General features: G+C 44.2%; 1 protein-coding gene across 1 annotated transcript; it reads right to left on the reverse strand.

The window, feature by feature from the left end:
- Positions 1-22,300: 22,300 nt before the first annotated feature.
- On the reverse strand, positions 22,301-177,434 carry SLC35D3 (solute carrier family 35 member D3). The gene is made up of 2 exons (XM_069234648.1): positions 176,185-177,434; positions 22,301-25,845 (listed from the first exon to the last, which is right to left on the reverse strand). Exons 1-2 carry the CDS (start codon positions 176,618-176,620, stop codon positions 25,010-25,012), a joined length of 1,272 nt encoding a protein of 423 aa, XP_069090749.1. The 5' UTR covers positions 176,621-177,434; the 3' UTR covers positions 22,301-25,009.
- Positions 177,435-288,358: the final 110,924 nt, after the last annotated feature.

Genomic DNA, 288,358 nt, shown 5'->3' on the forward strand with positions numbered 1-288,358 from the left:
AATGAAAAAATAAAAAGCTAAAATGGCGTTGGAATGTCTGAACTAAATGGCAGCCCTTCCTATGCCAATGTCAGCTGGCTTTCAAGCCGCAGCTGTTTCAGGTGGCAGAGGTTTTCTCAGTGGCAGAGCTGACAGTGGCTTTGTCATCAGGCAACCTCAGAACTGCTAAGTGAAGCATATAATTTGTTGATGTTGCTGATGTGGTAACATTTTTAGCTTCCAGATTGAAGTGACATGAAGAATGCCTCCTTGAAAGCACCCAAGAATGTCATAGGATGGCAACGGAGGAGAATTAAGATGAAAACAGTCTGAAAATGAATTGCCCTACTGGCACTAGGGAGAAGATAGTAGACCCAAATAAAAGCCCTGTACACGCTATACGTAGTTGAATGGGGACAAAACCAATGTCTTGAACAGTTGGGACAACAAAGTCTGCTGGCGTAAGAAGCTATGCCCAGAAGACAGGAGACCCTTGTTACTCCAGTCTCCAATGACGAGGTCATGGGTTACATGGTCAGTAAGATCTATCCCTGAAACCTCAGATGCAAAAACCGATGTGCTCCTATTTTTTTCATCCGTACCTTTTGCACAAAATTATGTCATTTATTTCACCTCTGTTGAATGCTATGTTCACCACTATGTCTGGATTACGGTAATGCAGCTTATCTTGGTCTCCCTGAGTCTGTAGTCAAGACGTTACAGCGGATACAGAACCTGGCCATTGGCTGGCATGAAGCCTATATAAACTTGACCATATCTGGGCAGGCTGGTGATGCAGCACTGGATGGTGATGAAGCAGTGCATTCCCTTCACAATCTTAGTCCACTGTGTGCCCTACGTGAAATGACCAGATTTCCTGAGCAGCCCGCTGGTGCCCTTTGCCCCAGTGAGGTTACTCACATCTTACATGATGTGCCTCTTGAGAGTCGTTTATTTCAGACATGCCCATTGTAGTGGGAGAGGGTTCCTTGTGTTGGGTCCCTTACTCAGGAGTGGCCTGTGGGGATGCATCCTACCGATGTTCATCTTAGGTTTAGCAGAACAGTAAAATCATATCTCTTCTGCTAGCTGTGTACACAAAAGGGTGCATTTTCTTCAACACTTAAGAAAAAGAGAAACAAATGTCTTATCGTTGGAAAGAAGAGAGAAGACAGATCCCTGGCTTCGCAGGAAACAAGAACGCAAGAAGGGCAGGATAATAGATGTAGAAAGATGGTGAGCATCACACGCACACAAAAAATGGCTAATCTGGGAAAGTCACAAAAGATGTTTCAGATATTTTCTCTGGCATATGAATTTGAGCCACTCATAATTTTATTTGGGAGCATTCAAATAGATTATGGTTGTTATGTATCCACTCCTGGACACTTGTTGCCGTTCCTGGTGGAGAGAGTAATTTAGAACCCATCCTTTATACGTCATTATTGTGCAGTTTCGCATTTATTTCTAACATTATATTTATTGTGTGCCTTAGATAATATTAACGTGTGTGAACACTTAAAAACATAATTGAAATGTAACCATTGAAAAACTGAAGCCTTATAAACATGCGCGTATTCATTTAAAATGCTTAGGTGTATTCATTATTCAAGTTTTATATCTACGTTTCATAAGTAAATATGTATTCTTTTATTAATGTTCCGCATTTATTTTGAGAGTTATAAGTGTGCATGTATAACAATGTAATCGAAATGCACATTAAATGTTTAGTTGAAGTTAGCCTGACTAAAGGCCTTAATGTTGAAATGTATTTTGTTTGGTTAGCGTGTTCTTTCCTTTGCAGGTGCATTTCAGGGCGTCATTAGTTAGAGAAGAGGAATATTGTTATACGTATTCATTTTCCTGATAGTAAGGCCTGAGAAGAGAAATCTTGGCAAGAGATGTGAAGACCTAATGAGCAGCTGAGGTCTCCTATTCATTGCGTATCAGGAACGGAAGATGATTAAGGTTGCCTTAATTGTCTGAGTTCTGCAGGATGGGAAACTTAGGTGATGTTGCAAATGAACACCATGGACAAAGAGACAATTGGTTGCTGGTGAGGAGGGTAGAGATACGATTATTATTGAAAGTTCTGTTTGATGTAATTATTGCTTTCTCTGTTAGAAGTTAGTGCAGATTCTCTCAGACTTCGAGGGATACATACTTCCCTACTATCTTTAAATTTACAAGTGTGAAGCTGTACGCTAACACATCTCCTTTGTTGGAAGACTTCTACTGGAGTCTTCCCCATTCTGACACCTTCTTGCATTTCCAAATTTCCCTAAGACTTCATTCAAATTATTCTCAGTCCTTATTTAGAAATCTGATTAGATGATTTTAGAATCATTCCATGCTTAGAAAAGAGGAGTTTTGTATGGAGCACATTTCTAATTCTGAGTTTCTGCACTGGAATAGCTGTTACTGCTTTTGTATCTTAATCTATTAAGACTAAACCAATTGCAATATTTCAGCTCGCCAGCTGTGATCCTTTATTTATTTAATATTTTCACCACAACATATATTGAAATGATCATTGATTAGAAATAAAATTACTTAACTCCAATCACTGATTCCTGGTCCTTGTGTGGCAAAATAGACGTCTCAGTCAACTTAAAAAGATCCATCAGATGAGAAATTGTGAACCATGCTCTTGCGCACTCAAACTGGTATTTAGCAAGTTTGGCTCCGCTCTAGATTTTGTGTTAAAAAAAGCTAAGATGTGGGTAATGCTGTGGCAACTCACGATCCCAGCATCCCTGCACGGAATGTCACCTCAGTTACAGTGGCGGCTGGCTTGTATTCACAGTTGGAGGTTGGGGGGTTACAATTATATAAAAAAGAAAAAACGGCACTTCCCTTACTGCATTCTCCTGTCCTCTTGTCTCTCCTTCTCTCCTGGAAGCTCCAATGCAGGACCCAGGAAACTGCACTAACCATTCCCGGCGCTGCTTTCATGCTGGTAACCAGGGTGAATGAAGCATCAGGATTGGAGGGAACGGCCTCTCTGAGGGCTCACAAGACCACTGGAGGTCTGTGCTTTCTCTAACCCAGCTGTCTTAAGAAAGCTGGGTTAGAGAAATTTAAAGTGCACACGTCAGGCTGGCCATCACTAGAGGGTCACCCGAAGGGACATGTGCACTTTAAACATAGTGCGCAGCTCCCTGCTGCCACTAAGCGGCAGTCGCCCCATCCCGTCCTGACACACGGTTCAGGACGGGGTGCTGAAAAATATAATGGTAATAAATAATTTTTATTACTACTTTATTTTTCAGTTCTAGGGGCATTTTTTCAGCCAGGCGATGCTCCTTCACTCTTGTGGAGGGGCCGCCCCTGCTCAGTTAAACACATGAAAGAAAAGAGAAGACAGCAATAAAGAGTTGCAGGATTAACAATTTGCAGGACAAGCTTTTAAAAAAGAAGAAGAGCAACTGCTGTAAAGTCACTAGTGAGATCTCTACAAGAGTCACCCAACATCTTACTTATACAGGGGCATGGAGAGATCCAGCAACGTAAAGCAGAAGCACAGGCTAGAGGGCTTCTAAGCGCTACTTTTATAGCTATCTATGCCAATCAAATGAGTGCAGCTAGCAAGTCTAACACTTTCCAGAGGGGTGTAAGGAGGGAGGTTTACCCTAAAATATTTTTCTGTGCCAACGTGTAGGTGTACTTTACACATGCTTTCTCATTTCTAATATAAGGACTAACATGCAAACATCACTTTTACCATAAGGTATCCGGCTTCTATTGTCAAAGGTACTTGCCCATTTAGCCTATAGGAATGCCAAGCTGTGATAGTACATGATTGGAATTACGTTATTCCGACATCATTGCAAAGATGACTTATTTTTGAATAAATTCAGCCTCACGGAGGTGTCGTGAACACACTTCTAAAATCGAAATAATTTAGAGCAAACTCTCTCTGCAAATAAAGTGAGTCCATTCTGCATGTCTCGCAGTTTAAGTTGAACTTCACTCTTTATTAAGGAATAATTATTTTTCTTTGCATAAATCTGCGCTGGTCAATATTCCTTCACCTCCCTTTCCTCCTGTCATTAATCCCCTATGGATTTGGGGCCAGATTTAAGGAAAGTGGTGCTGCACCCAGTGCAGCGCCCCTTTCCTTTACCCCTTAGCGCCCCCCTACCGCCACCATGTGTGTGCCATATCTAAGATATGGTGCACCCTGACAACAGCATCAAAAAAGAAATGTTGACGCTATTTGTGTACTGTTCAGGGTTAATGCCAAAATGTTGGTGCTAACCCTGAACAGTACATAGCAGCCCACTGTAAACAATGGTGTCCCCCTTTTTAACACCTGCTTTGAGCAGGCATTAAAAGTGCCGATAAAAATGGCGCAAATAAATCTCTTAGATTTCATTGTGCCATTTTTTCGGTCCCCCTAAAGGGAGAACGCCTCCTTTGCATATATTGTGCATGGCGCATTCATAATGAAGTGCAAAGGGTTATAAAGTGGTGCAATGCATGTACTACGCCACTTTGTAAATATGGCGTGGGAAAAAGGCAATTTTAGCACCGCCTAAGCGGCAAACAAATTACGCTAAGGAAGCGCTTAAGTGGCACTAGGCCCGCTTAAAAAAGGGCCTTGGTTTTCATTTCTTTGGGTATATGCTACAGACACAAAAGCTCACCAGTGTGTGATATACCCTGAAGCTAACACACTTTCGTGTTCTAAATCCTTTTGCTACAGATCATATCCAACGTGAACTCCATTCTCAGGTTAAATTGTTTCATATCCCAAAGGACAAATGGATATTTTAAACTGTTTTTTAAGATTTTACAATGAGTGACACGGTATCCGTACTGTGAATGCCTTGTCAATTGTGCATACCCTTACATGACAGACCTCAGGAATGTGTTCATAGTGTACGTAATCCGCAACCAGCGTCTGTGATTATTCTCAATCACTCATTTAAAACTACATGATCAATAACTTTTTCAATCAGTAAACTTGTCCACTTCATTCCACTCGCTACTAGCTTTATACTTTGTCTATTATCCACCCACTCCATATCCCCAGCCATTATCCTACGGCTGCACTGCAAGGCTTTTACATAGTGTCTCAGGTGTGAGGGCCCAAGGGCACCAACTACTCTGCCTTTTAGTGCTTTCAATGAGTTCACGTCCCTACCCCGTTTTCCTCTTCCACAAAGTCCGACACTGCTTCCACCCACAGATCTACTCCTGGCTTCTTACGGACTCCCTTCTGTTCATCCCTCAGCAAGGCAGAGCCTCTGATACAGCATAACTCTGTACCACCCTCTTCCATCTGCAGTGTGGTGGACCTTCCACTGATCTTCAATGTGCTACAATGTCGCTGCGAGCCATGACAAGAGCCAGGTCCAGGAATCTGTTACCCGCTTTCTTTTCCAGTCTACGTGAGTACAGTCCAGCAGGCACACCTCCATACTTAAAAACTCCTATATTAAGGATGGGCTCCATGTCCTCTTCTACCCTGGCCCTGAACCGCTTTTCAGCTGGGCAACTCCATATCATACACACAAAGTCAGCAACCAGTAAAAAGCAACACGGCCATCGCTTAGTATCCATCTTTCACTCTATGAGCAGTAAGGTATCTTGCATGAATATAGTTAAACTGTGTGTATTTAAATCTATTGTTCATGAAAATCTTGTGTACACACTCCAGGGTCAGTTCCCTTTCCTTCTCAGTAAATTTCTTGAAGATTCCAGTGAATGATAGTCACATTATCCCTAGCCAACATTATTTAGGGTGCGTGGGCTCTTCTGCCACCTCACATCACAACCGATGTTCACCATTCATTCCCCTTTCATTTCAGTCCTGCTTACTGTCATTGTGTCAGCATCAAGGAATTACCCCTTCCAACAGAGCCACTTAACCAGGATTCTGATGTCCTTTATATTGAGGGTCCACATCCATCCTCATTGCCAAATTGAAGTAAGGGTACAGCATCACTAGAATGGGTTAAAGGTGAAGGAGCAAAAGGCCTATCTCGTGATAAGTATTTTTATGGTAAGCCTTGGAGTTGCTGAGTTCTCTGGGGTGCGTTCCAGGCTCCCTGTACTGTCCCATATTAAGTATGATTTTTAGCTGTACAGACTCTCAGGGGCAAAACAGGGAGATTACTCTGGGATTCCGTCTAAGGAGCAGTGCTGAATTTGTGCTTGTTGTTCCCTGTGCGCAGCACCGGCACTTATTTTTGAGGGCCGGGGCTTATTTCTCTGCCTCAAGCATTTGCCGCAAGCAAAACACACATATGGGAAAGACGGAGAAAAGGAAAAACGAAAAAGCGTCACAAAGGGAGAAATTAGAAAGCTGCAAGAGTGAGCTGAAGGGGCAGGGAGTGGCTTTATATGTGCTCTCACATTTACCTGCAGCAGCCGCGTGCTTAAGAGGAGAGCTTTGAACACCGGCACCTTTTTATTTACAAATTAAGCACTGGTAAGGATGAGTGATCCTTTCTGATAGAATGCTGTGGAATTATTTCAATTTTATTCTTGGAAGGCCCCCTTGCCATTTTGGGTGTTTAATTGGGAGGATTTCCTTCTCAGCAGCATCACACTTATTTCCAAATGGAAGCTTGGCGCTTGCTTGAGACTGCAATGTCGGATGACATATTACTCACACTTGCAGATCTACCTACTTCACTCTCGGCACTCATGTCTACTATTTCTCACTTCTCAAACATTTCTGGATACAAAGTCAATTGGAATAAGAGTGAAGCTCTCCCATTGTCCCGGGGCACAACAAAAGCAGCCATCCTAGGCTACAATTTTCAATGGAAAGCGGATCGCCTGAAGTATCTAGGTATTTATATCAACACTGGTTTAGAACGTATGATTCAAGATAACTTAGATCCACTCATTGCTAAAACGAAGTCAGAATATGAAAAATGGTCCCATCTTAACCTGTCCTTTTGGGGTAGAGTCCAGGCAGTGAAAATGATTATAGTGCCTCGTTTCACATATGTTTTAGGTATGTTACCTTTGACAGTTAAAATATCAATACTGCGAGACATTGACAAAGGTATTAAAACCTTTATTTGGGGATCTCTGAGACCTAGACTCAAAATCACAAAACTGATTGCTCACAGGCGATCTGGTGGCCTTAGTTTACCATGCATTGAACATTACTATACAGCCCTCCATTTATCTCAATTGGTTTATCTTTGGCCAATACAGGATGACCCCCCACTATGGGTTCTCATTGAAAAGCAATCTTTAAAGGTATCTTCAGGTTTGCAAATGTTTTATACTCATAAATCACCTGCTTTACAAAGTTCTAACCCTATTATTCAGTCTATGCTTAAGATTTGGATACACTCCCACAAACTCCTTAAGAGTAATCCAAGGCTACATAATAAGGCTCCCATATGGCATAACGCTGATATTAGAATAGGGAAACAGACAATTTCCTGGGATACATGGGCGAGAGCAGGTATTCTAATGCTGGATCATTTATTCACTTTAGAAGGCAAGCTTAAAACCTTTATGATGCTTCAGATAGAATTTCAACTTCCTAGCTCTCAAAAGGGGAAATACTTACAATTGAAACAAGCTCCACTTAGTAGACTAGGACCATTTCCGTGGATACCTGAGGATTCCCCAGTCGTACAATACTTAAAAACTTGGGGGAAATTGAAAGGAGCGGTCTCTGGATTTTATAATCTCATTGTGCATAAACTACATTCATCACCATTACTAGCACAACTCCACGTCAAATGCAAGGATTACTTAATGTAGCGTATTCCAATGAGGACTGGATGGATGTTGTTATGAACATGGATAAATGAATCAGAGAGGCAAGAATGAAATTTACTCTTTTCAAAATTCTTCATAATTGGTACTGGTCACCACAAAAACTCAAGGCAGCAGGTTTACTACACCATTCTACCTGTTGGAGGTGTCCTCATGAGGACTGTGATATCCTACACATTTTATTTCAATGTCCAGTTTTGACGGAATACTGGTCTTCTATAATTTCCTCTATACACAGAGCGATACATGTGCCCATTCCTTTAACAGAAAAATTAGTTATATTACATGATGTTACTGATCTCCCAAATCTAACAAACCATACAAGACGATTGATTGCTATTGCACTCACTGTAGCAAAAATTTGTATATTACGACATTGGAGAACACCACAACGTCCTACACATGATGAATGGCTTATTGCAATGTATAACATGGCATCATATGAAAAGCTGATTTACAGATTGCAAGATAATGTGGGGATTTTCATCAAAATTTGGAAACCCTTTATAGCTAATACATATTCTATTAATATTCGCACGTAAACTTTTTCTCATTCTCTGTCTCCTATCTTTATTAAGACTTTTTTATTATTGTTTTGAGTCATGCTGTTATTAAGACAATTGACATCTCGCCCATTAACACTGTTATTTTAAGTAGGACTTACTGTTCACCAATTCAACACTGTTGAATTGGCAGGAATATCTCCATTTGAAATGTTATATATGTGGATTTGCATGATATTACTATCACGACTGTCTTCTAACAACCTATAATATATGGTTTAATACATATTGCATAATTCTTTCTTTCCAGTTTTTCTGTTATAGGTCTACTTCTAAGAGTTAATGCACAGTTGGATGCCTTATAAATAATCTCATATATTGCATTTACTGATATACGTAATGTTTTTGTTTTTGTTTTTTGTGTTTAGAAATCTGAGAAGTTAATATTTCATAATATTTTTCATATAAGGCCATAGTTTGATGTATTGTTTCTCTATTTAGCACAGTCTGTATATTGACATGTACTTCTCAATAAACATTTTCAAAAAAAAAAAAAAAAAGAGACTGCAATGTATTGCATGTTAGCCAGGCCTCGGGTAAACGTTTTGGAACCCAATTAATTTATTGCAGTTGCGCATCCCTCATTTAAATTGCTAAACTGTTTGTGTATTCTTTTAACTGTGCTTTACCTAACCGCCCTGAATTTTATTTTTGGTGGCTAAAGCATCGACCTGAAAATAGAGCCTTATAAAGGCTGCAAATGCGTTAGTGGTTATTTGGCACCTCCTGAGTTTACAATACTGGTGGGAGTGGTCATCTTAACTCAGGTGGTGTGGAATTAAGAATGATTCTGAGTTGAGCTCTTAGAATTTCCTGAGAAATTAGGACTAACTGGGAGAATCAGTAATTATGTGTCCAACCCCCTTAAATCCTCAATTTGTTCTGATATTTCCTCCAGAGATTTCTGTTGGTTTCAGCAACCGAAATCTCAGTTAGTAAGAATAGGTATTATGGCGTTCCTGCAAATCGCATTATTCTGATGGGGCCGGTAACCACATTTACAGGCCCCACTGGAATTTAAAGGACCACATAATGAGGCCCTGAGTGGTTGGACCTATAGGTTGAAGAGGCTGAGCAGGCTGTGGACCTTTGAGGAATTTAACAAGGAAACTGGCAGCCTTTTGTGAGTTGAAGGAAGAGATTTGTAGTATCTGAGAGGGCTAGAAGAGAAAGGACCTGAGCCAGGGTAAGAGGGTAAGGCTGGCCTTGTATCTCTGCCACTGCAAGAAAGCGAACCAAGATGGAGTGGTCAACCTATTCAATGCTGAATCATATATGCGTTCTGTCTATTCATTTCATTTCTGGTCATGCGTAGGTCAATAAGAGTGGCCACTAGTGCTGATTTGTTCCCAAGGGATGAGAGAGAACTCAGAATGGGACCAGCCTATGAATACCTGACATTTAAGAAGGTTGTTCAGACATTTGCCAAGCCTTTTCTTCATAATAGTTGGTATAACTGAAGTCTAATTAGTATGTAGTTAGTTGTGACTGCAAGATATCAACAGAGTTACTTCAACAAGGGATCACACTCCTCTCTGTCTCAGGACACGCTGATCTACATTATACAGCATCTCTGATACATTCCAGTGCAGCCTATACACAGTGGTGTAATGAAACAAAAGTGCCCCCACCTGCAATGTACCTGTAGGTGGGCCCCGGACCCAGTAAGTGCCTGTCGCGCGTGAACAGTGTACTGCGCTGAGGGAGCACCCTGGAACTGGCAACAATGCATTGAGGTCTACTTGTCACAAAAAGAAGCGCATTAGCATTTCCCAATACAGAATTGGCCTTGAACAAAAACCTAGTTGGACAAATTGGTTTTTGAAGTATCCTGGCCTTTGCTAGGCAATACAGTCACAGGACCTCATGGAACTGCAGAAAAGAGCTGCTAGAGTGAACTAGTACTCTGGGTGACAACGGTTTCTCATGCCAGTGCTCATAAAAGGACTACCATACAGGATGTTGCATCATCATGAATGTCCACTTAGAGAGTCTCTTTACTAATTAGGTGAATGGCTGGCAGGCATACATTTGAACCAGTCTTGAGGCAAGCAATTTTTCACCCTCAAAAAAATAATTCTTGAAGTTCACAACCTGGTGATCTGAGCGAATTGCAGCAAATCCTAAAATTATATAGGTGAAGTGGACTCTGCAGTTGGGTGTATGCTCAGGCCTTCTAAGAAGCTTATCAAATCAGAGAACCCCTAACTAGGCCACCTTAAGAAAAGCAGGTGAGAACTCTGAACGTTTTGTGGTTTGCTTAAGTGTAAATGTGGTAACTGCTGCTATCTTTCTTGCCAATGTTAACTGTGGTGCCACGCTCTGCCACGTCTAACATGTAACGTCCACTCTCATGTCTGGCATCATAAGCGAGAAATGCTCAGCTTTGAAAATGTACATTTTTGTATTATTTGGAATGCTAAAGGTGCACTCTCCCATGTTCCATATTTGCACCTGCAAAATCACTCTTTGTTTCAGTTTTGGCCATGTCGTTGTTGGATGAGTGTGAATATTCTCTCCAATCTCCCACCAGGGGAAGAGACATAAAAACAGCCATTAGTCTCACCTGTCCCCGTTTTCCCTTCTACCCTGCCACCTCCATGGGATGATCTGTGGCACTAGGCCAGCACACCCATCAGCTTTTTCCTGGTTGTGAAGGAGGAAAAGAGAATAGAGAATGGGAGCAAAGAAGTCAAAGCAAGAGCAAGCTCAGCAAAGGGACTCCCACCTATGCAATGTGCCACCAGTATCGCAAAAGCACATACAGATATATCAAACAGTGGATTGGACTCACTGACAATGACAGGAAGAAATCCTTTCAGAAGGAAGGTAACTTTGATCTATAGTGCTTGAATAACCCTAGAAAAAGCCTAAAAGAACCCAAGAGTAAGGTATATGCTGATCAATAGGCAGTCTTCCTAAATTGGCACGAGGAAGCTAACATAGGCAAATATGAGTACCAGAAGGAAAATGTTGAAATGTCCCTGACAGGCAGGGAGAAGGCTCCATAAGCACCAGATGCATTTGTCTTTTGCTTTGCTTTCAACAATAATGAGAGTATACCAGCTGTACTTACCAATGCACTTCCATTACTGAGCTGGCCATAAGACAGGAGCGATCTAAAAAATGGCAGAGTCATTCTCCATGTGGGTGAAGCCCAGGGCCTCCACCGAGCTGCAGATTTTCCATCACATTCCAAATGCCCCACACTAATATTTCCAAATAGCTAATGATGTTTCTCAGGGGAAATCATAGAGTGTACGTGAATCAAATGACTATTGAGCAGTGATTGGAATAAATCCCCTATTTTGATTCTTTGGGGGGATATGTGTATCTGAAACTAGAAGTTGGCATTCCCAAGTTAAGTAGAAACGTGTGCTTATGATCAGCTTCATCTGATAGTCATTTACTGGCTGTCCAATAAAGTAGTAATAAATATGTATGATGCAACAGAGGTACCAGCCTTAAACTGTGGCATATCTGTGGGTACCACTACTCTGCCAACAATTGTATGTGACTGCGACTAGTCCTTCTTAAATCAATGGAAGCTGGGCCTTGACTAGTGGAATCATAAACAAGCATATGACTGAATAAAGGGCCTGGTATATCAAAAGGTTTTCACCACTTTATGTCTATGGGAAAATATGTTAGTACATATGGACCTATGTCTGGTATTAAACTGCACAAAAATATGGATGAATCCTACAGATTCTTTGCACTGACAAACACCGAGAGACCTAACTGGTAGAGCAGAATTAGAATACCTACCTTAGTTTATGTCTGTAAGTTGCCTGGCGTTGTCTTCTGATACTGGAACGTATTGCATCACCCCAAAAAATGTTTAAGACGGATGGCATTAAAGCCAAGGCCAAACATTGGCATTTGGTTGCTCCAAATAATCATTTGCAAAATGGGAGACTGTTCAGTATGAGGAATAGCTCATTTGAAGATAAATGTATTAATGTTAATCTTATTTGCATTGCATACATTGCCCCCTCAGTACTAAGAATTTACTCTAGGGCCCTCCTTACCAGTCATTAATCCATACTGTATGCGATAACTCTCGCAGCTGATAAAAACCAACACAAAGATGTTCGGAAATGAATTGACCTCCCCATAGTCTTTCAGCAGTCTTTTCTCTACTGCTCATGGACTGGGGGAGGGACACACACACTGTTCATTATGAATATGACAATAGAGCTCCTCCAATTTACCTAACACGTTTGTCCCCTTCAACTATTCGGTTGATCAAGATTGACAAGATGACGATCAGGCAAGCATAATCCTTCCTCTTTGTGACGGTCCATGAGCATACGCTCTGAGGTGGTTCATTGGGTGCACTTTGAGTGGCATACCTAGCAGTTGTCACCGGGCAGTGAACAATAGTTCTCTGGGACTCCAGGCACTATGTCCTCACCCTGGTGCGGTGCTGGTGCTCCTAGGGCTCGCTGCGTGGACTGCTCCCTCGACGGCTTCTTGTTGTGTGGCAGAGATCAACTATGAAGCAGGGATCTTAACCTGGAATGCTGCAGGTATTACATCTAAGTTAAACAACCTGGACTGGAGGCGGCTCATCTTGTGTCTTCAAGAAACATGGACTGTGGGCACTTTTCACATAAATGAGCTTTCTTCATATTACACTGACACTATCACCTCTAGACATGGTAGAGCAATGGGGGTTTAGCAACATCAGTGTCAACGACCGTACCGGGCAGTGCGAGAAAGGTGTTTTAAACTCTCAATTGTACCAATTCGTTAAACTTGGTTGCCGAACGCGGGGTCACAAATCTGTTTTTATTAATTTTTATAAAAATCTATTCCAGTCTAGCAGTAGGGTGCTTGCAGATCTGGAAAAGGATTTGAACGAGTTTCTAAATCTGGTAGACCAAAACCTATTACTAGTATGGTTAGGGGATTTGAATGTGCATAGATGCGTGTATGCTACCAGAGATGTCTGTGCGCTTGAGGATGTTGACAGGACTATCATGCCCCTTCAGGCCGTACCCCCTACATTTTTAGGAAACGGTTATACTATCATAATAGATTTCAGATTGATATAAAGAAACTGTGAACTATTCATAAACAATTTCTTAGTACTTGTGAAATGCATGAGCCATCATAAACCCTTATCCTTGACGTTTAAGGAAGGTGGAATTTCTGAATGCCCCACTCAGGCGCTAGAGATTGTTTGCCAGAGTGGTTACAGTTAAATGGGGGAACGTGATCCTGATAAATTACTAAGGTGTGTATATATAAATATATATATATACATATATATATGTGTATATATATATATATATATATATATATATATATATTTATATATATATATATATATATATATATATATATACACATATATATAATATATGTGTATAATAATAAAAGTCTTGTGGACTGCTGCTTAAATAATGAGGCCCGTCCTGTGGATATAAGTCATGCCTGCGCGGAATTTACTAAGTCTATATCTGTAGCATTATTAGTGAGACCCTCTTAGCGCCAGAAGAGACCCTTAGGGTGGTTTGATAGTGTCTGCTCGATGGCTCATAAGTCTCTCAAAAACGATCTTAAACTCAAACCGGGAAACTATGTAGCTGTGAAAACTTCACAACAGCTTTATAAATCGGCTATACTAAGGCGAAATCCTCCATATGTTCCCTCACCCCCTTTAGAGGCTGTTATTAATTTACATGCACCCACGGTGCTATTGGCCCATTTTTTAAGGAGCGTAAATTGTGGTGAGACTTTCACTATGGTTGTACCTCTGGTAAAGAAGAAATCGTGTGCCCACATTCTCAATGGCAGAAGTTATTGAGATCACGAATACCTTTTCATATTTAAGTGTATCATTCGATAATTGAAATAACTGGAGCCACTTAAGGAACTTTAGAAAATATATTTAGAGAAAACTATTGCTGCAGAGAAGGGTTTTGCCACGAAATTGGACCGAAAACAGTTAAGAGAGCTGCTGGATGGCTATGCAGTAAAATGTATTTCAGTAGCAGGTTATGAAGCACGGGTCTGGGGATATGCAAACACGACTGACTTACAGATGGTGGAAGATCAATATTTAAAAAATCTTTTAGCAGTACTATTAAGTTGCTCGTCTTTTTGTCCCGCAGGAGTTGGGAACTCCATATTTACAAGATGCAACAGTCATAGCTCCCTTAGTGCTGTGGCACTCCATACGGGCAAAACCGGATGCTGCGTTAAATAGGGACACAGTGAAGGTATATTTAAGGCTAGACTTGGCTGGGGATATTACCTGGGTAGAGCATACCAGAAAGTGGGAGCCACCAATACCCTGAAGACCCTGGGACCCTTCAGGACATCAACAGGATGAGTTTAAAGCTTTACTAAAAACACATGGGGGCTGATTTAAGAAAAGTGGTTTAGCACCCAGTGCAGCGCCCCCTACCTCCAACATGTGTGTGTTGTATTTTGGTGCTAACCCTGAACAGCGTATAGAGGCCCATTGTATCCAATGGAGTGCCCCCTGCAGGCGTTAAACCATAAAAAATGGCACAAAGAAATCGCTTAGATTTCTTTGCACCGTTTTTTCGCCCCCCCCAACCCCCACCCCCTCAACGGGGAACTCCCGCTTCCATTCATTATGCCTTGGGCAGGCACAGTGTGGCGCAAGGCGTTACAAAGTGGGACAATGCATGCATTGCACTACTTTGTAACGCCTTGCGCTGCGATGTTGGCCTTGGGCCACGTTAGCGTAAACAAAATGACGCTAATGTGGCACAAGGAGGCGCTAGGTCCTCTTAAATCTTGGCCTTAGAGCCAACAGTACGAAGCAACTGGGCAAATCAAAAGTATCTTGTCATGCTGCTTTATTAATTTGCAGCGGCATACAACCGTGTATTTAAGTGGACTACGAATCAACAGCATAGGTTCGTTTTAATTAGATTTGGTTTAAACACCATTCACTTTTAGCATCTTTCCCACTAAATCATAATTGGTCGGTGCCCTTCCTTCATGCCCCTGCGACAGTAGGTCGAAGAAATGCACTGCACGGCTATAGTTTTTCTGTGGGCTCTATGTGAAAGAAAGAAAAAATATGCCTCTGGTAAAATGTTTAAACTTCCCGGAATGTATACCAGCTTTTAAGTATCTCCAACAACTTTCTACTTATTTTATATGTGTTTCCACTGCAAAATAGTTGGGGGGAGTGAGAAAGATTAGTCTTTTATGCTGCTTTATTGTGCTTTTGGGGTTAATGATTCTGTGCAATTTAATTTCCTGAAATGTTATATTTCGGAATCTTGCAGATGCCTCGAGAGTTTTAACATTTTTACGGGATGCGTGATATTATGATTGTCGACTGCTAAATTGGTCTATTTTGATCTGTTTTAATGTATGTTTCAAATATATATGGTATGATTATTTGTTTTATATATCTTGTATTTTATTTTGCCTCGGGTTTTGTCGACTGAGTTGACTTTGACTTTGACAAGGGGTGTGGCGTTTCCACCCTCTGGTGCGTCACAAGGGTCTGACCGAGAGAGAGGAAAAGACCCAGCAAGGTAGGTCTGCACTGAGTGGACTGAGTCCAAATTGCACAGTTTCAGAGCTAGATATTCCCTGCAAAATGAGCCATTTTTTTCTGCAAGAGCCAGGGACAGACTCAACTACAGGGCAATCTGGCAGTGACAGATTGGCCAGTCGGACGGTTCAGAGAGGGAGCCTATTTTGTAGTGTTGAGAGCAGGTTTAGTGGCTGTGTGTGGGCTGGTGTTGTAAATATCTTAAAATCATAAAAGGCAGCAAGCAGCACCGAGCTGCTATCTCAGTGCAAGGTGGTTTGATGCACCATTCACAGGCTGTGGTTAGACGCGAAGGGATGTGTCAATGTTTTTATCTTTTGAATAAGGAAATACCATATTGAATTTCATTGCCTCATTTGTCAAAATTACCAAACATATAGACCACAACAAGCACAAATACATGCAGACCCCCAGCTCCCAGAGGACACCCCAACAGTACATCTTAAAAAGTCGAAAGCTACTCCATTTACAAATGTTGGCCACTTTTTTTTTAAACCCAGTAAATAGGCGTGGGACACTTTTTTAAACTCCCCAGTATATAAATGTGGGAAACTTTTCTTTGTGCCAGGGCCTTTTTTCTGCCTCAGTCCTCCCCTGACAGGAGCAAGTGTGTGTCTTGCCCAATAATATTTAAAGGGCCAGGTAGAGGTGCTTAGGAGGTGGGGCTGCTGGATCTTTTTACATTTTACAGTAGCAGGATCGAATTCCTTTACTTCCAGTTTAATGTACAAAACATGCTGACAGCCCCTCTTCCCAGCTCTACTTCGATACGTTGTCTCACTAATTTTGAAATGCAAATGTCTCCTTCGGATGCTGCTATCTAAAAAGGTAAGAAAGGTCAGGCAGCCACCGGAGCTGCTCTGGAGGAAGCCTGGGATTGAGAGGATACTTTACTTCTCATTACCAGTAATATGGAAGCACTGGCAATGAGGCTAGAGGACGTTGAGCTTGAAGGTTTGCTAATTTAGGTGACCAGCGGGAGCAGCACTTGCTTTGTAGACCTGTGTACTGGGCACTAGAGCCTGACTCTAATTTCAAACCATCAGATAGGAAAGAAAAGCTGAGAGTACAGTAATTGTTTAAATATTTCCATTCAAACAGTGAAACTTTGGCCTTGTCTGAATAATGTTGGATGTGTGAAAATGACAATGTGTGGAGAACCAAGCTATCTGTACTTTATCGTTAACACAAATATTGATGTGTGGTGCATGTTTTCGCTTTGTTTACCGGTAATCCTGACGGACTAGTCACCTATAGCATATTTAAGCAGGTTTTCCATCGCCCTTCCACCATGCAAGGGGGCACAAGGGTGACTTAAAACCTAGGTCAGATTGATGAAGCCACGCAGGCCACCTTTTGTGGCCTTGCATGGCTTGGTAAATCCAGAGTAACACAACGTAGCGTATAGCGCTGTGTTGCATTACTCTGCCCCAGGGAGGTTTTCCATTGGTGGAGCGTGGGTGTTCCAACGCATCCACCCATGGATTTTGGAACATTCCCACATCGATGAGAAGTAGGGATGTGAGAGGGAAAGCGGCAAAATACTACACCTCTCCAGGGAAGGAGTAACGAGGAGAGATATCTTTATTTCTCCTCATCTTTTCCTCTTTCTATGTGCGCTTTATTCTGCAGCACACTTAGAATTAGGAAAACGCCTCCAAGGATTGTTTTGTGCAGGAAGGAGTCACTTCCTGCACAAAACAAACCTGTCTGCAACACAGGCATCCTTGGACCATGGTGCAAGAGTGTCTGCCTTGATGCTAAGCAGCACATTGTGAACCAGCGCTTGGCAAAGACAGGAATGTGCCATGTCATGTTAAATATGGCACTTTCCTGCCCCTTCCCTATCACACAGACAGAGTCTGCAAACTACAAGCAAGTTGAGGGGCGTTTTCAGGAGTCCCAGGGCAATCAGAGGTTACTGGGATCAAAATGGAACAAGCATTTCACCACTAGTGTCCCTTTGGTGTACCCTGTGGTGAACCCTGCTACTGAGTCCAAACCTGAGCAGCAAATACGTCATTTTAATGGAGGATAGTGATAGGACAGTTATTGTAGCACAAGGTCAATTACAGTTTTGCCCATTGGCATAGCTTCTACAGAACATTTTTCCTGGTGGCCTAAGGTGTAGGGGAGGGTCCCAAAAGAAAAGAACAATAAAGAGCTGTCCTACTGGCAGGGTCTACAGAGTTTTTCTAGCAGTCCAAGGTCGAATGAGAGTTTGTTTTTCGTGGCGGCTTAAAGTTCAGAGAGAGTTTTTCCTCGTGGCTTTTGAGTCTAGAATGAGCTTTGTCCGTGATCCAAGAAGGATTTTTTTCCAGGCAACAAATGGCATTTTGATTGTTGTTTTATTTTTTTGAATTTTGCAGCAGATTATTACTGACATTCTCATAGATTAACATTGCATTCTCCAGTGCAATTATGTTCATGTCGTTATGTGGTACGCATATGTTGGTTGGTGGTGTTTCGGTATTGTGACTGTGGAACTCAAAACGTTCATTTTGCAGCTTGGGGGGGAAAAGAAAATTAAAAACTTAGCTGGATGCCATGGTAGTACATTATCTTTTAATGCAGATAACTAAAAAAAGGTAAACTCAAGCCCAAAAGCCAACGTTCAAATGAGGTACCCCTCAAAAGCGTATGTTTATAAGCACAGCATTTTAGAACCAATAAAGAAGAACAAAGGCAAACTTGTGTAGAGAAGTGCATTCTTTTTATTTATACATTATTTTGCTCCACATCTCATTTTAATGCACTTAAAATATTTTCACAGTTTCTTTTGCAGAAAATTTGTCACAATAAATACTTCTCTTTTTGTTGCAGTATCAAAGTTTTAAGGACAGAAACGTTTGAACACTTGCGGTATCCACATGTATATTGTAGAATTTTAAGACAGAAGTGTGCAAATGTACAAAATAAAACCAGCAGCTATTTTGCAGTAAACACTAAAGGAACGTCACATCTGTAAAATGAGCAGTACTGACCGAATATTAAGATAAATAGTGGCATTCATCACTCTATTCATTTTGCCACATAATTTGTGCTCCCTGTCATGTATTTATAAGGGATGATATTTGACTCGGCAAAAAATGTTTAACGTTGTCCAACTATATTACACTGAGCCTCTGCTCACGCACCCCTCCAACAAAACACGCACTTACAAACATGCAATCATACCCCTTTCATAATTTCAAGCAGTAGAACTTTATAATGTCACTTGAATGTGGCAGTCAAGAGACTCTCAACTTGTTCAGAGTTAAGGGAGCAATACAGGAGAGGTAAGGGTATATTTACATACCCTGACAGGGGCTTAAAGGGAAAGATAAGCCCATTGATCCCTGTGGGGTTCTGTAGAAAAAACACGGTGTGAGTGCATGTTAGAAAAGAAAGGCCCAGATTTAAGAGGGCCTAGCACCTCCATGCGCCACATTAGTGTCATTTGTTTTTACACTAATGTGGCCCTACGTGGCCAAAATCACTGTGCCAGATTCACAAAATGGCGCAATGCATGCATTGCGCCACTTGGTAACCCCGTGAGCCACAATATGCTGGCTGCAGGCATAATGTATGCAAGGGTGCGTTCCCCCGTAAGTGAGGTGAAAAAGATTTCTTTGCGCCATTTTTTGCTGCACTTTTAACGTCTGCACAGAGCAGGCTTTAAAAGGAGGTGCACCATAATTTAGAATGGACCTCAACGTGCTTTGCAGGATTAGTGTCAACATTTTTTATGCTAATCCTGCAAAGCACCAAACTAGCGTCAAATACAGCACATTCATGGTGGTGTTAGGTGGACGCTAAGGGGCGCAAGGAAAGTGGCAATGTAGTGGATGCAGCGCCACTTTTCTTAAATCAGATCCAAAGTCTTTACCCGCTGGTCCTGAGCCATCCTGGCTTGTATCCCTAAGTACAGTGAATTCATACTGGGGTTACCAGAGGAATTCATTTCACCGGGACACCAGTTTTCCAGCCCTGCGTCTTCGTTTACCAAATCGGTGTGTTCTGGGAGTTGCAGTCTTGGTAATGGAGGTCAAATAAGGTTAGCCAGTGCTACAAAGTGCTGGTCCTGGCTCGTCCTGTTATCCTCTCTTGCACTGTCCTTGTTACCTCTGGTCTCAGGAGCCTTGGAAGCAGCAGCAGGAACAGAAAGTAAACAGGGTTCAATTAAACCTGTTTACTAACCTGTTTACTTGGAACGCTGTTTACTTTCTTATTTTCCACTTCTTGCTCTTCTCTTAGACCATCAACAGCAAAAAGGAGGCTGTGAAGAGGCAATGACTGGGACAAAAGGTCAAACTTGTGATGTCTATGGGAGGACGAGAGGGGTCAAGGCAAGTGTGAAATCACTTCTGTTACCCCTTTCGTTTTCTGAATCAGTGTTCATGGTCTTGGACTGATTCAATTGATCCTGTAGGACTAAAACATATGGTAGCAATGACTTGTTCAAGTGAAGGCTAACAGTGGAAAATTGGTGTCCAGATGGTATGGAAACATCTGGAGCCTTTTTACTGATTGTGCACACAGTCAGTGTCGGCACCATTGTGCCACCCCAGGCAGAGACAGTGTACCTGACCATGAAAGAAAACGTGCCTTCCGAAGGGCAAACATGAATTCCGACTGTTTACAGATGCAGTGGTGGCGAGCACATTAGTAAAAGATTGAATCATGGTTTGAAACTCCGGCTCCATTTCTCAGTCAGCTGTTCAAGCTTCACTTTCAGGAAGGGTTTGGACCAGCTTGCAGGTGGGTGCTGTGTGACTGCTGCTACCTGTGGGTGATGTATGAGCTTCATGCACCATACATCTAAGGGCCATTCTCAGTGGCACAATTAATAAGTGTAACCTCATATATGGCACAGAGTGTGCATTGGAAAATCTTGAGCTTCCACCTGTGTCTGTAGTATGACACAATGACACAAAGGAAAAGGTGCTACATCATTTGAGTGTCCCATATAGAAATGAGAGAATGATCATTCGGGATGTCACCTGCACAATTTGTGCAGAAACACAATCCATATTACACAAGAGGCCATTATTTGTGTTGGGCCATCTCATATACAAATGAGGGAATGATCATTTGGGATCTCACTTGTACAATTTTTGTGCAGATGCAATCCATATTACATGAGGGGGCCATCATTTTTGTGGGGCCGTCCAAATTATAAATCAGGGAATGACCCTATGGGATCCCACCTGTGTGCAGATGCAATCCATATTATAGGAGGAGCAGCACAGGTGTTGGTGCCCCTTCCTTGATACCAAAGTGCCTTGGGCACACAAACCTGTTGAGCCACTAGGGGTCCTTGTGAAATATTGCCCCCAGCCACCAGGCTCATCACTAGGTCCACTCTTCTGAACTCTTTCGAAAAGACTGCCAGGGTGACTGGCATTTTGAAAGAAAGTAGAAATATCCATGTTTTGCACCTACACATGAAGGTTTAGCCTGTCATGTTTTCTGACACGCCTAAAGGCAACTCTTTCTTTGTTTTTCAGATGAGTACAATGCCCACACGTTTCAGTGTGATACAGTGAAAACAGGCGATAAATATGGAAATAAATATGGTGTTTAGAAGGAGATCTGTTTTCACTGTGTTGCAATGTAAACAATGTAAACAATGTAAAGCACACACTTTCTTAAATGAGTTCGACTTCATCTACAAACCACAGACTTTCAAAATCTAAGAAAGAAAAATGAGTCTTATCACAGACAGACTTAACAAATGCTTGCATCGTTCAGTGCAGTTGGAGTGCATAAGTGCTGCACACATGCACTTTACAAGTGGTTTGGCCAATATCACTTACAGAAAAAAGAAAGTCAAGTGGTATCTGTAAACAAACCATATTAGTAAACACAACCTTCACGAAGAGTTCAAAGAACACATTTCAATAGTTCTTTTTGTTAGAAACCGGACTACTCTTCTGTTGAAATGCGGCCTCTCTTGTTATATTTCCGACTTGGAAACATACACTCTGTAGTATGCATCAAGACCAAGGGGGTCATTCTGACCCCGGCCGGCGGCGGAAGCCGCCGGCCTGGCTGGGACCGCCAGAATACCGCTGCGCGGTCAAAAGACCGCCGCTGGTATTCTGGGTTTCCCGCTGGGCTGGCGGGCGACCGCCAGAAGGCCGCCCGCCAGCCCAGCGGGAAACACCCTTCCATGAGGATGCCGGCTCCGAATGGAGCCGGCGGAGTGGAAGGGGTGCGACGGGTGCAGTTGCACCCATTGTGATTTTCAGTGTCTGCATGGCAGACACTGAAAATCTTTGTGGGGCCCTGTTACGGGGGCCCCTGCAGTGCCCATGCCATTGGCATGGGCACTGCAGGGGCCCCCAGGGGCCCCACGACACCCCATACCGCCATTCTGTTCACAGGATGGCGGTATGGGGGTCGGAATCCCCATGGCGGCGCAGCAAGCTGCGCCGCCATGGAGGATTCCCCAGGGCAGCGGGAAACCGGCGGTACACCGCCAGTTTTCAGTTTCTGACCGCAGCTGTACCGCCACGGTCAGAATGCCCATGGGAGCACCGCCAGCCTGTTGGCGGTGCTTCCGCGGTCGTTGGCCCTGGGGAATTTTACCGCCAGTGTCAGAATGACCCCCCAAGTGTTAAAGCCTTCTGGGCTTTCACCCCCTACTGGAGGGTTACTGCTTTAACTCTGATTACCCCCCTCCCCACCACCACCACACACACACAAACACACACAGTTTTTAAAACATTGGGTGGCTGTCCGCCATCTTTTATGGCAGTGCTACCTCTGTACCATGATGGAACCTGAGAAGAACCAATCTCTGCCAGGGGGTGTCCACCATCAAATGAACTCTAACTAGGGCGAGTATACCATTGCAGGTGTGGAGAGAAAATCTGTCCTTGTTGGTAGGTTTATGGTCACCTGCTCCTTCTACCTCAACCCAGTCGTTTCTCTGAAATGATTTGCTCACGAGCAGCACTAATTACAGACAGCAAAATATATATTAACCGCCTCATATGCGAGTGACAGGAATTGTCAATTTGCAGACAATCTGTGTCCAAGTGTAAACTATAATGAATGTTTTTTTAATGGCAGGGTATGACATGATCTAAAGAGAGAAATGTGAGAGGCTGATGATCCACAAAGGACTAAGGAACCCCCTCAGCTGCACAAAGCGTTACAAGAGTGTATGCCTGAGTCAATAATACATTTTTTACCAACCTGCGTATTTTACCTTGCCATTCAGGTGCAAAAGGCGCATTACATGGGTTACGTGTGCATATGTTTGGTATGGATGCACAAAATGAACATACATCCATTTTTCCAAACCTATGATTACCTAATGTATCTTATGTGTACAGTAAGCAATTAATTGATTTGGGAAAATTATAAAATCTTGTTTTGATTTTCTACAACTTTAATAGCTTCCTTTCATGCCACTGCCAGCCTCTCCCACATGCATTCCCTTAATAATGGATTGATTTATTGACTGGTGACTTCACTACACTTTCTTCGAAAATTACACCAATTTAACTGGGTGTTTGAATAAGTGCTACATGTACGTTCTCAAAACTTTGTTTCTGCCACCTAAGTTCCTTCTTTGTGAGTGCCAACCAAATGAGCACTGCACGTCCTTAGCCACACCTCTGACATCCCTGTGAATTTGTTCTTTTTTTTCACACCCATTTAGAATTTGTGCGTGGGTCATTTGCACAGGTGTGAGATGACCAATACACGCCTAAATATATTTTGATGATGTCTCTATATGTCCCAAGCTTTGACACTATTTAACAAAGTCTGTATTTGTGAGTTTAAGTGTATTCACTTAATATAAGATTATTTTAGGTCCTACAATGAGGCCCTACAATGATTGTGTTTATAAGTTTGCTTTTTTGCTTATGCAGAGTGCTTCTGCTGCTCTGCTTAGTTGGAAGGGATGGATTTTCTAATTTCATTCCGTGTTATTAACAGCATCAAAAGGTATAACGTTCTTGAAGAATGACCTTGCTAAAGATCCAGTTTCCGCACGAATGTGGCTCTGAATGTAACATGTTCTTATTCTTCAAATGCTAGCCTTTGAGCTCAGTGGTGCTACTGTGCCAACACAGGTTCCGTGTGGACGGGACACCACCGGCGTCATAGAGATGCTTTGAAAAAGAGGACATATAAGCACTTCTCTATTACGGGGGGTGGGCATCACGATCACTGATAATCCAGAACCTAAGGGGCTTGCTGCCCACAGGGACAAAATACTGAACGCCGTCAGTAAAGCATCAGGTATGGCCCGGCAACAAGCCAGCACAAAAACACAGTGCTGCAAGCAAATAAGAGCTTGTTAAACTAACTGATTTAGGGATATGTGATGAACAATATTTGGAGATTGCATTCTATTCATTCTAATAATATTCAAGATCTCTAAATTGTCTAAGTGGAAGTGGTAGATACTTGTTCGTTTTCATTTTCTTTGCAGGATCCAAGCCTAGGGAAGTCTACTGGTTGTGACCCATAAAAGGGGGGAAGGGGTCACAACATTAGAACATTTCTAAAACAGGGTGATCATAACAGCAGAACACTCCCATGAGGGTAGATGTGCTTTTACATTATTTTGTCTACCATGCAAATTGTGTGCATGAATATCTAAGGACTTTTTAATGATGTAATTCCGTTTTATGCCAGGAAAACGTTTTGTGAATCTGTCTCTAGATTGTTTTTAATACCCTGTGGAACAAGCAAATCAGTAATGAAATATAACAATAATTATATATGATTCTCTTTACCTCTATTTCACACAGTAAAAGGGTTGGACATGAGCAAACACAGCACAACTTCACATAACTCATGTAATCCCCAGTTCTGTTTTAAATAATAATACATATTTATGCTGTTTCTCCCTACCTTAAGAAAAATATATTTTTGCATACAGATAAATTCTTCATACATTTGGCTTGCATATCAATTTTACAAAGCTTGTAAAAGGGAACCTGTCTGGTCTGCCTGCTGTCTTGCCATTTCAATGCTGAAGGAGAAGGGAGGACAATAATTTAATGGACTGGGTAGGCATTGTTTTCCTCTTCACACAAATAAATTAAAGGCGTGCAATCGTTTTTTGACCCCCTAATCAATCATTTTCTCTCCCAACCAGGTTCATCCATATGTTAAACATATGTCTTTGTGGAGAGATTATTGACAGTCTCTTTCAAGGACTTGGCAGTTCCTCATTTTCTATCAAACACTCTTTCTTCATGAATTTCAGTCCTCTAACTGAGCGCCATACTCCCAGGTAAGCATCTCTAAAAGAGCTCTTGTTGGGTCCATCAGTGGTGGATTCCAGTGGGCCAGTGGCTGGAGGAGCCACACTTGATATGCTGTTCGTTTGCTCCATTCTTTCAACATGAACATTTCCATCTGCCGTCAAAACCCATTCTGATGCACCATCTTCTGCTTTCTCCTTGGGCACCTCCTCCAGGGAAAATGGTGGCTGCTGGCCTCTGCCATGTTCTTCATCTTCTTCCCTTTTGGCCTCTTTTTCTAGATCTTCATAGTTGATTTGCCTTCTGGTATCAATGTACTTTGCTATACAGTAGATTATGGAGCCAATAGTATTGACCACTACTCCAGCTATGAAAAGTGAGGTTGGCTCCACATCATTGAAGGCCAACATGCCAACCGTGATGGTAGCAATGCTTTTCACCACCCCAACAAAGCTGGTGGTCACGGCTGAATTAATGTAGGTGCAGTGTAAAGTTGTGAAGTTCATCGCACAGCCAATCAGGATGCAAGCTATGAAAGTACAGATCATTCCTGGATCTTTCCATCCTGGAAAAGACCAGGCATTAATAGAATCCATGCTGGCAAATGAGCAAATAATAAGAATAGGGGTGGCTGTGACTGCAATGGCGTACTGAGCTGTGAGTGGCCCATATTCACTGTCAGTGCTGGTCTTTTGAATGAGGACCAAGTAAGCTGCGTGAACCAGCACTGCTAGCACCCCTGTCACATATCCCACAGGCTCTCCTGTCAGGTCACCAGCGCCTATGAAGAAAGAGAGAGAAAGAGTGTTATCACAGACAGTGGAAAGAAAAGCAATGCATACTATGCCTTTCTCTAACATAACTCCATTACAAACAGAGATTTCAGGGGTCTTTAAATTTCAAATTTGAGATGGCATTTGTTTTTTGACTGTAGATTGTTTTTTCATGTGCTTTTTACATATTGTTGTTTGTAGTTGAAGGCTTTCCATTATGCAGTACTCTTTCAAGCTTGTATATGAATACCTTAAAGGTTTTTCAATGTATGTAGTCAAAAGTTCCTGGTTATGTAAACCCCTGCTGCCCTGCTCCATATACATTCTCTGAACTAAAAGAGGCAATGTGCTCAATTAAAGCCGGGATAGAGAGATTGCATGAATGGTCTAAGGAGTATATTTGATGAACCTTGTGCCACCTTGATTCCACCATCACTCCTAACAAAGTGTACAAGTCCCCAAGCCGTCCAAAATAAAAGTGTCTGCAGAAAACAGTGGGCACCTCACGTCGCCTGTGTTTGCATTATTGATTGTGATCCCTGTTGCTGAACATTTTAGGATATCTCTTATATTATTATGGTTATGATTTCCGAGCCATGGATATCATGAAATGCCCATCCTAGAATAAACTAGATATCACAATGAAAAAAGGTTTTTGCAAAGAAGGATTATAAATGAAGAGCCCAGATCACCACTGGAACCTTGAATCTACACTTGAGGAACCATTATTTCTCAGAGATGCAGTTACGATTTCCCTTTACTTACAAAACTCAACAGTAGTACGAAGATTGTAATTTCCTCCTGTAACAATTGTACTAAGTGCAGTGCTCAATTTGTGCTGGTGGTTGCCAGTGGTAGCCATCGGCAATCACTTTTGGGGACCAGCGCTTATTTTTCCTACATGAGACATTTATTGAGAGCAAGAGAGGGAAAAGCACAGGTGCGGCTCTTCCATGAGAGTGGAGGAGCGTTGCCCTGCTGAAAAAATGTCCCAGAACAGCTGAAAAATTAAATGGTAATAAAGTTTGTTTATTACCATTTTATTTTTCAGCAACCTGTCCTGAACCGAGTGTCAGGATGGGGCAATTGCTGCTGAGTGGCAGAAGGGAGCTCTGCACTTTTGTTTAAAGTGCGCATGTCCCTTTGACTGGCCGTCTTGCGACGGCCAGCGAGACATGCACATTTTAAACTTCTCTGACCCAGCTGTCTCACGACAGCTGGGTTAGAGAAAGCACATTCCTCCAGTGCTCTTAAGAGCGCGAAGAGAGGCTACTCCCTCCAATCGTGATGCTTCTCTTATGCTGTTTAACAACATAAGAGCAGTGCCAGGATAGGGTAATACTGTTTCCAGGGTCTGGAGCTTCAAGGAGAAAAGACACCAGAGCGAGGAGGATGTCGTGGCAGCTCAGGAAGGTAAGTGCCATTTTTTAATTATTATATTAATGCCACCCATATTTTGCCCGCCCCACTACTCTAAATAAATAGCAGCCACCACTGGAAAAGCACATACAACAGAAAGACAAAGGAAGAGAAAGAAGAAAAACCTGTGACACAGAGAGAAAGTAGGAACCTGCAACGGTAAGCTAAAGGGGCGTGGAATCTCAGGTAGTGGATTAGAGAAACATGACGTGAATTCAAGACTACACAGCCTTGGTATTGGGCCCACCGCCATTCAATTGCACCAGCTGTAAGCTTGCGATCAGAGGTTTGGGCATCAGTACTCATTATTTTACCAATTAGACACTGACTTGGTGTACAGTTAAGCACTGTGGAAATACAGCCATGTACAAAAAAAATTATTTTCTTTTTTCCCTCCTTGGGGAGAATAATTTTCCAGTGCAGAAATCCCCTCCTCTAAACTCCGACTTGGAAGTGGAGTTATGCTCCTTGAAGTACTTTTTTGGACTAAAATTCCAAACCTATCCAGGGTGGGAAAGACTTGAAGAGGAGTTTGTGAACAAACAAGGTTGTGAGCGATTGCAAACCTATGAAGCAGACAAGTCCATGTTCCTACCACTTTTTCTCCCCTTATGTGGGATGCACTACTACGTAATTCAATACATTTATGGCAGGGAATTACACAGTAGTAAAGCCATTTTGGCCCCACAGGTTATCTTTTGTGGATAGCTATCAAAAGTAAGTGAAAGCATTTACAGCTGTAAAAAAAGGTTTACTACTGCAAATAGCTTTTTGAATCACCCACAATGTTTGGTAGCAAACAGGGGTGGCTCCTCTGCAGTGGCAGAGGGGGGTCGCCCCTCTGGCTGAGCCAGCTGATGAAAAATAAAACAATAGCTTGCTACCATTTTATTTTTCATAATTTTTCAACTGCTTGCTCAGCCAGCAGAGTGTACAGGGAGGGGCGGGGCTGGGCCACAGGAGGTGGGAGGGGGGAGGAGGGGAGCGTGCACTTAGTGCGCATGTGTGTTTGGCCGGCTGTCTGAGGCCGGTCAAAAACACGTGCACACTTAGGTTTCTCCAACCTGGCTGTATACACAGCTGGGCGGGAGAAACAGCACAGACCCCAGGCTTGTGGCTGAGTGGCAGTGTCTGCCGGTCAGACCAATCTTGATGTTGCTTACACAGTATGTTTAACATGTAAGCAGGACCAGGATTGCTTGGGAGCCTGTGCTGGTGTCCTAGTGAATGCTAGGACACCACAAGAGGAGTGAGGCGGCAAGAGACGGCGGCGAGGTAAGTGTTTTAAAAAAAAATATGTTGTTTCCCTTGTCATCCCCCACCCACCCCTTCACTTGACATATGCGGCAGCCACCGGTGGTAACAAACTTGCATTTTTATTTAAAAAATGATCTATTTTTAAATGTGGCTTTTGACGTAAAATAATATGTTCCCTATTTTGGTTGTGGTATCAAACGCAAATTTTAAAAGTTTATTTTTTAAAATACTGTCTTTTTCCCTCCAGCATAAGCTAGAGTTGGCATTATTTGCATGCTAAATGAAGGTCCGTTTTGTTTTATCTATAGCAAAATATGAGGACCACTTTTCTGCAAGAAGTGATGTTTTGTGTTTAAAGAGTATCCTGTCATCCAACATTTATTTTTGATCTACTTGATGTAAGGATTATTTATTGACTATTCAGTTGTGTTTTGTTGTTTCTCATCTCATTCCGCATGGTTCGCACTCTGCATTTTGAAATTGGTTTCAGTTTGTTTTCAGTTTGTATAAACCCTACATACAAAGAAGCAGTTCCAGCCTGATATGTATTACAGTTATCTGCAGGGCAACCCTAAGTTTTTTCCTTTTGGAAATGGATAATTGAATAAAAGGATGTTATAATCTAAATTAATCTGCCAAAATATTCATATTTAGGTCACGTTGTAGAGACATACTGCATAACATAGAGTTACAGACACAAATGCCCCTCTGCACAGCACCTCCTTCCACTCAAAAGATCAAAACACATTATAACATTAAAGCAAAATATGACATCACCTGGCACGATTTTCAAGGGGGTAACATCAGGCCACAGGTTGTAGGAAACAGCCCCCCCTTGGGGCAACTACATATGGAACCCCCAACCACAGTTATAGATTAACCCTAAACATACTTATTCCATCACATAAACAAAAAAACACATTTAACACCAGTTTTAACCATCTTGTTCTCAGTCATTCGCACCTAGAGTCTGGTATAGATCCCACCTCACTAATGCTTAGATGGCTCACACTGAAAGACCAAGGTATAATCTCATCAGCGAGTAATAGAAGAGAAAGATGAGTTGTGGACGGGTAATGCATTGTAATATAGTGTTCTTTACAAAAGTGAGTCTTCAACTCTTTCCTAAATTGAAACAGGTCTTGGTGGTCCTAATGGAAACACAGATGTTCTTCCAGATCCTGTGTGCATTGATAAAAAGGGCTGAAACTTTTTTTTTTTTTTTTTTCTTTGAGGCACTTCACTCTGGGTATGCCGCGAACCACCAGAGATGGTGAGCTTGTCTGCAATGTACAGGTTGTGATGGCTTTGTAGATTAACATTATGCTGATATTTCATGTTATTAGATGACACATTTATTAAATCTACACAACTTTAAAATAATTTACCTAATGGAGTTTTTTACAATACACCTAATTCAAGATGTGGGAAAATTCTCATTATGATCAAGATGCTAATCTCAAACAATGGTGACACTTCAGAGAAGGTACTAAGATGGCACGCAGGCAAGGAGGAAGAGATAGTTTTGCTCAACTGAACTAATAATTCCCCCATGTGATAAACTTGGGGAGCTGGGAAAGAAGAAGAATCTTACACTCCTGTTTGAAAATAAAATGTTTTTACTCGATATATGTTGTTAACATTAAAGGCTGTAATGTGAACAAACCCAAACAGGCACACCAGCGCCCCCAAACAGAGGTTTTGGAACTGCAAGGAAGAAAGAAAACACAATGCCACAGAGTTTGAATTCTTAATACTCACAGCAGTGTTTAGATCCAAAGTTATGAAGGGGAAGATGGATGCAGCAGTACAGTATTGCTGTCCACACGCATCACTAGATAAGTGATCTTCACACTTTTTAAGCTGATCGCCCTTCAAGCTGGGAACCTCCCCCCAAGTGACATACCCTCCTCAAATATTTTAATGGGAATGCTAAATACTGCCAACAAAACAGTTATTTGGTCTTAAGAAGGTCACATTTAATCCCGCTCCTCATAAGATAAAAAAAAACAGAGTAAGGGATGCTCCAGGATGTACAGGAGCCAACAAAGAAAATAAACAAAAAAAATAATGAAACACCCCAAAAAACTTTTTAAACCTTTGGAGGGCCAGGGTATTGGCAGCCATTTTAGTGAGCAAATAGAAAAAGACAGTCCACTGCGTGGTGGGAGGACGCAGAAGAAAGTCACAATTTCATATCTGGGTCACAAGCAGCCCTCATTCACAGTGTCCATGTTGCCAGGTTTGCTACTCATCAGCAAAGGAACTGAATGACTGGAGGAAAGTGGAGCTCTGAAAACAAGTATTGGCAAAGCCAGTAGGTCTCGAATTTAAATAGCTGAGCTGTTGTCTTTGCCAGTTCTGGTGCATGACTGTCAATCTTGGAACCGGTGTCCTGTTAAAGGAAATCATTCCAAAATGGCCGTTTGGCATGTGTGATGCATCTGTGTGCACATGTCAAGGTACATCAGCCTTTTTTAATTTACTATTGTAACAAGGCACATAGCCATGTTAGAGTGGAAAAGTTAATTATTAAGAAAACAAAAGTGAGAAAAAAAGAATGTGAGCAGACTGACATAACTTAGCAGCTGCTGAGCCATTGTTAAAAAACAAAAAGTGTTCATGGGGGGGCGGGGTAGAGAGCTGGAAAGGGGAAAACGCAGTGCACAGTAAGGAAGAGAGGTGAAATACTAACAAATGGAGAGAGAGCCAAGGAACACATGCACGCTCATGGAATGTTTAAAAAAAGGAAAAAGGTTCCCCCTCAAGTATTCAGTGGAAGGATAGAACTAAATAATTCATAAGACTCTGCGGCCAAAATGCACCTGGATGGGATAAACACAAGAATAGAGAGGAAAGCATCAAATCAAGAGCAGACTAATGGAATAGGTAACAAAGCCATCCACTGAAGAGCAAAGAGCTGACCCAAAATACTTTATGTATTGGAAACAGTAAGTAGCTAAAGCAGACTCAAAAATGGTACTCAGAGGAATGTTGGAGGGAGGAATGCAAACAAAAAACACCCATAGGTGGGCATTTCACTGAAGGGTACTGACAGGGAGTCTACTTGTAACAGTGAGTTTCCCTTTGTGAAATACACAGCAAAATAGTTAAGGGGTGTTTGTCTGGGGCTAAATTCTAAGACAGCAAAATAACCATATCATTTAGTGATGTATGCCCCTTCTTCCCCCTCAAAACATAGACAGAATACTTATACCATCGTAGGCCTACAGTAGATGCCTCTTCAGCACAACAGAGTATGAAGACAGGTGTGTGGCCGAGTACGCCTATGAAGCCTTCTGGCCAGTTCCTGGCAATATGTTCTAGAAACTATTGGTATTATTCCTGGTCCTTCTACCGTGAAAAGTTTATACAAAGCAGAGGGAAGGGTCAAGGGTCTACTTGGAATGCTAGGGTTGCAGATGCTACTCTGTAACTCCCCTGCTATCCTTCAACCACCCTGTAGGGCATCAAGACCCTTGGAATTGTGTTTTTACATGCAACATCTTTCCAACAGCTTGCAGTTCAGACAACGAAGAGAAGATTGGACTGTTTAATGTACTGATTAATGGTGGTGCTGTATTTACATATCAACAGCTTACATTCTTCCTCAAATCTTTCTCACTCCTGGTGTTTTGAGTTATAATTATGTTTAGATGACCTATATCTATTATAACCATTTCACATATGTTTGGTGTTAGCCACTGTTGCCATTCCAAAATGGTTGTGGGGTACTTCTTCGTACGGGAGTTGTTGATCTTTGTAATTTCAAGGAAATATAGGTGATTTTAGAGTTGGATTTGAGGAAATTTGGAGTACATGTGTACATTTCAGGAAGCCTTTGGGTGCGAAAACAACATAAGGCTAACAAAGACATCTATCAGACTCTCTTGAGTTCATGGCGTCTAGCAGCAGACTACCTTTACTCCTTTTGATGGAGCTATGTTAAATTATTGCTAGCTGTTGCTGCATAAACAGGCAACTGGACAAATATAAAATATGGAATACTGAGTGAATTGGGTAGGTAGTCCTGTGACACTCTTAGCCTGTATATTTGTGGCCCAAGAAGGCTTACTGACTCTGCAATCCATGTGTGACTGAGCATAGGTGTGAATGCCAGGCTGGACTTCGGCTGAGTTCTGACTTCCACAATGGGACATTATCGGTCCCACGGATGAGTACACACTTAAAACATTTGAGATACAGGGAACCAAATGTTCTGGCATAATATTATAAGTCAATAATTGTAGAGGTGGCAAATGATGAGATCAGTCTATTACTGTCAATATGAAACACTTACATAGCCCTAGGACCAACAGAACTTCAGTCATAGATTATTTAATGGTGGTAGCAGCATTTTCAGTGTGCAGGTGCCAAAGTGCTTAATAAAGAGTGCACAGTACAGCGGTGTTAAATGCATGGTTTGCAATATAAATGCAAACAAGTGAATCTCAATAGAAGAAGTGATCTAAATTAAAAAAACTCATGGGAGAACATCTCTTTGACATAAGCTAATATCACAATGAACACAAACATATGTGTGAGATTATAAATGTTAACAGTTTGATACTTTCAATTCATTTAGTAGGGACGGGTAGTCCCTTAAGAAGTAATAACCTCTAACCTCTGCAGCTTAACAAGTGTCAGGGAAGAGAGATGCTGATTAGGCACTCTCCTTTGAATCAGCTAAGGAAAGCTGCACAGTGGAGAAGCCACTGTGTACCCCTCACCTCTGAAGGCTAAAGATTTAGCTGCAGGTGGGATCTCATAGGAGCATTTACTAAGCAGCTGCTCATACGGCATATGCATATTTTTGCATTAGAAAGTACACCCCTATCAGTATCACCTTCACTTCTATCCACCATTGAGTGCAGCAGACTACAGGAAGAGCTAGTGCTTTACTTGTTACATCGAGATCTTGGTAATTAAACCAGCTGCAATGCATGAGGTCATTTGTGGCGTCTCTGCTCTGTAGCCTATTGGTGGACGTGTTAGAAGTAAAAGACCAAAATGAAACATCTTCCCTAAGAAAGTTACAAGATACAAGGCCCTATTCTTAATGTTGATTATCAGTTAGAACTTAACTGTTCTAATAGAGAAAGGGCCATCTCCGAGTTGCCTACGGTTTGTTCCTTTTCGTAAGGCAAGGAGGAATGCAGTGCAACCCTGAGCGATGTTAGTGAGTACGACTATCACAACTCGAGCATTTTATCCACTGCATTTTTGTTTATTTCATTGTGTAGCTCTATGTGACCCACGTAGAATGGAAGGTGGAGGCTCAAGCCTCACCTTACCATTGAGGCCCAATTAGTCTCTATGGTGTATAGATATGTGTTTCTTAAATGTATGTTAATTAGGCCATATTTCTGTCTAGAATGCCATCTTGTCCAAAATGGAAATCATCTCTATAGCTGATTCTTTGCTTTCCCCTTCTGCACACATCTTCACCACACAAGTTCTGCAGGTCAAAGTCAAGCTGAAATGTATTGGGGTATTTGTACTGATATTGTTGTTCTGCTTCAGTTGAACCTTCCCCAGTTCAGCTGTAATTTTAGGAAGACTTCCACTTGTTCACTGAGACCTATTCCTCCACATAACACGCTATTGTTAATGCATCTTGTTTTGCTTGAGCAACTCCAGATGACATTAGTATAGATGGTGCTGATTAATTATTCAGGCTGTGGGTTACTGCTTAGGTAAAAAATGCAATCTGATATTTATTGTACATATGCCATGAATTGCTGAAGAAATGACTTGTTTACTCACACCACAATGAATATGCATGCATTTTGATTTCTTATATAAGAATAATGTATAAACCCCCTTGAAGTTAGGGGTGAGCCAGAGTTACTTGCATGCTGCTAGTGCTAGTGTCCGTTTTTCTATTGATATTGCTGTCTACTTGGGACTTAGAATAATTTCAGATTTTTACATACTCTGTATACCTCTGCATTGATTGCCTTAGTGGCATTGACTCTTTATTGCTTTATTTCAGATTTTTCAAATAAAACCCTTTACCGTGTCATTGATCTAGAACTCAATTATTGAGTGATCCCAAATCCAAAATTATTTAATAAATTGTATTTTCTGATTTTTGATGCTTTGGGGAAATGCCTTAATTCGGGGGCACTTTGCCTCATAAAAACGAGATTTAACACACTCCAATCCAGTGAAATGTGGGAGCACTGATTGAGTTAAATTTTGGGGTGTTTAAAAATTTGGCTTACAGAGTTTTTCATCGACGACAGTCAGCAAAAGAAAAACAGTGCAGTGATTATGAATAATTCAAGTATTAAATTGATCACATTTTTATAACACAGATAGCAGATTAGTTTCTGGTTCAACAATGTAAAGTACCCCCTTCATTATGTAAAGAATGCTCATTCCGTAAAGAAAGACAATTTTAGCTATGAAGCAGCAGCAGGCTGAGGCTATTTCTAGCACTCTACTCTCTAATGGGTATTGAACCACTTTACTTTATAAGGCCAGAACAATATAACAATATTAGACATGACAGTCACTGCAAGTCCTTTCAATGTATAGAGTGATATTACACATAATTTGACCCTCCCTTATCGTATCACAGTTAGTAACTGCAAAACTCATGTGACTCTAAAGATATCTCATGATGTTACATAGCCAAAGTGGATACAAAGTCCAAAATCAATGCATACAGAATAAGATAATTACAAAATATCACTAATGCAGAAAACTGATTTGTTGTTCACCAAGCATCTATCAGTTAATACACTGTCATAATATACCACATATACGATCATCATACTGTTTGCCCAAATACAGCAAATATGTGCCCTGATACTGTCATTATGGGCCTCATTACGAGTATGGCGATCAACAGACCGCCAGACTCGTAGCAGCTGTCATGTCCGCTGCCGGTCTAGCGGTCTGGCCACCAAATTAAGAGTTTGCCAGTTGGAGCGCCAAACAAACGCCGTCTCCGCCAGGAACAATGTTCCCGACAGGCTAACAGTGGTGCAGGTCGTAATCAGCCAGGGCATTGCTGAAGTCAGCGCTGCCCTGCTGATTAGAACCTGGTTCTCCACCAGCCTTTTCATGGTGGTTTCACTGCCATGAAAAGGCTGGCGGAGAACAGGTGAAAGGGGTACAGGGGAGCCCCCTGCACTGCTCATGCCCATGGTATAGGCAGTGCTGGGGTTTCCCTGCCCATCACCCTCGTAATGCGCACTGTCCGCTGTGCAGACAGTGCGCATTACAAGGGTGTTGGTGCCCCCTGTGGGCGGCAGCATTGTTGCCGGCTAGATTACAAGCTGACGACAATGCTGCCGTCACTTTCCAGCTGGGCTGACGGATAGAAACCTTGGTTTCCACCCGTTAGGCTAGCAGGAAGGTCACAACAGGGCCATCAGGGAGGTCACCAGTAAGGCAGCAACCTCCCCGTCGGAAGTTCAGCAGAGGGGGCTTCCCGTCCACCAAACTCGTAATGAGGCCCTTAATGTCCAAGAACTCACAACGCATGCCCAGAAACAGTCATCAAGTGCCCACAAGTACTTTTTTTTAGCTTTAGTGTATTTTATTTATATATTTATGTAGCATCACCGCAAACTGAATATTTTCTAGGTGCTTGAGAACCTAATAAAAAAGCATATAGCAGGCAAGAAGAGATGGTCTGCAAATACCAATAATGACATACTCATATCAACAGAGGCCGAAACAGAGATCATACTTTATTAAGGTTTGTTGACCAAACATCGCATAGGAGGGATTGGGCATGTGGGCATGGGATTTCAAGAGGTGATGAAGTCTTAATAAATGAATGTCTGCTTTTGCTTTGACAAATTTGGGACTACTCTGCCTTCTCATTCACAAAGTCCAGGTTAACTACGGGGCAAATGTTGTTTACAGAACTTGGGGCTAGATGTAGCAATGTCAGAATTAGCGATTCTGAAATTGCGTGTCAGTGCGACTCGCAATTTCCGAATCGCAAATCCTGATGCAGAACGGTGTCTCAGACACCGTCTGCGAATCGCTATGAGGTCGCAAAGACCCACCTCATTAATATTAAGAAGGTGGGTCGCATTTTGAGACCCCATAGCGATTCCCTGCACTCACAGGGATGGTGACCTGCTGAAGACAGCAGACCTCCATGTCTGTGACTGCTTTTTAAATAAAGCAGTTGTTTTTTGTTTATTTTGCAGCTCGTTTTCCTTAAAGGAAAACGAGTTGCAAAATAAAAAAAATTACGAAACCATTTGGACCACTGCCTGCTCTGAAAAAAACATTTTGGCAACATTCACAAAGGGGAAGGGGTCAAATGGGGACACCTTCCCTTTTGCGAATGGGTTACCACCAGTGTGACACTGGTGGTAACTGCGAATTGCTTTGCGACCGCATTCGCGGTCACAAAGCAATTTAGCATTGCGATGCGAGTCGCAAATAGGAAGGGGACACCCTTCCTATTTGCGAGTCTCATTCACAAGTTGTGAGTCAGTACCGACTCGCAAATTGTGAATGAGCATCGCAATGAGAATTTTGCATGGCGCAAACTGCGATTTCGCAGTTTGCACCATGCAAAATGCTTCCTACATCTGGCCCTTGGATCCTAATAAAACTTTTTCAAAATATGGTCAGCACAGAATTCTTTACCGTTTCTGGAGCCACTTTTGAGTGTAAAAATAAAGAGACTGTTAGACTTCTCATCCTTGGCGTGGTCTTCCTTAACTTTTTGCCTCTGTTCCCCAGGTTGTTGATGTGTGCTGGCCTCTGATTTTACTGTTTTTGTTACTCTGGGCACTTTACCACTGCTAACCAGTGCTAAAGTGCAAGTGCTCCTTTACAAAATGTGTATGTAATTGGTTTATCCATGATTGGCATATTTGGTTTACTAGTAAGTCCCTAGTAAAGTGTACTAGAGGTGCCAGGGCCTGTAAATCAAATGCTACTAGTGGGCCTGCAGCACTGGTTGTGCCACCCACATAAGTAGCTCTGCAATCATGACTCAGACCTGCTGCTGCAGTATCTGTGTGTGCAGTTTTAACTGTAAATTCGACTTGGCAAGTGTACCCACTTGCCAGGCCCAAACCTTCCATTTTCTTACATGTCAGATATCCCTAATGTAGGCCCTAGGTAGCCCCAAGAGCAGGGTGCAGTGTATGGTTAAGGTAGGACATTTAGTAATGTGTTCTATATGTCCTGACAGTGAAATATTGCTAAATTAGTTTTTCACTGTTGCAAGGCCTGTCCTTCTCATAGGTTAACATGGGGGCTACCTTTAAATCTGATTAAAGTGTAGATTCCCTTTGGGAGTGGATGGACATGTGGAGTTTGGGGTCTCTGAGCTCACAATTTAAAAATACATCTTTTAGTAAAGTTGATTTTAAGATTGTGTGTTTGAAAATGCACTTTTAGAAAGTGTGCATTTTCTTGCTTATACCATTTCTGTGACTCTGCCTGTTTGTGGATTCCCTGTCTGGGTCAGTTTGGCAGTTGGGCTGGTTGCACCTCACACTAGACAGTGACACAAAGGGAGCTGGGGTGTAGCCTGCATATCCTCTGAGACATCTGTGCTAGGAGGGAGGGGAGGAGTGGTCACTCACACTTGAAAGGGCTGTGCATGCCCTCACACTATGCAGTCTCCAACCCCCTGGTGAGCATCTGGGGCCTGGCCTGGGCAAGGCAGGATTTCACATTCAAAAGAGACTTTACTTTGAAGTAGGCCTACTTCAAAGGAGAAAATGGGTATAAGAAGGGCATCCAAAACCACAGACTTTAGAAACCTTTCTGGAAACAAGAGGAACCTCTGCCTGGAGAAGAGCTGAAGAGCTGAGGAAGAAGAGCTGTAATGCCTGTGACTATGCTTTATGGAGCTATCCTGCAGTTGCTGCTTCTGCCAGAGTAAGAGGGCAAAGACTGGACTTTGTGTGCCTTCCATCTTGAGAAGAAATCTCCAAGGGCTTGATTTAGAGCTTGCCTCCTGTTGTTTGAAGTCTCAGGGACAGCAAAGACTTCTCTCTGCCAGCACCTGGAGTCCCTGGAGATACTCCTAGAGGCTCCTACTCTGCCCTGTGGTGCCCATCCAGTTCCTAGGACCCTGAAAGGAGAAGCTGGCAGCCTAAAGACAAGGAAATCCATGCACAGAGCGCCGTGCGGGAAAAAGATTGACGCGACTCCGATCTGGCTGAAGAAACGACGCGCCACCGGCTCTGCAGCTGAGAAACGACATTTGCAGGAAATACGACCGAAGAATCGACGCACAGAGCAGGAGAAACGACAACCAGCATTGCTGATGGAGGCTGGGAGATCACAACCCGCGCTGCGGGGTTTTCGGATCATCATGCAGCTGGATTTCTGACTCAAGTTCCGCTGTGCGTGGTAAAACAACACAAGGCCTACCCCGGACCGAGAGTGCTGACCGGATCGACGCATCGCTCTCCTGTGGAGAGAAGAAACTACGCGCCCCAACCCAGCAAAAGGAGAAACGATGCACGGTCCCGCTCGTGAGTGGAATCAACGCATCGCAAGCTCTTTTTGGCGCGCACTTGTCTGGGTGGGGTTATTTTTGACGCACCCAAGGTACTTTTTCACGCTGGCAGCGTTAGTGTGTGTTTAAAACTACTTAAAGACTCTTTTTGCATTTTTATTGATAACTTGACTTCTGTATTGTGGATTTTTGTCGTTTTGGTCTTGTTTTGTTTAGATAAATATTTCCCATTGTTCTAAACTGGTGTTGTGTCATTTTATAGTGTTTTCATTAAGTTACTGTGTGAGTTGGTAAAAATACTTTACACCTAGCACTCTGAAGTTAAGCCTACTGCTCTGCCAAGCTACCAAGGGGGTAAGCAGGGGTTAGCTAAGGGTGATTCTCTTTTTCCCTGACTAGAGTGAGGGTCCTTGCTTGAACAGGGGGTAACCTGACTGTCAACCAAAGACCCTATTACCCTATTTCTAACAGAGACCATAAGTGATAAAAGATGGTTTAGGTAAATTGTGTGTCCATTAGAACAAATCGGGCAGTCCCCTCCAGTAAGTGATAGCTCTAACAGCAGCCCAACTGAGAATGTTTCCACCCAGACGTCCCCATGTGGGATGGATTTTCCTACTCATATCTTTACCACCTTGCCCCCAAATCAAATGTGTACTTGCTCTGGGGGCACTTTGCCTTTTTTATTCTTGTTCTTTCACAGCTGTCATGTTAGTTGGAATTTAAGTGTCAATGATTTTTCGCACAACACAATGAAAAAGGGTACACATAGAATAACAGGTGCAATTATCAAGCATGTGTATTCCAGAGAACAATGAACACAGAACTGAAACAAGTGTCAAGGATGACTCAAGGCTAACAATAATAAGGCTAACAAAATGTTTCTAAGCTGCTAAAATGTGCTTTTTTAGTGTAGCTCCTACATCCCTTTTAAGTTGGAGGATGTTGCCAATTGATTTTTGATTGTGTTTTCAAATGTCAGCCAACATGTTCTTGTAAGCCTGGAAAGGAGGACTTCTGGACCTGTCCCTGCCAGTAGTACAAAATAGAGGAGGGTAATTTATTTCACAGGCAAGCATAGAGTTCTAAAAGTCTACAAGAAGTATGCTCCTGTCATGTTTAAGCAGGTGATATAATGGCTCAATGCATTTATGTATTAATGTATGTGTTGATCTTAATATAAAACCATCTTGGCTTTGTAAGTGATCCTAACTAGGTGCAACTTCTGAACACTTGGAGAAAGTGATCCACTTGGAGAAAAGGTGCCATTTAACTCAGTGCAAATATTTCTACTTATTGGAATATTAAGACAATTTTGCACATTTGGGAAATCGTGGGTTTGAATTAAATCTTGAATCATTTGATGTTAGGGTTTACAGCAGAGTCCAGCCCTGTTCAGGAGCTGTGTAGATGCCAATGCCTTGGTGGTCAGCGTTTTCAACAGAGATTCTAAATCAAACTCACCAGAGCAAACGCATATCAGCATGTTATTGTTTTCAGTACTCTCTGCTGTTAAGATAACATTTGAATTACAGATCTTTAGGATAACAGCAATACTCTAGCAGTGGACCTAGTTAGAGCATCTCAATTTGGCTCAGTAGTGTAGGTGTTGTGGTTGGATGAAGGAGAAGAGGCATTGCGGTGAGGGATTGGTTCAGGTTGAATGTTGTACTTTGATAATCAATAAAAAACTTTAAAGTAAATATCTTCATAGTGTGCTACACCAATTGGCTCCTCGACAAGATCAAAAAAGACAGGAGGTCGGAAACACAAAGATTATGTATTAAAAAAAGCTAAGCAAGTCCCTGATAGGAACTGTCCGAGAACAGGCGTCCTACGTGAATTGTGTAGGCATGGTTCAACAAACACATGCCAAGTACACTAAACGTATGTTCTCATCAACGTAGGCTTACCTCAAAATTACAATAAAATCCATATAACCATGAATCATATTGCTAAAGTATTCAAATACGCATGGTCACTAATCACTCAAAATATAATATGTTACCCATCAGAGGATCCATACACACATAATATAAAGTAGCCAATGGAAGCATAAGAGACAAGTGGTGATATGAGATTGAAGAATATTAGAAACACACCTTCATTTATCAGTACTCTTATTGATCTCCTAAAGATCCCCACACATTAATCAAGGGTGCTTTTTCCCTTATTAAAATGACCAAACAATGGATAAACCCATGCTCCTTCATTTTATGTTAACATACCTGAACTTGATTTGTTGTTGTATGTAATTACCATTGTTCAATGTAAAGTGCTAATGCCCCTCAGTGCATTCAGTGATGTATAGAAATTGTAATAAATAAACAAAATGGAAACTCATGTGCACACTAGGGTGTACACCTTGAATATCGATCCCAAACTATCGATGGGGCACAATATTGAATACAAAATATTGAAAATAAATATCAACTTGCAGGTAAGTCTAGATTTTCTAAACCTAACTCCAAAAAATATGTACCTACACAGTACTATTATCTTCAAGGTACATAGATGTGGAGTTAATAATAGTAGGGCTATATTTCCCGATATGCACTTACCTTTCAATATGATATTCTTGTGCCACAATATTCTGGGGGTTGATATTCAGTAGAACAATTGAACACTAGACAGCACTTTATGTTCTTCTATGCAAGGCAGAATTTAATTCTCTAGAGTTCCACTAAATAATTTACAAGCAGTATCAATCAGAGAAAATCAACAATATTTTGAAGGAATTTTGTTGTAGAACCTTTTTTATTGACTTGAGACGATTATCATAGTTGTCCAGCTCCGTGGAAATATGCTGGAAACCAATAATGTAGTAAAACATTTAGCCACAAAGTAGATCATCTTTATATTTTGTAATTTGTAGATTTATAAAGCACGTTAAGCCAAAAGGTGTCCAAGCGCTAAGACAGGTAAAGGGCTGCCCAGATAAAAAAAAAGACCAGAACACACCATTGCAGTTGAGAAAAGAGCCAGGTTTTTGGTTACTTACAAAAAGCTGCATAAAAATTCAAAGTCACGATATGACTAGGCAGCTTATTTCATAGTTTGGCTGCTGCCACCAAAAAAGCACGGCCCTCTCTTCTACCTTCCAAAAACTGGGAATGTTCACCTTCCTCATAGATGAAGACCTCATCTATCTTTCAGGGATGTTCCAATTAAAAGCAGTCCTTAGGGGCGTAGGTCCCTGATGATTGAGCACCATATAGATCATGCAAAGAGCTTTGAAAGTCACACGCTTCCTGACAGGTAGACAATAAAGTGAGCACAAGCCCTCCCTAACTTAAAGTTGTTTGGAGACATCCAGTACCAACCGGGCTGCCACATTTTGGATGACCTGCAATTTATTGAGCGAGGACTTGGTAGTATTTAAATATAGAGCATAGCAATAGTCCAACCATGATGTAATAAGCACTATAAACACAGCTATTCTAAGTTCAGCAGAAATGAAGGGAAAGATCTTCTTCAGTATCTTGATAATGAAGAAGCAGGAACTCCTGGTCCTGGTGACCTGAGGATGAAAAGTAAGGGTGTTATCAAAAATTACCCCTAGGTTTTTTGTGCAGCCACTAGGATGGGTAAGGGGCCGCACGTCTCAAGCCACTAACGCTTAAACCACACTAAGTTTATATAAGTATGTTTGAGAGAAACAAATCAACATGAATGTAAGCGTACCCCAGGGCTTAATTTCTCTTTTTATGACTTTATTGCTAAATATACCTCCAACGGTGGGTCATAAAATGTACACCAAAGGACACTATTACAGATTTTATACTTTAGCCCTCATATTTAGCATTATTTCAACTGTGTTAGCTTTTTCATGTCCTTTCCATGCCGACATTGCTTAAATACCGTAAAAAGAGAACATTTGATCTTTTTTCCCCTCAATTAACTGCATCATTGTTCTGGAAAGTGGGAGTCAAATTTGACCAGCTTTCAGCAGCAAAAGAATTCTGAATATTTCTTTAATTGCACTGACACTGTATTCATCAGATATTCATTATGTTTAAATATGTACACATTTTTAGGCCTCAATCCTTAATAGGAAAATTCGAGTTCAGTAATCATTTGCTAACTGGTATCAAACCTAATATGTCACATGTATTGGTTATAAAAGACTATCAAAAACTGAGCTAAAGTAACACAAAAATCGTGAAAATGCAAGAGCTAAAATTGAGCCATACAAGGAGAATAACATGCAGGAATTAGACTTAACTCCCTTGCTCACTGTGCAACTGAAACCAAGCTACGCCAAGGACCTGGCTAGGCAGTTCGGGCTGGACGGTTCCTATTGGAGCAGGGTCAAGGTGGATTTGCATATAGCTGGTTCTAATCTGAGAGGGCATGGGGCAAAATAACAATGGGTTAGAAGGCTACCCCAAGTGATTGTGAGTTATTAGAATTATTGAAAACAATCTGACATCATCTTTTGTGTGTTTGATGTAATGTCCTTAGTGGCCAAAGGTATGCCTAGACTTGAGTCTCTTGCTCACTGTGCCACTGGAACCAGGCTACACTCAACTGAAGAGCCCCAACGAGGACAAAACCGATCTTGGGTTGTTCATGTTCTGATTCAGAGAAGGCCTGGCTTGGCAGTTCGGGCTGGACTTTTCCTATTGAAGCAGGGTCAAGACTGATTTACATATAGTTGGTTCTAATCTGAGGTGGCATGGTGGGCAAAAGAGCAATGAGTTTAAATCCTACCCCAAACAATTGCAAGTGATTAGGCTTATTGCAAACATTCTCCCATCACCTTTTGTTCATTTTAAGGGCTCATTTAGACAGTGGTTTGAGAACAAATGGGCCAGACAAGAAAAATGCTGGAAGAGGATATGATCGAGTGTGCAATGACCTTTCCTGCTATAGTTAAGGAAATAAATGAAAAAGACAATACAAATAAAAAACAGAAGCGGAATATTGATTCTGATGAGGAGGATATTTTTTTGAATGAGATTTTGAATTCTACATCTCCTCCATATATTGCAAGACAAACAGGGGCAGGTCAGACTAGCTCAGGAACTGTTATGGGTGCTGGAGGAGATTGAGTAAAGATGTGCAGAGTTCTATTACTACTGTAGTAGTACAAAGTGCACCAACAGAAACAGTAATGACTGTTGTGCCTAGCACAAGTGGAGATGCACAATTGGGAGTAGAGACTCAAGCTGCAGCACCTGTAAGAACAGTGATAATTGAAGAGGTTCCTAAAAGAAATTATTACTGGATTTTTAAAACTTGGATTTGGTGAAATGCTGGACTTGAATAGGTTGATGTACAATGCTGATGCAATTAGATATTTGATTAAGGAAACAACTAGATGTGCAAATTAAGCACATGATAAATTTGAAGAATTAGCTGATAAACTGGAGGTTGAAATCAGCAAAATGAAAAAAGTGAAGTGAAATTACAAAATTGATTTGATGCATGAAGAAATTAAAGAGCTGGGTTTGATTACAATGAGAGCCCATACTAAAGATTTAATCGAGTAAACAAGGGATTAGAGTGATTTGAAGATATACCTAGAAAAATGGAAGAAAGGTACAACAAATAGAAAAAATGAAAGGGATTAAAGGAAGGACATGAGATGTTGCAAGTGATTTGTAAAGTGGGACAGGAGCAACTTTAGAATTCCCCTTGAGAGAATGTCATGGAGGTAATCTTGCTCATGTGCCATGGACTTGCACTGATTTGTATGCTTTTACTATTGAGTCACAAAAATTGTGAGAGGATCCAGCAAAGTGGTGTGATGAGGTACACACATTTCAGTGTTGGGACAGATTTGAATGAACTGAGATTGTGGGTCCTGGTGATTTGTGTTGGAGGGCAAGGCTGTAGTTGAATGGCTGATAAAACAACTTGCTAGAATTGGTTTTATTATGCACCAGCTGCAGAGGTAGCAGACACATCTCCGTGTTTGAATGAGTATTTGAAAAAATGAGTTCCTGAAAAGGATGTAAATTGGCAAATGATTTTGAGAACTTCACAAGAGCCGAAGGAGTCAGGGCATTCTTTTTATAAAAGGCTTATTCATATCTATACGAAACAAAGTGAGGTTGAAAATCCCAAGAAAGATAGGGGTCAGTGGATTCATAGTTGATTTTGTGTCAGGTTTAAAAACTGAAATTAGTGATCACATTCAACAGAGGGAATTGTTTTGTGAGATAAAGAACATGTATGAGACCTTGATGCTAGTGAAAAATAGTAGTGATTATTTTGAGACAAAGCAGAAGAGGCTTTAAACAAAAGCTGATGATTGCCCAGACAAAACAGTTTGGGAAAGGATTCCAAAATCAAATGGTTTCAGATATGTATTTTGTTCAGCCTCATATTAATGAAGTGATTCAGATGCAGATGCAAGGTGGTGATAGGGGTGATAGTATGAATATGAATGTTGAAATTATCAAAAAGAATACAGCTTGTCACTTATGTGAGAAGATCGGGCGCAGGAAGAGGGGCTGTCGTTAGAATCCTAGAAGGATTCAGGGAAAAGTAGAGCAACTTTCACACTTGCAGAGAATTAATGTGATGGTCTTGAATATGCACAATTCTGAATAGAGTGCAGAGTTAGAAATCATTTCAAATATCAATGCCTTTAGCCTCACTGATGCAGTAAAACATAGGGAACAAGATTGCCTACAGGGCAGTCTATCAACAGAATCAATTGATTCTGAATGATGAGTTGGCGGGGGCAGTTCACAATGACAATGCCTGATGGGGGGGGGAGGATTGTTTACTTTGAGCAGTCCTAGAGGTAGACCAAAGTGACCAATACATTGATGCAAGTCAATGGCCATACAGTTTTATTTTTTATCTATACAGAGGCTACCTGTTCTACAGTTTTCTCTGAGAGTCCCAAACCTACCCCTATCTGGAAGAGAAGTCCTTGTTGTAGTGATCAGTGGCAAACACATTTACACAAGATATTGTCTGTCATAACCTTTACCCTGGCGATTGGCACATCCAGAAAGGGTACTTGGAGAAGTGCTCGAAGGGACCGTATCAGGTAATATTGACAACAAACACTGCTGTAAAATGTGCTGGTGTACTACAGTATATCCACGCTGTGTACAAGAATATAATGAGAGTAGCTGAAACAGTTGATGAGTCAGCTGGCCTGAGTCAAACACACAGAGCCAAATGTAAAGTCAAGCTCAAAGTCAAGCTCCTGTTTGAAGCATGAATCAAGGGTTGTGAAAAGATAGAAACCTTTAAAAAATTTAACTGGTGAAGACAACATGCAAAAGTGAAATGGAGTGGTGAAGTACCAGGTCAGTGAAAGCTCCAATGAAGAAACACAAAATTCCTAACATCTACTTTCAAGACAGAGATAAGACTAAAGAGCCGTAACAGAGCAAAAGGCAAAGGAATGAATGTCAGCTAGAAAAAATAGTCTGTGATCCAAGCAGAGAAAGTTGTAGTTGCAGATCAAAATTACAGACATTGAAAGAAAAGAAGAGGTTCAAGGTGAACAGAGCAGACAAATATATAGCTGATCAAATTTCAAATTCAAGCTCAAGTTTAAGTTTGGGCTCCAGTTAAAGTTTATTGGAGAATAAAGAAACAGAGACAAAGAATGTTGCTGAATGAGGAAAAGTTGAGGAAGGTATCCCAAAGAAGAGAACTTGCAATAAAGCAGACTGTGAACCAGATGAGAAGTCTGAGAGATAAAAAGATTCTGAAACTAGTGGAAGTGAACCACAAGTGACCAAGAGGTCACCAAGTAAAAGAGTTCCAAATAGAGTCTCAGAAGAAGAAGATGAAATTGTGCTGAAGAACTATATGTTTGTGAACCCATAAGAGTACAAGTTTGAGAGTAAAACAGAATAACCATCTTGAATTGAATAAAGGTAATTTTTGACATAACACTTTTAAAACAGTTGTTGAACAAAGAAAATTGAAGATCAAACTTGTGAAAAAAACAGATTAGCTTCAATTTGTGTTTTTGAATATTGTTTTAATTAAAGAAGAAAAAAGAAGAAAAATATTACTGCTTTAAAGAAAAAGTTTGTTAGTGTTCAGATTTTTATTATAATACATTTTGTCTTAATAGAAGATGGAGTACAACAAATGCTGTATGATTGTAGGGTAAGTGTTAATAAAAAATATTAGTAGGTTTCGTGGGACTTACTCCTGTGGGATGTGCCTCAGATTGTATTAATGATGCTTTTGTTGCAATTACTACTAAAATAAATGAGTTAAACATGAAGTACCAGTGCATTGGGAACATTTAATTAGGGCATTTAAGGATAATGTGTATACTGATTAGAGAATGTGTAGGTATAATGAAGGATAGTGGGTGCCATGTTTGTGTCTACCCTCCTATGTTACCTGGGGAGGGTTCCACTTATGTACAGCTTCCTATTTCTTATTCACTCTCATGTAATGTATATAATGCACCTTTAACCATGATGAGTTTCTTTCTTCTCTTTTGACTGATTCTAATGTGTCTTCAGGGGATTTGCCTACTAGACAGGACAAAAGATAAATTAAATATAATACATTTTTGAGAGTGATTGCACAAAATAAGTATAATATGAATACTAGTTAAGGTTATTAGTGTTTATTGAGTAGTGAGAAGAATAACTTAATTAGAGAATACAAAGAGAGAAGAGTGAAGGTTGAGAGGAACTGGAAGGAACAAAGAATTGCATTAGAATAAATGAAAGAGGAAGAGGGTTTAAGATTGGTTTACATCCTAGATCAAGAATGGAATACGAGAGGAGAGGTGAGTTGTGTATGCTAAGGCGTAGTTCTTCAAAGGGAAGTAAGGTAGAATTTGTAGGTGTGTGTGATAGAACGTATAAAATCGGTGGAACCTATTTGTTAGGTGGAGAACCTATTTTGAGGGGAATTTATTATGTTTGTGGAAAACTGCTTATTTCAATTTGCTGAGAAATTGGATGTGTTCATGTTATTTAGGCTTAATGTTTCCTAGAGTTTATCATATGGATGAATCAGATAATGAACACAGTATGGGGAGAGCGAGATCTAGTTTTGGGCAAGTAGTTCTAGATTTATTAGGTGCTATAATTCATTGTAGCAATTAATAATGTGAAAATTAGACATTTGTCTACGTTTGTAAATAGGTTTGCAGGATATACAGCAGGGTCATTTAAGCAAGTAAATGTAGAAATGGTAGATGTTAGGGCTATGGTAATGCAAAATCACCTTGCATTAGATATTATCCTGGCAAAAGAAGGCAGAGTCTGTTAGATGATAAAAGCTAAGGCTAGTCGTACATATACCAGATAATAGTAGAGTTATTGATTCTTTTATGACTAATCTAACACATTTTTTTGCCAGTGGTTAAGACTTGTGAGGAACCTGTCTTCTAGAAAACTATAGGTTCATGGTTTAGTGAGGTGGAGAAGAGTTTTGGGAAGGTTGGAGTATGGTTAGGTAATTTACGTGGAAATTCTTTCCAGGCTACATTAATCCGTATATTAATCATAATGATTTGTTCAACTGTACTGTTTCTTTTGCTAATATTTTCTGAGTGTATGATCAGTAGATATAAAAACAAAGGTAAAAGTGAAAATAGGTTGAAGAAAAGGAAACAATTGATCGGTAATGGAATTAGAGAGTTTTAAGGATCGCGTCTAGAACCTGATGAAAATGGCAGAGGAACGTTTTTGAAGCACCTAAAGATTATGATAATGTCTACTAACTGATGACTGATTATGTTTTATTCCCATATTTTAGTGAGTATTAAAAAATCAGAGGGGGAGATTATGGTAGCCTTTCCCTAAATGTGTAATTTTGGGTGAGAATTTTTTTTTTAATACTAGTGGTTTTTATGATGATTTTAGTCGTAACTGGTGAATTCATAATATTGCACTTGAAACAACTTTTATTAGGTGTTAAGAAGTGTATTTATTAATGTAGTTGAGTTGTGCCACATTTTTGCAGAGATACCATTTTATTGAATTAGATGCTGTTTTGGTGTTCTGTTTGTTTTCCTCCTGCTCATTACCCCTCACACTCAATGTCCCCCTCAGTGTCTTCACTCCCCACAGGCTTTTCAGAGTACAGGACTTTGGGGGTTACTACAACTTTGGAGGAGGTGTTAATCCGTCCCAAAAGTGACGGTAAAGTGACGGATATACCACCAGCCGTATTACGAGTTCCATAGGATATAATGGACTCGTAATACGGCTGGTGGTATATCCGTCACTTTACCGTCACTTTTGGGACAGATTAACACCTCCTCCAAAGTTGTAATAACCCCCTTTGTGTCGTAACTAGCTATTTTCCTTAGACAGCATGTATTGTGAATGAAAGTTTCTTCATGTACTGGTTGTAAAATTTTCAGAGACAGTTCTACAAGACGTTTTGATGTGGGCCTGTTAGAACATACTGGTGTATGGGTCTTTCTTTGGAAAAAGCTTCATAATTGTGTTGTACATCTTCCAACTGTGCTGTTGACGAAGAAGCTTCTGGAGCTTTCATTTTCCTTAGAAATGGGTTAGAGTTGTATGTTTGTTTGTGACAATCTAAATTTTGATTTGTTAAATATGTGTTATCACTAGTCATGTCATGCTAAATGTACAGTGGTTCCTTAACTTGTATTCATAACTTCTGTAAATAAACCCCTTGATTCTGTGGATGAGCCAGCTGACTCTTCTATTCCTCCAGTGACTCTGTCTGTTTCACTTATTTTATTTATAGAAACATAGAATATTTCTGATTTCTGACTATGTAGTCTGTATCTGAGACTTTTAAAGCAGATATACTTTTCTCTGTAATGCTTATTTTGAGATTTCTGTAATAAAACTCTTCAACGTTCCCCTGATCTACAGTTCAGTTATAGAGGGGTCCTAGAAATTTAGTTGGGCCTTATGTTGAGGATGGTAGTGACTCACAACACAAGATCAAGGGCGCTGGAGCAGAAGCTCAGAGGTAAAATTTGGGATGATTTAAAATACTGCGATGCATTAAAATATTGAGGTTCCATCCCCACACATGCAATTGTTTCTCCACTCACGACTCCTAAACAAATTACAGCACATGGATATGCTACATATTGGCCTGTGCTCAACAATGACCTATTTCAAAACAAGAACAAAATATTTCATTAAAGCAAGTCACGCCATTTGCAATTAATTTATTCTTAGTCACGCAAATCTCTAAATGGTGTCAAAAAGACAATGAAGTCATTAAAAACCTAATCCTATGCTTATGGTGTGTTGACGACCTACTTCTAGTTTGGGGTGGCTCTCTGCAAGACTTTGCAAGTCTTTTACTGAAATGTAGTTCACCCCTAGAATACCTACGGAATTAGTTAACTTAAACTTCTCTCATTGGATATTAAAATGTACATTAATATACTTCTGTGTCTCTAGCTAATGTGCAACATCACTCACATGAGAAACCTCTAATCTGTTGAAACTGCACCAATAGTTATACATACAAGAAAAAAACCTGAAACTGCCAAATTTGTAAATATCTACAGATGAAGTCGCCTTCATCACTGCAATAATCTGTCCATGACGAAATGCTCTGTAATATTGACAGAACAAAAAATGTAAGATTGTTTTCTAACACACCAAATATGCAAAAGAAACTCTACTGAGTCCTTAGAAATTACACAGGGCCAATTCACAAAATTAATTTTGTAGTTCATCTTAGAAGCACTGTCAACAAAAAATCTTTTTACAAACTTATGTGCGGAGGTTCCTCCTCTCCTTTCCAATTTTTCTGTGGAGATCTCTGCCCCAACTATTTAGTATCTGCACATCTAAATATACATTTTAGTAGAAAAGTGTGGGAGGGATAGAGGGGAGTGGCTTGAATATAGTGCATAAATGCTACTAAAGGCGAGGGGTGAACATATGAGTAAGGTACAATGTAGGGAGAAGTAAAGAGGAGTTTAAGGGGGATGTGCAGCAACCAACAAAAGAGTAAGCCCATTGGTATGCACAAGCTGCACTTCTATAGTTAATATAGCCAAAAGGAACACAAAACAATTGTTAATGTACTCCAGCTTAGAGATGGAGTAAGTTGTGACCCGATCACAGCAAACACAAGATCATACACAATAATGCAGGTAGGAAATCAATATAACAGCCCATAGGCATTAACATTAAATTAAAAATATAGAAACTAGTTAAAAAGATACATATAATTTAATGTCAAGTAATTTTGCTAAACATAAAACATATCTTTATTATTATTTGACATATTTTGATATATTTTCAAATTTGCAAATAAATATTATTTTTTTCATTAATTTCATGAAAATATAATTGAAGTATTCTGAAATAATTCTACACGTGACTTTTAAAATATAAAAACCAATATTTCTTTTACTTTAGGTCGGATAGTTACATTTTGAATTATTTAAACTTAAGAAAAATAATATTAATTTAATATAAATTCGAAAGAATAAATGTGAAATTTAAATTATTAATGCCATAACATTTTTATAATGTTTTGCAATTTAAATACATATATAAAATTACTTAACATTAATATTTCACATACAAATATGTTTTGTATTATTCTATTGTTTTTTAAGTTTAAAACACTTCTAAACCTTTACTTATACTTCAACATATGAAGAGCTTTGTCAAGGTAATGGAGACCTTCAAACACATATGAAAAATTACTAGTAGTAACTTTAAACTATTAACCTATTTTTTAACTAATTATTCATTTAAATACATAAATTAATATTTTAATGAGATTTTAAAACATCCTACCTAAAATAAAGTGTTTGTATTTACTTATTATGTATTGAACACTCTAGAAACGTATGGGCAGAATTAATTTTAATTACTGTAAAAAAAAAAAGCTACATTTATGCTTCAATTAAAACAAGGGTATTGAACTGTTTTATCATTAAATAATATTTAGTTTAAAAAATATATGTATTGTTTAACATCCAATTTAATTTATATATTTTTTAACAAGACAAAATTACTTATTTTATTTTAACATTATTTCCCTTCGTGGTTCTATATCAAATCCCTGTTCTTATTACATTTTATGGGAGGGTGTTGCGGCATCACTGGTTGGCTGTGTGGGGTGCTGGATGTACTACTGCACCTTTTTGACTGCAGTGTCTTGTAATTTTACACTTTTGGTAACTTTACATTTGTACCCAGTGAATAGCTAAAAGTAATAAAGTTACTGTAAAGAGTAGGAGTAAACGTATTTGTGAAGATTGATCACATGTAAGTTTACCTTTGTGAATAGGTGCCACAGTGTTTATGTGTTCTAAGCAAAAGAGAGAACATTACATCAGGATATCAGTCTTGTTCATGTAGCAATTGACTCTTGCAATAGTCTTCTTGTTTTTAGCCGCAATCTGACAAGAAGCCGTAAGTAACTAGACAAGATGCAAGGTTTGTCCAGAACGCCAAATGTGAGTTTATCTATGCATTAATTCTGTTTTACATTCTACATGAGCCCCCTAGCTGACATCGTACGCAAGCACAGCATCATCATCACCTCCTACGCCGACGACACTCAGCTGATACTCTCCCTCACCAAGGACCCCACCAGCGCCAAGACCAACCTGCAAGATGGAATGAAAGACGTCGCAGATTGGATGAAACTCAGCCGTCTGAAACTGAACTCAGACAAAACGGAAGTCCTCATCCTCGGAAACACCCCGACCGCCTGGGACGACTCCTGGTGGCCCACGGCCCTTGGCACCGCACCAACACCCTCAGACGACGCACGCAACCTCGGTTTCATCCTGGACCCACTTCTCACCATGACCAAATAAGTCAACGCCGGATCATCCTCCTGCTTCCTCACCCTCCGCATGCTCCGAAAGATCTTCTATTGGATCCCCGCCGACACCAGAAAGACCGTGACCCACGCCCTCATCACGAGCCGCCTGGACTACGGCAACACCTTATACGCAGGAACCACCACTAAACTTCAGAAAAGTCTGCAACGAATTCAAAACGCCTCCGCCCGCCTCATCCTCAACATACCCCGCAACAGCCACATCTCCACCCACCTGAGACACCTGCACTGGCTTCCCGTCAACAAAAGGATCACCTTCCGTCTCCTCACCCACGCACACAAAGCCCTCCACAACAAGGGACCCGAATACCTCAACCGCCACCTCAGCTTCTACACACCCACCCGTCAACTTCGCTCCACCAACCTCACTCTCACCGCCGTTCCTCGCATCCGCCACACCACGGCAGGTGGGAGGTCCTTCTCCTACCTGGCGGCCAAGACATGGAATTCCCTCCCCACCAACCTCAGGACCACCCAGGACCACTCCGCATTCCGGAGGCAACTCAAGACCTGGCTCTTCGAGCAGCAGTAACCCCCATCCCCATAGCGCCTTGAGACCCGCACGGGTGAGTAGCGCGCTTTACTGTATAAATATTTATGATTTGATTTGATTTGTTTTAATGAAAATTAAAATAAAGTGAATAAAAATAAGTAAAATACTAATCTGTACAGATTTCTTATCAACACATACAAGAAGGGGTAAAGAATTATTATTAAATTTCAGAGTATCGGTATGTATTTTCCGTACAAAATGGATCTCTTTCAGTACTTTTATTTCATCAATAATGCTAGTCTAAAACATGCTGAGTTTTCCTAATTAAGTGCTTTTATCACTTCCAAAAGTTCTAAGGAAAGATCACAAATGGCCAAAAAATCAAACAGCAGTGGTTAGGAAAGGGCCTCGCAAGTGGTCCTTAAACTTAGGAACACTTAACACAACAAGCCTTTTTTTCAACACGTTACATTCCATGATGATACACCCAAGATACATGATCTGTTAGATGTTACTGATGACAGTTCTAAATCAAGTCTGCTAAGATGATTTACCCGTTTTTTTATCAAAATAGGGATAATCTTGGCATTCCATCATGAACCTGAAATGTGTCCAGTTAAGCACATTATGTAAATAGCTTTCTTAATATGTGTGTACAATCGAAGTGTCCTGTTTGAAATGACAACTAGGACTTTATCAGGACCTGATCATTTTCCAGATTTCTAAGGGTTCCAGGCAGTTGTCTCGTCAAAAGGAATAATATGATTAAGCGACTACAACACCCAGAGAATATGTGACTTTAAAGATCCAGTGCTATGTTTGTGGCATCACGTTGCTTTTCCAATCATTCAAATCACCCAGCTGTTCCAAAGCATTGTGTAATTTATCCCCAGAACGCTGTTAGACCCTTTACTTTTCCTCCAATAACAGAAATATTGTGCTTTATCCTCTCTACTCTCAGAAACACATTAATATTTCTGATTTTTGTTTGTCCGTAGCTACAGTCAAACATAACATTTGCTCAACGTTGAAGGGAAAAGCTTTTTTCCCTGATTTGTCCTGCTCCATAATTATGTTACAAAATATTTTAGAAATTAGCAAATATTTTTCATTAATTTTGAGAAGTATTTTTCAAGACTACGAATATGTGAACTGAAAGCCCAGAGAAAGATTTTGTGGTTAAGTGGAAAAGGTCAGTGGTATCCCACTTGATCAATCTCATGTGATCTAAATAAGAAAATTGTTATGAGGCAATTCGAAGTGGTGACTTAATACTGAGGTTGAAAAATAAGATGTAAAACATCAAAGTCAGTATCTCTCTGTGTAATTAACTGAAAATCAAACCAGAACATCAAGTGTGGAATATTAAAATTATATATCAAATATACTCTGTTGTTTGCAAGCTCTCTATGCTGGTTTTGCTGGAAAATCTGCATAAAATGACTGAATCACAGATAATACATTTTCTAGTGATTATCTGCTGGAGTTGATTTGGTGCTTTTAGGCATCTTGTAGGGAGGGTGAGGGAATACAAGTGCAAGAGTCCCCAAGATTCAATATCAAAAATGTTTGTCCTCTGAGGAATCCAAAGAACTCAGGACCATAAGACCCCAAAAACACTTTGGGGTCCTTACGACTGTGGCAATCTATAGACCACCACACTAAAACCCTGGTGGTTGGACTGCCAGGGAACTGCCAGCTCCCCCAGGATCTTGGATCCCAGCGGTCTGGAGGTGGCAGAGATCCTAATCCACCAGGGCTGCCCTGCATAAAGCGCTGCCTTGGGGATTACAACCTTGTTCTTCACCAGCTTTTTCATGGCAGTAACATAGGCAGTGCAGGGGCCCCCCTGCCCAGCATCATCACCACGTTCACAGGATATAGCAATGCCACCGGCTCAATTTCGAGCCAGTGACAATGCTGTAGCCTGTTTCCTGCTAGGTTTCCGCCTGCCAGCCTAGCAGGAAACTCTTAATGGAGCCGGCACGAAGGTAGCCTGTGTGGAGGCAACCTCCCCGTTGGAGGTTCAGCAGACGGTGAAAACCCTCCAACGAACTCATAATGACCCTCTTTATCTCCTGCAATGGTGTTTTATTTGAAAGAATGAGAGCATGGGATCTTGGTTCATGGGCTTCCATAAAGGTTTTGGGGCTTCTGAAAATGGAGAACTATCTCTGTTTGTGAAGTGAAGGAATAGACCTGAGGTCTAATACAACAGGCTGGTTCACGGCTCAGTGTAGGTCAAGTATTTGCATTGTAAAGGATGAATAATACCAGAACAGCACCAAGGTACCAAATGTGAGGATTTTCAGGTGGGATTCATGCTTCAAATCCTGTTAGCCACTGCAAATGTAGAGAAAGAAGCCTGTAAAAGTCAGCAGACCTCCATCTCTGCATTCACTTCTCAATGTGCACTCTGTGCATCCCTGTTCTTTAACTGCAGACAGCTCACAATTTCAAAATGAATGGCAGGGTGTGAAATGAACACCAAAGTAGCTTGTTGCAGTCCTTTGGTCCTTGTTCTACTTCCCCATAATGCCCGAAACTATCAGCTACTCATTGGAAGCTGTCCCATGTGAACAGCTTCAACTCTACCAATGTTTACTGACTGGCCTTATTAGTAGCCGTTCAAGCAGGAGTGTTCATATAGCAATAACTGCATATCTTGAGGCTGAGCCCATTTGCTGTCCCCTTTTCCTTGTGTACTGAAACTCACAATAACAATTACAACATGCAATGGGGTTTTGCACATTGGTTTTTACTTTATGTCCTTGTAAAGCCTGTCCCAACTGTACAGAAAAATAAAAATGACACAAGAAAAAGTGCCATTCTTGTGATCAGTTTTGGTGGTAATACCTACTGTGCTGAAGGATACAAGCGAGATGTTCTTTGCATTGGCTGACTCACCCGACCAGAAGGGAGTGGGAGAGGTAGAGTGTGGGGAGGTTTCTCTTTTTCCCTTCTCTTTTGTTTGCTGTTTGTTTTAATTTGGCTGATGACAACACCTGTTGTGTTGCTGGATAGCTTGTTAAAATTAATAAACAATATTGAACAATAAAAACCCAAAAAGAAGGATTAAATATAGATATGTTTAATATTTCTGAATTTTTGTTTACTGAGGTATATCTTTGATCCTCAACCTAAGGTTTATCAAATATCCATTTGGCTGTGAAAAGCTAAATGAGATTCTCAGAATCACCCACATTATTATTACCCCTAATGCAATTGTTGCTTGTCTTATTTGATTTTTACTAGCCTGCATTAATAGGTAAAATAAGTATAAGTATAATGAGTTGTTGAAATCAGTTAGAAGAGCTCACCAAGGGTCCTGTCTTAAGCAGTGTGTAACCTGGCACAACATCCAATTCATGAACAAGGCACTTACTCTGACACAGAAAGTAAGCAAAAAGGTGAGCTAACAAGATTAAAATAATCAGTGCCAAACAATTAATTTTCAGGGCATATCAAAGCAAAAGGCTCAGATCCCAGAGTAAATAACCTTTAATGGGCCAGAACAAGTAATGCACAAGAAATTCATTGCCTACATTCAAAATGCAGAAATAGAAAATATTCCCTGTAATACGATGTATTTAACTATCCAATCCAATCATGAACGTGCAAAATGGGGCCACCCTGGAGCAGAAAATACTTTACAACAGAAGAAATGGAAAGAAAATTATACAAACACATAACAAACGATAGCATGTATTATGACTATATGGGTAGTGATCCCACCACCGCAAAAACACTAAGGGCCTCATTACGAGACAGACCACTAGCACACTGGTGGTGGTGCAAGTCGTGGTCACCCACGGCAGGCCGAGTTTGGCACTGCCTTGCTGATCATGACTTTCCTTCCATCAGCCTTTTAATGGGCAGAAGAAATGGGGCAGAAATTATACCAACACATAACAAACGATAGCATGTATTCCAATTATAAGAGTAGCGATCCCACCACTGCAAAAACACTAAGGGCCTCATTATGAGTCAGACCGTGAGCACACTGCCGCCACCATCGGGGTAGGGAATCCCAATGGTTTGGTGGTGGTGCAAGTTGTGGACACCCACGGAAGTGCCAAGTTTGGCATCGCCGTGCTTATCATGACTATGGTTCCACCAGCCTTTTAATGGCTGCCATGAAAAGGCTGTCAAAAGGCAGAGTTTGAGCCACAAGGGGGCCCCTGCACTGCCCAAGACCATGTTGTGGGCAGTGCAGGGGCCCCCTGTCAGCACACTTGGAATGCGTACTGTCTGCCAAGGCAGACAGTGCGCACTGCGAGTGTTCTGTGTGTGGCAGCATTGGCTTCGGCTCTGTCTGAAAGCCAAAACCAATGAGTCGCACTGTTTCCGCTGGCCAGCTTGGCGGTGGCCTCCCCACCGTCGTGTTGGCAGTCTGGCGGTCGGACCATCGAGATAGTGATGAGGCCCTAAGAGTGCAGTATGATGATTAAGTAGCAGAAAAAATGGGTTAGTGTGTCTATAATAACAACCACTAAAAAAACAGTAAATTACTAAAGGGCAAATTAAAGGAAACAGAAAAATAAATTGCATAAAAAAAATTTGATCACAAATATGTCTTCTCTAATATCGAATCTTGCAATGTAGCAATATAGCAACAGCTCATCCACCTTAGAAGTGGCTGTTTCTTGACCAAATGCTGGTGGAAATTACACACAGCAATTACCTTACCATTTGTTTTTTCTTCACAAATATACTTTACATCTGTTCTGTAAATCTAAATATAACTATCAGTTTTTCAAAACTGTTTTAAGAGCAAGTAACTTTAATGACCAGGTAGATTAAACTTTTTTGTAAAGCATCAGATTATAAACTCCATTTGCTGTTTTTTATGATTCATCTTGGAATATTTTGCTTACTATTGCTTCAAATACTCCACAGTAATACAATTATAACATGTTTAGATTTCCTTTGCATGCACATTAAGCTCTCCATCTCTTCAATTGATTGCAATGGTGTTTCACTGCATCTTGTGTAATACATCTCCCCCTAAAGGTTCAAAGTCTTGGGCCTGACCGAGCTTCCAAACCAGTAAGCTATGGGTGCTCAGGGAGTCTGTCAGAGTGCTTGCTGTCTCCAAACAAGCTGTGTCAAGGTATGGCTGCGGCTCTCATATAATGCATTAAGGATGAAAGGCGCAGTGTATAAAGGGACAGGTTGCAAACAGCAGTCAGAATTTGCACACCAACTTTCTGCAACCAGTATCTAATTTTGAAATAGTATGGGGATGATTTAAGAGCCCCTAGTGCCTCTTTGCACCACATTAGCGTCATTTTAATTGACACTAATGTGGCCCAACGAGGCCAAAATTGCCACACCAGATTTACAAAGTGGTGCAATGTATGTATTGTACCGCTTTGTAATCCTTTGCGCTATATTATGTCTGTGCATTCCCCCATTAGGGGGGGCCAAAAAAATGGCACAAAGAAATCTAAGAGATTTCTTTGCATCATTTATTTCGGCACTTTTAATGCCTGCTTAGAGCAGGCATTAAAAGGAGGCACAGCATTGTTTTCAGTGGACCTCAATTGGCTTTGCAGGATTACGTTCAACATTTTTGACACTAGTCCTTCAAAGCTCTGTACTAGTGTCAACAATTTTGATGCTAGTTTTCCTAACTACTGCCATGGTGCACTGTATATCAGATACAGTGCACACATGGTGGCTTAGGGGGGCAGTGAGGGGCGCAAAGAAAGTGACACTACACTGGATGCAGTGCCACTTTCCTTAAATCAGGCCCTGTGTATGTACTAATAGGCCGTGTCACAAACTCTTCATTTACAGTGAAGCGCAGAGAGATCTTCATAAGGAATATAACGAGGCAGGACACTATTTTGAGTGAGGCAGCTACGTGCAACCCCTTCTGATTGGCTATAAAGGGATGGTGGCCTCCAAGGAACAGTACATTACAGTGTTTCCATTCCCAAAGGGGAAAATCATTTTTAAGCAGTTTGTGTTCTTTAGTGGAATTGATGTTGCATTAAAAAATGAATAAGAGATTACTCTTTGCAAAGACATTGGGATGAAGGGAGAACCACTGCCCTGTTCAACCCGAGCCCATAAATACTATTCCCTAAAGTGAAGCTGTCTAATGGGGATATCTTCTCATTTTTATGTGCGAGCGCAAAGTGCTCCGTCCCATTCTGTAATCTCTCTTTGGGCTTCCAACCACACCCATGTCATGTCAGTCACTTACACTGGTTCGTGGCCTTGCCTTTTAAAATCCGCTTGTTTTCATTTGTGAAAGGCATGCATACATCATGCCTTTTCCGGTGTTTAGCCCACCTACACAGCACTGGTAAACTACTAAGACATACGAGGCTCGATGTTTTTAGCATGGTCTTCAGACTACTTTATCTGTTTATTTTCCACACAGCATGATTGCGCTGCATTTTACATAGTGCGATCGCGCTACGTTTTTTTCTGTACAGCGCTAAATATTAAGTTACTAGCTCCTTAGAAAAATGGGTACCTTATCAATGATTTGCGACTGTAATCATATCTTAGAATGAGTTGGTAAACCCATTTTACAATTCAGAAAGTCTTTATCGAATCACAAAATTTGTTTAGTACATGCTAAAAACCTTTTTGTGCTTTTGCAAATCCTATGATTTGTTGAACCACAGGGAGTGGAAATGCTAAATTATTTAGTAAATCAGGCCCAAGGTTTGGAAAGCTATGGCTGTAAGAGAGGATTTTGCAAGAAAACATGTAATGTATACATTCAGTGGTTATGCAACAAATGTATATGTTCACAGTCGATATAGAGAGCAACATGAGTTGTCAATGGATGTTGCCACACGATTGTGAAATGAATAGTCAGAAGAAAGCAACCCAAATGAGTGAATAACCATATGGTCATTATTTGTGGGTAAGTACAAACATTTGCATTGTTTTTCTCAAACTTACTTGCACTTCCGAGACAACACCTGAATAATTCAGGTTTAACTGGTGCAGTAAGTTGCCGAAGGTGCACCAATATGGGTCATTTTCACAGGTGATATTAAAGAAGGAAAGGTGTTTCATTGACTTTATTAGGTAAAAAAGAAAATACATCAATTTGAATATATTTTTTAAATGTAGGTTTGCCTGCAAGCTTTGTAAATAAAGGAATCAGTTATAAATCTCAATGTACAGGAACCTCAGAGCCTTAAAAATTATCAGGGTTGCACGGGCCTATAGAGAAATGAAGCAGTGCCGGGTCTTACAGATCAGTGTGTGAGCTGGTCTTCTGGCTGTTTGTAGGCATCCTTTAAGGTCTGATGGGCTAGATTATAATGTTGATGTCCCTGATAATAAAATAAACACTTTACACAGCAAGCTTAAATCCATGCGGTCCTCCATACCCTATATACAGCATATCTTTATAAGTTCAAAACTGCCACGATTTGCAAACAGATTTCTAATTCAGTAATAGAGGTCATTTTTATTTTTGTTCCCTGTTCTTAATTTCTGCCCCAGTCCTACCCTGCCACTTACTGAGATTTACTCTAATTAGGGCTGCATTACAAGTTTGTCGGTCGGACCACCAGACTGCTATGGTGGAAGACTTTCGAACAGCACCAGGCCGATGGTCCCAAGAACGCTGCAATAAAAGTTCCCCATGGGGCTGGCACAGACTGGCGTGACTGGCGGGGGGTAATTTTATTGAGCTACTGCCGACCATGCATCCCTACATGTCGGCCCAATGGGCGGACTGTGCCCATGCACCACGTTGTGCACAGGACACATTGCGCCCCTGAACCCCAAATTTTTGGGAGTGCCCACATTGGCCCCCACATCACCCTCCGTAGGGCCGTACCTCCTCTGCCCCTTCACCCCGTTTTGGGCCACTTACCTGCCTGGCTGCCAAACTTTCTATAGAAGTGGGATCACCATTGAAATCCTGGCAGTCCTGCAGGTGGTAATGGCCATGGCGGTCCCAATGCCAGGATCTCCAACACTGGCTGCTGCGGTCAGGACTGCTGCAGTCCCTGCTGCACTGACTATGACAGTGCCGGCCGGCCGCTGGTGGTCTTCTATTGGTCCAACCACTAAACTCATAATCCAGAGGCCTGACTGACAAAGTTGCAGCAGCCGGACTGCCACAGCTATCATGGCGGTCCACGGACCGCCAAACTCGTAATGAGGCCCATAGGACATCATTACAACATTGACCTTCGGACCACCAATCATACCCCAGTGGTATGATGCCACAGTCATACTGATGGCATCCCCCAACCACTCTATTACAATGTTCCTGCTGGGTTCACTGGCGGGAATATTGTAATAGAGCGTTTCCACCGGTCAGTCTGGTGGGATCAGTGCTACAGTATAGGACACAGCTCCCTTAAGGGAGCTGAGTCCCATACCAGAGCACAGATGGTGCTGACCAGCACCTTTGGAATGCGCACTGTCTGTAAAGCAGACAGTGCGCATTCTGACGGTGCTGGTCAGGGGGCCATGGGCATGAGCAGCGCAGTGTCCCCCGTGGCCTCTGGCACTGGCATTCCACCAACCTTTTATGATGGGGTCCTCGCCATAAAAAGGCTGGCAGAAAGTGAGAGTATAATAAGCCATGTGGCGCTGAGTTCAGCGCCTCCCTGGCTGGTTACAACTCCAACCGACATCACCCCGTCGGGAACAATGTTTCTTGGGGGAACAGCGGTCTGACCGCCAGGGTTCTAATCTGGTGATCGGACTGCCAGGATTGTGACGGTCCGAAGGCCACCGTGAGCCTGGCGGTCCTAGGACTGCCAGACTCATAATTGGGTCCTTATTCACTATCAGGCGAGACCATTGCTGATATATATAGCCCCCAGCTTTCAATTACTTCAGGTATGACACTTGAGCACTATTCAGTAACAACTACAAAGCTGTTCCTCAAATTCATTTTTATTACATCAGCTTCATCTTTTATTTGACATGCGAAGAAAATGAAAAGCAATTTGATGTAAAAAAAGCAAAGCTTCTCTGAGTTCAAGTCTCCCATCAACCAGATAAAAAGTGTAATTGCCCCCCATTAAAATTTGCTAATTTGAGTTAATTATAAGAGACAGGCATTTTTGATCACATGTGCACATTAGGAATTCTTGAACAGTATATGTAAAGCAAGTGCCAACTAACGATGCCTCATCATTTTACCTCCCCACAAAAGTTTTAAAATAGAAGAAATGGTGAGGAAATTATACCAACATATAACAATAGCAAGTATTCAGACTGATATGGTACCGATTCCACCACTGCAAAAACACTAAGGGTACAAGTTTAATTCCCACAGGGTCATAATAGTGCCGTTTAGGTGTGGATGTGCCTTGCTGAAGAGATAGAAGGCCAGAAATGAAAACCTATGGACTTCGCATTTTAGCTTACACATTTCAATTAGAGTAAACAAGTGTCAGGTTTGCATCTTCTCCTCCAGGCAAGAGCTACACATCTAGGTGTAATCACTCATAGAAGAAACTCAGCTCAGATACATGGCAATCAAGAAAGAGCTGCAGACGAGCAATCGTCCATCTTAGCTTTGGAGAGATGTGGACCCAGATTTACTAAGAAATCACGCAACGCAAAGCAGTAAGTAAAGTTGCTGCTCTACTTTGGTTCGATGGGAGAGAGCAGAATTGCACTATGGGCCTTATCACCATAGGACCACCAATGCCGCGGTGAGGACGCTACCACCATGACGGTGGCGCCACCCCTCTGCCCCCTCCCCACCCTCCTGTATTACAATGTTCTGGCCGGGCTGTCCAACAGGAACATTGTATTATGACTTTCCCACTGGGCTGACCATTGGGAACAGTGCTACGATATTGGCTTTGGCTCCCTTTAGGGAGCCAGGGCTAATACCTTAGCACACAGCACCCTCAGAATGTGCAATGTCTGCCAAAAAGTGTGCTGTTCGCAATGTGATCTGTATTGAACATGTGCCACAATCAGGAGGATAATTGCTCATTTCCTTAACAAGCAACCAACTGCCTTTCCACCTGCTCCAACTGTAACAGCCAAAACATGTGCTCTTCACAATGTGATCTGTGATGAATATGTGCCACAATCAGGAAGATAATTGCTCATTTCCTTAACAATCAATTGCGAAAAGGCACATGTTCATATTTGATTGCTTATGGAGGCTTGTGAGTCTGAGGCCTTGCTTTGCTTCAGTCCTATTGCTCTGCTCACGTGTTTCCAGTCAAGTCAAGTCAAGTTCTTTTGTCCTCCAGCCTGCCTCCAGTCGAGTTCCAGTGCAAGTCAACTCCTTGTTCTCCAGCCGGCCCCCAGTCAAGTTCCAGTGTTCCTTGTTTTCCGACCAGCTTCCAGTCGAGTTCCAGTACTTTTCGTCCTCCAGACAGCCTCCAGTTGAGTTACGGTGATCCTCGTCCTCCGGTCAGCTTCCAGTTGAGTCCCGGCTCTCCTCTTCCAACTTCTGCCGACAATCCAATTTTTCCTGTAATAGAGAGAAAATAAGAGAAGTGAAAAAATCCAGTTTGGGTTCTTCTGAAATTTTCAAGCAAGTAACTTTATTTCAAGGTAAAGAAAAATGTATCGATTAAATGAAACAAAACAGAGCTGTGTCTTTTAAATAATTTATGACAATAAGAACTAGCATGAGTTTCCGTTTGGGTGGGAATCCAAGATACCACTAGACAGACATTAAGGAAAGGCGTATTTCCTGTAACAAGCGCTCCTCTGAGAATTAGGAGATTGGAAATAGAGCAAATGTATCAAAACTATTATTGGGAAGAGATTACGCCAGAACACAAAGAAGCTCTTCAGTCAAGTTGATTATTTTTGAGTTTGGACATTGCTTCAGAGACTCTGAAAGTATTGAAAAAAGAGGAAGAGACTTGTTCAACCTTTTAGAAATGTATGTACAAAGTCAACAACAATTGACTGTACGCAATATGCAATAGTTTATGCAAGTTCAGTGTATTAATGAAGTAAGACTTTTGCAGCCCAGAATCCCAAAAACCAAAAACATAGTATTTTGAGAAATCAGAAGTCCTGACACCCAACACGACACACAGTTCAGGGTCCAGCAGGCCGCTTCTGAAGGCCACGAAGCAGAAGCTATTATTTTACCTTTTTCTCTTCCCAAAAGCCCCTCCTCTTTGAGCACTTGTGAGAGGGCAACGAACGCTTCATCATGGTCAAGTTAGTCCTCACTGGGATTGGGAAATTGTCATCGCCCCATTGTTAACCTGGAATTCAGGTGAGTGGCTCGCACAGAACAGTAAGCCAAGCCACAACATTCCCTTGGGGCGAAGTCATCATGGATCACGAGTCTGTAACTGATTCAGATAATTTACCTCCTACTGAGCAGTTGGCAGCTCGAGTGCAAAATGTACAGGCGCAAGTCCTGAAATTACAAACAGAAAATCAAGAGCTCAGAGAGACCCTAACACTTTCCACATCCTTCACACAATGGAGGGATCCCTCAGTCCAAAGCCCTTCAATAATCCCCCAAAGTGTGACAGATATCCTGTCTGCCGTTTTACAAGTTCCATAGGATATAATGGAACTTGTGATACGGTGGGCGGGATATCCGTCACGTTTGGGACTAGGTAATCCCCTCCGCCAAACTCGCATGAGGCCTAAAGTCTGTCAGTGTTCACAGACTCGGTTGCTACAGGTAACTTTCTTGATCTGGCCCTAGCATCCAAGCTGGAAGTGTCACCAGTTACCAAGGCAGTACCTGAACCAGTTAGGGCAGTTATTGCTCAGTCTTGCCCTCTGGCCTTATTCGGTTTCTCACTAATCCGTTAACCATAGTATGTGACAATCGTCATACAGAAGATGCAAACTTTCACTTAATTGATACCCCACCTTTGGCATTATTTTTGGTGTTCCCTGGTTTGAACCCCATAATCCTAAAGGTGATTGGGTTTCTCGAACAGTCACCTTGGACTACCCCTGCTGCATGACCACGTGCTATCAAGAAGCCCACTGTCCTGTGACACCCCTACATGGTGCTGCAACCACTGACCCTTCTCCCACTATTCCACCAGAAGAATATTGAGACTTCCAAGATGTCTTTGACCCAGTCAAAGCAACTCAGTTGCCACCCCATAGGGTTTATGATTGTCAGATAGATCTAGTTCTTGGAGCAGTCCTTCCTTGCAGTAGAATATATGCATTAACATAACCTGAGAATCCATATATGCACAAGCATTTGGATGAGTTGTTGGATTTGGGGTTGCATCACCTTTCTTCTTCGTGGAAAAAATGGAGATGTGTGGGTCTGTATTGATTACAGAATGGTTAATAAGGCAACCATAAAAAATCATTACCCCTTGTCGCTGATATCGGTCCTTTTGGACCAAGTCCCGGGGTCCACCATTTACACCAAGCTAGACCTGCGCAGTGCATATCACCTAATACATGTCAAGGAAGAAGACGAATGGAAGACCGCCTTTCAGACAAATTTTGGTTTGTTTGAATACACAGTGGTGCCCTTTGGCCTTTACAACGCCACAGCAGCATTCCAATACTTTATCAATGATGTATTTACATGAGTGCCTAGATGTCTGCGCTGTCATCTATATAGATTAAATCTTGATATTCTCTAAAACTAAGCATAAGCACACTCAGCATGTTAGGGCCATTCTGCAATGTCTATGTGAACACTCCCTGTATGCCAAATTAGAAAAATATACTTTTAACACTCAGTAGAGTTCATTGGATATCACTTATCACCCAGCGGCATTACCATTAACTCCAAAAAGGTAGACACTATTCTTTTATGGCCAACCTCTTTATCTGTTAAGAATGCCCAAAGGATTCTTTGTTTTGCCAATTTTTATAGGTGCATCTTCCCACAATTCTCACAAATAGTGGTCCCTATAACCACTTTATTAAAGAAGGGACAGCCATTTTCTGGTCTCAAGCAGTGAAACAGGCCTTCACAACTCTCAAAAGAAGTTTTACCTCTGCGCCCATTTTACGCCACCCAAATCCTGAGAAGCCATTTTATGTTGAAGCTGATGCTTCTCAATTCGCTGAGGGAGTTGTGTTATCGCGAAGAGATCCACAAACAGGGATCTCCATCCTGTAACGTTTTATTCTAAAAAAACTCCTTCCTGGTGAACAAAATTATACCATTGCTGAATGAGAACTATCAGCTAATAAAAAAACATTTACTGAGTGGCAACTGGAAGCAAAGCACACTGTCACCATCTACACGACCATAAGAATTTGCAATTCTTTAATTCAGTTAAGAATTTGACCCCTAGACAAAGGTGCTGGCTTCACTTCTCAGATTTTGATTTTATTATCACATACAGACCACGGACCAAACAACTTCAGTCAGATATCTTGTCACATTTAGGGCACCCAGAGGATGCTAGTTCCTGTAACCCTCCTAATATAATACCTGCAGGCAAAGTGCTAGCTCAAACCACAATAGATACCTTCACAGATAATGTTAAGATGGCATCTCAAGAACCCCCCCATACAGTGGCTCAGATAACCATATAATATGATCCAACAGGACTATTACTTACGTGCAGGGAAATTGTACATTCCAACACAGGAATTGCAACATCAAGTACTAGTCTGGAGTCATGAGTCCGCTCTGGCTGGACACCAAGGTATACCAAAGACCTTAGAAAATTGTTCACAGAAAGTTTGGTGAAAAACCATGTGCCAAGATGTTTATGGCCATGTAAATTCATGCCCAAACTGTGCTCTCAATAAATCCTCACACCTTGCTCCCGTTGGTCTTCTACAACGCTTGCCAATTCCCCCTAAACCATTGCACACAGTCAGCATGGATTTTATTACAGAGTTACCAGAATCTAACAAACATACTACTATGTTAGTTGTAATAGACCTCTGGTAAAAAAAGGCAGATTTCATGCCACTCAAGAAATTACCAACAGCTGCTGAGCTTAGTCTGTTCCTACACAATATAGTCAAACTCCATGGCTTGCCCATGAAAATGATCTCTGATGTCAACTCACATCAAGATTCTGGAAGGCCTATTGTTCTTCACCTAGCCCTATCCACTACTTACCACCCTCAAACGGATGGTCAAACAGGGAAAGATAACCAGACATTAGAAAAAACACTCAGATGCCTCCTGTCCTCACTAACAGGGACTTGGGGCCAAGCCCTACCATTGGCAGAATTCACATATAATAACTCGATCCACTCAGGGTTAGGGTGCTCACCGTTTAATTTTCTCACTGGCACCCATCCCCGTGATCCCGTGATAACCCTTCCAGACATAACTCCTTCAGTCCCCTCCGTCACTGAATGATTAAAGATTTTACGGGACATCCAATTGAAAGCGAAAAACAAGCTAGCTAAACACAAGACCTAAATGAAATTAAAAGCTTAGAAACACAGAAGCTCTGAACCCACGTACCAAATTGGAGTTTTAGTATTGCTCTCTACTCATAACATCACCCTAGCAGGTCCCAGAAAACTACAACTACGTTATCTAGGACCATTCAAGATCACACAAGTCTTAGGGTCAGTTACGATAAAGCTGCAACTACCTCCTGAATATACAATACACTCAGTATTTCATGTATCTCTGTTAAAACCCAACCATCCAAACACCAGACCTGACTCACCCCCCCCCCCCCCCCCCCCCCATCCAGTCATTGTCAATGGGCATCAGGAATACAAGGTATGTTGTATTTTAGAAGCTAAGCAAATCCATGGTAAATTGCATTAGCTGATAGACTAGAAAGGAGATGATCCTTTTGTGTGTACCCCTGACAATTAGGGATGAGACGTGTCAGACAGTAGATGGGAGATTGTTTGTGTTGACATGCCTTGTGCATCAAACTGGTCTACCTTGCCTTCTGAACCTGGGATCTGGTACAAACCTTGGGGGGAATCCTCAGGCCACTTTTTCTGCAGAGACCACAAATGGCTGTGTACAGTGATCTTTCATGTACCCTTTGTTGTTGTAGTGGGTGTAATTTCTGACCCACAGATCACTTCCCCTGAAAGTCACAGACAAAAGGCAAGTGGGTTCTGGATCACTGTACTCTGCCATGTGTCTGGGCATTTGTGTATGTAGACATCTGCCACCCAGTTGCACGTTTTCTTGAATGTATGATGTTTGCTGGTGCCTCACTACAATCTGTGATGTGTTTATGCTTAGCATATATGTCACATGGCTTACATGGTAAATAGTTTGCAGATGTAGCAAACTACTTTCCCTTGAGAAGTGGGAATGTTGATTGAGTAGAGTTATGTCCCATGGCTGCAGCCAACATTCATTGTGCCTACATGTCAGCATGTGTCCTTTTCTCTTTGGGAAACATCCTTATTCTGCAATTTTATGCATGTTCTACCCATGTTGATGGGATGATGTCTGTATTCTTTCACATATATGTGCATGGAAAACTGTTAGTGGAATTGCACATTTACAATGCTTATCCATTTCATGTCGTGTCACAGACATGAGTTTGTCACCATTGTTTATTGTCTGACAGATACCTTCAGGCGTCGTAGTATGCCATTCGTCATGTACTGCAAAAGCAATGAGGAGCATGAAATTTAGACTCAGATTGTGGAACCACTCTGTGCTCATCTATGCCCTTGATGTGGCATCTTGGGTAAATGTGCGGTGCACATTTTTAATGATTGAGGATTGTTCCCTGGCCGTTGTCATGCATCACTGAGTGACTTGAAGTGATGTAGACATCACATGTATTTGGGTTCAGGCATTCATCCACAGACAGCTACCAAGGCTGGCATGTCTTAGATGTGGATAGTGGTGTTGCTTCTAATTGGACATCAGGTTGGGGTAGATCTATTTTTGCTTGCAAGTTCTGTGTCTCTCCGACCTGCAAGGTACAGATGTGTAGCACAGACACACTGAGATGATGTCATTGTAATTCGTGTCTGACATCAGTGAGGACTATCCTGGGGCTGACTGATTAATTGTTGTGTGTATTCTGGAGACATCGCTCCTTTGAGCTGTACATTGTTGAAATGTGCCCATTGTGACATGGGTATTTCCAAGTCAACTACCCCAGGACGTTTCACATTTGTATCTGCAATAGCTGTTTTTTATTGGCATCATCTCACATTGTTGGTACCTCATGTATGTGCAAAATAGATGAGTGCATAACCCTGTGTGTGAAATATGGAAAGTTACATTACAAAGTGTTTGCATGGTTGGCTACAAGTGAACTGAGATCTGCTGCATGTGGCACAGCTATGAAGATGAAGAGGTCAACTAGTTTTGTATGGTCATTGTGGTTGCAAAACTTCAGCCATGCACTTGCAGTTTTCTGGGATCCTGATTTGCCTGTGGGTAACTTTGGTAAATCCAGATGGCATGCATGCTTATGGGGTGGCACAAAAAAGTGTCACTTTGAGGAAATAATTTTATGGAGTTTACTTGACATGATGGTATTGTTTGACAATCAGATTTGTGAATGAGGTATAATCATGAGTATGTTATGACCCTATTTCTCATTCTTTTTGCAGCATTAGCACAGGCACGCGCAGAAGACGGGGCACAGCTGAGTGGGGAAGCATCTGGCCACAGGACCTCGGGTCAAGATACAACCGACACAGAGGGACTCAGTGGCCTGGAGAGCTGGGGGAGTGCCAGAGAGGAGACAAGTTCAACATCCTCATCATCGAATTCCTCCTCCAGTGGCCAGTCCCTAGTGGTGGAGGACCCATCGGGGAGCCCTCCAGCACCATCCATGTCTGCAACCCCTCCATTCAATTACCGCCCTCCCTGTTGCTCCCCACCCAGTTGGATGTACCTGCTCACCCAAGAGTTTGGGCATCTCCTTTGTCGCAGGCACCTCCATCCCAGCCCTTGTTACCCCTGCTGCCTTCAGTGAGGAGGCTATTGACCTCCTGAGAACAATCTTGGTGGTTCTGACTGCCATTGTGAAAGCCATCCAGGGATTGGCAAGTCAACTACAACAGACTAATGCATTCCTGGAAGGCATTCTTGGTGCAATGTTTGGCCTCCAGAGATATTTTCAGGCTCTGGCCTCCACACTGATGGCAACCAGCCACCCGCGCCTTCTGTCCCCCCTCCATCTGCCGCTTCCCAATCCAAATCCCCCCTTTCCCACAAACAGATCCTCATGCATCCACCTCAACAGACACACATAGTGCACACAAACACATACAACACAAGAGACACCAGCACGCACACAAACAACATCCACCCAAAGTCACAGCAACACTCACAACTGTCCCCTGACGCCCCCACTGCCCCCAACATCATACACACATCAAGCTCACCTACAGACACCACCACAACATCCACCACACCCATCCTACCCACAGATACCACCCCATCTGACCCTCAGACATCCCCCACAATCGCTAAACCAGCAGACACCACAACTACCGACACACCTACATCCACCACATCCACCATACTTGTAGTCACCACCCCAAGAGACACCCACCCACCACGACATCTCCCAGCACCTCCACCCCTTATACCCCAGCCACATAAACACCCTCCTCACCCACCCAACAGACACCCATCACACACAAGCATAAGCACGTACCCAAGACATCCACATCTACACATCGGACAACCACCCAAATCCCGTACCTTTTCTAATTACCATCCTCGTGTTTCCAAAAAACTCTTACTGTGTGACCTTGACCTTACACATGCTTCCCCCCTGAACCACACCCAGATGGACCCCACCAAGCTCCCAGTCCATCACATCCTCCTCCAAGGCCTCCCCTCCCTGCAAGTAGGCATTCCTCCCACCTGAAGAAGCCTACCCCTCCCAAAAAGAAGCCCACCCTCCAGGAAGAAGACTACCCCCTCCCCACCAAAACTCCCCCTCCCAAATCTGATCTCGTCTGGCTAATCCCTGAGGTGCCTGCATGCCCCCTTGATACCTCTTCCTGTGGAAGTTGCATGGCAGTCAGGAGTCAAAGTGGGGCACAACAGTTTGCCAGTATTGGCATTTGTCATGGACTGGCCAATGGCCTTTTGACAGTATCAATATTTCTCCTTAATAAACCAAACAGTTGTTTTGTTTTAGCTACACCTTTGGCCTGCAATTCCTTTTCTAACTTTATGTTGGCCCTGAGTGAGTTTGGTTGTGTGCCTGCAGTTGTGTGTGTTAGAGCCTGATTGCTGATCCATGTGCTGTTGTTGGTAGTATGTGATTTTGTGCAGTGTTATTGTCCCCCAGGAGAAAGGTATCTGTTGAGTGTATAGGTATTTGTGTGTGTGTGTGAATGCAATGGTGGTGTAATAGCATTGTGCATTGTTTGGTATTGTAAGTATTTCTTATTTTGATGTCCAATGTTAACAGGTATGGTGTGCAACGTGTCCCCTGATCTGGCTTATGTATTCATGAGAAGTGTGTCATCTTGAGTTTTGTTTGTACAGACATGATGTGTGTTGAATTGTGCTAAATGTGTTTGCATTTGCCTGTGCATGTGTCCATTTAGGTGTGTGTCCCTTGCAGCCAGTTCCAGTGGGAGTGCTTTTTTGACTTTCCCTTTCCCATTGTTTAGATATGCCCTACAATTGTTTTTGGTATAGTTTGTTCCTGAGACCCAGGTCGGGCCATTTCCTGTGTAGATGTTGTTTGAGGGTCCTGTTAAAAGTGTTATATGTCCCAGAGCAGTCTCCTTCCCTGTGTGCCCCAGATGGCCCCATCCTAATTTTGTAGGGATAGTTGTTATGTTGTTCTTGGTGTATTTGTACCTCAGTGTTTTGTGCATGCCATTGTGCTTCCATTGTGTTGTGATTTGTGTGTCCATCGCGGGGCTGTTTACTGGTGGTGTTTGTGTTGCATGTCACATTGATGGGTATTTGTGTTGTATGTGTGGGCAGTCCCTGGCCATTGTGGAATGTGGTTGTGTGAGCTATAATTGTACATGTGCTGTAGGTGTGTTGTTGTTGCTGTGTGTGACAATGTTGTGTAGCCTTCAGCGTCCCTGAGCTATGCAGTCATGCATATTTGTGTAGTCTGCAGTACAGTCGGAGTGTGCTGGCCAAAGTGTTTTATTGTGTGTGTGTGCATGTGTCCATGTTGATGTATGTCAGTGAGTGTGTATTGTATGAGACGTGTGACTGCTGCCCTTGTCGTACCCCCCCATGATGTATTTGCTGGCACTACAAGCTATTTTTAAAGGTTGATGATACAGATAGGTGTGTGTACTTACAGTTGATGGCATCCACATCAACGTTGATTTTGTGGTCTTTCGTCGAGCAGCAGCATGATGTTTGTGAATGTCTCCATGGCAGCCCTGAATGTGTGAAGCTGCCTGCAGGTGAGTGTCTCCCTTTATATTGACCGTATCCACCAGCTTGTACATGATGGTTGGACTACCACGGTCACATTGGCAGTGTGCAACCTCGCAATGGGTCTGGCGGTAACACTGTCTCCGCCGGCCTGTTTATGCTTCCTCGTGACCATGGCAGTCTGGGCTGCCTGTTGGTGTCAGCAGACTGCTGGTGGTCATCTCTTTGTACGACCACCAAACTCATAATACGGAGGTCCGCTCCCCCAGACCAATGGCGGTCAGACCGCCAAACTCATAATGGGGCCCATAATGTTTTTTCACTCCTCCGTGAAAATGCTTCTTATATCTAGCAAGGTGCACTTCTAAACAGATCTTTCCTGCTTTCAAATCAAAGTCATTCACCCATTTTTGAGTCACAAGTGCAGGGCCCATCTGGTTACACAGTAAGCTTGGGAAAAAATGCCACATCAAGTTTTAGCACAATACTGGCACTCGCTTGAAAATGTTATGCAGTGCATAAATTGTTAAAGAGAGTGTGGGTACCAGAAACTCTGTTGAGAAGCCCGTAGCGATGCAATCAAATGTTAGCGTGCCAAATACCAAAGTTGCATAGTCTTAAATCCACCTCATGCCACTTTAATCCATTACCAGGCACTCCCTACCCCTTATCTCACTCTTGCTGTGCCTGCTTTCTCCCTTTGTGGTTTTTTATCTGTCTTTGTCTTCCTCCCTCTTTCCAATTTGTGTTTTTTCCTTTCGGAAGAAAGCCAAAAATAAATGCCAGTGGACCACCAGCTCAAGGTAAGCACTGGTTAAGCCATATCAGTAAGCGCTGGGATAAAAACGTGGGCATAGTTGAAGGGAAAGTGGCAGACTACAAACTATGCAAAGGCCAAAAATCAAAAAATGTGCAAAGGTTTGTTTGTGTAATAAAAACTTTGCATACCACTAGTCTCTAAGTAACAGTATTTAGTTCAGTTTTGTGCAAACTCGTTGGCACACCCCTAAGTGCTTTATGGCAGTGATACCATACAGCAATTTAGGCTGGTATTCTAAAACCTCCTCAGGCCAAACGTTGATAAAGAATTTCATAAACCAGGCATATATTTCTCTAATATACCAATAATTAGTAATCCTGAAAGGGCAAGGCATTTGATTGCATGAAGTGTCACCTACCCAAAATTAGTGCCATTTTTAATAAATCTCGAGTTACCACCAATTTCTGATTGACCCTTATTTATCGAACTATGATGACATTTCGGTCATGAGTATAAAAACACCTATCTATGCTGCACAAGATTTGCTGTGTATAATGATCAAATAACTCGCCACATGCTCATCCGCCAGGACTGGTTATTAAGTACGACTTTTCTTAAGAAACAAAACTGAACCAATTCTTTTCACTTGGCAAATATCCTCTGAACAACCTCAAGTATGCCAGGGCATTTACTGTTCACGGCTACGGGTTCCTTGAGAATGTGGACTAACTATACAGATTGGAATTAAATAAGGAACCTTACTTACCTTCTCACCTTGACAAAATTGCCCATGCCTGAAGACTCTGGGATCTAATTTTATGCTTGCCATGTTTTCTAAATTGCCCAAGGTGGTTTACCAGCTGATGCCTGTTGCAGGTTTTCGTGCGTTATGCGAATGTCACAGCTTTCCCACCTGATGGGGGCTAATGAAGCAAACATTCTTGTTATTTTCATTCTCTGTGTAGCAATGAGTTTGTCATTGAAGCCTAAAATAATTGTTAGTCTTTTTTATTGTTTTCATATCCGTTGCGAAAGGAAATACAACTATCTGTTGCATATAATTGGCCATGTTAGCGGAACTGTTTATGTCAGTGATGTTCACATCGATAGCTAATGGCCAACATCAATGCATTTTTATGGTAGTAATAAAGGTCGTTCAAAACTGGGGAAAAAAATCTCTCAACATTTCGTGAAATTTTGTTGAATATTTTAGGAAATATGCTTTCATAGCTACCTCAGGTTCACCTGAATATCACAAGATTTTTTTTAACAACATCACACATCGTGCATGAAAGGTCTTGTAAGATGCTGAGATGCAACTCTTTTCAACAGAAAATATGCATTTTTGTTCAAATTAGTCTCCGCTAGTACCCTGCACGTTTTTTTTTATGTGGGTGTGCACTACCTGAAAAAAGTTAGATTATTGTGCCTAATGCAAATTTATGGGAATTTGTGAATTTTGTTGGTGTACTTAAATTTGCACCTAGGAATGTTAGCAATTTGTCACTCACCAAATGTGCGCCAGGGAGTTGTGTTCTTATTCCATGACTGGTTGTGAGTTACTCCTGAATATCCAACCTGGATTTATAAAGCTTTTTCAATAACTCATGCTATGTCTCACTCCAGAGTTAGGTGTGACTTACTCAAGAATTTTTGCATACTGAATAGTTTTTGCATATTCGTGGTTTGTGACCTCTGCATGCTGTTTAGGTGTACAGGGGTCACAGCAAGCAAACAATTCAGCCTCCAAAAAGTGTTGTGCATACAAAATAGCTTTAAAACATGGATAATAAAAAAATACAAAAACAATGCATTATTCTAAGTTGGCGCATTTCCATAGCACTTTATTACCCTGCTGAGGCTGCAAGTGCTCCACTTTGCATTAACATTTCATATTTCTGTGGACTAGGTAGGAAGCCATTTTTTCTTACTAACCCTTTTGGAGTACTGCTATTTAATTTGTTGTGAGGAAAGGCAAGGTTCTCAAATTTGGAATGGAAACTAAACAACAGCTGAAAAGTGTGAATAAACGTTTAATACCTGCTTTAAAAAAAGCAGGGCGTCCATCTTCCAAAGATGTGATGTATTATATCATGAACTTTCTTCTTTTTTTTTTTTTTTAGAAAACACTGACCGTTGGATAAAACTAAAAAATCAAAGATCGCCTTTGGGTTGTGTTCATGCCTACAGCCATGCAATTATTTAAAAATATATATATTATGATGCAAAGTGCTCTTCTATACGTTCTTACTTCAAAAGCATGAAACAATTGAAAGTGCCTGAAATGCTGTTGAGTACATTTTTCCTCATACAACTTCCAGACGTTTGGCTAACAGGCTACAAATGACTTTCTCAACCATATCTAGGCGATCATTCCAGAACACTACCATACTAGGACACAATCATAGTATATCTGCTACATGTACAGTATGTCCACATTCCCTCCACCTCGTGTTGGGTGGTTCTCATTAATGGAATATATTCTCACTGGTGCCAAGTGTCACCTAAATACTATGTTATAAACCATTTCCCTATCTTGGGTGTGGTTGGCAAGGTTAATAATACGGTCCAAAATGTCCACCCATTGGTCATCATTTAAGTTTATGCCTAGTTCCTTCTCCCAAGCTATTAGGAATGTATTTTTGCCTTCTCTGGCCATCACAAGAACCTTATAGATCCTGGAAATTGGAATGTGGTGATGTGCCCAAGACTATGATACATTTTTCCAAAGCTGTTAGTGCTCTAGTCACTTTTTGCCGCACTGTGGGTTGACGCTCTGAATGATGGACCTGGGTATACATGAACCCTTCTTTTTCTGACAGAACAACTTCCTGTTTGAGCTCTTCAAATCCTTTCAACACCCTCTCTTCAAATCTGTTATCTAATCTGAAGTATCCTCTCTCTCTCTATAAATATGCCTCAAAGACGTCTGTAATCCTGTTGCGAAGTCAGGGTTACCTCACAGTGGTGAGAAGGGAGATGGGTATAGTGACCTCCCTAGTCTCTCTGCCAACCTATTCCATACCCTCAACAGCTTCCTGGACACTAAGGATCTGTAGAAGCGTGGGTAACACTGTTTTTTAGAAATCGAAAGCACTTCCTAATGGGGCCTGCCTAGTAGAATGTGGTCTATTATACACCTTTCTTTCTCAGTTTCTGCTTTCATCCATTCCATTAAGAATCTAGGGAGTGTTGCCTAATAGTACCAGGCAATTTCTAGGATTTCCATACATCCTTTGCTAGGATGTAGTGTGCCCTGATTCTATTTTATGTGGTGTTTACCCTTTCCTCACTGACATTCATCACATACTCTTTGGAGTTGCACTAGCTCCCTCGTCCCACTCAAGCCACAGCAGCAGAGCCTGGAAGTTATATAATATTCTGGGGAGCACAATCATTTTGACACCTGAAATTCAGCCTATCCTGATATCAAATGTATGAAAAAGTTCCAATGTGTAGTTTTGATTTTATTGAGTAGAGACTTGAAATTTCTCCTCATGGTCTCCATGTTAGTTGCTGTGTACACAACAACCAAGTTATGCAAATGGATGTGGATCATGTAAATAGTGTTATGTGTAGAAGGCATTCAGCTACTTCATTGTCCAGTGATAGCAGACCCCCATTTGATTTGGTGCAACTGATGCTGAACCCATTACTCACTTGAAATGTTCCATTTCCTGTAGTATGTTCTCAACGGAGAGAACAGGATTCAAGAGTGTCAATAATATTGTATCTGCAAAAAGAAGGACCTGAAAGATGTAAGTTCCCTGTTTAATGCCATCAATATTTCAGTTGTGCATGACTGTTTGGGCTACAGGTTTGCGATACAGTGCAAAAAGAATCAGGAATAACATGCACCTCTGTCCCATTGCCCTGTATATATGTATGGTTTACGTTAGAAGTCCATTCATTTGAATCACTTACTCTGGGGATCTATATCCTGACAACATCCATTTCAACATTCCTCCATAAAACCAATTTGGAACAATTTTGCCCTCATAAATGCAAAACTCACTGTGTCAAAGGCTTTTTTCATTTTAAAGGAGAACAGCACCAGATGTTTATGTTGCTCCAATATATCCACCATATGCAACAAGGGTTTCCCATATATCTGTGTTTGATTGTTAATGTGAATTACACTACCCAGAAAGTGTAAGGTATATGGTTAATGTTGTAAATAGCCTATGCTTTTTACACTTAACGGTGTTGTTTCTGTGATGGCATTAATGATGTCTCATATGCTTCTGAGCTATTTTTTACTTACTTTCATAGCTATTATGCTATACAAGTTTACAGAGCAATGTGTACAAAAGAAGCTTGGGTGAAGTCATCAGTGATGTCATTAATGATGACATTTGAGATATTATCAGTGATGTCATAAATGATGTCATAGAACGCGTTAGGAGTGATGTAATATGTGAGGTCATAAGCAGTACATGGCGAAGATGCAAGTTATAATTAGCTCTGGTTGCATTAACTGGTGAATTTCTGTTTTTTTAGTTCAAAATGTTAATGTTATCACTGACAAATTCACCTAACTATAACATTACTTTAACCTTTGTTTTTTCCAGTGAATTTGTAAGGTTTAAAAAAAAAAAAAACTTTTAATCTCACCTAACTATAGCATTATTTTAACCTTTGTTTTTTTGCAGTGAATGCCTATGTTTTTTTAATGGAATGTAATATTTTATTACCATACATTAAGTAAACCTCTCCACCACACATGGCCTTTGGCCAGGCACGTTGGGGGGCTTAGCCATAGAGCCTTATGTTTTTTAAACAGGAGTTGAGCCCTGTGGTCCCCCTCCCTCAACCTAAATAAACCCATTAGGCCCTGGGAACCCCATCCCCTAGGGCCGGTTTTCATTAATTAAAGCAGAGGGGGACCATGTGCCCCCCCTCCTCAAGCTTTATTAGGCCTTTGGGACCCCACCCACCAGGGCCACAACTAAAAAGGGGAGAGGGCTGCATGGCCCCCCCTCCACGAGCTTAGTTTGGCCCTGGGGACCCCAACCCCATAAAAATGAAGGGGAGGGGAATATTTGCCCCCTCACCAAGCCGTTATTGACCCCATTCCCCAGTGCACATATTATCAAAGGTGGGTGCTCTGGTGCCCACCAAGGGCAGCCACCATACAGTTGTTGAGGGGTGCGGAAGGACCCCAAGGAACCTGCCGCCCCAGCCGGCTCCCCGCATGCAGCAAGAGTTGGCATTGCTCTTGCCCACAGGGAGTCATGTCTTAATTCTCGACAGACAAAGATAGAGGCATATAAATATATCAGAAAATTAAAACTACAAAAGTATTTTAAAATCAAGAAGGACAAGGGAGTGTCTAAATTTCCTCCATCGAGCCACAAGAGTACAAGATGTGACAATTTACAAATAAGTGAGCTGCATGTATTAGGTACCTTAATATATGTAGAGGAAAATCCAGAATTTATTTGAGATAACCGTAATGAGAAATAGGTAATTGAAACACTGATTTTGGAAGTTAGCCATAAATTAGGAAGCTCTTTCAGATCACAGCTGAAGGTTATCCCCCAGAAGCATCCACAACTTATAGATGCATTCTCTAAATGTAATATTGGGGATGTGAAACATCTAAGCTCTCAAAGCAGACAGAGATCCAAAAGATGGGGGCAGAAAAATAATTGGTGTAAATCAACAATAAACAATCTAGCTGCTTAAAGGAACTGTATTATAAAATCGTCAGACAAGGGAGGTAACTTTGGGCTGTGGCCTAAAGATATGCATCTACATGAAGCTTATAGCCAACTGTTGAATGTTGAGTGTTATGAAATAAATCACAAAAGGTGAGTACACACAGGTGATTGGCAGGTATCATAAGAAACTTCAGGCATGGTGGGAGAAAGAACATCTAAGCTATGATGAATACCATTTTTTTTAAGATGAATCACCTGACAGTTCCAGTCTTTTACTTAACTCCTAACGTACATAAAAGTACAATGAATCCCCCAGGGAGACCCATCACATATGATATTGGGAGCCTCCTAGAAAACACTTCGAAGTGCAATTTCTTAAGACCTCATTTAGGGAATTTGCCTTCTTGTTTACAAGATACACAAGACTTTTTCAGAATCAGGTTTGACATCAGCTGGAAGGATGGCCTTCTGTTGATGACATTAGATGTAGCCTCCCTTAATACCAGTAGGAAACAAGCTGATGGCTTACGAGCAGCTAAAAACTACCTGAGATCAAGACCTTTGAAGTTGTTTAGTCATCCTGAAATGCTACTTGAAAATATGTACATCTGCTTAAAAGAGAATATTTTTATATTCAATAAGAGTGGTTCAGACAGAGAAGGGGAACAGCTATGAACACTTGTTGTGCCCTCAGCTATGCTAATTTGCCAATAGGCAAATTATTTAGGATTAGTAATAGTACACATAGGCCTGTATTTATACTTTTTAGTGCCGCATTTAATCATTTTTTGACGCAAAAGCGGCGCAAACGTACAAAATGCAATTGGATTTTGTAAGTTTGTGCCACTTTTGCGTCAAAAAGTGGGGTAGATGTGGTGCTAAAAAAGTATAAATAGGGGCCATAATGTTTCGCAAGTCTTTACTTTTTATAGTGCGGGTCAGGTTGGACTATAGAATAATAAGCATTATAGGTTCAAAGTCCAACACTTTCGTTATCGTTGCTCCAGTTAGAGTGGCAATAGTAAATACGCCCGATTCCGAGTCCACCAATTTCACTACTGTTGCTCAGATTAGAGCGACAATAGTAAACCTGGCTCCTCCAGAGTCCAACTCACTTACGTACTCACTGTTGATCAGGTTGGAGTTGGAAAAATAAATTTGACTTTCACAGAATCCAACACTCTTCCTTCTGCTGTTCAGGCTGGAGTGAAAATACTAAATCTGATACTTTTAAAGTCCAACAATTTCTCTACTGCTGCTTATGTTGGAGTGGGAATAGCTTATTTGACCCTTCCGAAGTCCAACACTTTTTTATTGCTTTTCCGGTTGGTGTGGAAAAAGTATGTTCGATTTTTGATATGTGTTTTTAACATTTTAATTTGACAGCAGTTATGATGGTTCTTTTAGAGACATGTTTTAATATTTATTACATTAAAGATAACATTCGAAATATTTTCCTTTTTGTATCCAAGTTGTTTTCATTTGTATTATAGTGTTGAATTATGAATTTTATTTGATTTATGTGTTGAGTGTCGAATTTTTTATTTATTGTAGTATTTGTGAATATTTTTTATGTGTGTACTTCTTTATTGATTTGTACCTGCTTTAACATTTTTAGAAACATTTGGTATTTAATTCTAAATTAGGTATTTATTTTCATTTACCATTTTTAGTTTACAGTTTTTTAAACAGTGTTTTGTTATTTGATAAATATTACTTTTAGTAATGCATGCTTTATTTTAGTGTTAAATATGTAGTAATTATATTGTAACATTTTTTTAATTTCATTAAAGGTATATATGTATTTATATATATATATATATTATGTATATATATACATATATATACATATATATATATGCAAAAAACAAAGGCGAACTCTGGGAAGTTCCCAAATTTAGGTGGAGAGCAGCTCTAGTAAGGAGCACCCTGCAACACCAGCGACACTCTAGATTTGCTCACCTCAAATGTCTGCTTATCTAGCAAAGTATTTAAGCAGAGGATAAGCACAGTGCTATCCATGCCGAACTAGATAATGACAAAGTCTTTTGCCATTTGTACAGCAAAATCTTTAAGCATAGGATTGACACAGTGTCATCCTCGCCGAGCTGTAAAATGACAAAAGCCATTTACCACTCCAGGCACAGTATTACAGCTTTGGACTGGTCAAATACCGTCCAAGCCAACCTGGAATGAGTAAAGCAACCCCTGACACGTGTTTCGCTCTCATTAGAACTCTTCAGAGGGGTTTAGCTTTGTCCTGACACAAGGAAGCACCCAGTATAAGTCAAAACAAGGCCCTTTCAGGGTTAGAGTGACGCATAAATTGTGCAAAAAACAAAGGAGAACTCTGGGAAATTCCCAAATTTAGGTGGAGAGCAGCTCTAGTAAGGAGCACCCTGCAACACCAGTGACACTCTAGATTTGCTCACCTCAAATGTCTGCTTATCTAGCAAAGTTGTTAAGCAGAGGATAAGCACAGTGCTATCCACCCTGAGCTAGATAATGACAAAGTCTTTTTCCATTTGTACAGCAAAATCTGTAAGCATAGGATTGACACAGTGTCATCCTCGCCGAGCTGTAAAATGACAAAAGCCATTTACCACTCCAGGCACAGTATTACAGCTTTGGACTGGTCAAATACCGTCCAAGCCAACCTGGAATGAGTAAAGCAACCCCTGACATGTCTTTCGCTCTCATTAGAGCTCTTCAGAGGGGTTTAGCTTTGTCCTGACACAAGGAAGCACCCAGTATAAGTCAAAAGAAGGCCCTTTCAGGGTTAGAGTGACGCATAAATTGTGCAAAAAACAAAGGAGAACTCTGGGAAATTCCCAAATTTAGGTGGAGAGCAGCTCTAGTAAGGAGCACCCTGCAACACCAGTGACACTCTAGATTTGCTCACCTCAAATGTCTGCTTATCTAGCAAAGTTTTTAAGCATAGGATTAGCACAGTGCTATCCATATATATATACGTTTGTGTGTATTTTATATACGTACATATCTATATGTATATATATATATATATATAAATATATATATGTGTGTGTGTGTGTTTGTGTATATGTGCTTTCATGACATTTTCATTATTGCTTGTTTAATTTTTCAAATTCCTTTTGGTAAATTGGTGGTCTATGTTTATTTTAGAGTTACATATTTTTAATATTATTTTTCAGTTGAAATGTATCTTTACATTTGATTTAATATATGTTGTATGTAATATTTTTTAAAGACAATTTATATAAGTTTTGAAGTATGTATACATTTATGTATATATTGTCATTATTTTTGTCCACTATTTTTTTAAGGCAATATTTATTGTACTTTACATAGTATGTGAAGTCAATGTTTTTGACTTTGATATTTCAGTAGCAATATTTTTGATTTCAGTATTATGTCATAGAAGTTTTCTGCAAAGTCTTTGAAAAAGCTAGATGTAAATCCATCTGGGCCCAGGTTTTCCCTAACTTAAGACACCCAATTTGCCCTTCTTCTATACCAAGAGCGTTGGCAGCTCAGCTGATGCAAAGAGGTATTCCCTCATTTCTCTCATACAACTTTTTATCGACATCTCAAAATGCTCTTCTTATCCCTTCCTCTCCCTCTTCTTATCCCTTATCAACATAGCTACCTCTAGGCCCTTGGATTTCAGACATATAGGCCCTCATTATGACATTGGCGGGCAGCCAATGTTATTCTGCCATCAGGCCACACGGGTGCCTTAACCCCCCAGCCCTAATTTGAGTTCCCCGCTGGGCCGGTGGGCAAAACAGTGTTTCCACCTGCCGGCCTGCGGTGAACAGGGCCTTAACATTGCAGCGGCTCCTAATGGAGCCAGCGGCAATGTGGCGGTGCAGCAGGTGTAGCAGCACCCATCGCGCATTTCACTGCCTATAATTCAGGCAGTGGAATGCACAATGGGGCTGTGCATGGGGGCCCCTGCACTGCCCATGCCAAGTGCATGGGCAGTGCAGGGGCCCTCAGGGCCCCTTGAATTCCCTATTCCACCACCCTTTCCATGGTGGTGTAAACCACCATGGACAGGCTGACGGATGGGTATTCATAATCCCCAGGGCAGCGCTGCTCTGGAGGATTACAACCGCCAGGACCGCCAGGCTGCTGCGGTGTCGGCGGTTGGACCGTGGTGGTTCTGCCACGGTCATAATGTGGCAGTCGGACCGCCACGACCGCGGCGGTCCAACCGCCACCGCGACCCTGGCAGTATGGTGATTGCCAGGGTCATAATGCCCCTCATAATCCTATGTCAGTGCAGTCTTAACCTTGTTAGATAATAAGGTACTTACCTTATTTTCTACTGTGTAAAATCTAAGGTTCAGTCTGTACAGTGCATTATCTGCTGTGTATAAACCCATCATTCTAATTTGACATGTTAAGCATTATAATCTTCCACCATATTTGCCCGAATTGTGCTGCTTTGTGTTTCCTCTCTAGTGTCATGAGATTTGTTCTAATTGTGCTTGTCTCTCTCATTTCAATATTGATGCTTCTGCAATAAAGGGCCGCCTGACAACTGTTTTTAATGCTTCCCATAGGATTGCTTTCACTACTTCATCGTTCCTCTTGTAGTCTATTGTGGCTCTTGTGACTCGAAGGTCTTTAAGTAAATGTTCACAAAGCTGTCACACTGTAGTTCTACTAATTGCATCCTCTCCCACGAAATGTGGCTGATAGTGGCCCATGGACTGATACTGTTGTTTCTCCCTGCTCTACACATTCCACACCCATCAGGCATCTGTCAGTGATGATATAGGCAATGCCTCCATCTGACTTGTGAGTAATAGGAGTATTCCTTCTCCAAGGAATGCATATGTCTCCATTCGTCTATCAGCCCTAGGTTCTCCAGCATCCTATACTCTTTGGTGGTCAAGGCACCTGTGCCTCCAAAAGTCTGCATCTGTTTGTCCCTGTCTGTCTCTATTCCTAAATTTCAATCACCCCTTAGCACCAAAGGATCACTGGAATGCTCTACTATTGTCTGCAATACACCACATACAAAATCTCCCAGACCTGTATTAGGAGCATACATTGAGACTATTGTTAGCTGCGGCCGACAGAGCAAACCACTCTGCAGAATACATCTACCTTTGGGTTCATTTTGATTTTTGTGTACCTGGTATGGAGTCTTTTTGGTTATCAAGATGCCCACCCTCCTGTTTTAGTACGTTCTGGGGCTAAATATAGCATGGAGAAGTATCTAGAGTGGGACCTTCCGTGATTTTTGGCCACCAAATGTGTTTCCTCTATGAACTCAATGTTCATCCCACCTAGTTGCATATCCTGATAAATTCCTAACCTCTTTCCTGGTTTATTTAAACCTCTAACATTACATGAACTGACGTCTGAAGTGTCCGTGCTACATCTCAGACCGTGAACTATGACATTCGATCCTTCCTGTCATTCACCTGCAGCCCACTCTTTTCTCGCCTAGCTTTGAGATGATTGGTCATTTGTGTCCCCCACCTCCCTCATGTATGATTCAATTTTCCCAACCATTACTTTCCCTGTTTCCCTTAACACACAACGTCACACTCAAATAAAAAAACACAACTAGAATATATCCTCCCCAAATGGCCTTCCATAAATGTTCCTCAAAACTAACTGCCCCATCTCAGTTAGAGCGTATGGTGTCCAAGACAAGCGGCCAGAGGGCTTCTTATTGCACATCCCTCCTCCAGAACATTTCAGACCTCAGTTTTGACATGTATGTTCAATTCTTAGATTTCCTCTAACTTCCAATGAGCTATTTACATTGTTATCAATGCGCATGTACGTTTTGTAATGTTGAATTACTCCTTAATGAACTACTCTGGAAAAAGATGCACTTTGATGCTATAAAAAACAACTATGAAATGGTGGGGCCACACAACTTTACCTGAGCAGTGCTGTCATTAATAATGAAATCACACATGAACTATCAATCATCTGTGACACACTGTACTGCACAATTGCCTGGTGAACTACACATAGTACAGTCAACAATGCACTGCACACAGTTAAATACATGCACACACTGAAAATTATTTATAACTAGTTTTTTCATGTGCGTGCTCAAGTGCATCACATATTCATAAACATAACTTGTTTGTGGTTATCTTACGCTATTCACATGCATTTATTGACTGTACAATTGGGCATCTGGTTTTGTTTCACAAAGAGATGCACACAGATGTGTGCAAGTCAAGTATGGCTCCCCCTGAGTGTAGATTAAGGGAATCTGTACACTTTTCAATGTCCACTTGTAGCGATAGAAATTTGAGAAAGTGTGTGATTCAAGCATTCACATCGATTGAAGATGACGTCAGTAGGCCTCAGCCCAACTCCATTTGTGTACAGAGAGCCAATAGATAACTACGTATTCGCTGGGACGCACTCGGGCCCTGATTTATAATTTTTGGTGCAAAACTGCACCAACTCAGTTTTGCACCAAAAAGTTTAGCACCATTTCTGTGCACCAGCTGGGCACCATATGTATGGAATTGTGCAAGCTGGTGCAAAGGGTAGGCTAGTGGCAAAAAAATGACTTTAGTCGTGTTAGGCTGGCAGTATGGAAGAAGGGGAAGTAGCACCAAAAAATGAAGTTAGGCAGGTTAGAGTAAAAAATATGAATCTAACCTGCCAAGAATCATTTTCTGACGCAAAACCATCCATACCACATGACTCCTGTCTTAGAAAAGACAGGAGTCATGCCCACCACCCCAATGGCCAGCATAGGGGACCAGGGTCCCCTGGGCGTGGCCAATGCATCCAGCGCCATGTAGGGGGGGGGGGGCATTTCAGTGGTAGGGGTGTCCCTGGGACCTGGAGAGGGCACCTGTGGGCTTATGTCATGATGTCCATCATGGAAATAGGCCCACAGGTCCCCTAACGCCGGCCCTGACCCAGGCGTTAAAAAATGGGTCAAAGCAAGCTTTGCACCACTTTTTGACCCCTCCTCCCTCCCATGCACCATTTTCGCACAGGAATATAAATATGGCGTTACGGCCATAGAGTCATTTTTTACACAAGAACGCCTACCTTGCATCTCATTATGGCAAGGTAGGTTTCCGCTTCCAAAAAATGACTTTAAATCCATACACTTGGTGCTAGACGGGTCTAGCACCAAAGTATAATATGGAGTTAGTTTTGCACTGCATTAGAGTAAAAAAAAATGATGCTAATTCGGTGCAAACAGAGTATAAATATAAGCCTCAGTACGTTCTTATGTAGGCAGGGTATCAGCTGTCTTGGACTCATCACTCAACCCTTTAACAGCACAAAGGATTTGCATTTTGCAAAGGCCTGGTGGCAAAACGGTGATGTACACAGAAGAGGCTTGTAGCCTGCCTATTGTGATCCTCGGCCAACATATGTTCCAGGACCTGGTTTATTACACTTGTGATCACTCATTTGCATATAATATTGGCGTAAGGGTGAAGTGCTACTCAGAGTACACAACGTAATGCATTCATAGCAATTAGTGAATGCACACATGAACTCCTATTCTGTCTTCAAAGCACCAGTCTTTAAATCATGTGTTTGCCTAATTCAACAGACTGGAATTACCTGCCTATCCTGCCCCTGTATCACAACTTAAATCAAACGGTACACCCAGGTCCCTATACTAGGCTTTGTGTTCCCTGAGTGACACAAGTAGGGAGCACCAATGGAAAACATTCTGAAATATCAAGCTCCCACCAATGACCATGTAGACATCCTGCAGGGCAGTAAGCCCTAGCATAGTCATTATTGGGAAAAGAACTCAGTTACTATATATTACTTCCTTGTTTTTATAATTCTGTTTATTGACATTTGGTTATTTAAACAAAGTTCACAACTTGCCGTCATCTGTTTGTAGCTATAGCTTATCGAGCACCCTCAGTCATAAGTGCATAAGGCATTAATTACCATTCCATTATGGTGCTTTATCCCTTTTACCCCTCTGAGTACTTCAGCCATGGGTCCCATACTTTGAGATGCTTTTCAGGTTATCCCCTGGGATTATATACACATTTCTCTGCTCTGGCACAATTGTCCACGCTTCCTTTATTGAGGGGCATTCCCCCATTTCTGATGTTGTGCAAAGTCCCTTTTGGTAACAAAAAAGGCCATGGTAACAGGATATTTGTTAATGTGCGGAGGGTGCTATCAATTAGTGTTGGGGTGGTGTAGACTGAGGCGATGGTCCAGCATATCTCTCCCATGTGTCCTTCTATTGCAGTGAATCTGTGAGGTCATCATGGTAAGTTTTTGTTACATGTAGCATGGGGTGCTTATGCAGTAGGATAGCAGTCCCTCTGGATCTATTAGTGTAGTTGGTGTGGTTCACACTAGTGTGTCTGCCTTGAGAGAGGACGGAACAGTGGTTTCCTAGTAAATCCATTTCTTGGAATAGTACCACCAGCGGTTCTTGTCGCTTAGGGTAATGGAATACAGCACCTCTCTTGACCTTATTATGTAGGCCATTGAGGTTCTGAAAAAGAATTTGGAAATTGGTGTGCATTCTGGCCATGCCGGATCTGTGGTGAGTGGTGGTGTTTAGGGCATGCGCACTCGCTTGTGTGCTTGCCTTGAATTTGTAAGAGTTACAGCTTTTTAAAAAATGTAAGGTGTTTTTCAGCTTTCTTTAAAAGCAATGTTGAATTTGAGCCAGTGTTTGCCCAAGCACAGCACCAGCACGTAATACTCTACTCTAGCACTTACGACACTCCATCAGAAGTTGGAGCCCTTTGACTCTTTTTGAGGTGAGCTAACAGTGCGCTTAATAATTCAAAATATATAACAAAAAGTTAAATAAAGGATATCCAGTCCATTGTTAAAGGTTTGTGTGGATCTGGACTAATCCAAATTCTCACACTTGTAGGAGTAGGGTCGTTAGTAACTGTGTTGGTTCTGGCACTAGCAGTGCTGGCAGGGAGAATGGGTGGTGTAAGCTGCAGTGGCTCCTAAGAAGGGCCCCAGCAGTTACTTGTTTTACAAACTTAGCAATGGTCTTTATGAATATGGAGACCTTGTTACTCTGGTTTGAATATACATTTATAAAATCTTGTTAAAGTAAAAAAATGAGATATTTAAATGGCATCAGTCCTATACAAATGTTGAACGATTACACCATTTAAGAAAGATCCTACCAAAAGTTCACTATCCATAGCAAACAGACTTTTGGGAGGATGAAATAGGCTACAACAGTAAGATTTTAATGAAACGTGATTTAGCAAAATGATGTAAGTAGAATTTGAAAACAACTAGCGATTCCATGATCAAGAAAAGTTCCTTGAACGGCTTTCCAAAGTCAAATTTTGGTAATCTTACTTGACACTGGAGACATGTTTTGTTTACTGCAACATATCCCAATTGAATAAGAAAATACTGACAGTAGCAACTGATGAAATGAACAGGGACGGCTCCTTCACAATGGCAAGGAAGAATCGCCCCCCCCATTAGCTGTAAAATAAAAACAATGCTTAATTATTGTTTTATTTTACAGCTGCTGGACCAGCCAGCAGCATGTGCAGAGAGGGTTAGGACGGGGCCATGGGAGGGGGAGTGGGGAGGAGGAGAGAGTGCACCTAAGTGAGCATGTGCATTTGGCTAGCCATCTTAGGCCAACCAAACACACATGCGCACATAGGTTTAGCACGAAAGCAGCGCCAGAATTGCTGAAGAGCCTGTGCTGGTGTCCCAGTGAATGCTGGGACACCAGAAAAGAAGAGTAGCGCAAGGTGGTCTGCGGCAGCCGTGAAGATAAGTTTTTTGTTTTTTTAATATTATTTTCTTTAATTCCAGCCCCCCTGTCTTCATCCCCCCACCTGCCCATTGAGATTTGCAGCAGCCGCCGCTGGAAATGAACATGTAAGAACTGGGCCTGGACAGCCTCATCCTCGCATCTGAATGGCAAGTCTCGCTTGTAACTTTATTATTCAAGTAGATTCTCAATTCTAGTATCTAGAAACCAAAATCAACCACTGGAACATTGTTCAAACCAATCCTGTACTGTAGGAGGTTGGGAGTACAATGTGACCGTCGGAGCAGATTGCTAGCCAGCCTATTCTAAATGAGACCCTTTGGTCTGCAGCCTACTGGAGAAATGCCAGCGTGGCAGAATAGGCAGTCCAGCCCTGAAGGAGCTTGACACTGATATGGTTCTTCCACTGCATATCCCAGGAAAATATCTGCGTACATGACATACACAAAATTGACTACTTGGGCCTTGGAGAAGGGCCTTCGTGTGCGAATCAAACTGGCTTCCATGAAGGCTACTCTATGATTGATCAGAGTGCAGCCATTGCCCAGATAGCACATGGATGGATTAAATAGGGGGGTGTAGGTATTTTCTGATATTTCCCTGATTTTAGGGCAGTGTGTTCCCCCGTGAGGTAGCCAATGTTAGTGTTTGGGAATTGCTACCTACCAAAGATGCAATCCTGTTTGAATGTGTCTAGAATGGTCATCGGAGGACACTGCAGAATGTAGGTGTATTTGCCACATTAAATTACATTATAGTAAATTACTTTACAACAAAATAGTGTTTGTAGGAACAATATTAATGAAGAAGTCTTTTAAAAGCTTCTTTTATAAGTTCGATTTCATGCCTTTATGCTTAGTGTTTGCATAGCACCTGATATGGTGATTACAAATAAGATCTCAAGCAGACGACGTCAAGAATGGAAATGCACGCTTCGAACATTTTAACTCAATTTATGGAAATAGATCCAGTGTCTCTGGTAACATTTAAAACCAGTAGGAAGTATACATCTGCCTGAGGCTGCACCAAAAGGGTAAGCCAAAAAAATCAAGCCTGGTTTCCTTTAGGAAGGTTTGAGGAATTTGAACTTTGAACTTTTTCTGAAAAATATAGGGCAAGTTGATCTATTTTTCAGCATAGTTTCACATAAACTGACTATAACACTACTGCTTCTCTAGAAGCAAAACAGAAATTGAATTAAAAAGTACATTCATTTTATGCCAGCCAAGCCTTACCATCTCCCATCACAGTGGTATAACGATTCAACCACCCCAAGAAAAATGTTTGCAAAACTGTTAATGTTCCACATAAATTTCCCTAAAATTGTCCAAAAACATTTATGTATGGTAAACAGTTAAAATTGGTAATGCATTGTCACATGGCCCATCATTTTTCAAAACGCATAAAGCACCTTTCTTCACTTCAGTATTCCATTATTCTCTTACTAAGAACGTCTGGTATGGCACAATTGGTGAGAGAAAGCGTTGTAGGGGGCACTGTAGGAGGCTGGACTGGCTTGTAGTGAGTACCAAGGGGTACTTACACCTTGCACCAGGCCCAGGTATCCCTTATTAGTGTAGAGGGTGTCTAGCAGCTTAGGCTGATAGATAATGGTAGCTTAGCAGAGCAGCTTAGGCTGAACTAGGAGACGAGTGAAGCTCCTACAGTACCACTAGTGTCATATGCACAATATCATAAGAAAACACAATACACAGATATACAAAAAATAAAGGTACTTTATTTTTATGACAATATGCCAAAAGTATCTCAGTGAGTACCCTCAGTATGTCCCAAGTCGTGAAGAGTCGCGCAGAAGTGTTTTCCTGAAGAAATACCGCAAACAAGCCTTGCTAGCTGCAAGTCATGCGGTTAGGATTTTTGGATGCTGCTGTGGCCCAGGAGGGACCAGGATCTCGCCAATTGCTTCAGGGGACGGAGGGGGTGCCCAGCAAGACAAGGAGCCCTCTCAGAAACAGGCAGCACCCGCAGAAGTGCCGGAACAGGCACTACAAAGAGGAGTGAAATGGTGCTCACCTGAAGTTGCACAAAGGAGTCCCACACCGCCGGAGGACAACTCAGGAGGTCGTGCAATGCAGGTTAGAGTGCCGTGGACCCAGGCTTGGCTGTGCACAAAGGATTCTCTCGGAAAGTGCACAGGAGCCAGCCGGAGTAGCTGCAAAAGACACGGTTCACAGCAATGCAGTCTGGCGTGGAGAGGCAAGGACTTACCTCCACCAAACTTGGACTGAAGAGTCACTGGACTGTGGGAGTCACTTGGACAGAGTTGCTGGATTCAAGGGACCTCGCTCGTCGTGCTGAGAGGAGACCCAGGGGACCGGTGATGCAGTTCTTTGGTGCCTGCGGTTGCAGGAGGACGATTCCGTCGACCCACTGGAGATTTCTTCGGAGCTTCTAGTGCAGAGAGGAGGCAGACTACCCCCACAGCATGCACCACCAGGAAAACAGTCGAGAAGGCGGCAGGATCAGCGTTACAGAGTTGCAGTAGTCGTCTTCGCTACTTTGTTGCAGTTTTGCAGGCTTCCAGCGTGGTCAGCAGTCGATTCCTTGGCAGAAGGTGAAGAGAGAGATGCAGAGGAACTCTGATGAGCTCTTGCATTCGTTATCTAAGGAATTCCCCAAAGCAGAGACCCTAAATAGCCAGAAAGGAGGGTTTGGCTACTTAGGAGAGAGGATAGGCTAGCAACACCTGAAGGAGCCTATCAGAAGGAGTCTCTGACGTCACCTGCTGGCCCTGGCCACTCAGAGCAGTCCAGTGTGCCAGCAGCACCTCTGTTTCCAAGATAGCAGAGGTCTGGAGCACACTGGAGGAGCTCTGGGCACCTCCCAGGGGAGGTGCAGGTCAGGGGAGTGGTCACTCCCCTTTCCTTTGTCCAGTTTCACTCCAGAGCAGGGCTGAGGGGTCCCTGAACCGGTGTAGACTGGCTTATGCAGAAATGGGCACCATCTGTGCCCATGAAAGCATTTCCAGAGGCTGGGGGAGGCTACTCCTCCCCAGCCCTGACACCTTTTTCCAAAGGGAGAGGGTGTAACACCCTCTCTCTGGGGAAGTCCTTTGTTCTGCCATCCTGGGCCAAGCCTGGCTGGACCCCAGGAGGGCAGAAACCTGTCTGAGGGGTTGGCAGCAGCAGCAGCTGCAGTGAAACCCCGGGAAAGGCAGTTTGGCAGTACCAGGGTCTGTGCTAGAGACCCGTGGGATCAGGGATTGTGCCAACAATGCCAGGATGGCATAGAGGGGGCAATTCCATGATCTTAGACATGTTACATGGCCATATTCGGAGTTACCATTGTGAAGCTACACATAGGTAGTGTCCTATATGTAGTGCACGCGTGTAATGGTGTCCCCGCACTCACAAAGTACGGGGAATTGGCCCTGAACAATGTGGGGGCACCTTGGCTAGTGCCAGGGTGCCCACACACTAAGTAACTTAGCACCCAACCTTTACTAGGTAAAGGTTAGACATATAGGTGACTTATAAGTTCCTTAAGTGCAGTGTAAAATGGCTGTGAAATAACGTGGACGTTATTTCACTCAGGCTGCAGTGGCAGGCCTGTGTAAGAATTGTCAGAGCTCCCTATGGGTGGCAAAAGAAATGCTGAAGCCCATAGGGATCTCCTGGAACCCCAATACCCTGGGTACCTCAGTACCATATACTAGGGAATTATAAGGGTATTCCAGTATGCCAATGTAAATTGGTTAAATTGGTCACTAGCCTGTTAGTGACAATTTGAAAGAAATGAGAGAGCATAACCACTGAGGTTCTGAATAGCAGAGCCTCAGTGAGACAGTTAGTCATAACACAGGTAACACATTCAGGGCACACTTATGAGCACTGGGGCCCTGGCTGGCAGGGTCCCAGTGACACATACAACTAAAACAACATATATACAGTGAAAAATGGGGGTAACATGCCAGGCAAGATGGTACTTTCCTACAGGCATGATGTACAAATCAAAAAACACATAAACGTCATAATTATTGGCCCCCAACAGAGATAGACAAATTCTACATGCTCAAACAGCAATGCTGCTATTCAGTTGCATAGGGCTTACAAGCTCAGAGAGTTGATAGGTTACCATGGTCTTACAAACCAAGGATCCAGAAAGCTGTAGAGATACCACTGGAAAATACAGTAGGTCTGACTTATAGTTGAAAGTGCTGCTTCGTTCATTGATGAGTTTAAGGACTCAATAACTCGTGCATACACTTTCTCACGTAGTTGTGGATGCGTGCATTCATTCAGACATCCTTTGACTCACTCTTGCATTTATTTATGGGTCGCCAGAGGTCACAGCTGCGACCTCTAGGCTGCAGCTTGCAACCGAGTCTTTACCAACCATGCCTTTCCCACACATACCTTTACAACTAATTTTGTTTTAAAAGCATGTTTGGTAAATGGGGAATGCGTGGTAAATCCTCCCCCGCCTTGCCCCCTACACCTGACACCATACTCCACCCGCCCAAGCCCTTAAAACAGTCCCCTCCGGCCCCTGCCCTGAGCCCTACCCTGCCCTACCCAGCCCTGTCCTAAAACCTACCCCACCCGCCCTAACAACTACCCCGATCCCCCACACCGCCCTAAACCCTAAAACCTACTGTGTCCTAAAAACTACCCCACTGTGTCCTAAAAACTACCCTGATCCCCAAACCCCACCCTAAACCCTAAAACCTACCCTTCCCTGTTCTAAAAACTACTCCACCCTCTCGCCCCACCCTAAACGCTACCCTGCCCTGTCCTAAAATTACCTCATCCTAATAACTACCTTGACCCCTACCGAAAACCATAAAACCTACCTTGTCCTAAAAACTACAGCTACCTGTTTTAAAAACTACCCAGACCCCTTAACCTGAAAACTAAAACCTACCCCGCCCTGTCTCAAAAACTATCCGACCCCCACCCTATATCATAAAAGCTATCCTGCCATGTCCTAAAACCTACCCCACCCTATGGTAAAAACTATCCGTCCCACTGCCCTAAACACTAAAACCTAGCCTGTCCTAAATACTATCCAATCCTCTCCTAAATTCTACCCCAACTCTCTCTCACCCTAAACCCTATCCTGCTCTGTCCTAAACCCTACCCTGCTCTCTCCTAAACACTGCCCGACCACCTGCCCCGCACTAAACCCTAAAACCTGCCCTGTCGTAAAAACTACCCCACCCTGCTCTAAAAACTATCCCTACCCCAGCCCTAAAGTCTAAAACCTACCCTGCCCTGTCCTAAAAACTACCCGACCCCACCCTAAACCCTAAAATCTTCCCTGCCTTGTCCTAAAAACTACTCGACCCCCTCGTCTTAAACCCTAAAACCGATCCTGTCCTAAAAACGACCCCACCCTGTCCTAAAAACTACCCCGACCTCTGCCCCACCCTAAACCCTAAAACATACTGTGTCCTAAAAACTACCTTGACACCCGGCCCCACCCTAAACCCTAAAACCTACTCTTTCCTGTCCTAAGAACTACACCAACCCCCATGCTAAACCCTAAAAGCTACCCTGCCCTGTCCTAAAATCTACCCAACCCTGTCCTAAAAACTACCCCGACCCCATCCCACCCTAAAAGCTACCTTGTCCTAAAAACTACGCCGACCCATTACCCGAGCCCTAAAACCTATCCCACCTTATCCTAAAATCTACCCTGACCCCCGACTCTGTCCTAAAAAATACCCTAACCTCCCCCACGAACCCAGCTCTATTTACCTCTCTCCCCTCTGGTCGCTGCTCCTTCCTGTTCCGCCCAGACTGCTCTCACTGCCACTACCACGCATTTGCATGGTAAAGGCATGCGTGTTAAACACATGCATAGTAAAGGCATATGTGTGGTAATGGCAGCATGCTCAATGCATAGCGTTGCATTGACCGATCTGTGAGTGATGTTTACCGGATAATAAGGAAAGTGAGTCTAACCTGAACTGATGTCTATTCTGATGGCTTTAAAACATTGCATTCCTAGCACATCATCACATCAGCCTAGTCAATATGTAGTTTATTACTAAGGTGCACTTCTATTTTAGTACACATCCTTTATCCTTTATTATTGTTTTTATTTTAATTTCAGTGATGTAACCTTTTTAATGGCACTAGGGTCAGTGATCGTGTGGCATTAGTGAAATCACTAGGGTCATGATCAAATAATGTTACTTCCTGTGATGTCGTCAGATCAAAGGGCACGCAATGGCGAAACAACGCCCGTGAATTCTACACAATGAAAAGGCACGTTCATTTCTAAGTGAGACCAATTCTTTTCCGGTGCTTGATTTTTTTGCTCCACAGGAGGTAGGATGTTTTCCATGCGCTCTCTCCAGGGTGCACTGGTTTTGCTCTCAATTTGTTTTCTAGAGGTGCGTTATCCATTTTCGAGGTCTATTTGTATATTTTCAATAAACCACTTCCTGTGCTCTTCAAGAATTCTGCTGAACTCTGGTTTAAGAGGACTGACAGAGATTTCATAAATCACTCAACTTTGCCTCCTACCAAAACTGTGCGCTGCACCTAGGATGTAGTCAGCAGTTATAGACGTAGAGCCCTTGTGTATTTCTTGGGTCAGATTCTCAATTTTTTCATGCACTGTTCGAAGGACGTCTGACCCCAGATTTCCAAACTTTTTTTAACAATTTTGCAAAAAGCTCCGCCGAGCTGGATGGAACAGTAGGTGGAGCTGAAGAGCTTCTATTCCTTTTTTCTTAGGGAGTGGTTTCATGGCCTTTAGCCAAAGAAAACAATCAGTCTTAAGGAATTGTCAGTACTTACTAGCCATGGACAGTTTGCTCTGTATGTGTGTGTTGACAAAAAGGGGAGAGTGACATCCAGGCAGTAGCTGTGATCAAAGGTAGCAGTTTATACACAGATGTCCTGGGTGGATGTGAGAGTACCCCCACTCGACAGGCTAGAAAGCGCTGCACAGGAGCTACGACAATGTAAGAGGGACAGAAAGACAAATTGGCACCAGGCTGGAACACTGTGTCATTAAAACTGAGAGTCCCTATACCGACAGCAAAACAGGATCATAAAACTCAAGACTGTAGACTTTGGCAGCAGGACACAGCCGCACTGTCATCAAAGCACAGGGCGGCTGATGTTGGTAGTACGCCTGCCAACAAAAGTGAGCTCCGACATTGGCAACAAGAAAGAACCTAAAAGTCATCATCACTGAGGCTTAAACATATTGGAATAAGGCTCGAACCATAATGCTAATAAAGGAAAGCCCAGCACACTACCTGTAGACAAACACCCCAATGTACCTAATCTGATATTTTCAGTGCTTAATGTAATGTAAGGTTAGAGGGACATTATAGTTAGGTCTTGAATTTACTGCCACAAAACCAGAGAAATTCAGCAGTTACAGTTAGAGCTATTTCAAGTACCTATAACTTGCACCCCTGTCATGCACAGTTTTTACGTCAAAAATGTTACTCAAATATTACATTGATATTATCAATTATGTTATCAAAGATGTCATGAGTGATGTAATTTATGGAGGAATTAGCAGTGCTTGGTTAAGGTGTGAGTTATAGTTACCTTGGGAATTAATTATAATTACTTGAGACAACTCTAACTATAGCAGGTGAATTTCTATGGTTTTGTGTTTAAAATGTGAGCCTAACTATAACGTTTCTGTAACCTTTGGTTTTTAAGTGAATTTATATGATTTTTTAAATTCTATTTCCTAACTATAACATCTCTGTAACTTTTGTTTTTTTCAGTAAATTTCTATGTTTTTTTTAACGTGAATTAATTTTCATTACTATATTTCAATCTAACCACTACCGCGCACGGCCATGCACTGCTGTGATTGACCGCTGAACCTGCAACCAGGCCCTACACCCAAACCCTATACCAACCCAACCCCACGCTGCCCAGGGCCTTTGGCCATGCACTGCAGGGGTTGGCTGCAGGGCCTGGCCTGTGGCCAGGACCTGCGGCCGACCCCTATAACCACACAAGCCTGCACTGCACAAGGCCTTTGGTTGTGTGCAGCGGGTGTTAGTTGCAAGGCCTGGTCAGTGGCCAGTCCCTGCAGCAACCCCTACACCAACCAAATCCCACATGGTTCCCTTCTCCAGGCCGATCTGGGCCCTGGGGACTCCATCCCCCAGCACCAGTCCTAAATTTTTATATTTTTGGGGGGGAGGGAACCACGGAGGTGGTGGTCCCCACGGCTGCAGGGGCCGCATAGCACCCCACACATAATTACTGAAATGCCCCGGGGAAGTGGCTGTCCCCGGGGCTGCAGTGTGGCCACGCAGCCCCCCAGATTCTTCTATTCCAAAGCCCTGGTGAGGTGCCGGTCCCCAGGACTACTAGGCGCCCCCCATATTTAATAACATTTTAACCCTGGGAAGGTGGTTAAAATAGCAATGCCCCTGCGACTTGGCCCACCTGGAGACTTCAGAACTAACAAGTGTGGCAGCATGCTTTTGTTTTTGTTTTTAATTTTTGCCAGATCCGTGGATCTGCTGCAAATTGTGGTAACATTTTTAAAAAAAAACGCTTTTCTTTGCTCTTGGGGGTCCCTGTGGGACCACAGCACCAGAGCTACGGGGCCAGAGTGACTATGCCCTGGCCTTTTTTTTCTTTTTTTTTTTTTCTTTTTTTCCTGGGACTCGACTGAAGCCGAGTTTTAAGATGGCTGCCAACACGTCCTGGTTTGAAGTGTTGACAGCCAATGCCAATCAGAACTCTGCAGCTCTGTGCACAGGCTCTTATTCTTTGTGAAGTCATCGTGAAGAGTTTGCAACCTCAGATATTTAAATTTATTTAACCTTTAATATCTCAAAAACTACTGAACTGATTTACACCAAATAACCAAAAGCATAATCTGTGTACCAAAAGCCAGCTTTCTGAGAAATGTGGTGTAATTCCGACCAGTGGTTCGGACTGTAGTCATGTTCAAAGGTCCTATGGGAATTAACCTGGGAAACACAACTTTTTAACCCTCTTTTTTCTCAGCCCCTGCTTGACGTAGCACCCTGAAACTTTCCATGCACAAAAAGAATCACCAGCACAATGTTTTTTGAAAATTTCAAGAAGATTTGTATAACGGTACCAAAGATATAGGCAAGTCAAATAACACTTTTCCTATGGAAACGTAGCCCTAACTGTAATACATCTCTTCACTTTGGTGGAATCTCTTCCACCACCAACAGTCGCACCGTAGCTTCACATTACCATGTCGTTGTAATGTTTCCCTCTCTCTCTCACCAAACGCATGTAAATGAGGCACACGATCATTGCATGTGTTTATTTCAGGAAAGTGCTTCCCCAGACAACCTATCAACACATTTCGTCAAAAGCCTTCCACTGGACCAAGATATTTATATATATATATTCACTTAATTAAAAAAAAGGTTACAGGGATGTTATAGTTAGTTTCTGAATTTTACTCAGCCAAAACCTTTGAAATTCAAGCGTTATAGTTAGAATTATTTCAAGTAACTATAACTCGTGCCCTAGGTAACTATCATGCACAGTTTTTTCTTTATTAATTTGGCTGCTAATGCTTCACTTTTCTTTTTAATTACGTTATAAAAGTTGTCGTGATTGCTGTAATATCTGGGGTAATTAACAGGTCATAGTAAGGGTGTGAGTTATAGTTACCTTAGGGCGCAAATGATATTTACTTGAAATAACTCTAACTATAACTGCTGAATTTCTAAGGTTCTATACGATTAAATTCAGAACCTAACTATAATGTCCCTGTAACCTTTGTTTTTGTAAGTGAATTTCTATAGTTTTTTAATGTAAAATTATTTTAATTACTATACATTAATCCAACCAACACAGCACACAGTCTTTTTTCATGCATGGCGGCCCTTGGTCATAGGACCTGGCCTGCAGTCAGGCCCTACGGCCAACCTCCTATTACCATCCAACCCTGCACTACACACGGCCGAAGGGTCTGTCTCCCTGGGTGTGAGAATTGGTGTGAAACTGTGTCTCTGGGTGTGAGAGTGTCTGTCTGGATATGAGAGTGGGTGCGTGATAGTCTGAATGGTTCTGTGAGTGGATGTGTGATGGTCTGAGTGGGTCTGTCAGTGGGTGTGTCAGTGCCTGAGTGGGTCTGTGAGTGAGTGGGTGTGTAAAGATCTGAGTGGATTTGTGAGTGGGTGCATGAGTGTCTGGGTGGGTCTGTGAGTGGGTGCGTGAGGCTGTGAGTGGGTCTGTGAGTGGATGTGTGACACCTGAATTGGTCTGTCAGTGGCAGCGTCAGTGTGTCAGTGGGTGGGTCAGTGTCTGAGTGAGTCAGTGAGTGGGTGAACCAGAGCCTGAGTGGATCTGTGAGTGGGTGTGTCAGTGTTTGAGTGAGTCTGTGAGCGGGTGCCTTAGGGTCTGAGTGGGTGTGTGAGTGGGAGAAAGAGACTGCAAGAGAGAAATTGAGAGGGAGAGAGAAAGAGAGGGAGAGAGATAGAGGGTTTTTAGGCTTGGTTGAATGATATACTTAAAATGAGATATTTCTGGACAAATTTAAAAGAAAAATGTATTTGTCAATTAAAAAGAAAGACATAACCTTTCAGTACTTACCTTGAGAATTTAAACTTCAAAAGAATCTTGGGCAGGGAAATGACCATTGACCCACCCAGACTGGCACCCTCAATCTTCAGTGTGAGGGTTTCAGGCCTTAACCACTAGGCTAGAAGTGACTGATTACAGTACATTGTCCAGAACTACTTATGATATTCAACCCACAGATTTTGATGGAAAAAATATGGAAAAAATATTTCAATGTTCCATAACTAGAAATTTTTAACAGTCAAAACACTCGAAAATAAACAGACATGCTGCATGAGATATAGGGATTTGAACCCTGAACCTAATGAGTGACAGTGCAAGAGTTTTACCAGTAGGCCAGAAGTGACTCTGTGTAGCTGTGTATTAAAACATAACTATAACATTCGAATCGAACATCTTGCTAGTGTGAAGTATTCACGTCTTTGTATGAAGAGACCATTGGAATAACAATCTCTCTCTCTCTTTCTCTTCCATCCCTTTATGGGCTTGGATGAATTATATATGTAGAATGAGATATTTTAGGACAAATTAAAAATAAACGTGTATTTGTCATTTAGAATTAATGAGATCACCTTTCAGTATGAACCTTAAACGTTTTAAGTTTAAAAGAAATTAAGGAAGGAAAATTACCAGAGACACACCTGGAGCAGGAACCTAAACTTTCAGTTTAAGTGTCTGTGACCTTAACCTTTAGGCCACAAGTGACTCATTACTGTGATGCTTCCAGGCATACCTTTGTCAGTTAACCCACGCATGTGATTGGAAAGAAACGTGAATGTTCCATCACTAGGAAGGTTTAACAGTCAAACCACTAGTTAATAAACAAACACACTGCCATGCAGTACTAGGATTTAAACCTTCAGCCTACTGAGTGATAGCACAAGACCTTGCCCATTAGGTCAGAAGAGACTGTTTTGCTCTGTATCCAAACATAACTATAACATTCGTACCAAACATCTTGCTAGTATGACTCTTTGAAGTCATTGTATGGACAGACCATTGCAATAACAATCTCTATGTCTCTCTTCCATCCCATTATGGGATGTAAAAGAAGAGAGAGAGAGTAATCAGACCGCGGGGAGCCTGAAGGTTCACCCAGGGGCTTCATTAAAACAAGAGCAGGAGCCCATACTTTTTTATTTTCACTGGATCGCCTTGACTCATAGCAATATTTGTTATAAAAATGTATTTTTGCTCTTTGGGTGTGGGCCCTCATAGACTCCAGCACCAGAGCTAAGGGGTCACGGTGTCCCTACCCTAGCTTCTTTTTTTTATTTTTTTTATTTGTTTTGTGCGACTCAGCTGAAGCGGAGTCCCAACATAGCTGCCAACGCTTCCTTGCTGAAGTGTTGGCAGCCAATCAGAGCACTGCATTTCCCTGTGCAAGCTTGTTATTATTTGCAAATCCTTCGCACCTCTAGATATTTATATTTATTTTTCTTTCAATATCTCAGAAACTACTGAACAGATTTACACCAAATAACAAAAAGCACTCTTTCTGGACCAAGAGCTATCTTTCTGTCAAATTTGGCGTAATCCCATCCAGCCGTTTGGGCTATAGTTATGTCTAAAATCCCAATGGGAATTATAATGAGAAATGCACTTTTTTTTACTCCTCTTTTTTTCAGTCCCTGTTTGATGGATCACCCAGAAATTTCCCATGTACATCAAGATTCATGGGAGCACTTTTTTAGAAAATTTGGTGAAGATTCGTCAAACAACACCAAATATATAAGCAAGTCAAAAAATGCTTTTTCTATGGAAATATGGTCCTAACTATAACTACTACTGGCGACTGCCAGTAGGTAACATATATGTATATAGGACACATATGTATATATATATATATATAGATATATATATATATATATACACATACACATACATAACTGGATAGTTATAGTTAGTTTTGAGATAAGAAATGCCTTTTTATGTTGCTAATAACTTTGGTGCAGTTTGAGGAATCTCCATGAAATTTTTAAAAACAGGCCTAATTTTTGACTAGTTTGCACATGCGAAGTTTCGTGGAGATCCATCAGGGAGGGGCCTGAAAAAGTGGGGTCTCCCAAAGAGATTTCCCTATTCATTTTTCCATAGGACATTTAGACACAGCTACAGCCCAAACTGCTGAACGAATTGACACCAAATTTAGCAGAAAGCTAGATCTTAATCTGGAAAGAGTGCTTTTTGTGATTTGGTGTGAACCCATTCAGCAGTTTTTGAGCAATGAATGCTCACAAACGTTGTGTATGTCACACTGAGGAGGATCCACAGGGCCAACAGATATCCTGGAGAGATATGATTGGCTGCCACTACATCAACAACGATGTGGTAGTAGCCATCTTAGAACTCTGGACTCACTCCCAAGTCCTACAAAATGCAAAAAAAGAGACGTAGGGGGCAGCGTAGGGATAACCTGAGCCCTAGGCCTGGTGTGAGGTGTTTTGTTTAATTTTGCAGTGCATTTTTGGAGGATCCATGAATCTTCAGTAAAATACAAGAAAAAAAGCATGGGCTCCTGCACTGTAAAGCAAAAAAAAATATCAGCGGAGTGGCCAGGACTCATAGGCGCAATGAAAATGTCATTTAGGGCGAGGAGGGTGCATGGCCCTCCTCCTCAAGCCTCTAAGAAGCCCCAGAGACCCCATGCCCACGGACCAATATTTTAAAGAAGGGTAGAAGACTACATCCTCATGACAGTTTGCAGGAAAAAAATGAGACAGGACCTCAAACCGACCTGGGAACATCATCCCGGGCCAAATTAAAGTTAAAAGGGGGTGGTGGACATACAGCCTCCATCTCTGAGTCTCATAAAGCCCAGAGGACCCCGTCTGATGGGGTCACATAACATACTGTATCCCGGGGAGCCCACTTCCAGTATACAGTAGTTTTCTTGCCCACACCAGGGGGCAGGGAAACATATGTTTGCTCCCACCTGTCGGAAGCATTTTTAAATCTCCCGCTGGGTGGGAGCAAACATGTCTTTCCTGCCCCAGGAGAGCAGGTGGGGAGACATTTCTGCTCCCGCCCAGATGCCTCATTCAAAACTTTTTAAGGCATGTGCAAATGGGCAACTGTCCAGGTCTCCACCTTCCAAGGGGCTCGCTGAGAAAGTGAGCATTCACTCTCAATCATTTCTATGTATTTTTGTATCTTAACCTTCAACATATAATTTACTATTGTTAGTCACATGGGTCTTTAATTAGCCAAAATGCAAATGTGTTCCAAACAAAGATAATTCTTGCCCAGGGCCCCCAAAATCCTTTAAATGAGACTGGCTCATCCTAAGATGTGAGAGGACAGTTTGTCAGCATGGTTAATATGGCACACTCATTTCAGAGTGAAGCTATGCAATTACTGTTTCACTCTTTAATTAAATCTGTTGTTCAAAGGTTTGCCTTCCTTAAGTGTTTGTGTTTCAGGTAGCAGAGTTTTCCTGTTCCATGTAAAAAATTAGCAAAAGCGTGCATTAGGACTAAAACCCCCATCAATACAGGGTTTAAAAAAACAGACCCGCTTGAAGCTCTTTGAATTGGGCTATAGGTGCATCAAGTCATTGTTGAATCTCTGTACCACTTTCTTTAAGTATCCAATACTCCTACCACTAATCCACTTACTGGATCCATTGGACAAGATGTCTTGTCTTAGGGCGACTAGATAATTCCAAAGTAATTGTTGCTGCTCTTCCAGTGAAAATAATATGATTCCAAAGATTTCAAAATTAGACTACTAGGAACTGCCTTAAAAGATGTAAATGTCAAATCAGCCCTGAAAGAACTTCACTGGCTGTCAGCAGATTCCAGGATCAAATTGAAGACACTTTCTATTATCCATACGTCCTAGTAGAACCAAGGCATACTTATGAATATTCCCTCTCTGTTCCCCCATTAAATACAGATCATCTTTCTTGCATTTGATCCCTCAGCATCCCATTAAACAGTAGAAACACAGCAGCCATTCCACATTACTGAACATCCTTAATCTTAGAAACACTTTAGATGGCCATCTTGGAATGGAGTTAAACTACCTCTCATTAAGGAAACTGCTTGAAACTCAACTATTCATAAGATTATCTTAACTAAATGCTTGGATAGGGGATCTCTCATGCCAGAGTCTCAAACACTGTTTAGTTTATTCCCTATTTTGTTCTTTCATTTCAGGCCTCACCAAAGGCACTGGGGAGTCATTTTGTTAGCTTAAAGGGGGTTTAAACTCTGTCTATTATTTACCGTTGTATGGCTTCATTGTCACTCTCATTTCTTTATCATTGGTCAGCACCTCCTCTTTGTGCATTTGTCCCTTCCCTTGAGCATGGATCAAGTGCTGTTTCCTTTCGGAGCCCATCGTTCTTCCACTGCTTGCGTGCTTTGAGATGTACTTTTTTTACATTTTAGTTGCAATACTCCATAAGAGTACATGTGTTTGAAGGCCGTCTCTCTGCCACATCCATCCCACATTTTTGCTTGAATGCGCCCTGCCCCTCCCACGCTCGCCTGCATTTGACTGTGGCTTACCCTTGTCCCTCCCAATACTTGTTTCTTATCCCCATCCCTCCCACCCCCCGCTGCATTCCGTTGTTGCTTGACCCCACACTTCACACCCACAAACCCATTCTTTTGTTGTTTGACCCTTTCTTCCTACCCCCTCCTGTAGTCTGTGGTTGCTTGCCCCTCCCCCTTTCCGTTACACAGTCCCTTTGCGTTGCTAGCCCCATCCCTCCAATCCTCCTCCTGCGTTCTGTTTTGACTGACCCATACCCTTGCCCCACCCTCCTTTGTTGCTTGTCCCATACCCACAAATTCCCTGATTTGCTTGCCCCATCACTCCGACTCCCTCCCTCTGTTGTTGCTTGTCCCATCTCACTGACCCTCATTGTTGCTTACACCTTTCCCCCACCCCTCTCAGAAACAAACGCAATATTGCACTTTTTTCCCCATTTTCTGTCCCCCCACTCTCCCTGTTTTTGCTTGCCCAGTACCCCTGCCCCCTACCTACTGTGCTTGATTCCCCCGTTCCCAACCCCGTCCCTCAACTGTAGCTTGCCTCTTACCCCTCTCCCCTCAAGACAGAAAAAAAAGCTCCATGACGCAGCTGTGTCATAGCGCTTTTCCCTAACTTTTAGCCATCAGGCAGAGCTACTGTACAACATGGCTAAAACAAATTGCAAAGCCAAACACTCTTGCATGGATTAGACTTATTGGCTTTGCCAGTGCTTGTTTATTTTTCTGTTTACCTTAGTTTCCTGACATTGTCATAAAATGACAACCAGGGCTCTACAAAATACCTAAGTATGGATTCAAGTGTTTTAATTGTCGCACTACTTTCAGCTTTCCATAAGCTCCAGAACTCCGCATTATCCTTCCCAATAAACACATGGATATTTGAGCTTCAAAATTAATTTAAATCTTATCTCCGCAATACACTTGAGTGTCTTTCAGTCAGTATTTTAGACTGACGCCGGTTGCATCAATTAAGCACTGTATCAGCACTAAGACAAAACATGTTTTGATGTTGTTCGCTTTATCTCGACAGGAAGCAGCTTTACCTTACCAAAGCCCCCAAGATGTGCTACATAAAGATTTCACAACCATGGAGCTAGACTGCAGCCTTGGTTTAGCCAATTTGCGGTATTAATTCATCCTCAAAACTCTTTTGCCTGTCTCATCCTAATCCCCACCCAAGTGTTTGAAAACAGAGAGATAATTAGAGCGAGGAAGCCTAACGGAATTCCCTATTGATCAGCTGCATTCATAACCAGGAGCGAATAACATTATCAAACGTATTACAAAAATCCAGAAACGCAGAGGACAGTTGAGTCTCGCCTTTTAGGTCTTGCTAGAGACAGATTTGTCTGCCAGAGCACGCGGTAACAAAAATAGTGAAAACCAGCAGGCAGAGATGGACTTTGAGGCACACTCCTAGCTGTTAAGCCTCTTTATAGCAGCGTAAAATTTCATTGGTCGATATTTGTCAAACTATGTGATAGCATAAGATGGGCTCTTTCTTGTCAGCCTTCTGTTTTGGGAACTTTTGGTTCAGTGTCCTGAAGCTACTACTTTGATGTAGTGTTGTTCGCATTCTGGGTAATTTTTGACCACATCTGCGATGTTTTCAGTCAACTTTTGGGTAACATTTCCATGTTTCTGTTATGCTTATTTGTGATGACTATATATATTAAGTGAGAATCTGACACATTATCATAAACTTAATTATGAAAATGTGCATCCTATACTAAAACAAAACAAAACAAAACATTTCTAAAAGAACAATTTAAAACATTAACTAAAGGAACTGCCCCAACAGTGACAGTAATTACAGCAGCAAAATTGCTCATTTGCCCCAGTCTGCGGCCACCCAAATGGAGGCAGGGCTGCAAGAGCATGAAGGGTAGAAGTACTGCTTGGGGCTGAATTGTGCAATTCCTTCAGGTACCTGACTGGAGTGGGATGCCTCAGGAGCCTGAAAAAAAAAGGTAAGACTATTATTTAATGCTTGATTCCTCATCACTCAGTTTATTAAGACGACACCATTGTTCTTTTATTTTTATACATTAAGGCCTGTTCATTTTCTGTGCATCTTTCAGATTTTTAAAAATTTTCCTTCAGTGACTTTTCAAAATTTGACTGTAGCTTTTTCAAGGAATCAGTGTCTCTGAGCAGAGCACACTGGCACCAACTTAACTTTCTTAATAATGGGTTTAAAAAAGGTTCCACGTGTCCACATTTGTATTAATCTAGTTTTCTTTTCCCCTTACTCTTTTTTGCCCTGTTCTATGGTGCCACTTCTCTCTTGCGTTGTGGCATTCCTAACCCCTCCCCTTCTCCATCAGTAAATATAACTCCTTTTTTTTTAGGTTTGGGCCTCACTGTATAACTCTACGAAATAAGTCGTGGTCACGAGTAAGCTAGCGAAGTTTTCTTCCTACGGCTATTCTTCTCAATTCACATCTTGATTACAGCTACACAAATATTTCCCTGTCCCCGAACATTGTCCCTAGATGTTCCTATTAGAAATTCTACATTCTGAGGGACGAGGTCATGCAAGCAGCGGGCCAGACATTTTCTCTCTGCGATCTGCAATGTGATGCTGTCTAAATTCAGTTTCCACCACCCCAGAAGGGGTTCTCCGGCTAAGGTCTGAGACAGCACTTTTCTGACACATAAGCTGAGACTGTTGCCAAAGATGTAAACGAGACTTGTAAGACCTCTGTGGTGGAGGAGAAATGAGTGGCACAGTGATTCTCATCCCTTCATACTGCTGAGACTCAAGGTGGCAGCCATGTCTGCCCGAGGCAGATGGGAGGAGTTCAGGCTGCCATTGAAAGAGGCCGATGCCGAAAACAAAGAGATAGAGCTTAATTGTACTGAGTGTGTCAGTTTCATCAATTTCACCACTGAAAGGACACATGATATCCCTTACTCTCTTTCTACGTGAGAGGCCTCACAGAAGAAGCAGTCCTTTAGTCACTGTAATATTGCAAGATTAAGGGGCATATTTATACTCCGTTTGCGCCAGAATTGCGTCGTTTTTTTTGACGCAATTCCGACGCAAAACTAACTTCATATTTATACTTTGGCGTTAGACGCGACTAGCGCCAAAGTCCATGGAGTTTGCGTAATTTTTTAGCGTAGACACCTACTTTGCATTAATGAGATGCAAGGTAGGCGTTCACGTCTAAAAAATCGACTCCGAGGCATGTGCGTCGTATTTATACTCCCGGGCAAAATTCACGCCCAGGAGTGGGCGGGTCAAAAAAAATGACGTACAGCCGCTTTTGCGCCGTTTTTTAGCGCCTGCAAAAGGCAGGCGTTAAGGGACCTGTGGGCTCTGAAGGAGCCCAGAGGTGCCCTCCCATGCCCCCAGGGACACCCCCGTCACCCTTGCCCACCCCAGGAGGACACCCAAGGCTGGAGGGACCCATCCCAGGGACATTAAGGTAAGTTCAGGTAAGTGTTTTTTTTTTTTTTTTTTGTGGCATAGGGGGGCCTGATTTGTGCCCCCCTACATGCCACTATGCCCAATGACCATGCCCAGGGGACAGAAGTCCCCTGGGCATGGCCATTGGGCAAGGGGGCATGACTCCTGTCTTTGCTAAGACAGGAGTCATTTCTATGGGGGTTGGGAGTCGAAAAAAATGGCGCAAATCGGGTTGAGGCGAAAAAATCGCCTCAACCTGACTTGCCCCATTTCTTGACGCCCAAGCCCCATATCCCCCTACGCCGGCGCTGCCTGGTGTACGTCGTTTTTTTCCACGCACACCAGGCAGCGCCGGCGGCTAACGCCGGCTAACGTAATTGATTATGGCGCTTCAGAATGGTGTTAGCCGGCGCTAATTTTTTTTACGCAAAACTGCGTTAGCGCAGTTTTGCGTCAGAAAGTATAAATATGTCCCTAAGTGCCACCATATTGACTTTTAAAATGCTGAACACAGAAAAATTGATTTGAAGTGCCTCCCAGAGTTACAAGACCTTGCCTGGAGAAGGTGAAAGACCTCCGTCTCTCATTGATCATTACTGCTGCTCCAGTCTCCACTTGGGTAGCGTGAGACACAAATCAGAGAAAGCCAATGGTAGCATTGTAGCTGATGTGTCAAGAGGTAATAGGGCCTTGATGATATTGCTAAAAAGCCTTCACAAATAAAATAGATGGCATTGATGCCAAAGTTTCAGCAGTCAAGAAATGACTAGAGCAAAGTTAATTGATTCAAGTTGATATAGTTTTACCAGTGAGGTTAGCACATGTGTCTTAGCAATCACCTGTAAATTATGATTGCATGTTCATCTCCCTAAGCCACAATCCTCTAACTTCTGTCTCAAATAGCGACATTTTGTCACTATGCTGTGTTCTTCTAGGCAACATTGTGGTAGAAGATAAGATCACATTTGCCTACGATTGTGTTGCTCTACCGAGTGAAGGACGACAACAATAGGGTGTTTGGTTCTAAACAATTTTGTGGTAATATCTGTAACTAAGCTTTTTGCCTTTCTTTATTAAGTTGTGAAAACAATTATATTGGAGAAGACTTTGGACTACGCACTCTTTTTGGAAACCTCCAATGCACCCTACGTCCTTCTGAACTTTTCATGGCTACCCTTGGGCATCTGGACCAAATATTGTTGGGACACATCTTGAATCTGTCTGTATGCTTTTTGTTGTCCAGGACAGTCACAGCGGTAGTTGCCTGGGACAGCGTGTTGGGGCAGTCCTACTTCAAAATGAGAGCCAAAAACAATTAAATTTGAGCACTGTGTCACCCTATCAAGTTAGCACCACATCGGCACGCCTGTAGTTGGATCATTGGTAGGGCAGTTTGCAGTGCCGGTCCAGAGGCAGTCAACATTCCCCAAACTGCACTACCCTGTACCCCCGAAGATCTAATGTACAAAACCAGCAGGGCATAGAGGACCCAAATCAGGAACAGTGACCATACAGAAGAATTAACTGACTTCAACGCAAGCCCTTTAACATTCATCTTACAAGTTGGGAACATTAAGGAAATTCACAGAACAATGACTACAGTGAATTAATCTTTTTTTTTTAATTTGCAAGAGATCTCTGTAGATATTCAAGCTCTGTAAAAGACACAATAATTTCAAAATGACCACTGTTCAATGTTTCATCAGGTAAGACTTCGTACTTCTAGCAAAGGTTAATCTAACACAAGTTCTTTCATTAATTTAATTGGGTAATTAAGTTCATTCTTCTTACATGAACATGTGATATGTGATTTTAGCTAAGAAAAGAAATCCCAAAGAACATAGAGGATTTTTCAATATGACTGTGGTTTGCTACTTTACACCAGGATTCCTGTGGCATTTTGCTTGCTATTATTTAAGCAAAGTGCTTCTTTGTATCGTGAAGGCTAGCATGCTGTGCCAGCAAATGGTCACTTTACACTTACTGAACAGCTCCGATTTACAGGCTGCCTTAACAGTCTCTCGCTCTGTATATATATATATATATATTCACTTAAAAAAATAAATGTTACAGGGATGTTATACTTAGACTCACATTTTAAACGTACAAAACCATAGAAATTCACCTGTTATAGTTAGAGTTATCTCAAGTAACTACAACTCGTGCCCTAAGGTAACTATAACTCGTGCCCCCGTCATGCACAGTTATATGGTCAATAATTTTACTGCAGATGTTACAGTGACATTATCAATGATGTTATCAGAGATGTCATAAGTGTTGTAATTTGTACAGTAATTAGCAGTGCATGGCTAGGGCGCGAGTTATAGTTACCTTAGGGCATGAGTTATAGTAGCTTGAGATAACTATAACTATGGTTTGGTACATTTAAAATGTGAGCTTAACTATAACGTACCTTTAACCTTTGTTTTTTTAAGTGAATGCCTATATTTTTTATAATTCTATTTCCTAACTGTAACGTCCCTATAACCTTTGGTTTTTCTTTGAATTTCTGTGTTTTTTTTCCATTGTCATTTTCATTACTATGCATTAATCCGACCACCAATGCGCACTGCCTTCGGCCATGCATGGCGGCGGTTGGCAGCAGGTCCTGGCCTGTGGCCAGGCCCTGCACCTAACCCCTATAACAACCCAACCCCAATCTGCACATGGCCTTTGGCCATGCACAGCGGGATTTAGCCACAGCCTGCCTCTCTGGGTGTGAGAATAGTTATGACAGGGTGCATCTTGGTGTGAGAGTGGCAGTGTGAGTGCCTGTCTGGGTGTGAGAGTGGGTGAGTCACAGTCTTAGTGGTTCTGTGAGTGGGTGCATTGATGTCCGTGTAAGTCTGTGAATGGGTGGATGAGGGTTTCAGTGGGTCTGTGAGTGGGTGTGGGAGAGCCTGAGTGAGTGTGAGTGGATGTGTGAGGGTCTGAGTGTGGCTGTGAGTGGGTGCACAAGGGTCTGAGTGGGTCTGTGAATGTTTGCCTGAGTGTCTGAGTGGGCCTGTAAGTGGGTGCGTAAGGGTCTGACTGAGTGTGTGAGTGGGAGAAAGAGATTGCAAGAAAGAGAGAAAGATGAAGAGAGTTAGAAAGTTTTTTACGCTTTGATGGATGATATATTCAGAATGAGATATTTCTGGACAAATTGAAAAGAAAATGTATTTGTCAATAAAAAGAGTGAGATCACCTTTAAGTATGAACCTAAAACTTTTGAAGTTGAAAAGAAATTAGAGAAGGAAAATGACCACATGCACACCTGGCATGGAAGCCCTCAACTTTCAGTGTGAGGGTCTGTGACTGTAACCTTTAGGCCGTAGGTGACTCCTTACTGTAGTGCTTCCAGACATACCTATGATAGTCAAACCCACGCATGTGATTGGAAAGAAATGTGAATGATCCACCACTAGGAAGGTTTAACAGCCAAAACACGAGAAAATAAACAAACACACTGCCAAGTGATACTAGGATTTGAACCTTCAATTCTACTTTCTGCAAGTGGGAGCTGATTGACAGCTCTCACTTTCAGAAAACAGACTTTGTTTTCTTTTGCTTAGTAGGAGCTACGAGCTCCCACCAAGCAAAAGCAAACAGCTATGTCCTCGGGGTGGGCACCCTGAGACATAGCAAGAGCCGGCCCTAGGATGGCAGTCCCCAGGGCCACCATTGACTCCTCGAGGGGGGGCACGTAGCCCCTTCTACTGCAAATGTAGCCCTGTGGAGGTTGATGTCCCCGGGGCTGCGGTGGTCCAAATCGGGCATCCTATTTTTCTTCACGTTTGTCCTCTGGAGGTTGTGGTCCCAGGGGCTGCTGCTTGGCGCACAGTCCCCTGCATCCAAATACAAACAAGGCCTGGGGAGGTGGTGCTCCCCAGGCCTGTTGGGGGCTGCATGGCCCCCCCACATTCAAATAGAAGGAAGCCCAAGGGAGGTGTCGGTCCCCGGAGGCTGCAGGGGGCCAAGCAGCCTCCCCGCATTATATTTCAGTAAAGACCCAGGGAGCTGGTGGTCCCCTGGGCAGTAGTAAGCCCAGGAGGGGGGCCCCATGCTCCCCGCCTTCTTTTTTTCTATGCCCACGGGACCTGGTTCACCCGGTGGCTTTAAAAATACAAGTGGGGAGAATGCACTTGTTTTTTTTCCCACAAATTTGCACTAATGCCCCAAATTGACAGCAATTTTTTTTAAAGTGCTTTTTTGCTCTGGCATGGTCCCTCTGGGGTTAAGGTGTCTCTTCCCTAGCCCCTTTTCCTTTTTTGCATTTTTTGTTGCTACCTGGCCGAAGCCAAGTCCCAAGACTGTTTCCCACACTTCCTGGTTGAAGTGTTGGCAGCTAATCACAGTTGTGCATTTGCCTGCACAAGCTCGTCATTATTTGCGAAGTAGTCGCGACCAGAGATATACCAATGTATTCTCTCTTTAAATTTCTCAAATACTAATGAATGGATTTACACCAAATATGCGAAAACACAATCTGCGTACTGAAAGCTAGGTTTCGGCCAAATTTGTAATTCTGTCTAGTTGGTCCGGCTGTAATCGTGTTCAAAGGTCTTATTGGAATTAACATTGGGCCCCCGCTTGACGGATCACCCTGAAACTTTCTGTGTGCAGCAAGAATCACCAGGGCACTTTTTGGGGGAAATTTCATGAAGCTTCATCAAATGGTGCCAAAGATATAGACAAGTCAAAAACATGGTCCTAACTATGACTACCTAGTGGCGACTGCCACTAGGTAATATAGATATAATATATATATAATAATATTATATATATATATATATATATATATATATATATATATATATATATGTGTATCTCACACACACACACACAACACAACCCCATGAGCACGCCTGCCTATTCTCTTTTTCTCTCCACCCTATTAACACACAAACACTTCTCCCCAGTGCTCTTAGTGTCCCAGGCCTGCCGGGGCCCTGGCATAGTTAAAAAATGGTCATTGAACTAGGGCCTCAACAGGCCCTCTATTTCTGTCATTCACTGGGTTAAGACAAAAAAAAACAACCCTCATGATTACTACATGCTAGTGCTGGTGAAGTCTCTTCTGTGACACCTGGACTATGTGACTTTATTGCTTTTGGACCCGGGTAGAGGTACTATACAGACTGTGAAATTTAACATCCTACTGATATTGATTATGCTTATTCCGGTGAGACCCCATTTATGAATTTTTCAAACACAGAATGCTATTTCACCTTTATTAAATACATAGGCGATGCCACGAGTAAAAGCATCTAAAGTCACACCCTTTTTGAGGCCTGTCACCTTTTTCTTCCCACGTAAAGCACTGCTCCTCCTCCAACCCACCCCAGTTCAGGTCACTTGAAGGGTTGCAATCTCTCTCAGGAAATAATACCAGCCATTTGTCAACATTTTGCTCCTCTAGAAGGCTAGTAGGTGAAAATGAAAGTCTGTAAATTTCTCAGTATACTTCTGTACCATACCAATGATTCCTCTGCTTGCTATAATAATCAATTCGAATCTATTTACACAGGCTCAAATTCTTTTTAAGTTTTTTGTTCAGTTTCAAGTGTATATTTCAAAGTAAAAAAATATTGAATTTCACTGCTTTTCTCAACTTTAGATTTGGCCTTTAAAAGGGCTGTATTCGTCTAACCAGACTTAGGTTTTCCCCAAAATCACACATATAATCTACTTTTGTTTTTTGGTCAGCAAGCTTCACCTATTTGTCTGTTGAATTTTCATTCACATTTTGCTTCTTCCCACCACCGCATACAGCATGGGGCAATGGGACAGACCACTTTACCCATTGATTCCTTTCACTTATAGAGACTGCACAAAGGTTGCACACATTATTCACTTCAGTGTGAATAAATAGTTTTTCCAAAGTGCGTATTTAAGTTATATTTATATGTATTGTTTAAAACCATGAATTTACTTTGCCTGCACTGCCGGTGGGCAGTTTCATGGTAATTTGCTACCTGATTCCTTCTTAAAGTTGTTCTCATGCAGTGTTTGCCAATCTGACATTGTAGCTACCTGCAATTTGAGTGCTTGGTTGGGTGATGATTTCCTTTTGTTGTCTTCACTAGAAATAATAACAAAATGTATGGCACAACTGAAAGAGTTTTAAAACAACTTGTAAAATATCCACCTCAGTTAATGTTTTTTAAATATAAAATTGCTGTTGCAATCTAATGATTTACTTTTATATATATATATATGTTTTTTATTTTTATGACTTATGGTTGCAATAATTTTGAAAAAAACATAGGGGTTATTACAACTTTGGAGGAGGTGTTAATCCGTCCCAAATGTGACGGATATACCACCAGCCGTATTACGAGTTCCATCAGATATAATGGACTCGTAATACGGCTGGTGGTATTTCCGTCACTTTACCGTCACTGTTGGGACGGATTAACGCCTCCTCCAAAGTTGTAATAACCCCCATAATCATTTCACCAGCATGACAAGGCCAAAAACTATAAGCTTTACCAATGCTTGTTTTTACTGGCATGGTCATAAACATACAACCCAGGTCATAACAAAAGATCCGGAAAGTAACCCCAGAATCAAAGCTCCTATCTGGACTAGGTTTCTACCCTGCAGCTCTCTTGGAGCAAGACTCTATTTTATTCCCCGCCCAATTCATAGTAACTCTTCAAGGAACACCCCTCATTTCACCGCTAAAAATAACAACTCCAAAAATATTGGTCTCATTGTGGATTTTCTGCAGTTCAATATTCAATGTTTTAAGAGTGAACATACAAGTCTGCAGATCCCAGTTATATAAATCAGAATCTGACTGCATGTGGCCCATAAATTACGATGGGAACAGGATGTGGTCTCACCTAGATGACAGGTTTTTGGGTTTTTTACACATAGATTTCATCAGCTGAAAGCTGTCTAGTCTCATGTGAAAGACCGGGGAAATAGGTACGGGAACAGTTATTTTAAAAAGAAACTTGCAATTACAGTTATTTTACCAACCTCAGATTATTTGTACCCTTTGTAACCATAATTCTGGAGCAAGGAAATTAAGGATATTTTTCTGGGCGACTTGCAATCCTGCCCTACGTGTAACTTGTGTGCGAAAAAAGCCCCATGAATAAAGTTAGTAATTGAACGCTGCTCCTTATTCCAGCTGCCATAGTGTAAAGGCACATAACCCATCTGATTACAAACGTAGCACTTTTTGACAAGATAATGAGCAGGTAGGCTGAGACATCCATAGGTACAACAACCTTACATTTTCAAGAAAACAAACATAAGAGAGGGAGAGGTTGGCTGCCTGCCTGCCAGGTTATCATCATCAGGTTGTAATCACAATTATCTGTTTTGAGTAACTGTAATCTACCAAGGAATGTGGTTGCTGCAGTTATCAGCCGTGAGTGTCTGAAAGGTTTCAGCACTCCGTCCATCATCCTTTTGTGTTTCTACAGTTGCCCTAAGTGGGAAGGTGTTGCAAATTCATCTTTTTGCCCTGTTCACCCCCATTTCTAGTTGCTGACTAGTGCTGATGGTAATTGACACTGACTGTGCCCTGGGCTTAGCCAGACCCAGGCCGGTGCTATTTTAAAACACACACATGTAGTAAAGTACTCTAGGTGCTAGGGTACCCTTCCAATTGGCCTGACAGACCCTGTAAGTCACTAGTAAATGATATGGCAAGGGGTTACAATCTGCCTTTAAGCCTTTAGTGCATAATAGGGCATGGAGATTAGATGCCCACCAGAATTTCTGCACTGCTGTGTGCTTTCTGGCCTTCTAAATGCAGGTTAAATGCACACTATTTGCATGACAGCCCCTATAAGTCCCTAGTAAATGATATGGCAAGGGGGTGCCAACTACCTATAAGACCCAAGTACATAATAGTGATTGGAAGTAGAGGCCCAGCAGAATTGCTGTCCTTTGCATGTGGGCATTGCTGGAGGTTTTCTGTCATTAGGTCAAGCACACAAGAGGTCTGGCCTGTTGTAATCTATCTGTGGGCTTTTAGCCATGACCACCCATCACTATCACTCCTTCATGGGCTTGCCCTTCAAAAATCCTTTGTTATCACTGGTAAATGCTTTACGTTTGTCCCTCCTTAGGGCTGTTTTGTTACCGCCTTGGCCATCGACCCTGTTACATGGATAATTGCACGTTGGCTGATACGTTTGACTGTGAGCAAGTTTCTTTTTCCTTTTGTCTCTCTCCTTCGCACTCAGGCTAATGTCAGCCTTGGCGCTTTGAATCTGCTTACCTACATCAACTGTTTTACTTTTCAATTTCAATGGTGTCCCAATTTGCTTTTGGTGCTATGGGCACTTGAAATGTGATGATATACCTTATTTTCACATTTTAGGTACCCCCAGGGTCTCCCCTACATGTCCCAATGGTGGGGGATCATGTATCTATAAGTAGGGGCCTTATAAAATATGTTTTATAAACCCTGGTGGCAGAAAAACAATCATTTAATTGTCTCCCCTTGTAGATACTAAGCCCCATAGGCAACCATTGTGGTATTGTATTTTATTGTAAATATAGTAAGGAAATGCATAGAAATGTCATTCAAGGACTTAAAAGAATTGTTTTGATAAATCCAGAGATTTGACAGACATTGGTGAATGCATCATATTTTGTACAGAAAATAAGTTATAAGGCTTTTCTTTCTGTAAGCCAAAATCCAGCCTTCTGAAAGTCCCCTCTGATTGGTCAGTGCTAACAGGATTAGCAGAGCTGCTAGGTGATAAATGGTGTCCAGGGTAGAGGATATCTGTTGGAGGGCAGTTCTGCGGCTAAATAGGAATGCTAGAGTAGAGGGAGGGGTGCTAAAACATCAGGCCTCAAAGAAGAGTAGGACGGGTAGACAATGCTAGCTCACCTAACTCCCACCTTCTGGACCCCTCAGCCAGATATCAGGATTAAGGAAGGAATTTGTAGATGTAAACAGGAGGAGAGTTATGGAAATGAACCCCCACTGGGGGTTGATTTAGTCAGCTCTGACTGCTCTGTTGAAATTTAAGCCATCATGGACTTTGAAAGAATGGTGCTTTCTGGGACAGGAATATGCCACACTTTAGAGGAAGTGGTCATGCATTTAGGTGTCACCCTGCATCTGTTGGTCAGAGGTGCCCCCGTTCCTGATGCCCAGTAGCTGGGAATACATATGTGAGACGTGTATAGCCCCTCAGATCTGCTGCCTGAAACCACAAGAGGCAGAAGGCTGCCCTGCTGGAATCTGTATCTGCACCCTTGGCCTGCACTTCTGAGTGAACTGCTTCTGCTGCACAATCTGGTACTACAGCCCTGGGGATGGTGCCTTGTGGTCCAACCTTCCAAGAACCATCCAGGAGATCCCAGACCCTTGGATGTGTGTTTTGGACCCTTTGTAACTGCAAGGAGGACTTCAGGAAACACCTCCTGAAGTTCGGAGAAGTTTGGAGAATTTTGGTAAAGTTGGCGCTTTGTGTTTCTAAGCACTAGGATGTGTTTTTCTTTAAAAATTCGTACCTCCGGTTTCCTACATAGGATTTTTGTTGTTTTGGTATCTATTTACTCATAAAAATATAGAACCTATTTTTATAAATTGGTGTGGGATTTGTATTGTGTGTTGTGTCTTACTTATTTACTGTATTGGTGTTTTTGGATGCTTTATACTCTTGTCTCATAAGTTAGGCCTGTCTGCTTGGTTACAGCTACCAAGCATTGACCAAGGGGCTAATTTACTGAGACCTTTATTGAACCAATATTTGGTTAGAAGGTTCATACTTACCACTACCAATAACCCACTTTCCAACATTTTGGTGTTCAGCGGTGATAATGAGGACTTGTGTTCAAGTTACACCATACAGTGCTTAAGTTGAGATCAACAAAAGTCTGCTAGATTGCCTTAGAACAAAACTTTTGATTTTACAATTTTTGAAATTTGGACTAAGCTCATTTTTTATCAATTGTTTTGATTTTTCTGAATTTGTTCTAAGTCTGATTGATAGTTGTTGTGACCCAAAACTAGAGATACCATAGAGCTGGACCTGGCTAAACTGACTACACTCAATGTGGCTGAGCTTAGGGTTTTGTGCAAGGCCAGGAGGCTACCTGCTACTACCAAGATTAGTAAGGCAGTGTTGGTTAGTTCCCTGAAGGCCTGTGCCAGGTTAGTCCAAGAGAGGGAAAGGGAGAGGGAGGTGCCCCCTCCAACCTCATCACAGAGGACGATGAGGAGAATAGAGCTTCCATTACTTCCAGTACTAAGTCTGTCATTTCCTATAGTGGGAGGAGGGCAGGATCCTCTACTCAGGAACCACCTCTGTCCCTTGCAGAGAGACAGCTTGAGCCCCAATTAGATTTGATAGCTTTGGGGCAGAATAAACTGGAGTTAGCTTAGGAGCAGTGGGAGGAGAAAGCAGCAAAGAGAAATGGTGGCAGTGACAATGAAGATGATGCTGAGGTGCTATGAGGTGGGGAATTAAATTCCAAGCTTCCTAAGGGAATAGTACGCAGGTGCATAGAGGGGGATGACATTGACAAATGAATGGCTGACTGCATTTGAAAGGGCCCTTGAGATGTTGGGGTTCCGCCCAAGCACTGGGGTTCACTTTGGTGGGAACTGATTCCAGTAGCTGGGCGAGATAGGCTCTTGACCTTGCAGGGGGAGGAGGCTAAATCCTACACCCACATGAGGAGATGTTTAGTTGCGAAATATAGTATGACCCCAGAGCAGTACAGGGTGAAGTTCAGAGACACCTAGAAAGTGAGTACACAATCGTGGGTGGATTTATTGGACACCTCGGAGAGGGCACTAGAAGGCTGGATTCTTGGAAACCAAGTGAGCACATACAAAGGATTGTATAGTTTGTTTTTGAAGGAACACATTTTGTCTCATTGGGTGCAGGAGAGGTTACACCAGTATCTAGTAGACTCTAAGCTGTCTAGTCCTAGGGAGCTAGTCAAGGCAACTGATGACTGGGCCAGAACCAGGGTTTCCAATCAGCACCAGGGGGTAACTAGAAGAAAAGAGGACAGGTCCCTTCCCAGGGGAAAGAAGGTCAAAAACAGAAGGAGTCCTCCACAGACCCACAAAAACCTCAGAAAGGAGGTGCCTGAGCCAATCCAACTTCAAGGGGAGGGGGTATCAGGGAAAGAATGGTAGGTTTTTTTGATCCCTCATAGGTGGGAAAGTGCTTTGACTGTGGCCAGCCAGGGCACGAGAGGAAATGTTGTTTGCAGAAATAATCCCTCCACTGTTGGGCCGTCCCCAGGGACTGCTAGTGAAGTGTGGGGGTGAAGAGTAAAACAGAGAGGGCAAGTGGCAGAGGCAACCTTAGTATCTCTTGGTGGGGTGAATTTTGCAACCCTAGATGCCCTACCTCGATGCATGCACAAGTACAGGCAAAGGTTTGACATCAAGGGGACTGAGGTTGAGGCTCTGCGAGACACAGAAGCCAGTGTGACTATGGTGAGAGATACATTGGTGTCTCAGGAGCAGATCCTATCTGGTGAGCTTCAGCAGGCGACCTATGCAGACAGCAGGATAAAATTGCATCCAATAGCTAAGGTGAATTTGGAATAGGGAGGTTTAACAGGACCAAAGAAAGTAGCTGTGTCACCTGCCCTCTCAGTACCGTGTTTACTGGGAAATTACCTTGAAGCATCTGAGTGGTCATAACTGGAAAGAGGGCTCCACGTGAGAATACTGGAGCTCCCTGAGTGGGTATGTGCTGTGACCAGGTCACAGACTGGTCAGAAGGGAAATGCTGTACACTTGGACACTGGAACAAGGGGCCAAGGAAGGGTGCTGTGTCTGGTGAGCCAGCTCAAGGAACTCCAGGGGTACAGGAGGAATTAGACCCTGATGGGGAGGATTTGACCTCTGCAGATGGGACTGCATCCCTCTCATATCTGTCAGACTTGGCAGAACTGACAAGAGCCGGTGGACCCTCCAGAGAGGAGTTTTGCCAGGAGCAGAGCGTCCCACCCTTGAGGGCTTGAGGAAGATTGCCTTAAAGTAATAGAAAGGGGATGATGGTGGATTTCAAAGGATCTACTGGGAAGATGGGCTGTTCTCTACTGAGACCAGAAACCTCAGGGAGGGGGCCTCCAGGAGGATGGTTGTGACACAGAAGTACAGAGAGCTCATCCTGACTTTGAGTCATGATATCCCCTTGGCAGGACATTTGGGCAGAGCAAGTCTTGGAACCGGTTGGTGAACCATTTCTATTTGTCTCATATGTCTCAGAAGGTAAAAGAGTTTTGTAGCTTCTGTGTCACCTCTCAGGCAGGTGGAAAGGCAGAGCGCACACCCAATGCTTCCTTGATACCATTGCCAGTGCTTGGTATCTCTTTTGAGAGGGTGGGAGTGGATATTGTTGGTCCCCTATAACCACCTACTGTCTCAGGGAATAGGTATATCTTGGTGGTAGTGGATCATGCCACAAGATATCCTGAGGCAATACCTCTCAGAACAATCACTCCCCTGTGGTGGGTAGGGCCCTGCTTTGTGTGTTCCCCAGGGTAGGTTTCCCCCAAAAAGTTGTTTCAGATAGGAACACAAACGTCCTATCCAGCTATCTGAAGGCGATGTGGGATGAATGTGGTGTTACCCAGAAGTTCACCGCCACATCTCAACCCCAGACAAATGGTCTGGTGGAGAGGTTTAATAAGACCCTGAAAGGCATGATCAATGGGTTGTCTGACAAACTCAGGAAAATATGGGATGTTCTCCTCCCCTGCCTGCTGTATGCCTACAGTGAGGTCCCACAAAAGGGGGTTGGTTTCAGTCCCTTTGAGTTATTGTTTGGGCATCCTGTGAGGGGGCTATTGTGACTGCTGAGAGGGTCTTTAGAAAAGCCTCTCAAGGAAGCAAAGGACAATGTGTTTGTCTATGTGTTAGGCCTGTGCTCATGCATGGCAGAGTACATGTACAAGGCAAGCAGGAAACTAGAGGCTAGCCAGGGGCTCATGGAGCACAGGTATGAGCAGAAGGCCGCAATGCCTGAGTCTACTCCAGGACACTTGGTATGGGTGTTGGATCCTGTAGCTCCTAAGGCCCTCCATGACAAGTGGACTAGGCTCTACCCAATCATTGAAAAGAAGGGTGAGGTTACCTATCTGGTAGACCTTAACACTATCAGGAACCCTCATAGGGTCCTGTATGTCAATGGATTGAAACCCTACCATGACGGGACAGACATGAATATGTTATTGGTAACGGATGAGGGAGAAGAGGTATGAACTGAGCTAGTGCCTGACCTCCTCTCCAATGAAGTGCAAGATGGGTCAGTGGAGGGAGTGTTACTCTCTCCCAAATTGACAAACCAACAGCACAGAGACTGCAAGCAGGTGCTAGAGCAGATTGCTTGTCTGTTCTATTTGACCCCAGGTATCACTGATTGTTGTACACCACATTGACACTGGTGGCAGCCCACCTGTCAAAAATAAACTGTATAGGTTGTCTGACCATGTCAGAGACCCCATTAAGGCTGAGGTAGCTAAGATGCTGCAATTGGGGGTAATTGAGCCCTCTGACAGACCACGGGCCAGTGCAGTGGTGCTGGTGCCCAAGCCTAATCTCCAGGGGGAAAAGGAATTAAGGTTCTGTGTGGATTACAGAGGACTAAGTGCAGTCACAAAGACATGCTCACCCTATACCTAGAGTTCATGAGCTCATTGATAGGTTAGGGACTGCTAGGTATATGAGTTAATTTGATTTGACCTCAGAATACTGGCAGATTGCCCTCACTGAAGGAACAAAGGAGAGGTCAGCATTCCTCACACCAGAGGGCCATTACCAGTTCAAAGTAATGCCCTCTGGCTTAAAGAATGCCCCCTGCTATCTTTCAAAGGTTGGTGACCATGGTCCTGTCTGGTTGGAGCAGTTCTGTGCAGCATATCTTAATGATATAGCTGAGTATAGTTCCACCTGGGAAGATCACTTAAACTACCTGAGGGAAGTGCTTCAGGCCATGCAGCAAGCAAGTCTGACAATTAAGGCCAGCAAGTGCCAGATAGGGCAAAGTTCTTCACCTGGTAGGTGAAGGCCATGTACAACCTCTCCAGGCCAAGATCCAAACCATTTTGGATTGTACAGCTCCTACTACCCAGACACAGGTCAGGGCCTTTCTTGGTCTGACTGGGTACTATAGAAAATGTGTTCAGAACTATGGGACCATTGTGGCTCCCCTGACAGAACTTACGTCTAAGAAGAGGCCAAAGAAAGTGATTTGAACTCCAGAGTTCAGAAGGCTTTTGACACTCTGAAGGCTGCCATGTGCTCAACACCAGTGTTGCTGGCCCCTGATTACACAAAGTAGTTTGTGGTCCAGACTGATGCTTCAGAACAAGAACTTGGGGCAATGTTGGCACAGGTAAATGATGAAAGCCTTGATCAGCCAGTTACCTTCATTAGCAGGAGACTTCTCCCCAGAGAACAACATGGAGTGTCACTGAGACTTTGCTGTGGTCTGGTCATTGAAAAAGCTGAGACCATACCTGTTTGGTACTCACTTTCATGTTCAGACTGACCACAGACCTCTCAGATGGCTCATGGAGACGAGGGAGAGAATCCCAAGCTTTTGAGTTGGTATATTTCCCTACAGGGGATGCACATGACAGTGGAACACAGACCTGAGTTTCACATGCCAATGGAGATGGACTTTCCAGGTTTTTCCACTTACCTGATGAGGACCTGGGTGCAAGTTAGTGACCAATCACCTTTCATTTGGGAGGGGGCCATGTGGCAAAGTCACCTTTTTTTGCACTGTTCACCCCCATTTTTAGTTGCTGACTGGTGCTTATGGTAACTGACTCTGACTGTGCCCTGGGCTCTGTTAGCCAGACCCGGGCCAGTGCTATGTTAAAACACACACATGTAGTACAGTACACTAGGTATTAGGGTACCCTTCCAATTGGCCTGACAGACCCTGTAAGTCCCTAGTATGTGATAGGGCATGGGGTTACAATCTGCCTATAAGCCCCTAGTTTTTGGAGATTAGATGCCCAGTAGAAGTTCTCCACTTGCATGTGTGCACTGCTGTGTGCTTTCTGTCTTTCTAAATGCAGGCCTGCCTTGCAGCCTGTCTTTAAAAATTAAATACATACTATTTGCATGACAGCCCCTATAAGTCTCTAGTAAATAAAGGGGTGCCAACTACCTATACAGCCCTAGTACATAATAGGGCATGGAAGCAGAGGCCCAGCAAAATTGCACTGGTGGGAATTTTCTGTCATTTTAAATGCAGCCTGACTCTGCAAACTGTATTTAAATGGACATTTCACAAATCGACTTTGGTGCTAAGGGCACCTTAAATGTGATGATCTGCCTTATTTTCACCTATTACATACCCCAGGGTCTCGCCTAGGGTTCCTGGGGTGGGGGGTTATCTAACTATAAGCAGGGGCCTTATAAAAGATGTTTATAAACCCTAGTGAGAAAAAAAACGATAATTTTGTTTTTTCCCCCAGTGTAGATACTGGGCTCCATAGGTTATCATTGCAGTATTGTATTTTATTGTCAATATAGTAAGGAAAAGTGTAGAAAAGTAATTCAATCGCTTAAAAGATTTGTTTTGCTCAATCCAGTAATGTGACATTGGTGAATTTATCATAACTTGTACAGAAAAGAAATTATAACGCTTTTCTTACTGTAAGCCCAAATCCAGCCTTCTAAAGGCCCCCTCTCATTGGTCAGTGCTAACAGGATTAGCAGAGCTGCTTTGATTAGGTGGCACGTTATGTCCAGGGCAGAGGCTATCTGGTGAAGGGCAGCTCTGCAGCTACACAAAAATGCCAGAGCAGGGGGAGGGGTAATGAAACATCAAGCCTCAAAGGGGAGCAGGATGGGCAGACAATGCCAGATCACCCAACCCCCACCCTCTGGACAACTCCGCCACATGCCTGGCTTAAGGAAAGAATTTGCAGATGTTAGGAAGAGTAGAGCTATGGAAGTGAACCACATTGGGGGTTGGTTGAGTTAGCTCTAGTGCTCTGCTGAAATTTCAGCCATCATGGATTTTGAAAGAATGGTGCTTTCTGGGACAGAAATATGCCACACTTTGGAGGAAGTGGTTATGCATCCAGGTGTCACCCTGCATTCTGTTGGTCAGGGGTGCCCCCTTCCTAATGCCCAGGAGCTGGGAATATATATGTGAGAGGTGCATAGCCTCTCAGACCTGCTGCCTGAATCTACAAGAGGAAGAAGTACTGCCCTGCTGGAATCTGGATCTGCACCCTTGGCCGGTACTTCTGAGTGAACTGCTTCTGCTGCACAATCTGGTACTACAGCCCTGGGGACGGTGCCTTGCTTTAAGAAGGACTCAGGCATGGACTCCTTGCAGCTACAGGCTAACAATACTTCACCTACATCACCGCCAGCAAGAGTCCCCGGCCTGGAGAGCATCCAGTGGACTTTTAAGGATTTGGCCAGGTGTATTGTAGGAGTTGTGGGCCAAGTCTTCAAGAACCATCCAGGAAATTCCAGACCCTTGGATTTGTGTTTTGGACCCTTTGTACCTACAAGGAGGACTTCAGGAAACAACTCCTGAAGTTTGGAGAATTTTGGTAAAGTTGTCGCTTTATGTTTCTAAGCACTAGGAAGTGTTTATTCTTTAAAAAATCATATCTTCGGTTCCAAGGACCATCCAGGAGATTCCAGACTCTTGGGTTTGTGTTTTGGACCCTTTGTACCTGCAAGGAGAACTTCAGGAAACACCTCCTGAAGTTTGGAGAAAGTTGGTAAAGTTGGCGCTTTGTGTTTCTAAGCACTAGAAAGTGTTTATTCTTTAGAAAATTCATATTTCCTGCTCCCTACATTGGATTTTTGTCATTTTGGTGTCTATTTACTCATGTGTTGTGTCTCACATATTTACTTATTGGTGTTTTTGAATGCTTTACACTCTTGTCTCCTAAGTTAGGCCTGCCTGCTCCATTACAGCTACCAAGGGTTGAGCAAGGGGTTAATTTACTGAGACCTTTACTGAACCTATATTTGGTTAGTGACATTATTGCCAGTGGTAGGTTTGTACTTACCACTACCAATAACCCACTTTCAACAGAAGGATATGCCCAGACATTGGTCCAGTGCTCACTGTGCCACTGGATTCAAGCCAGCCTGGCTCATGAAGGGTGGTACCCTGAAACCGGTCCCAGGATGCTTGTTTCCGGTCCAGGGAGGACCTGGCCTGGCAGTTCAGTCTGGACTGTTCCTATGGGGAACAGGGTCAAGACCAATTTGCATATATGTAGGTCCAAACTGGGTGGCATGGTGAGCAAAGGGATGATGGATTAAACCTGAATCTGTGACTGTGGGTGAGTGTTTAAAAAGTTTCAGCACTTCGCCCATCATCCTTTTGTGTTGCTGCAGTTATCAGCTCCAGTTTTGGTCATTTAATTAATTGACCTGAGCTGTGGCATTTGCAATGTTCCAAGTGTTGCAGTAATTGCAATGTGCACAGGTTTAAGTTGGTTATGGTGTGCCCCATGTTTGTCCTATTTAACTTGTATCCTCTTTCTAATTGGTTTCTTAGCAGAACATCACAGCTCAACTATGGATTCCTCTTGTAAACCCACACACTACCCCAACTGTCCACAAAGGCAGGCTTTACAAAATCACTTCTCCCCAGTAATGTACCCTAAGAAAACATGTTAAGAGGGAGGTTGAGAAGTTGCAAACTTACAGACCCTTAGGAAGTGCATCTAAATAACAAAAGAGGAATCCTTTCTATGTGTCCCCACATCTAAACTATTTTCCAACCACTTGTGTTGTCTAGACCAGTGCTTCCCAAACTTGTTAGAACCACAACCCAATTTATAGAATTAAAAACGTTTGCAACCCACCTAGCTTTAGTGAATATGAGGTGGGGGATTTTTCAATGAAATTAAAGCATCATGTGGTAACATACTGTCATTTACAGACAGCATGTTTTCCATTGAAATGGCCACTAAACCTGCATAAGCAAAGTTTTACTAATAAAACTATACTGCGCACAAATTATAATGTGTGGAAATCGGGTTTCAATGAATATGTATCATTAGTGTATCACGAAGTAAAGTGTCTTGGTTGTTCCAATCCCATTAAAAACTCTGGCCCTCATTAGAACCCTGGCAGACGGCGGTAAAAGGGCGGTAAGACCGCAAACAGGACGGCAGTCATTACTGCCCCATTATGACATTGGCGGTTTGGCACATGCCAAACCGCCAATGTCGCGCACCGTCAGCCACGGCAATAACGACCTCCAGGCTGGAGACAACAGTATCCAGCCCGGTGGCCATCACTAGACCGCCAGCGGTATCAGGACCCCGCATACCGCCATGGATTTCGTGGGGTTTTGTACTGCCACGAAATCCATGGTGGTATGCACCATCAGTGACAGGGAATTCATTCCCTGGTCTCCCCCGTCCCCCTCCCCTCCCCTGAGTCCTCCCCCAACACCCACAACCCTCCTACATCCCCCCAAAGGTGGAAGAACCCCCTCACCACCCCCATTGATACCCCCACACATACCCCCCCACACCTCCCTACACGCACGCTCACACCACTGACACACATACACACGTACATACATGCACACATGCACACCTACATACACGTTACATTTCCCTTACACACATTACACCCCGCATGCATACACGCACTCACGCAACCACTCTACACATGCACACACACACCCCCATGCACGCACACACCACACAACAACCCCCTCACCCTCCTACCCTAACGGACGATCACCTTACCTGTTCCGGTGATCTTCCGGGAGGGAACGGGATCTATGGGGGCTGCCAGCACCCTGTCACCAGAACACCGCCACGCCGAATACTGGGTTGTATTACGGTGGGCGGTGTTCTGATGACATGGCGGTGACCGTGAAGCAGCCTCCACTTCACTGCCGCCCGCCAGTATGGCTGCTGGCGGCTCTCCGTTCAAAAAAGGGCGGAGGGTTGCCAGCAGTCATAATATGGTTGGCAGAAAACCACCACCACTGGCGTTCTTTGGCCCGGCGAAACCTCGGCGGTCTTGTGAAAAGACCGCCGAGGTTAAAATGAGGGCCTTTGTTTCCAGCACACTTCAGAACTACAAAAAATAGGCTTCATTTTTCCTTTCCTAACTGCTGAATGTGTACATTTCGTTTACAAGTATTCACAGTTTGCTGTGTGTAACAAATAAATTACACCCTAAAGAATTTCCTTTCACAGTCCCTGTGCTCCAGCAATATTGTCACATAATTCACTTCACTTTTCTTTCTCTGACTTTGAATAGAGAGGAGCTGGTAAACCTCAGTCCCCATGTTAAAAAATAACCAGCAATTTGTCACAAAACATAACATGACATTTGACCTCTGTCTTTGAAGCAATTGTGGGAAGATAAATATAGAACTTAAAGGCATCTTTATTTATTGCTTGGACCAACCAAAAGTCTGCTCCTGACCCACAGTTTGGGAAACACTGCTGTAAATTAATCCCCCTACACCCTGGTTCATGAATTGCATCATCAGCAGCGATGTCCAGGAAGAGATCATGTTGGCCGTACACCCAGCTCCCAGGACCGCATCAGGCAGGCGAATGCAATCATGATGATAATGGGAAAAAGACAGCTTTAATTAGACGCGTCTCTGTTAACAATAATAATGCCTTAGTCAATTCTTGCACAGTAAATGAAGAGCCTTATTAAAACAATTTAACACCATCATTCAACCTCCAACACCTCCTGAATATAAACCACTCAAGCCAATAATTCTTTAAATTGCTCTGAGCCCCTCTTACCAGCGGCATCACCATGATTAGATAACAGACACCACCACGTACACCGTCCGGAGTAACAATTATGATTTACCGGAGGGTCCACGGGACCGATTTAAGGAAAGAAAGGTGTTGTGCTGACATAAGGGGATATATGTGTTGTGAAATAAATCCTTAGGGGTCAGGTCAGAGAGGCGAAACAATGATTTGACAATCAGGTACCATGAGACATGTTATATCCGTGTTTGATTACTCTCAAATCATAAAGGAGTCTTGTCTTTTGCCCATATAATGACCCGGTTGCCACACAAGTGCTGGGAAATGTAGAGTGCGGGACTCATGGTGAAGGGCTACTCACGGCATTACTTTAAATATTTTTTGGACAGTTGAAGTAGCCAATGCGTCCCATAGAGGGACGGATGTGAAAATGGAACCATAGCAGACAATGAGACTGGTATGTTGCTGAGTCACTTGTGATGTTATTTGCATTGTGAGTGTTATGGGCTATTTAGAACATCAAGACCAGTTTGGCTTCAGGCAATAATACGCCAATATGGATATATCTACTTTGCAACAAACAATAGGTTGAGGATACTAGGAAAAGAGAAGGGGACCTCTAGGTAACTGACACTACTTTGGATGTTTGAACAATGTTAGCATCCATAGTAAATACAGGGACATTTGAGAGGTAGTACAGGTTGGTTTCTTTAATAGTGTACTCCTCAGGATAAGACAAGGGATTTCTTAGTAAAAGATGTGTTTCCTTCCCAACAAGAGAGGCTTTACCTGCACTTGTCATCTCTGCATTAACACTCTACAGTAGTTTTTACCTTTTTTTGATCCCCAGTGTGTGATTACATGTGAGATTCCACCCCCTAGTGAATGATGGAGTTTATCCCCTGGGTAAGTGTGGGACAAACTTTGCATGGTGTTCAGAGTGCAGTGCAAGTATTCATTTTTAGATATGGATATTGTGCGTTTTATTGCACAGAGTACCTTCTTGTCTCACCGTGTGATTTGATTACCAACTAGTTTGATGTGTGGTTCACACAAGTGTGCCTTATGTGTACTCCTGTTTCAAATGAGTGTTTTATGAACTTGTGTCACTTTATGTTTTTTCTTAGGTGACTTAGGAAGGACTAGGTAAAAATTAGTCTTACCTTTATGCATGTTCTTTTTACATGTTGGAGAGGCAGTAGGGACCTAATTAACGAACATGTCTTGACAAAGGCCCAGGACCCTGGTCCTGGAATGTTAAACATTACAAAAAACTATAGGCAGGTATCCTTGCTGGATGGCTGAAACATGTTAGAATCAACAGTAGGGTGGGTGTGTTGATCCCCAACACTCACCTTTGGTTGCTCCACAGTTTTTGGAGCAAGGAGTTTTTAATCCTACCCCATGCAATCCATAATAAAGGAGAAATCCTGAATATGCACAGAGACAGCTTTTTGCTATTAATGACTGGTTCCCTACATTACCAGGACATACTTTGTTGTGAACTCCCTTTCCCAACAAAAAAGTTTTTTTGGGGTCAAGGTTCAGACCGCTTGGCTAGTACTGTCTTAACCCAATGAAGCGCACAGGTCAAGTATGAAGAATGCCAAATTAGGTGGGTGAGGCCTTTCCATGAATAAAAAAACAACCGCTCCTTCTGTGTATAACATCAGTGAGCATGGGACTCATATCAGGGCATACCTGTCACACATAATGAAACAAAAATGCGATGAGTGGAATGGTTCAGTTAATCTCACTCAGTGGTAATTGCTCAAGCCACGTACGAGTCCATCTGTTTTTTTGCTCATCGTGCCACCTCAGATCAAACCCAGTTATTTGGAAAGTGGGTTGCTGTATTGCTTGGTGTCATATAGTACAGAGTACCTATGGTACTCATGTGCTCTAGAAATGGAATTAGAATAACATCAATAGGTAACCAAGATGCAGCAGCCCAGCCCCTTGGCCTGGCCTTCCCTGTTCTCTATAACATCTATCTTAGTGGCCTACCTCAGCTTTTAATGCTACATAAGGAGTGGCACTTCCTAAGGATTGCTTTCTACATCCACGTTTTACAATCAATGTTAGCAGCAGCTCAAGCTACCCTTGTTGCAGAGTATGGTGGTGTAGAATGCAGCAGTGTGTAATGCAGCATCTTAGAATACTGTGGCGTAGATTAGGGTGGTGTGTAGTAGAGCTCAGTGGTGCAGAGGGGAGTGGTGCACAGTATAGTGCCACAGAGTGCAGTGGCATAGAATACAGTGGCATAAAGAGCAATGATGCAAAGTAGAGTAAAGTGGCATAGAGTGTAGTGGTGAAGAGTAGTGCAGAGTAGAGTGGTGTACAGTGCAGTGACGTAGAGTGGTGCAGAATAAAATATAGTGACATAGAGTGGAGTGATGCAGAGTGGAGTAGAGTGCGGTGGCACAGTGTGCAGTGGGGTGGTGCAAAGTGAAGTGGTACAGAGTGGAGGACAGTGGCATGGAGTGGTACAAAGTGGAGTGGAGTGCGTAGAGTTGAGTGCAAATGGTGTGGTAGCACACTACCATTACAGACAACACATTTTCAATTGAAATGACCATTACAATTACAGAGACATACAGTTTTACTAATAAAACTATTCAGCACACATTATAATGTTTGGAAATGGCACCACATGATTTGTTTTGATCATATTAAATTATTTGTTTCCAACACGCTTCAGAATGAACACAAATGTGCTTAATTTCTGCTTTGCTGATTCTGATATATTCTGAAATACTTACATGGTTCATTTAAATGTTGTTGTGTGTTAGAATAACATTTCCTCTACTCCAAGTACACAGCAATATTGTATCATAAATCATCTCACTTTGAAGTCAGAGAAATAAAATAAACACCAAGCTGACTGGGGAAACAAAGCTGGACATTTCACCTCTGTCTTTGAATGCACAGCAAATATTACAAGATAAGAACAAGGTTTGAAGGCAGGTTTACACAAAGGAGCACTCATGGAAGAATACAAGGAGGGTAGTGTGAAAAGGCTTTTCTCCTTTGGTGTGCTGCTTACACACCCAATATACTAAAATGCAATTAGCCAATCTTTGATTGCAAGTGACATTCCAAACTTCTTGCCAATTCTCATTCATTCTGTCCCATCCTTCTATTTATATAATTCTATAAGACAAAATGCTCTGGACCACGTCTATAGTACGTATCGCATGGCGGCAATTCCCATGTCCCCTTTTGAATTATTGATGGTTCCCAGTTCTTTTCTGGATAAGTGATACCCTTATCCTTAATGCATTGTTTCTCCCTAACTCCTTTTGTCATATTGGCACTGGCATAAAAGGTAACACTTTCACATATTTCCATATTCATCAACATGTTCTGGCCCTCTGCTTTGCCTATGCTAACCTTTACCTAGGGTTTCCATGAAATCCTCCTTCCTCATTTCAGAGGCATTGCACACCCCTTTTATTTTTTAGTTCATAGATGACCATCCAAAACTAAGCCACAATTTTAGCTCACTCCCACCCTCACTATATTCTGCTCCCAGCCCCCTTCTGGGGCTGGGAGTTTGTACTTGCATCACTTTACAGTCAGCTCTGCAATGGCTCTCTTCTATTTTCTCTGACTCCTGTATTCTACTTCTTCCTTCAGTGGTTTGGGCTGTAGTCGTGTTCAAAACTCCCATGGAAATTGACATGGGAAATGTAAATTTTTTATCCCTCTTTTGCAAGACAGTGGGTAAACACACACTTTAAAGGGCCTGAAGTTGTTGCAGTGTACAATTCACACATTAAAGGGTGGACGTATTAATGCAGTGAGATATGTGTTTAATATTTCAAGACTATACATTCCCACTGCTTTATAAACCTTGCTTTCTCACTAAATGTATTTCCTTTCAAATGGACCACTTGTCAATCTTTTTTCTATTTTTTCTTGGGTGTAGGACCCACCCTGGACCCCACGTTTGTCCACTGAGCTTGCTCGCTACATAAAAGTAGTACCCAGACTATTACGCCCCACCACTTTCAAATGTCACCAGCCGCCACTGCTTCCTGTTAATACCATGTCATCTCTTCTTTTAACACTACTATACACTGTCATCTTCCTGCCTTACATCCATTCTCCATCGACCTACAGCATTTCTGTCCAGCTTTCCCATTTAACCATACACCCTGTTCAATGTCTGTGCTCCCCTGATTATAGAATCATTCTCATGCTATTTCTTTTCACCATGTGATAACTCCTCCCCTCGTTAGCCATCACGTCCCCAACACCAAAGCCCCCTTAAGTAAATGTGTGGAACAAGCCTCTGTTGTCAAGAGGGTTGTACGCTCACATCAGACTTATTCCCTTTAACTGTCTGAAACTGTCCCTATTTTGAACCACTTCGCCAACGCACTTTGCAAACATGTTTTCCTCATTTCAGAGGCATTGCACACCCTTGCCTCCCTGCTCAAACCCAGGAGGCAGGCATATCCACACCAGAACTTTCCTCACCTGCTTTTCAGTTATCACCTTTCCACCCTCCTCAGCAATATTGAGCAGAGCATGGAGGACCGCCAGTGTGTGCGCTACTGCTTCGGCAATTGCCTCCCCCATCTCTTCGCAAGGATGCCTGGTAGAGTTCCCTGCCAGCTCCTGAAACCCACAATCCTGCAAACATCTTGCAAACCAATGCTAGAATTGTGGTGGATCCAGCCAGATTACAGATTCTGCAGCTATTAGTGAGTTGGATCCAGGGCCCAGGTCAGAATCAATGAAATGTGCTAAATGTGTCGCTGTGCAATTTTCTGACACATTCATCAAAGTCCACTCCATGTGTGTGCGCTTTGTGTTTGGAATAGCAACTTGTTTGCAGGGGTTGAGGGAAGTCTTTTTTTTCAGTTCCAGCTGGGCCCACCATAAAAAGCCTCACCCAAAGTGCCACCGGCACTCCTTTTGTTCGATTCTCATCTGGCTGGGAGCTAGCTGGAGACTGGCACTTTGATGTTAAGTTCATCAAGAAAATAAAGACCCTTAGCTTGTTGTAACTATATTCACAATTATAATCTGGAGACATTGGGGGTCATTCCGACTCCCGCCGGCGGCGGTAACCGCACGCCCGGCGGGAGCCGCCGAATGACCGCGGCGGTCATTCTGAGTTTCCCGCTGGGCTGGCGGGCGACCGCCAGAAGGCCGCCCGCCCGCCCAGCGGGAAACCCCCTTCCACGAGGATGCCGGCTCCGAATGGAGCCGGCGGAGTGGAAGGGGTGCGACGGGTGCAGTTGCACCCGTCGCGATTTTCAGTGTCTGCCACGCAGACACTGAAAATCTATGTGGGGCCCTGTTAGGGGGCCCCTGCAGTGCCCATGCCAATGGCATGGGCACTGCAGGGGCCCCCAGGGGCCCCACAACACCCGTTCCTGCCAGCCAGGTTCTGGTGGTGGAAACCGCCAGAGCCAGGCTGGCGGGAAGGGGGTCGGAATCCCCATGGCGGCGCTGCTTGCAGCGCTGCCGTGGATGATTCCCTGGGGCAGTGGGAAACCGGCGGGACACCGCCGGTTTCCCGTACAGCCGCGGTCAGAATGCCCATGGAAGCACCGCCAGCCTGTTGGCGGTGCTTCCGCGGTCGTTGGCCCTGGCGGTCCATGACCGCCAGGGTCAGAATGACCCCCATTGTCTTTACTTTTCCACGTTCTGTATGTTAGAGAGATGCATTCACTGTAAGGATGTCAGCTGTATCTCTCTATGCACGTAATTACACTACCAACCATTCGATTAGCACGTATTAATAAGTAATTATTACTACCTAAAGAAACCATTTATAGCAACCATGGAATAAAGAAAGATTGAGGTAAAAAAAAGTAATAGGATTCTAAGCTGCATGCGGGTTCCTGATGCCGGTCTTTTACTCACTAAGCTATATTAGAAGGATTGTGGCTTGTGACCTGCAAGTAACACATGGATTGCTTCAACAAAAACAGTAACCGACAAATCTACCTACATAAAATACAAATCTGTGACCTGCATGTTACTTAGGGCCAGATGTATCAAAGGATTTATCCATTCTGTGTCTATGGAAAAATGTGTTTGTACATGTGGCCCTTAGTGTGTTTTGCAGCAGGGGCAGTAATCATCTATGCTGTTTTATGAAAGGTCAAGGCTGCAACTAAATTGCATACAGATCATTTCAGCAAGTTCATGAACCACCATCATTATTCTACCACTATTCTATCCTGTCTGGAAATTGCAGGGTACACAAACGTATCTGCAGCAGGTGCCTTAATCCCCCAGGATATTTCAAAATTCAGTCTTTGTGATCAAGTAAGAAAGAAAGAATAGACTTACTATCACGTTTGTCCTTGTAGTCAATGTCCTTTGGGGCATTTTTTAAAATAATAAATGTATAAGCTGTGTCAGATGCCACGCCTCATGACACAACCCATTTGCTGCTGCAACTACTTGAACTCCAAATTATGTTTTCTGGGAGTATGTGTTTTTTATTTCCAGCATTACTGCAGGCTATGACTCTCAGCAATACCTAGAGCTTTTCCCTTCATCACAAATTACCCTGCTGCATATCATTCTCAGATCTATTAACCTGTCCCACTTTTCTAACCAACAGCCAGTGAGTAATTTAAGTGGGTGGTTGCCGGGGGGGAGGGCTTTGGCACTTATTTTCGGGATCCGGCACTTATTTTTTCTTATCAAATATTTCCTAAGAGCATAAGAGGGAAAAACACAGCAAGGGGATAAGGAAGAGAAAGACAGAAATCCTGTCACCAAAGGAGAAAGCAGAATCCTGCAAAGTGAGATAGCAGGGCAGGGGGTGTCTTGCAATGGGTTAAAAGGGCCTGAAGTGGAATTAAAACTATGTAACCTTGGTATTCAGCATGCTGACATTTTATAACGCAGACCTCTAGTGTCTGAGCAGTGCTTTGGCAAGAACACTTATTATTTTACAATAAAGCATTGCCAACAGCCTATCCTGATCTCCACAAGTGTGCACTCACTCCGCCTAGGCGGTTACTCCCTAATCACAGTTCCTTCCTGTCCATGTTCCTTTCCTGCCCAAACAGTGGCAGCCCCCCTTCAGGCATGTGAGAATTTTAAGATGGCCAGTGGCAACTTACTTCTAAGTATAGAACAAAGGTGTCTTCCACTGAAACAAGCACTACAGTCCTACAAATTAGTCAGCTAGTGATATTGGTGCATTTAGCTTCCTCTATACAGGTAAACAGGCAAGTTTGCATTACAGTCTAAAAATTTATTTTTGTAACAGCAGGGTCTGATTGGGACACAAAATAGGCCAGGCACCAAAATATAAATGGCCCCTGGTAGCAAACCAGGTAGCTAAAAAAGGGGCCCACATTTACAAATCAGGTCAGTTTTGAACTTGTAAGGACATGGGGCCAGATATACAAAATTCCGGGTTTGCGACTCGCAAATTGCAAGTCTGAGCGACTCACAATTTGCGAGTCGCAAACCCGGATGCAGGATGGTGTCCCTGACACCATCTGCGAGTCGGAAGGGGGTCGCAAAGGCCCACCTCATTAATATTAAAAATGTTTTCAGGGCCATTCACAAAGGGGAAGGTAACTGCGGATTGCTTTGCGACCGCGTTCGCAGTCACAAAGCAATTCTGCATTGCGATGTGAATCACAAATAGGAAGGGGAACACCCCTTCCTATTTGCAAGTCGCATTCCCATTTTGCGAGTCGGTAACCAGGTAACCGACTCGCAAAATGTGAATGGGCATTGCGATGTGCTTTTGCCATGTCGCAAACAGCGAATTTCGCTGTTTCCGCCATGCAAAAAGTTTCCTACATCTGGCCCCATGGTGTGTTAGACCTGATACGCTAAGGTAGTGGTTCCCCAAACTTTTTTGCTTTTTTAGGGGACTTTGCTGATTCTCTTTGAATGACCCTCAGGTCCTGGGCACATTCTCACTGTGAGTACAGTGTGAAAGTACATGTACCCTTCCTACATCTGCTAGGAAGTGGCACCTGCCAGGATGTGCTCTTACACATTGGTGTTTTCATATGTATATACTGAGCCTGGCACAACTTGCCAGTATGTGCACTCTTGCACATTAGTATTTTTAAATATATACTGAGCCTGTCATGGCAGGCCTGTACAGATGCACTTGCATCCTTGTGGTGTTCTCAAAGCTTGACTCCAGTCTGCCTCTACAGGCTTGTGCATGCACTAGGATACATGTGCCTACGGAGTGCAGACTGCCTATGTGTGTTTTCACTACCATTGAGAGCTGTTCTGCCCATAGGTTAATATGCAGGAAAGTTTATAATTAATCCTAGCTGCAATAGTGGATGGCAGTGGAGCGGCCTCGTATGTTTACTGTCATTAGATTCCTAAAGACAAACCCTTTTCAATGGTAACAGTGGTTATGTTAGTAAAATCTTGGAAATGCCACTTCTAGAAAGTGGGCATTTCCATGTTCTAAAATCCCTTTTGTGTACCTTTTTAATTCAAGCTTCATTCCACTGGGAGATGAGGGAAACCACATCTGTTCATTCCACAGTGACAGCTATAAAACTTGGGTAACTGAAATGATAGATCTCTGTCAATTTAGGGCCTGGCTGGATAAATTGGAGAGAGAGATTTCGTCCTTGGCCTCTCTGAGTCAGATCATGGCACCGCTAAAGATAAAGATCTACATTTAATGTCCTCATGGCAGACAGGACTGAAATTCAGGTGAGAGATCTGTGGTTCAAGGGTCCACCTCTGAACCACCCCAACTTCAAAGACACACAAGTATAACTAGGGATACCACACTTCAGCAAATTAGACGTACACTTGCAGGACCGTAGGACGGAGTCCCCAGACTGCGTGGTGCACACTGCCAGAGGAATCTGTCATGCACAGTAGTATTTACTGTTCTAGGAAGGGATCACGCACCCTTCCTGCATCGTGGGTGGCCTGGGCACACTGCTTGCTCCAATGTGACAATCTGAAGTGTGCTCTCCAAGGGCCTGCTGGCTTACCCCCAGTTCTGTGTGGAAAATTCAGGGACATTCCTTCAAGGGACCATCACCTTCTACCGTGTCATCTGGAGAGAAAGTGCCCTCCTACACTTTTACATCTGTCTGCTTGATGCATCAGAACCAGAGTCGACAGAGTGAGACCGTCGCACTCATCCTCCTGGACCTCTCCGCTGCCTTTAACACAGTCTGCCATCATACACTCTGCACACACCTCCACAACATAGGGATTTGACACAAAGCCCTAGACTGGCTCACCTCCTTCTTCACCGATGGAACCCAAAAAATCTGCCTCCCCCCTTTCCACTCCGAAATAATAATTTTTGGCCCCAACAAAACCATATGGTACGACTCCTGGTGGCCCACCGCCCTAGGCCCCACACCTACCGTCGCAAACCATGCATGCAACCTTGGCATCACCCTGGACCCCTCCCTCTCAATAAGCCAAGAAATCAATGCCGTCACCTCCTCCTGTTTCAACACACTTCGCACGCTGAAAAAAACCTTCAAATGGATTCCCATAGAGACCAGAAAGACCGTCACCCACGCACTCATCAGCAGCAGGCTAGACTACGGAAACGCCCTCTGCGCGGCATCACATTCAAACTCAAACAGAAACGCCAGAGAATCCAGAACACAGCTGCACGCCTCATCCTGGACCTCCCTCGCCATAAACACATCTCATCACAACTCAAATCCCTTCACTGGCTCCCCATCGTCAGGAGGATCACCTTCAAAATCCTCATCCACGCGCACAAGTCCCTCCACAACTCCGGTCCAACCTATCTCAATGAAAGAGTGAACTTCCACACTCCCAATCGCCACCTCCGATCTGCCGACCTCGCACTCGCCACAGTCCCCCGCATCAAACGCTCCACCACAGGAGGCAGATCCTTCTCCTACCTTGCCCCCAAGGCCTGGAACTCCCTCCCCACCGACCTCCGCAAGACCCAAGACCTCCTGCTTTTCAGAAAGAAACTCAAGGCATAGCTGTTCGAACAGTGACCCTCCTTCCCACCCCCCCCCCAGTGCCTTGAGACCCTCACGGGTGAGTAGCACGCTCTATAACTTTTTTGATTGATTGATTGATTGATTCCAATGGGTGTCAGCTGTGTGAGCGTAGAACTAAGAATTGTGCCTAGAGACCTGATCTGCCTAGTGCAGAGCCTGCAAAGTACTTCCTGCATTCAATGAGTGTGGCCCTTTATCGTGGGGCCACATCACGCATAAGCATTTGGTTTGTAGTGAACAGATTACTGGATGCTGGACCCCGAGTGACCTGCTGTTGTAGAGTGTGCCACATTTCTCTTGTCTGACACCGACTTCATGCTCATTGCATGCGGTTTCCGTGTCACTGGTTGTGCCCCCCCAGAGGTGGGGGCGTACTCGGAGTATTGTCACATTCTACCTCATGCGGTACCGCTGAACTGGCTACTCTGTGTGTGAGTGCTTGGTCTGGTGCAGCACAAGTCATTGCCCACCGGACGTTGTGCCTCATTCCAGGGAGGCACAACACTGGTACATTTTTGTGTGCAAGCGGGATTGTCTGGTGTACTCAAGCCATTGCGCATCAGACGTTGTGCCTCATTCTAGGGGTGAACAGCATTGGTGACCTTTTCTGTATGAGCGGAATTGTCTGGAACAACTCAAGTCATTGCACACCAGACATTGGGTCTCATCCTGGGAAGGCCTTACATTGAACACTTTGCATGTGCATTTGGAAATGTCTGGTGTGACTCAGGTCATCATGCACCAGACCTTGTGCCCATACCAGGAGTGAACGGAATTTGGTAAACTCTTCATGTGCAACCGGGACACCTGGGACAGTCCAAGTCATTGTACTCCAGACATGGCACCTGCTGTCCTGGGAGGTGGCGGATTGGTAACTATCTGTGAAGTGGGATGTCTGGCTTGGCGGGGCACCACTGTGAATAGCGTGTCCCAAGGTGACCCTCACCCTTTGCTTTGCAGACCGGGGTACATGCCGGAATGCCCATGTCAGTGAACTTCCTGAGTGGGCACCAAACCTCTGTTTGCCAACAGTTGCCTGATCAGCCATTCTCTCTTTCTTCCCCTGCACCTTTGCCCTGGGATCCTGACTAAGTGTAACCACTAGCCATGAGCGGCCTAGTATCTGGGAAAAGGTTGCTTCATTTCTAACTCTCAGGGGGCGGGAATTGGTTAGAGTGTGAAGGATTGTTTGAGTCCAAGAAGGGTCTGCAAACTCATTTACACCTCACCTGCCGGTTGGCCAAGCACTGTGTTAGGGTGATGGAAGCGAGTGTGTGAGTGCGTGTATACTAGTGTGACTGATATGCGTGGCACCACATGGCAGTGCAGAGTAACAGTGTGGGAGCAAGAGTCTGAACTTGATTTCACCGCGTGGTAGCGTTGCCGTACACATTGGTTACATTAGCGGTTGGTGTTGATGTTTACTGGTGTGGCCTAGACCACAGAGATATTTCAAAAGTGCTATGTTTCTCTGAGTGTATACATTGCTGCTATCGTATGGGAACTAGGATGCATCCTGCAACTATTTTACATTAAATTGGGGTGATTGCTGGGGTGGTTCTCGTGCTGCCAATGCAGTAGTACTGCATGTGGGTGCGGGGAGGGAAAGTATTGATTCTCGCATGTGTACATACTGATGTTGTATTAACACTGTTTGCCCTCAAACTACTAGTAATCTTTCTTAATGTGATATATGCCCATATTTACATGCTGTTCATGTGATGTTAATTCATGTGTGTGTTGAATACAAACTTTATTTACATAAACCTCGTTTGAAGTCTTGTTTGTGAAGCTCAGTGTACTTATTGTGTGGACGTGCTGTGCCAATATGTTTCACATTGCCTCTGTGAAAAGCCTGACTGCTCTATGCCAAGCTATCGAAGGGTGAGCGCAGGTTATACAGTGAGTGTAATCATCCACCCGTGACTGGAGTGGTAGGTTCTGTCTGGTTAGGGCCTCACCTCAGCTAACTAGAACATACCGCCTACAACACAATGTATGGATATTTTGCAAGGAATGGGAGACTGCATTCATTTGTATTTGCTGCAGGGAATGTTTGCAGTAAAAACCGGCCCACGTGGCAATAAAACATGCCCACAAAATGTTTTTTTTAAAAACACATTTATCTGTCAAACCTATGCAACAGGTGCACAACTCCGTCATAAAGCAGGGAGGGTGTAGGGGCTCTCTCTTACACTTCAAACCAGTGGCCTGCTCTCCCAGAAAGGACTGATGAACCCTCACAGGGATTTTGACAGACACAACTGGGCTGAAAGGGGAACAATGTGCACTTCAGAACCACTCTTTGAAGTTTGCCCCACTACAAAGGCACTTTTGGGTATATACACGGGGTCTCTGACCCCACCAAATCAGACACTGCTGGATCTACAACTTGGACTCTGTCAGAGGGACTGCCTGGCTGCTCAAAGGACTCATCTGGACCTCTTTGCTGAGAAGGACTGCTGTCCTGCTTTCTAACCTCTGACTCTGCCTTCCCCACAAGTGCTCTCCAAGGGCTTGTACTGAGCTTGCCTTTTGTTTTGAAGTCTCAGGGCCAACAAAGACTTCATCTACTAGCTTCTAGCTAGTTCACTGACATCAGCAATTCCAACACGACACCGCTGCCCGACGCCGCACTGCTACCTGCTCCGGCTCCATGGTCCTTGCTGCACACGATTACTGCAGATTACAGCGCAAGTCTGATGTCGCTGTGACACTGACATCCCTCAGTGTGAATGTGCCACTGCGAAGATGACTCATCACGTCATGACCAACCAGGTTCACTGACCCTGTCAGGTCACAAGGAACCGGAGCCTCGCCACCAATGCTGCATCAGCTTCCCTGCAACCGGAAGGAACCAAAGCCTCGCTTCCCCTGCCTCGCAGTACGGACCCGACGCCTCACCTCCCAGGATGCTGCAAGGGACTGAGGCCACACCGGCTCCAGCGATGCCTTACCTCCATGACTCTGTGCAACATCTTTGCTACTTCGTTTTCAAAGGTACTGTGCCTGGGGAACCGGGCCACTATGTTACCAGTGGCGTCGGACTACTGGGAACGACTCCGTCAACTGTGCTGTGATAGTCCCAGTTGGAGCTATTGCATTTATAAGCGCTTTACTGGGATTTAATCTTAAAAAAATCATATCTTGGCTTGTACACAGTGGATTTTGGACATTTCTGACCCTATTCTATTCAGATAAATATTATCTATTTTCTTAAACTGGTGTGGAGTGCTTTTGTGATGTTTTCGCTGTGTTTCCGTATGAGTTATTGCACAAATACCTTACACATTGCCTTCTAAGTAAAGTCTGCCTCCTCTGTGCCAAGCTACCAGAGGGTGAGCACAGGATAATTTGGGTTTTGTTGTGACTTACCTTGACTAGGATTGCGGTCCCTACTTGGACAGGGTGCATACACTACCAACCTACAGTCAAAGGTCAATTTGATTTGTTTTCTTTTTCTGCAATTTTCCCTGCTTTGCATCTTTTAAATCCTATACATCATGTCTCTGGCGGGTCCCCGAGTGGAGCTGCGGAGTTTGACCTGATTAAGCTGGAGGAGTACACAGTTACCTAGCTGAAGGGCTTTTACAAGTGGATGGGGGTACCCACCCATGGAACCTCCAAGAAGGAGGAGTGCCAAAAGGCGCTGAGGCCCTGTTCAGAATCCAGCTCCCAAAAGCATGATGAGTTGGGGGGCCTGAGAAGGGCTCTCCTGAGGAGTTGCCAACAGCAGTAAGGGATGACACCTGTGGATTTGTTCCTCCTGCAAGACCAGGAAGTGGTGTCTCCAGTCATGGCCTGACCGCAGAGGAAAGGAAAAAGGAGACAGAACTCCAGCTGAAGTAGGCAAGATTAAAAATAGAGGCAGAGGGAAGGAGAGCTGAAAGGCTGGTGGAGGCTGAAAGAGCCTTAGCTGAGAAGAAACTTATATTGGCTCATGAACTAAGTCTGAAAGAACTGGAGCTTAAACTGGGTAGTCTGAATCCAGCAGTGATGGTGGCAGCATACATGCAGGACCTGCTGGAGAGAAGAAGGTTCGTATACCCAAGGATTTGGTGCTTAGTTATGTGGTGGGAAATGACAGTGACAAGTGGTTTTCTAGTTATGAAGCTGCACTGAAAACACATGGGGTTCTGGAAGAGCACTGGGGGAGCAGGTCTGTGAAAACACATGCCTACACTTGGGAGGGACACACTTCTGACATTAGAGGTTCGGGGTCAGAACAATTACACTCCCATGATTTACTGGGAGAATGATCTATATAGTGAGCCTAAGGCTCCAGGTACTGAAGCAGCACGTGGGCTGGTGGTCCCCCAGTGTTATCCGGCCTTCCTACTGGGTTTGGCTCATGACACACTCCTGACAGGACATTTAGGTCAAGACAAGACCTTTGCCAGGCTCGTCACCCACTTCTATTGGATCCAAATGAAAATAGCCTCAGATACATTCTACAGGTCCTGTCCCACCTGCCATGCCAGTGGGAAGTCAGGGAAAAAGCTGAAGGCTCCCCTGCTTCCACTTCCCGTCACTGGCACCTCCTTTGAAAGGGTGGGCATCGACGTCATTGGTCCATTGGAACCCAAGACAGCTCTAGGCAACAAGTTCATCCTGATCTTGGTGGACCATGGCACACGCTACCCAGAGGCAATCCCTCTGAGGACGATGACTGCTGTGACTGATGTGGTGACCAGAACTTTGATGGCAATGTTTACATGTGTTGGATTCCTCAATGAGATATGGTCTGACAGAGGCACTAACTTCATGTCCGCATACATGAAGTCCATGTGGGATGTGTGTGGTGTAACTTACAAGTTCACCACACCCTATCACCCCCAATCCAATGGTCTCATTGAGAGATTTAACAGACCTCGAAGGGCATGATTGCAGGCCTACCTGAGGCCATAAGGCATAAGTGGGACGTCCACTTGCCATGCCTTCTCTTTGCTTACAGAGAGGTGCCCCACAAAGGTATAGGGTTCAGTCCCTTTGAACTTCTCTACGGCTACCTGTTTAGGGGGTCTCTAGGCATTGTCAAGGAGGGGTAGGAGAAAGCTCCCAGGAAACACCTCCCACCCCCCCAGGATTTGGTCAGCTACATGTTGACCCTCTGCAAATAGATGCACCACTTCTGGAAAAAAGCCAAAAGCAACCTTTAGGCCAGTCAAGAGGTAATAAAATGCTGGTATGACCAGAAAGCCACTCTGGTGGAGTTTCAACCTTGCGACAAAGTATGGGTCATGGAACCAGTAGAGCCTTGAGCTCTCCAGGATCGCTGGATCGGCCCTATGAAATAAAGGAGCGTAAGGAGGAGGCCACTTACTTAGTGGGCCTCCAAACCCTTAGAAACCCCCAAAGGGTGCACCATGTAATCAGACTCGACCCTCACCTTGAGAGCTCTGAAGTCAACATGCCCCTTGTGACAAATGAGGAGGAGGAGAGTGAACCTATCCCTGACCGCCTCTCTGCACAGGAAAGTGATGGGTCAGTGGAGGGTGTCAACCTCTCTGTTAGACCTGGCAGTCTAAGGATGGTCATTCCCCAACTTTTTGCCTGCCTTCCTCCACTTTTTAGACAGTATTTCTGCTGGGTTTAGGACTCTGCAAATAATATCACTGCTAACCAGTGCTAAAGGGCATATGCTCTCTCCCTTAAACATGGTAACATTGGTTCATTCCCAATTGGCATATTTGATTTGCTTGTAAGTCCTTAGTAAAGTTCACTGCGTGTGTCCAGGGCCTGTAAATTAAATGTTACTAGTGGGCTTGCAGGACTGATTGTGCCACCCATGTAAGAGCCCCTTAAACATGTCTCTGGTCTGCCATTGGCATTTAAAAGTACTTGCCAACTCATAAACCCCCCTTTTTCTACATATAAGTCACCCCTAAAGTAGGCCCAAGGTAACCCATAGGGCAGGGTGCTATGAAGGTAAAAGCCAGGACATGTCCATGTGTATTTTGTATGTCCTGGTAGCAGTGCTTAATTTATAAATAAAAAAGTGCCGGTGCCCACAGCCCTCCTTTTGAACATGGGGTTGCTGCATTTAAATGTGCGAGCACGGAATTCTGAGGCAGCTAATCCTGAAGCCATTGGGCCTTTCTATCCATTTAAAGCCACAACCTGCACCTTCAGCTCAGTCTTGCAGCTTTCTGCTTTCTCTCATTGTGACGTTTTTTCTTTTTCCGTCTTTCCCATGTGTCTTTTGCTCGCAGCAAATGCTTGAGGCAGATGAAAAAGCCCCGGCCCTCAAAAATAAAGTGCTGGTTCTCAGCACCGGAAACAATAAGCACAAATTAAGCACTGCCTGGTAGAGGAAAACTCCTAAATTCGTTTTCCACTACTGTAAGGCCTGTTCCTTTCATAGGATAGCTTTGGGACTACCCTCATATACTGTTTGAGTGGTAGATTCTGATCAGCAATGGGTAAACAGGTCATATTTAGTATGGCCAGAATGGTAATAAAAAATCCTGCTTATTGGCGAGGTTGGATTTTATATTACTATTTTAGAAACGCGGGGGCGTGGCCAAGATGGCGGCCGGAGCGGACGCTTGAACGGGGAGCTCCGCTCTCGGCCCACAAGAATCCTTCATTGATCCTCACCCCAGCGCCAAAATAATACTGAAGTTGTAAACCGGAGCCTCCCTTGAGTCCTCTCGTAGGATTGCTAGGCTCCGTAACACATGCAACAACTAGAAATGTGCGACGCGCGGTCCAATGGGGCCAGAGCCATGGAGGATATCAATCGGTGCCCCGGCCGATAAGACCTTGCGAGACTGGGATCGCGGCCCAGCCCTCCGGACGAAAAAAGACGGATCTTCGGCAGAGTGTGGCTATATAGATCGGAGCTCCTTGCGGCCACACACTCGTGGCTCGGAGAACCAGAAGAGAAATCGGCGGTGTGAGGCAGTACATGTGGCCCAAGATGGGCAGGATCGGACTGTCCCAGAAACTCGGAGCGGCGGCCCGAGGTAAGAAGCGCTGTGGACACATTGCGATCCCGGGGAAGCGCTTCCCACAAGCTGATCGCGGCTCGAATGGGGCTATGAACGGAGGGGTGGCGCTGGCTGGAGAGGCGCTCCCCTTTGCACGACGGCCCGCAGGCCCGGAAATGGCGGAAGAGGCGGTATCGGGGCGAGGCGGTGCCCGCGGCCCCGAATGAACTAGGCCCTAGACGAGAAGAATAAAAGTCCTTAAGCGGACTTGAGGGGCACTCCCTGCTACCGTTCGCGGCTTGCCTTGGGCAGCGGACACAGGGCGTGGGCCCCAAAGCTGAGAGGGGGGCCAACGATTGGAAGGATATTATCATAAGGCCGCAGACGCCCGAAAACAAATACTAAGCCACGGCCCAGGTGCGCAAAATAAGCAATGACAACCCGTTCTAGCAGATAAACAACGTGGGCCCTCTCGCATTGCCTATCACTTAAAAGCCGCCCGCTGGAAGACAGCACCACTTATCCGCAGCACTCAACGACCCCGTGTGGACAGGACACGATACCCTTGGGTGATCCATAAGTATACTTCAGAAGGCATAATGGTCAAGCCAAAACTACCCAAATTGGGACCTAGCTCGGACAGCGGCACCCCACCAGAATCACAAAGGATAACAATATCACAAGTGAATGAGACACTTTGCAAGCATTCATTACAATCGGAAAAACTGCTGCAAGCAGTCATGGATACCAAGACTTCCCTCGAGAGTAAAATTGACTTTGCAATCTCGGAAATCACCATTCTTCGAGCGGATCACCACAAACTTACAGATAGGGTTGCGGACACAGAAACAGCATTAGAAAATGTCCAACCAGAGGTAACTGTCATGAAAAACAAAATACAGCAGCTAGACGCGGAAATCACACAGCTAGAGCGAAGAACTGAGGAGGCAGAGGGCCGTTCCAGACGCAATAACATCAGATTCTTGGGAATCCCAGAAAGAGCAGAAACATTACAGGCCGAAGTATTCCTGGAGAAATGGCTTAAAGACACAATGAAAATAGAAGAATCTACTAAAGCTCCAATTATAGAAAGAGCTCATAGAATCCCAGGCAGATCTCCTCGCCCGGGCGCCCCACCCCGCCCACTGATAGCGAGATTTCTACATTGTAGGGACAGGGACCTCGTCTTACAGCATTTTAGAACTTCTGGAATGGCCAGCATGGAGAATTGCATTATCACTGCCTACCCGGATTACACGACTGAAGTTCAAAACAAAAGGGCCTCGTTCTTCAAAATCAAGCAACTCTTAAGAGAGAATAAAATCACTTATTCACTCATGTCCCCAGCTCGCCTTCGGATAATTTCAGATGAAAAAACACTCATATTTCCAACGCCAGAGGACGCATGGACCTGGGCACACGCGAAAGGCATAGTCGACCCAACTAAAGAAGACAAGCCAAAGGAAGAATGGATAACCCCATACCCCCATAGAGGAAAAAAAAAGAAAAACAACTTGGCGAGACCAACCAAAACACAAATGGCAGATGATCAGGCGCAAGCCTTAAAAGAGATCAACACATTAGTACGCTCACAATTGAGCACTAATAATGAAGCAGAGTGCGTCGACAGTAGCTCGCAACACAGTGATACCAGCCCCTCCCTCTCTCCGTTGGTGAGGGGACCGGGCCTCACCCCACGTGCGGCCGACAAAATATGAGAACCACTCTTTGGTATCCCCAAAGGGCCGAAACTAACGACACCTGCCCTAAAATGCCTACGCACATAATACGAGGGAAAGTTCACTTCAAGAATACACTGGTTGCATGCTGGCCCGGTTGGGCCGCGCGCTGAAGCTGAAATAACAACACCTAATTACAAGGACACACACACGCTGGTGCTGGGAACAACCTGTACTAATACGGACCAGGGACGAGAGACTAGCTACCATCTACGCGCGCCCCCCACTACCTACTCGGTACCCGAATGGAACAGTACCCCTTCGGACTCGATTTAGGCACCGGTTGTGCCAAAACACTTAAAGTTGGGCTTTGCCCAGTATATCCTTTTTATAGGTTTCTGTTGCTTTCTTCTATTCTATTTTTCTTAATAGGTGCCTATACCAATTTCTTGGGGCCATTAATATCATACACATGCAGGACGGCAATCGGGCGGGGGGCCAAGGCGTGCGACGATACCATGCAGGGTGATGCAATGGGGCAACATTACCCCCCGTAGCGGACCTGCAGGGTGATAACCAACACAACGTAAAATGACACATAAGGACACAACATATAACATAATAACATGGAATGTAAAAGGCATGGCCGGTGCAGTTAAACGTAACAGGGTACGAGCACACCTAATACGCCATCATATACACATTGCTATATTACAGGAAACACACATCCCTCCAGCAGATGAAAAATCATTGGAAAAAAGTTGGGCGGGACAACTTTACACAGCAGGCACATCGTCTTTCGCGAGGGGGGTCATGATATGGGTAGCGCCCGGGGTGCCATACTCTACAAAACATAATACAACAGATAAAGAAGGCAGGTATATCCAGTTGATTGGCACACTAGATGGAGAGCCATTAGCGATTACAGGGTTATACACTCCTAAAGTTAAGCAGAGCGAATTTCTACAAACCACCATATGTCACCTATCAAACACCTTAAACATACCCAATATCTGGGGTGGCGACATGAACTGCGTGCCACAAATAGATATGGACAGATCACACCCCTGTTGGTGGCTGCCCCAGTAAGGAAAAACTCACAAACACTGCAATCCTGGATGTCTGAGCGCCGATTGATTGATGTGTGGAGACACCTCCACCCATTGGACAGGGAATACTCTTACCACTCACCTGTGCACCTCCTACACACCCGTATAGACCTAATACTCTGCTCACTTGAACTGACATACAAATTCACCAAAGCTGAATACTCCGCTAGAGTGATCTCAGACCACAGTCCGCTCATAGCACAAATCAAGTGGGGCAAACCACGCACACGCATCCCAACATGGCGTTTGCAACCACAACTTTTACTGGACCCCCCCTTCAGGAAAGAGATAGCCACTCAAATTACCACATATTTTGCACTTAATAAAGGAACCTCAAAATCCAGAGCAAATGACTGGGACGCACATAAAGTGGTGGTCAGGGGCATATGCATGTCAATGTCCAAGGGGGTACGACAAACATTGACAAACGAAATCCGAATGCACGAGCAAAATGTAAGAACCGCAGAATGTAAATTCGCAGAGGGAGCAATAGACAATGGAGGCCTCACAGCTATGCGCACATTGTGGAAGGACGCAGACCACCGACTGAGACAATATGACTATAAATATCATATGGCCCGTAGGCATTCAGAGGGCGATAGACCGGGTAGACGTCTGGCATGGCTCCTGAAAAACGAGAGACATGGTGCTCTTATCAGGGCGATACGACTAAGCTCGGGAGCAATTGTAAACACCCAGTCTGAAATAAATGACGCCTTCAGAGAATATTATAGCACATTATATACCCCCCCACACAAGAGCAACTGCGTAAGTTCCTTAGTGGAATACAAATAAAGCAACTCACACAAATACAGGCCGAGGAACTAGACAGACCAATAGACATCGCAGAAGTACAACAGGTATTACGTCAGCTGACACACGGTAAAGCTCCGGGAAGCGATGGCCTCCCCATAGAATATTATAACACCTTCCAAACGCAAACGCTAGCGCCATACTTTGAAATGTTGGGTGAAGCCCTAGAACGGGGTCAACTACCCGAATCACAACGTGAGGCAATAATAGTGGTGCTGCACAAGCCAGGCCGAGACCCAATGGATGTCCGCTCATACCGTCCTCTGTCACTATTAAACACAGATTGCAAACTACTAGGCAAAATACTAGCAAACCGCCTTCTCCCACTGCTGTCGACTCTGGTGCACCACGATCAATCGGGATTCATACCGCCGCTGCAACACACATGTCAATATTAGGAACTTATTGCGATTAATGGCAAACACCCCCGAAAATGAATTCGGATGAGTAGCAGTGTCACTGGACATTGAAAATGCGTTCGACACACTGGGTTGGCCTTTTCTGCTAGAAACACTTGAACTCATGGGCTATGGCAAGGCATTCGTTGGGTGGATTAAAACTTTATACTCTGAGCCGACAGCTAGAGTTAAAACAGGTGAAACTATATCTGAGAGGTTCAGAGTGGAAAGAGGCACAAGGCAGGGATGCCCATTATCTCCACTGCTGTTTGCTCTTGCCATTGAGCCCCTGGCCGCCCGACTTCGCACATTTGCGATCGACTGGGGCATTCCAGATGGCCCACAGCACTGTATAGTTTCTCTGTACGCAGACGACGCATTAGTGTTTTTGCGTGACTATGCCATCTCCCTTCCTGGTATACTCGAGCTACTAGATCAATTCGGAACTATATCCGGGCTTAAGGTCAATTGGTCGAAATCCTGTCTATTCCCAATGCGTGCGATTCCAGACTCATACCGCATAGTCCACTCTCCGACTGAGCTGCAATGGTGCTACACTACATTTAAGTACTTGGGCATAAATATTTACCACGACCCCCAGGATTTAAAGGAGGGTAATCTAGGTCATGCGATCAGAGCCCTTCGCGGATCCTTACCCTTCTGGTGCTCGCTTCCACTCTCCCCTCTGGGCAGAGTGGCCATTGCAAAGATGGTGGTCCTACTGCGTCTGCTATACTTTTTCTCTGCGCTACCACTGACACTTCCTGCCTCCTTCTTTGAATCCCTATCCAGCATATTATCAGACCTAACTTGGGGTAACGGCCGTCGTAGAGTGGCCCAAAACAAAATACACTACCCACTGGCACAGGGCGGGTTGGGGGTACCCCGACTAGAACTATACTACGCATCCGCCCAGTTGCAGTGGGTGCTTAAATAGATACGCGACCCTGCAAACACAGAAGCACAAAGTGTATACAACGAATTAGGACATACCAACATAATACGCCACCTATCAGATAGGGAGGACACATGGCGTACGCAAAATATACTACTGAATAATGCACGACGTATATGGCACAAATATGTGCTGTGTGGTGATAAGACACCACAATACTCCCCCAAGATACCCCTATTAGACATACCCAAAATTGAAATAATAGCTGCAAAACTTGATTTATCAACCTGGCCAGAGAAAGGCATACAAACAGTGGGCGACTTATTCATAGACGGGCAACTAAGCACATATGAGGCACTAGATGCCGCTCACAACCTAGGACGAGGTGACTTCATCACATACGGAGCGGTGCGACAATTAATACGCGCTACATGGAAATGTGGGAACAAAGAACCTACTGTAGCCCCAATCCTACACAAATTGTTAAACAACCCGCAAAACCTACCGAATATCTCGGGAATATACAGAACCTTGACCACACAATTCACACAAGGCCAAGAACAAGCTAAAACTAGATGGGACCAGACCCTCACTTACACTCTATCACAACACGAGTGGAACCAGGCCATAACAGCGACACACATAGTATCACGTAACCCCAGGCTAAGATTCACACAGGTTAACTACTTACATCAGACATACTTATCACCACACCGACTCGCACGAATGTTTCCTCAATCAACTCAGAAATGCCCAAGATGCGGCACCATTGACGCTACTTTCTTTCACCTGACATGGGAATATCCCCCGATCCTGAATGCTTGGAGCAACATAATAACTCAAATAACTGCATGGCTCGAAGTTCCATTGGCCCTCAGCCCAGCGCTATGTTTACTGGGAATAAGAGAAAGACCTAAAGGCAAAAAGCAAATACACAAATGTATAGACTTAGTGTTAGTCTTACACAGACGATTAATAGCTATGCACTGGAAAGCTCCCAACGCACCAGAACAGACACTATGGCACACAGAACTATTGCGCTGGGCAAAAGCAGAGACATACACATTGCAATCACTACAAGATAGAGGGATTAAAGTGAAGGGCCTCACAACCTGGAACTCCTTTGTCACAACACTCGAAAGCAAGGACGATGAGCGCCCCCCTTGACCACAGAAACACAAACACGCAAATGAACAGCAAACAATAGGAGTGGCAGTAAACAGTACATAACCTAAATAACAACACTAAATACACCCCGAACACCCACTAACCGAAAGAAGCCGAAGAATACCGCTACAACAAATAAGCCGACCCTCCTGGCTCCCTATTTCTGCCCCTTTCCTCGCTCTTTATCACTATTACACTTACCTTTTTTCTTCAGTTCCTATCCCTCTTCTCTTATCCAAAGAGCTCCGTAAATACTAGCAACAAACACCAAACTAGCCATTAATGCAAGAAAACAGACCGCAAAGTGTGACTGTAATATCGGTGCTATGCACAAGTGTATTACTCCAAAGGTACTAATACTGCGTATAGAGATTGTTTCTAATTTCGCTATTTGCTTATATCTGTGTGTAATGTTCAATAAATACAAATAAAAAGATGTTAAAAAAAAAACTATTTTAGAAACGCCACTTTTAGAAAGTGAATATTTCTCTGCACTTACAAAACATTTGTGCCTTACATCCTGTCTCCAATCAATGTCTGGGCGGGGCTGGTTGACAGCTTCCTTGTGCATTGCACCCAGACAACCACAAACACAGGACACTCAGTCATACCCGCATACTCAGTCATCTGCATTATTATTGTGGTGTTTTCACTGTTACTGTATGATTTATTGCACAAACATTTTACACATTGCCTTCTAAGCTAAACCTGTCTGCTCTGTACCAAGCTACCAGAGGGTGAGCACAGGATAATGTGGGTTGTGTCCTGACTTACCCTGACTAGGGTTGTGGTCCCTTCTTGGACAGGGTGCATTCTTATGCCAACTAGAGACCTCAATTTCAAATAATTTCTACTTGGCAAGACCTTTAAAAAAACGTAATAAATGTGAAAAAATTCAGAGACAGGTAAAAAATCTCTCTTCAGAGGGCTTAATTCTACCCATACAAAAATAAAACTAAGCTGCACCCATGGACGCTATTTAGGGGTAGTTAGGGGTCGCAGCTGCGACCCCTGGCTTGCTCTTTGTGACCACTGGCACCGCCTTTGTGAACCCTGGCTTCAGAGGTGGCAAATGAGTGCTTGGATTAGAGGGGCAGGCGTCCCAAAGGACATCAGTTGAGGCACCACTTTCCTGGGTTTCTGGCATTTCTAATGGAATACACTGATCTCAAATAGGAGTACCTGGCACCTAAGATAAGTAAAAATGTTTTTAAGTGTATGTTGTATTCATGCTTGCAGGTGATAGTGCATTTATGTGAGAGTTTGTGTATGTGTGTGTCTGTGTAAGTCTATGTGTGTGAGTCAAAGTGTAGGTCAAATGGCGTGTGATGTTACTTCTGCTATCCCTGGCATTTTGGTAAGTTGACGCCCCGGACTGCACCATGTGCTTAGGTAGCTATATTCTATCTGCCATAAGCTTAGGTGTGCTGTGATGTAATATTATAATTCTTATTGCACTGATATAAATTGAATATACACTCATAGCACCGATTTCACCAAAACAACAGAAGAATGTCAGGAAACAGATGTGCAGAAGAGAAGATGGCTACTTGGGAAAAAGCTAAGTTTCCAAGCCTTTTCTAAATGTAAAATAGTCAAGCAATTATTTTATTATGAGAGATGCCAGGGTCCAAATGATTGCTATTTGTACAGAAAGGCTATGCAACAACTTCATATTTTTTGTTCATTTGACACTCATCACTAATGCTTTGGAAGATACAACATCAAGGGCTGGGCTGGGGTGCTGAAATGTTCTGAAAATCAGTTTTGAACTTCTCTGATACAGTGCCTGACCCACAGGGATTTTAAGTCAACATGCTGTTGCACAGGTAATAAAAGGAAGAACTGCAGTGCTAGACAGATGTAGTCTCTAAAGCAAATGTCCAGCAGGAGGTGAGAAGCTTGTTCTATGAATGCTCAGCAGGTGATGGGTAGCTAGTTCTATGAATATTCAGCAGGGGATGGATAGCTGGTTTTATGGATGTTCAGCAGGAGATGGGTACCTGGTTTGTTGAATGTTCAGCAGCATATGGGTAGCTGTTTCTATCAATGTTCATCTGAAGATGGGTAACTGTTTTTTAATTATTTAGCAGGAGATGGGTAGCTGGTTCTATGTATGGTCAGAGGAATATGGGTAGCTTTTTTTTTTTTTAATAGCAGGAGATTGGTAGCTGGTTCTATGAATGTTCAGCAGGAGATGGGTAGCTGCTTCTTCAAATGTTCAGGAGGAGATGGGTAGCTGGTTCCATAGATGGTTGGCTGTTTTTTTAATTGTTTAGCACGGTTCTTTGAATGTTGAGCAGGAAATGGGTAGCTGGTTATATGAATATTAAGTCAGAGGTGGGTAGGTGGTTCTATGAATGTTCAGCAGGAGATGGTAGACTGTTTTTTCACAGTTTAGCTGGAGATGAGTAGCTTGTTCTCTGACTCTTCTGCAGAAGGTGGGTAACTGTTTTTAAATTGTTTAGCAGGAGATGGGCAGCTGATTCTATGAATGTTCAGCAGGAGATGTGTAGCTGGTTCTATGAATTCTCAGCAGGAGATGGATAGCTACCTCTATGAATATTCAGCAGGAGATGGGTAGATAGTTCTACAAATGTTCTGCTGACGGTTCAGCAGGACATGGGTAACTGTCTTAGTAGTTAGCAGGAGATGGGTAGCTGGTTCTATGAATGTTCAGCAGGACATGAGTAGCTGGTTCTATGGCTGTTCCGCAGAAGGTGGGTAACTGTTTTTTAATTGTTTAGAAGGGGATGGGCATCTAGTTGTATGAATGTTCAGCAATAGATGGGTAGCTGGTTCTATGAATGTTCAGCAGGAGATGGCAGCTGGTTCTCTGAATATTCAACAGGAGATGGGTAGATCATTCTATGAATGTTCTGCAGAAGGTGGGTAACTGTTTTTTTATTGTTTAGCAGGAGATGGGCAGCTAGTTCTATGAATATACAACAGGAGATGGGTAGCTGTTTCTAGGAATGCTCAGCAGGAGATGAGTAGCTGCTTCTATGAATGTTCTGCAGAAGGTGGGTAACAATTTTTAACTGTTTAGCAGGAGATGAGCAGCTGGCTCTGTGGATGTGCAGCAGAAGATGGATAGCTGGTTCTATGAATTTTCAGCAGGAGCTGGGTAGCTGGTTCTATGACAGTTCTGCAGAAGATGGGTGATTGTTTTTTCATTTTTTTAACAGGGGGTGGGGAGCTTCTTGTATGAATGTTTAGCAGGAGCAAGAGACGGGAAGCTGGTTCTATGAATGTTCAGCAGGAGATGGTAGCTGGTTCTATGAATATTCATCCGGAGATGGGTAAATGGTTCTATGAATGTTCTGCAGAAGGTGGGTAACTTGTTTTATTGTTTAGCAGGAGAAGGGCCGCTGGCTCAATGAATGTGCACCAGGAGATGGGTAGCTGCTTCTATGAATGTTCAGCAGGAGATGAGTAGCTGGTTCTATGACTGTTCTGCAGAAGGTGGGTTACTCTTTTTTAATTTTTTAGCAGGGGGGGTTGTTGTATGAATGTTCAGCAGGAGCAGGAAATGGGCAGCTGGCTCTATGAATGTTCAGCAGGAGATGGTAGCTGGTTCTATGAATATTCAGCTGAAGATGGGTAGATGGTTCTATGAATGTTCTGCAGAAGGTGGGTAATTTTTCTATTGTTTAGCAGGAGATGGAGAGCTGGTTCAATGAATGTGCAGCAGGAGATGGATAGCTGGTTCTACAAATGCTCAGCAGGAGCTGCATCGCTGCTTCTATGCATGTTCAGCATGAGTTGGGTAGATGGTTTTATGAATGCTCAGAGGAAATGGGAAGCTGGTTCTATGAATGTTCAGCAGGAGGTGGGTAGCTGGTTCTATGAATGTTCAGCAGAAGATGCGTAACTGTTTAACAGGAGATGGTTAGCTGGTTCTATAAATGTTCAGCAGAAGATGGGTAGCTGGTTCTATGAATGTTCTGCAGAAGGTGGGTAACTTTTTTTATTGTTTAGCAGGAGATGGGCCGCTGGTTTGATGAATGTGCACCAGGAGATGGGGAGTTGCGTCTATGAATGTTCAGCAGGAGATAAGTAGCTGGTTCTATGACTGTTCTGCAGAAGGTGGGTCTCTGTTTTTTATTCTTTTAGCAGGGGTGGGGTTGTTGTAGGAATGTTCAGCAGGAGCAGGAGATGGGTAGCTGGGTCTATGAATGTTCAGCAGGAGATGGTAGCTGGTTCTATGAATATTGAGCTGGAGATGGGTAGATGGTTCTATGAATGTTCTGCAGAAGGTAGGTAACTTTTTTTATTGTTTCGCAGGAGATGGGGAGCTGATTCAATGAATGTGCACCAGGAGATGGATAGCTGGTTCTACAAATGCTCAGCAGGAGATGCATCGCTGCTTCTATGCATGTTCAGCATGAGTTGGGTAAATGGTTTTATGAATGCTCAGAGGAAATGGGAAGCTGGTTCTATGAATGTTCAGCAGGAGGTGGTTAGCTGGTTCTATGAATGTTCAGCAGAAGATGCGTAACTGTTTAACAAGAGATGGTTAGCTGGTTCTATGAATGTTCAGCAGAAGATGGGTAGCTGGTTCTATGAATGTTGAGTACCTGGTTCTATGAATGTTCAGCAGGAGATGTGTAGATGGTTCTATGGATGTTCAGCAGGAGATGGCTAGCTGGTTCTATGAAAGCTCAGCAGGAGATGAGTAACTGTTTTTTTAAATTGTTTAACAGGAGATGGGTAGCTGGATCTACGAATGTTCTGCTTGAGATGGATAGCTGGTTCTATGAATGTTCAGCATCAGCTGGGTAGGTGGTTCAATGAATATTCAGCTGGAGAAAGGTAACTGGTTCTATGAATGTTCAGAACCCGCTACCCATCTCCTTCTGAACATTCATAGAACCATCTACCCATCTCCTGCTGGATATTCGTAGAACCAGCTACCCACCTCGTACTGGACATGAATGTTCAGCAGGAGATGAGTAAATGGTTCCATGAATGTTCTGCGGGAGGTGGGTAGCTGGTTCTATGAATGTTCAGCAGGAGATGGATAGCTGGTTCTATGAATATTCAGCGGGAGATGGGAAGACGCTTCTATGAATGTTCAGCAGGAGATAGGTAGCTGGTTCAATGAACATTCAGCAGGACATGCGTAGGCGGTTATATGAATATTCAGCTGGAGATGGGAAATTGGCTCAATGACTCTTCTGTAGAAGTTGGGTAACTGTTTTTTAATTGTTTAGGAGGAGATAGGCAGCTGGTTCTATGAATGTTCAACAGGAGCTGGGCAGCTGGTTCTAGAAATGTTCAGCAGGAGATGGGAAGCTGGTTCTTTGAATGTTCAGCAGGAGGTGGGTAGCTGGTACTATGAATGTTCAGCAGGAGATGGGCAGATGGTTTTATGAATATTCAGCGGGAGAATGGAAGCTGGTTTTATGAATTTTCTGCAGAAGGTGGGTAACTGTTTTTTAATTGTTTAGTAGGATGTAGGCAGCTGGCTCTGTGAATGTGCAGCAGGAGATGGGTAGCTGGTTCTATGAATGTTCAGCAGGAGCTAGGTAGCTAGTTCTATGAATGTTCAACAGAAGATAAGTAGCTGGTTCTATGAATTGTCAGTAGGGGATGGGTAGCTGCTTCTATGAATATTCAGCAGGAGATGGGTAACTGTTTTATAATTGCTTAGCAGGATATGGGTAGCTGGTTTTATGAATGTTCATCAGGAGATGGGTAGCTGGTTCTATGAATGTTCAGCAGGAGATGAGTAGTTACTTCTATGAATGTTCTGCAGAAGGAGGGTAACAATTTTTAACTGTTTAGCAGAAGACCAGCTGGCTCTGTGTATGTGCAGCAGAAGATGGATAGCTGGTTCTATGAATGCTCAGCAGAGATGGGTAGCTGGTTCTATGAATATTCAGTGGGTGATGAGTAGCTGGTTCTATGAATGTTTAGCAGTAGATGCATAGCTGATCTTATAATTGCTTAGTAGTAGATGAGAAATGTGTTCTATGAAAGAGCAGAAGTAGTGGGTAACTGGTTCTATAAATATTCAACATGATGGGTAGCTGCCTCTAAGCATGCTTAGCAGAGATTGGTATCTTTTTCTATTAATATTCAGTTGAGATGGGTACCTGGTTCTATGAATGTTCAGGGGAAATAGGTAGCTGGTTCAATCAATGTTCGGCAGGAGGTGGGTAGCTGGTTCTCTAAATGATGAGAGGGGTACTGGTAGCTGGTACTATGAATGTTCACCGGGAAATTGTAGCTGGTTTTATAATTGTTTAGAAGGAAATGGGTAGCTTGCTCTATGAATATTTACAAAAGATGCGTGGCTGGTTCTATGACTGTTTAGTGGGAGATGGGTAGCTGGTTCTTTGAATTTTCAGCTGAGATGAGTAGCTGGTTCTATGACTGTTCAGTGGGAAATTGGCAGCTCGTTTTATCAATGGTCATTTTACAGGAGGTGGGTAGCTGGTTCTATAAGTGTTCATTGGAAGACAGGTAGTTAGACTAGTAATATTCAGCTGGATAAGGGTAGCTGGATCTATAAATGATCAACTGGAAATGGATAGCTGGTTCTATAGGTGTTCAGCAGAAGAGTAACTGGATCTACAAATGTTCAGCAGCAAGAGATTGGTAGCGGGTTTTATAATTGATTAGAAGGAAATGGGTAGCTTGTTCAATGAATGTCCAGCTGAGTTGTGTAGCTGGTTCTATGGCTGCTCTAGGGGCGTAGCTTCAGGGTGGTGTTTGGGGTGTTAATCCCCTCCCCCTGCCCCTAATAAATGTATTTGCTTGCCCAAAACAACTATAACAATTTACTGTTTATATAGTGCTAAATGCTGTTCTTCTGATACCTGTAAACCGTCAAAATAATACATTTTAGTAGAACTCAATTTAGGGTACTCAAGTCGCCCAACTAGGAAAGATAAGCCTGCTTCGCCGATTTCTAAACTGAGTGACATCGGCTGTAAAATGAAGGGGGAAGTCAGTTAAAAGGTGAACAAATCAAAATATTGATGGGAGACTACTCATCTAAAGGGTAATACGTTTCCAGAGTAACAAATATTAATGCAAGAGTTCGTGGTTTCATTTTGATAAAACAACAATTGGGGTTACATACTTTATGCTACGCACTGATTTCTGGACTGAGGCCCATATTTATACTTTTTGACGCTAAACTGCGCTAACGCAGTTTAGCGTAAAAAAGTTTTGCGCCGTCTAACGCCATTCTGAAGCGCCATGCGGGCGCCGTATTTATGGAATGGCGTTAGATGGCGCAATCAGACCGGCGCTGCCTGGTTTGCGTGGGAAAAAACCACGTAGACCAGACAGCGCCGGCGTAGGGGGAAGATGGCGCATGGGCGTCTTAAAATGGGGCAAGTCAGGTTACGTCGAAAAAATCGTCTTAACCCGACTTGCGCCATTTATTTTCGACGCCCATCCCCCATCAACATGACTCCTATCATTGTAAAGATAGGAGTCATGCCCCCTTGCCCAATGGCCATGCCCAGGGGACTTCTGTCCCCTGGGCATGGTCATTGGGCATAGTGGCATGTAGGGGGGCACAAATAAGGCCCCCCTATGCCACCAAAACAAAATATAAAAAAAAAAATCATACTTACCTGAACTTACCTGAATGTCCCTGGGGTGGGTCCCTCCATCCTTGGGGGTCCTCCTGGGGTGGGCAAGGGTGGCAGGGGGGGTCCCTGGGGGCATGGGAGGGCACCTGTGGGCTCATTTTGAGCCCACAGGCCCCTTAACGCCTGCCCTGAGCAGGCGTTAAAAAGTGGCACAAATGCGCCGTTTTTTGTCACGCCAACTCCCGGGCGTCTCTTTTGCCCGGGAGTATAAATACCACGTAAAGGCCTGGGAGTCATTTTTTAGACGGGAACGCCTCCCTTGCATATCATTAACGCAAGGAAGGGGTTCACGCTAAAAAATTACGCACATTCCGGGAACTTTGGCGCTATTCGCCTCTAACGCCATAGTATAAATATGGCGTTAGTTGGCGTTAGTTTTGCGTCGAAATTGCGTCAAAAAAAACGACGCAATTTCGGCGCAAACGGAGTATAAATATGGCCCTGAGTAACTAAATGTTAGAACAAGTAGCCGTGTAAGGAAAGTGAAAGACCATCACTGCAATTACGGAATAAGTGAAATCTATCAAAACCGTGGATTACAATATTTTGCGGAATCTCTTTGGAATTCTCCTGAAGTAGCAAAAATTCCGTTTTCTGCCGTTCCTGCATACACATCACCCTATGGCTGCGCATATGCAAAGAAGTGTATGTCCATAATTTTAGAAGTCCCGCCCACTCTGCTGAACAAGGACTTTAATAAATACATGAATGCCCTGTTATAGATATGTATCCTGCGTCACGGCGGGGACATGGACTCGAGGGCCACCGTGGTCCTTTAAAAGTCTGCTGATCTATGATTCCGCGATTGTCTCTGTCACGACAGGCAGCGGAGCGCACGTGAACCGCGCCGGTTGGCCCCAGTAATACCGGCTGCGCAGAGCACTGCGCGCTAGACTCCAAGGCGTTACTGCTATCACGTCAGGCGGAAAGTATCTTCAGCTTCAGTGAGTGAAGGCCCCTTAGGTGACCGTGCCAAGGGCTCGAAAGAGACTAACTAAATTGACATTTGCTTTGCACGTTTTAAGATATTTGCCCGAGATACAGGAAACTCAACATTTTCAAGTTCACTGCTCCAGTCACAGTCCAGTGAACTAGACTATGCATGCAGCAACGGATGCAAGATTTAACATTCAATAAGGACTAACTCATCAGAAACTGTCTGCTCTCCCACAGCCTCAAAACAGCTCTTTTCCAAACTGCAGATATCTTTCGTTCAATAACTTGGTCTCTTCAATCAACGTCTTTGTGCGACCCTATCCCTAGTAACACAAATTGTTGGTGCCGAGATGGATGAACGGATAAATGGATGGGTGGGTGGGTGGATCGATTGATTGATTAATTGGCAAATGGGTAGTTTAGGTGACGGACTGAGGGAGGGCAAGCCAGATGGACGGTTAGCTAGATGGGCAGGTGGGTGCTTTAGGTGACGGATGGATAGGTGGATGGATGGATGGATTGATTGATAGATGGATTTGGGTGGAAGGACGGCCAGATAGACGGGTAGATGGGTGGATGGGTGCTTTAGGTGACGGAGGGACGGATGGATGAATGAGTGGGTGCATGGCTTGACTGACTGATTTGGGTGGAAGGATGGTCAGATGGATGGATGGGTAGATAGAAAAGCAGATGGGTGCTTTAGGTGACGGATGTGCGGAAGGATGTCCAGTCAGTCGGTCCAGTAGGTTGATTGACCGGTCAAATGACCGGCAACCGTTCACATTGAAAACAACTGACACGTTGTAAAATGAATCTAAAGCACAAAATAACGCGCTTTTGTGGGTTGTTGTGTTTTTGGATCAGTTAGGCGAGGGCACGAATGTATCTGGACCAAAAGTCCTTACACTCTAATGGGTGTCCGCGCTGCTTCTGTACACAACGCTGTGCATTTTTGTTTCCACCCGAGAGGCGAAGGGGAGCTGCAGCGATGGACACTAACCGTCGTTTCCGATAGTTCACTTGGAAATGTGCGTTTCTAGGCAATGATAGGAGGAGACACTACAACTGTGATGCGGAGGCCGGCTACTTTGGAACTGAAAAATATAAAGCGCATCACCCAACTTCAGGTGGATGCAGCAAGCAGGCACATACGAACAAAATTAATGTGTCACGGTTACCTGTTCTTCAGCTCTACACAGCGACGTCACTGTAATGTGTGGCTTGGAAAGTAACAGTTATAAACCCAAACCAACATACAGGCACTCACGCTCACAGAACAGCAGTCACACAACCAACCATGTGCAGCTTTGGTCAAAGCGGAGTACAAGAGGTTACGCAGCTGGCAGGACGCCATGATGTGCACAAGGGGAGCACGGGACGATGTGCGCCAGGGAAGCAAAGGATGGTGTGCACCATGGAGCACAGGATGGTGTGCACCAGGGAGCACAGAATGATGTGCACCAGGTGAGCACAGGATGACGTACGCCAGGTGAGCACAGGATGATGTGCACCAAGTGAGCACAGGATGACGTATGCCAGATGAGCACGGGATGATGTGCACCAGGTGAGTACAGGATGATGTGCACCAGATGAGCACAGGATGATGTGAACAGGGAGCACAGGATGATGTGCACCAGGTGAGCACAGGATGATGTGCACCAGGTGAGCACAGGATGATGTGCATCAGATGAGCACAGGATGATGTGAGCCAGGAGCACAGGATGATGTGCACCAGGTGAGCACAGGATGATGTGCACCAGGTGAGCACGGGATGATGTGAGCCGGGGAGCACAGGATAATGTGCACCAGCTGAGCATAGTATGATGTGCACCAGGTGAGCACAGGATGACGTGAGCCGGGAGCACAGGATGATGTCCACCAGTTGAGCACAGTATGATGTGAATTAGATGAGTACAGGATGATGTGAGCCAGGGAGCACAGGATGATGTGCACCAGGTGAGCACAGGATGATGTATGCCAGGTGAGCACAGGATGACGTGAGCCGGGAGCACAGGATGATGTCCACCAGGTGAGCACAGGATGATGTGCACCAGGTGAGCACAGGATGATGTGAGCCAGGGAGCACAGGATGATGTGCACCAGCTGAGCATAGTATGATGTGCACCAGGTGAGCACAGGGTGATGTGTGTCAGGGAGCAGAGGGAAGATGTGCGCCAGGTGAGCACAGGATGATGTAAGCCAGGTGAGCACGGGATGATGTGAGCCAGGGAGCACAGGATGATGTGCACCAGTTGAGCATAGTATGATGTGCACCAGGTGAGCACAGGGTGATGCGCTCCAGGGGAACAAAGGTTGATGTGCACCAGCTGAGCACAGTATGATGTGCACCAGATGAGCACAGGATGATTTGCGACAGGGAAACAAAGGTTGATGTGCCCCAGGTGAGCACAGGATGATGTGTGTCAGGGAGCAGAGGAAGATGTGCGCCAGGTGAGCACAGGATGAAGTGCCCAGGTGAGCAAATGATGATGTGTGCCAGGGGAGCACAGTAGGAAGTGCGCCAGGGGAGCACGGGATGATGTGCACCAGGTGAGCACGGAACGATGTGTGCCAGGTGAGCACAGGACGAAGTGCACCAGGGGAGCACGGGACAGTGTGCACCAGGGGAGCACGGGACAGTGTGCGCCAGGGGAGCACGGGATGATGTGCACCAGGTGAGCACGGAACGATGTGCGCCAGGTAAGCACGGGACGAAGTGCACCAGGGGAGCACAGAACGATGTGCGCCAGGGAAGCACGGGATGATGTGCGTCAGGGGAGCACGGGACGATGTGCGCCACAGGAGCACGGGATGATGTGCAGAGAGCACCGGGCAATGTACGCCAGATGGAACGCTGCATGATGTGCAGCAGGGGGGCCCAGGACGATGTGCAGCAGGGGAGCACGGGATGACATACAGTACGGAAGAACAGGTTGCAGTGCACAGATGGAGCGCTGTATGATGTGCAGCAGGGGAGTACGGGATGACATGCAGTATGGAAGAAAAGGTTGCAGTGCACAGATGGCGCGCTGTATGATGTGCAGCAGGGGAGCACGGGACGATGTGCAGCAGGGGAGCACGGGATGATATGCAGAACAGAAGAACAGGTTGCAGTGCACAGATGGAGCGCTGTATGATATGCAGCAGGGGAGCACTGGATGACATGCAGTATGGAAGAACAGGTTGCAGTGCACAGATGGAACGCTGTATGATGTGCAGCAGGGGGGCACAGGACGATGTGCAGCAGGGGAGCACGGGATGATGTGCAGAGGGCACCGGGCAATGTACACCAGGTGAGCACAGGACGATGTGCACCAGGAGAGCATGGGATGATATGCAGGGAGCACGGGACGATGAGCACCAGGTGAACAAAGATGATGTGCGCCAGGTGAGCACAGGAAAATGTGCACCAGGTGACTCAGCAATATGTCTACCAGGTGAGCACAGGACGATGTGCACCGGGGAGCATGGGGCGATGTGTACCAAGTGAGCAAGGAATGATGTGCACCAGGTAACACGGCATGATGTCCACCAGGGGAGCACAGGATGATGTGCAGAGGGGAGCACATGACGATGTACACTAGGTGAGCACGGGATGATGTGCACCAGGTGACCACAGGACAATGCCCACCAGGTGACCACAGGACAATGTCCACCAGGTGAGCAGAGGACAATGTCCATTAGTTGAGCACAGGATGATGTGTAGCAAGGAGCATGGGATGATGTGCCCCAGGTGAGCATGGGGCGATGTTTGCCAGGTGAGCATGGGACAATGAGCCCCAGGTGAGCACGTGCACCAGGTGAGGATGGGATAATGTGCACCAGGAGAGCACGGGACGATGTGCACAAGTGGAGGACAGGAAGATGAGCACCAGCAGAACACAAGATGATGTGCACAAGTGAAGAACAGGAAGATGTGCAACAGGGAAACACGGGACGATGTGCACCAGGGGAGTACGGGATGATATCCACCAGGTGAACACAGGATGATGTGCAGCAAGGAGCACGTGATGATGTGCTCCAGGTGAGCAGGGGGCGATGTGCATCAGGCTGAGCAAGGGACAATGTACGCCAGGCGAGCACGTGCACCAGGGGAGCACGGGACGATGTGCACCAGGGGAGCACGGGACGATGTGCACAAGTGGAGGACAGGAAGATGAGCACCAGCAGAACACAAGATGATGTGCACAGGTGAAGAACAGGAAGATGTGCAACATGGAAGCACAGGACGATGTGCACCAGGATAGCGCAGGATGATGTGCACAAGAGGAGCACAGAATGATGTGCACAAGTGAACCACAGGAAGGTGTGCAACAGGGGAGAATAGGAAGATGTGCTCCAGGGAAGCACAGGATGATGTACACAAGTGGAGCACAGGAACATGTGCACAAGAGGAGCACAGTGTGATGTGCACAAGTGGAACATAGGATGATGTGCACCAGGGTAGCACAGAATGATGTACAGTAGCGGAGCGCAGGATGATGTGTCTCAGGATGATGTACAGCAGGGGAGCGCAGGATGATGTGCACCAGGTGAGCATAGTATGATGTTTACCAGGGGAGCATGGGATAATGTGCAGCAGAGGAGCACAGGATGATGTGCAGTAGGAAAGCACGGGGCGATGTGCAGCAGAGAAGCACAAGATGATGTGCAAAGATGGAGCGCTGTATGATGTGCAGCAGGGGAGCACGGGATGACATACAGTACGGAAGAACAGGTTGCAGTGCACAGATGGAGCGCTGTATGATGTGCAGCAGGGGAGCACAGGACGATGTGCAGCAGGGGAGCACGGGATGACATACTGTACGGAAGAACAGGTTGCAGTGCACAGATGAAGCACTGTATGATGTGCAGCAGGGGAGCACGGGACGATGTGCAGCAGGGGAACACAGGGGGACATGCAGTATGGAAGAACAGGTTGCAGTGCACAGATGGAGTGCTGTATGATGTGTAGCAGGGAAGCACGGGATGACATGCAGTATGGAAGAACAGGTTGCAGTGCACAGATGGAACGCTGCATGATGTGCAGCAGGGGAGCACGGGATGACATACAGTACGGAAGAACAGGTTGCAGTGCACAGATGGAGCGCTGTATGATGTGCAGCAGGGGAGTACGGGATGACAAGCAGTATGGAAGAAAAGGTTGCAGTGCACAGATGGCGCGCTGTATGATGTGCAGCAGGGGAGCACGGGACGATGTGCAGCAAGGGAGCACGGGATGATATGCAGAACAGAAGAACAGGTTGCAGTGCACAGATGGAGCGCTGTATGATATGCAGCAGGGGAGCACTGGATGACATGCAGTATGGAAGAACAGGTTGCAGTGCACAGATGGAACGCTGTATGATGTGCAGCAGGGGGGCACAGGACGATGTGCAGCAGGGGAGCACGGGATGACGTACAGTACGGAAGAACAGGTTGCAGTGCACAGATGGAGCGTTGTATGATGTGCAGCAGGGGAGCACGGGATGACATGCAGTATGGAATAAAAGGTTGCAGTGCACAGATGGTGCGCTGTATGATGTGCAGCAGGGCAGCACGGGACGATGTGCAGCAGCAGGGGAGTACGGGATGGCATACAGTACGGAAGAACAGGTTGTAGTGCACAGATGGAGCGCTGTATGATGTGCAGCAGGGGAGCACGGGATGACATGCAGTATGGAAGAACAGGTTGCAGTGCACAGATGGAGCGCTGTATGATGTGCAGCAGGGGAGCACGGGACAATGTGCAGCAGGGGAGCACGGGATGACATACTGTACGGAAGAACAGGTTGCAGTGCACAGATGGAGCGCTGTATGATGTGCAGAAGGGGAGCACGGGATGACATGCAGTATGGAAGAAAAGGTTGCAGTGCACAGATGGAGCGCTGTATGATGTGCAGCAGGAGAGCACGGGACGATGTGAAGCAGGGGAGCACTGGATGACATGCAGTATGGAAGAACAGGTTTCAGTGCACAGATGGAGCGCTGTATGATGTGCAGCAGGGGAGCACAGGACGATGTGCAGCAGGGGAGCACAGGATGACATACTGTACGGAAGAACAGGTTGCAGTGCACAGATGGAGCGCTGTATGATATGCAGCAGGGGAGCACTGGATGACATGCAGTATGGAAGAACAGGTTGCAGTGCACAGATGGAACGCTGTATGATGTGCAGCAGGGGGGCACGGGACGATGTGCAGCAGGGGAGCACGGGATGACATACAGTACGGAAGAACGGGTTGCAGTGCACAGATGGAGCGCTGTATGATGTGCAGCAGGGGAGCACGGGATGACTTGCAGTATGGAAGAAAAGGTTGCAGTGCACAGATGGCGCGCTGTATGATGTGCAGCAGGGGAGCACGGGACGATGTGCAGCAGGGGAGCACAGGATGATATGCAGAACGGAAGAACAGGTTGCAGTGCACAGATGGAGCGCTGTATGATGTGCAGTAGCGGAGCACAGGACAATGTGCAGCAGCAGGGGAGTACGGGATGGCATACAGTACGGAAGAACAGGTTGTAGTGCACAGATGGAGCGCTGTATGATGTGCAGCAGGGGAGCACGGGATGACATGCAGTATGGAAGAACAGGTTGCAGTGCACAGATGGAGCGCTGTATGATGTGCAGCAGGGGAGCATGGGACGATGTGCAGCAGGGGAGCATGGGACGATGTGCAGCAGGGGAGCACGGGATGACATACTGTACGGAAGAACAGGTTGCAGTGCACAGATGGAGCGCTGTATGATGTGCAGCAGGGGAGCACGGGATGACATGCAGTATGGAAGAAAAGGTTGCAGTGCACAGATGGAGCGCTGTATGATGTGCAGCAGGAGAGCACGGGACGATGTGAAGCAGGGGAGCACTGGATGACATGCAGTATGGAAGAACAGGTTGCAGTGCACAGATGGAGCGCTGTATGATGTGCAGCAGGGGAGCACAGGACGATGTGCAGCAGTGGAGCACGGGATGACATACTGTACGGAAGAACAGGTTGCAGTGCGCAGATGGAGCGCTGTATGATGTGCAGCAGGGGAGCACGCGACGATGTGCAGCAGGGGAGCACGGAATGACATACAGTACGGAAGAACAGGTTGCAGTGCACAGATGGAGCACTGTATGATGTGCAGCAGGGGAGCACGGGACGACATGCAGTATGGAAGAACAGGTTGCAGTGCACAGATGGAGCGCTGTATGATGTGCAGCAGGGGAGCACTGGACGATGTGCAGCAGGGGACCACAGGATGATATGCAGTGCGGAAGAACAGGTTGCAGTGCACAGATGGAGCGCTGTATGATGTGCAGCAGGGGAGCACGGGATGACATACAGTACGGAAGAACAGGTTGCAGTGTACAGATGGAGCACTGTATGATGTGCAGCAGGGGAGTACTGGATGACATGCAATATGGAAGAAAAGGTTGCAGTGCGCAGATGGAGCGCTGTATGATGTGCAGCAGGGGAGCACGGGATGACATACAGTAGGGAAGAACAGGTTGCAGTGCACAGATGGAGCGCTGTATGATGTGCAGCAGGGGAGCACGGGACGATGTGCAGCAGGGGAGCATGGGATGACATACAGTACGGAAGAACAGGTTGCAGTGCACAGATGTAGCGCTGTATGATGTGCAGCAGGGGGGCACGGGATGACATACTGTACAGAAGAACAGGTTGCAGTGCACAGATGGAGTGCTGTATGATGTGCAGCAGGGGAGCACGGGATGACATGCAGTATGGAAGAACAGGTTGCAGTGCACAGATGGAGCGCTGTATGATGTGCAGCAGGGGAGCACGCGACGATGTGCAGCAGGGGAGCACGGAATGACATACAGTACGGAAGAACAGGTTGCAGTGCACAGATGGAGCACTGTATGATGTGCAGCAGGGGAGCACGGGACGACATGTAGTATGGAAGAACAGGTTGCAGTGCACAGATGGAGCGCTGTATGATGTGCAGCAGGGGAGCACTGGACGATGTGCAGCAGGGGACCACAGGATGATATGCAGTACGGAAGAACAGGTTGCAGTGCACAGATGGAGCGCTGTATGATGTGCAGCAGGGGAGCACGGGATGACATACAGTACGGAAGAACAGGTTGCAGTGTACAGATGGAGCACTGTATGATGTGCAGCAGGGGAGCACTGGATGACATGCAATATGGAAGAAAAGGTTGCAGTGCGCAGATGGAGCGCTGTATGATGTGCAACAGGGGAGCACGGGATGACATACTGTACAGAAGAACAGGTTGCAGTGCACAGATGGAGCGCTGTATGATGTGCAGCAGGGGGGCGCGGGATGACATACTGTACAGAAGAACAGGTTGCAGTGCACAGATGGAGCGCTGTAGGATGTGCAGCAGGGGAGCACGCGACGATGTGCAGCAGGAGAGCACGGGATGACATACAGTACGGAAGAACAGGTTGCAGTGTACAGATGGAGCACTGTATGATGTGCAGCAGGGGAGCACTGGATGACATGCAATATGGAAGAAAAGGTTGCAGTGCGCAGATGGAGTGCTGTATGATGTGCAACAGGGGAGCACGGGATGACATACTGTACAGAAGAACAGGTTGCAGTGCACAGATGGAGCGCTGTATGATGTGCAGCAGGGGGGCGCGGGATGACATACTGTACAGAAGAACAGGTTGCAGTGCACAGATGGAGCGCTGTAGGATGTGCAGCAGGGGAGCACGCGACGATGTGCAGCAGGGGAGCACGGGATGACATACAGTACGGAAGAACAGGTTGCAGTGCACAGATGGAGCGCTGTATGATGTGCAGCAGGGGGGCACGGGATGACATACTGTACAGAAGAACAGGTTGCAGTGCACAGATGGAGCGCTGTATGATGTGCAGCCGGGGGAGTATAAATTGACAGATACAAAGGGAGTGCAGGGTGATATGTACCTGAGGGATGTGTGGAATACAGTGGCACATGGTGATGTGCAATTGGAGCACATAACGGAATTACAATGGTGGGGGCAGGATTAGGTGTTCCAAGTCATGTGTGACACTTTGAGACAGTCCTGGTTTTTAGCAGCACCATTTGCATGTTGTGTCTTTGAAGCAGATACTTATATTGCTAAAAGGTAAACTACTTCACCCAGAACACAAACATGGACAGGCTAAAAAGCAGACCTTTCTCAGGCTGCGACACAACACGTGGACGAACATAGCACACGGCAGCTATGCACATAGACGAATGGATGGGTTATAAAAGAAAATACTGCTGGATGTGACAACCTCAAGATGAATAACATCGACCTGCACATACATGGACTTCACAATGTCGCCTACCAATGTACCGGAAAGTTAATCGTTTATAAAAAAAGTATACGTTAGCTATTGTTAAATCCGCTTCTCAACTTCACAATATGTTTGTAGTGGATAGCGTGGAGTCGATGTAAGTGCAGGTCAATCTTAAAACTTCAATATTGTGGGAGAGCAGCAAACATTCATCTTTTTACTTTGTGACACTATGTTGAAAAAAGTTTCTATTTTTTCGGGTTGCCAACTAAAATAATATTTTACAATTATTTGATTTACTATGTTATCTGAAAGATTTCCGTTCTAGACACAAAGCACTCCATGATATAAATCACTATAATTTGGCTCGTGAAACATAAACAGGGTTTTCTGAATGAACCATGTATCTGTCAAGGAATACACCTCCTGACTCCAATGATTTTTGTGAACGCCACATTTCTTTGCCACCAGTGAGAAAACAATGGAATCACCAAATGCTGCTAAAATAATACACTGACAAAAGCTAAACTCCACTCATGAATAATGGGGGTAGCTGCTTAACTAATCACAAAGAAATCAATGAAGTTTCCTACTCATACTACATAATCCCCCCATGCATTAGGTTTTAATATCATGGTATAACACTAGACAATACATGAATCAAGCTAAAAATCGGGATATTTTTTATTATAGGGAAGTCATAACTATTCTCCCGCAAAGATATCAACAAATTATGTTAATCGTCGCAGTTGCACTACAAATGTAGCCTCACATGTGTGCCAGCACCCTGAAGTAAACACCTCACCCTCGCTGTTGTCAAGTCCTGTAACAAAGACCCCACCTCAGCAGGTGCCCTCCTCTCCTCTATAGCTTTTCTTTTCACGTCACTTCTCTTTCTCCCCTTCCCAACTTTCTTCTGTGCCCTGCTACTTCCGCTGTTCTATAGCTCCTTCTCCCTGATCTTTTCTTATCACCCTTCCCATCTCTGGTTTGTCACCTCCCCAGCTATCCCCTTCTCTTCTGCAACTGTCTCTTTTCCACCTCAATGTATCCTCAGTGATTCACCTCCACCACTCAATAGTTATTCAGCACTCACATTTAGAAAGTGCTTAATTTGTGCCTGTGGTTTCCAGGGCGGGGCAACGGCACTTATTTTTTAGGGCCGACACTTATTTACCTACCTAAAGCATTTGCTGCGAGCAAATGACACATATGGAAAATACTTAGAAAGAGAAAAACGGGAAAGCGTTACAAATGGAGAAAGCAGACAGCTGCAGGGGTGAGCGGAATGGGCAGGGAGTGGCTGTAAATAGACTAAAGAGGCCGTAGATGACTTCAGGATTACGCTGCCTCATTATTCGTGCTCGTACATTTAATTGCACCAAGCGTGCGTTTCAGAGGAGGGCTTTGAGCATGGGGCGTTTTTATTTACAAATTAAGCATTGCGTTTAGCTGGCCTATTCAGTCACTGGTGCTCAATTAAACCCTTTACATCCTATATCCAGTGCTTTAATTTGGCAGGCACTGTCGGTATTGAGTACCTACACTTCTTTCATTTCAAAGGGAGAGTAGCGGCACTTTTCAGAACTGCTACAATACATTTCATGAGAGAATACCACCACTTCTCAGGAGCAGACAGGTACTCTGAAGAGTGTGCACCTGCACTATATTTTCAGTTAAACCACTGCCTATATTTCTCCTCCTCCCCTAATTTCAAGAGGTCGCCCCATGTTCTCCTTGTCAAGGATGCCCTCTTTCAACCTCCTGCCCCAACCTACATAGCACCAGACAACTGTCTGAAGACAGTAGATTGCTGGAGCAGAAAGAAACTAGAAAAGAACACATTATTTCAAGCTGTTACTGTCTAATAAAGTATCTACAGCAGGCTTCTTCAACGAGTAGCTAGTGAGCTTCTAGTAGCTATCAAATATATTCACGACATTGTATTCTTAAAGCAGTATTTATTTCATGATGGCACTCGGAAGAGAAAATCTGCATCTCTGCTGAAGGTCTGAGGTCTTGAATCTTAGAGAACCCACAATGAAACACATAAATAATAAATATGTGATTGAGTGGAATGTAAGGCACGGCTGCTTCTATTTACAAAGTGGTGGTCCCAGTACTCCACAGTGGAAAAACAGAATAAACCCAAAGCCATAGTGCAAACATAAAAAAATACACCTGTATTACAAGAAGTATTCATGTGCAGGTTTGTGTACAGATGAATACAACACTGTATGTGTTTTACACACACTTTTAAGTATTTCAGCATGGTGTTAGAGTGGATAGTTGTAATCAAACACTGGTCTTTTGCTTTAATGCAAGACACATTCTACAGTTGTCAATGAATGGTATTTTAAATAGTCTGTTCTATATATGCATATAGATTGCTTTGTTAAGAAACTTCAGTATTTCCTGGAGAATAAAGATCTGATTTGCTTCAATCCCTCCATGTGTTAAGAGGTCACAATAGCTAGACAATAACGCCACAGAATGTGCTTGCTGTATGATATACTTTAGACTGTATAACGTTAAATTATTTTTTTCATCTTGTTACATAATTCAGTCCACCCTGCTGCATACATTGGTCCTTGATTGGAGCATAATCCTAGTGGCTCGGCCTATGGTTAATTGTTGGCCATATATGTAGGGACGGCTCCTCCACTAAGGCAGAGGAGCGCTGCCCCACTGTATTGTGGGGAAAGGAAAAATAAAATGTTAATAATGCTACGTTATATCTTATGTTTCCTGAGAGAAGGGTTGGGGTGGGGCTGAGCTGAAGGGAGGGGGCCAGAGGAGGGCTATTGTAGTACCGGTCAAACAGACGTGTGCACTTTGCATGTTCTCTACCAGGCTGTTTTGCACAGCTGATTGGAGAACATGGCCAAGCTCCCACTCCCAGTCTGAGTGGCGAAGCGGGCCACTCAGACCAATCATGACACTGCTGTCATGATGGTGACAGCAGCGTCGTGATTGGCTGGGAGCCTGTATGCAGCCAGTAAGAGGATGGAGGCAAAACGAACACATCACTACCCCCACACAGGTAAGTGTTTTATTTTCATTTTTTTTCCCCCCACACGGAGTTTCCCCCCTGCCTTGCCATTCCCGTGGAGTGGCAGCTGCCACTGCATATATGGAGATGGAAAAGCTTTTTATGGTTACTCATCTATTTTTACAGTTCCCAGAGTCCTACACTCCCCAACACACCTATCTAAATTCAGCCCCATCACTTAAAAATATTATTCCATTCACACAGGTTTCGTCACTAGTCCTCAATCACTACTCCGCGTGGTCAGGAATTTCCCCCTAAATTCGGCTTTGTCGTTATAGAACATAATCCTCGGGTTTATAGTGCCAAGGACACATTCACAGCTCCATCCTCACTTTTTTCAGTGAGCTCTCACCTTGTGTTGTCCCAGAGACATGGGGCATTCTGGACAATCTTATTTGATGATGCATAAACAATGAGAGTGGTCGGAACACACAGGGAGTTTCAGATGATATTACGGTTACCAGATGGCCAATCAGACTGATTGAAATACTACATCATTGGACATGGGTGTCCGAAAGGGTAGTTAGAGGAGTGCCACGCTGTCACTCCAGACTCCTCATCCAAGATTACTTCTTTATTACTGAGTCTACTCTGCAATTTCATCCTTTTGCCCACTCACTGAACCTCGATTTTACCATCCCTCATCTCAACATTCAGTCATAGCGCTGGACTGCCCACGAAACATATGGAAAAGTCCCAGCCGGCTGCTTATATGAGTGGATGAAAGAGGAACTATCAGCAAAGTGCACACACAATTTACTTGCAGACACATACATCATTTCCCCTGCCCCTCACTCCCACATTCCCAAATCCTCCTGGAGATGGTAGGGCTCAATCACTACAGTCATTTGGTACAAAATAGGGCTGTTAGGTACTATATTCCAGGACTGAATTAAGATTCCAGTTCACCTTATTTCAATCTTCCACACCTCATCTCTCAGCCTTGAAAATGTGTCCACTCTCCTCATTACACAGACCTGTTGTTACTCTTACTCTCATAAACCTGCACTCATTCTGCATCAGCACTTACTCTTACTCTCATAAGCAGACCTGTGCTTACTATTACTCTCATAAACCTGCACTGACTCAGACCTGAACTTACTAATATTCTCATAAACCTGCACATTCTCAGACCTGCACTTACTCTTATAAACCTGCACTTACTCTTACTCTTATAAACCTGCACTTACTCAGACCTGCACTCACTCTGCACCAGCACTTACTCTTACTCACTGAAACAGACATGCACATACTATAAATCTCATGGACCTGCACTTACTCCGACCTGCACCTACCCTTGCTCTTACAAACCTGCACTTACGCAGACCTGCACTTACCTTTACTCACATACAATTGCATTCACACTTCACTTCCTATTGCTTTTGCTTCCATAAACAGACCTATGTTTACTTTTTCTCTCATAAACCTGCAATCACTCAGACTTGTACCCACTCTTATTCTCATAAATCTGCACCCACTCATTTCTGCACTTACTCAGTTCTGCACTTACTCTCATTTTTTAAACATACACTTACTCTGCACCTGCACTTACTTTTGCTCCCATAAACAAACCTGCATTTACTCTTACTCTCTTTAAGATGCACTTACTATGCACCTGCACTTACTCTTACAATCATAAACAATTCTAGTCTTACCCTCTAACACCTGCACTTACTCTGTACCTATACTTACATTTACTCTCAGAAACAGACCTGCATTTACTCTTACTCTCATTAATATGCACTTACTCTGCACCTGCACTTACTCATACCCATAAACAATTCTACCCTTACCCTCTAAAACCTGCAATTACTCTGAACCTGCACTTACTTTTACTCTCATACAGAGACCTGCATTTACCCTTATTCTCATTAATATGCACTTACTCTGCATCTGCACTCAGCCAGTCACCCACCCCCCCCCCACCAGCATGCATGCAGCCTCGGAATTATCCTGGACACTCAGCTGACCATGAGCAAAAGATCAACGCAGTCTACTCTGCCTGCTTCCACACCATCCGCATGCTCCGCAAGATCTTCCTCTGGATCTCCATCTCAAGCAGACCCTCATCACCAGCTGACTCAACTATGGCAACATGCTGTAAGCCGGAACAACCAAACAACTCCTGAACAACCTTCAAACCATCCAGAACTTGCCGGCAAAACTCATCCTTGACCTCCCCAGAAGAACCAGCATCACTCCTCACCTTAGGGCTCTCCACTGGCTACCCGTCCAGCAAAGATGCCACTCAAGCTCCTCACGCATGTCTACAAAGCCCTCCACAATTCTGGACCCGCCGACTTCAACAGTCGCCTGACATTCCAACAACCCACCAGAGAACTCTGCTTCTCCGCCATTGCCCTGGCCCACGTCCCCCACATCCGTTGCAACCACTGCGGCGGCGGTCGCTCCTTCTCCCACCTCACCACCAAGTTCTGGAACGCCGCCCCCCCCCCTTCCACCTGCACTTCTCCCTATTTCTGAAGGACTTCAGGAAGCAGCTCAAACTTGGCTCTTCGGCCGCCATCACCTTCCGACCAAGGCTCGCAGAAACCCACCAGCACCTAGAGGCCCCCCCGGGGTGACAAGTTGTGCTTTACAAGACTTCCTTGATTGATTGATTGATTGATTAATTGAATCTAACTGCTAAAACCTGCAATTACTCTGCACCTGCACTTACTTTTACTCACATAAACAGACCTGTATTTATTCTTACGCTCATTAAGCTGCACTTACTATGCATCTGCACTTACTCTGACCTGCACCTACTCTTATACCCATAAACAATTCTAATCGTACCTTCTAAAACCTGCAATTACTCAGCACCTCTGTTTACTTTTACTCACTTAAACAGACCTATGTTTACTCTTACTCTTATTAAGAAGCACTTATTCTGCACCTGCACCTACTCTTACACTCATAAACAATTCTGATCTTACTCTCTAAAACTTGCACTTACTCTGCACCTGCAGTTACATTTACTCTCACAAACAGACCTGCACTTACGCCTACTTTCATAAACATGCACCTATTCGGACCTGCACTTACTCTTATACCTATAAACAATTCTAATCTTACCCTCTAACACTTGCACTTACTCTGCCCCTGCACTGCATTTTACTCTCATAAACAGACCTGTGTTTACTCTTACTCTCCTTAAGATGCACTTACTATGCATCTGCACTTACTCTTATACCCATAAACAATTCTAATCTTGCCCTCTAAATGCTGCAATTACTCTGCGCTTACTTTTACTCGTATAAACAGACCTGCATTTACTCTTACTCTCATTAATATGTACTTACTTTGCACCGGCACATACTCTGCAACTGAAATGTTCTCTCCTAAACAAACCTGTGTTTACTCTTACTGACATTAAGATGCACTTACTCTGCACCTGCACTTACTCTTATACCCATAAACAATTCTATTCTTACCCTCTGAAGTTTGCACTTACTCTGCATCTGCACTTACTTTTACTCGCGTGAACAGACCTGCGCTCACTCGTATTCACATTAACCTCCACTTAATCTTACTGTCACAAAGAGACTCACCCAGAGTCTAACTGGGCAACACGTCCCATCACTTCAGCTCTTAAACACATCCGTACTCAGCATCTCCCCTGCACTTGCCCCACTGACCCACCCTCCAATCACTGATAGAGTAAATGCCAAAGGTGGTTATGCGTTTACTAGGGGAACGTTTCTCCCGTATGCCCTCCCCATCCTGGTCCCTTCTCCCCATTGTACCACCATATCTCTGTGCTGCTAGAGAAGACAGACCAGCTCCATGCAGAGGTTGCACCTAAAATGTGGTAGGGAGTGGTCCCTATTATATTCAGTCCATCCACCTGACGAATGCCTGTTTGCTATGAAAGCCACTCTGATCCTCTCGTGCAAGCGCCAGTACCTTCCGCGAGCCAATAAAACACCCAAGTATATAATAAATTAATTTTACTCTTTAGCTACCGAGTATAGCGCGTTGACAGGTCAGCTTTTTGGCAGTTAAAAACAATGACATGGTACAGAGTTCCCTGCACTACGGGCACAAGATAGATAGATAGATAGATAGATAGATAGATAGATAGATAGATAGATAGATAGATAGATAGATAGATAGATAGATAGATAGATAGATAGATCAGCTGTATTTCTACCTCTTACAGCACTCACACTCAAACCATGGTGGACCACGGCACAGCTCCTGAATGACCATCTGGGACAGTGAAACCTGCAGCATGTCAACCAGAGGCACCCTTTGTGTAGGCTGTCCTTCACGGGTGGAGGGAGCAGAAAAGGTGCGACATGTTGAAAACTGTGAAGCGTGAGACTGGACCTTTTGGTGTCCCCCAAACCACTAAAACATCCTTCCTTTTCCTTAGACCCCCCTGCCTCTCCTTTGCTTATCAAGTCCACAGCATATTGTGTGTTCCATTAAATCATGCCAACACTTGCATACAAAGACTGAGCCCTTAAAAACATTGACTATACATTGTGCTGAAGGAGGAAGGGAGCGGGGAAGATGGACTAGGGGAGAGGGGTTGAGTGCCCAGGGACCCTGGAGTTGAAGGGAGGGGATATTGTGAAGGCCATCACAGGAGACTGTGGTGGGTGTAAAACCACATGAAGAAGTAGGTTTATCTTGAGTTCTTCTGGCCGCTGCATCTTATGGATTGAGTTTGTTTTAGGCAAGGAACAGAGTGTTTGTGTGGTGGTGTGGGTAGATGCCAATAAGGGTGTAGAGTGCCCCAAGCAGTGAAAATTATACTTCATGTTTATCGGTTCTTGCCCTTCCGTCTCTATCAGCTTCCTTAGGCTGATGGCTCGTGACAGCAGGTGGAAGGTCGGGCATGCGGCTTCCCAGGCTGGGGGAGGGGCGGTTTATCACAGGCATTTTCAACTCAGGTCTTTGAATCACTTTCACAAAGCATTTGCACCATGTTTTCCTGTAAGACCGGCAACGGTCGTGATGCTGCGTTGTAGTCAGTGCTTGAAATGGAAATATAGAAGTAGCTGTTTGCTGCTGAGAAGTGCCGGTACCCTATCATTGTAAGCATTGCTGAGAAGTGCAGATACTACCCCGTCCAAATTAATGGAGTGCAGATACTGAGTACCTGATAGTGCCTACTACCTGTCCATTTAAAGCACAAGTTGTAGCTGACAAGTCACAGGCCGGTGCCAATTTAACACTTTTCCTTATTAACATTTTCAAGCCCTGGTGACTGTCAGCCATTCTGTTCTTTTCTAATTCCCCACACTTTCACACCCTTCTACCACCAGTTCACACCTAACACACTCGCTACAAGCCCAGCCTCTTTGTCCCATCTTTCTTCTACGGCAAGCCCATTGCCGATGGATGGGTGGGTGGATAGATAAGTAGATTTGCACAGTTCACCACCTTCTTCACCCTCACAACATCCACACGTCAATACACAAGTCACTTACCACATCACCTCTCTCACCGGAACTATCCCTTTATCTCCATCAATCTGCTCATGCATACTCTTCCTCCATCGCCCATCACAAAAATATTAACTGACCCTTTACCTAGTGCTTGCTACCAGTTTCTGCCACTTCTTGGTGCTGTACTGAAAACAAGGGGGACAAGATACATTGCAGAGAAAGTTGTGAGGGGCGCGTGCATGTGGCCTACCTGCCAGGGCGGCCCCGCAGGTGGTGATGAGAACAGCCAGCAGCACTCCCGCCGAGGGCAGCCCGTTCCGCAGCACCAGCACCCCGATGAGCAGGGTGACCAGGGGCAGGCAGCGCTTAAACATGACGTACATGGGCAGGCTGAGGCCGCGCAGCGCCCAGAGGGTCAGGCTGGACTGCATGGTGGACAACACGGTGACCGCCGCGAAGGTGCGCGCCAGGCCCAGGCTCAGGGGGGGCACCGAGATGACCCCCAGCCGCCGCATGAGCTCCAGGCTGAGAGCCGCAGTGAAACTGATGAAGCACTGCACCAGGGTCAGGAAGAAGAAGCCGTAGTGGCTGATCAGAATCTTGATGAGGATATTCAGGGATCCGGAGAAGACGCCGTGGGCCAGGGCCACCGAGATGCCCAGCAGGCGCCCCTTGCACAGCGCCATCCTCTTGCAGGGCGCGGAGCCGCTCCCGGGACGTCCAGTCTACTCTGACCCGCCTCGGTGTCAGGGGGGTCTTGTTGCATCCACTGGTCCAATGTGGCCAGCAGGACGCCTCTCTGGACTGGTGGTCCACTGCGGATCACGGGATCGGACGTGGAAGGCTCAGTCCCAGCCTCTCATCCCGCCACAGTCCACCTCCTCAAGTCTGCTGGGAGATAACAGTTCTGCTACAAACTTTATGGAAAAGATGCGCACTTAGGGAGACGTGTAAGCGCCCAGTGGAGATACAGCTATAATCATCGGTGTCCTTCACTCTCTTGGGTATATCGGGAAGTCCTCTTTTTCTGACAAGATTACTCCGCGAGCCACAGCCTCCCTCGCCGCGGGCGATGAGCACTGAGTCTCTCCCGGTTATGAGGCTCTTCCCCTCCCAGGGCTGCTCCGCGTCAAGGGATGCGCTGGGGAATACCGGTGTCTCCCCTCTGCGCGCGCTCTTTCTGGAGCCCGGGAGTCTCGCGGTGCTGGGAGGGGGCGCTGAAGTCCTGAGCCCTGGTCGAAGGTCTGGGAAGGAGTCCCTGCTGTCTTCGGGGTGAGGTGAACACAAGCACTGGTCACCAGGTCCGAGTCTAGGTGAGTGTGTGTTTGGGAACGTGAAGGGTTCGCAATAGGGGGCACTCCTCAAGCTTCGTCTCCAGACTCCGCGGGAACCCCAAGGAATGGACTCGCCTCAGGGCTCGCGCCTCCCGGACACTAGGACCAGCAGGTGCAGCGCGGGGACAGAGTGATGCGCGCGAGAGGGGAATCCCCGGCACACGGTGGCGCGTGCCTCAGTGGCGCCCGAACCTCATTCATTTCTGACGCGCGCGTGGGGGCGCATAAGGTACACCCCCTGCGCCGCGCAGGGGGGAGGGGGTCTTAAGTTTGCTGCAATAGCTGCGCGGAGACACAGAAAACTCAGTTAACTTTGTAAACTTTGCTGTGTTATTTCAATGACTAACTGGGCCAGTGCCTGATTTTACGGGAGCGTAGGGGACAGTGAGTGCACTGTAACCCACAAGAAGAACACGCTGTTTGTGACAGAGAACATAATACAAGTGCATTTATCTGACAGGGAGAAGTGTATTCATACAACGGGCGCTGGAAAAAGGGGTCTCAAAAACCCTGTGCCATCGCTGTTCAGCCGCAAAATCGATATCTCAATTTCGCAGATACAGTGCCCTGCCCCTTAAATATATTTGTGGAAACACAGTTTAACAAAACCACAGCAGCAAGGCAAATGCATCCATCGATGAAGTACGGTATCTGGTCCATGCGTGAGCAATGTGACTAAGAGCGTTATACGATATCGACTTTTTTTTTAGATTATCTCTGCAAAAGTAGACGCAAAATCACGTAAAGTCATCATTTGAATTGTATAAACCTGAATTGTTCCTTAGCACATATATGAATGAAATTGTGCTTCGCAAAGCTGCCCGATATTCTACGCCATTAAAACTTACTCTGGAGAGGAATAGAAAGAGACAGAAAGAGCCCAGATAGATAGATATCATACATTCGTTTCGATTTCCGATGTGCTCGCAAACGTCTTTGGAAGATTTCCTTATTCAACGAGGACCCCTGAGCTTCAGTTCCTGCCACGCACAGGCTGGGCAGTGAAATCAGCCCAATGGGCTGGCACAATCTACATTAACTTGACATAAATGCGCAGCACACTTCATAATATACACCAGGAGATATTTTAATCGGCGTGGCTCAGGAAGCAGATAAGCAAATTGTACATTTTGCATTTGAGCCTGAGATATTAAGACTATAAACCTGAACCGCGCCATTCCTTGTAAAGAACTCCCTGTAATCAGGGAGCCTATTTGTCACTATATTAATTTCTGATGAATGTGGTGGCCCCATGATAAAGCATGACTCCGAGGTGGGTGTGAGAGAGCCTGCCATATAATTTTCTGGAATTCCTGGGTTCTTCCTGCACATATGTATACGCACTTTAGGCTTTCCCACCATTTTTATAGTCACAGAGCACTTTTAGAATCTGGGCAACCTTTATGATTTGTTGACTCTTGTTGATGGGATTCAGGGTGCCATACAGAATAAGGTAAGCACTGCAAGAGCTAATTTAAGACACACTCTGCTATAGTTTTAAGTTGACTGGTGTCTTAAATAGTTGAAGTATACAAAAAAGTGATGGATGGAATGCTTGAATTAATCTCAGCCACTGGTAGTTACTTGCACCACGTCCCAAACCATGATCATTTTGCACACTATGTCACCTCAGTTTGGCCCAGCTATATGCAAATCAGCTCAACCCTGCTCTAATCAGAACAGCCAAGCTAGAAATACCAAGGCAGGTCCACCCTGAACCAGAACTCAAGCAACCTAGGACCGGTTTCGCCCTAGTTGTGGGCTCATAAGCAGGGGTTGCTCCTCCACTAGGGTGTAGGAGCATTGTCCCACCCCCCTCCCCAGGCCACTAGCAGCAGCTGCAAACTTAAAAAGGATAATAAACTTTGTTTATTATCCTTTTCTTTTAAAGGGGCGGGCCACAGGGGTGATGAGCAGCGAGGGGGAGTGCTCAACACTCCATCTCACTGCAATGTATGTTTGGCCAGCCGTCTCAGGCCTGCCAAACACACATGCGCAGTAAGCTCTCTCAAGCCCGGCAACACAGTTGCCAGGTTTGAGAGAGCCTGCACAGGCTCCCAGTCTGCCTGCCTGTTTTGAGCAGCATCAGGATTGGCTGCAGGGCAGGATGGGAGCCTGTGCCTGTAGTCTGGAGTGACGAGGGACAGAGGAGTTGGAGCACGGCGGAGGAGATGTGTTTTACTTTTTTTTAATGTCATTTTTATTTACACCTCTGCGCATGCGCCGCCTGCCACTTCTCATTGTCGCGAGCCGTGACTGCTCATAAGCCGGCTTCAGCTTGGTTCTAGTGATAAAATGTGCACAGGACCCACATCTAGGCATACATGTCCCACTCAGGGCAACAAGGTAAGGTATACAAAAAACGATGGATAGAATGCTTGAATTAAACTCAGCCACTGGTAATTACTTTGGCAGCATCCCAATCCATTGTTGTTTTGCACACTGTGCCACCTCAGTTTGGACCCAGGTACATGCAAACCAGTTTTTATCCTGCTCCAATCGGAACAGTCGAACCTAAACAATCAAGCCAGGTCCTCCCTAAACCAGAAGACAAGCAACCCAGAACGACTTTCTCCCTAGTTATGGGCTCATCAGCCAGTTACAGCTTGGTTCCTCTAGCACAGTTTGCAAAGGACCCACTCGTCACCCTACCCATCCCACTTAAGGCAACAAAGTATAAAAATAAGTGAAGGATGGAATGCTTGAATTCATCTCAGAAACTGATAATTACTCCTTACACCTGGCCTCTCAGTTTGGGCTGGACTATTCCCATGAGAAGCAGGGTCAAGACTGATTTGCATATGTCTGGATCCAAAAAGAGATGGCATGATGGGCAAAGAAACAATGGATTGGGATGCAGCCTGAGTGATTGCCAGTGGTTGATTTTAATTCAAGCATTTCATTCATCACCTTGTTGTTTTTGCATTTGCTGCCCTAAGTGCACTGGGTATGCCCAGGTGAGGGTCCTGGGCTCACTGTGCCACTGGAACCAAGATATATCTAGCTACAGACCCCCAACTAGGGTGAAACTAGTCATGGGTTGCTTGTTTTCCGGTTCAGGGAGGACTTGGCTTGGCAGTTTGGGCTGAACTGTTCCCGTGGGGAGCAGGGTCAAGACTGATTTGCATATGGCTGGGTCAAAACTGAAAGTATGATGGACAACTAAACAGCGGATTGGGATGTGGCCCGAGTGATTGCCAATGTCTGAGATTAATTCAAGCATCCATTCCATCACTTTGTTGTTTTTGCATCTGCCACCTTAAATAGCTGAAGAGCTGGAGCAATGCTACTTAAGCACTGGAGGCAGTGGTAAATGGTAGCTTTTCAGAGGAACGTTAAACACATAAGCTTCTTTTGCCTGGAAATATAGAAGCATTTGATGATGTCACAAGAAAATAACCTACAACAATAACATGCACAAAACCACAAAACTTTACAATTAAAACCAAACAGGCCACAACACAGCAAAGCAGTCAAAACAGAACTCAACACTACAAGCACAATACAACAACATCTCACTACAACAATGGAACAAAAAAGCACAATAGCACTTTAACAACAGAACACATCACCATCACCAAGCATTCTTAGCACATATTTCCACCTCAAGAACCTGCATTCATAATACAGTGCTGAAAGGTGTTTGCACCCAGAACTGCCTTAACTGACCTCCAAGGACAGGAAAAAGCACCAATCAAAAATGTTTGACATTAAAAGTATCAAGGGATGTAATATAGTTCTAGGACTTGTGGGGACCTCTAAATCTTTAATGGGATATAGTCAAATGAAAAGGGAATTTGATCAAACAAGAACAATGTCACCCATTTGAGTGCCACTGCACAAAAACTGATTGTCGGAAGTGCTGTTAAGGGATTGTCAACTGTTTTTACTGACCACTGGTAGCTCTCACACAATTAAAATGCTGATGCCAGCATCATTGGTGATGCACTTTGGATCATCCAGTAGAGAGACCAGGACAGAGTCTATCAGTCTTTTATACACCAAATGATGCCTGATGGTTGTTCAGCACTTCATTTTCACAAAAGTACATGATCTGCCACACCACAAAACTCTAGTGACCCGTAAATTACAAATACTGGATGCAAAGTTTCAGGGTCTTGATGATCTAAAAACTCTCTTTTAACAGATTTGAAACCATGGCGATCAGCTGGTAGCTCAAGATTGTAAACCAAAACTGCTTCAGATTTTGCTTTCAAGATGGCAAAGTGAATTAACACTCAGCACTGAGAGTTCAAATCCCAACAGCGCCAAGCCATCCTTTCATCCTTCTGAGTTTCGTAAATTGTGCAGTATTAAATTATGCAATAATTTTATATGTATATATACCTGGAATTTGAGTCTTCAGTGCGAGGATGCCCTTGAGTATCTCATGCTTTACAAAGTCAAAAACAATCAATAAGTCAATCATGTTATCTACAGTATTAAAAAAATTGTAGAAGGAAAGTGTGAAGCCCAGCGTAATAAAGTTAGTAATAAAAAAAAACATGGGCCTGATTTAGAGTTTTGTGGATGGGTTACTCAGTCATAAATATGATGAATACCCCTTCTGCCTTCCAACAAGTGCATTATGTCCTGAGGCGCTGATAATAAAGAGGACAAGATACCTGTTAGATTTGTGACGGAGTACCCCATTTGCCTACCTCTAAATGAGTCTCTGTGAAAACATTTTCCATGAAAAGTGATCAATTTTATGGGCCATACCTTGGATAAGGCAGCTTGGAACTGGGTCTGCATGAGATCCAGAACTGCACAAGAGGCATGTATTTTATAGAAGAGAAACCATAATTTCATAGGTCAGCAGAAGCAAGGAAGACAAGGTAGAATGCAATTAATCTTCAGAAAGCCCGATGTTGGGAATCAGAGGTAAGGAGTCAGCTTGTTACAGGGTGATAGCTGTTCAAATGCCAAAACCCAAAAACGTTATTTTACGAATTGTTAGCCGCTCCACAAACAGTGGTCAGCAAAGCCTCAGACCTATTTAGTCATTGTATGTCAGAATATCATGTACAGAAACATCATCTGACATACATTTTGTGCCCTCAATATAAGTTGCAAACATATTGTGCCGTATGGTGCAGACTTTCTATCATTTACTCCAATGGGACACACTTTTTGTAAATTATATTTAGGACATGATAATTATGTCAGATGATATTCTGAATGTTAAATTCTGGTTCCAGCCCTCCTGGTCCCCGAGGGTCGATTGCAGAGCTGTTCTGCCATACAGAACCGTTTTCTTCTGGCATTGCCATTATTGACACTACTTCCAATATAATTTTGGTGGTGCTCATTAAGAAGTTGCAAGACCTTACTTTGTGTTTTGTTGCGATTTTCTGCAACTAAGCAGCACAGTTTACTCCATTTCAGCTTCAGTTAGCATAGCTCATCGTACTTTTAGGGAGACAGCCTTATTGCATTCTAAACTTAAAGCAGACACTACGTTTGTGTCGCAGTTGTGCTGGTGAAAGCCCCTATGTGAAGATGAGGACCAAAGGATAGGAGTGCCAACTTCAGCAGAAGATGTTTCCAAATTCTGGAAGGAAGCCGAATATTAAGGGGTTGAGAGGATTTAAGGGAGCTGGAGTATTAATGGTGAACCAGGAAGGAGAGATTCAAGGTCAGTTAAAGCTGTTTCTTTTGATGAAAACGCCATGGCCTGCCATGTGGTTCTGATGACTGGCCAATTGTTGTGGGCCCAAAGTTTTTAAGGCATCGCTAATCTGTGTTTAATTTGTAAAAACATGAGGGCCAGAGCCCAAGGTATGTCTCAGGAGTTCACTGCAGCTGGAATCTCTCACAGCTCCAGCTACTGCTGCCAAATTCTAGCGCCACTGCCAGCATTAGCTTTCTACCTGTCATACTCACACAAGTATGATATTTTGGACAATTGCAGCTCACCTCAAGCTGCATGGATAGCCTCGTAGTGCTAGCTCTCACACATTTTTAAAACATTGATTTGTATGTAACCCTGTACTGAAAAAAGGGCAAACAGCCCCACCTTGTGAAAGATTCTGATATAGAAGTTCAGGTGTTTAGAAATAAGTGCCGATACAGAGCACCAAAAGACACCAGTGCAAATTAAGCACTGTCTTTAGAGGTCTGTGGTGCTAGCAGGAACAAATGATAACACTGGGGTTAAAATCTAACTCAAGTAGCAAGCAGCAAAGAGGAGTAAAGTAGTCATCAAGGTTGCAAATGACGTTACTCTTGTCAGGTGAACACCACTGCAAAGACGCATAACAGTATAGCGAAAACAATGCCTATAACAACCAAAGCCTCAATTAGATGGGATTAAACAAGAGGTCCTGGTTGCATAATTAGAGTGAGTCCGCTTTCGCCACTATAGGACAATGCTGATCTAGACATCATCAGGTAGGAAATACCACAAAGTTAGGCAAATACGTTTGTCAATATTGTCTTGACACACAATCATTTGTTGGATTCCTAGCAACTGAAGAGATCTCCATCAAAGCGACTAGGCAAGCATCATGAATGGTTTGTTTCAAGAGTAGCCCTCGGCCCCCAGGCTAGTGTGTGGCAAAAAGAAGCTTGCGCTATTCAATCTTTTTCTCTGCAGGTGCCGCAAAACCGCTACACAGTGCTTAGGTCTGTTCACAGTTCTAATGGGGTGGATCAGAAGCAGAATGGCTGTTGTGGGGAGGGTTCTGGGTAGCTAGTGTTTAATGTGTGCTGGTGTTTGCTGGTGCCTGGCACCGGCACTCATTTCATAACACCAGCACAAATGTATGAAAGTCCACCACAAGATGGCACTGTCATTCTATTTTTCAAAAAAGAGCATGAGAAAATGGTTATAAATCCAATACACAATAAAAAAAATAGTAATACCAGGGTACTTAGGCCATTTCTTACAGCACTATGTCACCTAGATTAGTACGAATTGTCGGATTTATAGGACTGTAACTTTAAGTTTGGTGTTAGACAGCACTGGCAGGAACTGTAGATAGTGCAAGCTGCAGTGGCCCTTCAGGTAAATATCATCTGACCTGGCACTCTGCTAGCCACTGAACTTAGGCTAACCGCTTGCTTTGCCAAATTTCATTCTTGTGTAGTAAAGAGACTAAAAAACAAGATGACAGAGGTCCACTGACTCTCTGACCTACGCTGTGTCTTTTAGCACCTTATTACCACACTTTTACTCCACAATCAGATTTCACAAATTTACACCTGCATTTACAGCTTCACAGGTTTAGTTCCCACGTGTACTATCAACATATTTGTAAGTACTTGTGTTTAATTATCTTATCAAAAGTGTGCTCAGTCGTACTTCTTCGCTTACATTTTAAATCTAAAAAACGTTTTACTTCGTCCTGACTTGTTTTTAGGAAATCTTTTTTAATTCATGAAGTCTCATGAGCTGCTTTGACATTAAACTTTTGTAACATTTTTAAATTCTGTAACTGCACGTGTATTTAATAAAATAAAATGCAACGCCATCAGCGGAGCTAACATTAAAGTAAGCTTCTCACAGTAACAATCCATCATTGATAACCATGGGTTAAATGGATTCCTAGAGTCGTGAAAGGATTCTTTCTGCTTACGCTGTTTAGGAAAGGTGTTGTCCCTAAATACGTGCCAGGGTGACCGATGAAGGCGCGTGTCTATAAAGAAAATAGCAGAACAACACCTGAAAATCTCTATAGTATAAACGTACAAGACGGTTCCCACTGTACAACAGATCTGCCTGATGTAGGTAAACAATGCATGACTGGCACAGATCAGTTCCACCCACTTCAATACAATGCTACCTGCAGTCAACCTAGCCAGATCACTGAGCCCCTTAGTCATCTGGATTACACTTCAGATCAAAGGCTCATAACATGAGGTGCAGGCCAGCAATCCCGATCTTAACGCTCTAAAATACGGAAGTAAGAAATCTCGCCCACCTGACTTTAATTCAAATTACTTAAACAAATGACTGCCCTTACTGTTGGTCACTGGTCCAGAGCTGATCAGGTTTGTGTACTTTATTGTTTTTCACCAACAAAAGTTTTTCTTTAGAGTTGTTTTGTAATTGCAAATAAAACATTTAAGACAAAAATGCGCAGTTTTAAGCATCTCAGGCCCATATTTATACTTTTTAGCGCCGCATTTGCATCGTTGTCTGACGCAAAATCGGCGCAAATTTACAAAATACAATTGTATTTTATAAATTTGCGCCGATTTTGCGTCAGAAAACGACGCAAATGCGGCGCTAAAAAAGTATAAATATGGTCTCAGTCTTTCACACTTTTTGGAGCACAGTGACTTGCCATTTATTGTCTTCCGCTGTCTCCTGCACTGAGGTTCGCGAAACTCTGCTGAGATCCTTCCGATCTTAACAAGCACTGGCTGCCTTCTCTGTACTATTTCAGGCACACATTGGGATCCTTGGTGGGGATGCTAGAAATGGACGGGGACGCACAGCAGCAAAGGACAACTAGGTGGACTGCCATCCGTTTAAGTCCGCCCTTACAGCCCACTTCACTTCTGTTAACATGGCATGCAATCCATACAGCAAAGTGCGGAGGTGTGGCCTACCTGCCAGCGCGGCACCGCTGGTGGTGATGAACACTGCCAGTATCACCCCTACGGATGGCAGGCCGCTTCGCAGCACCACCACTCCGATAAGCAGGGTGACCAGGGGCAGGCAGCGCTTGAACATGACGTACATGGGCAGGCTGAGGCCGTGCAGCGCCCACAGGGTCAGCGTGGACTGCATGGTGGACAACACGGTGACCGCCGCGAAGGTGCGCGCCAGGCCCAGGTCCAGGGGTGGCACTGTCACCAGCCCCAGGCGGCGCAGCAGCTCCAGCAGCAGGGCCGTGGTCGAGCTCGTCAGGCACTGCAGCAGAGTCAGGTAGGAGAAGCCATAGTGGCTGATCAGCACTTTGACTACGATGTTCAGCGAGCCCGAGAAGACGCCGTGAGCCACGGCCACCGAGATGCCCAGCAGGCGTCCCTTGCACAGAGCCATGGCTTCCTGCTGCTGTCCCGGGGGTCCAGTCCGCTTCCACGCTGGCCTTGCACTTGAGCAGGTGGCGCTGCGCGGAAAGTTTACTCTTAGAACGTCCCGGGTCCCTTTAGCCCTCCGCAGCCACCCGTGCGCCCCATCTCGCAGGAAAGACGCTGGTCCGCGGGCGCAGAGCTCTACCCGGCACCCTGCGGCGGCGGCCACTGATAAAGTCCCCAGCAAACACCATGGTGGGGGCGAGGGGGAGGGAGCTGCAGGAAATAAAAGTACAGTGAACGGGATTTCGCAGATCAATACGAGGAAAAAGGCCACCCAGTCAGATAACACCCCCTCCCACATCATGCCCCCCACCCCGTCTGCGCCACGCGGACTGCTGACGAGAGCAGCTCTGGGTGCCCGGGAGGCGCACTTTCCATTTACTTAACGATGTGACTTGTTTGATTGCTTTTGTCGTTATATCTTCGTTCGCTGGCGTTGAGTCATTGAGTTTCATCTGTTTTTGGAGGGCAGGTGAGCGTCGATAGACACGCAGGGGCATATTCTGAGTATTTGAAGTATATACTGGAAGCGGCAGTGACGAATTTTATCACAGGAAGGGGCGACATGACGTGTTATACAATCATGGGTCCCGGCACTTTCTTTTAGGCTGTAACTTTTGCATACAGTCAAATAAACGGGAACGTATGCAATTGGGATTAAAAGGATGTTTGTAACCGAGGCAGATTGTGGCAAACCTTAGAACTGTTGCTTTAGTGATATGTGTCATCGACGGGGGGAGGAAGCGCACGCACCACCACTATGGATTGTCAGTAATCTGCTAGAAAAAGGGGACTCATCAGCTCAAAGTAAACCGTATCTTCACACACTGCAAGGAAGTTAGGCTGCAACTCAGTGCTTTAAATGGGCAGATGCTGCCTGGAACTGTGTACCTGCACTTCTTTAATTTGAAAGGCAGAGTAATTGCAATTCTCAGCATTGCTGCAGTACATTCAATAGAATAGTTTCTGCACTTCTCAGGAGGAAACACGTACCCTAAATAGTGAGTACCAGTATTTATAGGTTTCGATTTAAAGCATTGGTCAAAGGAATAGACAGATCCCCAAGCCAGTCTAAAATACTGAGGTAAGTGTTAAGTAGATGGGGGCGATCCAGCAATTTGGCAGGGAGAGCTGAGGCAAGGTTTAGCTGTGGCTCTCAAGAGCCCGTGCATAAGACTTGAAAATATTTGGCAGGTAGGTAAATCATGCAACAAACATCGAGTTAGAATCTAGTTATACGTAACTGACACAAGTATCACTTATACCACGATAGATTTCAGATGTCATCAGTGATGTAACATGATCCTAAGCAGTGCATTATAGCCATGCAACTTATACTTGTGCAAGCTACAAATAAATGGTGAATTTCAACATTTTTTTGGTTTAGATATTTATTACTAGAAGACCTCAATATAAATCTACTTAAACCTTTGTTTTTTTAAAATTGAATTTCAATATTTTTTGATGTAAGGTAATATTTCATTACGAGAGGACTGTGGCCCACCCCCTGCTGCGCATGACCTTTAGCCACGCACATCGAGTGGTTAGATGCATTGTCTAGCCTGTCCAATCTCAACAGTCCACCAACACTCTGTGCACAGACCCTCAACCCACATTTTTCCCAGTCCCCCAGGAGTACAAGGGGCTTAAGTGGGAGTCCTGCAGGACCACACAGGGTCTGCACTGGTTTCATAGAGAGTCCCGCAGGACCCTGATGAAGAAAAAAAATCTGCCCCTCCCCAGAAGGGCTAGGGGCAGGGTATTCCTACCATGCCCCTTCTTCAAGTTTTTGATTTATTTTTCAGGATTTGTGGACCTCATCCCTAAATCCTCTAATGGCGGCCCAAACATTTCTCCACACGATGGGGCCAGCGGATCACAGCTTTGGATCCTGCAGGACTGGTCCTGGTCACGGCTGACCAACCAATCAAACAGCTTTTTTGTCGTTTTGTTAGTGAGTCACGTGCAGCAGATCCACAATAGTCCAGCAGCACTAGATATTTGATTTGTTAAATCTTAATTTCTAAAAAGACTGACTAGATTTTCACCAATTTACAAAAAGCACAATTTTTGAGTAAACATCTAGCTTTCTGCCAAATTTGGTGTAATTCAGTTCAGTTGTTTTATCTGTATTGTTTAATTATCTCTGTGTAAACAGCATTAGAGTAAGAGGGGTTGGGACCCCCTTTTTTTAGCCCCTGCTTGATAGATAAACCCAAAATTTTCTAGAATGGAATTGAGGTGTTTTTTTAAGGAAATGTTTCACAATGATTCTTCAAACTGCGCACAAGTTATTAGCAAAACAAAAAACACTCTTCCTATGGAAACTCTTGTGTATAACCACACAGTGGTGACTACCAATGTGTCATATATATATATATATATATATATATATATATTCACTTAAAAAACAAAAGGTTACTGGGACGTTATAGTTAGTCTCACATTGTAAACGTACCAAACCCTAGAAATTCACCTTTATAGAGTTATCTCAAGTAACTATAACTCATGCCCCAAGGTAACCATAACTCGCGCCCCCTCCATGCACAGTTATCTGATCAATATTTTTACTGCAGGTGTTACAGTGACATTATCATGATGTTATCAAAGGTGTCATTAGTGCTGTAATTTGTGGGGTAATTAGCAGTAAATGGTGAAGGCGTGAGTGATAGTTACCTTAGAGTACAAGTTATAGTTACTTGAGATAACTCTAACTATAACATGTGAATTTTCATGTTTTGTTACATTTAAAATATGAGCCTAACTGTAACAATCCTGTAACCTTTGTTTCTTTAAGAGAATTTCAGTGGTTTTTAAATTCTATTTCCTAACTATAACGTCCCTGTAACCTTTGTTTTTTTCAGTAAATTTCTAATTTTTTTTTAATGTAAAGTAATTTTCATTACTTTACATTAATCCAACCACGACCACTCACAGCCGTTGGACATGGGTGGTGGTGGTTGGCCACAGACCCTGCGGCCAACCCCTATAACTATGCAACCCTGCGTTGCGCAAGGCCTTCGGCCGTGCACAGCAAATGTAGGGTGCAGGCCCTGGCCTGTCCCTGCGGCTAACCCCTACACAAACCAAACCCTGCACAGCCCCCCTCCTCAGACCGATCTCGGCCCTGAAGACCCCATCCCCGGGGCCCAGCTTAAAGATTTAGGGCCTTATTATGAGTTTGGCTGTCCCACAGCGGGACCGCCAAACTTGCGGAGAGGATGTCACTTCTGTGGCAGTGACATCCTCCTGAGCGTATTATAGTGTTCCTGCCGAGCTGACCGGTTGGACCATTTTAGTATGCAGTTCCTGCCAGGCTGCCCAGCGGGAACAGTGCCACAATATTGGTCTCAGCTCCCTTAAGGGAGCCGAGACCAAAACCATAGCACACAGCACCCTCTGAATAATTACTGTTTGCAAAGCAGACAGTGCACATTCTGACGGTGCTGGGAAGGGGGTGGGGGGGGCTGCACTGCCCATGCCAGGGGCATGGGCAGTGAGAGGACTCTCTGGGGCCCCTGGCACTGACTTTCCACCAGCCTTCTCATGGCAGGGACCCCATCATGAGAAGGCTGGTGAAAAGCTGAGTTGCAATCAGCCAGGGGGCGCTGAACTCAGCGCCACCCTGGCTGAGTACAACTCAGACCACTGTCAGGAACTACATTCCCTGCGAGGATGGTGGTCCACTGGCTGGTCCGCCCGCCAGAGTTGTAATATGGTGGTCGGACCACAACAGTTGCAGTGGTCCAATTGTCACCATGAGGCTGGCAGTTCTTGGACCGCCAACCTTGTAATGGGGCCCTTATTTTTTTGGGGGGGGCACGTGCCCCTCCCCAGGCTGATCTTAGCCCCAGGGATCCCATTCCCTTTGGCCCAGCCTAAACATTTGATTTTTTCAGTGGGGAGGAGGCTGCGCAGCACCCCTCAGCAGACTGCTTTTGGCCTTGGGCACCCCATCCCCTACTGCCCATCCTAAACATTCCATTTTTTAAGGAGGGGGGCAGTGCAGCTCCCCTCCCCAGGCCGATTTATGCTTTAGGGACCCCATCATCCAGAGCGAGGCCAAAACAGAATTTTTTTTTAGAGGTGGGGGCTGCCCAGACCAATCTCGGCCCGGAGGATCCCATCCTCAGGGCACAGCCATGTGACCTGAGTGCCTCCCAGGGCACCCAGTTACAATGTTGGGGACTGTGGTGGGAGTCTGAAGCCCCCCGCGGGTCCCAGCTGGCTCCCTACCTCCTGTGGGAGCCAGCATTGCTGTCACAGAGAGGAAGCTACTAAACAGTTAGGCACCCCGGGTCATAGCAGGAGTCAGCCCTTGGGTGTGGCAGTTCTCAGGGCTATCAGTGGCTCCTCAAGGGGGGGCCACACAGCCCCCTCCAAAGATTATTGCCCCAGGGAGGAGGTGGTCCCCAGGGTTGTGGGGAAGCCACGCATCCCCCCACTGAATTTGCATTAAGACCTGGGGAAGTGGTCATCCCTGGGGCTGCGGGGGAGGCCACGCTGCCCCCCCACCTTGAATTTGAATGAAGTCCTGGGGAGGTGGTGGTCCCCCGGGGCTGTGGGGGCGCCAGACCACCCACTGTATTAAAATTTCAGTGCCTCCAGGACCTTTCCCACCCAGGAGCTTTATAGAAATAAACCTGCACTTGTGTTTTTTTGTACATTTTTGGCAGATCAGCTGCGAAGTACACTGAATTTAAAAGAAAAATGCTTTTTGCTCTGGGGGGTGCCCTACCTTGGCCCCTTTTCTAATTTTTGTACTTTTTTTTCAGGGACCCAACATGGCTGGCAACATTTCCTCTGCACGAGATCGGGAGGGGCTGCAAATCCTTCACATCCATATATGTACAAATTTGGATTTTCTTTAAACTACTGAACAGATTTACACCAAAAAACAAAAATGGCTCTTTCTGGACCAAGAGCTACCTTTCCGCCAAATTTGGTGTAATTCAGTCCCATGGTGCTAGTGCCCTAAGGTACTATAATTCACACCCTCGCCATGCACTACTTATTACCCCACAAACTATGGCACTCATGACATCTTTGATACCATCATTGATAATGTCACTTTAACAGCTGCAGTAAAATTATTGGGTCAGAAGACCTCCACTCCGGTTTTCCGCCCGCTGGCCCTATTATGAGTTTTCCCCTGGGCCAGTGGGCAAAAACAGCGTTTCCACCTGCTGGCCTAGTGGGAAACTACCCACAACATTTACGAGCCAGTGGCAATGTTGCTGTGCATCGAGTGTGACAGCACCCGTCGCGCTTTTCACTGCCTATAATTTAGGCAGTGAAAAGCGCAATGGGGCTGTCCATGGGGGCCCATGCACTGCCCATGCCAAGGGCATAGGCAGTGCAGGAGCCCCTTTGGGGCCCCTGGCACCCCTTCTCCACCAGCTTTTGCATGGCGGTGGAACTGCCATGCAAAAGCTGGCGAACACGGGTCTCGCAATCCCCAGGGCAGCACTGCTTGCAATTCTGCCATGGCAGATTAAGACCGCCGGCACTGCTAGGCCACCTGCTGGCAAAAAATTGGCGGTGCCGGCAGTCTGACTGTGGCGCTTTCAACACAGTCGTAATGTAGAGGTCGGACCGCCACTTTGGTGGTGACCCAACTGCCACTTCGAGTCTGGCGGTCCTAGGACTGCCAGACTCGTAATTAGGGTCTAAGTCTCCTGGGTCACTAGATGCGTGACGCCAAGAGAGCTTACTATGACTTTCAAAGCCCTCCGAGCAGGTGTTGTATGGGCTTCAGCTTAAGCGCAGTAGTCCCTTTAGGTTGGCGCTATTGCTGCATTTTGTGGCCTGAAGAATGTTAAATTAATACTTATACACATTGCTTATAATAATTTCATTCAAGGTACATTATTTAAAAATGTAAATTTCCATTTCTAGTAATAAACAATATTATGTGTTTTTCAATAATGAATCTAATGGATTAATGGTTATTGATTCCATTGTTTTCAATAGTAAATTATGAGATGTGGCTAATTAATGGCCAATAGGTTTGATATATATGTCCAGTTGAAGGCTATTGCCGAAACGCGTCGACATTTGCTTGGGACAGCGTGTGTTTGTTTTTGGTGGGCACATTAGAGACTCTTTTATTGTGCCTCTTATTAATTATACTTTTTCATGCGGTGTGAATTTAACCTGCATTTGCATACACTTTTTTTTCAATAAATTGGAGCCGATGAGATTACATACAAGTGGTTTTCGACTCTACATTTTACGAGCTTGTTTGGATATTGTGCAGCCCTTGGTGTGTGATTGCATTGCACCATTTTTTGAATATATATATATATATATATATATATATATATATATATATTTTCAACCCAAATGGTCCAAAGTAGCGAGGCACTCAACTGCTGGTGCACGTGGAGGGTTTTAGACCATAACCCTTATTAATCGTCACACAAAAAAAGCACTGGTGGCTCCATGACAGCTTCATTTATTCAGACAGATTTTCAGACCCCATGACGCGCTTCGACAACCTTGTCTTTCTCAAGTGGTATCGTCTGTTTCTTCCTACCATCACAATATTTATTTTACATTCTGGGATTAGTAGTCACAGCCAATAGGGCTGTCTTTCATATACTGATCATTTGAACCTTTGCCAACATCAGTAGGTCTGCCTCACTAAAAATGGCAGTTCAGTATATGGTGATGGGCAGATGGACAGACCTTATTTAAAATGACACACCCCTTTATTGTAATGGCCAGGCCTGCAGCAAAGCCCACCCAAGCCTGGCCTGTAGCCAAACCCTCATCACGCACAGCCACAGGTTATGCACAGTAAATAAAAGGTTACTTTACGTTAAGAAAAACAGAAATTCACTGAAAGAAACAAAGGTCAAAGTAACGTTACAGTTAGGTATGGTAAGAATGTCTTACTTTACTATAAAAAAAAACTCTTAGACATTCTATGAAAAAAACTAAGATTAAAGGGATGTAATAGGTGAAAGTTGCAGCAAACTCTTACATTTTAAACTCAAAAGGACACTGAAATCCACAGTTAGACTTAACTGAAGTACATATAACTTGCAGTACTTATGACCTCACTTATTACATCAGTCATGACATGTTCTATGACATCATTAATAGCATCACTGATGACCTATTAAACAGCATCATTGCGACAACGCTTTCCATGGCAGGGGCTTGAATACATTACCCCAGGAGAGCATACTATAATTTATAAAGCACTCCGAGCCGGAGCTGTATGCTCTTCCGCTTGTGATTTCTGTAGCATCTGTAAGCTACTGAGGTTATGGGAGTTAAATATAAAAGGCTCTGCAGTATGACAGGCAAACGTGTCACATTTATCTTGTTAGACATGCATACACCCCCACCTTGATATTTCTTTGCATCCACTTGCAGTTTTAATTTTCTGTTGTAATGGCAGGAGTACAAGTATCATGAAGCTAACAAAGAATATAAGTATTTCTTAGCATGTGTATTGCAACAGCTGAGTCATTTACAGATCACATTTGTGTTAAAATTGAGTTGGCAACCTTGCAAACTCCAAAAATAGTTAACCCTACATAATGCAATAGTTTAGTGCTAGTCGCCTGGGATAGGCAAGATTTGATCACCTCAGTGATGTGGAACTTCTGGCTTTGTTCACCAAATTGCTCCCAAATCAGCATTAATAACTCAAACTTTAACACTGAAGTGACTGTTAATCATGTGTCAGTGCTCCATCCACAACTCTTGCTCATGAAGCAAAATACCACAAAAAACATGTAAATGTCTGACGAGCGGGACCAAAATGCACCCATGACACTGTCTGTGACAGCCCCATCAGACCGGAAAGGATGTAATGGTGTGAAATGTAAACGAAGCACGAGGTGAATGGAGGTATGGCTGGATAGCTTGGAAGTCAAAGGCCAATAAAAGCAGCTCCTTCTGCCTCTGTATGCAGATCTCACGCCTTTCTGGGCCCTCACTTGGTCCTCCATGTGTAAGGACAGCATGCATGGGCAGTGCACAGCCTCGGGAGCGTAGCAAGGGTGCAATTGGCCCTGCATCATGCAAGTAAAATAGCCCCTATGACTTCTGTTGGGGTAGTAAAATATAAACAGCAATCGTCAGGGCTCAATGGGCCCCTCAGGGCTCTCTGCACCAGTGCCACAGCACCTGTTACGCCAATGGGAGCTGCACCCTTGCTTGGTCTAGTAGTGTGAACGAAAGCAGGGACTGAAAAACTACTGAGACGGGAAATAAAACTCAACATCCCTCCTGGAAATGGAGCTGCTGCTCATGCCCCTCGCAGCCGCCCTATAGGCACTCCTTCTCCCAGGGGAACTGTACTCTAAGTGCTCCCCTCCCCCAAAAACCTTGCTGTCATGATTGTTCATTTCTTTTTTGAGGTACTTTTCTAGTGCAGTTCAGTATCAAATTCCTGACACTACTCTAAATGTTGTTGTTTATATGTGACAAATCTGCTTCGGAAGGTCTCGCACCTCCTAAAACATAAATATGCCTACTTGTCCTTAGCAAACCATATAAAGATATGCAGTATTAAAAGAAGTGGTGTAACAAAGGCTCCCTCAAGCCCCGATGTGGGGAGAAGCTCATGGGAGCCCCCTCAGCACAGTACAAATGCATGTGCGGAGTCCCCTAACTAGGTCCGGGGGGAGCCCCCCCACAGGTACTTTGCAGGGGGAGCTCCTTCAGTTTCGTTACGCCACTGATTAAAAGGTCTGACCTAATGGCTTTGGCTGGGTGTTCACAGTGATAAATAAGATGTGGAGCGCTTGAGTAGCATGTAACATTCAATACCATGAGCCTACCTGCCTTGAGCGCAACAAGTATAACACTTATCATTGGTTACAAACAAAAACTGATTCAATTGGATTTAACAGTTTTTCATAAATGAACATTCCATCAAAAATGACCATTTCCTATGTTACATTAAATGACCAAGCAACCACGGAATGCTCACAACCCGCAAGGTACAGAGCTCCTAAAACATACACCACACTCATGTCCACTCTTTCCTGGGGTCACAGATTCTTCCTTCTGGGGGACCTTTCTCCTTGTTCAAGAGGGTTTGTGGGGGCTCAGTACAAATTAAGGTGGCCCCCAGAACACATGCAAAAAAGGGTGCGTGCCTCAAGATGCTCAGGGTACACTGCAGAAAAACATGATTTTTTAAAAGTTTATGCGCCATACGTATTAAAGCTTTTTGTGTTCGCAAAAGGTCTGAATCGCTGTATCTGACCATTTGCGAACACCACAACATCACATAAGCTGATGATGGCGGCACCTATGAATTATGTTATCTTGGTGTAAAACTATACATACAGTTTTTACAGTCTCTGCCTGTTGCTTGAAATTATTAACAATCGCTTTCTGACCGTTCTCAACAGTGTTTTTCAGCTTAGCTAAGCCAACTTCTATGTTTCCAATATTTGCATTATGTGAGACTATGTATTAAGTGATTTAGGGGGTCATTCTGACCCCGGCGGTCTCAGACCGCCGGGGCCAGGGTCGGCGGGAGCACCGCCGACAGACTGGCGGTGCCCCGCAGGGCATTCTGACCGCGGCACTTTGGCCGCGGTCAGTGCAGGAAAACCGGCGGTCTCCCGCCGGTTTTCCGCTGCCCGTCAGAATCCTCCAAGGCGGCGCAGCATGCTGCGCCGCCTTGGGGATTCTGACACCCCCTACCGCCATCCTGTTCCTGGCGGTTCGCCCGCCAGGAACAGGATGGCGGTAGGGGGTGTCGCGGGGCCCCTGGGGGCCCCTGCAGTGCCCATGCCAATGGCATGGGCACTGCAGGGGCCCCCGTAAGAGGGTCCGCTTGTATTTAACTGTCTGCATAGCAGACAGTGAAATACGTGACGGGTGCAGTAGCACCCGTCGCACCTTCCCACTCCGCCGGCTCGATTACGAGCCGGCTTCATGGTGGGAAGGTCGTTTTCCCCTGGGCTGGCGGGCGGCCTTTTGAAGGCCGCCCGCCAGCCCAGGGGAAAACTCAAAATACCCGCCGCGGTCTTCCGACCGCGGTACGGTATTTTGGCGGCTCCCGCCGGGCGTGCGGTGACTGCGCCCGGCGGGAGTCAGAATGACCCCCTTAATGTTCTTATTTTGTAGGCGCTGCAATGCCAACATTTAGCTCTTCAAACCACCAAAAACAGCTGTAATGTCACCATCATCTGTAGGCCTAATAACAACTGAACCTATCATTGTGGAAGCACTGCGTTCCTGCAGGAAAAGTCTCCTGAGCATGTGTCTGTCTCTTATAGCAGAAGAGCCTCCTACTCATCTGTCTGTCTCTTCTAGCAGAAAAGTTGGCATTGGAGTAATATTCTTGCCTGATTAGTTGTGGGCTCTGTCATGTAGGCCTACATTTTGTATTATACTAATGTAAGTATGACCATACTTACCCGCAGTTTAGGTTCCTTTTACTTAATTTTCTTTCTTTTTTCTTACTAACCAAGGAACCATGTATTTGTTTTTTCAGATTTTATGGTTTGTTCAAATACATTGCTTCTGTCCCGACGATGACTCTTTGACTTGGTTGGCTGAAACGCAGTTGACGCTTCGGGCATTTGGAAAGGAATAAATCCCTCAAACCACCATTTGAGTTTGAACCTCTGTGTTACCTTGAATGTTATTATTCCGATGACAGCTTTATTAACACACTATGGCCCATATTTATACTTTTTTGCACTGCATTTGCCTTTTTTTTCACTCAAGTGGGGCACAAACGTAACTCCATATTTATATTTTGACGTTAAACACGTCTAACGTCAAAATATTGGAGTTTGCACCATTTTTTAGATGCGTGTACCTACCTTGCGTCTATGAGATGCAAGGTAGGCGTTCCCATTTAAGAAATTGTGCTATCCCTATAGCCCCATATTTATCCCCCGTGCTAAAATGACACATGGGTGGGAGGAGGGGCCAAATAATGGTGCAAAGCTTGCTTTGCACCATTATTTAACGCCTGGGTCAGACCAGGTGTTAGGGGACCTGTGGACCCATTTCCATGGTCAGACACCATGGAATGGGTCCACAGGTGCCCTCCCCAAGCCCCAGGAACACCCCCACCCCTACCAGAGGGACACAGGAAAATAGGGGACCCCATTCCAGGTCAGTAGGGTAAGTAGAGGTAAGTATCTTTAAAACCATTTTAAAGTGCCACTAGGTGCCCTGAAATGGGCCCCCCTTACATGGCACAGGGTGCAGTAGTCATGCCCAGGGAACCCTTGTCGCCTGTGCTGGCCATTGGGGTGGTGGGCATGACTCCTGTCTTTTATAAGACAGGAGTCATGTGGTATGAATGGTTTTGCATCAAAAAATGACACTAGGCTGATAAAAGGTATTTTGTTTTACCTCTAACCAGCCTAACATCATTTTTTGGTGCAAAACCCCCTTCACCCATACCGTCACCCTACCCCGCCAACATCATTTTATTTGACGCAAGCCCACTCTTTGCGCTGACTTGCGGGATCCCATAAATTTGGCGCCTGGCTGGCACTCTAGAATGACGCAAGTTTGCGTCAAAAAGTATAAATATGGGCCTACATATTGTTTAATGTATTTTTGTTGTCTAATGAGTTGAGCACTGTAAATTGATACATTCGTTTTCTATAGTTTTTGCTCCTGTCTTTTGCAATAATAATTTACTATGTTTTCCTGAATTATTGTTTGGGCACTTTACTTGCTTAGATGATTTATTTTTGTGATATTTTACTCTTGTAACTTTTATGTGTTTCTCATTGATTGATTTTGCATTTGGAATTTTTACCTGGAACCCTTGAAACGTATATAGATTTCATCGCTACTGGTACTGGGCTGCTTTTGGACTGCCTCTGTTGTGACTAAAAGTCTAAATGACGCATCAGTTTAGTGGGCATCAAAAGGGATCAATGATGACTCCTAGTACGAAGAGCAAGCTAGTGGCACAGTGCTGGTGGCAATAATAATGAAGCATGCAGGTTAGTAGTTGACAAGATCCCCTTGGATTCATAAAGATGGCTGAAGGTTTCTCTATCAATAAGACCTTCCATGAAGATAGAAAACATTAGATTGTTGAATGTCTAAATATCTCTAGTACAAATAGAGAAAAGGTTGATCACTACAATAAAGGGCACACATGTGGCCTCTTCTGTAGCAATCACAACATTCATTTAGTTCAATGAAAGAAGTATAGCTTTACTAGAATGGTAAAACTAATAAGTATGCATGATATAGGATATATACATGGACAGCAATAACCACCACCGAAAATAATGTGAGTATTTAAAAATGAGTAATGAGCTACAGACCAAGCCCCAGCACAAATTCAACAACTATGTCACACAAATGAAAAGCTAATAATTCTGCATCTCACACCCACCACCGTTTTTGGTTGGATTTGGAAAATTGTAGCCATGACACCACTTCAGCATATGCTCAGTTGGGCTACCCAGCAGGCTTTGTGTTAATACTAGCAGCTATGAGTGTTGTCCTTGGTAAATTTCTGAGGCGCATGTGTCTGGAAAATGTCAGCTTCTTGATCTTCCTGATACAACGGTGATGGTACTGACTATGCAAGGCATTCATTTGTTAAGTTATGTTATAGTAAGTTAAGATATATTCTGTTACTTTTTTTATACTTTGCATTTGAATTGTGCAGGTCCCGCAGGCTTTTAGAAATTGTGCATGTTATACAGTTCTGGGATTCACTTTTACAAGAGTGAAAGTGTTTTTTGTTATTATATTTAGTTGTATTTTATTTGGTTTAAAGGTGAGTCATTACAGGTAGTTACTAACAAAACAATGCCAGAGAAATCTTGGACCCATCAGGGTAACTTTTTTTGATTCCTCACTTCTCTTCCATCACCCTCTTATTCATGTTTGAGTATATTAGGGATCACATAAGGGATCCTTTAGATAAACCAATCAGGAACATGCTGAAATTGAATGTCCTCACATGACTGTTCTTGTTCAGGTGTTACTTACACCCGTCGTAGATCTCAAATTGTTGGCCTTTTTCACTATATGTGTCAAGTACCCAAAAACGTATTGATTGTGCCTTGTCTTCATGCCAAGACAAACTTTTCGATGCCACATGCCCTTTGACAATTTTTTTTTGAGATGGCTGAAAAAACAAAAGATGGGAAAACTACGATCAACAATAAAACCTATCTAATTGGAACCAAAAGGTAATCAGCCTTATTGGTAATGCCGAATACGCCATTCCCCTAGAAAGGTATAAAAGACTCAATTTAAACTGATGCAAAGTTAATCAAGTTGTATCTTCAGAAGCTTGTCCCTCACCCCAGCTATTTTTATTTGGAGATATCAAAATATGTACATGCCTTCATTACTATTGATAAAGCCCAATCATCCCTTCTTAAGGTCTTTGGCCAATATGTTTTTCGAAGACCAGCAGAAGCTGAGGACCAGAAACAAAAAAGTCTAGTAGTAAAACACAGGGGAATGGGAATAAGCAAGAAGAGAAACAGAATCAAAGAGCAAGTCTGGCAATAGTGCAGCAGGAACACATCAGAGCAGCAACAGCCTTTGCAGTAGAGGTTACTGTGAATCACTGCACACTGAGCTCACAGGACTGAACCAGCTTGAAGCTCCAGGGAAGAGCATAAGTGTAGGGAGACAGACCGGTGCAAGGAATACATCTGGTGCTACAAGTCAGAGAACCACCAATGAAGGAAAGGCTGAACTGGGACTTTGTAAAGGGAAGACCAGGAAAGCCAGAAAGCACAAGAAGAGAAACGGAAAAGCCTGGAACACACAATGGAACAGAGACAAGAGAAAGAAAAGTCCAGACTGCATTTATACAAGGGTCAGAATAAGCGTAGGATCCAGGAACAAATATAGAGAACAGAGATCCACCACCAGGACATGGTCTATGCAGAGTCTGGTGACAGAGGGACCTATGAAGATCATGATGCAACAATAAGTTGGTGTGGAAGCCTGGCAGAGATGGGATGTGTAGCTCTGAATGCAGTGTGCTGGGAAGTGTGGTGTCATATTCTGGTATAAAGTTTGGACCCCACAGGGCTCTCATTAGCACCACCTTGTGGCCGGGTGGCAGAATCCTGAAATTTAGCAGCAGAACTGTACATAAAAGATATAGTTGGCACTCGGTCAAACATCCTGGCATCCTTGGCCAAACAGTTTTGGGAGTTTTGCATACTTCATCATATTGCAGTAAAAGCCACATATCTTGCAGGTCACAGCCACAAGATAGCTGATTGAAACTCATGCTACCTTAAAGATTTTTACAATTGTTCTTCCAACAGATTCAGATGGAGACTGTTTTCAATGGACCTCTTTGCTTCAAGACTCAACAATCCCTTCTACAGTTGGAGACCAGCTGCATTGACTCTGGCAACAGATGCCTTTTTTCCAGAAGTGAAAGATCCTGAGAGGATCATATATTAATCCCAATTTGGTTCCCACAGGTGTGATTTCTAGACCTCTGACAAATGTCAATAAATATCAATATTCTCCTCCCTTTAGTCGATTATCTATTACTCAGTCCCCAGGGAGACCACACAACTACTCATTTTACAACAATCTATTATTCAAGGGTTTTGGGCCCCAAGAAAAAACTTTACCTCTCAACTTAGTCTGCATGAGCTTACTGGTATTTGAGAAAAAACTCCAATCCCTTTTCATCATATATATCTGTATATCTAATTTTCTTAGCTCCTTTGTCTCTTCAGGTATGTTTTTTTTGTAGAGTTAATCCATACAGGTCTGCAATTTCCATTAATCGCAAATATGTCAATGAAAACCTTGTTGGGAACCATTCTCTCATCTGCAGACTTCTGTTCGGAATTAGGATGAGTATACTTCTTACAGACAAATACTCCTTGGAATGGGATGTTTAACACAGTTCTTCCCTTTTTGAACAATGGAATGATAACCATCTTCTCTCCTTAAAATATTTTTCAGCTAACCATACCATGCTGTCATGCTTAATTTCATTTAAAAGTGTTTCTGGTGTTAGATTTCTGAATCTTTCAGTCAGAGGTCATTTAAAAGATCCTATACTCTAGATATTTCAACTGCTCTTCATAGATGGGTCAAATGAGTGATGCCACAGCCCGGAATTCATATCTCCCTCTTGGTCATTCACTCCTCATTGGGAGAGATGGACTCTAAGGCCCATATTTATACTTGCTTTGCACCGAATTTGCATCATTTTTTATTACGCAAATTCGGGGCAAACCTAACTCCAAATGTATACTTTGGCGCTAGACTGGTCTAGCATCAAAGTTTTGGAGTTAACGTCATTTTTTGCTTGTGGGAAACTACCTTGCATCAATAAGATGCAAGGTAGGCGTTCCCGTGCAAAAAATGATGATGGCCTTAGCGCCATATTGATCCCCTCGTGCTAAAATGACGCACAGGGGGAAGAGGCCCTTAAATATTGGTGCTAAGCTTGCTTAACACCATTATTTAATGCCAGGATAAGGGCAGGCATTAGGGGACCTGTGGGCCTATTTCAATGGTCAGAGACCATGGAATGGGCCCACAGATGCCCTTCCCTAGCCCCAGTGACAACCCCACCCACACAGGAGAGACCCAAGAGAATGGGGGGACCCCATCCCAGGTAAGTAAGGTAAGTACAGGTAAGTGTTTCATATTTATTTTGAAAGTGCCATAGGGGGACCTAACTTGGGCCCCCATTCATGGCACTGGGATCAATGGCCATGCCCAGGGGACATATGTCCCCTGGGCATGGCCATTGGGGTAGTGGGCATTACGCCTGTCTTTACTAAGGCAGGAGTCATGTCCATGGGGGTTTTACATAAAAAAATTACGCTAGTCTGGTTAGAGTCATTTTTATGCCTCTGTCCAAACTAGCGTCATCCTTTGACGCACAACCTCCTGTTCCCCCTACACCTCTCCCACCCGTCTAGCATCCTTTTTTATGACGCTAGCCGGGCCTTACCTCCGGCTACCGTCATTCCATAAATATGACACCCGGCCAGCATCTTGGAATGGCGCTAGCTGGCGGTATACTTTTTCCATGCAAAACTGTGTTGGCACAGTTTTGCGTGAAAAATAATAAATATGCCCCTAAATCCTTTCAGCCAAGTGCAAGACTAAAAGACATTTTCAGAGATGCTGACTGGTCTACAACCTCTGTAAAGAAAACGTTTTAGCACAAACCTATATCTAATGCTTCTTTTTTCAGTTATTACTGCACTTTATTATTCCATAAGAGAAACATCAGGTCTTGACACAAAATTTTGATTTTCCAAGTTGTTGATCTAAAAAGGTCCTAATTTTCTTAAAGACTCTAATTTTAGTAAAGATGTGGAGACGATTATTATCCCTCTACAGTACATAAATATATATTTCATATCCTCAGAATCAGAATTTATTCTCCTTCATTTGACATGCTTCATATACTTATCTTATTGTCCTACCCTTTATGTTCATCTGCTGCTTTTGAAATTCTCCACTTTTCTGGTACTTCTAAACCAATCCGCAGTCCCCTTTGGAAAATAGAAAGTGGATTAGGTTCCTTTTCATTGGCATCTTCTTATCATTCCTGTTACCATTCTGGATCAAGAGATACTGACTGACTCACACCAAGAAAGAAGAAATACTACTAAGCAACTGCAATTACATACTCTCCTAAGGGAATGCATGGCCCAGAGCCTACTGTGAACTTAAGTTTTTTCTTAGCTATGGCTGTTGTTTGTTACTGCTCACTGCTCACTGGTTTTAATCTGGTTCCTATGGGAATAAATAAGGCATTTAATGCATAATATTTGCCTCAGTGTCTTTAATAAAATTAAGAATTTCCTCATTAACAACTTGGACAACTTGCATTAAGCAACAAGGATTGAACTAAGAGACCTACACCTATGTGAAAGACTTTGTATTTAAAAGTCTGGGTTACTTTTTGTGAAACCAAGCTGCCATTTGTTAGTGGTACTCATCTATGCAGATTTTGCACTTCACCACTATCTGTCAATATTTAATACCGACCCATTAGCTCAGTGTACCTTGTAAAAATAGACGAACTTCTTCATTCATCCTTTTCCTGTTTCCTGTGAAGTCTTACTTTTTAAAAGAGAAAATAATGGAAAACGGAAGAAAGGAACAACAGCTCCCTAACAGTAATAAATAATAGCCAGTTTTACTCCTGCTTACTTTGTCCTTTTTAATGTAAATGTCCTTGGAACGCTCTCCGCGTGTGATATGAAAGCCTCTCATGCGACCGGAACTGTGGGAAAGTGAAATGAGCATTCAAGAACAGATCCCTAAAGTGCTGAAGGACCCTCGCGATGGCAGTAATCGCTATACAAATGTGCATTACATATTATGTAAATGGCATATCCTCCCCAGCGATATGTTCAGGATCGTGGTCGTCCTCATGTTCATTGTCATTGGGTTATAAAACAGACGTGCTAATGGTCCTCCAGCACTGAGCTCTGCATTGCAGAGGGCTGACAACTGGAACCTACAGAACCTATACAAAGAATTCAGGAGCACAAACTCCAACCCCCTCAACAGTCTCATTGGTGTTAGTCACCTCAGCTCAACAACCGCTCGTCTAGGCTTTGCAGCCTGTCAGGCAGAGGAATGCAGTTTATGAAAACTGAGCTAAAGTTACATATCATTAATGCCCCCAATGACAAACGTGTGCAGGAGATACCCTGACCACTTCGAAATTAACAATTTGCATTTTGAAATGAGTGCTTTTTACAGGCACAATATTCCCCGACCACCCCATGCTCTTTCTAATTAAATGTGGATAATACCTACTCCGAGACTGCCCCAGCCTGACAATAAAAGGTAAATGATACACTAGGGTCATAGTGATAAAATTAAAATAACTTTAACATCTAATACACTCGAAGTTTCATTATGGAAATAGCTCCTCTGGTTTAGGGAAAACTTGTGTATTGGTTCAATAGTGCAGAGTCGGACTGGCTTAAAGGGCATTCAGGCAATGTCCCATGGGTTGTTCTGACAGGTCAGTGTGTGAGCCGGTTTTTTGGCCGTTGTAGGCCTGTTCATTTCCTTGATATTAAAATAAACATTACCTTTAGCGAGCACAAACACATTAAGTCTTCCATACCTTGTGAAAAACACTTGTATAGAGTTTCTTTACAAGTTCAAAACTGCCCGAATTTCCAAAAATGGGCCAATTTTTAGCTGTCTAATTCACTAATGGGGCCACTTTTATTTTGGAACCCGGGCCTATTCTCTGTCCCAGTCCCACACTGAAAAACTGGTCTGGCTAAGTCCCAGAATTTCAACATTTTTGATGCCTGACACAGAAGATGTATTGTGTGACCTCCTTCTGCAGTCCCAAAGGTTACAGTGTAAATCTTTTAGAAAATGACAAGCTATGCCCTTCTCCCGTCCGTGTCACTTTATGGGACATGGATGTCTACAAGCACCCCCCCCCCCCTGTGTGGTAATTTGAAATGTGTCTAGGAGGGTGCTCAAGAAGCATTGAGTGGGATGTAGGTAGATCTGATCTCTAAGGCGATGCCGACGGGCCTTACAAGTTACATGAGAGGTCCCTTTGAATCTGTAGTAGGACTTTATGCTTATGTTCAATAGCTGGATGACTAAAAGGGTCTGGGAGGGCTGGTAGAGGTATGTGGGGGTGAGATCCATACAGGGCGAACAAGAGTTTAAAAGAAGTGAAACAAGATTTACTACTATGATGACACAATTCTGTCATCCATCAGTGTTTTACCAAATCTTCCTGCCCAGGCACGTTTATAATTCCTGATTCAAAATTCGGTCTGCCCACCAAATTCTGGGGAGTAAGCATGGACAAACATGCAGTTTCAAATTGTTAACAGGATGTTTCCAAAATTTCCAGAATATTACTTGTTAGGCCTTGTAGTCATACAATGCACTTCATAATGGCATCTGCTTTTTCTAAAGAAGTTAAAATCCTATTGAATGAGATTTAATAACACAACTTGATAAGTAATCCATAACCAATAAAAATGTGTAATAATCATGATCCTTACATAAATCAACTATCAAATCTATGGAGAGTATACGAGGAACTGGGGGCTTAAGTAAAGGCTTTAGTAGCCCTGTGGGTCGTAGTGTATTAGATTTGTTTCAAACACAGGTGTCACAAGGAGCTATTCATTCTTTGCAATCCATACTAGAACCCTCCCACCAAAAATTACGGTGCACCATTTCTACAAGACTCTCAGTCAAAACACAAATTAAGTCTTGTCTTTTCCGTTCCTGGGTGGGTATATACAGTTTATTATCATGAAAAAGTTGGCCATCGCTCACATCTCTGAAAGAGTGCTGTGACAGTCATGCTGGGACATCCGTTTGAGCTAATCCTTTCTGGATGTATACGTTCTAAGTCTTACCTGCAGAACATACTTGAACAAAGTGGTGGGGAGCTGACAGAAATTGCATTCTCCGTGTTTAATTATATATTGTCTTTTTCAGTAGTTTTGGACAAAGCATCCTCTTTCCAGCTCTTAGTCCCTGGTCAAAATGCAACTACAAAACTGTAATCTGCAAGAAACAAGAACCACCGAAGTTGTCTAGGATTCAAGGTTTTAGCAGATTGAAGACATTTTGAATTCCTGTGATCCGTGAATGCCTCCGTTTGCTCATAAAATAAGCACCCTTTAAGCAATGGTTATATTCTTGGAATGAAGCTTTATTACTCAACAATTCCTTGTCAAATATGGCTAGTTTCTTTTTGCATTCCCTAATTTTCTTGAATAAGAGGCACCGGAAGTAATTGCCCAGTAAGTATCTGTTGTTATGACAGGACTGCTTCTAAAGAGACATCTGAAGAATCAGCTTCAACAAAAAATGTTGCTTAACATTAGCATGTAACAAAATTGGTGATGATGAAGAAGGATAAACATTGCTTCAGCTTAAAGTGACAAAACAAAAGTTTTCCCTTTGTGTAGCATGGAATTGATAGGTGTAACAATTTGAGGAAAAACAGGTTTACATTTACCATATACATTTTCAAAACCGATGAAGCTTTGAGCCAATTTCACAGTTTTTGGAGATGGCCACTGCAACACTGTCTACACCTTGGACGTACCCATGGGCAGTAGAGTGGGATAAATCACAAACCCTATGAATGTTACTGTAGAACAATGAAATTCGCACTTCTCAACTTTCACATATAGATTATTTTCACATACAACCTGTAGTTCTTTTGTCACATGAATCACATATTCATTTTCAGAAAAAGAGAATATGAATATATTGTCAATATAAATTACTACAAATATATCAATAAACTCTCTTGTAACATTGTTTACAAAATGTTGAAACACTGTGGATACATTGCATAGGCCAGAGGATATTACTTTGTATTCAATAAGACTGATTTGGTGAAAAACACTGTCATTCATTTCCTTTTCTGACCCATACCAAATGATAAGCCCCAGGTAGATCTATTTAAATTAATTGATTAATTTAATACCCCTCATTTTTCAGGTACAAAAAATCAAGGAAAGGAGATGGCAATTTTGAATGATGAAGTAAGCCATTGGTTAGGTTTTTCTTTAAACATTGTCTCAAGTACTCATTCGCTTGCTCCCTAATCATATAAATTCCCCTGCATGGAATTTTTGTCCCTGGCTCAAGTTCTACCTGGCAACCTAGATAAACAAATGCTCATCGTAGGAATAATGTCTCAGCTACCGCCTCACTCAAATTATCTACATAATGGTGCAACTGAGCAGGAAGATTTCCCAAAATTTCTTACTGGGAGATTTATGTTGATTTTTTGTAAAGGCAATTCTTTAGCCTGAAAAGTAGCTTTAAAAATAATTGCTTTCTGACCCATTCTGTATGTGGATTGTGTCATAAAAGCCAAGATAAGCCTAGGATTATACTACATTGTAGTACATTTATAAGTCCTAAAGATAAAATATCAGAATGACCCCTGAACTGTTGATCCTTGCCATAACAATTGACTGAATGATCAAGTCCAATTACAATATTGAACCATCAACCACCTGGACATGTTCAACATTGTCAATGGGAATCCAGCCTATCAAGTTTTTCCCTACGGGATAGAGACTAGCTTTCCCACCACAAAGTGGGTGGCGCATTTCCAGCAGGTGTACTCGCTGGAGGTTGACGTTTCCTCGACCACGGACGAGGCATCACCACCATTCCCACTGGGGATTGATTTTGCAGTAGAGGAGGTCGAGCTGACCATTATGGTTAGCCCTTCTAATAAAGCCCCAGGGCCTGGTGAGGTCCCTATGGGCCTCTATAAAGGGAATACTTGTTTTTCGGCTCCACTTTTGACTATTGTTTTGAACGCTGCCCAAACTGAAATTCCGAGCTCTTGAAAGTCAGCGGTCATTGTCCCAGTCTTTAAAAAGGAATGCAGACAGGACCCAGGCTGCTATCGCCCAATTTCTTTACTCGATTCGATTCTCAAGATCATAGGTCATATTATTTTAAGCCGCATAGAGGATTGAACTCGGGCTAGTAATGTTCTCTGTCTAGCCCAATATAGGTTTAGAGAGGGTAGGGGGACAAAGGAGCAGTGCCTGACCTTAAACCTGCTGGTAGGTAAATATGTAGTGGCGAGGAAGGAAGCGATCTACCTTGCCTTTATCAACCAGAGTTGTGCGTTCAACAGGGTAAATCACTCCAAGCTTTGGAGTATCCTAGAGAACTTAGGATTGTCACAACCACTGGTTGATTTCCTAAGAGCCCTACACACTGGGGTTAATGCCTCAGTTAGGTTCTGCCCGGAGGGTGAGTGGTCTGACTCCTTCACTTTATCAAGAGGGATCAGGCAAGGGTGTGTTTTGGCACCCATACTATTTCTGCTGTATATAAATAGACTGAAAACACTGCTGGCTATCAATGACAAAGATATGGTCTATTGTACGCCGACGATGCAGTGTTACTTTTGCGCACATTAAAAAATGGCCTTAAGGGCTTGGTGGACCTTTCTGTTCAATTCATGGGGAGACTGGAGCTTGATTTCAACACTACGAAGACACACTATATGGCCTGAGGGCAGCATTCTTTTATACTTAGAACAATCACGATTAAGGGGCAGGTTGTCACTAGGGTTGCCTCATTTCCCTATCTGGGGGTTACTTTCGATTAGCAGTGTATGTGGATCTCTTGTCTTGCTAATCGTTGTTCTCGTTTTAATCAAGCTTGTGAGTCCTTCTTTAGATTCTCTTGTATGGTGGGGAGCAAACCGATTTTTACCGCTACTCAAGATCTATAAGCTGAAATGTCTGCCCGTTCCCTTATATGGGGCAGCTATCTGGGGATACCGAAATTGCCAGTCCATACAATGGGAAGAAAATCGATTTTGTAGAAGGCTTTTGGGCCTGGGTCCCTCAAGCTCTAGCTTCTTCATACACAATGAGCTGAATCTTGACAATGCAGAAGACATTGCAAAAATTGCTCCACTGCTCTTATAGGTTACTGTTTGGTGGGGCGGGCACACTGCATTCAATAGAGAGATCATTGAAGACTTCCTCAGTTGTGAGGAACGTCACAAAATCCAGTGGTTAAGTTATATTAAAGTGATTGCTTCCCAGATAGGGTGCCTGGATCTGTTCCGTAGCCCACGGCAGATAACCAGGAGTGTCAGAAGGTTAGTCAAGAAGCAATTTCTCCAGCAGGCTAGTGAACTTAGAGAGATTCTAGCTCTGGGTAATCCATCTTAGAGACACCTTTTACTCCTGAAAACTACAGTTGGCCCAGAAGCGTAGCTCTCCTTTGTCAGAAATCTGTGGGAGAGATCGCTTCTTATCAGATTTAGCTTGGGTATCATTAGGGTCAATCTCTCCTTCCCCAAGGGCAATACGAATTGTCTTCTATCAAGTCTTGCCCTTGCGATGGTTCCTCTTTCCAGACACTTGAGAATTTAGTCTTGTTTTTAAGGCACTATGAAACCCCTAGGAGGAGATTTTTAATGCCAATCCCTAAAGCGAAGGGCTTCATACCATTTAGTTCCGCCTTTCTTTATCTTCAACTGCTAATTGACCACACTGTGGCTTGGGATGTTTCCTCACTTCTGAAAAGCGCCATCTTTTGGAATAAAGCGATGAATTATGGTTTTTAGTATAATGATGTGCTGTTCTATTTTATGTGCTTAGTAATGAAGAATTACACTCTTTTTAGTTACCTATTTAGCAGTCTTCCTATGAGGTATATAGATTTTGTGAAATGGTTTTAACTGTATTATGTGTGTTCTTTTGTAATGTGGTTATGTGGTTTTCTACGAATTGGTTTAAACTGTATTATGCATGTTCTTGTTTGTATGTGATCATGCTTTTACAAATACATTTATAATAAAAAAAAAGATAATTCAATGCATTTTGTGTTCAACAACTACATTCTTTAACACTGGAATCTATTTTTACTGGCAAAATATATGTGGCACCTGAATCAATCAGACCAAATGTCTCAATAACAACTAAAGATATAAAGTTGAAGCTGCTGAGGTCTTATGGTTTTCTTCAGCCACCCCTGAAAGACGTTTGTATAATGTTTGACCTCAAAGTTTTCTTTAGTTTTGCCACAGTCGTTTACATAATGTCCCTCTTGACAACAGTTTAAGCTGAAATTTGCCCGTTATCATTTTTGTTCTTCTTGTGGAGTATGCAGTATACAAATTGAACCAATTTTCATGATCTCAATAGTAATGTTGCCTTCCGTCTAGCTCGGGAATCAGGAAGAAATATGTTAATCTTTTTCATTTTTCTTTTCTGAAAGACAGATCTAACTGTAGGACCAGATTAATGAGGCCCTTGCAGTTACTTGGCTTGCCCACCATGGGTGACAGTACATCTTCACGTTCTTCCGTTAGGCCTTGATGATCCAAAGATGCCCTTTTGGCTTCTGGCCACTCAGTTTCAACGAACAGTCTGTTAAACTGAATTAAATTTGGTAATAAATATTCATTGCCTTCACTGAGTTCAGGTAACCTTTCATCTTTATCAATGTAGTTATTGTAATTCAATTGAGGATCCTCATGCAATTCTAATACAAACAAAACAAAGTTTTCCAGTACTGGACTGTCTGAAGAATCTCTCGATATTGACCACAAAGCTGCTTCACCTGTCAAATAAGATAGGACAAAGGCAACTTGGGATTCCAGAGTAGTGATGGCTGCAGCCTGACACAAAAATGCAATTGGCATTGAGTAGGAAAGATATTTAACATCTGGGTGTTGTCACTGTAAGAAATTGTGTTATTAGTAGTGAAGGATGTGAGTCCTTTACAAATAATAGGTCGGTAATTGTCTTCGTATGGGGGACAGACAACCAAGAGTAGCACTTCCACAGAGTCCAAGGACTACTTAGAGGAGGTCATGTGGGCTAGCAATCCCAGTTCACCAGCATGCAACAAACACACTCTAAAGGTGATTTACCACTCACTAGTTTTGCTTTCAAAGAGGAAAACACCTTTATCACACACATACTACTAAATACTACACATTAAATTACAAATATATACAGTAAGGTAGATGGAAGTACCTTTAGTTACATCCTCATGTCAAATTTTACCACTGGTGGGTCCTGATCCACATAATCACAGTTCCCCGACCTATACCAGATGCAACATCACAGTATTAGGGGGTGTCATTTTAAGTTAAGCAAGGCTACTGGCTTTGTCAAGGCATCACCACATTATTAATAATAACCACATGTTGCACTTTGTCAAGGTAATACATTATAAGTAGTGCTAGTGTATATATTTCAGGCCTACTGGCTTTATCAGTGAGTTACCACATTAAAAACATCAGCCACGTGTCTAAACTCAACCGTGCATCACCATTTAATTCAATCAAAACAATACAGTATTAATAGTCATAGATATGCATTATTGTGGCAAATATTCACTGTTAAATCACTATATTGGTAATCAAGTATTTAAATTTTTTAAAAACTGTGCCTGTGTCTTTCTCCACAACCTACAGGCGACAAAATGTAGTCCTAGGATTACGGCACTTCAGAGCCCATGCGAAAAAGCTCTAGGTCTAGGAGTGCCTGAAAATGAGCCAAGCCTCTACTGGGGGTCATTAATTCAATATACCCTGAAAGATAGGGTAAATGTTTTCAAAGCACTTCTGGAGGGGGCTGCTGAACACTCTGCAGGCACCCACAACACTTAAAACATTCATTGTTAGTGCCCCAGCCCCTCTTTTGGGAACAACATATAGCAATGTTTGAATTTCAGTCCCCTCACAGGATATGATGGGGCTCATCTGGGATGGAAGCCGTGAATCCTCTGCACTTTAGCTTTTGACTTGCAACTTCATGCCACAGGTTTTTTCTTTTTTTCTTTTGTGGGGTTCCCTGGTCTCATCCAGGTCACAGACAGACTCTTTATTGTTTGTTGAGGGCTGAGACAGGAGCCCAAAGCCCCTCCCATCACAACCCCAGCTCACTTCCCATGTATGCATGCATACATTATTCCATGCACAGGAAAAGGCATTTTTTCTTTGTGCTCCTGGGTGGCGAGATCAAGATCACCTTGTTCTCCCAGTCATAGCGGAAGTGCTGGACAGATGCTTGGCACACCGACCATATGGACACAGGCATGGTAGGGACAGCAACACACCCAGCCAGGGAGTTCCTGGACCCAGGCTGGGGTCCAGCATCCTCTGTCTCCATGTGTTTTTAACTCTGGGATGATGTTCCTGGGACATCATCTGGGGCCAAAAAGTGGGATGAAATAACTAGAGATGGGCCAACGGCCGGGCCGTGGTCTGCACAGTGGGTTTGAGAAGAACAACATAAGTTTGGCTGCATGATTTGTTTGTTTAAAGGGCATATCTTTAAACCTGCCCATCACAGGTCTAGTTGGGTTAAAATTCTCCATCTTTGGTTCATATTGATGCTGATGGTCAGACCTAGCTGCTAAGAATATTGTCATCAGGTCTCATGGCCACTAAATGGGTGTATTTTGAAGAGAGAGGGATTTTCTGCCTTCCTGTGCCAGCCTTCTCCTTTGCCTGGCTACTGGTACTCCTCTCCTATTGGAGGGGGCATCATGTGCAGCCTCTTTGCAAGCAACCAGCAGAACACCCTTCTGCCTGTACTCCCTAGACCCCAGAACCTCCTGGTCTCTAGAAGGGTACCCAGAGGGGCACTGCAGCCCAGGACTTTTCCATAGAGACCCTAGGGGAACCGTATAGGGTACCCCAACATGTAAATTCCCCCATCTGGTCCTCAGGGTGCATAAGCAAGCCAGCTCCACTGGCCCTGGGCAGACCCTGGAGAGACACATCCTAGTTCTGTCGTCAACTGTATGTTAAAGTCCAAAGCCCAACTTTGCAGATTGTCAAGTGGCATCTCTTTCTAGCTGGGCATCCTTTCCACTGTCATAGCCTCCCAGGTTCAGGGCCCTCCTAACTGTCTCTCCGTTGTGCAGGGTTTTTTAGGTATGCGTAGAAATTTGTAGGGGACAGGCACTCCTTGCCAATCCTAGGAAGCCATGTCACATTCACACCCCACCACTTTCACAACCCTCTCAGAGCCCTCCTGCAAAAGCATTCTGGGACAATCCAACTTTGCACCTTCAGCTGTTCTATGGAAATAGCTTTTTTGAAGGCCTCAGCTCTGCCCCTAGCTGACATCACTAATTGATACCTTCCCACTAAAATTTCAAAGGTGCACCTCTACTGTGTTGGATTCAGAGGACTTGCCCTAGCAAGGGACAAAAGGCCTGGAATATGATTTTGAGCTGGGTCAGAAGAATATGACAATTCCTGAAGTACCATCAAATGTGGATGTATTGTGTTGGGGACTGAAAATTCAAACTCACTGTGCTTGTTTTACCCAATTTGGTACCTTGCTGGACCCTGTATGCCTAAGTTCATTAAAACTGAACTTTAGGGCGGATTTTGCCTAGTCTCATAACACAGTAAAAAGACTAAGGCCCTCATTACAACCACCAGGGCTGTTTTGGCGATTGTACCTCCAACAGGCTGGCGCTACAATCTGCTTTATTACGACCGCGGCGGTAGCGCTGCGGTCGCACCTCCGGGACCGACGGTTTCCCACCATGGTTGTCCCGGCGGTTTTAATCCGCCAGGGCAGCTGCCCAGGGGATTACGACTCCCCTTCCCTCCAGCCTGTCCATGGTGGTAGAGACCGCCATGGAAAGGCTGGCGGGAAGGGGAGTCGCGGGCCCCTGGGGGCCCCTGCACTGCCCATGCATTAGGCATGGGCAGTGCAGGGGCCCCCAGGCACAGCCCAGTGAAAAGCGCTACGGGTGCAGCTGCACCCGTCACACGGCCGCAACACCGCCGGCTCCATTAGGAGCCGGCTCCAATGTTACGGCCGACATCCCCGCTAGGACGCCCGCTGACCCAGCGGGGATGTCATAATGCGGCCAGTGTCAAACCTTGGCGGGCGGCCTAAGACCCACATTTATACTTTTCTGACGCAAAACTACATAAAAAAGTACAGCACTGGCTTGTGTCATTCCAGAGCGCTAGACGGGAGCCAAATTTATAGAATGCTGCAAGCCAGCACAAAGGGTGGACTAGCCAGGTGGGTGGGCGGTATGGGAGAAAGGGGTTTTGCACCAAAAAATGATGTTAGGCTGGTTAGAGGCAAAAAAATGCCTCTAACCAGCATAGCATCATTTTCTGACGCAAAACCATCAATACCACATGACTCCTGTCTTAGAAAAGACAGGAGTCATGCCCACTATCCCAATAGCCAGCACAGCGGGCCAGTGTCCCCTGGGCATGGCCATTGTACCCTGTGCCATGCAGGGGGCCCCAAGTTGGGCCCCAATGGCACTTTAATAAAAAAACAATACTTACCTATACTGACCCTACGTATCTGGGATGAGGTCCCCTATCCTCCGGTGTCCCTCTGGTGTGGGTGGGGGTGTTCCTGGGGCTTGAGGAGAACACCTGTGGACCCATTCCATGGTGTTCAACTATGGAAATGGGTTCACAGGTCCCCTAATGCCTGGTCAGGTCCAGGCGTTAAATAATGGTGCAAAGCAAGCTTTGCACAATTATTTAGCCCCTCCTCCCACCCGTGAGTCATTTTAGCACGGGGATAAATATGGGGCTATGGGGTTAGCACTGTTTTCTAGATGGGAACGCCTACCTTGCATCTCATTGACGCAAGGTAGGTTCACGCATCTTAAAAATGGTACAAAGTCCAATATTTTGATGTTAGACGGGTCTAACATCAAAATATAAATATGGAGTTAGATTTGCGCTGAATTTGCGTAAAAAAATGACTCAAATTCAGCGCAAATGGAGTATAAATATGCCCTTAAGGATTTTCAAGCAATCCTTACAGATCTTCCCTATAAATGCCCACTCATATTATAAGACCCGCTCCAGTTCTTTTTTCATTTCATCAGTCCTTGCAGAGTCTTTTCTACAATAGGCTAACTGTTCAGAGATGCCATGCTGCATGTAATGGTAGTCTCAGACGTGCAGCCTGAATACATGCTCACACATATGTGTATTCACGTGCTCACATGTAACCAGCACAGTGCTTCTCATCCTAACTGCACAGCAGTGGCCTTATCTTAAAAGATGGACACTGACGGTTAACACCTTCAGTCCAATTACCATAAATTTGCATTAAGACTCCATTAGTAGGACTCACTCACAGTAAAAGTCCAAAAACACCATAGTCAAAAAGCAAAAATGGGCAGAACCCATTTGCTATAACTGCATTTCTTGATGGGCAGCTAAGGGTATGGCTAACTGACTAGCAGCTACCATGTGTGGAAGAAAAGTTATGGGTAGTCTTGGAAAGGGCCCTGACACTACAGTACCCCTTAAGTCTTATACCTGGTTTACCCTCTGTGTCAGTCCAACCCACATGATTACGTAATGTCTGATTTTCATCACGGGAAAGCTCAAGTTGTCTCCTTAAATCCAATACTGTCCTCTCCAATTGAGAGAAAGAAAAAGTCTCCATTGCCATGCTGCTTGCTGTATAATGTTTTTGGCTTTGCCCTTTGTCAGATCTTTTTTCTAATTAGTTTTCCCAACCGTGATCGCCTCTCTGCTAGGACACAGAGGCAACATGGATCTGCAATTCCTCATTTGCGCTCAACCGCTAACCCAAATACTCCGCACACGCCTTTACGATGCAGGAATTCGACACAAGGCCTTGGACTTGCTTGGCTCCTTCCTCACCGAAAGAACCCAGAAAATCTGCCTCCCACCCTTCTACTCCCCAGCCACCAAGATCATCTGCGGAGTTCCCCAAGGGTCGTCCCTCAGCCCCACTCTTTTCAACATTTACATGGCTGCACACGCCAACATCTTCCGGCCACACGGAATTACCATCATATCCTACGCAGACGACACCCAGCTCGTCATCTCCCTCACCAGAAACCCTACCACCACCAAAACCAACCTCCACGCCGGACTCCTTGACACCGCCAAATGGATGACAGCAAGCCACCTCAAACTAAACTCCAACAAAACCGAAATCATCATCTTCGGCCCCAACAAAACAATATGGGACAACTCCTGGTGGCCCACCACCCTAGGATTATCCCCACCCGCCACCCACGCATGCAACCTCGGCATCATCTTAGATTCTTCTCTCTCCATGACCCGGCAAATCAACGCCATCACCTCCTCCTGTTTCAACACCCTCCGCATGCTGCGAAAAACCTTCAAATGGATTCCCATAGAGATCAGAAAGACCGTCACCCATGCGCTCATCAGCAGCAGGCTAGACTACGGAAACACCCTCTACGCTGGCACCACAGTCAAGCTTAAGCGAAAACTCCAATGGATCCAGAACGCAGCTGCCCGCCTCATCCTGGACCTCCCACAGCATGAACACATCTCCTCCCACTTCAGATACCTTCACTAGCTTACGATCGACAAAAGGATCATCTTCAAAGTCCTCATCCATGCACACAAATCCCTCCACAACACTGGACCAGCCTACCTCAACGAAAGAGTGAACTTCCACACTCCCACTCGCCACCTCTGCTCCCCCGACCTCACACTCGCTACAGTCCCCCGCATCCAACGCGCCAGCACCGGAGGCAGATCCTTCTCCTACCTCGCCTCCAAAACCTGGAATTCCCTCCCCACCAACCTTCGCAAGACTCAGGACCTCCTGTCTTTCAGAAAACACCTCAAGACATGGCTTTTTGAACAGTAGTTGGCAGCCTCCCCACCTCCTTCCCCCCCACCAGCGCCTTGAGACCCTTACGGGTGAGTAGCGCGCTCTATAATTTTTTTTTATTGATTGATTGAACCCATTTACATTACACATTTGGCAGAGGTAGTGCTTCCAAACAAAGGGGATTGGCAGGGGCGCAGCTCCAGGGGGTATCGGGGGTGGAGTTGTAACACACCCACTAATAAATGCCTTATTTATTAGATAGTTAGGTACAGGAGCTTTCCGTTGGGTATGGTAAGGTGCCTGTTGGATTTCATCTGGGATTTTTAATTAGTCACTCTGACAAAAACACCCATATATACACTCTCATCTCCGTTTTGAAGGTCTTAAAAAATGGTTACTTTAACAAAATGCTGTGTTTTAAGTACCCTTGGCAATCCACACTCTTTTTCCTTTCCTCTGACCCTTAAGGCCCCCTCATCCACTGCTTCTTTTATGATGATTAACATGATATGCAACCTCACACCCCCTCAGTCTTACTGACCAAGCTACGTCACTAGGGATTGCCAGCTAGGAAAAAAACTAAAATAATAACAAAAAATAATAAAAAGAGGCATGTTACAAGTTCACCCACAAAGAACTGGCACAACGTTACTAATCAATAGTTACTCTCGATAAAGATAATACTCACCACTTATGTATTACCTATCCACAAGGCTCACTTGGTTCAATTGGATACTAAGGCCCATATTTATACTTGGTTTGTGCTGAATTAGCATCATGTTTTTTACGCTAATTCAGCACAAACCTAACTCCACATTTATACTTTGGTGCTAGACACATCTAGCACCAACGTTATGGAGTTAACGTCGTTTTCTGGATGGGAAAACCTGCCTTGCGTCAATGAGATGCAAGGTAGGCGTTCCCGTCCAGAAAAGGATGATATGGCCTTTGCGCCATATTTATCCCCCCATGTTAAAATCCTGCACGTGGGTTGGGGCCTTAAATAATGGCACTAAGCTTGCTTCGTGCCATTATTTAACGCCTGGGTATGGGCAGGCATAAGGGGACCTGTAGGCAATTTTCATGGTCAGAGACCATGGAAATTGTCTACAGGTGCCCTTCCCTGGCGCATGGACACCCTCACCCACCCCCACTCACACCAGGAGGATACCTAAGGATGGGAGACCCATTCCAGGTAAGTCCTGGTAAGTATATATATTTTTTTTCTCCAACACCGCTTGGGTGCCCTGAATTGGGGCCCCATGCATGGCGCTGGCTCCAATGGCCATTCCCAAGGGACATCTGTCCCCTGGGCATGGCCATTGGGGTGGTGGGCATGGCTCCTGTCTTTACCAAGACAGGAGCCATGTCCATGGGGGTTGTGCACCAGAAAATGGCTCTACACTGATTAGAGGCAATTTTTCTGCCTCTGAACAGTGTAGCGCTATAATTCAGCGCACAAGCCCCGGTTTCCCCTACACCACGCCAGCCCTGTTAGCGTCCTTTCCAAGGACACTGACAGGGCATTAGCACCAGCTAGTGGCATTCCTTAGATATGGCGCCCGGCCGGCGTCTTGGAATGGCGCTAGCCGGTGCTATACTTTTTCACGCAAAAGTGCGCTAACGCAGTTTTGCGTGAAAAAGTATAAATCTGCCCCTAATTCTCTTCAGATGTTTGTTGCATTTTTTCTGGGTTTTGTATATTAATTCTCAGTGAAGGCCTGACTTTCAGAAGACCAACTTTTTTCTTCAGTTACAGAAGCGGGAGCCATTGTATAAGGATCTTATCTGTCTAGCCTATAACATAAAAAAGCAAACAGAATGTCAACTCATAGAGAAGAGTTACCCTCTCACTGATGAACACACAATGGAAATAGTAAACTCCAGTACTATAAAAACATTCAAGCAGATCCGGCTCTTGAATTTGCTGGTCTGTAGAGATAAGTATTGCTGTACTTGCAGATTTAAAGACTTATAATTTAGATAAATAAACTATTCAGGTAACATTGTGAATAATATTTTGTTTATACTTTTTTCCAATTTATAGAAACATTTTTAATTTATGTTATTTAATTGAAATAAAAAAGCAGGGTATTATTTTCATAACCAACTAATTGAAAGAATATGGGTTGATAAAGTTGTTAGACATATATATTAAGTATTTCAGAATTTACCTTGTGTGGATTTGGAGCTTGAAATGTATTTTGTTTCTGCAGTTGTTGGGAGTAAATGCTCAAAGTAAGGCCATATTGAAGCCATTTCTTCCATTTTTTCGAAGTTCAGCATCACTGCGTGCTATGCCGGTGACCCTCCTTTATAAGGACTGTTGCTGTTGCTAAATAAAAACTCCTATGTTAATGCAGGTTCTAGACCTGGGGAGCTATTTTGACTTTTACAAAGCACACTGAATCAGCGTTCGTTTGTTCATTTTGTTTACGGAAGGGGCACAAGCGGGAACATTGCAAAGTTCAGAACTGAGGTAGAAATAGGACAGCTATTACTAGAGGAATTTAATCTGAATTATGAAAATGAATAATCGTCATTAAATGTATGAAACCATTAGTTCATTTTGAGAGCTTGTTCTAATCAAAAAGACTCACTGAAGCTAGTCAGTGGAGCAGTGAATTAGATGCTGAAGAAAGGTGCAATTGTGCACATTGAAAAAATAGAGAACGGTTATGTTAACACTCTATTTTTGGTAAAAATAAAGACAAAAGATGGTGTTCAGTAATAAATCTGTAAGAGTTGAACAGGTATGTGATTTACAGACACTTAAAAATGGAAGGAGTTCACCTACCCAGGGAAACGTTACAGAAAGGGATTGGTTACTGAATCTAGACTTAAATGATGCATATGTCACTAATCCAGTGAATGAAGTGAGTCAAGCATTTTTGCAATTAAGATGGAAAGGCCAGCTTTAATAGTTCCAGTGCCTACCATTTGCCCTGTCCATGGCACCATGGTGTTTTACAAAAGTGCTCAGATCAATAGTGACATTTTTAAAGAAAGGGCATAAGCATGATTATTTGGACAGTATTTTCTTCATGTGTCAGAACTGGTCAGAAATGGAGAATCATTTATTAAAGACATGATCAACTTTGGAGAGTTTGGGGTTTTTGGTAAATCTGGACAAGTCAGTATTGATTACTTGTCCTGCTTTGTAGTTTCTAGGTTTTAAGGTGGATACATTGAAAGTTCAATTACTATTACCCAAGTGGAAGCTGAGGAAGATCAAAGAAGAAGCAAGGTGTATGTTGGTATTAGAGAAAGCAGCTTGTGTGCATAACGTTAGCCTTCGGGCTTGCTATAAAATGGTGATTTTCCAAGGTTTACTGACGAGAATCAGGATTTACTTAAGTCCAAGCATTATCCTTCCTGCCTCTCCCAGGGAGGTATAAAATTAAACATAAAAAAATAAATTAAAATGTTAAATTGTAAAAAAAAAAAATTCTTGTGTCAATAGAAATTGATATACTTAATTATATTTACTGTAGAAAAGTAAATGTTGGGGCTAATATTCTGGTGAATATGTTCTAAATTAAAGATGTTTTGGGAAAGGTACTGGAGAATAAAATAAGCATAAATGTTTGAGTACCGAAAATTATTAGTTTTTATCTTCGCAGCAAAGAAAAGAGGAAGAGCTGGATCTGCCGGAGTGTTTTATAGCAAAGTAGTGTTCTGTTTTCATTGTGTACTCAGAAAACGTCTAATGTTGCATGTTCTTTGAAAATCAGCATAGTAGTGTGTAGAAGGATATGTGCAGGGCCACTGAATTATGAGGCAGAAGAGGAACAACTTATGCTGCAAGGTTGTATAAAGTATGTGGCAAGAACATGCAAATTATGCAGTGTAATGCTGCACATTTTGTGATATCATTACTTCCTTTTTTAGGTATTTTGACACAGGTATACACTGTCTGGGAAAAAGCCTCACTCTATTAGTACCGGTATAACACCCAAATTTAGCAATAGGCAACAGAAATTGGACCATTCAACATTTGAAAAGGGTTTCACCGTGGCAACAGCATGTGTTTTGTGTTTTTAATATCTTTTGATCAGTTTGAGGTAGAAACTTTATTTAATTAAAATTGCAGATTATCCTGCAGATTATGGATTATGTGACAAATGCTGCATAAACATCATTATGCTGAAAATGTTGGTGACACAAAATCACATAATTCCAGTGGCCCTGGACATGAATGATACATAATGCCAGCTTCCTAGTCTTTAAGAAGATCCCAACTCTCTTGTAAATAAACTTTGGAGAATCTCTATTCATATATATATATATATATATATATATATACATATATATATATATATATATATATATATATATATTCTCAACAAATATATGGGAATAGAATCAAATATTAATCACACTAGTTTGAGAAATCTCTTAAACTATACTGCTCCCTTCAACGAAGGGACAGCTATATTGATTTGAAAAATTAAATGTCCACGTGCACACCTTCTACAAATGTTTTATTTTTTTGCACCAATTTCCTAAAAATCATCAAACAACAATATAAAATGTTTTTGAAATCAAGTTCTAAAAAAATAACTATACCTGGATTTATTTGTTCAGGTTTTCAGGTATCATTAAAACAGACTGTCTTCAGGCAGTTTAATATTCATTAATTCAGTTATACTTCTACCCACAATTGGAGGAGCAGTCTAAAAAGAAAAATCTCCACTCAGCAGTCTGGTGACAACTTCACTCATGTGGCTGAGCGTGTATTCTTGTATCTCAAATGTCAAGTGCAATTATCACATAACCCCTGCCATTGGTTTATGGACCTTAGTTAGTCAACAAGGAGATCGGATAAGGAACTATCATTTACATCAATCACCATAAACAGTGAAGACCAATTTGGACATCACAGGAAATTACAAAGAAATTGAAGTGAGTTTAAAGGATGTATGAACAAATTAGTATAAAAGAAAATCATTACTTCATTAAGTATTCATATTTAAGCCATAAATATTACAGATTTAGATATCATAAAAGTCGACATTTCAAAATAAGATTAAAAAAAGTACATTGGTAATATTTACAAATAGAATGCAGAACATACAGCAAGTGTGTTCCATAAAGGAAAGCCCAAATATAAATGAGGAAGGTTTAGGGGAGAATCACATTTAAATTAAGCAAACTAGGGTAAGTTGCCAGCTTCCAAAAGCAATTTGAGGTTTCTGATGACAGAATAGGAATGCATAGGTATGAAGTCTTAGCACTCACGCAGTGGAGATTAGCTGAGGCTAGAAGGGTCTTCTCATCTCGAAGGAAGCAAGCATCTCCAAGATGTGCTCTCCTTAGTGTACGAACCACATTATTGTAATTCAACAAAACACTAGTTTCAACATTGCAACTTGTTTCCACTCTTAGGAACCAATCATTCTATTCCAAATGATTGGAGTGGTTAAACTCCTCAGTTCCACATGTCTTCACAATGGTCCATACATGGCTATGTCCTTGAGTTGGTACTTTGAACAGAATCTTGTGGTTCAGACAGCTCTTCTCACAAGTCATGCTTCTTGCCATCGCCCCCTAGTCTGACCAAGAACCTCATTGTCAGTTGTGTAATACACAACAAATTCCTATTTACAAGTTACCAGAAGGCTTCTGAAAAATGCAGCATCTGTAAAGGTAAGAAAAAGAAAAGCATATTGTGCAAAGCAGCTGGTAAATGTGTGAACAAGCCTCTTAGCCTTAAATGTGCAAAGTCAGCATTCAGTATTTAAGTAACTTAATTCATTACAACATATCAATTCAGCTATTTGCCTATAATGGCTAAGTGTGATTACTTACTACAAATTATGCATCAAATGTGTGCATGTGATTTCACATTGTAATGTGTTCTTTGCTATTTAAGTATTTAAGTATTTAAGTTGCAACATGAGAATTTGTTTTTCTATCAGTCCCCCCTCTGATGGCAAGAATAGCCATCACATTTTAGCACAGATGAATCTTCAAGGAGCACCTGCTCTATCTGCTGAGTCATCTCTCTAACCATGAGTTTTCTCCTTCATCTCTTTGTAAAGCTTACTCTTTCTCTATTCCATTTGTATTTCTTCACTCCTTTGTCTTTTTCTTTCTTCCCTCTCCTTCCTTGTTAAATGATATCTAAATCCCTTATAAAAAGCAAATAAGCAAATCAAGCAAATGCCAATAACTAAAATAGACTTTAATTTAACACCTAAACATCTATTACCAGATGTTCCAAGCAATTAGCGAAGGTTCCTAAAACACTAGATCCTTATAAGTTTTCTAATTCAGTTTTTTTAGATACGTTCTTTGCATATTCTTCTATCTCCTTTCTCGTGTCTGGTATATATGAGCAGAAATGTTGTACTTTCAACATTTTACAGACTGTACCTTTCTCTGCTAACAATACGTCCAAAACTAATCGGTCATGCAAAACCATTGACCTAATAGCTACTAATTCTGTATTTACTGCTAAAAAAGCACCATATGTACATGTGGCTAATTCATCCACTACTGTACAAAAAGGTATACTTTTCTCATCACTTAGGACTGATTCCACTGAAGGGAATAACAGAACCAAAACAACATCTCCTACTATTTGTGTCCCATCAATAGTACTACTTCTGTGTCTGTGTGATGGGTTCATCATCAGAGCTTCTATACTATTCACATGATACCTTTTTTTTAAAAATATTATGAGGTAGGTTGCAATTTGCAACCCCACTGGGAATGACAAAAAAACAGATGATGGACAGAATGCAGAGCAAATCAAACATTCACCCCCAGTCACAAAGATCTGGGTTTAATTCATTGTTTTTTTGCTCACCACGCCACCCCAGTTTGGACCCAGTCATATGCAAATCAGTCTTGACCCTGTTACTCATGGGAACAGACCAGCCCGAACTGCCAAGCCAGGTCCTCCCTGGACCGGAAACAAGCATCCTGGGAATGACGGCACTCACATGGATGGTAGCCTGCTGGTGTCAGCAGACCACCATGTCTGTGACTGCTTTTAAATAAAGCAGTATTTTTTTCTGAAATGCAGCCTGTTTTCCTTAAAGGAAAATGGAATGCATTTCTAAAAAAAAACGGAAAAGTTTTCTTTTCATTTTTTCAAAGTAAGCCGTGGGACCACGGCCTGCTCTGAAAAAAATGTTTTTGCATGCATTCACAAAGGAGAAGGGGTCCCATAGGGACCCCTTCCCTTTTTGTGAATGGGTTAGAACCAATTTGAAATTGGTGCTAACTTCGATTGTTTTGCGACCGCATTTGCTGTCACAAAACAATCATGCATACCATTTCAATTCGGTATTAGGAAGTGACGCCCTTGACACCCCCCTTTCTAATACCGAATCGCAAAACCCAAACTGCGATTCGGTAACAAGTTACCAAATCGCAGTTTGGGCTTTGTACAACCCAAAAAGCATTTTTCTAGTCGCAAACGGGCCGATTCTGCAAATCGGCCCTTTGCGACTAGAAAAATGCTTCGTACATCTGGCCCGACATGCCTTAAAAATGTCTGTTTTAGTAGGAGATTTAAAGAAAAACCGAGTTGTTTCCATTTCCTTAGCCTATAGGTGATTATTTTATGAAGGGGAACTTCAAAAAGGATAAAGCCATAATTGGATAAATAATATTCAAAATGATTCTGCCTATAAAATAAAATAAACAATACATTGCAGGTAACTGTGTATGAGAGTGGAATGTGGTGGGAAGTAAAATTTTCAGTAGCTGAAGCAGGGAAATGTGCGCAAATATAGCAAGACTTGGCATCTAAAGTGTGTGTGTATTCTTGAATTAATCTGGAATAAACCTTCAATGCGAATCCCCCCCTCTGAAGCAGCTACAAATTAAGCGTTTAATTTGCTGTCATGTATTGTATGTGCTGGTGATATAGGTGCAAATGTAAATCTAAAGGTACCTATCCCAGGAGTAATACTCATACCAGCTAAAAGGATTATGAATACTAATAAAATAATAATTAGTGTAATTGAAATTACTATCCAACATTTATCCTTGGTAAGGAAACACATGTTTGTCTACAGTCAGGCCTTAAGTACAATATAGTAGCAAGCAGACTTGGAATTTTCCACATTTGAGTCTAATTGTGCAAAATGAGCAAAACGTTTCATGGTTAATCTGTTGCTATTTCATTCAGCTCATATACAGCAATAGTCTTCGTGAGACATTCTTAGCCCTATTCCATCTTCTTCTAAAAATAACAACCCTACTCTTCTACTGCAGCCTTGGTCATAGGGAATTCTTCTTAGTTATATTTTTTGTTTTTAGTATTTCTTTGTTAAGCAATAATCATTGAGTTAATATATCACTTGTAACATTCTACTTCAATAGCTCAATTCAGACAAAATTCATTGTTTGAAGAGGGAGTTATTGTTGAATCTAGTCACTCAAATGTTAAATTAATCAAGCTTATGAATTAGTTTCAGAGATTTAAATGACACACTAGGATGGTGTAGCACGTATCAAGGGGGTTCCAATGGTTCAGTGGTGCATTAATTTAGATCATAAACTGTCAGATTGAGCGCAATATGAGTATGATATATCCAGTTGGGCATAGCATACCTGCAACAAGGTAATCTGGCTGTCTTAGATCTCCTAGGTGTCTGTTGATCTTCTGTATCATCCACACCACTTAATGCTGTTTTCTCAATGATGGTTTGTAGTATGCATTCAATTGGCACAATATATCTTAATTCAACTCTGCTCCTTGACCATTCTTCTTTCTTTTTAGCTCTCCCACTGCTTGCACGCGTTCCTTAACCAGGGTCACTCTTTTGTACCTGTTGTTGCACTGCAGCATCCTACCTTTTATATCTCAAAACTTCCACCTCTGAAGATGCTTTCACACCACTCTGCAAGATTTCAGGAACTTGGCTAGTTGAAAAACACTGGCACAAGACACCCCCCCACTGGTCCTTCAGGAGGTCGTTGACCTATTTCACATGTCACCACTTCATCGAGGGGCAACTCACTCTCTTAGTATGGGAGGCATGTATCCAGTTAAGCAGTCCAGCACACTTAACAGCAGTGTTGGTGATCAGGATCATCTGGTAGGGTCCTTTCCACCTTGGCTCCAAATAAGATTACCAAATGTTTTTTTTTCTAGGACCCAGTCACCGAGGCTAAGATCATGACACTGGTCTTGACTCAGGATGGCAGAAGCAGCTCCAGCCTGGTGAGAAACAGAATATACCACATCATCCAGTCCTCTAGTAGTTACAAATCCTATCATCTGTGCTATTTATAAGCACTATCACAGGCACAGCAGGCAGTCACATGGTATATACCATACCTGTTTTTCTGTGAAGAGTACTTAGAAAACTTATCAACATTAAGGACAAAGCATCTAGCCATTTTAGAGATGTAGATGTACATACTTTAGCCAAACAAGATTTCAGTGTTCCGTTGAGTGATTCAACGATTTCTGAAGTTTTTGGTAGGTAGCTACAATTCAATCTTGGTTCCACTTGTAATGCCACACATAACATTATGAGGATTTCATTATTAAAGTGAGACCCTCGATCTAACTCTAGAGAAATCCGAAATCTGAACTGTGAAATGAATTCTTGCAAAAACAGTTTTGCTACAGTGAGACTATCATTCCTCTGTGTTGGGTAGATTTCTACCCATCATGGGAAAGTTCACACTGTAACCAGGATTTATCTCAGCCTGTTAAAGACATGCATCTCAATAAATTCTAATTGCATTCTGTTAAAGAATCCTCCTGATCTACTTATGTGACTCAGTTACGGGGGTTCTTCACCCTACATTCATTTGCTGAAAGGTCACACATTTTTGGCACAATTCCTGAACCAAAATCCTAAACAGGGAATTGAACCACATTTGCCTGAACAGCTTCACCATGGCATCTCTCCTTATGTGCGCGGGATCATAAAAATGTCTTGTCATTGGGATTAACAGGCTATCATGTAACACAGGTCTTCAATCAGCTGAGACCCAAATTTAATTTACGTTCTTAACACATCCTGTTTTGACCCATGCTTGTTGCTCTGCCTCTAACAGTTTCTGCTGTAATCTCATGATTTCCTACAAAGTATCAGGCATAGACAACAGCATTAAGTAGGTAGAGTCCTCATTAGTTTCATTTGCATAGTCTTCTAATGGTTATAGAGACATTTCTGCTACTTTTGGTTACACATTTAGCAACAAAAACTTCTTGTGGCAACTGTAAAGCTTCCAGAAATCTCACCACATTTTTAGCATTCTGAATAGGAGATCTGGACAAAGTCATGAATCCTCTTTGTGACCATAACTGTCCAAAGCCATGGACTACAACAAAGCCATATCGACTTTTGGTAAATATTGTCACCCTCAAATGGTCTGAAAGATAACAAGCTATGGTAAGGACAATCATCTCTGCTACTTGAGCAGAGGTGATGTCTAGAATCTAAGAGCCTCCCATCACTTTCTACACTATGCAGACAGCATATGCTGCTCTCAAATTCCCATTATTATCACTTAAACATGGACCATCAACAAACATTACATAGTCAGTTCCTCAACTGGGTCATCCTTAATATCAGGTCTTAGCTTGGTGCACAAATCTGTGACATTGAGACAGTCATGCTCAATCACTTCCCCATCAATTCCACAATTTCATTTTCAGCCAATGCTTACAATGTAGCTGTTTTAAGAGTATAACATATTTTTAAATTACATTTTCAGCATCAGAAATCAATTGTTCATACTTTGTGAGTCTGACATTTGTCATATATTGGGGTTTAGTTCATGTAAGCAAAATCTCCACTAAAGGTGGGACTATCATTGTGAGAGGATCTCTCAAGAGTATGCTCCCACTTCTCCCAATACTGACACCAACCACCCCAACCTCTTTATGGCAGCGGGGCATTCCTGCGGCTCATGCCCCCTTGCCCAATGGCAATAGTGGCATGTAGGGGGGCACAAATCAGGCCACCAAAAAAATAAAAATAAAAACGTACCTGAACTTACCTTAATGTCCCTGGGATGGGTCCCTCCAGCCTTGGGTGTCCTCCTGGGGTGGGCAAGGGTGACAGGGGGTGTCCCTGGGGGCATGGTAAGGCACCTCTGGGCTCCTTCAGAGCCCACAGGTCCCTTAACGCCTGCCTTTTGCAGGCGCTAAAAAACGGCGCAAAAGCGGCAGTACGTCATTTTTTTTGACCCGCCCACTCCCGGGCGTGAATTTTGCCCGGGAGTATAAATCCGGCGCACATGCCTCGGAGTCGATTTTTTAGACGGGAACGCCTACCTTGCATATAATTAACGCAAAGTAGGTGTCCACGCTAAAAAATGATGCTAACTCCATGGACTTTGGCGCTAGACGCGTCTAACGCCAAAGTATAAATATGGAGTTAGTTTTGCGTCGAAATTGCGTAAAAAAAAACGACGCAATTCCGGCGCAAACGGAGTATAAATATGCCCCTAAGAGAGTGCAAAAAAAAAAATAAACATTTTACTGTAATCGGGCATTTCTAGCGCCAGAGCATGAGAGAGAAACTTTCGCTGTCAGCTCTAGGAACACTTTAGGTAACCGTTGTATGATGGAAGTGGGTCAAGCACATCTTTGTGCATTAGCCTCAGTAAAGGCTTGGCTATTAAGGAAAAATTGGGTATCCACTGTCTACAGTAGCCCATCGTTCCCAAAAACATTCAGACTTCTCTCTGCATTTAATTTTCTTCTCAGCTGTGCCGATGAAAAGGGCATTACAGTAATCAATCAGGCTTATGATGGTACTATGGATGATGTAGGAGTGCCAGCTAGTCAGAAGAAGTTGGAGGATTTTACATAAAGCTCTAATAGGAGCAAAGTAGCTATTGTATGTCTTCTTTGCCTGGCCTACTAACAAGGGCAGAGTCTAGTTGTACTCCCCAGATCTCATAAGGAGTCTGGCAATACAGGAAATGACCCATCTCCTGTCAGCCAGAAATCATTTAGACGACTGGCATCTGCCCTCGCCACCTGGCAGAGCATGGTCTCTATCTTGCTAGCAGTAAACTGCAGCAAGTTGTTTCCAAGCCAGCCCGCTATTCTCTGCATGCAGTGTTGAAAGGTGTCCAAGGACCCAACAGAGCCTGGGTTGAATGAGACTATCAGCTGCATGTTATCCTCAATTAAATCAGTTCATTCCCAGCCCTGGTATGAGTTAAATGTGACACTAGATGTATATATTAAGCGTGGTGGGACTGAGAGAGGAGCCCTGCGGATGTCCCTGCTTTACTGCGACAAAGCTGGAGCAAAAGGGAGGGAGTTGTGCTGCCTCTTTGCGGTCAGACTGATAAGAGCTGGTCCAGTAAGAATGCTTTTTTTGCTATACCATCTTCCTCTAATCTCTTGAGCAAGATAAAGTGATCCACAGTATCAAACATTGCAGACAGGTCCAGAAGAGCCAGAACCACTTACTGATCCCTGTCCACAGGCATCCGGATATCGTCAGTGAGCGCAACCAGCGCTTTCTCAGTCCCATGAGATTGGGCTGTGTCAACCCAGTTACTGGGTCAATATGGGTCGATATAATTTTATTGACATCTCTTTCCAATACTTTTAAAGGAAAAGGCAGCAGAGAAATTGGCCTAAAATTGGAAAGTCTTTAGGCCTGGCATACGGTTTCTTCACTGAGGGCGTAACCTTAGCAGTGGCCAGTGAAATCTTACAGATGTATCTTAAAGGCTTGGCCAGCTTTGGTGCAAGTACCTTCCAGTATTTTGGAGGAAGGGGTTGAGAGCATGAAGGAATGGCTCCCGCCAACTCCAGGAAGTCTCCCTACATAATTGGAGCAATGATCTCAAGACTTTGATTCCTCTTATTCCCCTCTTGTATGGTGTATTCTAGATTTAGAACATATTCAGGTGTTAGAGAACTTACTGTGTCATTTTTCTTTAAGTTATCTACGATGTTCATTATTTTATTCTCGGAAAATGAACTAATCCCACTACACAGTTCTTGCGGTTTTTACTGAGAGCCCAATATCAAGGGAGTGTGTAATACAACCATGATAAATAGTATAGGCTTCTTCTGTATTAGATGATACTAGAATTTCCTCAGGTGGAGGGAGCAGGCCTTTAGAAGCCCGGGTCCTAAGTTTAGCACAACTTCTGGATTATACTGTTTCTATATTATCGTATGGAAGGTTAAAAAGAGTATTGAAAAATGGTTGGTCCAGACTAATGGTGTTATTTTTGGTTTGGATATGATATAGGTATTACAAAACACCAAATCCAGAGTATGACCCAACATATGTGTTGGACCCTATATGTGTTGATTAAGCCCTATCGCTTCCATAATGGTAAGTAGTTCACTTGCTTTTTTGCTATCCCTAATGTCTACTTTGAAATTAAAATCTCTAAACACAATCAAATTGGAGTGTGTAATGAGTAGTGGACTGAGAAAGTTCACTAAGTTGTGATCAAAATTAGAGTCATGATTTGGGGGGGCAATAACATAATATCACTATGATATTTTTATTAGAAGACAGCTGAATTTAAATTCACAGTTTGGCGGGGGAAGGATCAAGAGCGGCATAACTTTAATAGCATGCCTGAAGATCAGCGTTATCCCAGCTCCCAACCTTTCCCTTCTGGGTACCTGTATGATGGCATATCCCTCAGGGCAAGCTTCTACAAATTCTGGATTTGTGTCCGGTGAGGCACATGTCTCCATAATGAATAGAATATCTGTTCTTGTGTCCTCCAGTAGGAATTTAGCTTCTATGGCATGATTACTGATCTGGTGTTAATAAACCCACAATGGAGGACTCCTTTGTTCCCTATATATGTTGGTGCTATCCCTGTTGTAGGTTCTGTAGAACTCATTGTTAGCTCTCCCATCTGGATCATAGTGTTGTACCTGAGCATAAGGGGGTCTCAGGGCAAGTAACTGTTCCCTCAAGTAATTTCCCATCGTTGAAGCCTCTCTTTAGTCAAAATGTACAAAAGCGTGATCAAGCAACAGTGCAGCAGTCTAGCAGTAGTGGGTTAATCCTATCCGCAATTGATTTTTAATTAAAGGTTTACTTGTTCTGGCTTGTAGTTTAAATTGCAGATTTTTAGTAGAAAGTGCAAGATTTCCAGCAATTCACTTATCAATGACTTTGAGGCAGTAACTTCAACACTAGAACAAATAGCAAACAACACAATGAAACAAAATGTTAAAAGGCAATGTGATGTGGCTTACTTTCCCCCTTTTGAACTGGTCCCCCAGTCTGAGCTACATTCGGGTCGACAGGAGCTGTCGCAACCATACCACTAGATGTAGTAACACTGCCTGAATGTGAAGGAGCAACAAAAGGTGGTGGACATGAAGAAAGCAGAGCATCTAAATGGTCATCACCAGAATCACTATCAGTACCAGATTTCTCTGCAGTGTCGGTATTTTCATTTTCCTGATTCCGGGCTTTTCTGTTGCCAATGTCTGGTACATGCTAGCCCCTTCAATTACACAATTGCTCCATCTATGCTATTCTTCATCCGACTTAGCATAAGCGTAATTGCACACTGCTGCTCTATTCTGATATTTTTATTTCTCTTTTGCATGTGCTGCACCCTCCTGAACATTTAGAGCTTCACATTGTGCAGGTCAAAGAGATGGTTTTATGTTATATAAAATTTCCCTTAAATTCTCAATAACCTACAGATCAAATATGCCATATTCAGAAAATCTTAATGCTCCCTTCTTTCAGTTATCTTGTGCCATTGACAGACCTACAAACATGCATAAAACCTTACACTGCTTGGCTTACCTTCTGGTGGAGCTTCCTTGCCCTCATGGACAGGAATTCGCCCATCACCCCTCACTCAGGGGCAGATTTAAAGAAAGAGGTGCTGCACCTGGTGCAGCGCCTCTTTTTTTGCATCCCTTAGTCCCCCTACCGCCACCATGTGTGCGCCTTATTTAAAATGTGCCACACCACTGTGCAGGGTAGTGGTCAATAGCATCATGTTATGTGATGCTATTGATGTACTCTGCAGCTGTAGCGCCTAAATGTTGGCGCTACTCCTGCAGAGTACATAGGGTCCCATTCTAAATAATGGTATGCCCCCTTTTAACGTCTGCTCTAAGCAGGCGTTACAAGTGCAGAATAAAATGGAGCAAGGACATTTCTTAGATTTCCTTGTGCCATTTTTTAAGCCCCCTAACAGGGTAACTCCCCTCTTGCATACATTATGCCTGGTGCAGGCATAATATGGCGCAAGGGTTTATAAAGTGGCACAATGCAAGCAGTGCACCACTTTGTAAATATGGCGCAGGTAAATGCCACCTTAACACCACATTTGCCTCAAAATAAATGCAACAAATGTGGCACATGGTGGCACTAGGGGCTTATATATTTACCCCTAAATCTCTAAAGTCTCTGAAACATTTCATCATTATAACAGTTCAACAATAGAAGTGAGCGAAATTCAAATTGAAATATATATTCAATGTTTTTGTCAGAGTCACAACTTAATACAGATCAATACTCACACCCTGTCTCAGCACAATCCCTTTCTCTTTAAACCTATCACAGAGTGACACCTGATGATGCATCAAACAATCCCAGTGTGACACTTTACACCAGCTGACCTATAGCAGAATGGCACTCTTTGATACAATTCCCACTCCCTGTAGGGGTTCATGTTCCACTACACTTTACTGGTATGTCTCAAACTCTGAGCAAGCACTAGAAACAAATAACTCTTGTCTGCTCCACTAAGGAAACCAAAGTAATCACTTACACAAAAATTAGCTAGCAATAACACTTTCCAGCTTCTAAACACACACACATTGATGAAATCTCGATCAGCGGAAATCACCCTGACTGATGCAGCTTCTCCTTTGCTCAATAGGGTCTACTACAATCAGTCACTATTAATACAAATACAACAATCTGTTATGGGTCCCTATCTCAATTGTGCGGTCAATGGTACCCCACAAACCTACACCACAAGGCAAGTAAAAACACAGGCCCATATTTATACTTTTTTGTGCCGCATTTGTGTCATTTTTTACGCAAAAGCCACGCAAACTTACAAAATACAATTATATTTTGTAAGTTTGCACCACTTTCACGTCAAACAATTACGCAACTGCAGCGTAAAAAAAGTATAAATATGCCCCACAATGTCTTATCTATCCCAGGATCTTGGACTGCGATGAGTGTCAAAGCGAAATTTTGTCTGGACGTGAAGTAACAGTCAGTACACAGCCATGGTATGAAAATCATAGCAAAGTTTATTTGCTAGCGTCTATAAGTGGAAGACTCATAGTAACACACTGTGGAGCTCTTCAAAAACATCAAGTCATCAGAGGCTTTTTATAAGGTTTAACGCTCATTAGTTTACATTACAAGCACTATTTCACAAGCTACGAAAAGCTGCAAAAACATACAATTGACAACAAAAGTAATTATTCTTTTAGGGAAAACAAGCTTATTGGTAATAGTAATTTAGGATATGGCGCCTCCAAGAGGGTCTCCTTGTCTCAATTTCTCAATTTCAAAGTCCCTGTCTAGGGCACATTGTATTTCATGTGTAGCATCCTAACCCCTCTAAAAGTCACATTCCAGCTTGGTAGTGTAAAAAGCTATAATTCTGTAACACATGTCACTTTTATTCTCTCAAACATCCTAAAGAAGTTCCATTTACAAAATAACCAATTCTTTCTCTAAGCTTCAAAGGTTTAATTTGTTATTCCACCCGGGGTAACTTTTACCTCAAATTGCCTAATTATACACAAGTTCCTGGATATACAAATCTACATTGCTCACATATTTCTTTGAAACAAAGTGGTTTCTCAAAGTTGTCGCATCTAGAAGATGAGAACTGAATGGGATAACATGCCATTATCAACCCAAAGAATGGTTTACTGCCACAACAAAAATCATTTGCTTCAAAAATTAACATTGTGCACAGTGTAATAGTGATTTTGCCTATTGTTGACTCCCCGCAATTAAGCCATTCCTACTGCCAGCGCTTCTCATGTTCTTTTCACAGGTTATAATAGAACCGTTATCGCCAAAGGAAACACCCATTGTCAAATGTGGTAAAAAAACAAATGCAGGAGAGGGAATTCATAAGTTTTTCTGGCAATACACCACCTTGTACTGTGGAAAGGTGTTTCTGTTTTTTAATAATGTTACTGACAAAATTGTATTGCTGACTCTTGTGACTGAGACATTACACCTACTTATATTTCATATCTTCCTCCTTTGTAAATGGCAAACCTACTTACCTCATTATATATTTCACTCAGTGTAAAAACAGCATCATTACTTTCTTTTGCCTGATACGCCAGCTAAACCTGTGAAATAGCAAACTGTTTATTTATTGAAAGCATGTTTTGTATCCCTCCTAATATATTTGTGACCTGTCATTCAACCCAAAAATGTATTACAGCTCAAATTTATTTTTAAAACTCATTTTCACCGTAAATCACATGTAAGTGGTTTCTAAATACAAATTTAAATTCCATCATAATTGAATGCATATATATATATATATATATATATATACATATATATATATACATATATATATATATATATATATATATATATATATATACATGTATATATATGTAGTTCCTTAAGCAAACACATTTTATGGCCGACAAGTATAGATGGGAATGATAAAAGTGTTGCATTTCATTTTTCATCATTTTTTGCCCTTTTCTTTTTCAGAGACTGAAACAAAAAATATTTTACATGTGTACAAAATTAGGAAACATACCTTTAGAATTTTTCAGGGAATTGTGACTCAAAAAGTAAAAGCCTACTAAACTGGTCGCTACACACTTCTAACTCATAAATGCCCAATTGCTTCATGGTAGAAAATGCCAAGGGAAACAAAGATTCATTGCCTACGAATTCATACAAATAACTGAAAAAAAACTACAAAAGTGATACATTATATAGTTATCAGATAGTACAAAATATTCCTCAAACACAACTCAATTATGTCAGCCCTGTGTAACAATCATGTCAGTTGAGTTCCTATTCCCAAGCTGCAATATATTCTGATTGGAACAACATGTTGTTTTACTTTAGTATTCTGGATCTTCCTGAGGCTTACCCTGTTAATGAATTGAGAAATATGGTATTGGTGCATTCTATTAGAATTATTTCAACATTTTCAAATGGACAATCATGAGTTCATTCATTTATAACATAACTCCCCTTCATGATCATCAATAGCACACCTTGCATATCCATTCTGCCCACTGTCTGCATCTTTGTTTTGTAAATGCAATTATCGTTGTCAAAGTATTTGATATTAGTGTGACTGCATATTCATATATTGCATGTACATCAAATATGACAGAGAAATATTCACAATCTTTTATAGTAGGCAGTTATTCCTAAAATGGGTGCATCTGTTTTGCATTATTGAAGGTGGAACAACTAAAATTTTATTTTAAACGCATCAACTTACCTCCTCCCTTTTGGCAGAAGGTGTCCCAACCAGGAACCCACTCGTTTGAATGAATATACATACTATTAAGAAATGCCTTTAGTCTCAGGTGACTTAACATTCAGTAATTTATAGTGTCTGTGATGTAGCGCTCTCTAATAGTGCTGACCAAAACACATTTGCTTTCTGCATTAATATTATAACTTATCAACATGTAAGAATATCAGATTTGTACATATTTTACAAACAAAAAAACTGTCAATGTGCTCTTGAGGAATCTGCATGAAACAATAATAAATATGTTGCAAATCTCAACATTAACCCTAATTCAGATTCTTTATTTAGTGTTTCAGAAAAGTATGAATATCTGCCTGCACCTTCTATATTCTGATTAGTGTTTTTGTTCTCGTTATCCGTTTTGTAACTGCCCTTGCCCTTCTTGTGCAAGACATTTCTATATCAACATTTCCTGTTCTCCACATGCTGCATCATGCACCTTTTCCATCTTTTTCATTTCATAATTTACTACTTTCCCAAATGTATCTCTTGACTCTGTCCACTGTCTCCCTCTTGTACAATCCTTCCATGCATAGAATGCCTTCCACTGTAATAACTTTACCTTTATCCTTTCTTCTCACTTGCTCTCAAACAATCTTCTAAATAATAATTTTCTACTTTTCTCAAACTTGCCTTCTTTAGTCCATTGCCTAAATAAATCATCACAAGTCAAATGGTGTAATTTGTCTAAAAACATTGCCATATGATAACCCTTTTTCTTCACCACAAACCAAGCAGGTGTCCCAGGCTCCGGTGTGGGTTGAGTCTCATCCAGACTCTTAGATGTTCTACATTTAGATCCACCATAAAACAATGTACTCAACGTTTTCAAAAGATGGTTATTAAATTAAAAAAAATAAAACCGTCAATTGACCATCTACAGGGACCCTGTCTCTTAGACAATAATAAAGCCTTTTCAGGGCTAATGGTCCAACCATAGACCCCAAACAGAATCCCAGTTTTACGTTTATCTGGAGCTGGAAACCCTGTTTCCGTCCTTCCGTAAAACCCAGTTTCCTTGGTCTTACCTTGTCCACAATGACTGTGAGTGACTGTTAGGCCATTCACCTTTTACTGTTCGAATAGAGCTGATAAGTTCACGTGTCTCTGGTGAGCTCCAGGGAGTCCTACATCTGAGGCTGCAGGAACAAAGTCCTGATAGTTGCAGTGCGCTTCCAGAGACAGCTGACCTCCTCTGGCCCTGGGATCGTGGCGTAATTATCCATCTGTAACTGTATCAGTCTAGACCGGGTGGAAACACCAAATTGTCAAAGGAAAATTTTGTCTCGAAGAGAAATAACAGTCGATACACAGTCATGGTATGAAAATCATAGCAAAGTTTATTTGCTAGCGCCTATAGGCGGAAGACTCTGCTCACAGTAACACACTGTGGAGCTCATCAAAAACATTGAGTCATCAGAGGCTTTTTATAAGGTTTAACACTCATTAGTTTACATTACAAGCACTATTTCACAAGCTACAAAAAGCTGCAAAAAAATACAATTGACAGTAAAAGTAATTATCCTTTAAGGGAAAACAAGCTTATCAGTAATTTAGGATATGGCGGCTCCAAGAGGGCCTCCTTGTCTCAATTTCAAAGTCCCTGTCTAGGGCACATTGTATTTCATGTGTAGCATCCTAACCCTTCTAAAAGTCACATTCCAGCTTTGTAGTGTAAGAAGCTATAATTCTGTAACACGTCAGTTTTATTTTCTCAAACATCCTAAAGAAGTTCCATTTACAAATTAACCAATTCTTTCTCTAAGCTTCAAAGGTTTAGTGATTTTCAACTGCACAAAGCTGAGATAACACTGTCCCTACATCACAGAGAAAACCTCACGTTTTAGCTAAAGAGGTCATACAGAGGAATGAATGCGTATTTTAAGAAAGAAACCTTTAAACAGTATCCTAAATGCAATTGCAAAATGCTTGGAAAAGGGTTCAAGTTCTCGTATTAATTTTATTTTGCTGTCACATTGTCATAGTTTTGACTCTTGCTCTAGACTGCTGGTTTAAGGATGACAGTACTTATGTTTGTAGGCAACTATGCCTATCCTACAACAAGTCGCAGCTGTCATCCCAACCCTTCTGGCTCACTAGCAGCACCTCACCAAAAACCCAAACAGTAAAAGGTGATTTGTGGCAGCCTTTACGCATGGACTCGAGAGTATGACATCTCAGGGAGTGTCGTGGTTAAACGGACATTACCCCTTTCTCACAGATACATCATGTCTCATCCAAACACAGGCAATAACGAAAATGCAGTAAAGTTTCAATAGTTTTTATTTAACACAACTGCAATCTGTGATAAGTTGTATGGGCTGCAATGATTAGGATAATGAATAGTGCAAGAAACAGAATTGTAAAGACAAGAGTCATTATTAAAAAGACCCCCACCATCCTGCAATAACATGAAAAGACATAAGGTGTGTAATATGTCCTCATACCCTATTATAATAGGCCTAACCTCCTACCTAAAGGAGAGTGGTATGTTAAACCTAATCTGCCATTGCCATGTCCATGAGAGGAGCCCCCAATTCTCGTTACCTTGGAATGAGGTCTCTATCTCAGACTCCGTAGGGATACGAAGACTGGGTCAGCATCAAGACGACGTGCAGCATCGATGTCAGCGATGGTGGCGATGCCCTCTGGTCGGAATCCCTCTGATTATCTGTCTAAAGTGTGATGTATTTATACAGATCTACTTGGACCCCTGAGGTATGTGTGCTCCCAAACAATTGATAACAGGCATGCTTTGGGCGGCAATTAATATCAACAATTCCCTCGAAAGCCTAGAGAGGGAAAGTCCCTAAGTGTGAACACCTACTGTTTGTTTGTCTTTGTCACTTGATCTTGACGCCTTAACGTGGTGGCACTGATAATGCAAAGCATAACAAGTGGCCTAACTATAAACAAGGCATCCATCTTAGAAGAATTAAATAATTAAATGGTCTAAGACAGAGCAAGCTAAGTAGGTTAAAAGTCACTAGGTGACAGGGGCACGAGTCTGCAAGCTGAAGTCTAAGCTAACTCCTGTCATCCCATTAAAACAAACTAGGATTCACTACAACGTGAGCCTGTTAACAACTTCAACTGGTCAGCATCAAGAGAATATACACACGTACCCAACTAAACCATATGTGTCATCAGAAGGCAAAACACACAACTTCAACACAACAATGTGAACTCAACATAAACAATTGCAATAAACAAACTTATTAATACTCACTCCTCCATCACTGCAAATGACTTTGGAACTGCTGAAACTCTTTCATTATTCAAGACTGGTCCATGAACTTTAGGAACATGGGCAATTGTAAACTGCGGTACGTTTCCAGAATTAATTTAGCTCCCTTTCTCCTGGGATATTACCTGTCACTCTCTTACTACTTGCCAGAGTGGGGATTTGGTGTCTCAAATGCCAAATATAAACATCATATAACCCCCGCCATTGGCAATATGGACCTTTGTTAGTCAACAAGGAGAGTGGATAAGGAGCTATCATTTACATTAATCACCAAAAACGGGGATTACACCACATGTGTGAGCTGCGGTGGAGCATGTATTTACTCTTCAACATCCATACACAAACTGACCATTACGTCATACTTTCCAGAACCACACCCTGACATCTCCCCTGCATATCACATAGTTCCTGTTAATAGGGTCCTAGTGTGTATAACATCAATATGCTACAGTGTGCACTGGGGGTACGGACTCCTCACCCTGCAGTCTGGGATGGGGCACAATGGGAAATAGAAGGACTACAGCCATGTCTTGTGGCCCCCTGGACTGGGCTCTGCTACACACGTGACACAGCATCCTGTTTGGTTCCCTGAGGAACTTCCCCATGAGATTATGTTGCGCTGTTTAAAAATAAAGACCTTACTGCGCTTCAATGCGGTGGGCCAGATACGATTGTACAATAAAGGGAAGCACATTTTAAGTGTACAGTGCACTGCGCAGAGGAGAGTGTTTTAAGCAGGAGCTGCGCTGTTAAAACTGTAGCAGTAAATATTGGCTCCACTGAGTCCTGACTCCCTTGCACCCTCCTCTGTGATCGGTGTTTCACAGATTAAGGGCCAGATGTAGTAATATCCAATTTTGCGACTTGCAAATTGCGAGTCTGACCGACTCGCAATTTGCAAGTCGCAAAATTGGATGCAGAAAGGTGTCTCAGACACCTTCTGCGACTCCCTATGGGGTCGCAAAGACCCACCTCATCAATATTCATGAGGTGGGTCGCACTTTGCGAACCCATAGCGAGTCCCTGCACTCACAGGGATGGTGGCCTGCTGTAGTCAGCAGACCTCCATGTCTGTGACTGCTTTTTCAATAAAGCATTTTTTTTTTCATTTTGCAGCCCGTTTTCCTTAAAGGAAAACGAGTTGCAAAATGAAAAAAACTTCAGAAACCATTTGGTTTCGTTTATTTCAGAGTAGGCAGTGGTCCATAGGACCACTGCCTGCTCTGAAAAAATATTTTTTTCGGCATTCACAAAGGGGAAGGGGTCCCATTGGGACCCCTTCCCTTTTGCGAATGAGTTACCACCAGTGTGACACAGGTGGTAACTGCGAGTTGGTTTGCGACCGCATTCGCGGTCACAAAGCAACTCAGCATGGCGATGCGGTCGCAAATAGGAAGGGAACACCCCTTCCTATTTGCGAGTCGCATCCTCAAATTGCGAGTTAGTACCGACTCGCAATTTGAGGATGAGCATCGCGTTCGGCCTTTTGCATGCCGCAAACTGCGTTTTTCGCAGTTTGCGACATGCAAAAGGCTTCCTACATCTGGCCCTAAATCTCGGAGTTTGCGAGTTTCACTAAGAAGGATGAAACAGATGGAAGGGGGGCTATCAAAGGCCCTACCTGAGGATTATTGGGCTCCGAGCTTACTCTGGGAGCGGGGTCCACGGTTGATCTGGTGCGTGGCAGGAGCAGGAGGGGTCGACCACCAACTAGTGAGCACCTGCAGGGCTGGGCACCGAGCCCTTCTGGAAGAAGTTGAGATATGAGTGTTCAAGCTCCTGTGAACGCACATGGTGGAAGGGCTTGCTGTGGAGAGTGAGGCGTGTCACAGATCTTACAGAAGGCATCAGCTGGTTTCAGGGGACCATGCCAGGTCAATACAGGCAAATGGAATGCTCTTGCTGTTGCCTGTGCCTGACAGAGTGCCCCCACTTTAAAGAGTCTGTAGTCCTGAATTAATTGGTAGGGTAGGTTAAATACACAAGAGTCCTAGGGACCATGCTTGTAAAACATTCTCCGGACCAGTTTCTGATGTAGCGCCTCTCAATTTGGCGTCAAGAACTAGCCCCAGGACCTGACCATCATGCGCTAAAGTTTGGAAAACAGTATTTGTTAATGTTCACCATTCCTTCAAAGTGATAAAAACGTACGTGTTAAAAAGAAATGCAATATATTCATACAAACTAACAAACCTGGGCCAGAGCCAGCCACACAGGACACCGGGTAATGTACTGCTCAGAAAACACCTGGGTTGGTAAGAAGGCTTCCTTTCAAGGCTGCCCATCCAGTCCAGTTTTTTTCTATAGCTGAAAAGAGAGAGGACCTAAAAGCGTTTTACAGAATTGATGCGATTGACGTAATATACATGCTTTGTAATATGGATAGCATCATTTTTGTAGCAACTCAGTTGCTTCTGGGGAGAAACAATGCTCCTGTTTTTTTGTAGCATACTCCAAAGTACTACCATACGCAATATTTCTTTTCAGAAACCCTCTGAATCCTAAGGTACGATATACAACAAAGAACGATCGTTGTGTTTTAAAATGATTCATATAGCCAGAATATACAATATGTTAGGGAGAGTTCTGTCCAGCCACTCTAGTACAGAGCAATGTTCTTGGTGCACAGGAGGCACAATTAGAGTATACATGCAGATCTGCTTTCAGTTACCAGTCTGGTGAAACCGCCTATCTGTGCACTTTGAATGTTTAACCTTCCCTGTTTGTCAGATTGGAACCTCGCCATCCCATGGAAACACTTATCCAGGGAGGGGGCTTTGTTAAAAAAGATATTGAATGATTGCCAATAAGTAATTGAGTTGTACATTGTGTGATATACAAACAAAATAACCATAGACGTTATTGGGGGCTTTCTTTGTTAATTTTACAGTGAATTTGTGGATATTCAGTGAATTTGCAGTAAAATGGAAAAAATTATATTTTGTGGCCCCAGGCTGGGTCCCTCTGGGACCTCACCACCAGGCATAGGAGGTCAGGGTATTCCTACTTTGTGCCCCTCTCTTTTTATCTTCATTTATTCTTGGGATTCAGCTGAGTCTGAGTCCCAGAATAGCTGCCATCACTTGTTGGTTGGTGGCAGCTAATCAGATCTCATTTTGAGATCTGTCGGATACATGGAGGATTTGCGTCCCTAGATATACATAAATATTTTTTTTAATAACTCCAACACTACTGAACAGACTTGCATCAAGTTACAAAGAGGGCTCTTTCTGAACCAAGATGTGCCTTTCTACCGAATTTGGTGTAATGCCATTCACCGATCCCAGCTATAGTTGCGTGCAAAATAACTAAGGGAAATTGCATGGAGAAAATGCATTTTGGACACCATCCTTTTCTTCGGCCCCCACTTGACAAAGTGCCCTGAAACTTTCCAGACAGCAGCTGAACTGACTAGAGTACTAGTTTTGAACAATTTCTAATGATTTGTCAAACGGCGCCAATCTTATTAGCAAAACAAAATATGCATTTCATATGGAAACTAGGTCCAAACTAATTATTTAACTAAATGTATTTCCATAGACAGAGCTTTTTTTTGCTAATAACTTTAGTGCCAGTGGACTGATCTTAACAAAATTTTCAAAACTAGTGTCATGGGCACATCAGCTGCTGTCTGGAACGTTTCGGGGTGATGCATCAAGCGGGGGCGAGAAAAGGGAGCCTCCATGCGCAACTGCAGCCTGAACCACTGAACTGAATTACTCTTTGTCCAGAGATCTCTTTTTTTGTAATTTGGTGTAAATCACTTCAGTAGGTTTGGAGTTATTAAAGAAAAAATAATAATATAGATATCTATGGGCACAGACCCTTCGCGGATCCACTCCCAGAGGATTTGTGGATCTGGGGGAAAAGCAAGACCCTGATTGGCAGGTCGCAAACTGAAATGAAAGTTGTGGCGGCCATTTTCTTCCTCGTATCAGGCCAGGGGGTGTGGAAACAACATAACAAAATGACATAGGGGTCTGGTTGCAGGTATTCTGACTCAATAGGAGAGATGGAGGAGTCCCTGAGGGACCCCATATGGGCAAAAACTGCCCCCATTATTTTGCTTGGCTTATCTGTGGATCCACCACAGCGCTCAGGGTGGCCCTCTTGTGAACTCACAAGGATCAGTGGATTAAAAAATCAATGAAAAAAAATCCACTCGAACACCAAAACCCACCTTCAGCCGTGAGCAGCATGGGTGCTTGCGGTCCACCCCAGCCATGCACGCCGGTGTTTGTATTAACATGCAGTAATTAGATAATACTTTACATTAAAAAAACATATAAATTCCCTGAAAAAAAAAAGGTTACAGGAACGCTATAGTTAGGTTGACTGTATATATAAACACACATAATATTACACGCATATAATTTATACGTTTTAATAAATGAACACATTCATATTATATATGAATATATTTTGTTTATATATACTTACTCATATTTAGAATAATGAACAGGAACAGTTATTAACCGGCATAAAATATATGTATCTTTATTCAGCTTTACAAACACAATAAAATAATATACATAATATATGCTCTATATATATATGCTCTATATATATATATATATATATATATATATATATATATATATATATATATAGATATAGATATATATATATGTATCATCATGTAAACTTAACTGACCTGTAATCATGCTGCTTCAAAACAAATAATAATAATATTGTTAGAATTTTTAGAAAACAAAAATATAACTCACCAAGCCCTGCAACCCCTCAGCGTCTAGCAGGTCAAGGAGGTGCTATTCCCTATCCAGGATGTACGCCAAGCAATGAATCAGCTGCTCCTATATGTGCAGGACACATGGTGTTCAACGCACTCGCCCTTTGAGCACCTGACGCTCCTGCAGGATGTAACCCTTCCTAGGCCTTCTGTCTGCTGATTACATGCAGGAGAGGTGGGCTGTACCCAGAATATGAGTGTGGCCCCCTCTTCCTTGCTGATGATAGGGTGGGGCTGCAACCTTAACCGTCTGCGTCATCCACAGGGGTTGTGGGTGAAGCTGCACACTTCTGGCATTGCTGTCCGCAGGACGGTCATGGGATGGAGTTGGGATGGGGGTCAGACAGGGATGGGAAAGGAAACAGAAGGACAGAGGACAGGTCAGAAAAGGAAAACAAAAATAACTACAAAGATGTCACAAAAACACTCACCGAAACATAAATACACAAAGGGAAAGTCACACAGTAATAAAATTAAGTAAAGCAAATGGTGGGATTGGGAAGGTGGTGATCAGATAAGATAAAATAGGTTGGAAAGTTGGGAAAAACAGGGAAAGCTAGACAGTAATATGCAAAACAAAATGGTTTGCCCACTGCATGGTTCCGCTCAAGCTATTTCAGTGCGGAATGCGCTACCAGCATTAAATCATAACATGAGTAGCACAACATACATTTCTTACCCATTCAAGGAATTCCACAGAATCTTGTGGAACTCTTTTGTAACTCCTTGCAATTGCACAAATTGAAATTCTGCAAGTTCCACTCAGTGTTAGAAATGGGGTTTCTGGTTGGCTAGGGGATGCACCTAAGCCAGGCAGAACCCACCCACTCTAGTCAGGGTGAGGGAGTTACACACCCAAGATAACCCCGGCTCACCCTCTTGGTACCTTGGCACAAGCAGTCAGCCCTATCCCAGAGGCAATGTGTAAAGCGTTTGCACAACACACACAACAAATATGACACACTATCCCCACCACAAAAAAAACCACAACACCAAGTTATATAAAAATAAACTGTATTGTAAACAACGTCATTAGACCAACCACAACATGTCAGTAATACCCTGCTCCCAAGCAGTTGTCAGAACATTAAACAGTACTAATGCTCTGCCAGCAGTAGTCACATAGAACATGTAGGTTACTGATTATTCTGCAACATCAGCAGTAGTCAGGAAAACATTACTGAAATAATGCACATGTCATAATAAACACATACTCCTAAATTCCCATAACAGGAACAACAGGAAACACGACAGGTCATGAAAACACATCATCATAACTGCGTGGGTCATAATAAAACATATGATCATTGCATTGCTGCAAAGACAACCTCATGAATGCACCTCACACAACAGAAATGCCCATAAAAGGAACATCAGAAAGCACATGGCTAGTCATGAGAACATTTAATTTCACTGGCAGGGGATCATTGTAAAGCTCTTACAGGTATGTCCATAACAAGAACATCACAGCCCAAACCCATACCCTGAATGAGTCATATTGCCACAGTCACCACAACCTCAGGAATGCACACTAATAATGAGGCCTTCTCAGTGCTTCATATGCCAAATCCCTGGGGCCACATGGGGGAACTCCCGTGCTCCTGCAACGCTAAGGGGGGGGGTCCCAACTCCGGTTTGGTAAGGACAGGACCTCCGCCGAGGAGTCCCTCCCGCCCCACAAGCCGCCAGAATATGGGTGAGGTGGGGGGTGGCACGCACCCCTTCCGATCGTCTGGAGGATGCTTTCCTTCCCCCTACCTAGCACAATGCTCACAAGAGGGGTGTAACTGCCCCAGGAGCTCTCAGGGGCCACAACCAGCCATCGCGGGGGCCGAGAAACCAGGGAAAACAAAAGCAACACCGGAGCATTTACGCTCCTCATGCAGCACCCAGGGGAGAAGGACCTATCCTCGTCTTCCCTGTGTCCTGCACTCAGGGTGGCCCTGGGAGCCGAAGAGACCTCAACTGAAGTCTGCCTCCCTCCTGGGGCTGCTTCTCTCCACTCGCCCCCACCTGATCTGGTGTGCGAGTGTCTACCTCGCTCCCCAGGCCGCAGCAGTGATCCTGGACAGAGTTGGGGCCTGCTGGTACCCCGGGGACGCTCCTCGCAGCACGCTTCACCCCGGGGACACCGTCAGGAGCACAGTCGCTCCAACCTTCGCAATCCCATACCGTGGGGGTACCTAGTGAAGCATGTTTCATATGAGCACAAACTAAGCAACACGCCTAGGCTGCAGTGGTGACTTCCCGGCAATATGCTTCAACAAAAACACTCCCCAGACGCTTTAATAAATAAAACAAGGCACCTCCAGGCGCTAAGGAAACATGTAGTTGAGGGAAGTGTTCCTCAGGCCCTCTGATCCACTACAGGAGCCTCTAAGTGCAGTGCTATCCTCACGCTGAGGAACAAATTATTGCAGGGGCCACAGCACCCACCCCCTAGATACACAAGTGAAGCAGAGGGCGGCAGCGCCCAACAGCAGGCTATCACAAGGGGGATGCAGTCAGTGGCAGTTCCTCCTAGTGACTCAGCAGGTCACAGGTCAGCAGCAGCAGTTCAAGGCGGTTTCTGATGAGTCCCTCCAGCAGCGTTCAGTGTCCATATCCTTAAGATGTTTCTTGTGCACACTTCATGGGGAAAATCCCCTGTACTTTTACTCAGTTTTGCAAAGCATTTTCAAAGAGGGCTAGAAGAGATTCCAACCAGTTACAACTGGTTCTAGGAGTGTCCCCTCTCTCCTCCAGCCCAGGGTACAGACATCAGTTGGGTTTAAACGAGCTCCTGTGTGAGGCCAGGGCACAGCCTTTACAAATGCAGGTGTGTCCCACCTCCTCTTCTCTCAGCCCAGGAATATTATTCAGCACTGGAGTACTCGGAATACATTGAAGCGAGCTCCCACACCTTTCTTTTGGCTGATGATCTATACGAAGTATAACGGTCGAATAGACACGGCAAAAGAGCACCTTTATGCTCCTCTTATGATTTGTGATAGAATGCAGAGTCTGACGCCTCATCAATCAATGCTGCTTCTGTCTTCAATTAAACTTAAATAAATGAATTACTAGTGTAAGCAATAATGGGGCAGATTTATCATTATTTCACGCTGCAAGCCACCTTGCTGCACTGCATGAGAAAGAAAGGGTAGGAAAGCGCCGCATTTAACATGACACAGCACATTCCTGTTCATTCATTGCTCTTTTGCACAATGGGCTGCCGAGCGCCAATGCAGGCACCCTTGCACTAAGGTGCAAGGGTGCCTGCGTCGCAAGTAGGATTGTTTTTGTGCTTCCTGAAAACAAACAATACACAGTCATTTTCATCTTTCTCTGTTTGCTGCAGGATGCAGAAAAAGGAAACAAAGAGGAGAAGTAAATATATTTCTCCTCGTTGCGCCTCCCCTCAGCATGCGTAGCATTTTGACGCATTCTCAGGTTTACCAGTGTTGGTAAATTTGAGAATGTGCCAAAATCCATGGGTGGATGCGTGGGAACACCTATGCTCCGCCCATGGAAGGCCTCCCTGGGGGAGAGCAGCAAGGCAGAGGATTCGTACTGCCTTGGGTTACTCTAGATTTATTAAGCCAGTCAGGGCCAAGCAAGGTGGCCTTTTGTAGCTTGATTAGGTTTTGCTTTGCTCTTGCGGCCTCTTTTGCGTGGCACCCCAGCAGCGCAAAACCATGATAAATGTGCCCCAATATCTTTACCACCTTGCCGTGATATTAATAAGTTGGAGTGCTGTGTCTCATAGTCTGTTACAGGCCACACATCGATTTAAACTGTCCAGCAACATCATATATTCTTGAATGTTTCTTCAAATGAAGGGCACTGTGGAAATGAGAGCGTCATTGGACACGCAGGGCAAAATAAAGGCCACTCTAGTGGCATCGAAGAAAAACTGGGTGAATGGTGCTAAAAAAGAAAGATCCCTGTGAGCCAAGACGTACAGAATAAACTGCAGATCTCCTGTGAATGTCAGGTTGCGCCACGTTAGGAGACCCTGCATTGATTGCTACTGTAGCTGACATGGATTCGCATATATTGTAGGAACTGGGAGTGCTGGGAGCTAGAATACTTACGTCTCTTGGAGCAGGAGATGTTTGGTTTAAAAGATTAAGCAAATATGTTTATTCACTACGAGCGGTCTTGGTCTTCCTGGTTGTTGGGAATGGCCTGTGCCATAACCTGCGCAGTTTACAATCAGAACTAAGTGCCAAACAATGTTACAACCTGGCACGCTGTCAGGTTTTGCAGGACTTGAATCGCAGAGTCTGGTGTCTGTACACCCTACATAGCATTGCCTGTACATGAGTGAGCATGGATAGCAAAACCAAACTCTGCAGGGAACTGAGAATGGGAATGAGAGGGATAAGAGACAATCAGAACATCAGAGTCTCGCCTGGGAACCTGCGATTTCTTTCTTTCAGGGGACTCACAGAAGTGTTCTTACAAGCTAGTATCAGGCATTTACATTGAATGCAAGAAGCAAACAAATACTAACGGTAACAGTCGGAAGCAGTTAAATAACAAGGGTGATTTTCCTTGCCAAGGTTGCTGGCTCCAGAATACCTGCCGGCGATGAACCTAAGCCAACATGGAGGAAGCTAGTACTGGAAAGATGAACTCCAGAATGAAAGCAGTTCTGAAAACAGGTAAGACGGAGCAAGGGATGAAATACAGCAAGCCAAACTGTAATCAAGAATCACATCAAAGTTCAAGCAGGAAGTGAAGAAATAAAAAAAACGGATAAAATGAGCAAAACAACAAATGTTCAAGATGAGAGCAAAGAAGCTAATACAACCTGAGAAGCTGTCAGGCACCTTACCGAGGGAAATAAATAGTTAATAAAGCACTTCTGCCACTCATGACATTAAGGTCCCACCATCTTCCCTGCTAGCAATCTTAGTGTCCCATCCACCATAGGTCTGACTGCTACACTCTCTCGGGGATTTTAGAGCAGCCTCTGTTACATAAACTTCCCACAGCAAGCCCCATCTCTGCACACTCCATTGATTCCTGACACGAATCCTATGTGTGCACTGAGGCCTAGGTTTGTCCCTCGACATCACTGATGTGCGGGGCATATCCTGCAACCGCGATGGGTGCGCAAAGCATGCCCTCATTATACTGACAATGAACTACTGCCCTGCCATCAGTTAAGTACATAGAGTGGTGACGGTAGTGTACCATGTTTTCTGAATCCATAGTTGTAACCAAACCTTTTTATGTGTGTTACTTGAGTGTAGGCCTCTTGACCCACCTGTGTAAAGTCCGGTTTCTGTGCACATGACCCACTGGCCCACTTGTATTTCCAGTTCCAAGTGCTCTATGATCATGGAAAGGAGTGCTCTGCAGAGTAATCAGAGGTCTGGTGTGCAACAGAGCTTGTATCTGCCTGACAACCAGCCTGAAAGTGGTGAGAAGACATCATCTGAGTTTACACTTTGCTGAAGAGTTCTTAACCTGTCTTGAAGCACCTTGAAGCCTTCCTGTCTGCTGGCAGGGAGAAGGAACCTTCTAAATCTGAACGAGGAATGAATGTCCAGAAGGAGTGAGAAGCAACATGAACCCATTAGACCTGCAGACATCGGCGGGCCACAGACTCACCACTGCAATCCTGGTTAGAATCATGGAGCTGTGACGTGACTTATGTTGTGCCTGAATTGTAAAGCAAAAGCTTGACCTTAGCTGCTGTGCCCGAATTGTCAAGCAACAACATGACCTAAGCCTGTATGTAGCCTTTACCCAGTAGTCATTACCCCGCATGACCTTTACTTTGCAGTCTGTACCAGGCAGGTAAGTACCATTCAGACAAATTTATTCAAAAGGTTTTTTTACCTTTACTACACGTTTTTTGCTGTGCTGTGCAGTGCTTTACATTTATGTTTAAATGACAATATTTTAAAGTTCTTTTTTAAAAACAAGGGTTCAGGTGCGGGTAAAGTTAAAGGGAGGTAGGGGGCAATGTTAGATTAAAGGGTGGGTAGAGCTAAAGGGAGGTGGGGGAGATTTTGGGAATTAGTGTGGAAAAAAGTGATGGGAGTTTAGGGTGATTGTAGGGTTGCGGTACACGTAGAAGGCGGTAAAGGTGATTTTAGGGTTTGGGATGAGTAAAGGTAAAATGGGGAAAAGTGAGGAAAGGGATAGAGATTTAAAGGGGTGTAGGGAGTCTAAAAAGGGGTGCATAAAATGCACAATTTTGGCTATTTATTTTTAAATATACACATATGACACTTAAAGGTTACAATGACGTTATAGTAGGAATAGATTTGACACACAAAAAACCTTAGAAATTCAGCAGTTATAATTATACTTACGTCTAGAAACTATAACTCGCACACTAAGGTAACTGTAACTCCATACACAGTTTTCTCAACAACAATTTTATTGTAAATGTTGCAGTGATATTATTAATGATGTCATAGAAGATGTCATGACTGATGTATTATGTGGGGTAATTAGCAGTGCATATCGAGGGCACGAGTTACAGCCACCTAAGGGCACGAGTTATACTTTCTTGACATAAGTATGACTATAGCTGCTGAATTTGTATGGTTTTGTGTGGGTAATATCTGAACCTAACTATCACGTACCTGTAACCTTTGGCTCTTTATTAATTTCTGAGGTTTGTTTAATTCTATTTCCTAACTATAACATCCCTGTAACATTTGTTTTTTAAGTGAATTTCTAGGTTATTTTTTTACGTAAAGTGATATTTCATTATCATACGTTAATCCAAATGCTGCCAGACACGACCTTCAGCCATGCACAGCAGGGGATCTGATGCAAAGCCCTGCAGCCAACCCCCCCCTGCATGCACCCTACCACCCGCATGCAGCCAACCCCAAGCTGCGCACACTCTTTGGCTGTGCTCGGTGGGGGACTGACCGCAGGGCCTGGCCATGCAGCCATTCCCCCACCCATGTAGCCAACCCCATGTTGTGGGTCTTTGAGTGGTTGTGTGAGTGTATGAGTGGATGTGTGAGTGGATGTGTGAGTGGCTGTGTGGGTCTGTAAATAAATAAGTGAGTGGTTTTGTGGGTGTGTGATTGTATGGGTGTAAGAGGGTGTGGGGTGGTTGTATGGGTGTGTGAATGGTTGTGTGGGTGTGAGTTGGTGTGCAAGTAGTTTTGTGGGTCTGTGAGTGGGTATGTGAGCAGCTGTATGGGTGTGCGAGTGTTTGTGTGAGTGTGTGAGTGTGTAAGTGGGTGTGTAAGTGGCTGAGTGGGTGTGCAAGTAGTTTTGTGGGTGTGTGAGTGGGTTTCTGAGTGGCTGTAGGGATGTGTGAGTGGTTGTGTGGGTGTGTGAGTGTATACGTTTGTGAGTGGGTATGTAAGTGGCTGCATGAGTGACTGTGTGGGTCCGTGACTGGGTGTAGTAGTGGTTTTGTGGGCTGTGACAGGGTGTGTGTGTGTAAAGAGGTGTGTGAGTGGGTCTGTGAGTAGGTGTATTTTTATGTCATTTGGGGACTGTATCCATAGCAGATTCACACATGTGATTCCGCTGAGTGTCACAGTGGATCCCTGGATCTTTGTGCACCCCAAAATACAGTTTGGGGCAATTTCTTGCACACAAGGTTTCCTTCAGAAACCCCTCCAACAGTCCCATGGGGTCAGGATACTTCTATGATGAACCCTTATATTCTATTTTCTCTTTATTCCCCCCCAGAAAAATATCCCAGTTGACAAAATGGCTGCTACAATTTTCCTGTCAGGTTGCGACCATCCAATCAGCATTGCTGTTGGTGCGTCGATCTGCAGTGGATCAGCTTCTCTAGATATATATACATATATATATTTTTTTTAAATAACTCCAAAACTACTTAACAGATTTACACTAAATTACAAAAAGAGGTCTTTCTGGACCAAGATCTAGCTTTCTGCCAAAAATGGTGTAATTCTGCTCAGCAGTTCGGGATGTAGTGGTGTCTAAAGTCTCTAAGGGAAACTGCATGGGGAAAACATGTTTTGGGACCCTGTCCCCTTTCTTTTTCGCTGCCTTTTTCTAGGCACCCGCTTGATGCATCAACCCGAGGCTTTCAAGATAGCAGATGAAGTGAGTTCGTTTTGAGTTAGTTTTGAAAATTTAATTTGAAGAACGCTATTTGGGATCCACTTTTTCTCAGCCCCCGCTTTATGAATCATCCCATAACTTTCCACACAGCAGTTAAATTGACTGGCACACTAGTTTTGAAAATTTTGTGAAGTTGTGTCAAATGGCACCAAAGTTATTAGCACTGTTCCCATGGAAACTAGCAACTGCCATATTACCTAGTGGCTGTTGCCACGAGGTAGTTATGTTAGGACCCAGTTTCTATAGAAAAAGCATTTTTTGTTTTGCTAATAACTTTGGCACCGTTTGATGAATCTTCACAAAATTTTCCCTAAAAAAATGGCGGTCACTTCAGCTGCTGTCTGGAAGGGATCAGGGTGACCCAGGTCACGGGGGCTGAGAAAAAGGGGGAAGTCTTAAAACGCTTTTTCCCCATTCATTTTCCATAGGGATTTTGAACAGAATTAGCGCCTGAACTACTTGATTGAATTACACCAAATTTGGCAGAAAAGTACCTCTTGATCCAGAAAGAGGCCTTTTTGTTATTTAGTGTGAATCCATTCAGTAGTTTGAGAGAAATTAAAGACAATCCAAATGAGTATATATAGGGATGCAATGGCTCTGTGAACCTTCCCCATTTTGTGCTGATATCTGATTGTCAGTCAACACTTCAACAAGGAAGTGTTGGCAGCCGAGTTGAGACACAGCTTCAGCCGAGTCCCAGAAGAAAGTGTAAAAAAAAACAAAAGGGGCCTTCGAAGAGTCACTCTGACCCCCAAGCTCTGGTGCTGGGGTCCCAAATGCACCTCACAGGTGAAAAAACATTTTTAAGTTTCTGCTCCGATTTGTGGCAGATCTGCAGATTCAGTGAAAATAAAAAAAAATAAAAAACAATTGCGGCTCCCGTGTTTGTTTAACTGTGGGCCAAGTCCCGGGGGCATTCATATTTTAATGTGGGGCTCACCCAGCCCCCCGCTGCCCTGGAGATCCCCACGTCCCTGGGGCAAATAAAATTATGTGTGCGGGGGGCCACCTGCCCCCCCACAGCCCGGGGACTGCCACCTCCACTTATTTACAATTAAAAGTGGGGGGAAGCACGCAGACCCCCAGCAGCCTTGTGGACCGCCACCTCCCCAGGGCTATTATAAATTTTAATGCGGGGGTCCATGTGGCCCCCGCATCCCCGTGGACTGCCACCTCTTTGGGCTACAATCAAAATAGATGGGAGGGGGTGTCTGGCCCCCCAGCTGCCCCTGGAACCACCACCTCCCTGGGGCTATAATCAATATGGATGCAGGCAGCCACCTGACCCCCCCGCGTTCATGGGGAACAACACCTCCCTCGGGCAATATTTAAATAGAGGCCCATATTTATACTTTTTGACGCTAAACTGCGCTAACGCAGTTTAGCGTAAAAAAATTTTGCGCCGTCTAACGCCATTCTGAAGCGCCATGCGGGCGCCGTATTTATGGAATGGCGTTAGACGGCGCAATCAGACCGGCGCTGCCTGGTGTGCGTGGCAAAAAACCACGTAGACCAGGCAGCTCCGGCGTTGGGAAAAAATGACGTTAGGGCGTCTTAAAATGGCGCAAGTCAGGTTGACGCTAAAAAATCGTCGTAACCCGACTTGCGCCATTTTTTTTCAATGCCCATCCCCCATCAACATGACTCCTATCATTGTAAAGATAGGAGTCATGCCCCCTTGCCCAATGGCATGCCCAGGGGACTTCTGTCCCCTGGGCATGGTCATTGGGCATAGTGGCATGTAGGGGGGCACAAATAAGGCCCCCCTATGCCAAAAAAAATTATAAAAAATAAAATAAAAAATACTTACCTGAACTTACCTGAATGTCCCTGGGGTGGGTCCCTCCGTCCTTGGGTGTCCTCCTGGGGTGGGCAAGGGTGGCAGGGGGGGTCCCTGGGGGCAGGGGAGGGCACTCTGGGCTCATTTTGAGCCTACTTGTCCCTTAACGCCATGCCTGACCCAGGCGTTAAAAAGCGGCGCAAATGCGCCGTTTTTGGCCACGCCCACTCCCGGGCGTCATTTTTGCCCGGGAGTATAAATACCACGTAAAGGCCTGGGAGTCATTTTTTAAGACGGGAACGCCTCCCTTGCATATCATTAACGCAAGGAAGGGGTTCACGCTAAAAAATGACGCCCACTCCGGGCACTTTGGCGCCCGAAGCGTCTAACGCCATAGTATAAATATGGCGTTAGTTTGCGTTAGTTTAGCGTCGAATTTGCGTCGAAAAAAATGACGCAAATTCGGCGCAACCAGAGTATAAATACGGCCCAGAGTGTGGGGGGGCATGGCCCACCTCAGACCTGGGCACCACCACCTCCCTGGGGCTATATTTAAGGAGAGTAGGGGTAGCACATGGCCCGCCGGCAGTCCCGGGGACTACCACCTCCCCAGAGCTATAATAAAAAGAATGATAGGGGGTCCATTTCAGACCTGCACAGCCTCAGGGACCACCACTGCTATGCTTGTTGAAGGGGGGCTGTGTTGACCCCCTTGTGGAGCCATTGATGGCCCTGGGGACCACCACCCCTCAAGGGCCGGCTCCTGAGACGTGATTCTTTCAGCGGTGTTCTGATGACGTGGCAGTGGAGTTGGAGCAGCCTCACCTTCACCGCCGACCGCCATTATGGCTGCTGGCGGATTTCCCTCCGGAAAAGGGTGGAAGGCTGCCAACAGTCATGATACGCTGGGCAGGAGACCACCTTGGAAAAAGACCACTGAGGTCCAAATGAGGGCCAAAGTCGTTTTTCTGCTCTCCCTTTCAGAAAGTGGCGTTTTCATTTGTGTGTGCCGGGAAAACAGATGAAAAAATTGCTTCCACATGCAAGGAGCTGCTACTTAAAGCAGCTCCCTGCCTGTGGAAGCAATTCCAGCTCCCAGAGGACATGGGAATCCTGCGAGGACTGCAGGGGTCTTGAGGCTCCCACTTCGGTTCTGTCCCTTTCTCTCTCTCTCTCTTCCATCTCATAATGGGATGGAAGAGAGAGAGAGATAGTCTTGCAATGGTCTCTCCATGCAATGACTACGGTAAGTAGTCACCGGTTACAGACCCTCACACTGAAAGTTGAGGGTTCCAGTCCATGTGTGTCTGTGGTCATTTCCCTACTTTATTTTTGTTTTAACTTTAAAAGTTTAAGGTTCATACTAAAAGGTGATCGCACTTTTTTTAACTGATAAATACATTTTTTTTCCATTTGTCCAGAAATATCTTATTCTAAGTATACCATCCATCAAAGTCTAAAATACTCTCCTTTTTTCTCCCTCTCACTCTCCCTCTACCTCTCTTTCTCTCCCTCTCTTTCTCTTCCTCTCTCAATTTAACTTTTTCAATTTCTTTCACCCACTCACACACCCAGTCAGACCCCTACACACCCACTCAATGACCCACTCACACTCATGCACCTACTCACAGACCCACTCACACTCATGCACCCACTCACTGACCCACTCAGACCCTCGTGCACCCACTCACAGCCCCTTTCAGACCCTCACGCACACACTCACAGCCCCATTCAGATACTCACACACCCATTCACAGACCCACTCACACAGCCACTCACAGACCCACTCAGACCCTCGTGCACCCACTCAAAGACCCACTGAAATCCTCACACACCCACTCAAAGACCCACACAGAAATTGACACACCCACTAAGACACTGATGCACCCACTCTCACACCCAGAGAGTCTCACAGCCACTCTCACCCCTGATACAACCTCCCACACCTATTCTTACACCCAGAGAGACAGGGTGCAGCAAACTCCCACCGTGCATGGCCTAAAGTCCATCTGCAGCACAGGGTTGGGAGGATATAGGTGTTGGGCACAGGGCCTGGCCGCAGGCCAAACCTTGTAACCAACCAGTGGTGGTTCGATTAATGTATGGTAATGGAAATTACTTTACATTAAAACAAAACACAGAAATTCACTGAAAATACCAAAGGTTACAGGGGCGTTATAGTTAGGAAATAGAATTTAGAAAAATTAGAAATTCACCTAAAAAAACCCTAAGGTTACAGGGACCTTATAGTTGGGCTCACATTTTAAAAGTATCAAACCATAGAAATTCACCTGTTATAGTTAGAGTTATCTAAAGTAACTATAAATCCTGCCCTAAGATAACTATGACTCACACCCTTGCCATGCACTGCTAATTACCCCAGATATTACATCAATCATGACATCTTTTATAACATTCTTGATAATATCACTGTAACATTTGTTGTAAAATTATTAATAAAAAACTGTGCATGGCTGGGGGCATGAGTTATAGTTATCTTAGGGCACAAGCAATAGTTACTTTAGATAACTCTAAGTATAACAGGTGAATTGGCGGGCGGAGCTAACCGCTGAAGATGGAGGCAGTGCAGCTGAGCAGCTCCGGACCGGCCTGCAATTTATCCTGCCGATCCGAGTGCTGCCCTTGTCCTAACATGGCTCCGAAACCGGCGGAAAGTGACCGGGGAACGGAGCTGCTACGAAACGGAGGACAACAGCCTTCTGAGGCAGTGGGTGATGGTGGCAAAGAGGCGGTGAGCTGCGAAGTTGCAGCTGCACAAAATAGCGGGTGCGCCGGCTCTAATGGAATAGAGATGAGCGCCGACCACCGCCAGCGGTCATAGCGCACAAGAGCTCTAGACGGTGGTGGAGGCTGGTGATGCAGGGGCCCTGGGCCCTCGTGGGATGGTGACCGGAGATGGCAGATGTGGAGGACGACATGAGGGGCTTGGGGAACAACGGAGCTTCACCCTCAACCCACCTTGCCCTGTGCAGTGGATGGGCGGATGAAGCTCGATACAGAGATGGCAGACCTTCATGGCACAGATGGTGAGCTGATGAGTTGCGGTGGGGCAGAGCTGCGAGGTGCGACCTGGGCAGATGTACTAGCACCGGTGAGCACTGTGGGATCGGTCTCCTGTGGACTGCCTGGGCGCGCGGTCCATAGCCTCCAAGAAGGGAGTAGCAGAGGTTGGAGTGGACACAGCCACAGTGGGAGTCGGAACCCCAGATAGACCTTGGAGCTCGGTGTGGCACAACCAGATCAGGCTGGACCGGTCAACTGTTAAACCTCTGGGAGTCTGAGGGTGATGCCTGGCACCTGTTGAGGTGATACCCGGGGGAGCAGCTCATGTCACCGATGGCCCTGTGCTTTGGGGGACCCACTGGGACACTGTGGGACCCGGGCAAAGAAGAGGGGGCCAACCTTGGTGGCAAGAGGCCCCCACTGGATTTGTGCCTGACTACCGCCACCGAGTGAGCCTAATGAGGAAGAAACACCCTAAACCACAGGAATCGCGGGCGGCTAGCCCGGACACTGAGCAACAGGCCAAAACACCGACTCCACAGAGAGCACCCCAGATGCCCCAGGTGCAAGACACCTTACAAAAGATTCTGGAGGCAATTGAGGACTCTAAGAACACCCTCCGACAAGAAATTGGGAAAGTGTCAGCAGAACTGGGCCTTCTAAGAACGGACCACTGAAAGCTGGTGGAAAGAGTGGACAATGCAGAGGAAGAGTTGAATTAAATGGGCACATCCCATCAGGCGCAACAAACCCAACTTGCCCACCTTACAGACAGAGTGCAGAGACTGGAACATAGGGCTAAAGACGCAGAGGGCAGCAGCCAGCGAAATACCGTCCAGATAGTAGGACTACCATAAGGAGTGGAAGGCAGTGATATGGTGGGCTACTTGGAACCCTGGATGAAAGGGTTTATGGGCCCCAACAACTCAAACCGTTCTTTGCCCTGGAGAGGGTGCACAGGGTCCCCACTAGACCCCCGCACCGGTAAGACCCCCTCAGATCTGTTGTGGCCAAGTTGCTCCATTATAAGGATCGGGACTTGCTACTTCAGAGAACGAGTAAAGAAGGCCCCTTTGACGTGGAGAACGGCAGGGTCAGTATGTACCCAGACTATGCAGCAGCAGTGCAGGCCAAGAGGGCATCTTATACAGAAGTGAAGAAGATCCTAAGGACTGAAGGGATTCGATCTGCTCTGCTCTTTCCCTTGAAACTGAAAATAATGTGGGCTGGCCACACCCATTTCTGCCTGAGCCCAGAGGAGGCATGGTCGTGGCTTGAAACGTACAGAATTGGAAAAGATGACCAGAACCTGCGCGATCCCCTCACCGGCTAGACGCCGGAAAAAGAGACGCAGCTCCGGTGATCGCTTCACAGGGACAGAGCGATTGGACCAACAAAAAAACAAGCCAGGCAGGGTAAACTGGCGGCAATTCAGGCGGCCGTGTCTCTGGCGGGGTCACCCACATCTGATGTGGACAAATTAAGTCACACAGATGCTGGTAAGACAGAGGACTCATCAGATCATGAGTCGTTTGTGGACCCTCTTGTTGATCTGTCACGCGTGACACCTCAAACAGCTTAAGACATTATTTAGCCGCTGCCACCTTTCACCACTACATAGAATTCCCCTTTATGAGAGCGTGCCCGGAGTGCGAGTTTGGGCCAGGCCCGGCTGGACATCACCAATGACCGACGCCATTGCGATGTTATAGGATGAACTTACCACCCATTTGCCACTGGACTACTCCAGTAGGGTGAAAACGATGGCTAGTTTCAGACTGTTAACACAGATTTGGGCGGTCGGCTGTTGCCGTTCTGCCCTGGGGATGGGGAGTTGGGGATTGATTGACACTGTTGATGTTCTTGCTGTTGGTGATGCCCAGGGCGGGGATTGGTGTGCTGGGCTGGGGGGTGGTGTGTAGGGGGGTGGCGAGAATCTTGAGTCAAGTGACAGGATAGTTCCCTGAAGCATGCCGCAACTACTCTTAACTTGATGCCTTGGAACATTTGGGGGATGGGTAGCTTGTCAAAGTGCCATAGTATCCTGACACACATGAAGAGAAGGGGAGACCACATTGCACTGTTAAAGGAGTCACACCTCACCAAGGTGGAGGCTGATCGCCTCCATAATCGGTGGCGGGGCAATTGTTTGCCACCACATACTCTGCATATGGACGTGGAGTGCTGGTCTGGAGTGAGGGCGCGAGTGCCATTTGAACCAGTCTCGGTGGACGCGGGCAGAGAGGGCCGACACATATTAGTAGAAGGCCGCTTGTACGGACGACTGATAGTACTGGGGAGCATATATGCACCCAACCAAGATCAGGTCTCCTTCCTTCACAAGGTGTCTGCCCGGATGCCGGACACCCGTCTCTTGGGGGGTGACTTCAATGCTGACCCTGATCCCGACATAGACCGTTCTACTCCACCTCTGCGGGGGGGGGCAGTGACAACCCAGGTGGCTAGGGCTTGATGAGTTGGAGATCTGGAAGATATATGGCAGTTGCAGCACCAGCACTGCAGGGAGTTCTCACATTACTTTCACATCTATCAAATACATACTAGGATCAACCAAATGCTCTGCACGGCCAGCATTAGCAGTACATTCACACACTCAGAATACTTAGGCCACACAGTGTCGAACCACAGTCCACTGCTAGTGACGATGCAGACAGCTGAGAAATTACCGCCAATCCTGACGTGGTGCCTGTATCCTAGACCCTTGGACGATGAGGTCTTCTGCGGCGCCTTAGCGACTAAACTGACGGAGTACTTCACACTAAGTAAGGAGACAGACTCAGATGGGAGGGTGGAATGGGAGACTCTGAAGGTGGTGATCCGCGTCCATTGCCTCGGTCAAACAGTGGAAATCAGAGGGAACTGATGGGTGAAGTCCTTCACATAGAGGCAACCCTACGTAGATGGGAGTCGGAGATGGGTGCCAACCCGGAGGCACCTCAACAGCTCTCACTAGCACGGGAAGCACATAATGAGGCACTACAGCGCCTTCCCTGCCACGACTATAAAATACACATTAATAGAATTCCCATGGAAGAAGGGAGAGCTGGGAGACTACTGGCATGGATGATAAAACCAGAAAACAGGGGTGCACCAATCACTCACCTGACGACCCAGGATCGGACTATACTGCATGCACCGACACACATTAATGATGAATTTAGATCTTACTCCATGGCCCTATATAGCGCACCGCTGCTGGCAGAGAGGGGCGTGTTGCATACCTACGTGGGTGGACTACAACTGCAAATGCTGCCCGTGCTGGACAGTGAACAATTGGGGGCGCCGGTGACAGCACAAGAGGTGCAGACTGCTATAAAAGACTGGATGACGGGGAAAACCTCTGGGACTGATGGTCTCCCCCTGAATTTTATCAAAGATTCGTGGGAGTACTGACGTTATGACTAATGGAAATGTATACGGAGATTTATGGGAAGAGGGAATTACCTCACTCTGTTAGGGAGGCGTTGGTGATACCCTTAGCCAACGGGAGGCAGGATGGGGCGACGGTTGCTGATCACCGGCCAATCTCAATGTTAAACACAGACTTTAAGATACTCAGCAAAGTGCTGGCGAACTGGCTACTCCTACATATGAGTGACCTCATCCATGAGGACCAAACAAGTTCATCCCTACGCAAAACACATCCAGTAATTTATGGCGGCTCTACACGCTGCTCTATGTTGATAAACACCCACATGACCCCACAGCTATGATAATGTCAGTAGACCTAGAAAAGGCCTTTGACATGATACGTTGGGACTTCCTGGAGACAGTGATGCAACGCATGGGCCTGGGACCGGAGTCGGGGGGGATGGGTAAACTTGCTCTACAACCACCTTACAGCTAGGGTCAAAACCGGACGTGAAATCTCTGCCAGCTACGAAGTTCATAGGGGAACAAGACAGGGCTGTCCGCTCTCACCCATACTATTTGCCGTGGCCATAGAGCCACTGGCGGAGAATTTCTGAAATAAGGGACGGGAGTGGGGCATAATTAGAGGGAGGGGTCCCACACATCATCTCACTATATGCAGACGACCTCCATATCTATGTGCGAGATGGGAGGGCTGTGCTCCCACAGGTGCTTCAGACGCAGGAGGATTTCGGTAAACATTCGGTCTTACGGCTTAATAGACGAAAGACGCATGTATTCCCAATGCTCGAGGGAGTGGCACATCCGCTCTCATGTCCAGTGGATGTACAATGGGCTCCCCAGACGTTTAAGTATCTGGGAATCCACATTTTTCATAATAAAAAAGACCTCCGAGGCAGTAATCTGGGGAAAGCTTACCAGGCTCTGAAAATGGAAGTAGCTTTCTGGCACTCCTTCAAGCTACCAGTTATGGTCAGGATCACACTTACCAAGATGGTGATGCTCCCTAGACTCCTCTACTATTTCACCAACTTGCCGCTGACTGTTCTGGTGTTGTGGTTTTGGATACTAAACTCTCTACAATGTAAACTGCTATGAGGGGGGGATGCGCCACCGGGTGGCACTGGGGACATTTCGTCTGCCGCCTGAGAAGGGGGGACTTAGAGGCCCAGATTTTGAATTTTACTACCTGTCAGCTCAATTACTGACTGGCGCGATGGCTAAGTGGGCTAAACTTAGCAGAGTCAAAACTGGGCAGCGAAGCTGGGCAAGGGGAGGAACTCATGGCACGACTGCTCTGGAAAACCAGTACCTCCCAGACTGAACATATTGGTATCCACAGCTCTAGCAGCGTGGTGTAGAACTCTTCGGAGAACAGATACAACTTATCCCTATGCACCTGCGCTACCCTTTGTGGGACTCCCACGTGATGCAGCTGGGTCCGCCTTCACCTCCAGACAACTCAAATACTGGACAGAGGCAGGGATCACTACAGTCGGCAACTGCTATCGGGGAGGGATGCTGATTCCCTTCGGGGGCCTAGCGGACCAAAAAGGGCCTGCTGGTCAGCCAATTCCTGACTTATGAGGCAGTAGCACAGGCCTTCAAAGCACTATGGGGAGACGGTAGTGGTGAACCACCCACGGCGGCAGTCCTCCAAACTGTGCTGGTTGTGGGTGGAGGTTTGCACCAGGTCACCTGGAAATATAAGGCTCTAAATGGGATGATTGAGATACCACTAGATGGACTGCACCTCAAATGGGATGCCGATATAAACAGAACCATGACAGATGCCGAATGGCATAAGATTCTAGCCTCGGCATAAAAGATTTCACATAATACGCGACTGAAGTTTATACAGTATAACTATGTTCATAGAACCTATCTCAACTCACGCAGAACTAACCTGATCTATGGGGGGATGACAGGAGCATGCTCCCAATGTCGGTTGGCTGATGTGGACCTTAGCCATATGACCTGGGACTGTCCAATGCTAAGGCCCCACTGGGAAAAGTTGATTGCCCATCTCAACACAGTTTTGCATAGACAACTCAATGCTGGGCCAGCGGTGTGCTTGTTGGGCATTTTTGACAAGCCCTTAACTAAAAAAGTGGGGAATAGATTTGCAGACTTGGCATTATTACTTGCACGCAGGAGAGTGGCGATGGCCTGGAAAAACAAGTATGGTCCCCGGCTGGCCACATGGGTGGCGGACGTTACTCACTGGGCAAGGGCAGAGGAGAGAGCAATGCAGAGAGAGGAGATGAGGGGACTGAGGCACTGACAGATTGCCCCTTTGTGGGCAGAGGCGGTGGATGGATGGGAAACACTGGACATTGCTGCGGATGATGGCACAGGTGGGGCCCTGACTCCGAATGGCTCGGGATGACTGAGAACTGAGAACTAGCACTGACCGGACCACCGTCGGTCTGCATTGAGGGTGGTATCTCCCCCTCGGTCTGCCCCTTCATGCCTCCGTGCCCCCCACTCCTCCCGGCCCCTGGGGATCGGGGGCCGGCATGGGAAACTGCCACCACACACATGATTTTTAGAACCCTGGGCAAGTTACTGGGTTAACTAGGTATAATGTTTTGTTTCTTTCTATTTTGTTTTTGGCTTACGCACACAGGGAGGACAGGCATGCATGCCTGCGATGTTAATTGGGGTGATGACCAGCTCCCTATCTTGCAAATATGCAACTGAGAACTTGAGAAAACTTAACACATTGCCAATATGATTTTGCATGCCAAGGAATGAATAAGATATAGGATATCCTGTGATTGTGGTTCTGTGAGGTGTGTAATGGATACCCACAGGCTGCAAAACAATGTGATATAGAACCCTGAGTTTTCAGTTCTGGCAAAATGAACGAACAGATATGTACTATTTGAAATGCCAATAAACAAAATTGTAAAAAAAAAAAGTATAACAGGTGAATTTCTATGGTTTGGCATGTTTAAAATGTGAGCCTAACTATAACATCCCTGTAACCTTTGTTTTTTTTAAGTGATTATACATATATATATATATATATATATATATATATTTATATATATATATATATATATATATATAGAGAGAGAGAGAGAGAGAGAGAGATGTGACTACACTATATACGAGCATACAACGCACAAATGTGCTTAGAGCAGTTAGACTCTTCCTAGATGCCAGACCTAACTCGTTGTGGAAACACACTGAGATGCTAATCAAAATGATTTAGAGAAGTCTGGAAATTAATTGTTTTCTTTTTAACGAAGACTTCTTCAAACAAATTCACGGTACCACAATGGACACCTGCTTTGTTCCCAGTTTTGCTAATTTTCATATGCGCTGGAGAAAGGGGCAGATGGTCCAAGTGGAACATCATGCAGAGTGGGCTGAACATGTGGTACATTGGAGCAGGTATATTGACAACCTTTTCCTGGTGTGGGACGGCATGGAGGATAAAGCTGAGGCATTTCTGGAAAGAATTTAAATCAATACCCTCAATCTGCACTTTACGCACACCTTAAGTAAGGTGGAGGTGAACTTTTTAGAGCTTACTGTCTGTGTCAAGAATAGCAGACTGGAGACAAAATTGTTCAGGAAATCCACAGCAGAGAACACTGTGCTCCATGCCTACAGTTCCACCCCCACAATTTGGTGACTAGCATTCTGAATGGGAAGATGTTGAGGGTGAAGTGTAATTGCAGTGAATCTGTAGAAGAAGAGAGGGCATTGCAAGACCTAACAAGAAGATTCAGAGAGAGAGGATATTCAAAGGAAACATTAAGGAAGCAAAAATAAAATTGCAGTGTAAATCTAGAGAGCAGTTGTTGTTTGGTGAGAAATATGCTAAGAAAAGTAAGACCTCAAGTCAGATCAACACTTATATTTATAAATATAAAAACACCTATTAGCGGTCACCAGTAGGTAGCTATAGTTAGGATCTAATTTCCAAAGAAAAAGTTTTTTTTGACTTATCTCTATCTTTGGCAACATTTGATGAATCTTCACAAAATATTTTTTTTAAAAGTGTCTTGTTGATTCTTGTTGAAAAGTTTGGGGTTGATCTGTCAAGGAGTGGCAGAAAAAAGGGGGGGGGGTCAAAAAAAGTTGTGTTTCCCATGTTAATTCCCATAGGACCTTTAGACACAACTACAGCTGGAACTGCAGGATGCAATTACACCAAATTTGGCAGAAAGCTAGCTTTCAGTACTCAGATTAAGCTTTGCCTTATTTAGTGTAATTCCATTCACTCCTTTAGGAGATATTTAATGGAAAACAAATTTGCATATCTGGGCTCGTGACGATTTCACAACATATCACAGCCTACTCATGAATGCACGTTACAACAGAGATGCTGTGATTGGCTGCGGTTGAGTTGTCTAGAAAGTTGGGGCCGCCATCTTAGGGAATGGGTAACAGTCTCCAGGGCTGAAATTTGACGTGGAAAGTGACATAAGGGGTCAGGGTGGAGTTACCTTGACCCCAGGGCTGTTATGTAGGAGACTATAGTGGTCTAATTAAGACGTTAAAATATCTTTCCATCGAGTGTTGCAATATTCGCCAATAAATCGTGATGCTCAGCGCGGTCCCCCCGTGTAATGTCGCAATGCCTTTGCGAATATCGACCACAACAAAAAAATATACAGTCATCCTCTCAGACAGTGACACACCCACTCATCGACCCTCTCAGACCCTCACACATCTAGTCACAGACCCACTCAGATCCTCATGCACCCACTCACAGATTCATTGAGACCCTCATGCCCCCACTCACAGACTGCGTGAGTCACTGATGCAGCCACTCACAGACCCACTCAGACAGTCAAGCACCCACAGACAGACCCACTCAGACAGTGATGCACCCACTCATCGACCTACACAGTTCTCCCTGTAACTACTCACAGACCCACTCAGACACTGATGCACCCACTCACAGACCATTCAGAGCCTCACACACCTACTCACAGATCCACTGAAACCCTCACATATCCACTTAGAGACACTGACACATCCACTCACAGACCCACTCAGACCCTCACACACCCACTGAGACATAGAAGCATGCACTCACAGACCCACTCAAACACTGATGCACCCACACATAGACCCACTCAGACACCCATTCATCCATTCACAGACCGCTCAGAGCCTCATGCACCAACTCACAAACCCAGTCAGACACTGATGCATTCACTGACCGACCCACTGAGACCCTCACACACCCTCTCATAGAAACACTCAGACACTGACACATCCATTCACAGACCCACTCACACCCTCATGCACCCACCCACTCAGACACTGATGTATCCCACTCCCAGACCCAGTGAGACACTGATGCACTCACTCAAAGACCCATTGAGTCACAGATGCACCCCACACAGACCCACTGAGACACCCATACACCCATTCACAGACCACTCAGAGCCTCATGTACCTTCTCACAGACCAACTCAGACACTTATGCACCCACTCACTGACCCAGTCAGACTGTCACACACCCACTTACAGACCATCTCATTCACTGATGTATGCAGTGCCAAAGTGACTCAGACAGAAATGTACTCACTCACTGATCTAGGCTATCTGTGGAGTTGGAGAACTAGTCATAGATATGTTTGTGGGGTTTTAAATAAAAGTAATTTTTGGTGTATACGACTGAAAATTGTATACATATATAGATATGAATTATGAACGGGTTGGTGTGCTTTGGAAGTTTGCTTTTGTTTTTCGTTCTGCAACTATGTCGCGATGATCGCAACGTTGTCTCTAATATGCTAAAAATTGAAGAAATAATTTCCATCTAAGAAACTGAACAACAATTTTGGGCTACAGGGTGGCTCTAAGAATGTGTTCATTGTTAGTATGAGATAGATATATGTAAGACCGGATGCAGAGTTTCAGGTTTGAAAGAAAAACTATGTTGCCTTCATCTGTAAAGTATACACCATCACTTCCATATATACCTGTCATGTCAAAGTGTATGTTGTTGTTGTGTACACATCCTATCTGATGGGCCCTGAGAAATGCAGAAACAGCTTTATTAACATGTGTCCTGGCTTTGTCAATCTGTGGGGAGAATTGACTGGACCAGTTCCATTTCTGTCTATGGTATATATTGGACTATACCAATACAGTGTGAGGGAAAAGTCTAAATAATTGTTGAAAGGTTTCTTTCGTTAAGATTTCCAGTCCTACCCCAGTCAATGTGCCAAGGTCATTAACATCACAGTGCAGAATCAGGGGGATAGGAGGACGGTAATCTCTAATGCTTCTAACCAAAGGTAGTAATTGCTGGTACTTTAACCCTCTGTAGCCAATCCACTTAATTTCCACATTAGGCAAACCCAAGTCCCTGTTAATTTTGACTCTTTCTAGCAGCCTCCTTAGCCCAAAAGACATAGCTGTGCCCAACAATCCACACTCTAACCATTGAGAAGTGAAGTAGTGCAAGCAAACAGGAGAAGGCCGGAGCTGAATGATGCACTGTTGAAAATGAGATGAAGTTGAAATGGAGGTGTGATGCTAAGTTTAATAAAATACATAGTTTTGATTGGGTATTGTCATAGCGTAGGTGAGTAAAGTTAGGTAATAGTTTGAAAAGATTAGTAAGTAGATTTTTCATTGGCTTTAAAAAAAATAGAATTTGTAATGAAGACTTAGATATGGTTTTGCTTCTGTAGAGTAAACCACACCTGTTGCAGGTCAACCTGTAACAAATATGCCCCTTGCAGAATGTGCTGTGAACTTGTGACCTACTGGTCCTAGTGGGTTTCTATGGAGACTGTGCTAAGGTTGGATTGGGGAAAGGGCATTAAAGGAATACTCCTGCGGTTCCAAATTTCAAAAGAGTTTGTATTCATTATTGAGTAAAAAGTGTTTTGTTTCCAAGAGACGAAATGCCAATAAAGGGTACTATGTAGTTGAAGTCACAAAACCATGAAGCTATATGTGTTTGTAGACACCAATTGTTTTCACGATTCTGTTGCAATAGAGAAAGAAACTCTAGTATGGTGGGTTGCTCTGGAGAGATCATGAGAGGGTTAACATACAGAAACCATTCAGAAGTGTTGTTGCAGAACTCAAAAATGAAAGATGTGCTTTTGTTTGTTGTTATCTGCATTATCAGACATTGCAAAGTTGAAAAGGTTGCCATTTATGGTTCATAATTGTCAGAGTGCTCACACATTCGCATGCTCAGTCTTCTCAATTCCTAGGAGCGTTGAATGTATTTGAGAAAAGCAGAAAACATTTATTTTCTCAACATAGACAATGTTTAGGTATGTCAATAAGTTTTAATTTTGAAAAAAGAAAATTCATTAGAAATGCATATCTGTATGTGAGGTTGTCAAAAGAAAGTATGAAATATATAGAGAAGTATTGAAAGGAGCTGAGACCATCCTTGTATGGTAGTGTGAGTGGTTCTGCATATTTATTAATAGGTAAGTAAGATTCAATTTCTCTTACAAGCAGAATAAATGTGAGAATTGTCCTTATAACGTGTCCCATAGAACTGCACATTATATGCATTGTGCTTTACTGCCTAGTCTAATTGTAGAAAAAAACTGTTTGCTAAGGGTTAAACCTGTCCTTAATAATGTATTGGAAGATGTGTGAGTTTTATATTTCTATACAAAATGTGCTCCTCACAAGCAATGCGTTGCTTGGAATTCTAGGGCTTGCAATTCTAATTATTTGTTTTTAGGGGACATATATGAAACGCAGGCCCATATTTATACTTTTTGACGCAAACCAGCGCCAGCGCTGGTTTGCGTCAAAAAATTTACCGATGGCTAACGCCATTCCAACAAGCCATGCGGGCGCCTTATTTATGGATTGATGTTAGCCGGTGCTGCGGGCTGGTCAGAGTAAAAAAAAAAGACTCTAACCAGGCAGCGCCGGCGTAGGGGAAATGGGGGTTGTGTGTCAAAAAATGGTGCAAGTCAGGTTAGAGTAAAAAATCATGGCTCTAACCGGACTTGCGCCATTTTTTGACGCACAACCCCCATGGAAATGACTCCTGTCTTAGCAAAGACAGGAGTCATGCCCCCCTGCCCAATGGCCATGCCCAGGGGACTTCTGTCCCCTGGGCATGGCTATTGGGCACAGTGGCCTGTAAGGGGGCCCAAGTTAGGCTCCCCATGCCACAATTTTTTTTTTTTTTTAAATGCTTACCTCAACTTACCTGTACTTACCTAGGATGGGTCCCCCCATCCATGGGTGTCCTCCAGGGGTGGGTGGGGGTAGCAGGGGGTGTCCCTGGGGGTGTCAGAGACCATGGACATGAGCCCACAGGTCCCTTAATGCCTGCCCTCACCCAGGTGTTAAAAAACAGCGTGCAGCAGGCTGGGCGCTGTTTTTTAAGGCCCGCCCCCTCCTGTGCGTCAAAATGACGCTGGAGTATAAATAAGGCACACAGGCCTTAAAATCAGTTTTTGGGACGGGAATGCCTACCTTGCATGTCATTAACGCAAGGCGGTTTCCTGAATCCAGAAAATGACGCACGCAGAGGAATTTTGACATTCGCGGGGTCGGGCGTCATAGTATAAATATGGTGCAAGGCTTGTGCCGAATGTGCGTCAAAATTTTTGACGCACATTCAGTGCAAACAGAGTATAAATATGCCCCCCAGTATTTAAAGTCAAGAACACTTGCTGTAGAGGTATAAGAAGTATACTCGTGTATATTGTAATACAAGGGCAGATGTATTTATTGAATTAGTTGTGTATACATTTACAGAGTCATACATGTAATAAAAGAGGCACGCACATAGCAGGAAATGTACTGAAACATTTTAAGGCTCTACAATAGGTGGACATTTAATCTTACATATATATATATATATATATATATATATATATATATATATATATATATATATATATATATATATATAGAGAGAGAGAGAGAGAGAGAGAGAGTACTGAGAAAATCTTGTCTTCTGTATAGACAATTATTGCCTTAATCCTCTATGAGGTGTAGTCATGCAGAGACTGTATCTATTCTCTCAGTGGATTAGTAAATTTGGGCTTTAAAATCTTTTTCTCAGATGTCAAACTCACTTTGCAGAAATACCAGGCCTTTTTGACATGCGGTATGTATGCCAACAAGCATTGCTCATTGTGCAATACTGATTAACAAATGCAGTTTTCAGTTTACAAACTTAGACATGGTGTTCTAGATCTCTAAGGGAAGCAATAGATAGAGTATAGCACTGACCAAGGAACTGATTTTAATATTTCCCAAGCATGGATCCAGTGTCCAGGTAGTGAGAGGCTGACAGAAGAATGTCTACCTTCAGTGAGATACTCAGAAAGTAATTATATCTGCAGTAGGGTTGTGTAGCCATTTTAGCTATAGGTTTATACACGTTATTTTAGCAAACTAAGCCTGCTGCTATGCACTTTACCTAGATATGTTTTATCCCATCTCCGTTATATTATTTTAACAATAACCACATTTGTGGTCTTGTTTCGATTTCTCTATCTATGTGTTCTTCGCCTAGGTCGGCACTACGTTCTTAAACAAGTCATTTCTTTCACTCTGTGTTTCTCAAGGCTGTAGTAAAATAGGTTGCTGGCAAAAGTGGTACGCTTTGTCTCCAATGTTCACAAAACATACGCACTCTTACGTGGGGATCCTTTCTTGGTACATCAGCTTCTTTATTATAAAAACACTACTTTGACCCATGCAAGTTAGAGGGAGATTCCAGCCAGATGACCATGACTGTATGCTGATTGCTGAGTGCTTCACTGCAGCTGCTTATGTAGAAAACAGGCCTCTTACTCAGGTATGAGGGATGATGTCTTCCCAGGGGAAGCTGAAGGGCAGAATTAGAGCTTAACATGCTGTGCTCTAACATAGTCTAGGTAGGAACTATTCTTAAAAACCATAGTGACAACATAGTAGCGTTATTTTTGTGTTTTACCCTCCTTATCACCATTTTAATCCTGTCATGCTTCATCGTCCTAGTTATTGCAATACATGCTTTATTATCTAAGATACAGTTGCTTCAATCAAACATTATTGAACTATAGTCTTCCTCTGATTGCCCTTGCATACGTGAGACTAATGTAACTGATAGAAACGGATGAGATCTGAGTGACCACGATTTCCCTAAGGAGTCGTTTGTGTCATGCGCTCGGTTGACCAATGATTCCTGCTCTTGGGTGGAGATGAGGCACTGCTAGCTAGCCAGAACAAAACCCGGATTAGGCCGACAGGTGTCACCTGGTGTGGGATCATACTCAGTCACCCATAATACAAGTGATTCTGCTGCCTGAATCCAGTAGTCTTATTAGGATAACGAGAACCTACACAACAGTAGTATGTAACAGAAGGTGATGCACACTGATATAGTGCTGTAAAAGAGGGGTAGCAAATTATCTGTTTAGATAGTTATGCAGAGCTTTAGAGAGTTATATAGGTACCAGAAGAGGCAGTAACATAGTTAGAGGTCTACACCTCGATTCACTTATATTTATATAGGAATATACAAATGCAATTTTCTCATGTATATAGAGATATAGTGGTTTAATAATGTGTAAGGCCTACTAGTGCAGAGTCTGTGTTTTCTCTCTCAGTGTGTAATTAAAGTGTGCCTGCAAAATGGATTTTCAGGTCTCAATCTCACTTTTTAGTGATATGCTGTAGTTATGCCACGAAGCACAGTGTACTGTTCTTAGGTGAATAAGCCATGTACTTTTCAGTTTTAGAAACGTACTCATGGATTTCCTGACGTTTAAGCAAAGTGCTACGTAGAATATAGCATACACTAAGGAACTTACGCTCATCTTTTCAAACCCCTCATCCTGTGTGTTACCAAGTGAGAGAGCGACAGGAGACTTCTAAATTCTCCGAGATAGTCAGAAAGTACTTATAAATGCAGAAGTATAAAACTCAATTGCACACCCACCCACACAGTGCTGTATTCCCTAACAAAGAGACTAAGCTATTTGTTCAGCCACCTATGTACACATTTAGAGAGCAATACTGGTACTAAAACAGGCACTCACATGCCAGTACACCTTAAGGTGCTAATACAAATGAACACCTAGACTTATTGAGATATATTGGAAAGTACAGAGACACTCTTCATTTATACACACAACTACTGCTTTAATCATATGTGAGGCCTAGAAATGTAGAGTGACTCTGTCACTGTCTAACTAAAGTTGGCCTGTAAAACCCATTTGTCTGGTCTCAAACTCATGTTTTAGTACAAAAACGTCACTTCTGTGATATGCTGTTGGTATACTATCAAGCAAGGTGTATTGTGCGTAAGTGATTAAGAAATGTGCTTTTCAGTTTTAGAAAGTTATTCATGCTATTCCAGAGCTCTAAGCCAAACACTACACAGAGTATACCACTCACCAAGGAACTCAAATTCATGTTTCCAAAGCATGAATCCTGTGTCTCAGCCAGTGATAGAGTGAGAGGAGACTTCTACAGTCACTCAGATAATCAGAAAGTACTTATATATCCAGTACTATTAAAGGCAATTGCAGAGACACTCACATACCCTTATATTCCCTAACACAGGCACTAAGGTATTTCTACAGCCACTTATGCACATATTTACAGAGTCAGACGGTACTAAAACAGGTACTGATAAACCAACAGATGTACTAGAAGGTCTTAAGGTGCTACTACAGGTGGAAACCTACATTCAGTCAGATATATGGGCAAGTATTGACAAAATCTTGTTGTGGATCTAGAGAAATACTGCTTTAATCATGCTTGAGGCCTACTAGTGTATACCCTGTGTGTGCTGTCTCACTGACTAACTAAAGTTGGCCTGTAAAACACCTTTGTCAGGTCTCAAAGTCATCTTTTACTGCAAATAAGTCATCTCTGTGATATGCTGGTGGTATGCCTTCAAGCATGGTGCACTGTGTTTAAATGATTGAGGAATGTACTTTTCTGTTTAAGAAACTTACTCATGCACTTGCAGACCCCTAACCAAAACTCTACATAGACTGTACTACTCACCAAGGAACTGAAATTATTCTTTCCAAAGCATGGATCCTCTGTCACATTGAGTGACAGAGTGATAGGAGACTTCTACGTCACTCAGATAATCAGAAAGTACTTACATAACCAGTACAATTAAAGGCAATTGCAGAAACACTCACATAACCATGTATTGTCTAATATAGGCAGAAAGGTATTTCTTCAACCACTTAAGTGCACATTTACAGAGCCAGACAGTACTAAAAGAGGCGCGGATACACCAACAGATGTAGCAAAACATCTCAATGCCCTACTACAGGTAGAAACCTACATTCACTCAATGATATAGGCAAGTACCCACACAATCTTGTCATGTATCCTGAGAAATACTAGTTTAATCATACATAACGCATATTAGTGCAGAGGCTCTGTGTGCTCTCTCACTGCCTAACTAAAGTTGGCGTGTAATACCCCTTTGACAGGTCTCAAACCCATGTTTTACTACAAATAAGTCACCTCTGTGATATGCTGTAGGTATGCCATGAAGCATGGTGCACCTTGCATAAGTGATTAAGCAATGCATGTTTCAGTTTTAGAAAGTTACAGACCACTGAGCCAAACACTACATAGAGCATACCACTCACCAAAGAACTGATATTCATCTTTTCAAAGCACATATCCTGTGTCTCAGCCAGAGACAGACCAACTGAGACACATCTACATTCACTTATATACAGAAAAAGTACTTATAAATACAGCACTATCAAACGCAATTGCAGACACACTCACATACCTCTGTGTTTTCGTGTTCTCTAACACAGACACTAAGGCCCTCATTACAACATTGGCGGTAAATCCCGCTTACTGCCATGCAGAAGACCGCCAACACACCGCCGCGGCCACGGAAAACCGCTACAGCTATTACGACCCACAGCTCAGAATCCGCCAAAATCTAGACACCCACACAAGTCCGCCACACCAAAGGTCAGTGATAAACTAGCGATAGCAAAACCTCCACCGTCCCACCAACAGGAATACGCCCACACTATCACGACCAACGAATCCACATGGTGGTCTTTCAAACGCAGTATTCCATTGGCGGTACACACCGCCGCGCTCAAAATACACACACATTTACCAAACACTACCACATTGGACAATTCCAAATACACTCACCACTCCCACACACCCAATACAATATAAAACACACACCCATAGTACCCACAAACCCTTACAACCAATAATTTGGCATAAGCAGAGAGACAGCAAAGCAAAGACCACATCAGCAGACAGAGACACACAACACCATCACACATACACATCCAGCACAAAACCCTACACACCCCTAAACATCACCCCACACATCACAACACACACCATGTCACCCATCACCCACACCACCCCATGGCACTGCAAAGACACCCCAGGTTTTCTGAGGAGGAGCTCAGGGTCATGGTGGAGGAAATCATCCGGGTAGAGCCACAGCTATTTGGATCACAGGTGCAGCACACCACCATAGCTAGGAAGATGGAGCTATGGCGCAGAATCGTGGACAGGGTCAATGCAGTGGGACAGCACCCAAGAACACGGGATGACATCAGGAAGAGGTGGCATGATCTACGGGGGAAGGTGCGTTCTGTGGTCTCAAGACACCACATTGTGGTTCAGAGGACTGGCGGCGGACCCCCACCTCCTCCCCCACAACTAAAAACATGGGAGGAGCAGGTCTTGGCTATACTGCATCATGAGGGCCTCACAGGAGTAGCTGGAGGAATGGACTCTGGTAAGGCAAATCTTAAGTACTTTATCCCCCACCCTACCTGCATGCTATCACATACCCCCACCCTCGCCCTCACCCCCATCCCTCAAACTCCTCACACATGTCCCACTATCACAAACCACCCATCCCTACAACAAGCCCTGCATGCAACAACAAAGCATGGATACCCATCACCAATGCATGTCCACTACACATACCCACACAGACCCCTAAACAATTAACACACAAGGTCCTACACAAGAATGTAAGCACTGGGGTACAGGGTCACCCACCCATTGCACACCCTGGCACACACAGATGCAATAATCATGCCTTTACACCCCTGCAGGACCCCTACCCAACGTCACCGGACAGGAGGTTCCAGACCTGTCCACTCCACCCACAGAAAAGGCCCACAGTGATGACAGCAGCTCTAGCTCTGTCCAACTGGATCTAGATGACCAGCCCGGCCCATCTGGGACCTCGGGACAGTCGGTTCCCCTGACACAGTCACAGGCCACCACAGAGCTTCCTCCCTCAGGAAACACCAGCACAGCACCCACCCAGCGGGCCCATACCTCTGTCCCCAGGACACGTCAAGCAGCAGTGTGTCCACCACTACAGGGGACCCAGGCTAACCCACCACCCCAAGAACAACAGGGACCTGGGGTAAGTGGCAGTGGGCACACGGTTCAGGGGACAGAGGCCCAGGAAAACCGGGGAACTGGGAGGTCTGCTGTGCGACAGGGGGAGGACAGGCCCAGGGAACCCACTCTCCACGAGGCCCTCTCCAACATCATGGGAGCTTACCATCATTCCCAGGAGACGATGGCAACGGTACTGGCCAAGTTTCAGGAGACCCAGCGGCTGCAGGAGGAACAGTATTTGGTGTTCAGGGAGGAACTCAAATCCATCAATAACACCCTGGGCACCATTGTAGGGGTGCTGAAGGACCTTGTGAACACCAAGAGGGACACTGTGGCACAACAAGGGGCCCCTGACACTAGCCTGGACGATGAACTGCCCACCACCTCCACCGGCGCTAGTGGACAGTAGGCACCACCACAGGACCACGACACCAGCACCCCACCCCCTGCAGATGGAGAACCACCCCACAAGCGGTCTCTGAGATCCAGGACAAAGACAGAGAACAATGCCAAGACCCCCGCCAAGAAATGAGACCACCCTGAATGTCATCCTTCTGTCCCACTTTGTCACCCTGTCCATCCTTAAACTGCCCTAGCTCCACTTCCTATGCCCCTTTGGACAATGCACCTGTGAGACCAATAGACTGGACTCTGCCATGGACATTCCTCCACCATCACCCCTGGCCATTTTACAATCCCCTCCACTATTTAGCACCTAAATAAACACCCTTGAACCACAAAACAATCTGGAGTCAGTCTGTGCTTTCACAAATGTGTATTTGCAATAACTGCGGGAAACAGCAATGTCCATTCTATTGTCAACATACCTATGTCACACAGCTCTAGTCCATGAGGTAACATAGCAGAGGTCACACAGTGGGACCCACACTGTGAAATCGAAAGGGAAAGTGACAAATTGGGGTCCATACTCTGGATGAAAGTGACAGACAGATGAGAGGTCGAACAATTTTATCAGATGTGGGAGGCAGTGATGTCTTCTTACCTGTGTCTCACTAGAAGTATTGTTGGATCACTGTGTTTCTCTTGTCTATGCCCTCTTCTTCTGCCTCCTCTTCTTCACTGTCCACAGGCTCCACAGCTGCCACAACACCTCCTTCAGGACCATCCTCCTGCAGAAAAGGTTCATGTCATCACAAGGCCAAGTTGTGCAGCATACAGCAGGCCACGATGATCTGGCACACCTTCTTTGGTGAGTAGGAAAGGGAACCACCTGTCATATGGAGGCACCGGAACCTGGCCTTCAGGAGGTCGAAGATCCTCTCTATAACCGTCCTAGTTCACCCATGTGCCTCACTGTAGCGTTCCTCTGCCCTTGTCCTGGGATTCCTCACTGGTGTCAGTAGCCATGACAGGTTGGGGTAGCCAGAGTCACCTGCAAATGTCGAGGGACAATTGTTCGACACACACTAACCTTTAGGGACAACCCCTGACCCAGACAACTATTCACACTGTACAGGGTCCTTGTCCTCACCTAATAGCCACACACAGTGCTATTCCTCAGAATGTAAGCATCATGCACTGGGCCAGGAAACTTGGCGTTCACATGGGAGATGTACTGGTCAGCCAAAAAAAAGCATCTGCACATTCATAGAATGGTAGCTCTTCCGGTTTCTGTACACCTGTTCACTCCTGCGGGGGGTACCAAGGCCACATGTGTCCCTTCAATGGCACCTTTGATGTTGGGGATATGTCCCAGGGCATAGAAGTCACCTTTCACTGTAGGCAAATCCTCCACCTGAGGGAAAATGATGTAGCTGCGCATGTGTTTCAGCAGGGCAGACAACACTCTGTACAACACGTTTGAGAACAAAGGCTAGGACATCCCTGATGCTATGGCCACTGTAGATTGAAAAGACCCACTTGCCAGGAAATGGAGTACTGACAGGACCTGCACTAGAGGGGGGATTCCTGACGGATGGCGGATAACTGACATCAGGTCTGGCTCCAACTGGGCACACAGTTCCTGGACTGTGGCACGATCAAGTCTGTAGCTGACTATTACATGTCGCTCTTGCATTGTCGACAGGTCCACCAGCAGTCTGTACATGGAAGGATGCCGCCATCTCCTCACCTACCCGAGAGGACGTGCTCTATGGATGAGAACAGCGATCAGAGGGTCAGCCAACACTGAGGGACAAAAAAAACAACTTTATTGCACACAATCGTCAATCTGCTATGTGCCTGTATTAGTGTGTATGCAAGGCCTAGATATGTGTGACGCATTTAAGTTTAATGCCATGTGGCCCCCTGAAATGGTGGCTGCCTGACCTGGAAGGTGGGACAATGGGATATGAGGTAACTGCGCTGGCTTTGTACATTGTCGTGGTAGGCGGTCGAAGACCGCGGCGCAATCCTGCATTGGTTAACATTGGATCCTATGGGTCCCAGGAGCCAATGACGATGTACGCCGGAGGTGACGGTACACACCGCCACGGACGTGACCGCCATTTTCTCTCTGTTCACTCACTTGAAACCTGATCTTCGACATGAGAGGACCTACACTGCAAGTGCTGCTGTGACCTCAGTCTGGAAGCGACAATGGCTCAAGTGTCTGGGGAAAGGGCCCCTGCCTTTACATTGGAGGAGTTGGAGAAACTAGTGGATGGGGTCCTCCCCTAGTACACGCTACTCTACGGTCCTCCAGACAAACAGATGAGAACACTGTGAACATGCTGTATGGGCAATGCCTGTTTGGAGTGGTGTGGATGGGAGATGGGGGGGAATGAGGCGTCCATGAAATGATGGTGAGAGTATATGCGTCAGGGCAAGGGTGGGAACGTGGGCCAATGACTGTGACGGTCCGGACGGTTAATGTTTTACCTTTTCCCCTGTACTATTCCTGTAGGTCTGCACCCACCAGAAGAAAGATATTTGGCGTGCCATCGCCAAGGACGTCCGGGCCCTGGGGGTCCACCACAGACAGAGCACCCACTGCCGTAAAAGATGGGAGGACATTCGCCGCTGGAGCAAGAAGACGGTGGAGGCCCAGCAGGGGATGGCATCCCAACGTGGGAGGGGTGCCCGTCGCACCATGACCTCCCTGATGTTCCGGATCCTGGTGGTGGCGTATCCGGAGTTGGATGGGCACTTGAGGGCATCAGAGCAGCCACAAGGGGGTGAGTACAGTCACATCCATCTGACTCTGCGCGCATTAGGAGGTGTCTGGCTGGGGGAGGTGGGCTGTGGGTTCCCCTAGCCTAGAGCGAGCCTTGTAGGCAAGGACCCTTTGTGAGGCAGGCTAAGTGGCACCCCAACCCCATCAGTAGTAAGAGCCATCTACACCTAGTGAGGCTCCTGTGACTTCCATGTGTGGAGCAATCGGGCATAGGCCATGTACCCCATGTCCCTGTGATAAATTAGGGAACTCTAAGTGCAAGGCGTAGTGCAGAGGGCTGCTGTGTCTGTAGTGTCCGTCAACGGTAGCGGTGTTGCATGCACTGAACATGTCTTTCTACTTTCTTCCCCCACCCTTTTTGTGTTCTCCCTGTTCTTGTGTGCATTAGCATCATCAGGCAGAGGAGCTGTGCCACCAGAGCAGGAGGGAGCTGCATCCCACATGGCCCTGGAGAGCGAGACTACGGAGTCAGAATTCACCAGTGGGACGGAAGGCGAGGGGAGCTCCACGGCGGGGACTGGAGCAGAGACCAGCGACGGCAACTCCTCCTCTGATGTGAGCTCCCTTGCGGTGGCGGGCCCCTCTGTGCCCCCCGCATCTACAGGTACAGCCGCCACCCCCCCCTACCAGCACCACCCTCTCAGCAGCCCCTCAGCGTGTGCCCCGTGGCTACTCACCCAGAAGGGTGAGCATCTCCTTCGCCCCAGGCACCTCAGGCCCTGCCCCAGTCAGCCCTGCTGCCCTCAGTGAGGAGGCCATTGACCTCCTCAGATCCCTCACTGTTGGGCAGTCTACAGTTCTGAATGCCATCCAGGGTGTAGAGAGGCAGTTGCAACAGACAAATGCATACCTGGAGGGCATTCATTCTGGCCAGGCAGCCCAACAGTGAGCATTTCAGACTCTGGCCTCAGCACTGATGGCAGCCATTGTCCCTGTGTCCAGCCTCCCCCCTCCAACTTCCTCCACCCATACCCAATCCCTAGTACCTCAGCTTATCTCAAGCACACCATCAGACCAGCATGCACACACCTCAACACACAAGGGTAGCTCTGGCAAACATAAGCACCAGACATCCCACAGGCACTCACACAAGCATCATACCCATGCACACATACCAACATCCACTGCCTCCACTGTGTCCCCCTCCTTCACGTCGCCCTCCTCCCTCCCTGTCACGTCTCCACTCACACCTGCTTGCACTACATCTTCAGCTGTAGTATAACCATTTTTAATGTAGCTTTATGCACGTTTGCTTACCATGTTAGGCCTCTGTGCACTTTGCCCTAGATGCATTTTATTTAGCCTCGCACTGTTATTCTACTATAACCAGTTTCACGGTCTTGTTTTATTTCCTTCTATCACACTGTTTAGCTTACTTCAGCACTGAGTTCGCAAACAATACATTCTTGCTCACTCTGTGCTTCAGTCAAGGATACAGTCTGGTAAATTGCCGATAGACGTGGTAGAAGTTTAGTCTTTGTGGTTCGTAGACAGTACACATTCTTACGCAGGAACATCGGGGTGTTGGTTCACATCAATAGTATAAAAACACTTTCTAGTCCCAGTACACGTAAGAGGGAGATTCCGACCAGGAACCCACAACTAGACGCTGACTGCAGATGCTGATCCCGATCACAGGCCTTTGCTCAGGTATGAGGGTCGATGTCCTCCCGGGGGAACCTGAAAGGCAGGCTTAGAGCTTAACATGCTGTGCTCAAAATAGAACTTAGGAGAGAGAACGTAATCTAGTTGCATTATGATAGCGTTATTCTTATGTTTCACTCTCCTCGTTACTATTTCAATCCTACTGTGTTGTATGGTTCTGGTTATTGCGGCTCATGCCTTTTTATCTAAAATGCAGTTGTTTTATTAAACCAATCTTTAAAGCTCAAACTGCCTTTGTTATTTATACATGAGACCACACTGTGTAGGAGAGAACTGGTTCTGGTTGGGATCTGAGTGACCACAACTGCCCTGGGAAGCACTAAGATGTCCAATTGTCTCTTCCCTTTGGGAGAGATGAGGCACTGCTAGTTAGCCAGAGCTCAACCCCGATTTGGGGTGACAAGGGTCCTCCGCCGTGGGTTAGACTTAGTGCCCCACACTGCGAACGATCTTGCCGCCCAAACATCCAGTAGTCTCATTAGGATAATGAAAGCCTACGCGACACAGCCACTACCTCCATCACCAGCACGCCCATCACCACACACCGCTCACATGCAGTCACCACCCCCACTACCATTCACACATCCCCTGTGTCCTCTCCCAGTGTGTCTGTGAGCCCTCCTCCCAAAGTACACAAACGCAGTCGCACACCCACCCAACAGCCATCCACCTCACGACAGCCTCTAGCCCATGCACCTTCACCCAAAGTCAGCAAATGGACACCTCCTACAACCACTACCTCTTCCTCCACTCCCAAACCCCCTTCATCTACCCAACCCAGTGTGTCTAAAAAACATTTCCTGTCAAACCTTGACCTCTTCCCTTCATCTCCCCCACCCCTTCCGTCCCCTAGGGCCTGCCTTTCCAGGTCCCAACCCAGCACCTCAGCCACCACATCACCGGGCACAGTGGTGCCAGCTGTAACCGGCTTCTGGAGTGCGCCAAGCAGCAGGGCTGCCAGTGTCCCAAGAAGCGAGGCCAAGGACATTCCCCCACCTCTAAAACAGAAGAAGTTGCCCACATCCCAGAGGGAGAAGGCCAAAACACCTGCCACCAAGGGCTCAGCCAAGACAACAGTTGGGAGTGGCAAGACATCTGCGCCACCATCCAAGGTGGGGAAGGGCCTGAAAAAGAAAGGCAAGTCGCCGCCAACCTGCATGGCAGACAAGACCGCCACCGGCACCGCCATATGCACCGCCGTCAGCACCCAAGATACTGAGGCCTTCACCAGCACCGCTGACACTTTGCCCTTCAGCAGCACCGAGGTCAGTGAGCCCGCCACCAGCACCGCCGCTCATGACACCGCCGCCAGCACCAAAGTCAGTGAGCCCGCCACCAGCTTCCATGTTGCCCCACCGTCAGTGGAGTATCACATCCACTACCTCAGTCCTTGGCAGGATGAAGCACTCTGGGCACAAAGCCCCCTCCAGAACCAGTGGAGAAAGGCATCCACTACCTCAGTCCTTGGCAGGATAAAGCACTCTGGGCACAAAGACCCCTCCAGAACCAGTGGAGAAAGGCATCCACTACCTCAGTCCTTGGCAGGATGAAGCACGCTGGGCACAAAGCCCCCTCCAGAACCAGTGGAGTATCACATCCACTGCCTCAGTCCTTGGCAGAATGAAGCACTCTGGGCACAAAGCCCCCTACAGAACCAGTGGAGAAAGTAATCTACTACCTCAGTCCTTGACAGGATGAAGCACTTTGGGCACAAAGCCCCCTCCAGAACCAGTGGAGTATCATATCCACTACCTCAGTCCTTGGCAGGATGAAGCACTCTGGGCACAAAGCCCCCTCCAGAACCAGTGGAGTATCACATCCACTACCTCAGTACTTGGCAGGATGAAGCACTCTGGGCACAAAGCCCCCTCCAGAACCAGTGGAGAAAGCCATCCACTACCTCAGTCCTTGGCAGGATGAAGCACTCTGGGCACAAAGCCCCCTCCACTATCCACTTGAGAGACTGTGGCTTTGCACTCTCCAGGATAAAGCAGTGGGCAAACCACCCACTCCCCAGGATACATCAATGGGCATGGAGCCCCCTCGTGGATCTGGCGTGGTGCTGTCATCCGGCTGAGGTGCCCCCACTTCCGTTCCCCCTAAGGTGCCTGTTGTATTTCGATCTGATGCCCCAGCAGTGTTCTCTCCGTTTTGCTCAGGTATCTGATGTGGGCCTTGCCCATGCATTTTGGGGCCAGTGGTCCACGGACATTGAATGGTGCATACCTGCACTACTAATCGTGATGTATATTTTGTTCAATGTGTATATATATCTGTATATATTAGCTTACTGTATTTTTATACATTACAATGGTTGCACTCATTTCCTTTTGTCTTTGCATTCTTCCGGGGGGGTTGGGGGTTGTTACTGTGATGTTTGGATATGCATTGGTGTGTGTGTTGTAGTGGGTGAGGGTCGGGGTGGGGCTGTTGTGTGTGTGTGTCCCTGACTTTTGCCTCCCCCTCCCCTATGTCGTAGGTGCAGTACTCACCGTTGTCTTCGACGCCGGCGTTGCTGATGATCGTACAGGAGCAGGAAGACTATCGCAGGGAGTATTTGGAGTTCCGGCTCCATGGTGCCCTCCTTCCTCGTGGAGTGTTTGAGGTGAGCGTTTTCCCTTTGAAATGGCTGTTTCCGCAGTGTTTTTATCCATGGTGAATCCACCCCGGAAAAGGTGGCGGATTGATAGGTTGTGATACTGTGGGCGGTACTTTGTCTCCCGCCTGTCTGTTGGCGGTGACCGCTGCGCTGCTTGTCTGTACCGCCGTGGCGGTCGGAGTGTTAAAGTGGCTGTCTTTGTTGGCGGTTTCCGCCACAGTCATAATTCCCTTTTTTTTTCCGCCGGCCTGTTTGCGGTCTTACCGCCGCTTTAACACCGTCCGCCAGGGTTGTAATGACCCCCATAATGTTGCTTTATTCACTTTACTAACATCTACTAACTCTTGCCATATCTTTTTATTCTTTGTATCCACACCATTCACTAGAACCACAAGTCCTTCTTCAACATCTCTTTCCACACCTAGAGTTTCAATATTCTCTTTAAAATCTAATGGCAAATAAACAACTCTACCTTTCAGACATTTCTGGAGCTCACTAGGAGGTAACTTTCCTGTTTTTGGCTCCATCCGCACTAATTGCTTGGAATTAATGTACACATTGTATAAGTATACTGTAGACTCATAAACATTCAAGTCTTGCAGTTCTTGTGGAATAGAAACAAGTTCTAACTTGTTATACACTGCTCTTGCTAGTGTTTTATTCTCATCTAATTTATTATACCAGTACTTAAATATAACTTGTCATTCACAACACCCAAACGTTATTCTACAAATGAATAAGCTGCAAAATCTCGCCATGTATCACTATTGCCTTCTTTAGTTTTGAAAGAGACATTAACATAAGAAGTTTGAATTTTGTAGTGAATTCAGCATATGGAAATACAGTCTGGGTTTTCTGATCAGAATGTTTTGAACTTTGTAATTTCATCACTAAAGGTATCAAGAGTTATAGATGTCTCCTGTTGTGCTACACTTGCAGGTTCTATGTGTTCATTTTCTATGACCTGCTCTTCAGGTCCAAAGAAACTGAACAGCACTTCGTCACTAATCATTTATAATTCTGCCACTGTCCCATACGAAAGAATTATATTCATTTCCCTTAAACATAGTGCTGGATTCTTCACATGGTAAAGCCTTCTAACCAGAAACACATTTCTGAGGGGTGTATAGCCAACATTTTAAAATATCACATTTTTCTTGATAAACATGCTAGTGAATGTCCCTGTAGATTTATGTACTGTCTTACTTTTCATGGGTCTAGTCTTTGTAGAACTGTAATTTTCAGCTTATGAGTTTTACATAGGAACATCCATAAAAACTCTCTCACTATGTCAGTTGATTCCTGCTGAATAGAACAAATACTGCTACACTTCCACTTATATACAGGAGCCTCTCTAAGCTTTCCTTGTACATTCATCAATTGCATGCACCAGTCTGTTCTCTTGCAAGTAGCTTTCTACTTTGCAAAAATTAGTTCTGTTTATAAGTCTTTTCCTTTGGCTTTTCTCCTCATAGACAACACTATATTATGTAGTGTTTTCATTCTATTCAAAAGAAAAAGAAAAAGCTTTCTCTTCAGTGCAAACGCCTTACCAACTATAGTCTCAACACATTCCTTTTGTCTGATAGCTTCTGTCCTCCTTTTATAATTCTTCATACTTTTCACTAGATTTTGGATCACTCTGCTACGGAACATCCTAACTCTTATTTCTTTGAATTGGTGCTGCCTTCCTGTTAAAGTCTTTAGTTCTTTGCAGGATGTTTTACCTTTAATATGATAAACTTTGACTCCTTCTTTGGTAGATCTGATCCTTTCTGTTTTGTACTCTTCATTTTGTTGTTGTTTAAGCCGATTACATGCTATTTTAAGAACTGTTTTTGTTCTCTTACCAGCAGCTCTTTTAGCTCTCACTAGATTTTCAACATTTTGCACCTTTTTGTTTCTCAGTTCTAAGGACATAGGCACTCATTACAACCTCAGCGGTCTTCCCAGAAGACTGCCGAAGCTGCGGGTGCCAGAATACCGCCAGTGCTGGTGGTATTTCAGGCTCCCTATTTCGACTTTTCTGCTGGGCCAGCGGACGGTAACAGAGTTACCGTCCGCTGGCCCATCAGAAAAGTCACATCAACATTGCTGCCGGCTCGTAATAGAGCTGACGGCAATGCTGATGTGCAGCGGGTGCAGTAGCACCCATCGCGCATTTCACTGCCCGAAATTCGGGCAGTGAAATGCATGATGGGGCTGTGCCTTGGGGCCCCTGCACTGCCCATGCTAGGTGCATGGGCAGTGCAGGGGCACCCCAAGTCCCCCTTACTGCAAGCCTTTCCATGGCGGCGTTTACCGCCGTGGCCAAGCTGGCGGTCGGGGACTCATAATCCCCAGGGCAGCGGTTTTGAACAAATGTAATCAAGAAAAATCCATTACTCAAAAATGTATATACACTATTAACAAATATGTACACCAAGAATTCAAGTCCAGGTACTGCACCTATATAGTCCGTGGACCACTGGGCCCAAAATGCATGGGCGCGGCCCACACAAGATACATGATCGAAACGGAGAGAACACTGCAGGGGCATCAGATCGAAATAAAACAGGCACCTCAGGGTGAAGGGAAGGGGGGGCACCTCAGCCAGATGAGTGCACGACGACAGCTCCACGATGGGGCTCCATGCCCATTGATGTATCCTGGGGAGTGCAAAGCCACAGTCTCTCAAGTCTCTTCAGTGGGTGGGTTGCCCACTGCTTTATCCTGGGGAGTGCAAAGCCACAGTCTCTCAAGTCTCTCCAGTGGGTGGTTTGCCCACTGCTTTATCCTGGGGAGTGCAAAGCCACAGTCTCTCAAGTCTCGACAGTGGGTGGTTTTCCCACTGTTCAATCCTGGGGAGTGCAAAGCCACAGTCTCACAAGTCCTTTCAGTGGGTGGTTTGCCCACTGCTTTATCCTGGGGAGTGCAAAGCCACAGTCTCACAAGTCTCTATAGTGGGTGGGTTGCCCACTGCTTTATCCTGGGGAGTGCAAAGCCACAGTCTCTCAAGTGGATGACGGGGCAGGTGCCCAGAGTGCTTCATCCTGTTAAGGACTGAGGTAGTGGATGCTGTTCTCTTCTGGTTCTGGAGAGGGACAGGTGCCCAGAGTGCATCACTCTCCCCGTGACGGTCCCAGTTCCGTCACTGCCTCTGCCGCACATGGGCTACCGATGCTTGAATTGGCGGTGCTTGCCCTGTTCAGCGGTGCTTGCCATGGCGTTCTTTGCCCTGTTCAGCGGTGCTTGACTTTGCAGCCTCTGATCTGTTCAGCGGTGCTTGCCATGGCGGTCTTTTCCCTGTTCAGCGGTGCTTGCCATGGCGGTCTTTGCCCTGTTCAGCAGTGCTTGACTTTGCAGTTTCTGACCTGTTCAGCGGCGCTTGCCATGGCGGTCTTTGCCCTGTTCAGCAGTGCTTGCCCTGTTCAGCGGTGCTTGCCATGGCGGTCTTTGCCCTGCTCAGCGGTGCTTGACTTTGCAGTTTCTGACCTGTTCAGTGGTGCTTGCCATGGCGGTCTCTGACCTGTGCAGCGGTGTTTGCCATGGCGGTCCCTCATTGCCCAGCGGGGCTGTGGCTGCCGGGGCCCTCCTGGGCACTGACTCTGGCGGTGGTCTCCTGACCAGTGATGATGGGACTGCCCTCCTGGGCACTGACTCTCCTGACCAGTGACGATGGGACTGCCCTCCTGGGCACTGACTCTGGCGGTGGTCTCCTGACCAGTGACGATCGGGCTGGAGAAGGCCTCCTGGGCAGCTGGGATGATGGCGGCCTTCTCCGCTGTGCTGCTCTTCCCAGACTTTGGCGCTTTCGTCTGCCCCTTCCCCACCTTGGGAGGAGTCACAGCTGAGTCGACACTCCCCCCGGGACGCTTGTGAGCAGCTTTGCCGGCTGGAGTCTTCCCCCTATCCCGTCGGGCACTGTCCAACTTCTGGTGCTTCACGGGGGGGACTGGTTGTGCTTTGGCTCCGTGTCACACTGGCTGCCCTGGTGCCCGGTGCACTCCACATGCCTCTAACAGGCACCACTGGTACCGGAGATTTTTTGGCTGAGGTGCTAGTACGGGACCTATGAATTGGAGGGGGAGGTGGTGGGAAAGAGGTCAACGTTGCTCAGGAAAAGTTTCTGACGAACACTGGGACGGGTAGCTGGAGGGGGTCTGGGAGTGGAGGAAGAGGAGGTGGTTGTAGGAGGTGTAACTTTTGATGATTTGGGTGCAGGTGCATGTTCTGGAGGCTGTCGTGAGGTGGATGGATGATGGGTGGGTGTGTGCCCGCGTTTGTGTACTTTGGGAGGGGGTGTCACAGACACACTGGGAGAGGACACAGGTGACGTGTAAATGGTAGTGGGGGTGGTGAGTGGAGGTGAGCGGGGTGTGGTGGGTGTGCTGGTGGGAGTCCTAGTGGCTGTAGTGGTAGTGTATGCAGGTGAGAGTGTAGACGACACTGGGAGGGTGGAGGGAAACGACAAGGAGGGGGACACAGTGGAGGCAGTGGATGTTGTTGTGTCTGTATGTGGGTGATGCTTGTGTGAGTGCCTGTGGGATGTCTGGTGCCTATGTTTGCCTGAGCTTCCCTTGTGTGTTGATGTGTGTGCAGGCTGGTCTGATGGTGTGCTTGGGATTGGCAGAGGTACAGGGGATTGGGTCTGGGTGGAGGAAGTTGGAGGGGGGAGGCTAGACACAGTGACAATGGCTGCCATCAGTGCTGAGGCCAGAGATTGCAGTGTTCGATGATGGGCAGCCTGACCAGAATGTATGCCCTTCAGGAATGCATTAGATTGTTGCAACTCCCTTTCTACACCCTGGATGGCATTCACAATGGTAGACTGCCCAACAGTGAGTGACCTGAGGAGGTCAATGGCCTCCTCACTGAGGGCAGCAGAGGTGACAGGGGCAGGGGCTGAGGTGCCTGGGGCGAAGGTGATGCCCACCCTCCTGGGTGAGCGGGCACGGGACAAAGGCTGAGGGGCTGCTGGGAGGGCGGTGCTGGTAGGGGGGGTGGCGGCTGTACCTGTAGAAGTGGGGGGCACAGATGTTGCCACCACCACAAGGGAGCTCCCTTCGGAGGACGAGTCCGTGTCGCTGGTTGCTGATTCAGTGACCGCCATGAAGCTCCCCTCGCCCTCCGTCCCACTGGTGTATTCAGAGTCCGTGGTGTGGCCCTCCATGGACATGTGGGATGCAACCCCCTTGTGCACCGGTGCCACTGTACCTCCGCCTGATGATGCTGATGCACAAAAGAACAGGGAGATCACAAAAACGGGGGGGGGACGACAGAAGAAAGACAGGTTGAGTGCATGGCTTACCGTACCGTTGTCGGACAATACAGACACAGCAGCCCCCTACACTACGCCGCGCTGTTGGGCTGTACAGATGCAGTTCCTGGGATATGGCCTACATGGCTATGGTGGACATCTGCACACATAGATGACACAGGGGCATGTATACCTGTACTTGGCACTCTACAGAGGTGGGGTGGAGTGAAACATGGCCTGCATTACAGAGGGGCCCAGCCTACGGAACTCGCCCTGGCCTAGAGAAACCCACAGCTCTCCTCCCCCACCCAGACCCCTCCACTGAATGAGAGTGTACTCACCTCCTTGTGTCTGCTGTGATGCCCTCAAGCGCCCATCCAACTCAGGGTAGGCCACTGCCAGGATCCTGAACATCAGGGGGGTCATGGTGCGACGGGCACCCCTCCCACGTTGGGAGGCCGTCCCCAGCTGAGCCTCCGCCGTCTTCTTGCTCCAGCGGCGAATGTCCTCCCATCTTTTACGGCAGTGGGTGCTCCGTCTCTGGTGGACCCCCAGGGTCCGGACGTCCTTGGCGATGGCACGCCAAATATCCTTCTTCTGGTGGGTGCTGACCTACATGACATGTACAGGGGAAGAAGAGAAGTCATTACCATCGAAGTGAGTGGCCCACATCCCTGCCCTTGCCATGTGGCACATGCATTCACAGTCCTTCATGCTCGCAGAACTCTGCCCCCTTCCTTCTTACAACCAGCCCTCTCCACCCAGGCATAGCCCATACAACTTGCACCCTATGTACTCACCTGTTGGTCTGGAGGACCGTAGAGTAGCGTGTACTGGGGGAGGACCCCGTCCACGAGCTTCTGCAACTCCTGTGCAGTGAAGGCAGGAGCCCTTTCGCCATACGCTCGTGCCATTGTCTCTTCCAGACCGAGGTCACAGCAGCACTTGCAGTATAGGTCCTCTCCTGTCGAAGATCAGGTATCGAGTGATTCAACAGATAGAAAATGGCGGTCACGTCCGCTGCGGTGACGTCCGCAGCGGTGCGTATCATCACCGCCAGCGCACTTTGTCATTGGCTCCTGGGACCCATAGGGTCCAATGTTAACCAATGCAGCATTGCGCAGCGGTCTTCGACCGCCTACCGCGACGGTGTACAACGCCAGCGCAGTTACCTCACATCCAATTGTCCCAGTTAAGAGGTCAGGCAGCCGCCATTTCAGGGGCCCACATGGCTTCATTTTCAACTGCGTCACACATACCTAGGCCTGGACTCAACACTCTTACAGACCACTTTTTGGATTATGTTTCGTGTTCTGTGTAGCTGTGGGTACATACCTCTGAGTTGCTTGACTCTGTGGTCGCTTTTGTCCTTCCTAGGAACCGTCAGCTGGGACATGTGAGTAGATGGCGGAATCCTCCGGTGTACCGACCGCTGGTGGACCTGTTGAAAATGGAGGAGCGACATTTAATCATCACCTACAGGTTTGACCGTGCCACAATCCAGGAACTGTGTACCCAGTTGGAGCCAGACCTGATGTCAGCAATCCGCCATCCCACAGGAATCCCCCCTCAAGTGCAGGTGCTATCAGTGCTCCATTTCCTTGCAAGTGGGTCATTTCAAACAACAGTGGCCATGGCATCAGGGATGTCCCAGCCTATATTTTCCAACGTTTTGTCCAGAGTGTTGTCTGCCCTGCTGAAACACATGAGGAGCTACATCGTTTTCCCTCAGGTGGAGGATTTGGCTACTGTTAAAGGTGACTTCTATGCGCTTGGACATATCCCTAACATCATAGGTGCCACTGATGGGACCCAGGTGGTTTTGGTCCCACCCCACAGGAGTGAACAGATGTACAGGAACCGGAAGAGTTATCATTCGATGAATGTACAGATGGTATGTTTGGCAGACCTGTACATCTCCCAGGTAAATGCTATGTTCCCTGGCTCTGTGCATGACGCCTACATCCTGCGGAATAGCAGCATCCCTTATGTGATGGGTCAACTCCAGAGGCACCGGGTGTGGCTATTAGGGGACTCTGGTTACCCCAACCTGTCATGGCTATTGACCCCAGTGAGGAATCCCGGACAAGGGCAGAGGAACGCTACAATGAGGCCCATGGGCGGACTAGGAGGGTGATCGAACGCACCTTCGGCCTCCTGAAGGCCAGGTTCAGGTGCCTCCATATGACAGGTCAGGTGGTTCCCTATTCTACTAACCAAGGAAGGTGTTCCAGATCATCATCGCCTGCTGTATGCTTCACAATCTTGCTTTGCAACGCCA

The sequence above is a fragment of the Pleurodeles waltl genome, chromosome 5 (assembly GCF_031143425.1).
Source record: "Pleurodeles waltl isolate 20211129_DDA chromosome 5, aPleWal1.hap1.20221129, whole genome shotgun sequence".
NCBI lineage: Eukaryota > Metazoa > Chordata > Amphibia > Caudata > Salamandridae > Pleurodeles > Pleurodeles waltl.

Excerpts from the sequence above, each read along its gene's own strand:
- SLC35D3 (XM_069234648.1), bottom strand. The coding sequence starts at position 176,620 with ATGGCGCTGTGCAAGGGGCGCCTGCTGGGCATCTCGGTGGCCCTGGCC. Across the intron at positions 25,846-176,184 it reads CTGCGGGGCCGCCCTGGCAG|GCGCTGGTGACCTGACAGGA; the intron begins GTAGGCCACATG and ends CTTTCTTCATAG.